This window comes from Phyllostomus hastatus, unplaced genomic scaffold (assembly GCF_019186645.2).
Source record: "Phyllostomus hastatus isolate PE091 unplaced genomic scaffold, TTU_PhHast_1.1 phas_contig_5, whole genome shotgun sequence".
Taxonomy (NCBI): domain Eukaryota; kingdom Metazoa; phylum Chordata; class Mammalia; order Chiroptera; family Phyllostomidae; genus Phyllostomus; species Phyllostomus hastatus.
This window is the reverse complement of record NW_025333897.1, coordinates 1-244,145: the sequence shown is the minus strand read 5'-3', so window position 1 is coordinate 244,145 and position 244,145 is coordinate 1. Positions and strand designations below refer to the sequence as shown.

The 244,145-nt window shown below is 48.1% G+C and overlaps 11 protein-coding genes, 2 non-coding genes and 1 pseudogene across 22 annotated transcripts; 7 read left to right on the top strand and 7 right to left on the bottom strand.

The window, feature by feature from the left end:
• The first annotated feature begins 1,686 nt into the window (after positions 1–1,686).
• On the top strand, positions 1,687–35,861 carry HNRNPUL1 (heterogeneous nuclear ribonucleoprotein U like 1). 3 transcript variants are annotated; one of them, XM_045846711.1, is made up of 15 exons: positions 1,687–2,206; positions 5,719–5,841; positions 7,972–8,128; positions 10,126–10,199; positions 11,451–11,590; positions 12,977–13,076; positions 14,810–14,922; positions 19,435–19,701; positions 21,535–21,657; positions 21,761–21,889; positions 30,351–30,519; positions 31,092–31,376; positions 32,467–32,756; positions 33,927–34,118; positions 34,666–35,861. In XM_045846711.1, the coding sequence occupies exons 1-15, from the start codon at positions 1,942–1,944 to the stop codon at positions 34,780–34,782; spliced, it is 2,544 nt and encodes an 847-aa protein (XP_045702667.1). In that variant the 5' UTR covers positions 1,687–1,941; the 3' UTR covers positions 34,783–35,861. The 3 variants fall into 3 exon arrangements, with proteins under 3 accessions (XP_045702667.1, XP_045702668.1, XP_045702669.1); XM_045846712.1 differs by having other exon boundaries at positions 1,962–2,100; XM_045846713.1 differs by lacking the exon at positions 1,687–2,206 and adding an exon at positions 2,419–2,550.
• A 2,585-nt stretch (positions 35,862–38,446) lies between these two features.
• On the top strand, positions 38,447–48,601 carry CCDC97 (coiled-coil domain containing 97). Its single transcript, XM_045846665.1, has 5 exons — positions 38,447–38,574; positions 41,807–42,262; positions 43,804–44,082; positions 44,572–44,701; positions 46,461–48,601. The coding sequence occupies exons 1-5, from the start codon at positions 38,529–38,531 to the stop codon at positions 46,579–46,581; spliced, it is 1,032 nt and encodes a 343-aa protein (XP_045702621.1). The 5' UTR covers positions 38,447–38,528; the 3' UTR covers positions 46,582–48,601.
• A 4,642-nt stretch (positions 48,602–53,243) lies between these two features.
• Positions 53,244–67,974, bottom strand: TGFB1 (transforming growth factor beta 1). The gene is made up of 7 exons (XM_045846664.1): positions 66,891–67,974; positions 63,717–63,877; positions 62,317–62,434; positions 60,701–60,778; positions 60,377–60,524; positions 54,212–54,365; positions 53,244–53,706 (listed from the first exon to the last, which is right to left on the bottom strand). Exons 1-7 carry the CDS (start codon positions 67,243–67,245, stop codon positions 53,548–53,550), a joined length of 1,173 nt encoding a protein of 390 aa, XP_045702620.1. The 5' UTR covers positions 67,246–67,974; the 3' UTR covers positions 53,244–53,547.
• A 742-nt stretch (positions 67,975–68,716) lies between these two features.
• On the bottom strand, positions 68,717–75,071 carry B9D2 (B9 domain containing 2). The gene is made up of 4 exons (XM_045846824.1): positions 74,844–75,071; positions 74,275–74,366; positions 71,244–71,369; positions 68,717–69,310 (listed from the first exon to the last, which is right to left on the bottom strand). Exons 2-4 carry the CDS (start codon positions 74,360–74,362, stop codon positions 68,997–68,999), a joined length of 528 nt encoding a protein of 175 aa, XP_045702780.1. The 5' UTR covers positions 74,363–74,366; positions 74,844–75,071; the 3' UTR covers positions 68,717–68,996.
• A 7,280-nt stretch (positions 75,072–82,351) lies between these two features.
• Positions 82,352–90,651, top strand: TMEM91 (transmembrane protein 91). 3 transcript variants are annotated; one of them, XR_006786603.1, is made up of 6 exons: positions 82,352–82,685; positions 83,687–83,925; positions 85,625–85,771; positions 88,119–88,180; positions 89,211–89,299; positions 90,194–90,651. XR_006786603.1 is itself a non-coding variant. In XM_045846875.1 (4 exons), exons 2-4 carry the CDS (start codon positions 83,716–83,718, stop codon positions 86,387–86,389), a joined length of 516 nt encoding a protein of 171 aa, XP_045702831.1. In that variant the 5' UTR covers positions 82,352–82,685; positions 83,687–83,715; the 3' UTR covers positions 86,390–86,560. The 3 variants fall into 3 exon arrangements, 1 of the variants encoding a protein (XP_045702831.1); XR_006786604.1 differs by lacking the exon at positions 88,119–88,180; XM_045846875.1 differs by lacking the exons at positions 88,119–88,180; positions 89,211–89,299; positions 90,194–90,651 and adding an exon at positions 86,231–86,560.
• EXOSC5 (exosome component 5) lies at positions 88,182–97,446 on the bottom strand. Of its 2 annotated transcripts, none has more exons than XM_045846873.1 (6): positions 97,213–97,443; positions 93,437–93,550; positions 92,238–92,359; positions 90,670–90,810; positions 89,553–89,642; positions 88,182–88,552 (listed from the first exon to the last, which is right to left on the bottom strand). In XM_045846873.1, the coding sequence occupies exons 1-6, from the start codon at positions 97,358–97,360 to the stop codon at positions 88,460–88,462; spliced, it is 708 nt and encodes a 235-aa protein (XP_045702829.1). In that variant the 5' UTR covers positions 97,361–97,443; the 3' UTR covers positions 88,182–88,459. The 2 variants fall into 2 exon arrangements, with proteins under 2 accessions (XP_045702829.1, XP_045702828.1); XM_045846872.1 differs by lacking the exon at positions 88,182–88,552 and adding an exon at positions 88,639–88,749 and having other exon boundaries at positions 97,213–97,446.
• A 350-nt stretch (positions 97,447–97,796) lies between these two features.
• BCKDHA (branched chain keto acid dehydrogenase E1 subunit alpha) lies at positions 97,797–117,536 on the top strand. 2 transcript variants are annotated; one of them, XM_045846743.1, is made up of 9 exons: positions 97,797–97,951; positions 106,390–106,572; positions 106,676–106,762; positions 111,464–111,572; positions 113,594–113,755; positions 115,469–115,675; positions 115,879–116,020; positions 116,175–116,346; positions 117,016–117,536. In XM_045846743.1, exons 1-9 carry the CDS (start codon positions 97,844–97,846, stop codon positions 117,184–117,186), a joined length of 1,341 nt encoding a protein of 446 aa, XP_045702699.1. In that variant the 5' UTR covers positions 97,797–97,843; the 3' UTR covers positions 117,187–117,536. The 2 variants fall into 2 exon arrangements, with proteins under 2 accessions (XP_045702699.1, XP_045702700.1); XM_045846744.1 differs by lacking the exon at positions 106,390–106,572 and having other exon boundaries at positions 97,828–97,951.
• Positions 109,669–109,859, top strand: LOC123823925. The gene has a single exon (XR_006786622.1). It is a non-coding gene; the product is annotated as a U2 spliceosomal RNA (small nuclear RNA).
• On the bottom strand, positions 110,761–110,864 carry LOC123823919. Its single transcript, XR_006786616.1, has one exon. It is a non-coding gene; the product is annotated as a U6 spliceosomal RNA (small nuclear RNA).
• Positions 117,537–117,717: 181 nt separating the features above from the next.
• B3GNT8 (UDP-GlcNAc:betaGal beta-1,3-N-acetylglucosaminyltransferase 8) lies at positions 117,718–119,779 on the bottom strand. Of its 2 annotated transcripts, none has more exons than XM_045846870.1 (2): positions 119,712–119,779; positions 117,718–119,354 (listed from the first exon to the last, which is right to left on the bottom strand). In XM_045846870.1, exon 2 carries the CDS (start codon positions 119,320–119,322, stop codon positions 118,129–118,131), a length of 1,194 nt encoding a protein of 397 aa, XP_045702826.1. In that variant the 5' UTR covers positions 119,323–119,354; positions 119,712–119,779; the 3' UTR covers positions 117,718–118,128. The 2 variants fall into 2 exon arrangements, with proteins under 2 accessions (XP_045702826.1, XP_045702825.1); XM_045846869.1 differs by having other exon boundaries at positions 119,596–119,773.
• Positions 119,780–122,168: 2,389 nt separating this feature from the next.
• DMAC2 (distal membrane arm assembly component 2) lies at positions 122,169–127,705 on the bottom strand. 3 transcript variants are annotated; one of them, XM_045846970.1, is made up of 5 exons: positions 127,666–127,705; positions 126,326–126,522; positions 124,606–124,686; positions 123,522–123,658; positions 122,169–123,419 (listed from the first exon to the last, which is right to left on the bottom strand). In XM_045846970.1, the coding sequence occupies exons 1-5, from the start codon at positions 127,681–127,683 to the stop codon at positions 123,079–123,081; spliced, it is 774 nt and encodes a 257-aa protein (XP_045702926.1). In that variant the 5' UTR covers positions 127,684–127,705; the 3' UTR covers positions 122,169–123,078. The 3 variants fall into 3 exon arrangements, with proteins under 3 accessions (XP_045702926.1, XP_045702927.1, XP_045702925.1); XM_045846971.1 differs by lacking the exon at positions 127,666–127,705 and adding an exon at positions 127,418–127,652; XM_045846969.1 differs by lacking the exon at positions 127,666–127,705 and adding an exon at positions 127,265–127,395.
• A 2,367-nt stretch (positions 127,706–130,072) lies between these two features.
• On the top strand, positions 130,073–132,963 carry ERICH4 (glutamate rich 4). Its single transcript, XM_045846871.1, has 2 exons — positions 130,073–130,246; positions 131,324–132,963. Exons 1-2 carry the CDS (start codon positions 130,073–130,075, stop codon positions 131,552–131,554), a joined length of 405 nt encoding a protein of 134 aa, XP_045702827.1. The 3' UTR covers positions 131,555–132,963.
• Positions 132,964–169,179: 36,216 nt separating this feature from the next.
• Positions 169,180–170,160, bottom strand: LOC123823840 (annotated as a pseudogene).
• Positions 170,161–182,271: 12,111 nt separating this feature from the next.
• On the top strand, positions 182,272–238,651 carry LOC123823668 (centromere protein F-like). Its single transcript, XM_045846629.1, is given in 28 exon segments — positions 182,272–182,433; positions 183,444–183,640; positions 186,901–187,022; positions 187,694–187,770; positions 189,927–190,236; positions 191,380–191,573; positions 199,752–199,877; positions 201,858–201,986; positions 205,205–205,327; positions 216,270–216,405; positions 218,479–218,706; positions 218,709–218,774; positions 218,777–219,147; positions 219,376–219,436; positions 219,439–219,518; positions 220,933–221,628; positions 221,630–222,043; positions 222,046–222,183; positions 222,185–222,799; positions 224,100–224,252; positions 227,000–227,176; positions 228,239–228,400; positions 230,761–230,926; positions 232,105–232,175; positions 232,177–232,582; positions 234,053–234,231; positions 237,812–237,838; positions 237,840–238,651. Coding segments are annotated over 28 exon segments (5,757 nt in total). The 3' UTR covers positions 238,011–238,651.
• Positions 238,652–244,145: the final 5,494 nt, after the last annotated feature.

Below are 244,145 nucleotides of genomic sequence, written 5' to 3'. Positions count from 1 at the left end.
ACAGTTACACGAATACTCAGAGACATATAGATTGCAACAGGTACTCACAAACCCAAACGTTCAGATTCACATAGAAACACAGGCACAGAACACCCCCGATAATCCCGGCCCGCAAAGTAACTGCCAAGACAAGCCCACACTGTGTTTGGCACTCCTGGGTGTGTCCCGCACCAGATGTGGCAGCGCCCGGGCGCCCCCCGGTGGCGGCTCCTGAGAACTGAGAACAGTTCAATCCGGGCCACAAACTTTTTTAGGATAAATCATTGTGGGAAGCTGGGAGGAGAGAGGAAGTCGGACGTGGGCGAGGGGCGGGGTGTCTGGACTGGAACCTCCGGGCCCACGTGAGTGTCTGTCCCGCTTCTGAGTGGGTGCTGTGTATCTAGGTTGCCGTAGTGTAAGCTTGTTGTGTAACTACCCTGTGTGTCTATCATTTGATGCCGCCTGCCCGTGCACACTTTAGTAGGCGCACCTACACTGCAGTTCGGTGTATTGTCCCCTGGATTAATGCATGTGATGATCTCACGGTCATTTATTTATCTGTGTTGTATGTGTCTTTGTCTTCATAGTGGTGTGTGTGTGTTTTTGTGAGTTTAAAGTAGGGCTCAGTGGGCAGCCGGCGTCTCCATGTGTATATTGTTTGTGTACCTTACGGGAAGTTTTGTGTCCTTTCAGTTAGAGGCGACAGGTGGTGCACGGTTAGACACTGTGAAAGGTTAGACACTGTGAAACTGGCGTTTATATTTAGTAGCGTGAGGCTTAGCTACCGACCTGTGTGTTTGAGCTTGTCAGTACAGACGTCAAACATCCAGATATACTGAATAGCAATTTAGAGGAATGGGGCTATAGAGTCGCGAATTTCGCCGAGGGGAAGGCTCTATAGTCGCATGCACAGCGCCTATTCTACGCAAGATTCCAACTATAGAGGAAGACGGGGGCAAGCTAGGATCGTGGAAAAAGGTGTCCTATGAGATGCACTATTAAGGGGAGAGGGTGCGTTTTCCTTTACAACTTTTCTCCCGTTAGTCTAGTCTCTTATCAAACCTTCAGGACTCTGAAGTCCAGGGGTTGCTTTTTGCATAAGGGCAACTGAGTATCTTCCAGATAAATAATTTGTCTACTTAATAACTATTTCATATACCTCCTTCCACAGTAAAATTTGTGAGGCCGTCCGCTGAAGAATGGCCAATCTGATTAGCTTTTCCTGAAGCGATCAAACTGTACGAGCTTTAGTGAGATAAGACAATAATAGCGATTGGTGGGTATTTTGTTTTTGAAACCGCCCTAACGGCAAGGGGACGGGCCCTTCGTGAATTCACCTCTTTCCAGTTTCCTAAAGGCAATAGTGAAAGGAGGGAGTGCCCACACTCCGTTTGATTGGTTCCAGTGGATTTACCCGCTTAGTCTCCTAGGGGCGGGAGATCTAGACCAACCAGGATATGTGTTACAGAAACACTAGTTTGGGGTAGAGGCTGCGCAGGAAAGGCAGTGGGGACGCGCTCATTCTGGATCTCATCGCTGGTTGGCCCGAGTCCTTACTCCCGTTCCCTCATTTGACCCTACGGCACGGCCGCTACCCAATCACCGCACTCTCCGCCTCCCGTCTTTTCCCGCCCTCTGCTGTGCCCGCTGTATCGACGTAGGCCAACGCTTCCTCCCCGGCAGCTCCCGAGCCCTTTCATTGACGGTCTTTTGAAAGCCACTCTCTGATTGACTGAGTCTCCAGCCCGCGCCCGTTGCCCCCATGCGGTGGCCAATTGGCACCCTTGTTGCATAGCATGGAACCACGGAGGAGGGGGAGGTGGCGGCGGCCATTTTGAGTTGCCGCCGCCATTGGAGTGGGGCCCCCCCCTCTTCCCCCTTTGCCTTCTGACAGTAAAGGTTTAAGGGGGACAGGGCCCTGGGAGGCCGGGCCGGGATCGGGGGCCCCCGGGGGCCCGGGCCATGGATGTGCGCCGTCTGAAGGTGAACGAACTTCGCGAAGAGCTGCAGCGCCGCGGCCTGGACACTCGCGGCCTTAAGGCCGAGCTTGCTGAGCGGCTGCAGGAGACGCTGGAGGCCGAAGAGCCCAAACAGGGGCGACCCGGGCACAACAACGAGGAGGTCGAGACCGAGGGGGGCTCCGACCTGGAGGGGACCTCGCAGCCGCCGCCGCCGGGGCTGCAGCCGCACTCGGAGCCTGGCGGCTACTCGGGGCCGGACGGACACTGTGAGAGTGCGCGGGGCGGGGGCCGGGAGCCCGGAGTCCGGGCGGAGGAAGGGCTGTGGGACGCGGGAGTCTGGCGCCTGGCAGATCCCGCTAACCGCCGCTGAAAAGGATCTGGGTACACGGGCCTCGGGACGACTGGAGGGTGGATCCTGGCATTTGGTGCAGGGGAGATACTGGAAGTGGGGGCTCTCGGTTTGGGAGATGAGGAAAGTCCAGGGGTGGGGGCGGGTGTAGAGGATTCTGGAGCCTAGGGCTCAGAGACCGGAAGCCGTGGTTTCTGGAGCCGAAGAGAGTCGGAAGAACAAGAGGTTTTCTCCGGGGGACCGAGGAGGGCCTTGGAAACGGTGATCCTAGGGTTTGAAGCTGGGTGGCCTTAGGGTTTGTGCTAGCCCAGTTTGCGGGTTGGGCGTTGGGAGCCGAGTTTTCACAGCTGGGGAAGGAATGACCAGGTGTCCAGGGATGGGAGTGTTTTGAGGATGGAGGATCCTGGAGTTTGCTGCCAGATGGGGCAACGGGAAGTCTTCTCGTATCTCTTACAGGGATGGGTTGGCGAGATGGAGGTGCTGCTGTCTGGCCGGCGAGGGTCTGATGTACTTAGTGCCGGGGTATTTAGCTGTTGAGCATTTAGGGGATGTGGGAGACCCCCATTTGTCTGAGGATGGCCTCGGGGACTCTGAGATCCAGGACTGAAGGCCAGCCTTGTGGCAGGGCCATTTGGTGCTGGGGAATCCGGGTACCTTCCGGTTGACTTACAGAGGAGGCATAGGGAGCCCTGGTGTCTGGAAGCTGGCAAGGGAGAAGACGCTTCATTGGACAAGGGACCCAGGGGTCTAGCGCTGGCAAGGCTCTGAAAACAAATAACTCAGTGGCTGCTGCTGAGTGATCTTGGATTATCAGTGTGGAAAACAGGTGGGTAGGGGAGGGCAGATAACAAGTTGGAGTTTGAAGTTGTTTGAGTTTCTGGGGGACAGTATCCTTGTGTCCCCCACAGGTGTGTGTAGCTGGTTTAGTATGTGGGGGAGGGGGTGTACAGTGTGGAAGCAGAAAGAAAACGGGGGGTGGGGTGCTGGGGGGGGAGTGTTTCTGTGGCTGAGCTTCTCCCTGAGAGGGCTCTTTTGTCCCCAAAGCCATTGTTTGTGTGCCTAGAAATGGGGGACAGGGATGCTGAAAGATACCAGGGAACTTCTGCATCACCCAGAAGGTGGGGCTGGGAGTGAGCAGTTAGGGTAGATCTGTGATTGTCTAAATAAAGAGAGAAGATCTTGGGATGGGAGGGAGTAAATCTGGAGTTAGAAAAAGGTGGCTTTCCAGCAGGACCTGGGAACAGACATCAGAGAGGTTAAGGAATAAGAAAGGACTCTGGCATCCAGGGTTTGTGGGGTTTCTCTGAAAAGAGGGCACCCTGGACCTTAGTACTAAGGGAGGAATGAGGAGAACAAGGGGGTCAGGGAAGAGGCAAGATTTGGGGTTAGTGTTAGGTACTTTCTTGTTCACAAGAGATGGGATCTCCTGAGGGGGGCAACTTGAGTGTAGATTTGGGGTGGAAGGTGGCCTGGGGATTGTCCAGGACCCAGGTGCTGGGAAGCATACTTCCCATTGCAGAAACCTGTGACGGAAGGAGGAGTGAGTGGCCCACTGTGCAGGTTTAGGGCAGGAGAGGCCCTGGCAGGAATGCCTAGGAAGAAGATCTAGTGGCCAGAGGTGTCTCAGGAAAGTGACTGAGATACTTCAGCACAGGCTCTAGACTCAGACAGACTTTGTTTTGAATATGGCTCCGTGACTTGGGCGAAAGTCACCTCTGTGAACCTTGGTCTCCTTGTTCATAAAATAGGGTTAATAACAGTGCCCACTGGATAGTTTTGAATGAGATCACATGTCTAAGGGGCCTAGCATTGGGTCTGCCTGTTATTAGGAGGTGGACGTTTTAGAGAGTGGAGAAGGACCCCAGAATCACAGCTCCTGTGGGTGAGGCTTCCTCTGTGGGCCCAGGAGAGATTCACAGGGAAGAACGATGTGAGGCTTTGTGGGAGAGTACTATGCTTGGAATCTGGGAGAAACAAAACGGTTTGAAAGAGCACCGTGTAGTACAATTGAGGAGCTATTTTATTTCCTGCTCTTTCCCCTACAACAGAATCCTTTGAGCCCCCTTCATGCCTCCGTCCAGCGCTTCCTTCAGCTCTGGTAAACAGACCTGTTGCAGATCATGTGCTCAGTAACTCTCCTCCCTTTGGGCTGCACCTAGTCTGTGCCCAGATGTATTTGTCCTCTGAGAAAAGATCCAGTCAGTTAGCAAATGGCAAAATAGTCTCTCCTTCCCTGTGGTTCTGCCTTACTGGTCCTGACACAGCCACTTAGGGCTCTAGAGGTTCCTAGCCTAGCTTGCCCCTGGGGTGGAGAGCCTGCTTGCTGCTCATCCTAGGTTTCCAAACTTCTTCCTGGGTTTGGCTGCAAGGTTCTTCTTAAGGGAATTTCAAGTTTGGTACTCTGGTTTTAGTCCCACCTCTGAGTTTCCACATGTGTTATCCCAACCCCAGGAATATTTACTCTGTCCTCAACACTTCTCTTTACTTATCTGGTCCCCCCGTCTTAGCTCCTGGTACTTCTCTGTGGCCCTTAACAAAATCATAATTAGTTGTGTGTGTGTAAATATTTGTTTAATGTGTGTCTGCCTCTAAATGAAAGGCTGCAGTGGAGCCAGTTTATTCTCAGCTGTATCACAGGGTCTGGTGTGTAGTACCCAGTCCATGAATAGTTAATATTGTTATTTTTACTACCCTTCAGCCAAGCTCCTCCTGCACCACAAGACACCTTCCTGGAACCCTTCCCACCTAGGTCCAAATATTTCAGGACTTATCTCTAATGAGTCTGAAGGCCACTGTTACATTGATTCCTGTTTTCTTAACAATTTATTTCCTTTCTCCCATTTCCCCTTGAGCTGAGATGGTTACCCCTTATCTTCAGCTGTTGTGTGGAAGACAATCTTTAAGAGGGTTGGCTGTGCAGGTGGGAATAATGAATTGGGCTGAACAGAGGACTGATTGGTGCTCTGGACAATCTTAAAGATTATGCCATGAAGGCAGCTTCGTAAGCAGTGTAGCTTGTCAGAATAGCTAGGCTGGTGTTTTTTAACTGCTCTGCAGAGTCCCGTGTATATGGAGAGTGGTAGCCTCCCACCCTGGAGTGGGGTCTTAGAGGGCGAGGTCAAGTTGGGCCCCTTCTCCGATCCTCCCATCTGCTCGCTTCTACCAGAGCAGTTCTGCTTCAGTTGGTTTTGCATATTGGGATTCTGTAGAACCCAGTCACAGGTGGATCTTCAACCTTTTGAGGGTCAAGAGGGCATGTCCTCAGGCAGCTAGGGCTACTGACTGCCCAGCGAGGTTTTCATCTGAAGGTGTTGTCCCTTGAGCCTCTGGCAGACCATCTGTCCCCAGGGTAGCGTTAAAAAGCCACCTCTAGTCCCAAGAAGGACCCTTCTAACTGGCTGGGGTTTTTTTGTTTTGTTTTGTTTTAAGATGTCATGGACAATATTACCAGGCAGAACCAATTCTATGAGACGCAGGTCATCAAACAAGAGAATGAGTCAGGCTATGAGAGGAGACCACTGGAAATGGAGCAGCAGCAGGCCTATCGCCCAGGTAGGAACGTACACATGGTACAGCTCTTTTGAGGGAAATGGGATCTACAGGGTGGGCAAAAGCAGGTTTACATTTGCCTTATGGAAAATAATAGAGTGATTAATAAAAGAATATACTCTATTTTGTGTTCACAACTGTAAACCCACTTTTGCCCCATCCTCTATGTGTGGCCTTTACCCTCTGCCTAGGTCCCGTCTTCCCAGAGAGACTTCTCATCCTTCATTTGGGCTCTGTCACTCTGGCAAGGTTCTTCTGAAAGAAAGAACTTAGTCCCTCTCCCAGGTGTTGGGAGAACGGAGTCTTCCCTGATTATGTTTTTAGATGTTAGTTTCAGCACCCTGGAGAGTTTAGACCAGAAGGTTCTTACTTAGAATCTTAGAATGTGGAAGCCAGAAGGGACCTTCTAAATCCAGTTGGGTCTTTCCCATACTCTGAAAAATATTGCTTAGGAGATGTTACTAGGGACTTCTCAGAAGAGAGTTCCTTGGCTAAACATACCTGTAAATTCCGCACATGCTTTGCCACCTCTTCAAGAGTTGCTGTGCCCATGAGAGCATTAAAAGCTCTGTGAAGTCCTGGATTGAGAACAAGCTCTGTCGTGTGGGTTAAACCCAGGATTTCCTAAACATGGGAATATGCCTTTGCACAACAAAGTTCTTCATTAATGCCAGTTTAGGGAACACAGATGTCATCTAGTTCTCTCCCTGTTGTGTCCACTGGAGAGGTGGCTTCTCTGATGGCAGAGCTGGGGTTGGAACCTGAGAAACTGGCTCCTAGGGTACTGCATTCCTCACCACTGTGTCCCACTGTTTGGGTCCCACTCTTGAGTGATGACAGAGCCTGGACTGACTCCTAGCCTTATGCTCCTTTCACTGCATTGTGGCCCTAGTGCCTTTTCTTAGTGAATCTAGTTGATTCTCTCTAGTTCCATTCTGGTTCATACACAAAGTGAAATCCCCAGATGTTTCTTATGGGTCGGTTAGGATTTTAATAAATGTAGGTTAAACTGCAGATTTATGTCAAGCTCTGTGAGACTTGTGGGATCATTTGGCCCAAGAAAAATGTTTCCTGTGCTATTATCAACGGACACTTATCAGGGCCTCCTATGAGCTCAGCGCTGTGCTGGGAGGCCCTCTTCAGGTGGGTGAGCACTGTCCCTATCTTGGAGAACTTCTCTGAGAAATATGGTCTGCATGCCAAAGTTGGCAGTGGCCAACTTTGGGTTGAGTACTTGGGTTGAGTACTGAGTGGTCTTGGGTTGAGTACTGAGATGAGCAGATCTAAGGGATCCATAGCATCGGGTGTAGGTACCGTGGGAGCAGTGAGGTTAGCCTGACCCCACAGTTTGCTCTCGGTTAGGCACTGATTCTTGGAGTCTGCCTGAGACCACATCCCTGTCGTCCGCAGTGTGTTTTCCCATCCTGACTTCCTATTCGTAGTGTGATTCACCGAGGCCATCGCACCTGTGTGCTGGCTTAAGTGAAGACCCTCCCTCCCGGAGTGATTCTGGGCTTTGTGGTAGAGTGATTAAAGCCAGTGGAGGTAGCTGCAGGATGAGAATATGCTGTTGATTTGACCTTTTCCCCTCCTTGTAAGACTGAAGAAGGTTTGTAAGAACTAAGGTGGAGAGATTCTTTGGGAGGAGAAATTGGAGAAGGTAGGCTTGTGGAATCTCAGTTTAAAGGGGTCTTAGAAGTCCTTCAGGGTTCCCTCCCAGTGGGTACAGACTAAAGTCATTGCCAACTTTCATGAGCTCTTTGGCAAAGTAGCCAAAGGCAGGCACGCCACTTTTAGGTTGGCCCTTAGAGCTAGTCCTTAATTTATTGCTGAAAACCCGTCTGCCTCCCCATGAAGCCCGAGAGTTATCTGACATCTGTCAGATAACCTCATCAACTGCCAGTACTGATGTGCCTGGCTGGCCATCCGCAGCCTCCCTTTGTCCTAACCCATTCTCCAGTACAGCTTTCGAGCTCCCTCAGCAGGCTTCCACTGAACCCAGCAAGCCTCCTGCATCCAGCCCTTCATCACTATAGTCAGGATCCTGGCAACATCTCCTCAGGTAAAGGGACCCAGAAAACTGATAACTGAGGAGTTTTCGAGTGTCTTGACCATCTGGAATTGTCCCGACAGTGGAAGTGAAGACAGAGATGAAGCAAGAACCACCCACCAGCTTCCTTCCCCCTGACGCATCTCAGCTCAAGGCAGACCGACAACAATTCCAGAGTCGCAAGAGGCCTTACGAAGAAAACCGGGGAAGGGGGTACTTCGAGCACCGAGAGGACAGGAGGTGGGTGTGGGGGGCCACAGTCACCCGTGTTCCAGTAGGTCTCTGCCTGTAGCCCCGTGCTTGCTGGGGCCTTTATTCTAACCAAGAGGGCAGCAGAGCAGGGTTCTCCCTGCCCTTGCCCTCTTCCTCCAGTTCTTCCTGCACTCACTTGTCAGATTCAGCTTTGCAAAACTTTTGATCCCCACCCTCCCCATTAGCTGCAGGTTCAAGTCCAAACACAGCCTTCACATGGAAGATGTTAGGCTACCTTTTCTGTCCTTTGCCCCACTGCCCTGCATTCCAGCATAGTGTCCTATTTAAGTCTGCTCAATAGCCCTCAATTGAAAAAAGACTTATTTCCTGACCCTTCTCTTAAACACACCCCTCCACCCATCTACTCATTCTTTCATTGTCGGTTCTCATAGTGCTTTCACCCTTGGGCTGCACACAGGACAGAGGAGTTGGGTGGTGGGTTTGTCTTTCTGTTGTTGACAATACAGGGACTCAGGCATAAACACAAGTAAGCCACACTAGTCAGGGTGTCTGTCGGGAGCTCACAGGATGGAGGGCTTCTCTGCCCTGGTTGTTTGCTTTTTCCCTTTTTTAACAAGCCCTCCCCTCCCTTCACCCCAGGTCTTATCCTACCCCTTCCTCCTTCCCTCCTTCAGCTCCTATGTGAAGCCTTCTGATCACAGAAAGTGGGAATGACCATTCCTCTACTAGTCATATGACACATTTTTTTCCAACCTGGGGGAGTTTATCCTCTAACTAGCTGTGACTCTTTACAGATAGGGCCTAGGTCTCATGGACTGACTGAAGTCGGGACATGGTACCTACCTTTTCTGAGTTTCTCCCACTGCCTGCCACAGAGTAGAGGCCTAGAGCTACTTGCTGATGGATAGAGGGCAGAGGAAGAATGCTTGCTCTGATCCAGGCTGGCAGGGAAAGCTTCATAGGGGGGACTCCCGGTATGATAAGCTCCATCCATCAGGCTCTGCACTAGCCCCGCACCGGCAGGGTTGGAGGGCACTGCACTGGAGAGAAACCTGCTGCCCACGGAGTGCCAATAGTGAGAGGGGCGTGGGGCACCTGATGTGGGCTCACAGTAGATTAGGGCAGTCTTGACAGTCCCAGGTGGGACCCTGGGCATTAGACCCCACCCTTCTACCACACCCCCTTCTTCCCATATGTTAGGAACCAGCAGTATTTAAATTAGTCCTCTTTCAATGTTTTGGTAGGAAGATGAATCTTGTTCATAATTCAGGACACTTTTGAAAGAGACTGAAAAAATGGGTCATTTCATATCCTTTCAGATGTGGAGTTTTAGGAAGCCTGTTATGTGGACAGATTATAATTAGTTTATTCTAAGCCTTTGTGCATTCCCCTTCCTGGCCTGGTACCCTTTGGGCTACCACAGCTTCCCATCAGTAACAAAGTTCAGTATGGAGGCAGCTCTCAGCATGCAGAGGATGTTGATCAGAATCTTGGGGTGAGAGAGAAAAGTCCTCTTTTAAAAAGTTCTCACCCTGGCTGGTGTGGCTTACTGGATTGAGTGCCAGCCTGCGCACCAGACGGGGTTCAATTCCCAGTCACGGCACATACCTGGGTGTGGGCCCAGTCCCCAGTAGGGGGCACACAAGAGGCAGTCATGTATTAATGTTTCTCTCCCTCTCTTTCCCTCTCTCTGAAAATAAATAAAATATTTTTTAAATAAATTAATAAAAAAATAAATAAAAAGTTCTCCAAATGATGCTAATGGCCATCTTTAGCAAAGCATGCCCTCTCTGGTCCCTGTCTCACCCCAGGAGTTAACAATCATTGCTGTTATCACAAGGATGTAGGGTTACAGAGGTGTTTGGGGTTTTGTTTTATTTTGTTTTTTGCCTAACCTCTGTGGGAACAAATTAAAATCCTGGAATCAGTCTTGAAGCCACTTGTAAAGTCCAGCAGAATCTTCGTTTCCCTTCTTCTGCGCGTTAAACCATTCTAGTGAGACTTAACTCCTGTTTCCTACACAGGGGTCGCTCTCCTCAGCCTCCCGCTGAAGAGGATGAAGATGATTTTGACGACACTCTTGTTGCCATCGACACGTGTGAGTCCTTGTGTGCCTATCTGATTCTGCCTTCTAGTTAGTGTTTGGAAACTGCCTTGACCTTCACAGAATCTCTGCCCGGCACCATCCAGAGCCAGTGTTAGTCCAGGTAGGGTACTGGTTTGGAGACAGAAGACCTGCTTCCAACTCAAACTGTGGGATCCTGGGCAAGTGATTCTACTTCTCAGAGGAGCAACCTTGTCCTAATACCTCAGAGGACTTTCGGTGACACTCAGTAGAGAGTGGATACAAGAGCAATTTGGAAACACATGAACACCCTGTACACACGGGGGGTTGTCATCTAATCAGGAAGGGAACCTGAGTGCCGCTGGGGAAGCTTAACTCTTTGATGACCAGGTCCCCAGTTTCCACTAGCTGCTCACGTTCCTGGTGAAACCAATGCCACTTTGTCCTTTGAAGCATTAACCTGGCCCCTCCTGCTCTCTGTCCTCAGTTCAGTTTTCTTTCCACTGGATGAGTGGCTTTCCCCTTAACTCTACACCTGAACACTTAGTGGGATGTTTGTAGAGGTTCTGGCCTTTAGACCTCCGAGACAGGAGCAGAAGGGTAGAGCCTGTGAATCTGAATTTTTAAATGCACCCAGAAGTCAAATCAGGTCTAAAAACACTGCATTTTTGACAGAGCAGAAAGTAAACAGCAGTTGCTTCATGTATTTTGTGGTGTAGCTCATGTTTATACAGCAGTGGCTACATGCAGGGTCTTAGGCTTACAGGAGGAGGTGGGGCCTAAGGGGCCCGGGTGGCAAGTGTGAATCTGGGTCAGGTATTTGTGCAGCTGTTGGTGGTAGGCGTCTCGTAGAGTTAGCTCAGGGAGATGGTTGAAGTGAATGGCGTTGGGCATTAGCTTTCTTAAAATTATGAAATCCTTTGAAACTGGTGAGAACATGGGCCCTAACCCTAGCAAGTAAGTGTATATCCCCATAAAAGGCATTTGTGTGTAATTTTCAACAGTGCCTCTCGATGGCCATCCTCAGACCCCATCCATGTGAGGAACATCGCTTTCTATGTGAAGTGGCTGCTGCGATCCTATGCAGGCCAGTTCACAGCAGTCCATGCCCTCTCTACGGGAAGGGGGTCGGCTAGGCAGTACAGCTGGCTTTTCATGAACCTGTCCCCACAGTGTGTTAGCTTGTGTCTGCTGGTCAACACTCTTGGGGATCTAATCTTTTCTTGTGCCTGTCTCTCTGGGACCTTTAAAACATTAGCCAACTCCCAGCTTTTTCCCCCACAGATAACTGTGACCTCCACTTTAAGGTGGCCCGAGACCGGAGTAGTGGCTACCCACTTACAATCGAGGGCTTTGCATACCTGTGGTCTGGAGCCCGTGCCAGCTACGGGGTCAGAAGGGGTCGTGTGTGCTTCGAGATGAAGGTGAGTGGGAACAACAGAGGGGGTAGGGACAGAAAGCAGGTCTGTCCTTTGGAAGAGCCTGTCATCAGCCACCATGGTCAGACCCAGAATTTTAAGAGATTTAATTGAGCGTAGACTTTATGTCCACTCGAAAAGTATAATGAACTTAAGCAGATCACTATATCAGAAGAGCAGGCCAACCATATGCTGCTTCGTCAAGCAGGTTTTCCCTTGGGATTTGACTCAGGTATTATACAGCCAACCACTCTAGGGGTGACATGTTTATAGAACTGAGAAATGCAGTCCTTTGGAAGAAAAGTGAGCTAGAAAGCATGGACTCGGGCATCACCAATTAGAGGGGCACTAGAGGGAGAGCAGGGCAAAGAAAGTCTCTGCCATCAGGCCACCCTCATCTCCCCAGTTCCACATCAAGTTATGTTTATGAAAATAACACGTTTGTGTTGAATAGAAGTTCAGATGACACAGAACAGCGTAGGGTAGAAAAGCAAAAGTTCTGCTCGGGTACTCCCAGCGCCCCTCCCCTGTGTGCCCTCCAGAGGTAACTTATAATAACAGTTTCTTGTGTACCCTCCTTTGCGTTTCAAAACGTTTGTTGTAGCTAGTATTTATAGAGCACTTTGCATGCATGAAATTGGGTGCCAAGCTCTTTACACAGCATCTCCACTAGTCCTCACAGAGTCGTCAGAAAGTAAGAACTGTTACCCCATTTCTTAAAGGTAGAGGCTGAGACCTGGGGGTATCGTTTTTCATGGACAGGAAGACATCATCGAGTTTAAGTTCTGTGTTTTGTGTGCTACTCACAGAGAAGCACTGCTGATGAAATTGACAGAGTGCTTTCTTATCACATCAGTTGTGATATATGTGCTGGTTTTGGAGATGTTGATGTGTGGGAAATGGGCATCTCAAAGTCAGTGACACAGGGTACCTTTTCAGAAGTCACAAATGACTTGAAATAGACACGATTATTAGGCAGTATAATTTCTAACCTAATTAGACATTAAGTCAAAGGTGCTCTTTTTTTTTAATCCTTTCTGCTTATTTTACTTTATTTTACTTAACAGACTGCCAAATTTCCCTCCGAAGGTACTGCACCCATTTACCCTTGTACACCAAATATTCTGAGTCCTTGTTTTCCTTGCAGCAAGTGTTATGACTAAAAATAACTGTATTTTGAAATACCTATCTCTGTGGCCCTGCACTCTCCTTAGCCCTTTGGAGGCCCTGGTTTCGGAGCAGCAGGCCATTCAGAGCAGCTTATATGTCTTTTCCCCGGCAATAACAGTCATTCCTGGTTTTAATGCATATGTGCTTCCCCCCTGTATTGCCTCATAACCCACCACCCCCAGAGGATGAATCAATTTGAACCCTCCTGTTCTCTGTCCCCAGATCAATGAGGAAATCTCCGTGAAACACCTTCCATCCACGGAGCCTGACCCACACGTCGTCCGCATCGGCTGGTCCCTTGATTCCTGCAGCACCCAGCTAGGTAAGGGGAGGGCAGCTGAGCAGCCCAGAGGAGAGCACTTGCCTATGTCCCTGTATTCTTGAGCTTCCTAAACTTCTCTTTCCAGTGTTGGACTCAAATAGGCTGGGGTGGAACAGGCAGAAGGATTACGTGTATGCCACCCCCAACTGGGCAAACGGTTCATCTGGACAGACCACAGTTTTATGACAGCTTCTCTATGGAAAATTCATCCTTCATCTTTTAGGAGGGGTTCCAAAGTTCTCTTTAGAAAACTTTTCCCTTTCTTTAAAAAAGATAGTTGTTTCCTGTCCTCGAACCATGCTGAAAATAAAAATACGTTTTTTAAGTCCCATTAGGTTCTGGCTAGGATTTTTTTGTCCACAGTCTAACCCAAAATAAAAGGAGAAGCAGAGAACAGAGGGGCTCTGCAGGGCCAGTTGGCTGAAGCAGGGGCTGTCTGGTGAGAGGTTTGGAATTCTCCCAGGACCCCAGGCCTCCATGACCTTCTGTCCCCAAGTGACTGATTTCAGCAACCAGTGCTGGTTCTTTCTGCCTCAGTCAAATGAATATTCTGAGTATGGAAGTAATACGTGCATGCTGCTTGTAAAAATTCAGTCCATACAGAGGGGGAAATTACAAAAATAGAAACCTCCTAAACCTGAGAGATAACCAGTGTTAGCACTTTCACCCACCGTCTTCTGGACGGTTCTTTCGTCCTTTGTGCATCTCACACTGGGTCTCACCACGGAGACTAGTTTGAAGCCTGATTTCTTTTCCTTACTTGATCTATAGTCAGTATGTTTTTGTAAGTAAGCTTTTGGCCACTTTATAATTTTCTACTTTGTAGTTGTAGCACTTGTAAATGTTTTGTAGATCATTTGAGTTGATTGAAGTTGTTTGCTGTTAAATAGTTAAGCTGTCCTCGTACGTAATTGTTCTGACTTCACTTAAGACTGATTCCTGAAAGGAAAAATGGCATCTCAAAAGGAATGTCAAGTTTTGATGCAGGTTAATGCTTTTCTTAAGACTTATATGCCATCTCAGTTTTGAGATGTAAATAGTGGGTAGTTGACACAGATGCAAAAAAAAAAAAGCTCAGAATGGTCAAGCAGATGTCCAGGGCCACACACACATTTCAGAGAAGAGCTGGGCCTGGAACTCAACACTTGCTGGGTCCTGCTTTTCTGGCAGGATGTTCTCGGGGTTCCTGGCCAAGGATCTCTGTATAATCCAGGTGTCAGCCGGGACTGTTGGGATCTCTAGTCCCCCAGTTCTGTAGACTGAAGAAATCCAGAGTCTATCTCGGGGTTAGACTTCATGGTCTCCAGAAAGAAACCTGGTCTCTCTGTTGATTGCTGCAAAAAAAAAAAAAACCTTGGCATCAAAAATTGGTGCCATTAGTAGATCTGACTGATTTTGAGTGTCACAGGGAAGGGTTGCATCTCAGTATACAGCCTTCCTCTGTCCCAGCTCCTCTCTTCCCCTCCCTTTCTTTCCAGATCCTCCCTTTCTGTGCAGAGCAGTTCAGCTCCTACTCCCAGACTTAACACCTAAGCCCATCAAGCCCTCAGGAGTTCTACATATGCAGTGAAGCGCTTCCTTTCAATGAAAACTTCCTTCTTTTGTCCCCAAAACACTTCTGATGAGTAAACTAGGAAAAAAACTTTTTTTTTTTCTTTAAAAGTATGTGACAACCATAAAGGCTGTTGTGACCCTCACAAGTTTAACCTACCTTTGCCTATTTCTTTCATCAGGTGAAGAGCCTTTCTCCTATGGCTATGGAGGCACTGGAAAGAAGTCCACCAATAGCCGTTTTGAAAACTACGGAGACAAGTTTGCAGAGAATGATGTGATTGGCTGCTTTGCGGTGAGTGCTGGCAGCCTGTGGGAGTTTGCAGAACAGAATGTTGGTCCTATCAGGTGGACCTGCAGATATTTCTTTCAGAATACCTCCGTTCACTGCACCATGCCCAGCCGCTGTCGCCATACCTCTTTGTCTCTTTGACAGACCGGAACATTTGCTGTCATTTTATGCAAAAACCTACCATTCTACATGCCTGGTCTTTTGTATAAATGTGTCAGATGGAGCCTTGAAGAGGTTTGGGGTTGTCAGGTGTGCACACCCTTCCTTCATTCCTAGATATCAGAATAACATTTTTAAGCAAACCCAGGAATTTGTGACATTTCTTTGTTACCGAATAGCTTGTCTGCTCTCAAAGGTAATGCTATCAGCTCCTGCCTCACTTTGGCTTTATCTCATCCCTGCACTTGTCTCTTCCTTCGCCTCCTGTTGGTGGAGCCAGGCTTCCTACAGTGTGCTGCCTTCTAGGGGTCCAGGGGTGGGTGTACACCCGAATAAGATAAACGGTGCCTGAGCTGCTGCCAGACTCCCTTGACCCAGTCCCTGCAATTCCACTTCCAGCCATGGGCAGCTCCTCCTCCCTGTATTTCTGTCTACTGTAAATGAGACTCTTTGCACCTACTTCAGAATTTTGTGTGGGATCATTAAGTCCATCTGTTAGAAGCACTTAGAATAATGCCTGGCACGTGATGTGTACTCAGTACATCCTACTTAGTAGTACTGTTATTGTTAGGAGTTACAGGTGTTCGTAAAACGTGCCATGAGACCCTGGCAGGGAGTGGCTATCAAGAGTAGGTTGCCTTTATTTCTTAAAACTTCAGCACACATTTCTTAATAACTTGTACCACAGTATAGTCATTAAATTTAACATGGGCGTAATGCTATTATCTACTCCTTAGTCCACATTTACTTTTTTTTTTATTGATTTTAGAGCAGGGGTGTCAAACTCACTCTCAAAGGGTTGCCTTCAAAGGGCCGATTGTAATTTCAGGACTGTATAAATGTATCTACTCCTTAACTAAGGACAAGGAGCTCGGTGCTGCCGCCGGATAGAAACAAGGCAGAGGCTCAGATTCAGCCCGCGGGCCTTGTGTTTGCCACCTGTGTTTTAGAGAGAGAGGAAGGGAAGGAGGGAAAAGAGAGGAGAGAGAAACATTGATTTGTTCTTCCACTTATTTATGCATTCGTTGGTTGATTCCAGTATGTGCCCTGACTAAGGATCTAACCCACAACCTTGTCATGTTGGGATGAGGCTCCAACCAACTGAACCACCCGACCAGGGCTTCACATTTAAATTTTGTCAATTGTCCTGGCAATATTATCTGGAGCAGTTTTTTTTTTCTGGTTCAGGATCCAGCCCAGGATCACTTACTGCATTTTCATGTCACGTTTTTTTAGTCTGAAACAGTTTCTCAGTCTTCCTTTGTCTTTCATGACTTCATTGTCTTTCTAATAAAAAATGTGTTTTCTTAAACAAAAATTAACCATGTTTATACTCTATTCTAAACCTTGAATTTTTTCATTTAACATTAAATCTTAGCTGTCTCTCCCTGTCTATGCAGATGATATGGATGTAATTGAGTTAAAAAACACTTTTGAATAGTTACTAAATTGACAGGGTTTACCAAAACACCAGGAAATAAAAAAGGTATGCAGCGTAGCTTTTTGCCTAAAGGACTTCTCTGTTCTTTTATATCATTTGTAGCTGTTGTGTGCATCAACTGTGTTTATGGAATCAGCCTTCTGTTAGTAGACATTTAGTTAGTTTCTTGCCTAGTGCCTGCCTGGAATTCTGATGCCCGCGTCCATCTCCCCTGGCTGAACCGAGCCAGGCTCGGTTCAGCCAGGCTTCTGTTGGTGGGCTTCAGAGTTATTTGCTCAAGTGGTTGATGCTGCAGTGATAGCTTATCTTTTTCCCACTAGCTGGAGTGTCTTCAAGATCTTTTTTTGTCCCCACACACAGTCTCCTGTGTGTCCCCTTCCCCGCTGGAACACATTCAGCAATGCTGGGGTGAGCGACTTGCACATCTGTACATTTTTGTATGAATATACTTTATTTATTTCCAAAAACATAACTTCTGGGTCAAAGGTATATCTTTGATAGCTAATACCAAGAGTGCACTGCCGAGAAGTTACAGCAATTTAACATGTCATTGGGGGTGACAGTGTTCCCCAAACTCTCCTGTCTTCACCTGAGGTGCTGTCAGTGTGTGGCAGTTTTGAACTTCAGGCCTTGACTCCTGCTTCAACCACATCATCCCTGCTTCTGTTAAGATGTGCAATTTCCACGTGCGATTTCCTCTGTTCGAAGAAGGCTACAAATTTTTAAAAGACTCAGGGTGTCGGGTTGTGGGAGGTATAAAAATCAGTGACCTGAGGGAACCTGAGGCGAAGACGCCCGTGTCAGATCTGGAGTTTCCAACATTCCCAAAACAAAAAGAACAAAATGGCCTTGCAGGTCGAGAGAACAAGATAATGCATTACAATTACAACACATGGAATGTCGGGGATGACACAGGGAGACAGGGCAGATGAGGAAACAAAAATGGCACACTCTGAACAATGCCAGGCCTAAGCACTTGGGGTTGTCAGGCAGAGTAACGGAACTGTGCCTGCCTCTTGGACAGATGGCCCTGTCATTACAGATTTGCCGGGTGGTTTATGTACAGTACGGTAAGTTCCTGTAGTAAAGCTGGTGGCCATAATGAAGGCTAATCCCCGTGATGTTCATTTCCATGTTGGAGCAAAGGTGACGTGGGCCACTTCTGCTCAGGTGAGAAGCCCCAGCAAGGGCCATGCTGCAGGAATAAGGGCAGGATTTAGTCTGGCAAACGTCTGTGTGTCTGCCCTGCTCAGTTTTGAGCCTTGTGAGCACTCAGAGACAAACAGATATAAATGACTGTACTGAGCTGCACCCCTGAGCACTGAGGAGGCTGCAAAGGAAGCTCCTTGGGAGAAGGGGCTCTCACTGTTTCTTGACAAGCAAGTCCCAAGGTGGTCTTCTCATTTGAGAGAGAAGGAATACCACATCTTCTACTTTTACATCAGGACTTTGCTTTGGTCTGCTATCTGATTGCAGGTTTTGAGCTCAATCGTAAATCTTTACCCTGCACCCAAAGTGATCTTTCTGAAGCATTTGACCAGGCACCTTCACTATTTGAAACAAGTCAGGGACTCTTCTTTGGCATCAGCACGAAGTGCTAACTCCTGAAGTGACAGAGAGACTTACATACTGAGGGCAGGGGCCGTGTCTCCTCCCCACACTTTAGCCTAGCACAGTGCCTGGCATCTTGGGGTGGGAGCCCCCATTCATTGTGTGATCACCGTAGGGTAAGTGCACTAATCCACTTACTCCTCAGAAGAACCCCGTGCAGTATAGAATCTTAATGGCCTCCCTTTTTTGATAGTAAATGGCAGAGCTAAAGCAGCTGGCCTTCTAAAATGGGATCTTTTTTTTTTTTTTTTAAGAATTTTTTTAAAAGATTTTGTTTATTTTTAAAGAGGGTAAAGGAGGGAGATAGAGAGGAAGAGAAACATCAATGTGTGAGAGATACGTTGATTGGTTACCTGTTGCACGCCACCAGCTGGGGACCCAGCCTGCAACCCAGGCATCTGTCCTGACTGGGAGTCGAACTGGTGACCTTTCAGTTTGCAGGCTGGCTTTCAATCCACTGAGCCACACCGGCCAGGGCCCAAAACAGGATCTTAACCACTAAACTTCAACTGCTCAGTAAGAACTCAAATGAATAGTTATTGAGTGAATGTATGTGGTCCCTGCCAGGCTCTGCAGCTGTACCTGAAATTCCCCCTCATCCTTTATGGTTCGGCCTGTCTAATCCTCTGTTATGTTGCCATAATTGTGCACAGATAATACTTTTCTCTAGGACTCTATCCTCCTGCCCCAAACTTGGCTCATTTTGTTGTTCAGAACTTGACTTACAGGTTCCCTCCGACCACCCCAGGGAATCTAGTTCCTGTGTAGGTACTGTTACTGAATTAGGTTGTGTCCTTATCTGGTTCCCCAGGAGGCCTTGACCTCTGTCAGGCCCAGATCACCATAGATAGGTGCACTAGGGAGAACAGGAGCTCGGCAACATGTGTCAAACAAATGAATGCGTTTGTGGAGTTGGACTTGACTTACAAGGCCCTGCTGTGGCATTCTTTCCATCTCTTACCTTCACAGATGGCCCTCACCGGGGTTGAGGCTGGACAAGATTACCTTTTCCTTTGTCTTCCTTTCAGGCTAGGCACAAGACTCAGATACTTAGACCTCCCTAAAATTACGTGATTCACATCTACCAGCCTTTGGATCTTGGGCAAGGGGGTCTGTGGTCTGCACTTCTCTGAATTGTTTGCTGGTGCAGCCCATTGTGTCTGTGTGCTGTGGGTAGGGTTACGGCTAAATCTGGAGGGCCAACTGTGTGTCTACTCTGCATCTGCTCTCTCCAACTTGGGTTTCCCAGTGCCTTCGGCTGAGTGTTGGCTTAAGGTTTTCTTCCTTTGGCTTTTTTCTCCTAGGACTTCGAATGTGGAAATGATGTGGAACTTTCCTTCACCAAGAACGGGAAGTGGATGGGCATTGCTTTCCGAATTCAGAAGGAAGCCTTGGGCGGTCAGGCCCTCTACCCTCATGTTCTGGTGAAGAATTGTGCAGTGGAGTTCAACTTTGGGCAGAGGGCAGAGCCCTACTGCTCTGTCCTTCCAGGCTTTACCTTCATCCAGCACCTTCCCCTGAATGAGCGGATCCGGGGCACTGTTGGACCAAAGACCAAGGCAGAGTGTGAGGTAAGTGAGCCCGGAGAATGGCATTGGTGGCTCTGTCTCCTGGGCCACCTAACTGCCAAGGCAAAGGGGAGACATTTGGCAGCTGGGTGTGGGGAAAGCAGCACTACTTCCCTGTGTGTGCAGCCTTCAAGAAGGGGCCCTCTTCTTCCTGGCTCCTCAGGGCTGGCCTGAGTTGAAAGCTGCTGTGTGTGAGAGTGAGATGAGAGCTGTGGGTATGGCTGAGGCCAGAGGGAGGGGATAAGGCAAGAGGCCTAAATCCTGGAAAGTTTCCAAAAGGAAGCTGCCACACTGCTTCTTGGGTGAGGTCAGCATCTTGGAACAAGAAGCTTTCCTCCCAGCAGAAAAGGATGTGAAGGTACTTCCTGGTGTTTGTGTTCTTCAAGTAGGTTGTACAGCTTCACACTCTCACACAAAAATGACTGCTGGCCTTAGGGATGATTTAACTGCAAAAGCTGTACTGGTGATCCTTGTTCTCATTTATTTTTTGAAATAGAAGTGATTTTATCATTTAAGAAATAAGAAATAGAAAGAAAATGAAAGTTTCCGCCCTGGCTGGTGTGGCTCAGTGGATTGAGAGCCAGCCTTTGAACCAAAGTGTCGCTGGTTCTATTCCCAGTCAGGGCACATGCCTGGGTTTCAGGCCAGGTCCCCAATGGGGGGTGCACAAGAGGTACCACACATTGATGTTTCTCTCCCTCCCTTCTCCTCTTTCTAAAAAATTAAATAAATACATACATACGTACATACATACATAAATTAATTCAGTTTCCCATTCCACCATTTGCAAAAAAGTTTACTTTTAAAGGTTTTATTTATTTATTTTTAGAGAGAGAGGAAGGGAGGGAGAGAAACATCAGTGTGTGCTTGCCTCGCTCATGCACCACACCAGGGACCTTGCCTGCAGTCCAGGCATGTGCCCTGGCTAGGAATCAATTTGGGGACCCTTTGGTTCGCAGGCTGGCACTCAATCCACTAAGCTACACCAGCCAGGGCTTAAAGTTTTAGATTTTATCCTGTAGCTGAATTAAGTGCTTGTTTCATGCACAGACTCATTATCATTGTGGTCTCATGGTTTAAGCATTTTGATACCTGACCCTTCTCACTTAATATTGTTTTGTGAATACCTATTTAAAAAAAATTTTTTTTAATCTTTACCCAAGGGTATGCTTATTGATTTTAGAGAGAGAGGAAGGGGAGAAGAGAGAGAGGAAGGGGAGAAGAGAGAGCGGGAAAGAAACATCAGTGTGAAAGAGAAACATTAGTTGCCTCTTGTAAATGCCCCAACCAGGGACCAAAACTGCAGTCCTTTCAGTTTACATGACAACACTCCAACCAAGTGAGCCATACTGCCCAGGGATAAATTCATTTTTAATAGCCCCACAAACCATTTCCCTCTTACTGGCATTGAGGTTGTGTCTGGTGTTCTACAAATTCTAAGTGTACTAACTGGATACGATGCTTGTCCTTGTACATGCAGCTTGTCTCCACCTCAGACTCGAGGAAAGTTGTGCCCACTCTGTGGGCTGCTCCCAGTGCCTGGCCCTCCTTGGGTATTCCCTGTCAGGGGCCATTGAATCATGCTAAACAAAAATGTAAAGACGCATGCATAACAGGCCCTGTCCCAGGCCAGGTCATCTAGTGACGGTTTGAGGGGCCTCATCTCTTTGAATTCCAGCAGCAACATTGTGAGGTAGAAGCTATTGTTTTTATTTCCCAGAGGTGGCCATGAAGTTTAGACTCACCCTCATGGTCACCAGCAAGTCAGGGAGGTGCCAGGCCGCCGGGCCATACCCTGCTGCTGCTTCAGTGCTCCTCCCTGTCCTGTTCTTCCAGATTCTGATGATGGTGGGCCTGCCTGCTGCCGGGAAGACCACGTGGGCCATCAAACATGCAGCCTCCAACCCCTCCAAGAAGTACAATATTCTGGGTACCAATGCCATCATGGACAAGATGCGGGTAAGGGCAGCCCCTGGTCTTTTCTTTGCCACCGCCCTCACCCCACCCCCCAGTGCCACCCTACAGCCAGGGCCACCTACCTCTCACCATCCCCTGCCCACAGGTGATGGGCCTACGCCGACAGCGGAATTACGCTGGCCGCTGGGACGTCCTGATCCAGCAGGCCACCCAGTGCCTCAACCGCCTCATCCAGATCGCTGCCCGCAAGAAACGCAACTATATCCTAGACCAGGTATTTACTCGTGACCGTCATGCTCCTGGAGAGGGAAGGGGTTTTTTGGGTGCCTGGATATTCCCCTCTTATCCTTCTATTTTTTCACCATAATGCTCTTGGACGGTAGTGCTGGTAAGGGGGTCAGCCACCCATGGTGGCTCTTAGCACAGCTCTCTGAGCCCTGTCAGCGAGTGGGATCTGGGGCTGTGGTCCAGCAGAGGCCCTCAGCAGCCCAACAGAATATCATCAGGTGAGAGCTATTGAGTGAAATGGAAAGGGCATGGATTTCTGAGGTGGGCAGACCTGGGCTCTCATCCTAGCTCTGCTACTTCCTAGCTGCATGCCTACAGACAGCCAACTCCATCCTTCAAATCCTAGCCTCCTGGTCTGTAAAATGGAGGTCATAATGGTACCCACATACCTAACACAGGCCTGGCACACAGTAACTGGAGATTGTTACTAATTATTCTATACAACAGGTATGTCCTAGGTTCTCTTAGTGACACAGATCCCAGCTCCTGGGGTCCTTGGTGTTATGGATGAGACGAGACAAATTCTCACGGACTACCAAGTCCTGTGGGACGGCGCGGCTTCTCTCTCAAGAGGAGAGCACCTCAACCCTTGCCTTGACAGGCTTTTATTGGGTTCAGTTCCCACAGGAATACAGGGTGCATACGTAAAGCTAATCAGTCATTGTCAGGCAGAAATGATGGAACAATAGATAACATTCAGAGAACTCTGAGGGCCTATTCTGAGTCAAGGTCAGATAGTTAATGGGTCATAAAACTATGGGGAACAAACTCTTCCTGCTTGGACCCTTATCATTTAAATTGAGAGTATTAGCAAAGTAGGTTTCATAGGATTTTATGCATTCTTTTTTAGGCCTGATCACCCTAGGGAACCCACCCTTTCCAGCACAGGGCCATTCTCACCTCCAGCATTGTTTCAGGCTTCAGTCAAGCAGGGGAAGTAGGCAGCCAAGAGGTTAGGAGACTTCTTACAAACAGAATGAGGACTCAGGCTATGTTAAAGCCAAGGGGTGAGGGTCCATTACCCCCTTTTTCTATGGCCCCCCAAGTTCTTCCCTGAGGACCCCTTTGAGGCCATGCCTGTCTTAGGTCGTCCCTCTTTTAAGGAATCTTACTCCTCATTGACTAACCAGTCACTGGCCGCAGGCCAAGCAAGCTGAAGAGAAAAGGAGCAGAGGTGGTGCCCCTACAAGGAAGATAAGCTTTGTCTCCTAAGTGGCTTATGGTCCCAAGATCTTTACTCAGCCTTACCATGGGGGATTACAGCTTCTGAAACTAGGCAGGGCAGTTCCCAACACTTAGCACATTTTTATAACTATCAGGTACATCCCTAAGTCACATGTTTGTACCCGTATTTAAATTAAGAGGAGGGTTGCTCACTTTGGGTGATCTGGGAACCTTTGAAATTAAACACAATTTTATATGCAGTTATGTCCTTTTTAAAAAAATTAGCTTTGAGTTAAGATAGGAAGACTACTTGTGGCTTTCAACATTTTCAAAAATATAAGTAACCCATAGTTAAGGATCCCTGTTTCAGGGTAATGAGTTCCCTCATGTGTACTCCCTATGAGACGTCATTCTTGCTGTGTATCCTGAAGGTCCAAGTAGCAGATTCTGTATTGGGGGGTCTGTGAACAAACTGCTTTTCCCCTATGCCTTGCATTCATGCTTTCTTAAAAACCTGTGAATGTGGCCCTGGCTGGTGTGGCTCAATGGTGGATTGAACACCAACCTGCAAACCAAAGGGTCACAGGTTCTATTCCCAGTCAGGGCACATGCCTGGGTTGCAGGCCAGGTCCCCAGTAGGGGGCGTGCAAGAGGCAACCACACATCACTGTTTCTCTTCCCCTCTTTCTCCCTCCCTTCCTTTCTCTCTAAACGTAAATAAATAAAATCTTTTTAAAAAATAAAATTAAAAATAAAAAACCTGTGAATGTGCAGGTACATAAAGTGAGTGCCTTCCATGTGTGTAGCCTCAGATGCTTGGTTACTAGGAGTTCAGAGGGCTCCTGATGAGAGTGGAGTTGGAGATCGTGGCTGGCAGCTCTAGAGGACCAAGTTGCCTGTGCATGGGAGTAAGCGTAACATCTTACACAAAACAACTGAGTGAGCGTGTCAGGTCATGAACACGTGGAGATGTGAGAGAGTGGTGCACTCAAAGAGCATGGAGGAAACTCTGCACCCCTTCCCACACAATCTTGCCCTATGGATCTGTTCCGTGTGCTTGATCCTGAGTTACATCCTTTCATATTAAACTGGTAATCTAGTGTTTACAGTTGAAATGATTCCTTACATCTAGCATTTGAAAGGAGCATGCAGTAAGAACTTAGTTCTTAAAGACAAAAAGGAAAAAGGCTATTGGCTGGTTCTAGTTCTTGACAGACAAATTAATTTAAATGATCTTGCCAGGAGGTTAGGTATTGGGAGTGGAAACCTGCTCTTTGCTGACAGAACAGCCATGCTGGGAAAACTGACCGTTGGTCGAGGCTGGGCCATACCCTGGCCCTCTTCTGTGATGGTGGGTGTGTGAGATAAGCAGTGGGTTCTGAAACCATGATTGAGCCCAAAGACTCTCACATTTATGCAGAAGACAGGATTCCGCACTACTAAATTTTGATGAAAACAGCTAATTAGGTTAATGTTCAGAATATTTATTTCTGGGGGCTAGAGGAACTGTTGAGCACAGGGTGCTCTAAGAAGCACCCAGGGTTGCTCCTGCAGCTCGGCCCCATCAGTAATGCATACAGCCAGCCTTATCGCCCTTCGAACACTTTGTTTCTTAACCCTGACCTTGCCTTGCCCATTCTTGTCAGGGAATTTGGGGCTGTCGTCTGACTTGGCATCAGTGGGATGCAGTGTCCTGCAGGGGCGTGCAGTGTTGTTTCAGCACCCTGAGGATTCCCAGCAAGTGTTCCCTGCCCGTCATTTTGTCAGTTTGCTGGTTAAATCAGCCGTGAAACCCATTTCAGATATGTGGCTCCGTGGAGAAGGATTGTAGTCCAGGGGGTAGATCATCTTAATATCTCTGTCCAACATTTCAGAGTGGGCCTTCCCTGGAGGTCAGGCCTCAGCTCCTTAGGTGGGCACGGTACAGCTGAGCTCTGTAAAGACACACTGCTGGTCTTTGGAGTCTGTGCTCGCTTGTTCAGGAATGGGGGTCCAGGGCTCAACCAGCCACACCTGTGGTCTTCGGGGCCGTGGGCCTCCTGATGGAGGAATATGCAGGTTGGGCCAAGTGATCCAGGCCAAAAGTGAGGCAAAAGGACCTAAACTCTGAAGGTAGGGGGAAGAGGGTTCTCTGTTAACCATAGATTGACATGGGGCCTCAAACTATAGGTTACTCAGGCCTGGGAAGAGATCTAAAGCCAGTAGTTCACCTTTTCAAAAGATTTTATTTATTTTTCAGAGAGAGAGGAAGGGAGGGAGAAAAAGAGGGTGAGAAACATCAATGTGCCAGAGATACACTGATCAGTTACCTCTTACAAGCCCCTAGCTGGGGACCGTGCCTGAGTGGGAATGGAGCTGGCAACCTGTCAGTCCACAGCCAGCACTCAACCCACTGAACCACAGCAGCCAGGGCAGAAATGCCCATTCTTGAGAGGGAAGGAAAATGTGCCTTCAGAAGGCAGGTGAGGCCTTGTGAGCCAGGACTTCCTCTGTGTCTGGTTAGAGCCCCAGCTCCTACCCCAGAATATGTCTCATTGGGTACAAGCTCTTGGGTTTGTCGGGGCTTTGACCTGCATTCCATGATGGTCTGAGTATCCTCTTCAGATCATGTGGGTATTATAGCTATGGGACATCGAGGAGAAAAAGAAGATAAACCACAAGTGAAACAGAGGCCTCAGAGGGAAGGAACCTGGTCAGAGTTGTGCCATGGGTTTACTAGTAGAACTTGCCTCTGACCACTTCTCAGGTGGCTACAACTCAGAAGGGTTGGAGCTGTGGTGGGAAATTGGGAGGTAGGATTCATGGGAAGAAGAGTTGAGGCTTTGTCCTGTGGGCAGTGGGGAGCCACAATCATGTTTTAATGAGGGAGGGACATGCTAAATTTGCCTGCCTACTAAAAGGCTAAAGAGAAAGGGGAAAGGGGAAGTAGGCTACATTGCTTGAAGTGGCTCTTGTGGTCTTCTTGCTGATAGAAAACCTCTCTAGAAGAAGATGCTGCCCAGCCTGCTCCTCCTACTGAGGAGCCTTCAGAGCCAGTACAGAGCAGGAGCTGGCCCTCTGAGGCAACAGAGTCATCCTCCAGGAGGCAGCTGAGAAGGCCTGTGCAAGGCCACATGTGAAGGCCCCAAACCACCGCAGTGTTGAGGGCTACAGACTAGGAGCTCCCTTAGGACTCTAGCAGCCTGCCAGAGGCAGGACTGGGTGTGAACATCACCAACCTAGGCTCCAAATGTGTGATTCTATTCCTGCTTTGCGTCCTTTTTGACAGGTGCCATGCCTTTGCCCAGAACAAACCCCAGGCTAGAGGGGAAGCCCTAACCACCTCTTACTAGCAGACGTTGAGAGAAAGGGGTGTTCGTCTCCTCTACCCTCTGTCTCCAGAGCCTCAGCCAGTTCCATTTTGACACTTCAGCTAGCTCCCTCCCTACACGTGGGTTCCTTCCACTGGGTTTACCTTACAGTGAGCCCAGAGTGCACTCTTATCACCAGCTTTAAGTTTGCTCCTCTGGGATCCATCCAGGTGTCTCCCACTGACCCTGTTGAGCTATAGATGGGGGGAGGCAGGGGACAAATGAGATGGAAGTGGAACAGTGGGACTCCTGCTGTGTTCCAGCTTTACCCCCCTCCCCACGCTGTCACACACCAAAACTACCCATACGGTTCCTCTGAGAAACCTGTCCTGTCCTTTGGCCCACATTCCTAAAGATTGGGGGATCCTGGGGGTCAGGGGCTACAGCCCCAGCAGACCTTTTTAGAGCCAGCATCTTCAAGCAGGGTGGGACTGGGGAAAGTACGAGCTAGGCAGAGGGAGCTCACACAGCTGGAAAAGCTGATCTAGCTGTTGTGCTGGTCTCTTAGCAACAGACACCAGCATCCCCCAGTGACCACAGCAGTCCCGGGCCAGCCCGGGGTCTCTGACCTCACTGTGTTTGCTGTGGCAACAGCCATGAGCAGCTAACTCCCTTTTCTCCAGGAAAGGCAAGTATTTGCATTTCTGCTGGTGTGGTTTAGACACTCTTCTTTCCTTCCCCAAGCCAAGGAGTATGGGGAGGGAGGTGCAGTCTTGGAAACTCTGGCCAATAGGGTTTTCCGCACCTCAGCTCCAGAGTGTCTGACGAGGCATCCTTCAGAGTCTAGCCACTTCCCAGGACAGAGGCCAGCTCTCCGCCCATTCCTCCCATCCCATGAATCTGCAGGGACTGGCTTCTGGGCAGTGTTCTCTTCTCTGCCCCTCATCAGGACATTGGTAGAGCAGGTCTGCCCCGTAGAAACCCTCCAGGAGGTGTTTATCTCTATCCTTGGGTTCAAAAGAATCAAAATAGGATCTCTTATGGGCACATAAACCATGGAATTGGTTCACAAAATGGTCTGGGGACACATTCTTTCAGGCACCCGCCCATTCAGGCTTTTGTGTCAGGAGAAAACCTTATTATTTAGCTTGGAGGAACCCAAATTCTATCTTCCTGTGACCACATGCCACCTTTGCTCTGCTTTTAGGAACAGAGTCCAGGAAGAGCAGTAGGGAGAGGGACTCGACTTCTGCCCTGTAACCTGACATGTGGGCTAGTGCCCAAAGCCCAGATCACACAGCATTTGTGTGCCCCCCGCACACCCTCTCACTCCCCTTCCTGAAGGTTGAGACACTTGCCCTGGGGATTAGGGAAGAACATGTTTGCCGTGTGTGTGTGTGTGTGTGTGTGTGTGTGTACCGTGGAGGTACTGGTTTACAGTACCTCCCCAACCGCTTTTAGCACCAGGGACTAGTTTTACGGAAGACAGGTTTTTTTTGTTTGTTTGTTTGTTTGTTTTGTTTTGTTTTTTTTTCCCACAGACCTGGGTGGAGGGGATGGTTTCGGAATGATTCAGGCACATTACATTGAAGCTCACCTCCTGCTGTACGGCCCAGTTCTGAACAGGCCTGGATCAGTACCAGTCCACGGCTCGGAGGTTGGAGACGTTTGGTTTAGAGGACTTCAGTACCCAGAGCCATGATCGCCCATCAGGCGTGCCCTGGGGCCCCTGGCCTCAGGCCGACCCACAACCCAGCCATGTTCTTTTTGTCTTAGAAGAGGAGCTCTTGTGCCGCATCTTTTCCTCAAACTTAACTTTGTTTGGTCTTCTAGGACAGTGTCAGTCCTGTGGGCCATTTTTCCAGATCCACCTTGTATGTGTTGACTTTTTTTCCCTGCCACACACCTGCAGATCCTCGCCAGAGCTAGGAGGGAAGTGATACAATCCCTGTCTTCCAGATGAAGAGATTTGAGACCCAGACTAATTAGGTGACTTGTCTGCAGTCTGACAAATTGTAAAGGACACAGCTGGGATTTTTGGGTGTGAGCTTCTTCGCCAAAACCTGTGTTCTTTGTACCTTGTCTCATTGTTCCTGCCTTTCTGATGAGAAGACACAGTAGCTTGACCTTCCCTCGGTCAGGTTGCCTCATCAACATTGCAATGAGAATATCAGCAGTACCCCACCCAGTGCCAACGGTGGTTTCTTTTTGTTGATTGTTGGCTGTGAGCCAGGCCCTGGGCTAACCAGGAGCTTTTACTCACATGAACTCCTTCAGTCTTAATAGCGACCATATGACATTCCTATTGTCCCTGTCTGGGGCTTGCAACTCAGTAAATACACAGTAGGTTGACTTCACAGACAAGGAGGCTAAGGCTTTGAGTGGAGGTCACTTGTCCCAGGCCACACAGGTATGACTGACCAAATCAGGTGTGCCAGGACAGAACCAGTGTGTGCCAGGACACCGCCTCCGGAAGGCCTGCCTTGGTCCTGATGGCTTCCACTCGAGGCCACCTCAGAGTCCTCACTCTGGGTCTATGCTGTGTGGCCTTCTTCCTGCTTAGTCTTCACCAGCCCAGGAGGGAGGCTTTTTCCCATTTTACAGGCGAAGCAACTGTAGGGACTGGCCAGAGTGAGTTTGTCTCACACCAAGACTTGATCCTGGGCTTCTTCCACTTTGCCAGGCTGCATCTTCAAAATACACCTTTTTTGTTCCTTTGTTTACTCCCCTTTACAAACTATCTGTCCCCTCTGTGGCTTTCCTCTTGAGTCCCTGTCAGGCCACTAAAAGTTGTTTAAATGCATGTATGTATTCCCAAGGAGCCTCGCATGTAGGAGGTATTCAATAAGTAGAAGTCATTCTTACTACTGCTCCTGATCAGATGTGTCTTAGGGCGTTGCTCTGTGCCAGCACCAGCCCAGTATACACCTGCCCATCACCTAGAGGAAGGGGGAGAATATTCAGGGCAAAACTGCATTTGTGCCCTGGCTGGTGTTGCCCAGTGGATAAAGTGCCAGCCTGTAACCTGAAAGGTCACTGGTTCGATTCCCAGTCAGGGCACACACCTGTGTTTTGGACCAGGTCCCTGGTTGGAGGCCTGCGAGAGGCAGCTAACTGACGTTTCTCTCTCACATCAGTGTTTCTCTCCCTCCTTTCTCCCTCCCTTCCCCTCTCTCTGAAAGTAAATGAATAAAAGTCTTTTTTAAAACTATACTTGTGAGAAGCAGGGGCTTTTGCCTTGTGAGTCCTCTTGGTTAGAAATTTGTGGGTGAGAGTGATATTTCAGAGAAGCACTGAGGGAATAAAAGAATCAATGTTGAGGAAAACAGTCTACACAACTGTTAGAGGGGGCTGCTTAATTATGATAGCCATTCTGTAAATATTATGCAGCCATTAAAAAGAGAATGCTGGCACAGAAAAATACTAGAGAACTATTAAGTGAAAAAAAGGCTTCAGAAGAGTATGATTAGTATGGTTCAGCTTGTGTTAATAACAGGTGTTTTTAGAAGGACATAAGTTTAATACAATTCCTCCCGGGCAAGTAAGACTGGAAGTAGGTGGATGAAGGTGTTCTCAAGTTTTGTACTCTGGATTTTTTTCAACGAGCATGTGCAGGCATTACTTGAAGATACCACGGGCTCAGTTCCAGACTGCTACAGTGAAGTGAGTTGTGATATTTTTGCTGGTGGAGGGTCTTGTCTTCAATCTGTAAAACACACACATCTGTAACGTTAATAAAACAAGGCCTGGATTCCTTTGGGGTGGGGGGCACTGTAAGGTGCAGCACCTGGAACAAGAGGATTAAAGCGCGAAGCCCAACCACTGAAATCCCTGTGACTGTCAGCAGTCACTCTCCCAAGTCAGGGCAGTTTCCTGGGTTTCTCTGCTCAAAAGAACTAGCGCCCTTTTCTTATCCTTGGCCTACATAACACCTCATAGATGAGAAAACCATCCTGTAATGTACCATCTCTTGCTTCTGTTACCTACCCCTAGACAAATGTTTATGGGTCAGCTCAGAGACGAAAAATGAGACCATTTGAAGGCTTCCAGCGCAAAGCTATTGTCATTTGTCCCACTGACGAGGACCTAAAAGACCGAACAATAAAGCGAACCGACGAGGAAGGGAAAGATGTCCCAGATCACGCGGTCTTGGAAATGAAAGGTAGGAGATGAGCGATTCCCAGAGGAACATCTCAGTGGGGTCCTTGGAAAACAGCTCCTTATGTAGTTTTTCCCTCTCCTGCCCCTCGATTTGTTTTTTTTTTAATCTCTACTTGCTTCTGCTTTGTCTTTCCCCTGTCTAGTACAGCTATGGATGGAAACGTTGCCCATATCTCTCTTGTGGCAAGGTTTTCAGACTAGATGGGACTGGAGCAGGGTGAGGAAGGGAATGTATGGGAGCAAATGCTAGAGGCCTGTACGGGCACCTGCTTCTGGCCCCCACTGGGTGGGCTGACTGAGGGAGCCTCAGTTCGCTTCCTAGATCCCACCTGCCCGGCCTGCTCCCTGGGGGAGGCCAGAGGGAGCATTTATCAGCACTGGTTTGGCGAGCTTGGCTACCCCTTCAGGAGAGGGAGAAGAGATCATTGTTAGCCACTGGCCATTGTCAGAGGCTAAGGTTGGGATCCTGTCTCACCCCTCTTGCTCACTACACTAGTGTGCTGGTTGTGGAGGGCACCACACCTCAAAAGGTACTTACAGACTTGTTCCTTTTGGGGCCCCCCCCCCTCCTAGCCAACTTCACGTTGCCGGACGTTGGCGACTTCCTGGATGAGGTGCTGTTCATTGAGCTGCAGCGGGACGAAGCAGACAAGCTGGTGAGGCAATACAATGAGGAGGGTCGCAAGGCCGGGCCACCCCCCGAGAAGCGCTTTGACAACCGAGGCGGCAGTGGCTTCCGGGGCCGTGGGGGTGGCGGCGGTTTCCAGCGCTACGACAACCGAGGTCCACCCGGGGGCAACCGAGGAGGCTTCCAGAACCGAGGGGGAGGCAGTGGTGGAGGAAACAACTACCGAGGAGGTGAGTTCTCCGCACTTCTGGTTCCTGGGTCAGAGCTGGGCTCGGTGACTGTGTAGGCAGCAGGTGAAGGTTCCCTAGCACCAGCCCTGGGCTGCACTCCAGGGGAGAGCCAGGATGAGGCAGACTCTGGGGCCTCAGAGAGACGTTCCCACTGTCCTGCTCCCCCGGACGTTTGCCCATCTGGGTATCTCATTGCTGCCATTTTTGCGAATCTTCCCATCTGACTTTGAGACAAGGGGCCAGACTGAGTTTACTGCCAGTCCTGGGTACCAGCTCAGGACTTGGTTTGAGACAAATGTTAGGCCTGCTTTTGGTTTTTGGTTTTTGGTTTTTGGTTTTAAAACATGTAGAAAGGTGCTGAGAGAGGTTAATTTGCCCAGCTAAATCTAGAATTGGGATCAGGTGACCCAAAGCCTAAGTTCTTTGTGACTAAGTTAGGCTGTCTCTGCAATAAAGTGTATAATCATAATTTAACAGGCATGCACAACCATGTTTCGGTCTTATAGTGGGCAGTTTTGGAACAGTCATGACCTAGGCACACACATCACCCTGTAGTGACACTCCAGAAGGTTTCTGGGCTTAATTGGAAAGCCCAGGGAGCCAGTCGGCAGGAGAGCAGGGCTCAAGAAAGGTCTCCTGAGATGCTGATGCCCACATTAAGGTCCAGAGGCCAGTAGGAGTTGGAAGAGGGAAGGGTCTCAGGCTCGAGACACAACTGCATGAGGGCTCAGGAGAGACTGGCCCATTGGGACAAGCCTTCCAAGGACTGTCTTCTGTGCTTAGCAGCCCCTCTTCCAGAACATCTCTTCCAACTCATTAAATAATTATCGAGATGCTGGGACACAGTAGAAACCAAGACAAACCTTCAGCCAACAGTGATGACTGAGTGTTAACCAAGGCAGAATGGGGGAGTGTGCCCAGGGGTCTGGGGGCTCCCAGAGGGGATGCTTTGTTTGCTTATTGGACAGAACTTCTGCTCTGTACCTGAGCACACTGGGACTGCAGCAGTCACCAGGTCAGCCCAGCCCATTCTTGAGTTGCAGGTCCAACTCAAGAATGACAGGCCTTTCATCTGGTTTCTCCAACACAGGTTTCAACCGGAGCGGAGGTGGTGGCTACAACCAGAACCGCTGGGGTAACAATAGCCGGGATAACAACAACTCCAACAACCGAGGCAGCTACAACCGAGCTCCCCAGCAGCAACCACCTCCTCAGCAGCCACCACCGCCACAGCCACCACCACAGCAGCCACCACCGCCACCCAGCTACAGCCCTGCCCGGAACCCACCAGGGGCTGTCAGCTATAGCAAGAACAGCAACATCCCTGGCTCGATTGCCAGTACCAGCACCCCCACTGTCAGCAGCTACAGCCCTCCACAGGTGAGATGAGGTGGGACCAGGGAATTCCCCAGCACCTGCTTCAGTCTGTGTCCTCTCCCACCTCCGGCTCTGCCCTTTCTCCCAGACAGAGTACTGTTAACCAGGATTCTCCCAGCCGCCTCTGGGTCCCTGCAGCAAGTGCATTTCTCTTGGCATTGTCATTGGTTCACTGAATCCCCAAGAGAGCACCTAGTTGGAGTTGCCCCTTGCCCAGACTGGAATGGTCTGATCCCCTTGTCTTCAGGATGTGGAGGCAGGCCCTAAGGTTAGAAAGGACTTGCCCTCTGCTTGAAGGCCTTCATGTGGAGCAGCTCCAGACAGGCCCCTGTCAATCAGAGCAATCCCCTTTCGTTGTGCAGCCATTTCCTGAATTACCTTCCACATGCCAGGCCTGGGAACAGTTGCCAGGATACAGATGAATGGTTCTCTATTCCTGACCTAACCAGAATATTTCCTAGAACAGGAGTTGAGCAGGCACACATTCAAACCCCAGACCTAAAACATTCTGATTTTGTGACCTTGGACAGACAGCTTCACCTCTCTGGACTTCATTTTTCTCATAAAGACTAGAGCTATAGTAGAACTCACATCCTAGATTTGTCGTGGAGGTGGGTGGTGCATTTACAGCTTCATGAGGCAGGCTGTGGAACTAGGCAAACCTGGGGTCAGATCCTGGTTCTGCCACTTTTTAGCTATGTGACTTGACCCAATCAGCGACCTCACTTCCCTGACTCTGAGCTTCCTCCCCAGTACTGAGGCTGGTGGGGGTGGGGTGGGGTGATGATCCAGCCTGCACACAGGACACCCTGAGGAAACAGCTACAACTACTTTTCTCAGCAGCTCTTCTCATAACGACTACCAGTTTACTGAGCACTCAGTGGTTTGTGCACACCAGCTTATTGGATATGCAAGGCAGTTGAAGGGTAGTTCTTTTGTAATTTCAAAATGTGCCTTGTTCCCTCAGGGCCTCAGATTAGAGTCTAGACCACAGCCCTGCATCCTGCCCTGCCTGTCCCACCATGTGGCTAACCCACCTCCCCCTCCGTCCTCTACCTCCACCAGGGAAGTCTCTTGTGGACCCATTGCTTACAAAGGCTCTTCCTTCATCTCAGCTGAGCTTGCCATTTCACAGCCCTGTTTTTTTCCCCTGTTTTTTCTCCTGCTTTCCAGCCAAGTTACAGCCAGCCACCCTACAACCAGGGAGGTTACAGCCAGGGCTATACAGCTCCACCACCTCCACCTCCACCACCACCTGCCTACAACTATGGGAGCTACGGTGCCTACACCCCAGCCCCATATACCCCGCCGCCGCCCCCAACTGCACAGACCTACCCTCAGCCCAGCTATAACCAGTATCAGCAGGTACGTGCCGGGCAGGGTAGGGGTGGGTGGAGGCTGCGGAATGGAGAGACTTGTAGATGTGTGTTCCCAGACTCAAGCCCCTGCTTATCCAAAGAAGATGGGCAGCCTGAAGGCATCCATCTGATGTAGTCGATTCATGTGGTGACCACTTCTGCTCTAGCTACTAAACAGCTGGTATCTGAGCCCCACCCCCCAGTGCAGCAAGGCCTCCTGGTCCTGTCTCAGCACCATCACCATGTCCATTCTGATGATTGGTGCTAGCCCACCATTCCTGTGGTTAAGTATTTTGAATGTGGAATTTACCTACACCTGTGAGGGCTTAGACTAGCAGGCCAGGAGGCGGGGCTTCGGTCCCTCAGTGCCCGCTGACCAGACCAATATTGGGCCAGTCCCTTGTTCTCCCTAGGTGCCTCGATTTCTATATCGGGGGACCCGTGCATCAGCTGTTGTCGCTGCACCCATCTCTGCCCTGGGTGAGAGGGGTGAGGGGAGGAGCCAAATACAGGTCTGGATGAGAGTCAACTTGGTACTTTTGGTTTCTCCTCAGTATGCCCAGCAGTGGAACCAGTACTATCAGAACCAGGGCCAGTGGCCACCCTACTACGGGAACTACGACTACGGGAGCTACACCGGGAACACACAGGGGGGCACGAGCACTCAGTAGCAGTGTGACCCGGAGGCCCCTGCCGGCTTCCTCCACCAGCGCCCACCTCAGTCCCTCATCTGCCCCACAGGGTCCTGTGGTGCTGGGGGACAGGCCAACCCAGGGCTGCCTCCCTTCTGAGGGGCTTCTTCCCCCACAGGGCTGGGCATTTTTCTCTGGATTCAAACAAACAACAGTGACCTTTTATTTTCTCTTTCTCTCCCTACCTCCTTCCTCCTCCCTTTTTCTCCCTCCTTTTTGACTAAAGGCGCCCCTCCCCTCCCCTCCCCTCCCCTCCCTTGGTCATACAGTGACTGGGGGGCCCTTCCTGTCCACTGTCCCAGCCCTGCTCCAGCCTCTCAGCTTCCCAGGCCCTCATGCAGTTGGTTGTAAATTCTTCCAGGAGCTGTTTTACTGTCTACTTTTCAGGATTAAAAAAAAAAATCAAAAATTTTAAAAAAAAATTTAAAAAGCAAAGTGTGGGGGAGGAAGCAGTGACATTTTTTTGGTAATTATGCTTTTTTTAATTTTTAGAATTTGTCTGTTTTTACTGTGGGTCGGCTGTTGATATTTCATCAGGATAACTGTTACTTTGCTGAGTTCAAGCAACCAACAAAGAGCCACACCCTCAAAACAAAACCACAAAATCATCTTTAACCTAACTTTTTATACGATGTCTCAGTTTCCCGTACGTAACTTTGCACACAAGCTTCTGTGTTGAGTTGAATTGTAACTGCTTTTTGTATTTGGAGAGAGTGTGACTATTGAACTTGAAACCTTTTATTCCAGGCGTCTTGGTAGTTTCTGGTGGGATGAATGGGGCAAGAGGGAAGAAGGGGAGGTGGGGGGAGGGGACTCCTTCCCTTCAGAGTATGAAATTTTTCCCACTGCCTCCTCTCCAGAGATCTCCCATGTGCCAGACCTAAACATTTTTCCTACAGTGATCCTCTGATTATTTTTACTTCCCCTTGACCCATTTGTTTTTAACAGGATTTTAACAAACTGCACTTATTAAGAAATGTGTTTGCCCTGTTTTGTTTTGTTTTGTTCTGTTTCAATAAAACATGGCACCTCCTAGCAGGAAGGAAGAAGGGTTGAAACCTGGAAGCATTACTGCAGTTGGCCTTTAATTGGGGTGGGGCCTTTTCAAGGGGACTTTATTTACTCATTCATTAAACTCTTATGGAGGGACTCATGTGCCTGGCCCTGTTTTTGGTGCTGGGGCTGCCCCCTTAAACTTGGGGCTCAGTTTAAAACCCACTAGTTTATTTTTGAAGTGGTTCTCTGATCCTGCCTTTTCTAGTCCACTCACAGCCCCAAATCTCCAAGAATCTGTATAGAAGGCACAGAACCAGGTCCCTAGGTGTGGAGGGTGAGGTAAGGCCAGTGGGGTGGGCACCAAGGCTGATCTCTTAGGGGTCATCACTGGGTGTGACTGCTTTTCCACTCCAAGCCTGGCCTGTGAGCTGCACGTAGGATAGTTCTGCCTTTGCACCTGGGTCCAGTTTAGTGGAGATTCCAGAAGCCTCTATCCAGCCAATAGGTTAGGCACTTGCTCAGTTCCTTACCTGGTCTGGATGGTGCTGGGGTACAGAGCATGGCCAAGGCAGTCCTGGACCCTGGGCTCCCAGCCCAGAAGTAACTGATGATAGCACCAAGCCTGGGGGCGGGCGGGGTGGGGGAGGGGATGGATGGATTGATTGATTGATTTTAGGGTAGAAAGATCAATGTGGGGTTGCCTCTCCCACTCCCCCTACTGGGGGGCTGGTAACAGCCCAGGCATGTGCCCTGACTGGGAATGGAACCAGCGACCCTTAGGTTTGCAGGCCAGCACTCAATCCACTGAGACACATCAGCCAGGGCAAAGGATATTTTTCTGAGTGGAAGAGAAACATCAATGTGAGAGGAAAACATTGTTTGCTTCCTGTATATACCCTAACTGGAAGCCAAACGTGCAACCCAGGCATGTGCCTTGGCCCAGAAGCAAACTGGCAGACTTGCCTGGTTGGATGACACCCACCACATCAATGGAGCAAGAAGTGAAAATATTTTTAAATAGGAGTGAGTAAGGGTAAAGGACATTCTGATGGCACTCCCACAGCCTATCATCCTTCCCCGGCAACATGGGTCATTTATTCATTCCCTCTGGACATGCTGTGTTCCTGGCCCCTTTTGAGGGGCCAGTGCTGGAGGCACAAGAGTGGCCAGTTAAGCCCCATCTCATCCTGCACAGGAAGTATCTCAACCTTGTAAAGGGGACACAGGTTACAAAAAAAAGGAGAAAGGCTGACTCATTTTGAGGTTAGGGTGGGATATCTGAAGTAAGAGTCAAGATGGGTGGCTAGCTGGACTAAAGGACTCCAGACTAAGTGCCCCCCTTTCCCTGCGTAGGGAGGGCCTCCAATCCGCTAGTTTTGGAATACCCTTAAGGACTTTAGTCCGTATGTTGGGCAACCGCTCCCTCTGCTGGCCGCCTGGTGGTATGGCTAAATGCAGTCTCCACCTATCCCATGTGGCAAATATCCTGGAGCTGCGGACTGCTCCTAGCATGTGTCTGCATTACTGTACCAGCCTCCTCACAGATCCTTGCCACGAGTCTCACCCTAATACCCCTGCCCCTTCCTCACAGGATACAGAGATGCTCAAGCCACTTTATATGGTGAATGAGGCCCCATGCGTGGCCTCTGATGACCTCACTGGCTTCGTCTTTTGCTGCTTCTCCTTTGAACTCCGGATCAGTGGTTTGCTCCCAGGAGTCGCAAATCCCTTGAAGAATGTATAAATGTCATGAGTCAAATCTACATGTTCGTGGAATTTTGCATAAAGATTTGTGAGGTTCTCAATTCAGTGCATCCCAGTCAAGGCCTTCAATTAGAACTCGTTACTGTCCCCGGCCATACGAAGTGCTTGCAGCAACCAGAACTATCAATACATGTCCTTCCTCCTGGGTCTTTGCCTGACCCATCCCCCTGCACGAGACTGTTTCCTACCTCCATATGTCTCGGCTTAATTCATGTTTCAGATCTCAGCTTGGGCGTCTTGTCCTCCCAAAAGACTTCCCTGCCCCCCCCCCCCCCCCAGAATGGCAGCGCTATTAGTCCCCTCGATCCATATGAGCCCTGACACTCAGGGCAGTCACTGGTGACGTGTCGGTCTACTGTGGTAACACTATGAATCCCAACCTAAGGCAAATCAGTTTTCTAAGGCCACGGTTTTGTCCCTCCACATCTGCAAATTGTCCCAGTCCTCACTACCTATCTCATGCTAGCCGGGGAGTGGGTGTGATGAAAGAGCAAAGACAAAGCTTGATAAATATTCTCTGAAATGGTAAAGAAAGAAGAGGATAGACTGAGACCTAAACTAGAGCACAAACCCTTTGAGGCCTTGAAGTGTTTCTCATTCGACTAACAAGTCATCCAACCTAAAATTAAGCGTGCCAAGCTCTGGAGTCCCAGCAGTGAACAGGTTGAACAATAGTTCATCTCCCTCCTGATACTCCAATTTTCCAGGAGCTCAGAGTGTGGGTGGGGTTGAGGGGTGCAGAACGAAAGGGCCCCTCTGACCCAAGCGCCCGTTTTCTTTCCGGCTGCGGAGCGAGTAACGCATGTGCATAGGAAGGTCCGTCTTTGGCCCGGAACTTTGGTTCCGGGAGCAGCGGAGCATCGGGACCCGGTAGTGTGCTCAGCCGGAAGTGGCCGCTGAAGGTATGGGGTTGACTCTTTTGTGCTGAGCCTACCGCGGCGGTTAAAGAAGCGTAAAAAAATAGGATGGAAGCTGTGGCGACTGCGGCGGCGACTAGAGAACCCGATGAAGGTGAGGTCCAGGCGACTCTGAGGCGCGGGGAGGATGGGGCTGCGATGCCTTTGGGAAATGATTCCCAGAGTGCGAAGGAGGACTCTTGATAGTGATACACCTGCCCAAGGCTCACCTGTCTCTTCACCACTTTGTCCAGATTCACCCCTCTTGTTGCGGGCTGACCTCCTTTACCCCATCCCCTCCCGCGATATTAACCTCTTTCGCGTTCCAGTCTGCCCTTTTCCATGTCCGACTCTAAGCCGATTCCTTGATAGGCTAATTCTCAGGTAACGTAAACCTCTGTCCTGCCTCGGGCTTACTCTACCATTGTCTCAGCCAGCCCTGCTTTCTCAAGTTGCCTCTTTCATTTTGTCAAACTGACCCGTCCCTTTCCCTGGACTAACCCTCCTCCTGACCCATGCAAACTCTATTTATCCCAGACTAGCGGCTTCCCCCATTTCATTCCACTTCCTCTTCCCGCAAAGGTCACAGTCCCATCTGCCACCTCGGGGTCCTTAATCTATTTCTGTGCTCCCCCATTCTGTCTCCTTTGCATTTTTAGTCTCTGCTTCTCCTGATGCCTTCCCATGTGTATCTAAACTGCTTTTGTTTCACTCATCTTAAAATTCCATCACACTGCTTCAAAATAATCCCATGTAAGGTGAGATGTGGTTGGCAGGCAGAAACCTCACTGGCCAAGAATTGGTCACTATTGAAGCTGAATGATGGAAGGGTGAAGGGTTGAACTCTCTACTTTTGTGCATGTCTGAAATTTTACATAATAAAATCGTTTAAACTGAAAAGAAAATCTGTCCCTTGATCCCATAGTCCCTTCCAGAAACCATCTCTCTCACCCAAAGAGTCACCCATACTTGCTTCCACCTGCTCACCTCCCACCCATTGCAATCTGGCTTTTGACCTTCTGAAACTGCTGTGGTTAGGGTGCCCCGTGACCTCCCTGTGTTACCCCATTCAGTTTTTTTCTCATTAGAACACATGGAGAATTCAATGCCATTGACCCTTCCATCCTTCTTTAACGTGTTTCGTTTTGTTTTTTTAAGATTTATTTTTAGAGAGAGGAGAAGGGAGGGGGAGAAGAGAAGAAAGAGGGAGAGAAACATCAGTGTGCCAGAGATACATTGATCAGTTGCTTCTCACAGGCCCCCAACCAGGACTTGGCCTTGCAACCCAGGCATGTGTCCTGACTGGGAATGGAATTGGCGACCTTTTGGTTCACAGGCCGGCACTCAGTTCTCTGGGCCACACCAGCCAGGGTCTTCTTTAATGTTTTCCCTTGGTTTCTCTGACACCCTTCTTTCCCATTTTTTTCTTGTCAGCCTCTATTAGTTTGCTATGGCTGCTGTAGTGAATTATCACATACTAGGTGATTAAACCAACAGAAATTTATTCTCTGACAGTTCTGGAGGCCAGAAGTCTGAAACTAGTATCACTGGACTAATACTTAGGTGTCAGCAAGACTGTAGAAGGCAACCTCAAAGGCTCTAGGGGAGAACCCATTCCTTGCCTCTTCCACTTTCTGGCAGCTCCTGGAATTCCTTGGATTGTGGCCACGTCACTCCAGTCTCCACTTCCATCTATCTTCACACTGCCATCTCCTCCATGTGTGTCAAATCTTGGGCTCTTTCTTATGGGACAGTTGGGATAGCACTTAGGACCCACCTGGATAATGCAAGATAATCTCCCTATCTTGGGATGCTTAACTTAGTCATATCTGCAAGACCTTTTTGTTGTTGTCATTGGCTATATAAGGTTACATTCGCAGGTTCCAGGAACTAAGACATGGCTGTCTTTTAGGGGACCATTTTTTAGCTTTTCACGGGCATATCTTCTGCACATCTGGTCGGTGCTCTTTCCTAGCCCCTTTTCCCATCCCTCACACGTATTCCCTGTCCTCCCCATGACCCCTTGTTTCCTTCAGCTTTAATTGTTGTATTGGGTCTGTAACTCACAACCCTGCCCCCAGCCCAGCACTTCTCTCCTGAGAAGTCTAGTCCCAGGTACCACCGGTCTCTTAGAGGTCTCCCCTGGGGTATCCCCCCAATGCATGTCCCAACTTGGCCTCAGCATCTTCCCTCCCCTGCTCCCCATCCACATCTCTGTCTGAGTCACAGCTTAACTAGTCCAGGAGCCAGAATCCCAATATTAATTGGATGCCTTTCTCACCTCCCAGCCCTTCAGCCCAGGGCTTGTCTACTTGGCCTCCCAGGCATCTGCCACCACCCCTCCTGTCCCCTCCTCCACAGGCCCTGTCCTGGTCCAGTGCACTCTCCTCTTGCCAGTGAGTAAAGCCCTCCCTGAAACCCGTGCACCCGCAACCCTCACCACCCCCTTGCTCCTCCCCATCCCAGCCAAGCTACCTAAAGGAGTTGTCTGTACTTTTTGTCTTCACTTGGCTCCTGCTTGCTGCAGCCCAGCTCCAGTTCCCACCGCTTTCGAGAAGCAGCTCTCACCCAGGTTTGCCTAGTGCTCAGCTTCCTTCTTTCCGGTTCCTGTATTGTCTTTGATCTTGCCTATTCCCCCCATTGACTGGAGGCTTCTTGAGGGCAGGAGCTGGATTGGATTCTCCCTGTGACTCCTCAGCATTACCCAGCTCAGGGCCTTGAGTAGATTTACAGTTCCTGAAGGGTGGTTGGATGAATTGTAAATGAATAGGAGAGGACGAATGAGTGAGTGAACAAGTCAGTGAAATGTATTAAATTTCCTGAACAAAGAAAAGGCAAAGAATTGAGTGAATCCATGAATGAGGTGGAAAGGACCAAGTAACCACACCAAATGCACTCCTGCCTCAGGACCTTCGCACTGAGGGAGGCTGTTCCCTCTGCCTGGACTCTTCTTCCCCAGAAATCTTACGGCTCAGTCCCTCACCACCTCACATCTCTACTAAAATGTCACTTTTTTGGCGAGCTTTCTCTCTTAAAATTGCAGCCTCTCTCCCCATCCCCTCTCCTTCCACCTGGATTTTTTTTTTTTTTTTTTTGCACAGCTCTTGGAAACACCAGACACACTGTATGTTTTCTAACACACAATATGTTTTTAGTAATTATGTTTTTAACTATGTGTCCCCCACTAAAATGTCAACTTCTTGTTTACTGTGGTGTCTCTAGGGCCTAACACAGTGCCCAGATTGGAGTAGGTGCTCAGTAAATGTGAAGTGAGTGAGGGACTGAGCACCCACTCTCCCTCCCCTACTCCTGTCCCTAGATTAAGAAATCTCCCTTTTCCCCCACAGGCTGCACGGGCCCCAGTCCTAGGCACTGGGGAGAGCTGAGCTGGATGCCGGTTCCATCCAGACCCCTGGACAAGGAAGAAGCAGCGGAAGGAGATCCAAGGGCCCTGGACGACAACTCCTCTGGGGCCGAGACCACGGAAGTGAGTGCTATGCTGCGTGCTGTGGCTGCCAGCCGCCTGCCCGTATGCAGCCAGCAGCAGGGAGAGCCTGACCTGACTGAGCAGGAGAAGGTGGCCATCCTGGGCCAACTCTACCACGAGAAGCCACTGGTGTTCCTGGAGCGTTTCCGCACAGGCCTCCGTGAAGAACACCTGACCTGCTTTGACCATCTACGTGGTGACCATCGTGCTGACTTCTACTGTGCTGAGGTGGCCCGGCAGGGCACTGCCCGACCCCGCACCCTGCGCACCCGCCTGCGTAACCGGCGCTACGCTGCCCTGCGTGAGCTCATCCAAGGTGTGGGGGCAGGTGGGCTGGAGGGGAAGGGAAACTGAGGCAAAGCAAATAAGAAGGATGCAAGAGCAGAAACACAGAGATCCTGGGAGAGAAGTGTGGCGACAAGGGACACAGGGGAAGACTGATACAAATGTGAAGTGATGGGGTGAGATGGGCAGATTAGACAGACAGGGATCTCGGGGAAGTGAGTGGGAATGACAGAAGTACCATTTCAGGTCTGTGGGCCAAGGGCACAGCAACTTGCACTGTGGTGACTGGTTATCTCTCAGGAAAATCAGATCCCTCCCTCCCACTGAATACAGAGGCATTGCTGGAGACCTAGGGGGCATATCTGTGACCCTGAGGACACATAGGCCCTCGAAAACAAGGCACACACGTGAAAAGCGTGAAGGCAAACATCAGCATGTTTGACCGCAGCCTAACAGGTGTCTCTGACCAAGGACAGCAGAACTAAAGGTGAAAGATGAGAGTGAATGAAGCAGAGAGTAAGAAAGTTTCTGGTTAGGGAGATGGCACAGGCTGAGGGAAATGGAAAGAGTGGGACACAGTGACAGATGAGCAAAATGACAACAGGAGAGATGATGAGTGAAGGGGGATGGGTGACAGAAACCAGGGTCAGAAAAGGAGGGGAAGAAACTGAGACCCAGAGACAGGGGGCAGCAGTCAGCCAGGGGAAAGGAGGGAGAGAAACAATCTGATGGGAAACACCAAAGCCAGGGGTAAGAGAGAAGGCAAGATGGAAGGCAGGATAGGGCGGTCACACCTGAAGCCAGGATTTTGGCAGATTCCTCCTCTGTGTTTTGAAGGTCGGGCTAGGGCCAGTAGGTGGGAGGGACCCAGCTCAGTTTAACTGTTACGTAAGGGACAGAGCTGCCCTGCAGAAATAGGCAGCCAGGGGTGACGCAGAGGAGCTGGGTTTGGGGTGGTGAGGGTGCCAGGCCTCCCTGGGGGGTAGCTGCAGAAAGGTAGCTACTAGGGAGAGGTGAGAGCCAGGCTCTAGAAGGCCAGCAGGCACATCACGCCTGAGCAGACGCCCTGCCCTACCTGATCCCGTGCACACACATGCCGGCTCCACACAGATGTACACTTAGGTGCCCAGCAGTGCAGCGGTCTCCAGATGTGTGCACCACAGCCAGATGGGGCTCAGTGAACAGGCACACAGCCTGTAGCCTGTGTGTATACCTGCCTGCACCATCCTGCACACCAGCTATAGGTGCCTGTGGCGGTGCCCTGACACGTGTGGGAGGGTGTGGGCAGGTGCTTGTCCGCAGGCCCCAGGCCACCGGTGCCATGAGCCAGGGTGTCTGTGGGTCTGACTGTGTTCAAACATGCTGGGACACACGAGCACAGGTCCTCATATGCGTGCATGAGTACTGGTGCCCACACGACCTCGGGCGTGTGCTTATCTTCCTACATATCTGAACTCATGCACACTCGCACACATGTGCTCATATCTTCCTACCAGTACGATCACTCACACACGGACACTGTCACCCTATACACAACCCCAATCCCATGCCCACCCTGCCTTCTCCGTGCAGGGGGCGAGTACTTCAGCGACGAGCAGATGCGGTTCCGGGCCCCGCTGCTGTACGAGCAGTACATCGGGCAGTACCTCACCCAGGAGGAGCTCAGCGCCCGCACCCCAGCCCACCAGCCACCCAAGCCCGGCTCCCATGGCACGCCCGCTTGCCCGCTCTCCGACCTGCTGCTCCAGTCCTACCAGGAGCGGGAGCTGCAGCAACGGCTGCTCCAGCAGCAAGAGGAGGAGGAGGCTTGCCAGGAGGAAGAGGAGGAGGTGGAGGATAGTGACAAGGAAGGTGAGGGCCAGTGGCAGGGAGGCTCTAGTACCTGAACTCCACAGTCCTGGGCCTGCACACCTCCCCATTCCATGGCCCAGGCTGGGCCCCACCTGCACGAGCAGACAGCGAGTCCCTCCCCCGCCTGACCCAGGTGCCCTCTGTGCCCTGGCCCTTCCCAGCCTCTCCAGCATCTATGTCCCCACTCCTCAAAAGCACCAGGCAATCCCTCGCTTCCAGGCCTTTGCACCTGCCTTTCCCTCTGCCAGGAATGCCTTCCCTCCACCACCTTTCAGGCGCCCCGTTCTGGCCCTACTCTGCAGCCCCCAGAGCACTGGCTTGTCATTGTGTGTTTGGTGTATGCTCTGGGACGGCAGGGGCTGGAAGCTTTTTGGTCACTGCTGTGTTCCTGGTGCTGCCCAGCACCAAGAAGCAGCTCTCTGGACTGTGTCCAGTGTCTGCCCGCATGAGTCCTTCATACACCCCCACCATGGATGTCACCCCCTGCAGACCAGAGCCCCGGCAAAGACTCAGAGGTCTGGGTCCCTGACTCAGAAGAGAGGCTGATATTGCGGGAGGAGTTCACCAGCCGGATGCACCAGCGCTTCCTGGACGGCAAGGACGGAGACTTTGACTACAGGTACTCCCGTGCCCCTACCTCCCTGTCCCCCAGCCCAGCACCTCACAGTCGTCGGCCACATGCTAAACCTGAGGCACCTCCGTGGAGCCTCAGAACAGTTCCAGGTCTGCCAGCCTCAGGGTTTCAGATCAACCACAGGTCAGAGGGTGACCCTGGACTAGTTTGTGCATCTGAGAGCCTCAGTCCTCTCCCCAAATGTAAGGAGGGAATGAGCAGGGCTGACATGCAGCTCAGTGTTGACATAGCGTTAAAACACTTCCGCTCTGGCAGGTGGGGTGGCCTGGCAAGATGCCGCTACCCCCAGGCCTCACAAGTGCCCCCAGGACCCCAGACCTTGTGCTGCCGGCGGTAACCCCTGGCAGAGTACTGCGTGGCAGGGAAGGGCCTGTGGTGGCTGCCCCTGCGGTGCCGGTGGGTAACTTCTCCAGTGTAACACCAGGGCAGGACACATGGGCCACCTGACTGGAGAAGGACTTTGTCATCAGGGAGGATACAGGAGGCTGAGACATCAGAATCAAAAGTAAGGGGTTTTGTTGGCAAGGCCGGTGGTGCTGAACACCAGCGTGGCCGCAGAGGCACTGGTTTCAAACCCAGCTCTGATGCCATGTGAACTAGCAGCCCTCTGGGCGCCCGGCGGCAGCGCAGACTCGCCCAGCTCCGGAGTCGGGCCTGGCGGGCCCACTTCCCCCTGGGGCCAGCCTTGCGACCCGAGTGCCCACAGAGCAGTGAGCAGAGAGCTGGGCTGTGGGAGCCCCCAGTGAGGACACTGCTGCCGCCATGAACCCCGAGAGAACCCGGGCCTGTCGTGAGGAATTGGGGAACAATGGGGACCAAAGCCTGCCCCCCCTAGAGGGCCCTGCTGGGCAGAGCACCAAGTGGTCCCCTCATTGTGCCTGCTGTGCCCAGGCTCTGGGGCTAGAGCAGGGGATAAAATTGATGAGGGGCTGCCTGCCCTGGAGGGGGTCGCACTGTAGTGAGGAAAATGAAGCATCAAGCATTTAGTGATGATGGGCCATGAAGAACAATGAAGGGGGCAGGTGACACGGTGGCGGGAAGGCCCTCTGAGCACAGAGAGCAGTGAGGCAGGCAGTGGGCGGGGGAGTGGCAGACACCTGGGGGAAGAGCGAACCTGGTTCCTGGCGAGGCTGCTGGGGGGCAGGAGGTCTCATCACAGGGGACAGGGCTTCCTGGACGGGAGTGAGCTTGACCGGGGGTGTTGGGTGCGGGATTCAGAGTGGAGCCAGGCTCCTCACAGGTTAGGGTCACTTGCCACCTTAGCGCAGTTTCTGGGCCTCAGCACTATTGATCTTGGGGCTGCATAATTCTTTGCGGGGAGCGGGGGAAGGTGCCATTCTGTGTGCAGCAGCATGCTGAATAGTACCCTTGGCCTCCACCCACTGACAGCCAGCAGCAGGCCCCAGTTGTGACAACCAGATGTCCTCTGGGGGGACAGTGCCTTCCTGGGTGAGAACCAGTGCCTTGACAATGTGGGCCCCAGCATTAGGACGTCACACCTGCCAGCTTTTCAAGAGAAACCAGAAGTTTTATGTAAAATCTCTGATTTGGAAAATGTTGCCTTTTGTTGGAAGCCCTGGGAGACCCAACGCCCCCTCCAAGGAAGGGTCAGCTGCGTCTCGGAGCTGTGGCCTGTGGCCTCCAACTGTGGGGCCTCGTTCCCTGCTTCTCTGGAGGGCGAGGAGCAGTGGTGGGGACTGGGGCCCAGGCAGAGCCAGCCCCTGACAGCGCCGTCCTTCCACAGTGCGGTGGACGATAACCCCGACTTCGACAATCTGGACATCGTGGCCCGGGATGAGGAGGAGAGATACTTCGATGAGGAGGAGCCTGAGGATGCGCCCAGCCCGGAGCCAGATGGGGACTGATGGCCCGGCCACCCGCCCTGCCCCAGCCCAAACGAGGCAGCTGGTGGGAGGCTGGCTCAGAGACTTGCTTCAGGGGCCCCGTGCAGGTGCCCACACCGCCGGCCTCCCTCTGGGTCTGGTCCCATCTGAGGCTGCCCCTCCGCCCGTGTCTGCAGCTCCCGGCCTGCCCCCGAATCCCACCCTGCCTCCCCGTTTTCACTGCCTTCTCTGGTCTCCTTCGGTTGTTCCGTCACTTTCTCCCTGCCTTTCTGTGTCCTGCTTTCCGAGTCTCCCTCTGATTCTGTTTCCTCTCGGCCTTTCTGTTTCTCCCCCTTTCTCTGTGCCTTGGCCTCCACCCCCACTGCAGGGCGAAGGTCCTTCCCTGACAAGGCAGCAGGACTCTGTGGCTAGAGCCAGCCAGGCTGACACCAGTACCCAACTTGGGGTGGGGCTGGCCCTTGGGCCCCAGAGCAGCTCACTGTCTGCCCTCCCGGTCCTGGCCTCAGTCCTTTACCTGTCCCGTTTGTGCTGAGTGCTCCTTGCTTCTAAGTTCCCTTCTGTCCTTTGGCCTCGTGGGCCTGTGGTTCTCCCGCCAGCCTGTTTCTATCTCCCAGCCCCTGTGGCGTCCCGGTCTCAGCCTTTATCGCTCTGGGTTTCAGTGTCAGCTCCAGTGTGCCCCCTGAGTGGGACCTCGCTGCAGGCGGGGGTAAGACCAGAGGTGGCCACAGGTGTCACCTCTCCATTGGGACCTTGGCCTGGGAGGAGTGGGCAGGGGCACACTGGGTATCGTGGGCCTGCCAGCTTGGGTGTGGGGGGAGGGGTGTAGGGAAGGGGAGCTCTCCCCTTACAGCCCATGGCCCCCCTCTGCCCAGCCACAGTTTTCCCTTCGTTCACTTCCTTCGCCTCCCTCTCCCTGTCCTGTTTACACTCCCCAAATACTCACAGGCTGTTATCATGGGTCCTGAGTCATCCCACACACACAGGCTGCCCCTCGTCTCTGCCCCAGCCAGCCACAGGGCCCACCCCACGGAGCCCCCTGCCTCCCCAGGCTAATGAGAGCCAGATGGCCGCCTGGTGACTCAGCCACTGGCCTGTGGGAACCCAGGCGTCCCGCCTTCCCATGCCCCCACACCCAGCTCATGCTCCCCTCGTAGACACACGAAAAAGGGCTGTCTGCGGGAGGGCACGGCCAGGGGTCGGGGAGGCGGGGTCTGGGGACTCGGTCCTGGGCACGTTGGCAGCAGCGTCCTTCCCCATCGGAGCCCGAGGGGCCTCCAGGCTGCCTCCCAGCATGAGGTCCAGAGTGAGCAGAGATCCCAAGGCCTCCTGGGGCCCATGACTCTTGACCCCTGGGTCTCAGCTCTGCCCTCTGGGTCAACCAGAATTAGAGCCAGACATAGAAAGTGAAAGCTACAAGGGGCCAAGGGACATTCAGGCTGTTCAGTGAGACTTCAGAAAAAGGAAAGTTGTGGTTTCTGAGCAGTTTTACTTTGTGCCAGGCTCCAGCAAGGTGCCTGCGGCTACGCCAAATCCCCCAGATGTCCCTTCAAACTGGGGACTCAGCTCGTAGAGGGGACTGGGAAGGAAGGTGGATGTGCAGGTCTAGAAGCACAAATCCGAGAGAGAGAGCTCTCCAGGGCCCGCCCCCCAGCTGCCAGGCCCCTCAGGGTGGGCAGGTGACACAGGCATCCTCAGATGGGGAGGTGGGGAAGAGTTAGCTGTTGGTAACAGCAGCTAATGGTCTGGGGGCCCTCCTCTGGCACCAGGCCATCCACGCAGATGTGACGGAGCCGTCCTGGTGGAGAAGGCAGCGCTTGAGTCAGACGTCACAGGGTCCTGGGGGCTGCGTGCTATCACCACTGATAACCCACCTCCTCAAGGAGGCCCAGTGTGAGAGCCAGGCAGGTCACAGGAGAGACTTCTGTCTCCTGGGACTTGTGTTCGGCACTCCAGCTGTGAGCACACCCATGGTACGGGCATCAGTGCACGTTTCTCGCCAGTCTGTCATTCAGTCATTAAATTTGTGATATAGTTTGCCATACATAGATTTGTTTGTTTACTTTAGGTGATGAGGGACCGCAGCTGAGTAAGAATTAGGGTGAGTCAGATGGTGAGGCGGGAGCGTCAGTAGCTGAGACGAAGGTGGAGCTGGTCAGGAGGGGCGAGGAGAGACCCATCCCCCAGGTCACAGCCTCAGCGCAGCCGAGACCTGGAGGTGCCTGAGTGGCCTGTCCCTCGCTCCCAGGTCGGGTTGGGGTGGGTGGAGAGGCTGAGTCAGGGAGGGAGGGCCCTGGCGGGGAGAGCCCCTCCTGGCACATCCGGCCCCCACCCCCGGTCTCCTGTCTGTCCTGCTAGCCGCCGCCCCCACTCCTTACCCCCCGCGTCTGACACCTCTGTAGGTCCTGCCAAAGCTGACACGGAGGGCTCCCCACCCCTGTCCTCCACTGCCCGCCGGCTCTGCCCTTTGTCCGCTTCTCCTTCCTCTGCCCCCCACGCTCCTCTCTGTCACCCGTTCAGTGTCTGCACCTCGGACGATGTCTCCCTGCAGTCCCGCTCTCCCTCCTCGTTCTTCCGGGGGCCCTGCCTCCTCTCTCCCTCGTAGGTCCCTGCATCTTGAGCCTGAGTTTCTGGCACTGTCTCGTGACCCCATTTCCCCTGCCTTTCTGTCAGGGCCTCCCCTCACTGTCACTCTGCTCCTCTTCACCCTCATTTTTTCCTGTTCCTCTCCCTGCCATCTCTGTTGGCCCGGCCCCCTCACCCCATCTAGTTCTCTGTCCCCTTTTCTTTGGCTCCCAAATCCTGGGAAGCCCAGAGGGGATGTCCAGGTTAGAGGTTCACTGGTGGCCCCTGGGAGCCCAGAAGCGGAGGTCGCCTTCCCCCGCAGAAGGGGGGTGGGAAGGGGCAGTGAAGCTGCGGCCTGTCTGGCCAGAAGGAAGTGTCTGTGCTGTGGCCTGGTCACCCCCCCCCAAACCGGCCCCAGGACCTGCCGGGCGGCTGCCACCCCCAGACCGGGACAGAGTAAACACCGCTGCCGGCAGCCCGGGATATTTATACCGAGGGCCGGGCGCGGGTCCAGTGCCCACCGCAGCCCCTGCCCTGCCCTGCCCTGCCCGCCACAGCCAGCCCCAAGCCAGCGTGGCACCAGTCGGCGAGGGGACACGCCGCAGATGCGGCCTCCACTCAGCATGGAGGCCACCAGGCGCACTGCCCAGGATGCCAGTGGCTTCACTGAGGACTCATGATGCCCCCTCGCCGGGAAACACCAGCACAAAATGCTCACAAATGTGTGCACACACCCCACTGACAGCTCAAAACGCCCCCGAGGGGATCGCAAAACAGAACCCCCAACTGCTCACACACTGAAGCCACCAGCCCGATGCAGACGCCACCTGCTTGCAGAGGCTACGCACACCAGTCCCCGAGATGGACACACACACACACACACACACACTGGGAGTGACAGCAAGCAGGCTAGACACACCTCGTGGACACATGTTCAGAACGCCAGACACACACGATGGTCACAGTGCAGCCCAGGAACAGCTCTCCCGCAGATGCTGGGACCTGTCACCCACACGGGAAACACAGCTCTTGTGAGAAAACACACACCCCCTCCTGGAAACACCTTTCTCACAGACGCACAAACATACACAGAGGACACCCCCGTTTCAAGTCAAACTTAAACTAGGGATGCACAACTCACACCCGTAGGAGAGCAGCAAAAATATTAAGAAAAAATTCAGGCATATCACATGCCCCAGCACACGACCCACTTTGCACACAGACCTCCCAAGTCACGTGTCAGGACCCAGAGCCCAGGGAGCACACCAACTTGTGCAGCAGGTACACACACCAGGAGCAGGGCAGTCACCTACACACACATTTGAACATGTGCTGGAAATTCGCAACAAAGCCTCCAGGTACCCAGCTGGTGTGTAAAGAGACCCCTGTGCTTGACACATACAACTCACACCACAGAGCTTGGGGACACACACACAAAGGTGTCTTAAACCGAGACCAACACTCAGGAGGTCTAGAGGACCGGGCTGTTGCCTGTGTGTGTGTGCCTCTCTCTCTGTCTCTCTCACCCACTGACCCTAGGCCCAGGACTGTCTGGGGGAGGGGCAGGAAGGCCTGAGCTGGCCTCCCCCAGCCCTGCTTCCTGCCCTGTGGGGGCTGGATAGGAAGCCGGGGCTCCAGCCGGAACCCAGGCTCCCCCCACAACTTCCCGGCCTGCCCAGAGGCAGGGGAGGGGAGCAGGGGCCCCCTGAACCCCCCAGTCTGGCCCATGCGGTTGGTTGGGAGCCTGAGCTGCCTTGTCCCTCTGGTTCCCGGCCACCCTGGGGAGCAGGGGGAGGGCAGGAGCAGTGCTCATGTGGTGCGAAGGTGCTGAGCCTGCAAGTTTCCTTCCAGGAGGCAGGCAGGTGGGCGGGTGTGTCACGGGGGCGTGGCCAGCGCTTGGGCACCAGGAGTGTGACTGAATCCTAGTACGCAGCCAGGACTTGTCCTGGGGCCCAGGCACGAGCTGGGCGTGTGAGGGCCGAGACCCTGGGGGTGTGTCCGGGTGTGTGGGACTGCTCCGTCTGGGACCCGGGGCGTGACCGTGTGTCTGGCTATGACGGGCTGGCTGCTGCCTGCCAGGTCGCATGGGACACCACGGGCCTGAGTGTGTGGGGCCGTGAAATGTCAGAGCGAGTGGGCACAACCGCCTGGCAGGCTGTGCAATCGAGATGTGTCAGGTCTCTGTGTGTGGTGTGTGTTCCCCCGGGGGGACGGACGGGTCAGGTCATGTGTGTGCATTTGTGTGTGCCTGTGACTGACCCCAGCCGCAGAGGATGTTTGTGTAACTGCTGATGGGTCCCTGCCAGAGGCTCTGTTTCATTTCCTCATGCTGGGGGGGGGGGGTGACACTGTCTCTTAATCTTTGGTGTGTGGTGGCTGTGAGCTTGACCCTACAGACTGTGTGTGAGTGTGTCTTGCCGTGTCCCTACTAAAGTCTCTGCTTATGTGGGGTCCCAGGGAAGCTCCAGGCCGGGCTGTGTGGGTGTAATGGGGTGGCACTCGGCGGCTGTGCCTGCTGCCAGGTGTCCTGCAGGAGTTTTGGTGTGCTCGCCGTGGCTCCGCGAGGTCAGTGTGTTTGTGTGGCTGTGGGACATTGTCCGTACTTCAACCCCTGTGTGTGAATATGTGCACGAGTGTGCCATGGGGCTGCGGTAGGTCACGGTGTCCTTTCAGATGTCTCCACACAGGAGGCCAGTGACAATGGCTCCCCGTCCTTGCATAATGAGCACCTCCTTCTCCCACCCCACCCCACCCTACCTTCTGTGGCTCCCAGACCTGTGGCAGGAGGAGTAACGACACTGACACCCTGAGCTGGATGGGAAGGACCCCAGGGCCCACTCACCCAGACCTAGTGCTGTGCATGGGCAAACGAGCCTCACCCCCATGCAGCCTTCCCCCAGGGCCCCTGTGGGCAAGGGAGCAGTTCAGGGCCCTGGACCTGGGAAGGGGAGGGAGAGATGGAGGAATTGAAACCCGGGAGGAAGAGGGGAAACCAAGAGCCTAGAGAAAGAGGAACCAGGGAGAAGGCACCAGCAAGACCATAGCAGATGGGAAGAAACGAGGCCCAGAGGGAAGCCCACCCTGGTGCAGGCACCAGCGCCTCTAGCCTGGACCATGTTCTCCCTATCGATCTACTGTCAGCCGTCAGCCAGAGGGATCCTCTGAGCACCTGAGTGAGATCGCACCCCTCCTCTACACGGGACCCTGCCATGGCTGCCATCTTCCCCCAAGTGCAGGTTCTCACAGGTTCCCACACCCTTCAGGGCCCATGTGGCCTGGGAAGGGGTCAGGTCAGCACCAGTGCAAAGCACCCTAACTCCCGCTGCCTGGTTGGAGTCCCCTCTCTGCTGCTTGTGTTGCTAGCTAACAAGTAACCTTTCTGTGCCTCGGTATTCCCACCTATAATGTGGTCTCTATAGCAGCAGTTGGCAGGGGTTTTCTATAAAGGGCCAGATAGCAAATATTTTTTATTTTGCATAGTTTCTACTCGACCTGGGCCTTGTAGCAGTAAAACAGCCCAAGATGATCCGATTCACGGCTGTGCTCCAATAAGTCTTTATTTACAGAAACAGGCATCGGGTCAGAATTTGCCTGCAGGCCACGGTTTGTCAGCCCCTGCCTCTGCTGTGCTGTGGGGGGAATACAGTGAGCTGGTAGATTCATACCTGGCATGGAGGATTGTTATTACTCTCTGGCCTGGGAGTGTAACCATCTGACTCAGCTCCCAACACCCTTCCCCTCGCCCCTCCCTTCCAACCACTCTGGCCTGTTCCTTCCTCCCTCACCCCAAGTTTCTCCTCACTTCCAGACCTTTTCTTCCTCCTACCAAGAACACTCTCCCCTGAGCTGTCTTCAAGTCCCAAATGCCACCTCCTCCAAGAAGCCCTCCCTCCTCCCTCTCTCACTCCATCCTGCTTTCCTGTCTTCATGCCACCCACTCACCATGTCAGTCTCTTCCCCAGAAAGCAGGTTCCTGGTGGGCAGGAACTATTCCCTTAACTCCTCTGGGCTTCAAGTTTCCTCGCCTTTAAAGTGGGTGTTATTAGAGTTCCCAGTGTCTCAGAGCTTTGTTATGGTGATTGAATGAGTTAATTAACAGGCACTTAGAACAAGACCCAAGATGCTCAATAAATAAATCTAATGTTTACCAGGAGTGCATGCAACATAAGAAGTGCTTGGTAAGTGTCTGAGGAGGGGCAGATGAATGGTGGAGAGAGACTGGAGGAGGCAGGTGGAGCGGGAGTCCCGAAACGGTAGTGAGAGACCTGGTCAGGCGCCCAATGACACAGAGACCCCTAGTCCTCTCTCCACCTTTAATGGGCCCCCTGATGTGCTTCGGGTGGACAATGTCCTTAAATACAGCCCGGCGTGGCGGGCAGGGGTCGGGGCCGGGCCTGCCGGTGGGCGGGGCCTGGGGGCGGAGCCTCAGCTGCACTTGCAGGAGCGCACGATCATGTTTGACAGTTGCTCCACCTTGGGCTTGCGGCCCACGTAGTACACGATGGGCAGCGGCTCCAGCGCCTGCGGCACACAGCAGGGCGCTGCCGACGCGCCCGGGTTGTGCTGGTTGTACAGGGCCAGGACCTGAGGGCGGGAGGGCGGGGTCAGGGCCGAGGTCCGGGCACAGTGCCCCCACCCTACCAGTCGCCCCCTATCTCCCTAGTCTCATCTCACCAGTTAGGTCTAAATCTCTGTCTCTCCCCATTTCACGCTCTTGGCTTGTACCTCAATCTTTCAGTCTAATTTCGTCTTCCTAACTCTATCTGTATCAACCGGTGCCCTCCTGCTTTTTTCTATCTCGTTCTGCCTCTGGGTTTCTCTTTGTCCCTCAAACTCCTCACTTGTCCCCTCACCCCCTACCGGTTACTCTGTCCCCACGGGTCTGGCCATATCTCGATCTCCCTCCGCGCCCTGTGTCTCTACCTGCGCAGACCCAGTCTGTAGCTCCTCTCCCATCTCTTTATCACCCCCTCCTCCAGTCTCCTGGTCTCTCCCTTTTTCTCTTTCTCTCCTCACTTTATCTCCAGTTGTATCTCTCTCCCTCCCCTCCCTCCGTCCCTGTTCCCTCCAGCCCGTTGGCCAGACGCACCTTGCTGTACTGTGTGTCCAGGCTCCAAATGTAGGGGCAGGGCCCCAGGCAGAAGTTGGCGTGGTAGCCCTTGGGCTCGTGGATCCATTTCCAGCCCAGATCCTTGCGGAAGTCAATGTAGAGCTGCCGCACGCAGCAGTTTTTCTCCGTGGAGCTGCGGGCATGGGTGAGGAACCAGGTCAGGAGGACAGAGGGGCCCAGGTGAGCTGGCCATGCCCCTTCTCCCCACAGGGGCGTGTATGCGTGTGAGAGAGAGAGAGTCCCTGCCCCAGCGCCATCCCCACCTTGGCCTCCTTTGTGCAACTGTGATAACAACAGCAACAGTACTGATAATCACCGTCGCTGATGAAGCACTTCCTCTGGTCAAGCACTGTGCTCAGAGCATCATAACAAACTATCTCATGTGGTGCTCAAAACAAGCCCAAAAGAAGCCCAGTGACCATCCAAGAGGAACATCTACACACTGGGACATAAAAAACACAGTGTAGCCCTGGCTGCTGTAGCTCAGTGGACTGAGCATGGGCTGCGAACCAAAGAATTGCTGGTTTGATTCCCAGTCAGGGCACATGCCTGGGTTGCAGGCCAGGTTCCCAGTAGAGGGTGCATGAAAGGCAACCACACATCAATGTTTCTCTTCCTCTCTTTCTCCCCCTCTTCCCCTCTCTCTAAAAATAAAATATATTTTTTCTTAAAGAAGCATAGTGCAGCTCCATATGTACTGATAATTCCATGTGTGCAAATGTTTACTGAACTATTGTGTGCTGGGCCGGGGTCTACAGGGGACTCAGCACACATAAAACAGACAGAAACCCTGCCCTTTGGGGCCACATTCGAGAGACTGTCATGTTGCTCCTCTGCTCCAAAGTGGCTCCACCTCACTAAGGACAAATACCAGAAGCCTTCGTCATGAACCACAAGCCACTACTGGATCAAACTAATCTCACTCCCTCTCCATTCTCACTCCAGCCACACTGGTGTCCTCACTGTTCCTCAAACAGTCCCATCCCAGGGGCTTTGCACTTGCTGTTCCCTCTGGCTTGCTATTCCCACAGATACCTGCCCTGGCTTGTTTCTTCACGTCCTCTAAATGTTTGCTCAAGTGTCCTCCACTCAGGGAGCCTCACTCCTAGAACACTGCCTGGCATGCAGCAGCTGCCCAACAAATAGTGAAACAAATGAATGTCATCTCTTTAGAGAGTCCTTCCTGGACCATCTGATCCAAAAAACCCATCTAAAAACAATTCCATTCGGTGTAACAAAAGCATTGCAGGTATGCAAGAAAACATGAAAATGTCTGGTCCTGACTGGTGTGGCCCACTGGGTTGGGCATCTTCCCACAAACTGACAGGTCCCTTGTTTGATCCCAGTCGGGGCACATGCCTGGGTTGCCGGCCAGGTCCCCAGATGGAAGTGTGCAAGAGGCAAGCAATGATGTGTCTCTCTCTCCCTTTCTTTCTCGCTCTCTTCCCCTCTCTCCAAAAATAAATAAAATCTTTTTAAAAATTACTGTATTTGAAGTGGGACAAAATCTTAAAACCTGTGGAAGCTGCATGAGAGTTCATTATGCTACGCTAGTTGCTTTTATATACATTTCAAATTTTTCATAATGAAAATTATGAAAATTAATGAAAATTAATCAGAATAGGAAAAATAGTCTCCAATACCTTTCTTTCTGTCTCTTTTTTCTGATTTAGTTTCCTTCTTAGAACTTATAGCCACCTGCTCTTTTATTTGTTAGAGACTGATTTGCTTATCTATTCATTATCTGCCTTCCTCTGAGGACAGGACATTTTTCTTTTCTTTTTTAAAGATTTTATTTATTCTTAGAGAGAAAAGAAGGGAGGGAGGGAGAGAAACATTGATTGGTTGCCTCTCACACACCCCAAACTGAGGACCTGGCCCACAACCCAGGCATGTGCCCTGACCGGGAATCAAACCTGCAACCATCCAGTTCGCAAGCCAGTGCTTAGTCCAGAACCACACCAGCCAGGGCAGGACAGGCCTTTTTTTCTCTTTTGTCCTCTAATGTATCCCTGGTGCCTACAGCAGTGCCTGGCACATCGTAGGCACCCTGCAAATATTGGATGTATAAATCCATTGCTCAATGTGTTAGATTTTTTTTAAGCACATTGGAGAATAGTGGTGTATAAGATGCTACCATTCTGGACTTGTAATCTCTGTCCCTTGTTCAGATCCAGAGACCAGTCCTCCAGAGCTGGGGCCCAGGCTTCTGCTTGTTTGAAAGGACCTGGGCATTAATGGCCCCTGGGGCCATGGCTGAGATGGGCAGGGAGTTGGCTAAATAGCTTCCTGCAGCCAAAAACACTATATATTCCATGGCTGTAACATGTGAAAGAAACACTGTGCAAAGCTGAAGGTACAGTATAATCCGAATTCTATTTTGCATAAAGCAAATGGAAGGAAATATATTAAAATGTTGATGGTGACTTTTTATATGTGGCATGATGGGTAATATTGTTTATATTTCTACTTCTATGACATTTGCATTTAGCATGATGGATGATGTCCTTCTGTCTTTTCCAAATTCTTAACAGTGAATATGTGTTACTTTTAGAATCAGAAAAGAAATTAAAAGAATGAAAATGCAGTCCTTCACCCCCACCTCTGCCCCACCAAACAAGACTACCATTTGGACTAAATAAATAAACACATAAAAGTGCCTCATGCAGATACTCTCTGGAAGGAGACATAAACATAATAAAAGTGGACACTTCTTCAGAGAGAGGTTGGGGGTCAGAGCTGGAGGTTCTCTGAGATCCTTTCTAGGCTGGGTCCATGTGCATGTATTTATCTATTCACACAGTAATCAACAGAGAATTCATCAAGTAATTTCAAAACCCTGCGAGGCGAGCCTTCTTATTATTCCCATTTTTAAGTTATTTGTTATTGATTGATTTGAGATAGAGAGAGGGAAAGGAGAGAGGGAGAGAAAGAGAAAGAAACATTGATTTCCTGTATGTGCCCTGACCAGGGATTGAACCCGCAACCCTGGTGTACTGGGATGATGTTCTAACCAGCTGAGCACCTGGCCAGGGCTATTATTCCCATCTGAAGGATGAAAAGCTGAGCCTCACATGAGAAGGATGTTGCCTGCTCACATACAGTGTGTAAGGGGTGGAGTCAGGTTCTCAGCCCAGTTCACAGCCAACTTTGTGCCGCCCCAGACCTTGTGGCCTCAGTGTCCCAGAACAATTGCGTCAATTCACAAGAGGAGAAAGACATGATAACACGGATCTCCTGGGGCAAGATCTTTCTAAGAGCCACAGAGACCTGAGAAGGGAATCAGGAAACTGAGCTCCTTCAGCTCTGCCAGTCCCTCAGTTTCCCCATCAAAGATGCAGAGGACATTGAATCAAATAAGGCGTCCATATCCTGTGGCCCAAGGAAGCCTGTGTACAGGCTTAGGGAGGGTCCTGAGGCCCCCAGACCATATGCACATATATGTGTACATATGCACATACTTCTAGGGGAAAAGGTTCCTGGCTTTTGGCTTCTCAAGGGGGTCCTGGACCCACAGAAGTGGAAGACCCACTGTCCAGAATAAGCTTTCATTTCTGGTCCAATTCTGGCTGAGGTTCTGAGGTTCTGAGATTTGAATAGTCTGTGATTCTATTATCCAACTCAGCTATTCTCCACGTGGGGTCCAGTAGCAGCATCACCTGGGAACTTAGGGGGAATGCAAATTCTCGGGCTCCGCCCCAGACTTCCTGAACCAGAAACTGGGGGCCGGGTGGGACAGTGCAGGCCAGATTTAACAGGCCTGCCAAGTGACCCCCAGGCACTTGCACTTCGGGGGCTTGTTGCATCCCAGGCTCTGCAGAGCTCTCCCCCATCCAGTCCGCCTATCAGGGCCCAACAGGACCTGAGGAGCACAAGAAGCCCACGTGGGGCCCCAGGGCAGGCTGAGGGGCGTCCCATTCACTGTGGATGCTGGTGAGGGGGTCAGGGAAGCTCCCCAGTGGAGATGGGGTTCAAGCTAAGAGCAACAAGACGGTGTGTGGACCTCAAGCATGCACAAGAGCAGAGAACATTCCACTGAGCCCTCACGTCTCTATCACCCAGCTTCAACACTCAGCAAAGCATGCCCAACCTCACTGTACGCCGGGGGCCCACAACACCCGGAACTGATTTATAAAAATTTGCTTAGTGCTTCTGCCATTTTTTTTGTTTCACCTCTTCCACTGTGGCAAACCATTTCACTCTGAGAACTTTTTTTCATCCAGGGGAACAAAAAAAGTCGCTTGGGGTAAGATCAGGTGAATAGGGAGGGTGGGGCACAGGGGTCCCGCTGTTTTGGTCAAAAACTGCTAAACACTCAGCACGGTGTGGGCAGGTGCGCTCATAAATTACACATTGTGAAATGGGTAAACGAGGTGAAAGAATCTTTAAGAAAATTCACTGAAGCCGAACGCAGCCTCTCACAACAACGCCAGCTGATGCACTGTCACAGATGGGTTCCTCGAACGCTCACCCAGTAGGGGAAGCCTGCACTACAAGGGGCCACCCTCCAGAAGATAATTCCGTTTGGGGGTTTTTTTTGGTCCTGCCTCGTATCACTACCCCTACCCTACTTCCTCTCTCCCATATCATTTCACCCATAAATATTTCCATGTGTATCTCCAAGAAATTTCAGGACTATTTTAAAACATAACCGCAATACCACATTACAAAAGTAACAGTAATCCTTTGATATCATCAAATATCTAGTTAGAGTTCACGTTTCCCCAACTGTCTCATAAACATCTTTTCTTTTTTGAGTCTGTACAAATAAAGATCCAAATAAGGTCCACACATCGCAGTCGGTCAATACACCCCTCAAGATCCCGTTTACAATCCACAGAACTGCCTTTCTGTTTCCTGCCTTTGCACTGTATTTGTTGAAGACAACGAGTCAGGCTTCCCGCAGTCCTGATGCCGCTAGCAGCGCGCCTGTGGCAGTGTTTAACATGGCCCACCATCCCTCTATTTCTGGAAAATTGTTAGTCAGATCTACCATCTTGATCAGCTCAGGATCAACTTTTTTTGCAAGATTTCCAAGGTGAGATTGTGTCCCTCTCAACAGAGACTCACATGGCTGGCTGGCTGCCTGTCTTTGCACAGTTACTAGCTGTTAGCACCCAGGACCTCAATCTGTTCCTCATTCATAGAGTGGCTGGGTGGAGGGTAGGGTCTGGAAGGAGCTTGGGAGAAAAGCTGACTTTCCACCTGGGGAGCAGCATGTGACAAAGCCCAGAAGCACCATCAAAATATTAAGCAAGGGAGGGACAGGGTCGGATTATCATTCTAAATTTGCAATATTCTAACTCTTAATTTTAACATTCCAGCAATCCAACTTTTCAACTTTCTTAGACTGCAAGACACCAGCATCTGAAGATTCTAACAGTCCAACAGCATTTTCAGCTTTCTAGGAGTCCCACATTCCAGCTCTCGAGGATCTTGGCATTCCTGAATTCCAATATTTCAACACGACATTCCAACATTCCACAGTTCTGAGCCTATCACTCAAGAGGTCCAAGCTTCCGCTTTCTAAGATCCCAGCCTTCCAAGAATGTAGCATTCTGACACTGAGCGCCAACTCTCTAGGACACCAACATTCTGCCTTCTTCCAACTCTACTTGTGAGTGCTAGTATTTTCACACGTGATTCTACCATTCTGAGCGGAAGACTCGAGGACTCCAATCTGCCAACACTGGAGACTCCAGCCTGTCAATGGTACAGGAACCCAGTAAGGGCAACCTTCCAATCCCGAATTCCCAAATGAGGATCCCGACACTCTTTGAGTCCAACACTGTCAGGTTTCAACAATTAACAGTGAATTCTAGCATCCTGGGATCCCACCATTCTAGGACTTCAACCTGTCAATAATACCGAAATTGAACACCATGGCCTCCCAACATTGAATTCCCATTCTCAGCGCTCAACATTCTAATAGTCTCTGACTCCCACACACCAGCAAGAGAACCACCTGATCTCAACCTCCTAGGACTCCCAGGTCACACATGCCTGCATTCTAGGACTCAAACCTCGTCCTCTGAGCTTTCCAGGCTGAAGGAGACGCCAGCCCAAGCAAGCACAGAACTGGCCAGTCGCCCACCCTGCAGTGCTGCCTCAGGCCCCCCCAGGCTGGAAGGCCTCGGTCTTCACCTGAAGCAGTAGTTGGTGTCCAGGGCTCGGCGATGCCGGGGGCTGTGCAGGTGCTGGGCTCTCTCCAGTGGGGTGGCCATGAGAAGCAGGAAGGGCCGGTTTATGCCATGAATGGTGGCCAGGTCACCCCGGCGGCCGTAACTGATTCCTGTTTGAGTTTGGGAGCCAGCAGGTGGGGGGTGGAGAGACATACACACTCTCAGATGGTGAATGGGCAATGGGCAGGGGGAGGAGGCTGGGGACACACACACACAGACACACACACACACACACACACACACACACACACTGCACATGGTGCCAGGACAGAGGGGTGGGCCTCACCATTGATTTCCACATGGAGTGTGTCATCTTTGCTGTCACAGGAGCAATGGGCACTGAGGCGAAAGCCCTCGATTTCGCCTATAGGAGTGAGGACAGGGGAGCCAGTGTGAGGCTGTGGCTCACCAAGCTCCTGGAGGAGAAGGAAGAAGCAAATCCCTGGGAACTCCTTCCTGACCCTCTTCCTGCACCTTCTTGTTCCAGTTCTTTGCCTTGCTGCCTCCTCCTCTACCTTCAGGTCTCAACGCAAATGTCACCTCCTCCAAGAAGCCCTCCAGGATGTAGGCCCCACTCCCACTGTGACATCACCTTATTTTCTCCATAACACTGACCCTCTGGTTCCTTTGTATTTGGCTATTTATTTCCTACATTGTTCTCAGGGGAGAGCAGGATGAACAGGGGCAGGGATCCTTGTTTTCTTGTTCCCTACAGGCCTGGCCCACCATCATAAAAACAAACCCCTACAAAGTGCAGGAGTGTACACGGGCTGCAGGTCTGTCCTTAACACTCTGTGGGCACTACCCCCTTTAATCCTCACCAAAGCCACCCATTTTCCAGGAGAGGGTGCCCAGGTGCACAGAGAGGGGGTGGCCTACCCAAAGTGGGAAAAGGCAGGGCTGGGATACACACACAGTCCAGCCTCTTAAATGAATGAGTAGATTTTCTAAGCTGCCTACCATGTGCTGGACCCTGTACTGAGTGCTCTGGACTCAGCAGTACCAAGACAGGCCTTTGTCCAGTGGCCCCAGCTACTCTCCCAGGGCCCTGCTCCCTAACCCCCATCTTTCCATCAGGCCAAACCAGCACTCATCCCGTGAGGCTCAACCCAGTCACCCTGACCCTTGGGAGCCCTCCCAGGCCACCTCCTCCAGATGGGTTTGGGCATCTGCTCTGGGCACCCGTCCTGGCCCTCATCACTCTGGTCATCACTGCCTGCTAGGACTTTGGCAGCACTATCTGCCCTGCAACACAGGCACAGAGCAGGGACCTTCTAGCATTTACTGAGCAGCTGCATAAACAAGGGGGAGATTGGGAAAGGACGTGTGGGCCTGTGGGCTCAGCCAGGACAGGACTGACACCGTCCTCTTCCACAAAGATAGATAGGCTGTGTTGGAGTATTCCCAGAATCAGGGCCAGTGCACATCCTGTCCCTCTGCCTCTAACAGTCTTGTTCCTCCTTCTTTTCTGGGCTGGTTCCACTCATCCCTCAGACATCAGCTCTGATATCCCCTCCTCCAGGAAGCTCTCCTTGATCACAGGTTATGCAGCCACCTCCTCTGGGCTCCCCATTCCAGGCCTGATCCCTCTGGATCATTACTGCTTGACTTACAGGTCTTTCACCCCCTTCCCCCACTCCAGCAATGGACCATGAGGGCTGTGAGGGCAAGGATTGGGCTGTTTTTGTCACTGCTGTGTCCCCAGGATCACCCAGCACAGGCCAGGTGCTCAGGAAATGGATCGATCCATTAATCACTCAGGTTTCAGTGTCTGGGAGGAGGGCCAGGTCTTGGTTCTTTGGCACCTCCATAGGGTAGGGGGTGCTAGGCAGAGTATCCCCAGGACAAACAATGGGGTTGACCCCATCGCAAAACAGGATGGGGCAGACAAGTGGTCCTCACCTCTGTGGCTCAGCCACTGCCGCACAACTCCAGTGACCTCAAAGGACAGCCACTCAGGCGTGTCGCTGGGGGCCAGCAGCTGGTTGCTGAGGTAGCGCCAGGAATTGTTGCTGTATTTCTGGGGGATGGTGAATGGAAGGAGAGAGATGGTGGGGGGATGCTGCCATGCGGCCCCATGTCCACAGCCTGTACCCCCACTCTATCTGTTCCCCTGAATAGACCTTCAGAGAGTCCCTCGGACAGTCCCCTCCCAGACATCCATGCTCTGGGACCCTGCAGGAACAGTGAGCCCCAGGCTGGGAGTCAAGCTACCTGAGCGGCTCAGCCTTGGTCCCTGACCCTTTGGGGCTGTGGAAATTCCTTTCTCTCTTCTCTCTAGGCCTCAGTTTCCTTGCTGGCAAAATGCCAGGTCCCTTTGAGCCTAGACAGCCCACAGTGCTCAGATTTTCTTGCAGACAGCCTGGGTTTCACTCAGCATACTGTTCTGCAAATTTAACACCCTGTATTCTGAGTCTATGATTTCCTAGGGACCTGTGTTAGAAGTCATTCTGTAACTCCAGGGTTTGGCAGCATCCCAAGAATGGCACAGTCCATGAGCCTAAGAAGTTCTAAGAGACTAATATTCTATAAGTCCAGGAATCCAGGAGTCCAGAAGCCCAGAAGCTACAGACACCTGACAGCTGTAGAATGACTGACCCCCAGGGGCCGGACGGAACACCCCAGGGGCTGGCAGCATGAAGCTGGGTTCTCTAGACACCAAGAAGCTAACCTCAGACAAAGTTCCCTGGTTGTAAGAGTCTGCCATCTACTGTTGAATCTAATGTTCCCTGTGACATGGATTCTAGGCCACTTGGCCTTCTAGAGACTCCAGCCCTTCCAGATGTCCCAGTCCTCCTGAAGACTATACATTTCCCACAACAGAGCTGTTCAAGGGACCTGTCTGTGATGATGGAAATGTTCTGGATCTGAGGCATCCAAGACAGCCGCTGACCACATGTGACTACAGCCATTGGAAATATGGCCAGTGAGACTGAGGAACTGAACTTTTGCTTTTATTTAATTGTAATCAATTTCAATATCCATATGTAACTATAGAAATGGTCCCTGAAAGTATAGTCTTTTAAATGGTCATATGGGACTAGTGGCTTCTGAATGGGACAGAGCAGGTTGAGAACCACCAACCTGTCCAGAGATTTCAACTTTCAAGAGTCCTGTGCTCTAGAATCCAATTGCTAAGATTCCAGCCTTTTAAGTGGTTAACATTCTAGGGTGCTAGGAGTCTGAAGGTTTCAAAGAGCCCTATGACTCCACAGTCTGCACTCCTCCATCCTTCAGGGTTCGTCTGTGTGGACCTTGCAGCCCCCCGTGGCCTAGTTGCCGCACCTGGCCCATTCCCCCACCTGGTATAGCTCCACGTGCTGCTCCACTTTCAACTTGTTCCTCAGCAGGCGCAGCTCTGCCCGGGAGAGCAACTGGGGTTCGGGGACTGCTTCCCGGAGCTCCGACGTGTTGAAGAACATATATATGCTGTGTGAGTTAGGCTTGAATGTCTCATAGATTTCTAGGCGGAAGGAGTGGAGAAGCAGAGTGTCAGAGGTGTAGTGGGGGCAGGGGAGCTGATGCACCCCAAATATAAGAGGGTGGGCTCCAGAGCTGACAGCCCTGGGTTGGAATCCGACCCTGACCTTGGGCAAGTGGCTTGCCCTCTATGGGTTTGTTTCTTCTCTATCAAACTCTTCTCTCCCATCACCTGTAAAGTGCCCACTTAGTACAGGCTGGCAACAAAGGTATCAGTCTGCTCGCCTGCTCAGACCTCTCCAGCACTTGGAGCCTCAAATGCAACTACATGGCAGTGTACGGTCAAGGGCATTTGAAGCAGACCATGCCTCTGCTGACTTCCAGCTCTGGGACCCTGGCAAGTCACATCCCCTCTCAGAGCCTCAGTTTCCTTCTATTCTTTGAAAAATAGCAACCACTTCAGGCCCCTTGTCTTCCAACTCAGGTTCTCCCAACAGAAGCACTGTGTAACTTTGGACAAGTGAATACCTCTGGGCCAGATTCTCACCCATAAAACCAGAACAGACTGCAGGGCGAGAGTGTGAAGTAAATGAGATGATGCAGATAAAGCACGTAGCACAGCCTGCCCACAGGAGACCCTCTACGGTGTGTGTTAAAGCACTTTGCATTTAAAATTCACAACAACTCTGTGAGGAAGATACTATTATACCTGTTTTATAGGTGGTGAAACTGAGGCAACAAAGAGATCAAGTAATTTGCCCCAAGGTCACATACCTAAGAAGCTGCAGAATGGGGATTCAAATTTAGGCAGTCTGGATCCAGAGACAAATCCTAGGCTATGCCACCTCCTAGCTAATGTGATGTCATTATTACTATTACTATCACTATTACTATTATTAATTGCTTCCTCCCTCAACCGGTTAGAAAAGGCAGAGTTCATTCCAGGTAGGAATGGACTCGGGGGGTGGGGGTGGCGAAATTAGGAAGTGTTTTCCAGTCTAGGGAAAGTTTAGGGTTGAGGTTGGGGTTGAGGGGACAGGCTATGAACTCCTGGATCAAGTGGGGGCATTGGCTTTAGGTCTCTGCAGTGGGGAGGGTGGGAAGTGAAAACAGAGGCAGGATCTGATGAGATCCCCTTCCCTGGACCCCCTTCCTCCACTCTTCCCCACTCTAGCCAGGCCAGTCCCTCCCCTGCAAATAAGCTCTATCTTGACCCAGGGGCTACTCAGCAAGGCTCAGGGATTCTCAGCCTTTAGCACCCCAGAGGAAGGGTAGAGCCTGGGGTGGGGAAACAGATAGGGGCACCCGTGGGGAAAGGAGGGGCAGGGACCCGTGGAGGGTGTCAGGGAGAGACTGCAGAGACAGGAGGAGGAAGTGTGGAAGAGAAAGAGCGAAAGGGAGGAAAGGGATGGAGACCACTGCGGATGCGGGAGAGATGCAAAGACAGAGGTGGGAGCCACACGGGGAGAGCCAGGTAGAGTTTGGGGGCCGAGTGGAGAGGATAGAAGGTGTAAGTGTTGAATCTCTACAACGAAGGTGAAGCCAGGACGAGAAAGGTGAGGTGAAATGTGGGTGGGGGTGGGCGTTCTTTGGCTGGACCCATCAACTGGGCAAAGGAATGGGCTGGGGACCCACAAGTCCACCGCCCAATAGGGAAAGTGAGACCAGGGGGAGGGGGACCGCCCCAAGCAAGCCACTGGGCTCCTTGGGACTCCCGGGTCCCCGCGTGGGCGCCAACGGGGCGGGCCCACAGTGGCTCCGCCCGGAACTGGGGTGAAGAGGACGGGAGGCGCAGCCGCCGCGAGGGCGGGGACCGGACCTGCCTCGTCTCGCCCCAGGCTCCCCGCGCGATCCCCGCCCCCGGGGGCACGGAAAGGAAAGGGAAGGGAGGAAGGGCGGGCGAGGCGGCCGGACGCTGGGGTTTCCCCAGCCTCCAGGAGAGGAACTGGCACTTTCGGGGTCCAGATTCTCAGCCTTTAGCTCAGCGGGGTCCTCCTCCTCCCTTCCGGGCGCGCAGCTCCTCCCCCCGCGCGTGGCACCCACGTGGGGCTTCCTCGCCGCGAGCTTGCAGAGTCGCACCCACCACCTCGCCCCCTGCGGCTCGAGGCCTCACTCAGCCCATTCCCTTCCAGCTTGCGGCGTGAGGGCTCGCTGCGCCCAGCAGAGCGCCGTTTCTCTCTCCTTCACCCCCTCCAGGTCCACCTTTCCCACGCTTGTCCCCCCCTCTCCGTAACACCCCTTCCCACGACCCCAGTGCTCTAGGTTTCTTGGGGGTTGGCTTCCTTCTCGCACGTCCATCTGTGAAAAACCCTGGGCGCCTCACCGAGCATCCCCGGCACCCTCTGCGGTCTCGGCTTATCTCCGGCTAGCTTCTCCCTCCCTACGAACTCGCGCCCCTTTCTTCCCAGCATTTCTCACCCCCTCGCAACCCCTCTCTCTGCATCCCACCCCCAAATCCTGCATGTTCCTCGCGTCCTCTGCAAGCCGGTCCTCTGTCCATTTTCCTGTCACCTCCAAAGGGCCTTGAATGTGGAGGCCGGACTTGATCCTGAGGGCACCCGGGAGCTTCTCCACCTAGCTTTTCCTTCCTTCTTGAATCTTCCCGCCTCAGGACCCCTGAGCTCCGGGTCAGCTTTTTCCATTGCCTCTCCTTGCCCAAAACTGGGGTCCTCGCTTCTCCCAAAGCGAGCTCCCTCTCTGCAGGCCCCACCCCACGACCCCTGCACTCGAATGCTCCCTGGAGCGGAAAGTCTTGTCCTCCCCCTCCCCCTAATTGCTTCGCTCCCTCTAGGGGACTTCCCCCTCGATCCCGCATGCTCCTGTTGGCCTCTAGAAGAGGTCCACTTTGCTCACTATCTCCTCCTGTTCAAGACCAGATACTTGGGGGAAAGGAAGCTCAGTTCTATTCTTTTGGGGACCCTTCCCACGTTCCCGACGCCCCCAGGGGTTCTCTTCCTTCAGCCAGTTTCCCCCTCTGGTAATTTCCTCCCCTGCCCCCAGCACGCCGGCGCCCCCTGGGGGCTCCCCTCCGGGGTCCCCTGCCCCTCGGAGCTCACCGTGGCTGTTTTCCACCATTAGCACACGGGTGACCTCCTTGGCGTAGTAGTCCGTCTCCGGCTCGGGCTCCGGTTCGGCGCTCTCCCCAGCCACCCGGTCGCGGGTACTGTTGTAAAGGGCCAGCACGGCCTCCGGCAGTGGGCCGGGCGGCACCTCCGCCTGGCTTGGGGGGCTGGCGAGCCGTAGCTTGGACAGGATCTGGCCGCGGATTGCCTCGATGCGCTTCCGCTTCACCAGCTCCATGTCGATGGTCTTGCAGGTGGACAGTCCGGCGGCTGGCCGGCCAGGTGTTAGCACTAGTAGCCACAGCAGAGGCAGCAGCAGCGGCAACAGCCGCAGCCCGGAGGGCGGCATGGGGGAGGCAGCGCTCCCGGCACCGCCGAGAGCGCGAGCCGGGTTAGGGTGGGAAAAGGGAGGCCCCACCCCTCCTGGGGCTGAGGGGGTCTTCGGAAGAAAGGTAGGAGGGTCCGGGGGCGGGAGGGAGAGTTGAGGTCTTCAGGGAGAATGCAGGGGAGGCTCTGGTGGGTGGCTTCTGGTTATCCCACGGAAAAACCCGAAATGGGAGCGATCTGGTACCGGAGGTGAGTGGTCCCGAACAGGGGAGCTGAGGCAGGTATGAGATTCAGTCAACCGGACCCCGAGGGAGAAGGATCCTTGGATGCGTAGGGGCTCAGAAGAGAGGCTGGGGGTGGGGAGCGTGCAGGGGGATGCGCCCGAAGTCTTCACTCAAGTCTCCGTGGGAATCGGGTTTGCGTTTCCCGAGGGCTGGTCCGGAATGGGGGCGCCTCCGGGACGCCGCGTAGGGGGTCAGGGAGAGAGGAAGCGTCGGAGGCAGTGAGGGGGTAGCGATCTGGGGCCCCCAAGTCCTGTCTCCTCGCCGGGCAGCACCGCGCCAAGCCGTCCCCGAGCCTCCGGCTCCCGGCAGCAGCGGAAAGTCTCAAAACTTTTTTCCTCTTCTCCCAACCAGATCGTCCCTCCTCCCCGCTCCTCCTCCCCCTCCTCCCCACAGTGGCGGCGGCGGCGGCGGCGGCGGCGGCGGGGGCGGTGGCGGCTAGTCGCAGACTCTGGGGCCTCGGGCTGCGCCTTCCTCCGCTCCTGGCCGAGGCCGGCCCCGCGGGTGGCTCCGAGCCGGGGGGGGGGTGCCCCAGAGGGGGCGTCCCCCCTGCCCGGGGCCGTAGGCCTCCCTGTCTAGTGGATCGCGTTGGGAGGAGGGGGTGGGACGACCCGGGGCGCGAAGGGCGGCGGCGCGAGGACCAGCCGCGGCGGCGAGGGGGTTTTGAAGCCGCCCGGCCCCACCCAGGAAGCGCGCGGGGCGGGGGCGGCCCCCAGAGGGAGGGCATGGGGGGGGGGCCGGGCCACCGTCCTCAGCTCGCGTGGGCGGGCTCTGAGGGGGGTCTTTTAAACCACTGGCACCTCGGCCCCGCCCCACGAACAGGGTGCTGCCTCCTGGCGGCTAAGAGCTACCAAAACGGACGACCCGGATGCATGTGGCTTTGATGGCTGTGCGGAGGTCACCGAGAGAATGCGGGGAGACCTGGCGGGGAGGGCTCCATGGGAGGATGGAAACAAAGAGTACATGGGATCAGGGGAGGGGACCCAGAACGGAGGGAGTGGGAGACAGGGGGAGAGGGGCACAGAATAAGGGAACGCCCCCAAGGAGAGGAGCTCATAAGAGGTCACCGAGTGGGAAGGGGGTCAGAGCTTGAGGCAAAGGATGGGGGAGGCAAAGGATGGGAGAGGCGAATCTGACAGAAGATGGGGATCAGGGAAAGGAGGATGTCAGTGGAAGGATGGTCAGGTCAGGAATCAGGAAGGCACCCACACCTTTTAGAACAGCTCTCTTTTATTTAGCGTTCGATATAGGAGGCAGGCTCCTTCCCAAATCCCTGGGACCCCCACACACTTGCTGCCCCCATTTCACAGATGGGGAAACCAGACTTCAGAGGGACAGCTGGGAGGTGAGGTGCTAGCCAGGACAGAAGCCGAGGCATGCCTGACTGGGGTCAGGTCTGGCAGTCTCCAGAGCCCAAGCTTCTGACCGCTGTATAAGTCTGCCCCTCATGGGTGTCCAGGGATGTGGATGGGAGCTGTGGAGGCAGAGTCCTTCAGCATTCCACACCATAGCGGTCAAAGTGTCGCAGCAGCAGGCCCAGGTCGAGGTGCACGGTGCCGCCAGCGGCTGTGTGCAGGCGATAGCGGTCAGCCCCACTGTAGATGGCGTCCCCATGCAGCAGCTGAGGCCCACCACCCACAAAGGCCCGTGCCAGCTGCTCCCGCCAGCTGCCCAGGGGCCGCCATGTGGGACAGTCCAGCTTGTGGGTGCCTGGACTGCTGGGTATGTGGCAAAAGCCGTAGCCAGCAAGCTGGCAGCGGCCGAAGCTATCCTGGGACCACACCTGGAGATGGAGCCGGGGCCAGCCTGCAAGACAGGAGGGAGAGAGGAATGCGTGCAGCTCCCCATCCTGGGCCCCCACCTCCTTGATCCCCACTAGAGACTCCAGGCTCAGTCCTTTCCCCCCTAGGTTTCTGCCCCAGCCTCCTCTCGGGACTTCCACTCCCACACAGAGGCCAAAGGGATATTTCTGAATCCATGTTCCTCCCCTGCTCAAAACCCTTCCATGGCTCCCTAGTGCCCTCAGGATAAAATCCAACTTTAGCATTCAAGGCTCTTTGAAACTAGCCTCTGCTGACTTCCCTCTCTGTGTCCTCCTCTGTGTCCCCATCTCAGGACAGCCTAGCCCAGAGGAGAGTAAGCTCCCTGGGCCTTATCCAGGACACCTCCCCCATTCCCTGGGCTCAGGGCCTTCCTTCTTGCCCCCTCCAATCCATCTTCCACCTGGCACCTGGAAGCATCTTTCTCCTCCCATAGGTTTCCTAGTGTCCTAAGAATACAGTTTAGCTCCTTAGCCTGGTAGGCAAAGCCCTTGGAGATCCAGCTCCATTTTGCCTTCCTTTCTGAGCCTCTCTGTGCTAGGCTCTGTCCTAGAAGCTGGGGACACAGAGGTGAACAGAGCAGACCAAAATTCCTGCCTTTGTGTAGCTGACATCCTAGACAACGAACATAGTAAATAAGCAAATTATAGGGTATGTCAGATGGTGATAACTGCTCTGGAGAAAAATAAAGCTAGGTAGGGTGGGGGTGGGATGTAGTTTTAGGGGCTGATCAAGAAAATCTTCACTAAGAAGAGAACATTTGAGTGAAGGAAGGAAGAGAGTGGGCCATGAGGACATCTAGGGAAGAGCATTCCCAGCAGAGAGAATAGCCTGTGCAAAGGCCCTCCAGTGGAAGCTGCCCAGTGGGGTCTGAAGAATGGAAGGACAATTGCCTGCCTCACCCTCCAATCCTCCACCCATGAGCAGCCAGAGGGAGTTTTAGAAGCAAAATCTGACTTGTCAGTCACCTGTGGTTCCCCCCACTTCAGGGGAGGGCCTCAGCTCTGCAGCCTGGCATTCAAGGCCCTGTATGGCCCATCCCCTGTCCTCTTACCCCCTGCAGTCCTCCTGCTTTCCCTCCATCTTCTAAATGCCCTGGCTCACTTTACCCTTTGAGCCTTCCATACAGACCTCTGCCTTGAACCCTCTTCCTTCCCTCTGCCCTATTAGCTCCCACTGGCCCCTCACAACAAAGCTCGAACATCCCCTCCTCCAGGAAGCCCTCCTTGAACTCCCCAGCAGAGTCAGGAGCCTCCCATCTCTGGCTCCCATTGCCCCCGAGAATTCCCTATCCCATCCCTGCCCACTCTGGGCTGCCACTGTGTGGGAACAGGTCTGTCTCCCCCATGGGATGGCGAACCCTGTGAGGACAGGGCTGGGGCAGTATCAATCACTGACATCTCCCAGGAATCACAGGCCAGGCTCAGGGCAGGACTCAGTAAATATTATTTATATTGTTGAAATACATGGCATATTTACCCAGGCTATTTCCTGGAATCCACTACGTTCCAATGACCTAAATTTTCCACCAGAAAAAGATTTGCTGATACCCTTCCTCCCCCAAATACTCATTTCTCCTCTGAACAGCTGAGGAGCCCTGCCTGAGAACAGCCAGCAGCCCTGCCTCTCTCTCTCACATAACTCCTCCAGCTTCCTCCTGATTGAGACTCTCTTGGTTTCTCTCTTTGAAAGCCACCTCCCCTCTTCCCCTGGTCCTCTCCTTCCCCTCTCCCCCTCCACCCCTGGCCTCTGGCACACTCTAAAGCCAGCCATGGGAGGCCTCGGCTCAGCCTCTCCAGGGCCAGGCCTGGCTGGGAAAGGGACTCAAAGGGCAGAGAAGCAGGGTCAGGACCAGCCCCACTGGGTGCTGCTAACCCCCATCCTGTTGGCCTGGCTCAGGGCCCAGACCAGGAACCCACCTTGGAGACCTTTGGTGGCGAAATGCAGATCAATGGGGTGAGACCAGTAGGCCATGTCCCCTATCTGGGGAGTGTCCACCTGTGTTTGGCCCTCCCGAACACCTGACAGGAGCTTCCACGCTGCCCCTGCAATGAAAACCAGGTCACTGATGGGCAGGGAAGGGTGGGAGGCAGCCATCAGGGAGGGGATGCCACTGTGGCTGTGAGACCCGTTCCTCCTAGGCACTGGGGAACAGGAGATACAAAGCATGGACTCTGGAGCCAGATGTCTGGGTTCAAATCCCTGGCATTACTTCTTCCTGCCTGTGCACACTTAGGCAAGTTACCTTTCCCTGCCTCGGTCTCCCCATCGATCAAGTGGGTGTAATAATGCATTCCTTGTCACTTTGTGAGCAGATTAAATGAGCTAATACAGACAAAGTACTTAGAAGAGAGCCTGGGGCACAGTGAGTGCCGGGTGAGTGTCGGGTGTCATAGTTACTATTCTCACCCTGCATTCACAAGCCTGGCCCAAGCACTAGGATGGTACCAAGGGCGTCCTTCGACAAACAGCATGAGCACACTGAGAAAGGCACACAGTAATACCAGTCCTACTGAGGGTGAAACTAAGAGCAAAAATGCACTGAATGCTTACCAAATGCCAGACGCTGTGCTAAGCACTTTAGTGATGAATTCATTTAATCCGCCCTCTAGGACTGTGAATCCCCACCCCACCCCCAGTCTACAAACTCTCCCCAAAGCCCACGAAGCTCTATACCTGGCCTGTGTTCCCCCCTCCCCGGACTCATATCCCATCACCCTCCCCTGATCCCTCACTATCTCTAGCCTCACTGGTCCTATTTTTGTTTCCCTCCTCAGGGCGTTTGCACTGGCTGTTCCTCTGCCTAGAAAGCCATGCTCCTGGATGTCCCCATGCCTGGCTTCTGTTCATCCTTCAGGGATCAGCTCAAGTGCCACTTTTAGAGAGAGGTCCTCCCTTATCCTCCAATCCAAAATTAGCCCCTATTACCCCTATTACTTTATCTCTACAACCATCTGTAATCATTACACTCATTTCTTTCTTTTTTGTAAAAAATATTTTATTTCTTTATTTTTAGAGAGATAGGAAGGGAGGAAGAAAGAGAGGGAGAGAAACACCAACGTGTGGTTGTCTCTCACACACCCCCAACTGGGGACCTGGCCCCCAACCCAGGCATGTGCCCTGACTGGGAATCAAACCAGTGACCTTTTGGTTCACAAGCCGGCACTCAATCCACTGAGCACACCAGCCAGAGCATTACACTCATTTCTTTACCTGCTTATTTATTTGTCTCTCCTCCTATGAGCCCCAGGAGATCAGGGATCTTGTACACTGCTGGATCCCCACATCAACCCCAGATTTTAGTATATAGAAGATGCTCAAAAAATGTTTTTTGGACAAATAAATGAGCCTGGGAGGTGGGCTAATATAACCCCCACTTCACATGTAAAGAAGCAGACTCTGGGAAAGAGAGTCACTTGTCCATTCATTCCACTAACATTTATTGAACACCTACTGTGTGCCAAGCACTGCTCTCCATGTGGGGTACAGCAGGACTGCAGCAGACCCAGGTGGGGTGCTGTGGTGGAGCTGGATTCAGACTGAGCTCTGTTGGATTGCAGGGCCCAAGCCCTTTGTCTACCTCTGAGCTCTCTGCAGGATTAACTGCTCCCACCTCAACAGTCCCCTTAAGTTGTAAAAACCATATGAGTTATTGTTGCCTCTGGTCCAGGCAAAGAAAGCACCAGGCCTTGAGTCCGGCTTTTCACATACAGTATTTTCCAACACCCCTATGGAGGACAAATATCCCACTTTACAGATGAGGAAACTGAGGCTCCAAAAGGAAACAGCACCTGCCCAGGGTCACAGAGCAGGTGGGGCCCAGACTAGAAACCAAGCCTGACTCCAGAGCCTGCCTCTTTATCTGCTCAACTACAGGGCCACAATTTCCCAGGGAATCTCAGCCACCCTACCACCAGTGAAATCGCCAAGGGCCTGGGGCCTGAAAATATTTCGATGGCAATTAGCCACACTCGTTACATGGGCATTTATGTGTGCTGGGCAGCATACCCCGGGCTTTACCAACAAGATCCCATCCAACTTTTACCTGAGCAGGGTGAACACTTACTAAACAATTACTAGGCCAGGTCCCCTCTTAAGTGCTTTTGTTACTCATTTAGCTCACACAACCAACCTCATGAGGTAGGTGCTGTTATTATCGCCATTGTACAGACAGGGAAATCGAGGCAAAGACAAGTGCCCAAGGCCACATAATAAATAAACAACTGGCTTCGAACCCAGGCAGTTTGTACTCTTAACCTCAATACTATGCTGCCTCTGTTACTAGCTTAATTTTAAAACAAGGAAACTGAGGCTCAGAGAGGTCCCCTAATTTATTAGGTGGGAGAGTTAGTATTTGAGCCCAGACCTGGCAGTCCTAACCCATTATGCCATACCACCACACTATTCAGCTTCACATGGGGCCTCTGAGGTCCCTCCTGGGCCATGCGGACAGACTGGGATGATTACCAGAACTTGGTTCCTACTTTCTCATACAGAATTATGAATACAGGAGGGGAGCCTTTCCTCTGTAAGTGTGGAATGGAAACTTCCATTTTACAATAAGAACTCAATAAATGGAGACTGTTAAGCAAAGAATTGAGAAGGGGGGAGACCCAGGACACCCCTAAGACAGTAAATGCAGTCCAAACAGCAGGGTTAAGGCTGTGCAGTGTTCTGAGGGCTGGGAGTGGGTGTGGGGTCTAGCCTAGAGCCCCAAATCCTTAGAGGCTGTGTGTTCAGAGAGTAGAAACCAGAGTCTCCAGAGAAGGGATGGGAAGTGATAAGAAGAGCACATGAGACACATGGACACAGTGTGGTTCGCAGCTAGGAGTCCTGAGAGCAGATGGTCCTGAGAGCGATGATCAGGGACTGGGCCACAGGGTCAAGGAAGGAGCGAGAAACCTGTAGCTTGGGAGTCTTGGTGGGGAAGTGAACCAGGTCTGGGAATACCTGTGTGGACGCCCCACTTGCAGAAGAGGCTACTTTCTGAGAAACCGGTAGCCCCTACGATCTGCCCAATCACGTGCACCTCAGCCATGGCCCTGAGAGAGTAAAAATAGAATCACAACCCTGTAAGTGTACTGTTATTTCCACCTGTGGGAGGAGGAAACTGAGACCCTCCAAACAAGGGACTGTACTAGGATTTCAAAGTAGTTTCGTCAAACCACTGAGGCTGCGGTCTTAACCATTATCCTAAATGCCTCTCCAGGGGAGTGCCAAAAAAATTAGGGGATTAGAGAGGACGGGGTTAAAGAGCTGACACCTGACTCAAAAACAACCTTCTCGCTCAGCGCACAGGAAAGCCCCGCCCAGAGGTCAATGGCTCCGCCCACAAGCACTAAGGCCCGCCTCCCTGCTTCAGCTCCTCCCTCCCCCTCAGTTCCGCGAGGAGCATGCGTTGTAAGAGCAGGGCGCCAAAGCCCCGCCTCTAATCGTACGCATGCGCTATTCACACTTTAGAACAGCTAACGGTTAGGAGAGGCGAAAGCGGCACCGGGATTGGAGTTCGTGGACCTGACCTGTCCCTCTCTCCGCGGGCGCCGACTTCCCAGGCCTAGCTCGCGCTTCTCCCCGGATCTTCCCGGCAGCGAGATATCCGAGGCACCACGATCCCTCCAAGGCCGCGCCCGCCTACGTTTTCTCTGGTTGTTGCTGGGGCAACAGCAGCCTCCTCCCCTGGCCTTGTACCCGCCCTGCGGGTTGCTAATTGGCCCTAGCTGCCTTCGGGGGCGGGGCCAAGCTCTGATGGACGTTCTCTCTCCTCTCCATTTTGGGTAAAGTCTGTCCAGCTCCCAGCCACGGTTGAGCGATTTGGGGCGTGGCCCAGCAGCCGCCATCTGCAGTGTGGCTGACGAAGTTTGAGTGCAGCTGTTTCTCCCAGATACCCTCTCCACAAATAAACCTGTAGCTACCCCATAACCCTCAAGTCTCTCCCCCAACGTGGGCCACAAACACTGTCCCTTAGGAGAGTGCATCCTCCTGCTTCATAACTAGAAAAAAAAGTCCTTCCTCATTCAGAGGTACTCAAGAAGTTGAGGAGGGGGTTTTCCTTCCCTTTTTAAAGAGTTCCTCCGGCTTGAAGGGACTGATCATCAAACTTCCTCCTCAGAAAAACTGCCCACTTCTTCACCGTGCAGATTCTGAGCAAGGGTGGGGGCGTGGGGAAGATGAGAAATGAGGAAGTGAGGCCTCTTTATCTGCAGAAAATCCGGTTCTTAAAAACTGGATTCTGCCAGTAACTTGTCTTGTGACCTTGCTCGGCTCTAGGTTTCAGTTTCCTCATCCATGTAATGGGCACAAGGAGAGTGACTGAGTCGGAGGCACGCACACATTCTGGTGAACTGAGCAGTCAGTGCCTTAGTCCCATATTCCTCCCGCCCAACACAGGAGACCGAAGGGAACGCATTCTCTTTCTTTTTAGCAAAATGGGACTGCGAAAGTTAGACTCAACAACTCAAAGTCATAGGGAGGGGACAATATTTCAACTGGATAATATTTATATAGATAAAATAATTCAATAGACTATTTTACTAATAGATATACTTGCACACTGCTGTTTATTGAGCTATTACTTTGTACTAGTCCCCCAGAAACTGGTCATTTTGCATGTACGATCTCCCTTAATCCTCACAGACATCCCACCAGGTAGGTAATATTACCAGCTTTATTTAAAATGAAGAAATTGGGACAAAAGTCATTTGCTTTGCCAAATTGACCATAGTTCTGTCTCACGCTGTCTGTAAACTTTATGTTATTAACCTCTCTGGTCTCCTGTTACTCCTGGATACAAGTCTCCCAGATTCCAGGAATATGGAAGTTGTGCTTGGGTGTCATCCTGGGTGCTGTCACTTCCCATATCCAACCTGTTACCACGCCTGTCAATTCTCTTTCTCAAATATTTTTTCTTCAATTGGTTCTTTCCTACTGGTTGGTATTAGTGATTAAGAAAATGCTCCCCTGTTTTACGGCCTGGATTTTAGTCTTGATTCTGCCGCTTCTTTGTGACCTTCAATGCCTCAGTTTCCTCATCTGTGATGTATGAATGATGGTCTCTACCTTGTTGGATGGTCTCCACCTTGTTGGATTTAAAGAATATATGAAGCTGTTTTAAACTATCAATATGTCTCCCTGGCTGGTGTGGCTCAGTGGACCAGTGCCACCCTGTGAACCAAAGGGTCGCCTATTCGATTCCCAGTCAGGGCACATGCCTGGGTTGCAGGCCAGGTCCCTAGTAGGGTGTGTACAAGAGGCAACCCACATTGATTTTTCCCTCTCTCCCTCCTTTCCCCTGTCTCTATACGTAAATAAATAAAATATATATTTTACATAAAATAAAGTATCAGTATGTCCACAGGTTCTTTGACACTCCTTTCACTAGGTAGAGCATAATTCTTCTCCCCTTGAGTATAGATTGCACTTGGTAACTACTAACTTCTAGCTAATAGAATGTGGTAGAAATGTTACTATATGACTTCCAAAACCAGGCCCTAAAAAGCATTTTTCTCCTCAATCTCTCTTGGTTGGTTTACTTTGAGAGAGGTCAGCCATCATGATGTAACAATAGTGAAGCTGTCAATGGAAGGACACAAATGGGGAAGAATGGAGGTGTCTTGCCAACAATCAGTCTTGGAAGCAGATCTCCCAGCCTCAGTCAGACCTTCAGAGAACCGTTGCGCCTGGCCAACACTCGGACTGTAACTTCGTTAGACATCCTGAACCTGAAGCACTGAGTTAACCCATCGCCAGGTTACTGACCTACAGAAACTGTGTCAGTGGTAAATATTTGTTGTTTTAACCACTAAGTTTGGGGGGATGATTTGTCACCCAGCAATAAATTACTTATACAAATACGTAATGAATTTAGGACAGTGCCTGGCAAAATGTTTGCTATTATTGATTGTGTTTATTATTGTTACTGAAATGGTATATTTTACATACTTTTTAAAGAAGCACACTGAATATATATGTATTTTTTATTTTTAACTTTTAAAAAATTGTGGTAAAGTACACATAACAAAATTTACCACATGAATCATTTTTAAGTGTACAGGTGAGTGGCATTAAGTGTATGCACATAATTATGCAACCAGTCTCTAGGGCTATTTTTTTTTTTTTTTTTGTAAAATTGAAACTCTGTACCCATGAAACAGCAACTGCCCCTCTCCCTTCCTCCAGCCCCTGGTAACCACCATTCTACCTTCTGTCTCTAGAAATTGGACTACTCCATGTACCTCATATACGTAGAATCATTTAGTGTTTGTCCTTTTATCCCTGGCTTATTTCATTTAGCATTATGTTTCAGGAATCATCCATGTGATTGTGAATATCAGATTTTCCTGCTTTTTCAAGGCTGAATACCACTCCATTGTATATGCCCCACTTTGTTTTTCCACTCATCGGTTGGTGGGCACTTGGGTTACTCTCACCCTTCAGCTGCTGTGAGTAGAGCTGCTGTGAACATGGATGTACAAGTCTCTCTTCAAGACCCTGCTTTCACTTCTTTGGGTCCATACCCAGAAGTGGAGTTGCTGGGTCATATGTTTAGTCCATTTTTAATGTTTTGAGGAACTGCTAGACTGTTTTCCATAGTGAGTGTATATATTGTTTTACAGTTTGCTTTTTTCACTCAGTGATACATCTGGGGAATTTATGTCTATGTATAAATATCTAATTCACTCTTTTAAAAAAACACTGTTTTTAAGTATATGTACAGAAAAGTGTACATATCATAAATGAAGAGCTGGATTAAATTTTATAAACTGAATTAAAGTGGTAACTAGAGCTTGGCTCAAGAACACCAGCAGCTTCCCAGGATGCCTCCTAATGGTAACCACTAAATGGATTTCTAATAATGCCGGTTCACTTTGCCTGTTTTTTAAAAAGATTTTATTTATTTATTTTTAGAGAGAGTGGAAGGGAAGGAGAAAGAGAGGGAGAGAAACATCAATGTGTGGTTGTCTCTCACATGCCCTCTACTGGGGACCTGGCCCACAACCCAGGCATGTGCCCTAGACCGGGATTTGAACTAGCAGCCCTTGGGTTCACAGGCTGGCACTCAACCAGTGAGCCACACCAGCCAGAGAAACATTATTTCCAGAAGTAAAATTCTCCTAAGAACAAGGTGGGGGTGGGGAATGCTCCTATATAATCATAATGCCAATTTAATATTTTCTGAACCAATTTAACATTGATATAAAATTATCTAATTCATAGTTTATGTTCAAAATTTCCCCATTGTTCCCAATAACATATTTTATCACTATCTGCCATCTATCCAGGATCATACTTTGTTCTTAGTTGTCACATTTCCTAAGTCACCTTGAATCTAGAACAGGCCTGCCAGGTTTTAAATTTTGTTATTGTTTTGTTTTTTTATTACATTGACATGTTTTTACAGGCTTAATCAAGCTCTTTATTTTACCTTTTTATTAAATGTATTGGAGTGGCATTGGTTAATAGACTTTTTAAAATTTGTGTATACAACCCAGGCTGGTGTAGCTCAATGCATTGAGTGTGGGCCTGAGAACCAAAGGGTCCCCGGTTTGATTCCCAGTCATGCCTGGGTTGCAGGCCAGGTCCCCAGTACAGGGTGTGTGATTGATGTTTCTCTCCCTCTCTTTCTCCCTCCCTTCCACTCTCTCTAAAAATAAATAAATAAAATAAATTTTAAAAATTTTGCATGTACGTATTACATCCCTAGGAAAAGAATCCCAGATTTTCCCTCCTATGTTTTTCCTCTTGCTTCATCACGGACCATAATACCTGCCAAGGTGCCCGGTACAATGAAATCAAACTGACAGGATGGGAGTATGTTGTTCTATTTTTCTAGATCTTCGAATGGCACATCAAATCCGCTCACTCTGCACTGTTTCACCTGCCCGTGTGTTTTACAATAATTTTTCTGGCTCTGTGATCAACAGTGATTTCAAATTTCACCAATGTGCTCATGCTTCATCATCAATTAGAAACTGGGCGATGACTCTGGAGTACTGCCTAATAAGAACCTGGTGTTTGCCCCTCGTTTTGGCACTGTGGATACTCTTGAGAGCATCAGCCAGGACATTCATGCCCACCGTTTTGGTGACACGGAAAGATGGAGGAGAATGATACTGACATTTTTGAAGAGCACAGCCAAGCTCCTCTCTCTCTCTCCCTCTCTCTCCTTCCCTGTCCCTTTCCCTCTTTTCTTTTCTTTTCTTTTCTTTTCTCTTTTCTTTCTTTCCTTTGTTCTTTCCCCTTCCTTCCTTCCTTCCTTCCCCCTCCCTCCCTCCCTTTCTTTCTCTTTCTTTCTTTCTTTCTTTCTTTCTTTCTTTCTTTCTTTCTTTCTTTCTTTCTTTCTTTCTTTCTTTCTTTCATTTTTAGAACGAGGGGAAGGGAGAGGGAAAAAAGATAAGGAGAGAAACATCAGTTGGTTGTTTCTTGTACCCAAACCTGCAACCCACACATGTGCCCAACTAGGAATTGAATCAGTGACCTTTTGCTTTGCAAGTCGATGATCAACCAAGTGAGCCACACCAGTCAGGGCCAGCCAGCTACTTAACAGACTGTCTCTTAATCTGGCTTTGTCTCATGTTCTCTCAAGTTTAGATTCAGATGATGGATTTTTTGGCAGGAAAACCACAGAGATTATGTTATGTCCTTCTCAGTGCACATCAGGAGGCACATGATGTCAGTTTGTTGCATTGCTGGTGATGTTAACTTCTATCACCTGGTTAAGGTGATGTCTGCCAATATTCTGCACTAACACTATATTTTCCTTTTGTAGTAAACAGGTCACCTGTGGGAAGAACTTTGAGACTAGATAAGTGTCCTGTTTCTCACTGAACTTTCATCAATGGTTTAAGCCTCCATTGATGATTCTGGGTGGAATCTCATGTCTAATATTCTAGGATCATTGCAAACTCTAAGAGGCCTGGGTCTCTTGTTATCTCGTGAAAGGGGTGGGGTTGGGGAGACGGTACAAGGCCAGTGGTGGCCAGAGACATCTAAATGGAAGAGAATAGATGGTTAGGGTGGCCCAAGGGGATGAGGGACCCACAGAGTGTAGGGAGTCAGTGAAAAACTGAGGCCAGTGGGCACTCATGCCCCAATCCCACAAATAAGTATGAAGGGCTACTTTGTGTCAGGCGCTGTTCCAGGCCCTGAGGCACAGCCACAAACAAAATCGAGCAAATCTCAGGCCTCCCGTAGCTAACAATGATGTGGGAAGACTCAAACTACAAACAACAGAAATACAGTAGCCCTCCACCTCCCATCCCTGGTTTTGCTTTCTGCTCTTTCATTTACTTGAGGCCAACCACTGTCTGAAAATATTAAGTGGAAAATTTCAGAAATAAACAATTGCTAAGTTTTAAATTGCGCGTCGTTTTGAATGGCATGGAATCTTACAACATCCGGCTCCCTGCCGCCCAGGATGTGAATCACCCCTTTGTCCAGCCTATCCACGCTGTCCACGCTGTCCTCCCATCGGTCACTTAGTAGCCCTCTCTGTTGTCAGATCGACTGTCACACATCGAAGTGCTTGTGTCCACGGCATCCTTCTCCTCAGAGGGTCAGTAGCAGCCTAACACTGAGTCACAATGCCTTCGCCATCCACCCCCCCTTCACCTCATCATGCAGGCATCGCACTGTCTCACGTCACCACAAGGACGAGTACCAGACAAGATGTTTTGAGAGGCTACACTCGTGTAACTTTAATGACAGCATATTGTTATGTGTTCTATTTTCTTATTAGTTGTTGTTGTTAGTCTCTTACTTTGCTTAATTTATAAATTAAACTTTATAATAGGTAGGTATGTCCATATCGAAAAAACACTGTATATGAAGGTTTTGGTACTACTCACAGTCTCAGGCACCCATCCTCGTCCCCCCAGGCCATCCTAGGTCTTGGAACATGTCTCCTGTGGATAAAGAGACTACTGTAATATGTTTCATAGTTATAAATGAGATGAAAAACCAGAGGGGATAAGGAGATAGAATAACAGGGTAGCTCTCCCAGATAAAATAATCCTGCTCCCTCTTCCCTCTCATCTACCCTCACGTGGATCTCCCTGCCTGCCTGTCATTTGCCAGAAACTCTGGTTTATTCAAGTGTTCCTCCTGGGAGTGGGGCCAGTGCCAGCTCCAGTGTTTGGACTCTTGGCAGCCAAAACAACCTCGGAGCCCTGGTGTGAGGGAACTCTGGCTAGCCCCACATCAGGCAGGGGAAGCCTCCAGTTTGACTGACTGGCACTGGTGAAATGGAGGGCTTCTGGGAAGGGGAAGCCAGTGCAAGCCTGGTGGACTCCCTGAAGACAGTGGAGGTGGGCAGGATAAGGCAAGTTCCCTAGTCAGACTGATGGAGGTGGACATAAATAATATTCATACAAACATGTTTCCAGTGCTTATTTTGCCAGGTTTTGGGTAAATATTGGACATTTTTATCTCACCTAATTTGTGGTTAGTGGTTTACATATATTGTCGCCTCTAACAGACAAGGAATCTTTACATCATTTTACAGATGAAGAAATTGGTGTTCAGAGAAGTGACTATTTTCCAGAGGTCACACAGCCAGTGTTTTGAAGAGCCTGGAAAGAAACTCAGGTCCCTGTGGGTCCAAACACTGACTCATCCACCACCTGTACTGTCTGATAAGCAGCACATCGCCTCATCGCCAGCTCACTCCCAGCTCAGCCCCCTTTCCTCAGAAGCCCCCGCCCCACCTTTTGTCTCTGCTTCCTCCCCTCACCTTGACCAGCAAGGAATACAGCTCTGGGTTACAAGCTGCTAGGCCAAGGGAGCACACATCTCTGAGTCTCAGTTTTTTGATCTGCAAAATGGGGATAGAAATAGAGCTACTGAGAGGAATCAGTGCGATGACGTCTGCACTCTGTGACCTGGAAGCTCTCTGTGCCGGTTTCCTCCTGTGTACAACAGAACAATAAATGAGAGTGTCTCGTAGGTCGTTCTGAGGCTACATGTGCATCTGTATTCCCTGCACACAGTTGGTGTGGATGGCTGTTATCATAGAGCAGGGGGTGGTGGAGGTGGGTAGAGGCAGGGCCAAGCCAGGAAAACCCTGGAAGATTCAGGCTCCCCTCCTCCGCCCCCTACTGCCGCGTCTCGCGCTGACGTCCACCTTCCAGGGCCCCTTCCCTCCGCGGAGGAGGGCGGAGCCCGGAGATTGCCGCCCCGCCCCCACCCAGCCCCCGGGCGCTGCGGACCCAGGCGATAGAAGGGAGCTGATTGGAACGTGCAGACCCTGCAACCCCAGGCTTGGGCCGGGCAGCGTGGGGCTAACTGAAGTCCGCATACCCGACCGGTAGAGTCGGAGCAGGTGTCGGTTCAGGGGCCCGGGAGGTCCTGGCATCGGGCCGTGAGCGGTGAGTGAGGAGCGCAGTTAGGGGACACCTCCCCTCCCCCGGTTCCTAGCATTGGGGTTGGGGAGACAAACCCTTGGCGAGGAAGTCGGCTTAAAACAGGTTTGGAGTGAGAGGAGGAGGCTTAGGAGGACCCCCCAGGGGGACCGTGGGGCGAGAATATTCTTTGCTGAGTATGTACAAGTTTATTTTGAGTATGTACAAGTGGTGGGTGGGGGGTGTTATGGGGTAGGTGAGCCAAGGTAGATTCTAGTAAAACAGGAGGTGCCTGGGGAGCTGGTCGGAGCGTGAGAGGTTGTGTGGGGTTACCGATGTGGATGGAGTAGGCAGGGGTGCTGGCAGGTGTGCAAGGGAAGTAATGGGAACAGGGGAGAGTGTTGGATACTTGTACGTATGTTTACATATGGGGGAATCTCTTCTGGAGAGATGGTAGTGTGCAAGGAGTCACTTAGAATGAGTGTGTAAGAAGGTTGGGGGCTCCAGAGGGTGTTTTCTGGAAGGTGTTGCCGGGGCTAAGTATGCAAGGAGTCCCTTGGGAGATGAATGCGTGTAGATGGAGGTAGGGGTTGGGCTTGCCTGGATGGGTATGTGAGGCCGGGGACTTGGGTATTTAGAGTGTGTAGGCTTGGGGGGCACAGGGAGTGTGAACCAGAGTAAAATGCAAAGTGTCACTGGGGAGGGGTGTGAGGGAGAGGGATGGTGTGTGAAACCAGGATGGGTGTGTAGTTCATTGGGTAAGTAAATGTGTAAAACATAGTTTGGAATAAGTGTGCCACAGTTATGTGGTTTTTGGCTGAGGATAGAGAGGCCCAGAGTTGAATGTCCAGTCCCCTGAATTCTCTTTACGACTTGGGCCAGCCTCTTTTACTCTCTGGGTCTCAGTGTTATTCTCTGTGAAGTGGGTCTGAGGGTTGTTGACCTGTCAAGTCTCTCTGGAGTCAGGAGTCAGGGGAAGGATGAAGGTGAGACTTTCACAACTTGTCCTTTTCTTTTCCCTACCCAAGGAAGCACCTCTGGGAACCCCTCCCCAGCCATGGACAGCCCCAGTCTTCCAGAACTGCAACAGCCTCTGCTGGCAGGTGTAGGCTCCACCTGCCCTGTCCAGAAGCCTGGAGAACCTGAGCCAGATCCCCTCTTTGGAGAGACAGCTTTTGCAGAGTCCCTAAGGGGTTGGCAGTTTCTGCCACCACCTCTTCCCTCTGTGAGCACTGGTCTGGGGCAGCCAGGGCACCCTGACCTTGAGGTAGGAGAAACGGGCCTTAGAGGGAGCAAGGGGAGGGGATGTGGGAGATCCCAGCTACAGTCAACATTTGATAGGCTGGCAGCTGAGGTACCTGCCTTTGGCCTGGAGTCTCACTTCTGAGTGGGTTTCCTAGATATCTGGCTGTTGTTTATGTTCTCCATCTCCCCTGCATTCTTTAGCTCTTTTTCTTCATATTTGCCTCTTATCTTTGTTCCCTAGCCTTTGGCTATGTCTTTCCTCTGCTGTCTGTCCATCTCTTTCCAGAGCCAGCTCACCTGTGGCCTCTGTCTGCCCTGGTCTCTTTTTAGAAAATTGTCACTTTTGTCATTTCTTATTCCTTGTCTTTTATTTTGTAAACATGGCTTCCCTGTTCCTATTGCTGTAGAAGAAATCACTACAAAACTTAGTAGTTTAAAACAACAGCAGCCATTGTTATCACTCATGGTTTCTTTGGGTCAGGAATTTGGGCAGCATTCGGTTGAGTGGTCCTGCCTCAGGGTCTTTCATGGGGTTGCAGTGGAGCCAGTGGCTGAGATCTGGAGCAGTCAGGGGGCTGAAGCAGCCGGGGGCTGGCTGGTATCTCTCTTCATGTAGTCTTGGGGTCTCCACATGTCTCCCCACGTGGGCTGGTTTGGGCTTCCCTCCAGCATGGCAGCTTGAGGGCAGTTGGACTCATGTGCCCCTGGTCTGCAGCATGAATGTCTCAGCAAAGCGGGAGCTGCCTCACCTTTTCTGATTAGGAAGTCATGTAACATTACTTCCACTACATTCCATCAATCATGAGTGAGTCACAGCCTCTCCAGATTCCAGTAACTGGGACCCAAACCTCACCTTTGATGGGAAAAGTATCAGTCACCGTCAGAAGAGCATATGGGATTCAAGAGATGGTCGCGGCCATTTTTGGAAAAATCTGCCACATTGTCACAATAGGCATCACGCTGACATTGTATGTGCTTAATAATTCCATTGTTTGAAGATTTTGGAGGTCTAATTATTTCTGCTCATTCTCATTCACAGTCCTTACGTTCCTGGTTATCTTTGACTGCATGCTGGTCATCATGTCTGAAAAATTATTCTGAGGTCTAGAATGAAGGTACCTTCCTCCAGAGAGGACTTGCTTTGCTTCTGTGAGCTGCCTGAGGGCATTAGCGTTAAAGATCATCTTTAATTTCTAGGCTTGATAGAAAGGTTAATTTTTCTGGGATTGGCATATACCTTCCCAGGAAGGGCAAAAGAGGCCTTTTGGTTCATTTGGCCTGTTTACCATTTTCATTTTAGTTTCAGCCTCACAATGACTCCTTACTCTTATGAGCTGTTTGATGCAAGATTAAAAAATTTTTTTTTAAATGTAGAATCAATAGTTTCAGGAGGCAGGTTTGTCTGAGTAACTTAGGCCACCAGAGTTGTTTCTTCATCTTTTGCAGACTCCTGCCCCTATTGGTGTCTGTCCCCACCTCAGCAGCATTAACTCAGAGCTTTGGGAGTGGGTGGGTGGGAGTGGCTCTTCTCTGGAGACAAGCTTCACAGCTTCCCTCAAAGGGCTTGAAGATACAGAAAAGTCAAGAGCCTGTGTCCTGAAACATTTTTTGTCTTGGTATTTCTGGGGAGGCCCTGGTGTTGGTCTTTGGGGGCTGTGCAGAGCAGAGCGTTGGGGCAGGGGAGGTGGGAGATGCCCACCCAGGCTCTCTCCTGCCTGTAGGATGCATCAAGTGACAGCGACTCGGACTGGGACAGGGACAGCCTTCTCTCCCCTCTCCTACCCCATGACCACCTGGGCTTGGCTGTTTTCTCCGTGCTGTGCTGCTTCTGGCCGGTGGGCATTGCTGCCTTTTGCTTGGCCCAAAAGGTCAGTCTGTGTGTGGGGCTGGGAGGGGACTGGATGTAAAAGAAAAATGCATTCAAGGAACAAGAAAACAAAACAGCACCTATGCCTGGGGCTAGGGGAAGACATGGAGAGGATTCACATGGAAACATTCAGGGGTAAAATGAGGCGTGTTACACAGAGGGCTGCGAAGTGGTGGTTAAAAACCTGAAGTTAAACCCTAGGCCTGCCACTCTCTGTGAGCAAGCCACAATTTCTCTGTGCCTCATGGTCACTGTGTGGATCAAATGAGTTAGAATAGGGCAGTGGCAGACACTAACACCTTATTAGTCACTCGGTACCCCCAGTGCCCAGGAGATGCTCCCTGTTTTGGGGATGTAGGAATGAATGCATGGGTGTGTCCTGTGGGGAAGGGGCTGGGGCTTCAGGAAGCAGGGTGGGCAGAAGGGCTGCCTGACTTACTAATGCCCAACACCTTCACAGACCAACAAGGCTTGGGCCAAGGGGGATGTCCAGGGGGCAGGGGCCGCCTCCCGCCGCGCCTTCCTGCTGGGGGTCCTGGCCATCGGGCTGGGTGTGTGCACGTACGCAGCAGCCCTGGTGACCCTCGCTGCCTACTTGGCCTCCCGAGACCCGCCCTAGCTCCCCTGTGGCCCTCACTGGGAACCAGAGGCTGGTGGTCCAGAGAGGACACAGGCAGAGTAGAGAATCCAGGTGGATGTGGCGGTGGCAGCGTCCAGCAATGGGACCAAACTGTACAACCCTCTACCCTTCCCGGCTGCTACAATGTGAGATTAAACATTGGACACTCTTGCAGTCAGACCTGTGTCAGTCTGTGGGGGGCAGGTGGGGCTGGGGGCACCTGACAGACCATCCCCAGGGTGCTCCTGAACACCTCAGAGCTGGAGAAGGGGAACCCGAGGGGTGGGGGTTTCCCAGTTACAGAATGGTCTCTTCACAACTTAGAGCAGTCAGCAGAGAATTACAGAGCTGGGTGCCAAGGACTTACTCCTCCATATGGCCGCTGTATGACCTTGGCCCAAGGTCACATTCTTTGAGCCTCATTTTTCCCCACCTGGGAAATGGTCCACAGATGTAAAAGGAAGTCTCCTTCTGAGTTCTTTGTACAGCAAGTGGCAGAAACTCAACTCCGATCACCTCACACACACACACAAAGGGGAGAAAGCTGAGGTAGAGCAGGATTCAGGGGCTCAAGTGAAATGGTCTGGTCTCATTCCTCGGACCTCTTTCCCTTTTGGCTTCATTCCATGCAGGCTCCCTCTTGTGGGGAGAAAAATGGCCCTAGCCAACTGGAAGCACCCCAGGAGCCCTCAAGAGCAGCCCCAAATGCATTATACAGCCTGCCAGTGGAGGGGGTGGGGAGCAGGCATGGATGGGGCCTTTAGGTAGCATCAAAGTGCTGGTCGAAAGGAGTGTCTGCTGAAAGCAGTGCTAGCAGAGGGGCAGATGTGTTCACTAAATGGGGTTCAGTATTACCCAGTAATGGAGTGACAGTTTGGTTCTAACTCCATTTAATACCATTCCAGTGGGTCTTCCTGAACTCTTCCCCATTTGGTATTCCATGGAGTATAATTGCAAGCTAAAGATATTCATGCATTTCCTTCCATTTCCTGGGATGAAAATGACACCGCCCAGAGGGGCAGCTGTGGGAACTTGGTGAGCTAGTTCAGGCACGTGAAGCACGCAGCACAGGGCCCATCACAACCCCCCAAACACCACTGGCTGCCGGGACCCAGCAACCATGTGGCTCACAAGTGGGTTAACCCTTGTTGATGCTCACACATTCTTGCCCACCAAATAAAGGTTGGGGAGCAGTCAAGTGGCAACTAAAAATGCCCCCTAGGGGGTGCTACCAGTCCTGAAAACCAACTTCTGTGTACGGATGGTAAACCCCAGTCTAGTGTGCTGGCCTCTCCCTGGTTTGCCTGAACAGCGAGGGCCTGGGGCTAGGCTAAGTGGGACCCACACTGCGTTGCTGACTAGCCGGGGACCTCTGGCAGCTGAGTGGCTTCTGACCTTGTTTTCTCATTCTAAAATGTGGGCTACAATAACAGCCCCACCTTACTGGGCTGTCAGGCTCAGAGGCCCCTCTGGGCCCCCATTCTTGGCTTGACCTTCTCTCTCCTGCCTTCACAGGCACAGCTCCAGCCACACTGGCTGCCTTGCTGGTCCTCAACAGGTCTCTTTCTGGGGCTTGTCCCCCATGTCAGTGAGCTCACTCCCTGGCTTCCTCCTGGCTTCCCTCAGGTGTCCCCCTCTCGGTGAAGGTGTCCCTGACTGATGTATTAAATTTGCCTTTCCCACCCAAAGGTGCTCAAACCCCTCTTCCCTGCTTTTTGTTTTGCCACAGCATTTACCATCATCTGACAAACACCAATTCTGGGCCCTCAGCACCTAGCAGGGACTGCACAAGTAGGTGCTCAACAGACATTTATTAGACAAAATGAATTCATTCACTAACTGTGCAATCCTAGTAATGTTTTCCTGTGGGTGTGGGGTGTCCATGTCCCCTCACCCCAAACCACAGGGGCTGCAGTCAGGAGCACTCCTCAGGTGGCCCTGCAGCTACAGGCCCACAAGCTCTCCTTGGATACACGAGGACAGAGAGACAAGGATGGGCTGCTGGTTTATTTTGCGCCAGAGGTAGTGGTGGGTGGTGGCAGTGGGAGGGGCGCCCTGCCCCAGCTTGCCTCAGCTCTTGGAGTACCGCCTCTGCAGCGATTCCCGGTAGAAGCGGAAGACGTGTTGCGAGGCAGCCTGGGCTGCAGCCAGGCACTGCTGGAGCTGCGTGGGAGAGACTGGTCAGCACAGGCCCGTCCCTGCACTGGTGCAGGGCCAGTGGGCTCACCTGGTTTCTAGGGCCCCCAAACCGACCACCTCCCTCTTCACCTGGACAGCCCCCCACCCCGCCATCCTCCAGGTGAGGCAGGTGGGGAGGGGAATATTCCAAATGCATCTCCTTCTTCCCCACTCCAGGGCCTCTTAGAGGGGACAAGAAGAAAAAAAGAAAAGGTGAGGGATGCAGGGGCCAGCTTCCATCAGCTCCAGGGCCTCAATCCAATGGGATCAGGCATCCTGACAGCTGGAATAGACCAGAGCTCTGGAAACTTAAGAGCTCATGAAATTGCAGAAAACCTGGAATTTTAGAGGCACAGGCCCTGTGACTCCGGATGACGTTAGGAGCCACAGAATCTGAGACCCCAAATCTTAACTGAGACCCCACATGTGGCTCGATTCTTGGGAGCTCCAGATTGGAAATGCTCCTGGAGACCATTTGCCCCAAGTTTCCAAACTCCTCAGGCCCGGAATGGGGATTCCCTCATTCTGGTACACCCCCCTCCCCTCCTGATTTCAGCCTGAACTCCTCTTTTCCTATCTCATAATTGGGCTCCCCCACCAATCTTTTATCCTCATCTGAGGACATTTTTTTCATTGCTTTTAGAGAAACATTGATGTGAAAGAGGAATACTGATTGGCTGGCTGTCTTCTCGCATGCGCCCCAACCGACCAGGAATCAAACCCGCAACCTGGGTATGTAACCCTAACCCAGAATCAAACCTGTGACCTTTTGGTCCACAGGACAACCTCCTAACTGAGCCACACTGGCCAGGACAGGCTTCCCTTTTAAAATTCCCACAAAGGTTTCTTGGCTACAAAGTTTGCAAACTCCTATTCACAGAGGGCTCATGGAGGGGCTCTCCTCGAACCTCTGAGGGCAGGGCAGAGTTGGGACATGTTGGGGGGAGGGAAGATCTGGGGTTCCCCTGCATCCACATGCTGGTACCTCAGCATCAGAGAAGAGTCCCTTGGTGGTGGACATGAGTAGCTTCTGCTCCACGCTGTCGAGTGCAAAGGTCAGGACTGCCCGGGCCTCCTAGGGATGAGGGATAGAAGGTGGGGGACCTGAGCTGTTCCTTCAGACACAATGTCGACTGACCCCGAAGAAAGGACTTGCCTTTCCCAAAGCCAGGTACCCCTGCATCCAGTGTGGTTGTCTACCTAGGGACCACCAGTCCCAGCTTTCCCCCTGGATTCTACAACCGATTCCAACCACAGGGTTCTGCTGGGCTTCCAGGCAGTACTCCTGCCCTGCAGGGGAAGCCAGAGTGCACCTCATTTACCTGGCGCCTCCTAACTTTTGTGCTCTGTACTGCTGAGGCATGAAGCTGGCAAAATAAAAAATCCGTTTTCCACCTGCCTCTAGAAGTTAGGTTCCACCTGTGCTCTGGTGGGATACTGGCAGGAGGGAAACCAGCGCCCAGGTCCTTACTCTGACAGTGGCAGTGGGGTGCAGTGGGCCCTGGACTTCTGCAGACAGGGCAAAGCCAGGTCTGCGTAGGCACAACTGACTGCAGCGATGCCTCCAATAGCACAGGCACGAGCTGGCTATAGGCTCCTGATGTCTTTTTCCTTTTGTTCCCTCAGCTCTTCCAACACTGACTGTTGTAACCAGTTCCCTGCATTAAACTCTCTGCTGGAAATCCCCCAGTGGTTTCTGCTTTCCTGACTGGATGTGAGTGGGCAAATAACTCAGAGTAACCACAGTCCCAGGATACTGTGAACTTGAGCTGATGAGGAATGCTCTCTCTTCCTGTGCTTCTGAGCCTCTTAAGATATAAGCACAGCTAAAGTGGCCAATCATAGCCTCAGGAGAGATACTGGACAGAAGTAATGGAGCCGGCTGCAGAAAAGAGCAGGCACTAACAAATGCAAAGGAAATCCTGATGGAGTCCAAGGCCCTGGCTCAATTTCTGTTCTTTCCAGCACCTGCCCTGAGGAACAGAGTGGAGTCTGTCAGCTGGGACTGGGGTGGTGTGAGCCGACTGTGGTGGGAAAGTGTGGCCTACAGGAGAGGGTCAGGGTCTGCCACGGCCCTTAGCCACCCTGGCCTTCACACTTACCTTTTCTTGCTTGGCTGTGGGGTCCAGCATGAGGGTCCCATCAGTATCCAGGGCACAGGTGACCCCACAGAAGAGGGCCTGCATGGGCACACCTGCATCGACTAATGCCATGCAGGCAGCATTGAGGCAACAGGCCAGGAGCTGAGCACCACAAGCAGCAGTTAAGAGTTCCCACTGCAGGGCTGGCCCTTGCCTCCAACCCCCCAGGCCGTGCGGTGGCAGCATCAGTGACTGACCACAGGAAGGCAGCATAGCAGTTTTCTAAGTGGTTCTGGGATCACATAGCCTTGGGTTCCAGAACTAACTTGTGACCTTGAGCAGGTGAGTTACTCTCTCTGAGCCTCAATCAGGGATCAGAATATTCAACAAATATACACTGGCAGATGCCAAGCACCTCTAGGGAAACCAAGGGCAGAGAGGGGAAGAAAACTTCCAGATCACATGGGAGGTACTGGCAGAGCCAGGCCTGGAGCCTGGGAATCTGGCAGCTGCCACCAGTGACAGACTGGCAGGGAGGTGGTGGGAAGGGTCATTACCGCTGCCTCAGGGGGCCGGCCATCCAGGGGAGAAGTGAGGCCATGGCACAGTGGAAGGTGAGCACAGGGCCTAGCCAGATACCTGGCCCTGCCTCAGCTGGCTGCCCAGGTCTAGCACAGAGGGTAAGGGCCCAGCTGTGGAATTCATCCCACCTCTGCCACTGACCCTCTGTGACCTCCTACCGAGCCTCACTTCCCCTGTGCAAGGGGGCTACAACAGCCCACCCCTCCTATCTGTGAAGTGCCTGCCCCAGTGAGGCCCTCAGCCTCAACGTGTCACCCAAGCCATGGGAGTCTTTCAAGGATGGGCTGTTGGCCCTACCCTGCTAGCTCAGGGCTCCCCCAGGTCAGCCCTGACTGTTGTGGCTCAGTTGGTCAGGCGTTGTCCTGCAAAGATCACTGGCGGGGTCTCGGTCAGCACACACGCCTGGGTTGCAGGTTTGGTCCCCAGCTGGGGCATGTACTAGAAGCAACAGATTGATGTTTCTCTCTCTCTCTTCCCCTTTCTCTAAAAATAAATAAAACCTTAAAAACACAAAACAAAAACACCTCAGGGTCAAAGTGGAGGTCAGTAGCACAGGCTTTGGAGTCAGACAGGCCTGAGCCACAGTTTTGTCTCTGCTGCCTTCAGCTGTGTGACCTTGGACAAGTGACTTCCCCCCTCTGGCCCTCAGCTTCCTCCCCTGAAACATGGGAACATAAGAACATCAGTCTGCTAGAGGCCTTGGGCTCTGGAACCAAACAGTGTGGGTTCAAGTCCTGGCTCTGCCAATTACTATTTATGTGAGTTGAATTTGCTGTGCAGATTAAATGAGTTGACATGTGTAAGGCACTTAGAATAGTGCTCCACACACAGTAAGCACTCAAGTTGTTTGCTGTTCTTTTTCAACAAGTTGGTTTGGTGCCTGTCAAGTGTTTGGAGGTCTGCTGGCTAGCAGAGGATATATATGGCCATCAGCAAGGGAGGAAATTAGGAAAATTAAGGAGATTCTGGAGGACTTCTTGGAGGAGGCAGCTTGGGGGAAAGGATACAGAGCCAGCATCACTGATGACCTGCAGCACGATGGTGATGGAGGTGCGGGGGTGCAGGGCCCCCAGCACCACCGCTTCACACGTGTTCCTGATCAGCCGCTCCCGGCTCTTCTCTGCTACACCTGGGGAAATAAGGGGTGGGAAGGGGTCAGGCTTTTCTCTTCCTTCACATGTGTCACCCAAGCCTCTGTAAGGGGCCTACAGTCTCAGCCTGGGTTGGTGCAGGACCCTGTGGGGATGGCACAGGATTCCCAATGGGCAGGAGGTAGGGTCTGGCTGCCACCCTGACATGGACACCGGCCAGCAGCGTCCGCGGCGTTATGGATGAGATAAATTCACACGGACTACCGAATCCTGTGGAGGAAAAGGGATAGTATAGCCACTCTCTCAAGGGGAGAGTGCCCCGACTCTTGCCTTGACAGGGCAAGGGTCGGCTTTCTAATAGCATACATCAAAGAAGGTTTTCATTTATTATACTTAGGTTTGCTTTAGGTAATTACTTTTTACAGATAGCAACGGAAGGGATGTTACTGATTATTTCTTACAGATTAACAAAGAAAAAATGTTGCAAATGCAAGGCAATGATAAGAGTAATTGGTCTGGTTACACTTCAATCCTTGGGAGAATTGGCACAGACTTCAGGATAAGATATGCTTTAAAGATATGCAGTAAGCATTTGCTGCTTCAACTCAGGGTGAGGGAGTTTTAGCAAGAGCAAGTCACAAAGCAGCCTAGGTAGAATGCAGGCCTGATTCCCCATGGGAGAACCAATCTGTGGGTTTGGCATCCTGTGCTGCCACACGCCTACGGGTTTTTCAATAGGGCTGAGCTATAATTGTCATTGCCAGGCAAACTGGTTCCCTATACTACCCACCCCACCCCTGCCACTGCCAGCATCTGGCAAGGGAGCCGCCTGGGGGAGGAAAATCCCAGAGTTCCCATGTTCTGTGCTGCTGCCCAAGCCCAACCCAGTGGGCCAGTCCCCAGGAGTGAGGGAGATGGGAGGGCATCAAAACATGTTAATGGAAAGGGGAGATGGAGCCAGGAAAGAGGGGGGGAAGGGAAGACTCAGAGAGACAGAGAGAGGAAGAGTTGGAGGAAGAAAGAGAAGTTGCTGAGGGGAAACACAGACAAGACAGCAGTGAGGGAGGAGCTGGGCAGGGGTTCTCCACAGCAGGGACAACTGCAGACCCAATTACCAGGCAGCCCGATCTTCGGCCTCAGGATCACTTCCAGTGTGGCCTTGTTGAAGATTTCTTTGCTGACCTTCACCTCAGCTGGCCCGTACACCCCCGCCAGGACAGAGGTATCCCCTGCAGAGAGAGCATGGAGGCCTCACCCACGTGTGCCTGCCTCTGGGGCCCACTGTGAGGCACTTAACAATGTGGGCATCACTCTGGCACACGAATTGTTGGCCGTGATTCTTGGAGTACTTGCTCCATTTCTCTCCCTTCACTTCATCTGTGAAACAGGGACAGTAACAGTCCTCATTTAATCCCTCACCGCACTGTGAGGAATAAACAAGATAAAGCACACCACTGCCTGGAACATGCTGAGTACACAAAAGACTTTAGCTAATGTTACCAACTTTAACAAGAAGCTAACCTTCCTCTCTCTCACTGCAGCAACTCTCAACCTGTCCCAAAGCTTCACCCAGCCCCACTCCCTTCCCTCACTCAGGCTCTTGATCCCAAACTTTGCAGCATTCAGGACACCTGAGACAGGGATGTATCTCTGGGTTTGGGTCCTGACTCCCAGTTATTTTCAGGAGTGTGTATGGACCAGAGAGGGGGAAGCAAGACCTAAGAAATAAGGAGCCTGGCTTTTAGTCCGGTCAGCCTCCTCCCGGCTATGCACCCTTGGTTGATTTTGCTCACCTCTCTGGTCCTCAGTTTTACCATGTGCAAAATGGAGACTGGACTCCAGCAGCGGCTTCCAAACTTTTCTGACCATAACTCCAAGAAATACATTTTGCAACAGGCCTCAAAACGCCTGCAGATCCGCGCGTGTATAAACGGAACAAAGGCTTGACAAAATACCTTACCATCAGTGCCTTGGCACGCACGAGTATTTTCTACTTGATTCCAGTGAAAAACAATGAATGCAGTGGTTCTCAACCCTGATTGCACACTAAAATCACCCCAAAGCTTTAAAAGACACTGAGGCTCAGACCCTCCTCCAGAGATTGTAATTCAGCTGCTGAGGGTGGGGTTCAGGCATCGGGAGTTGGAGCTCCACAGGCCACTCTGTATGTGGGGAGGGAAGGGGAGCCCGTGACCTACAGTGTGAGGAAATGAGCTCAAGCACAGCTTCCAAACACTGTTCTGACATCAGGACCACTGCAGTATGAAATGGAAAATGTAGAGGGCAATGGGGTGGGTTCTGGCGCTATGCATTTTTTTTTTTAAATTGTCATCTGAGGACATCTTTTCATTACTTTTTAGAGAAGAAAGGAGACAGAAACATCAATTAGCTACCTCTCATATGCACTTGGATGCAGGGAATCCTACATGTCCAGACATGGGATGGAACCTGTAACCTAGGTTATGTGCCCTGACCGCAAATCGAACCCACAACCTTTCAGTTACGGGACCACGCTCCAACCAACTGAACCACACTGGCCAGGGCCTCAGCCTCTGCATTTTATGCTTACCAGAGATTCTGAGGCCAGAAGCACCTGGAACATGCTTTTTAAAAGGGTCTTCAAAGACTCCTCATTCCAGAGGCCTGAGGCTTTGGGGTTTTAGAACATGGAAGAGGCCACCCTTTTCAGTACTGCTAAATTCTAAGAAACTTGAGGCACCTGAATTGAGCAAGAGAGCTAAGCCTGGGAGTAGGTCCAAGAAGGTCCCTAGTTGGGCTGTTGTTCCCGGGGTTGGAGGAGGGGCTGTCGCACAACTGAGGGTTTCTCTGTGTTCCAGGAGAATCTGCCCCACGGCACGGAGGTCACCCAGGAGAATTAGATCTGCACTGGGGTGGTCATTCTTGTTAGTCCAGATGAGCTGTCTGTGGTCCACCTGAATGCAGGAGTCACTCCCCCTCCTCTTCTCTAGGACAAGGCTCCAACAGTTCTGTGGAACAGCTCCCTCCTCTCTGGGCCCAACGCCTGCCCCACTGATCTGACCCTCTAACTGCCAAGGTCCTGAAGAGCTGTCTCCTTCTTCTCTCCTCCCTGACCCACCATTCCACTGGAGCAGCTCTTGGCAGCATTACCAATGACGTATGTCCAAACTCTCAACCCACAGGTCTGTTCCATCCTCACGTGACGTAACCTCACTAGGCCTGAGGTAGCTAGTCAGCTCTTACATCTCTGGGCTCCTCCAGGTCACCTCCTTCTCTCGGTTTTCCTCTTGCTTTGCTCCTTCTCAGTGTCTTTTTGCTAGCTCCTCATAAATCAGAAGACTCAAGCCTTAGTCCTAAGACCTGTTCTCTTTCCCACCTACACTCGTTTTCAAGAGCTTAAAATACCATCTATAGCCAGAGGATTTAACATGATATGTCCATTCTGGGTCTCACTTCTGAATTTCAGATTTTATGTTCAATTTGCCATTGTGATATCTACTGGGCATTGCAAACAGGCAAAGATCTTAGCTTTATCCCTCTCTTCTCATATCCCCAAACCAAACCACCTGCAAATTGTGTCAGTTTTACCTTCAAAATACATCCGGAATCTCGCCACCTCCATTGCTTTCACTCTAGTCTGAGCCACCCTCATCTTCCTGTTGCCCCCATAACCTACTAGAGGCAACACTGAAGCCAGAGAGATTCTATTAAAATATATTCAGATTACGTCCCTCCTCTGAGCAAAACTTCCAATGGCTCCCATCTCATTTACTACGACTTATGTGATGGGCCATCCTTAACTCTCTCCAAAACCTCCTCTCACTGCTTCAGCCATATTGGTCTCCTGACTTCCTCAAACATACCAGGTACCTTCTTGCTGCATGGTCTGGGCAACTGCTGTTCCCCATGCTTGATACTCTTCCTCTCCTGGTATTTTCAGGGTTTGCTCTCTTACCTTTAGGTCTTTATTCAAATATTACCATCTCACTGAGGTCCTTCCTAACCATCCTATTTAAGAGTGCAGCTTTCTCTGGCACAGCCCATTCCCCTTCCATACTATAGTTTGCTCTGTAGCACCTTACTTAGTTATTTTCTTTACTGTCTGTCTTCTTGGTTAGGTGAGGGATTAAAAAAATTCTTTATTGCTGTATTCTCAATGCCTAGAACAAATACATACCTGTTCAATGGGAAGGAATAATTGAAAACAGGTTTGTAACTGGGTAGACGGTAGTGCCCTAGAGAAGGGACTGAAGCATCCATGGGCACGGTCCTTAGACTTACCTCCAGAGGAATACTTACCTGGGTCAAGGAGTTTGAAAAGTATTTAACTACATCTTACAATAGTTAAGAACTACCCCAATCTCAGGGATATTTACCCAATTGGTGGGGATGGGGAAAATCTCAACCCAGGGTATGGACATCAACCTTAATCTGAAAAGTATGTGCTTGGATGAAAGGTCTTCCCTAGCAGGGAGTCATGAAACCGGTAATAGTGATCCTCCAGGCTTCGAGGTAGTTAGGCAAATAGGCAGGTTTGCCTCAGTCTGGGATGTATGGACCCAGGGTATGTCTGTGGGAGGCTAAGGAGGAACCTAATCAAGGAGGTTATTCACTGTGGTGAGATTTTCCCTATTGTAGCGTATTGATGCTTATGGGGAGGTCTGATCCTCTCTCCTGTGTTTACCAGGGTGGAGGTATCTCTCCCTTCCAGTTGGGAGATACATACTTACCCGACAGTATCCAGTAATGTCCACCTGGGCAAGAAGTTCTGTATGAGTCCAGGAGGGATATTTACCGGCTAGTATCAGCGAAGGTAGGTACACCTTTGCATAGTGCACCGTAGCCACTCCCTAAAATAAATACAACTTGGGTGAACGGGGCCGCGGCACTATCTACTTGGGTAATTTCCCACCTTGCAGGAACGAGGCAGAGCCATCCGGCCGGGACAGCAGGTTCTGTTCGCAAGCAAAGTGCCGGAGGCTGCAGCCGGGGCCCCGAGAGCTGGAATCTGTTCCATAGTCAGTGCGGATTTTGGCGTCAGTCTGCGTCGACCCCTCCATCCGCCAACTCCACGAGTTCAGTCGCTTCCGCACCGAAGAGCGCGCTGGCGCACAGGCTGCGTACCCAGCGCGCAACGCGCGGATCTAGGTTAGCGAGGGCCCGCACGTGGCTCCCCGTTTACTAACAATTTGACCCCGCCCGCTCCAGCCTCTAAATTCCAGAAAAGCCATTGGGCAGCAGCGAGTAGGGGGTGGTCCTTGGCAAGGGCTCGTCCTACCCGAGGTCCCGGGTCTTAAAATCCTGAGGCTCTGGTCAGGTTGCCCTCTTTTTTGCCTGTTACAAAAACAATGACAGTGAGGCTATCAGAGTAATTTTTTGGAAACCACGTTGTTTTATCCACACATATATGTGTTCTAGGGACCTCAGGACTATAGCAAACGCTTTCTTTGCAGAGTGGTGCTGGCACTTTAGTCAGGCTAGTGAAGGGGCAGCCCCAGTATCGACAGGGAGAGGGGCGGATCGCCAAGAAGTTATTAGTCAAGATGGCGTTAGCGTCTCGAGCAGCGCGGGTCTGGGGACCACGTCGAGGCTGGGGTCAGGCTGGCCTCCTGCTCCTGCAGCGGCTTGAGGTTCGGGGGCTGGCTATATCTGTGAGTACCTGGGGCACCGGGGAGTTATCCCTAGCAGGGAATAGGGATGTCAACGCCATTTTCAGAGTGTGGGGTTCCTGCAAGGGGTGAAGGAAGGGCTGTCACAGAAGGGACGAGGCTTAGGAGAACCACTTAAGAGAGGACACTTAGAGAAAGAACTTCCACTTTTTTATGAGATGAAAAGTGAGGCAGCTTCTTTTGGGGCATCTTGAGACGGAGACAACTTGGAGAGAGGGATGGGGTTCCTCATTAGTTGCCAGTGGGTGATGGCAGTTTGGAGGTACATGGGAAGAAGGCGAGACCTTTGCTTAAGGCTTGGGGGGTAAAACTGCTTTAGTAAGTTTGTTCTCGGTAAAGACCCCTCACCTTCGAAGAGGAGAAAAGAGAGATCAGGTCTTCCGTCACGGATTTTTTTTTTTTTTATAGTGCCCTATACTTCTTTGCTCTTTTGCTGCAATTCTGATTTTAAAGTGAATTGCAGGGCCTTGACTGGTGTGGCTCAGTGGATTGAGAGCCAGTCTGCAGACCGAAGGATTGCTGGTTCGATTCCCGGTCAGAGAACATGGCTGGGTTGTGGGTCAGGTTCCCAGCTGGGGGGGTGGGGGCCTGCGAGAGGCAACCGATCAGTCTTTCCTTCTCTTTCTCCCTCTCTCTAAAAATAAACAAACGAACTTTAAAATGAATTGCATAAAAAAGGCGTTTGAACCTGTGTCCCTTAATAAGATGACAGGACAGGGACCTTGTCTATTGTCACACTGCGGAAAAGATAACCAATAAATATTTGTTGAATTAATGAGAGGAGAAAAGGAGAGAGAGAGATCCACAGGGCACTCTGCCTACATTTCTTGCTGGAAGGCTCTGTGGGTTGCAGTAGAGCTATGAACTAAAATTTCACAATAAAAAAATAGTTGTTTAGAAGGATATGAAGGTAGATCACATTGGTTCATATCCCTAATCTGCTATTTTCCAGCTGTATAGCCTTGGGTAGGGGTCTGCTGTTCTCTGTACCTAATTTCCCCCTTTGTAAAATGCTACCAGTGGCACCTTATAGGATTGTTGTGAAAATTAAATATGTAGAATGCTAAGAACGGGACCTGGCATTATGCTAAGGGCAATAGGAGTGTTGGCCACTTTTGAAAGTGAGGGTGGAGGGAAGGAAGGAGGAGAAAGTGACTTTGGTAGTGCTTGAATTGATGAGGGCCCTGGAGACAGACTGTCAAGATCTTGTGTGGTTGGGCCTGACCCTCTGACCCTCCAATCCAGGAGGGGAAGCTGGAAGCTGTAGGTGGAAGTTCTGGATGGGAAGAGAAACAGGGGAGGAGGGTAAAGAGGATGAGGTTGGAATGAGGGGAGGGGTTGCAGGAAGGGAAGGGTTGCTGGAGCTGGATGGGGGTAGGGCAGTCTCCTATGTTTGGGCTGGTTTGTGTTGGCCGTTTTTGGGGGTGCAGCGGGGAAGAAGTCAGATCTTCCATAGCTGATCTCAGTCCCAGGAGCCCATTGGCTGGGCCAGTGGGGCGGGAGGTGGGCTGGACTCAGGCTGCAGTAGGGAAAGGTCATTTAGGACTGATTAAATCAGCTTTCTTCTGGCCCAGTCTCCCTGCTGCCCTTCCCTTCCCTCTTGACTTCATCCTTGCTTTTTTGGGGTGGATTGGAGGAGAGGAGGAGAAGGTCTCTGAGAGTCCTTACTTTTTATGTATGTATGGTATTTAAAGCTTTATATATTTTTGGAGTCCTCAGTTTTCTTTCCCACATTTATTTCTCCAACTTGTTCTTTTAAAATTAAAAATGATACTTTTGTATTTTTGAGTGGAGGGAAGGAATAGTAGCATTTAGTCAAAGAGTTTAGGCCAGGGCTGTCCTGTAGCACTTCTGGAGATGGTGGAGGTGTTCTTTATCTGGGCTCTCCAGTGTAGTCGCCACCAATCACACGTGGCTGCTGAGCACTCGGAATATGGCTAGTGCCACTGAGGAACTGAAATTTTTACTTTACAGACGGTTTCTAACTTAAGATGGTTTGGCTTAACTTTTAGCTTTAACCATGGTGCAAAAGTGATACACATTCATTAGAAACCTTACTTTGAATTTTGAACTTTTCCCAGACTAGTAATACGTGTTATGATACTCTAGTTGTGCTAGGCAGAGGCAGTGGGCTATAGCTCCTAGTCAGCCACACGACCCTGAGGGCGAACAACCACAGTTCATTGTGTGGCCAGCGTTTTTTTGGATATTGTGTTTTGTGTTTTCACATCTTATGTCTCCAAAAGGCCTGTCTGTGTCTTCTGCTTCTGGTGAGGGGAAAAAGAAGGCAATTACTTTGAGATGAAATTCAAGATAATCGCTCAGCTGTAGGCCAATGTAAGTGTTCTGAGCACATTTAAGTTAGGCTGTGATGTTCAGTAGGTTAGGGTATTTTTGTTTTGGTTTTTTTTGGTTTTGTTTTTGTTTCTTTTGAGAGAGGGGAAGGGAGGGAGAAAGAGGAGAGAAACATTTTGCAGTTGCCTTTTCCACACCCCGCCTGGGAACCGAACCAGATACCTAGGCCCCAATTCCTTATGTGCCTTGATCAGGAATTGAACCAGTGACCTTTTGCTTTACAGGAGGACGCCCAACTCACTGAACCATACTGGTGGGAGCAGGTTAGGTGTTTTAAATACATTTTTGATTTATGATATTTTCAACTTGTGGTGGGTTTATCAGTGCTTAACCCCACTGTAAGTCATGGAGCATCTGTACTTAATTTTTTTAACATTGTAATTGATTGATTTGAGAGAGGGAGAGAAGAACGATTTGTTGTTCTACCTATTTATGCATTCACTGGTAATTCTTACATGTGCCAAAACTGGGGATCAAACCTGCCACCTTGGCATATCCCAGTGACACTAACCAATTGAGCTTCCTGGCCAAAACTGTATTTAATGAATTTAAATTTAAATGGCCACTGGCTGCCATATTGGATAGTGCAGCTTCAGCTGTGCCAGGAGACAGAGAGTCAGTGCCTTGAGGGAAGGTTGGGAGGCTGTGTTGCAGTGGACAGGTTGGGTTGGTGGTGCAGGCTGGGTCGGGAGGACTGCGGGGCCGCCTGCCTTCTTTCTGTCTGCTTGCCCTTCTTTTCACCTCCGAGACGTTTGCCTGGTTCTGCCTCCCTTTCTTCCCCTCCACTTGCTGGAAGATGTAGTAGTGCTCAGGGTGAAGAGGAGGAAGGAAAACTGGTTTGTTGAGGTGTCCTGAGTCAGTTTCTCAGCCAGCACCCCAAGAGCAAATGGGACCTCGGCCAGGTCATTTCACTTCTCTCAGCGTAGCAAGCGGGCGACTAGAGTCCCTGCCCCGCTGGAAATCAGGGAGCACCTGCAGCTTGGTCTGTGCAAATTAGCAATAATGTTATTTCTCGGACCCAGCGGTTCGGCCAGCCTGTCCAAGGGCTCCAGCATCCTGTGCAATGTCTCTTGAGTGGCCGGTGCCCAGTGTGTACTCTGGGATGAATGGTGACGGTCATTATTGATTCATTTGTGTCCATCTCCCTTTTGCCTTGTGTCTTAAGGAACCTGGTCTCTTTTCTAAGGACCCCAGCTTCTTTTCACATCATGAAGCACTTTATAATTTACAGTACCCACTTGTTACATTTAACACAGCTATACTGCAAGGTACCTGCTGGTAGTTTTTTCTCATTACAGGTGAGGAAACTGAGGCCCAGAGAGGTGAGGTGTGAACTCGGAGCCCTGGAGCCCAAAGCCCAGTTTCTTTTCATAGCACCAGGCTGCCAGCAGGAGAGCATTAGGGCTTTGTTTAGGTCTTCCAGCTCAGTCCAGGCTTGGCTGGCGGCACCAGCCTCTGCCCCGGCCAGCTGGTGGGAAGCTGGGTGACAGAGCTGGCCTCAGCCCTTTCTCTCCCTGCTTCAGTGCCACTGGCCATTTTTCCCCCCCTTGGATGAGCCCCTGCTACCCAGAGGCCCCTGTGGGGATATGGTCCTTCAGATGACAGCGGGTGGGCTGCTTCCTCAGAGAAGCTTTCCTGATCTCAACACCAGCCCCCGTCTGTAAAATAGGGACTGTGGGAGTGCCCTTTCAGAGAGGTGTGAGGAAGAAAGGAAATGGTTCTTATGAAGCACTTACTACATATACCAAGTGCTCAGTAAGGGCTCAAGAAATGGCTAGTACTAGTATTTTCTCCGGGGACAGGGAGTCTGGGGTGGCCATGACTAATGCTGGGAAGGGACGGCCTCCCTCAGGGCTTCACACTCCAGTGCCTGGGAGAGCATAGTGCTGCTCACGCCCCCAGGTCCCAGGTCCCTGGGGCCAGAGAAAGGCTGATTAATCACACTTCCCTGGCGTCCCCGACCAGCTCTTCCACAAGGCAGGCCACTGATGAGGCCGCTGACATTTCTGACCTGGAAGCACTTTGGACAGTTTGAGGACAGAGTGCCTCAGACCCCAGGAGGGAGTGGGTTTGGGTGACCTTAGTGTCCTACATGCAGAGGGCTCGGTTAACTGGCTCATCTGTGGTGCCTTCCATGGGCCCCACCTTTCTCACCAGCCTCCCTAGGCAGTAGTGGTCCAGCTGCCTCGCTTTGTGTGCCGACACCACCACTCATGAGCCCTGTGACCTCGGTCCAGTCACTTAACCCCTCCGGGCTTCGGGGCACCTCTGTTTTACTGCCATGTGATAATAGGTCCTGCCTCCCCTGGCTGCTGTGCCGGCTCATTGAGCACATAGGCCAAAAGAAAGTGCAATGTGTCCAGCACGTTGTTAGCTATTGTTAACGTGCTGCAGCCGTACTGGTCTTCAGGGTACCAGTGTCCCAGGCTCTGTTCTCTTGGCTCAGAGCCTTTGTTGTTCCCAGAGACTGAAGTGTTCTTCCCCCAGCCTTTGCCTGGCTCTCCCCTGCTTGTCCAGCAGGGCTCAGCTTCACCCCCTTCTCTAGGAAGCTTTTCCTCCCACTCTACCTGATGCTGGTGGTAAAGGTTGCCCCAGAGCTATGGCGGGTTTTATACCTACCTCACCACCATTCCTGTGGAGTAGCAATTCTTATTTTATCCACAAGGGGACACTGGGTCAGGGCGATTGTGCTGCCCAGATGACATGGCTGGAAAGAGACAAAGTCAGGATTCAAATACAGGCAGTTTAGCTCTAGTGTCTTTTATTCTGCCCTGCCCTGCATTAACCACTAAACATCCTGCCTCCTCTGAGCTCAACCCCCTCTTGACTGCAACTCGTGTGTTGAGTGTTTGTCGAAGCCCTCGGTTCAGGTGTGACTTGGAGCCAGTATTCAGTACCTGTTTGACAACAGTTGTCAAATACACTAGTCAGCTACTTGTGTGCACTGAGTGTTCATTCTTACTCTGGGCTGAGCAATTACACCATCAAGTCATTAATCCTTGTGACCACCTATGAGATAGGTACTCCTACCGTCCTCTGTTCATGAATAAGGAAACCGAAGCTCAGGGAGGTTTAGTTGCACAGCCAGGGGCAGCAGTCTGCTCCAGTCCATGCCCTTAATCTTGGTGCCCTCAGGAGTGGCTCCACAAGAGACCACCTTGACATTGACCTGCTGGGCAGATCAGACCATCCAGGGCAGGCCTCCCTGTTTCCTGTGTGGTGGAAGAGGGTGTGGTTTCAGGGCTCTGTGTAAATCTATGTGGCCTCTGCCATTGTAAGTCACTGGCTACCAGGACAAACCCATGCCCTCACCAAAAACAAAAAGTGGGTGGAGTCGCATCCTTTCCCTGCAGGCATTTATCACCCACTCCCATAGTGGAGCATTTCCTTGGGACCAGGCACTGCTGAACCTTTCTCAGAGCACACTGACTCAGTACAGAGCCCTGGAGTGGCCCAGGAGAGAATGGCACTCCCAAAGCTCACCCCCAGTGTGTGGGGTGCACCACAGCGCCCTCTCAGTAGCTCTGTGGTCTTTGTAGGCAGACAGAGTCCTGACGTCCTGGCTTGTGCGGAGCCCTGAGATCCTATCCTCCCAACCCCCGCTGGCCTCTGGACTACCCCCTTAAAGGATCGTAGCCCTCGTTCCATTTGTGTCTCCCCAGGCTTCTGTCCTTGTCTGGAGTGTCTGCCGGGCCCTGCGTCCCACTTCAGTGTGAGGTGCAGCCAGTCCTTCTCCCCAGCTCCTCTGCCCTGTCTTCCTCTGGAGGTGTAGTCATTTCCCACTTCCCATCTCCTGATCTTCTAGATTTCGTTTTTTCCCTTCTACCAGTTTTCAGGCACACACCATGTCCTGTGCCTGTACCAAATTTTTTGGGTGCCTTATCTTAGGAACTTTTCGCGGCAGTGGTCTACAGCCATTTTACAGAGGGGAGATTCAAAGAGACGGTGTGTAGCAGAGGGCCACACAGTGAGCTAAGAAATTGGAGCTCAGGCCAGTGGGACTCCAAAGCCCTTGAATGTAACCACTCATTCATCCGTTTGTTCAGTAACCATCTGTTGAGTGCCTGCTCTGTAATCCACCTGGACATAATCCCTACTTTTGGGGAGCTTGTGATGTGTGTGGGAGACAGACACGACACAGAAGGACCCTTTAGGTGGACGGACAGGCCTGGCTGTGGGTGTGCTCAGAGGTGTGAGCCCTCCTGGTAAAGTGCAGTCTGCAGAGTTTAGCTGCTTCACATGCAGGCGGAGGGGGTCTGCTGTGATGTGAGGCCCGGACCTGCCTTGCTGCTGGGAGTGTAATTTCCTCACAGCTATAATTGCAGATAAACGCACATGTGTTCACGTGCCCCCAGAACCTTGGATGGCTTCTTCACTGTAATTAAAGGAGAGGAGGAGGGGAACACACTTGAGCACCCATGTGTGAGGTCCAGCTCATGGCACACTCAGTCATTCTTCAGCTCCTCTTGGGAGTGAAGCCACGATTATGAGCTAAGAGGAGCCTGGCAACCAGTGTAGAAACCAGGCCAGCAGTGGCAGTTGGGTTAGGAAGCATGGATTTTGGGATCTGAGTATCAGCCCTGCCCAGGTTTAAAGCTAGTCCTGACTTACTTATTTAGTTTCAGCTCTATGGCCCAGGGCAGGGCAGGTTATTTGACCTCCCTGAACCATAGGTTTCTCATTTACTCAAGGGCAATAGTAGGACTGTGCATGCAGAGCTCAGCTTGGCACTCAGCTAGTGCTTAATCAAGGGGCACTGTTGCAATACTGAGACCAGTTGAAGGTTATCTCAAGAGTTGAGAGACTGAATTGGTTCATACTCTGCCACACATGGAGGCTTCTCACGGGCGTTCCCTGCCAGGCCTCCTCTGATCTGAGCAGGTATGATGCTCCCCACAGATCTCCTCCAGCTGCTCTGAGCTCCTTCCATGTTCCACAGGGGGCACGCTGTTCTTCACATTGTGCCTTTTCATGTTCTGTTCCCCTGGCATCGAATGCTCTTTTCCTGACCCCTAGGTATCTTTCAAGGCTCACTCTCATGTCACTTCCTCAGAGAAGCCTGACCTCCTTTGCACTCCACTCCACGGAGCCCCATGGCTTCTCCTAGAACACGACTCACCCCCATCGGTACTTATTCAGCATCTGTCTTTCATTCTGGCAGCAGGGACAGAGTCTTATGTCTCTTAGGTCCCCAGAACCCAGCGCAGGGCTTATAACAAAGCAGGTGCCCAAATACTTATTGAGTGAGTCAGGCTGGGTTTGTGGAGGGCTCAGGCCTGGCACGGAGAGGGCATGATGCGTGTGGAGCAGTTCGCCAGGGCAAGGGGGAGGAGGTAGAAGAGAGATGACAGCAGTGATGTGGTGGTAGAAATCCTAGTATTTTTTTGAGCATTTACTGTATGGCTTACAAATGTTTTGCTAAAATTTATGCGCGTGATCTCATTTTAGCCTTGCAACATTTCTATGAGCTGTTCTCCATTTTATGGATGAGAAAGGGGTGGTGGCTTTTTCAAAAGGGGAAGTCACTTTCCCATAGTCGCCCAACAAGGGATTTGAACCCAGGCAGACTGACTCAAGAGCTCACAGACAGAGGTCTGTTCTGGGTGGCCTCCCTGCTGGGCACAGGGGTCAGTAAAGAGCCCTCCAGGTGACTCGAGGGCTCTGTGCAGAGGTGTCTGTGCCTGTTGTAGCCGTGTGAAATGGATAGATGTGGGTCTCCGTGGCCAGAATGGGGAGGCCTTGAATGCCGGGGCGAAGAATTTGGGCCTCTGATAATAATAACAGCTGCCAGTTCTTGAGCTGCCTGCCACTTTTTTGAGATATTTAATCTTTACAACAACCCTGTGGAATAGATGTTATTTTTACCCCAGTTGGATGAGGAACTGAGACACAAAGACATTCTAGTAACTTGCCTGAGGTTATGCAATGGGAAAGTGGTGGAGCTGGAATTCACACCCTGTGTGTCTGTGGCTGCTTAACCACCAGGCCACAGCCTGGCCCCGTGGGATTGAGCCAGGGCAAACCTGAGTGCTGCTCCTACTCAAGTGTCTGCCCTCCCCTCCCAGCACCCCCAGTGGCAGCAGCAGCAGTACTTCTCATCCCTGGACGACAAGCCTCAATTCCCAGGGGCCTCGGCGGAGTTCGTAGACAAGCTGGAATTCATCCAGCCCAATGTCATCTCTGGGATCCCCATCTACCGCGTCATGGATCGGCAGGGCCAGATCATCAATCCCAGCGAGGATCCCCACGTGAGAGGCCACCTCCTTCACCCCCTGCCTCCCATGCCCAGGTCCCTTGCCCATGTCCTCTCTGGTCCAATGGCTCTGTGTCTCTCTGTGCCTTTATCTGCAGCTGCCGCAGGAGAAGGTCCTCAAGTTCTACAAGAGCATGACACTGCTCAACACCATGGACCGCATCCTCTATGAGTCCCAGCGGCAGGTGCGTGGGGACAGGCCGGGGAGGGGAGTTTGGAATCACCTGACGTCCCTCTGCCTGTTTGTGGGCCAAAAGATAGCTCCCAAGGAGGAAAGAGTGGAATAGAGATCCACTGTCTTGGGGTCCTTAGAGTTCTTGGAGGTTTTCTTGGGCCACTATAGGGAGAATGTGGGAAGGTCCCTGGCCAGGGGCAGAAGATGGACCAGATCACTGAAAACACCTATTGTGTGCTGGGGTAGGGGCTTCGCTGTGCAGGGAGATGGCAGGTAGGAGTCATGAGGGCCCTTCTTCTTGGGAGCTCACAGTCCTGAGAAACAGGGAGACCCTCGGTGCTTCCTGGAGTGCCCATGGCAGACATGCTGGGACCTTCAGTAGACAGAGACCCACTCAAAGAAGGAAATTTGTTGACTCAAGTAACTTCAAGTTCAGACAGCCCTGTCTTCAGGCACAGCTGTGTCTGGGAATTGAAAGATGTCACCAGACCTCTTCCTCTCTCTTGAATGTCTTTTCTTCTCGTCTTTGCCTTGGCTTCCTTCATTCTCAAGCAGCTGAGGGTTCTGGAAGCTCCAGGCTCCTGGAGAGGTGGCACAGAAAGGGTTCAGGGTACGATTGAAGTTCTTATCTGCCACTTTCTGGCTTTGTGGGCCTGGGAAAGCCTCTCAGTGCTTCAGTTTTCTGGTCTGCATGGGGTTGTTGTGAGGATTGATGGTGACAAGTAAGGGCTTTAGAGACAGTGAACTTGGCATTTAGTTAGTCCGTGATAAATATTAGCTATTATTTGCCATGACCCTACCAGCCTTGCAATAATTAAACCTTCTCCTTAGTGGTGGAAAGAAATTGGTCTCTAATGTTCCAGCAGAAGGCCCAGGGCTGATATTTATTGGCCACACTTTGATCACAGACCCCTCCCTGAGCCATCCGGTGACAGGCCAGGCTGGGGCCATGTGCCCGTCTCCAGGAACCAAGGGAATAGAGTAGCAGACCCAGAGCAGTATTCTTCCCCCTTTCCTGTTAGAAAAGGGGGAAGCATATTGGCCAGGCAGGTCCTCACATGGGGATTGGCTAGGAAATTTGCATTTGCATGAAGCCCCCAGGTGACTGAGCAGATCAGGCAGGCAGCCTACCCCTGCACTCATGCTCACAGAAACACTCCATAGTGGCTCTCCAGGTGATGGTATGGTCTCCACCCTGCCTACCCACTTTCTTTGGCTCCCGTGTCCACAGGATCACACCTCGCCCTTCCTGTCCATCCTGTGTTCCTCTGTGGCCTTGCCAGTGCACTCCCCTCTCCACAGTCTCAGTGCCAGGCCAGGCCATCCGCCCACCCTCACACAAGCCTTCCTGCCTCTGCATTGGCTGTACAGACAGGGCTGTGGAATCCCCTGAATGTGGATCCAATCAGAGTTATGAGTTTGGGCAGGTGATTTTTCTTGTCTTTGCCTCAGTTTATTTAGTATATTAAAAAAAATGGGGATAACAAGAGAAGCTACCCTACAGGCTCAGGGTAGGAATTCTGTGTGAACCAGCATGTAAGATCCCTTGCCGCCCATCAGCTAATACAAGAAGACCTCAGTGAAAGCAACTCATCCATAGAGGTTGACCCTGTTAGCTAGGATTACTTTCACCTGCAGTAACAGACCTCCTTCCATCCTCCCCCCTCAAAAAAATCCTAACAAAACGAAAGCAGCAGCTTCAACAGGTTAATCATTTTTCCCCTTGCATAAAAGAAATCTGGAAACTGGTGGTCTGGGGAAGGTATAGTGGCATCACAGTGTCATTGGATACCCAGTTATGGCTTCTAGCCTTGAGGGTCCCTCATGAACCTAATGGCTGCTGGGGCTCCCTCCCTCCCATCTCATTCCAGCCAGGAAGTGGAAGGAAGGTGGAAGGTCAGACATGGCACATTCCAGGTATCTCCACAGCCATCTTTATAGAACTTTCCAGGTAGTCCCAATAATATCTCATATTTTATTGGTCACTCCTAGTATAAGGGAGAGTAAGAAACGTAGTGTTTTAGTCTAGGCAGTTGCTGCCTCTGGTGGAATGAGATCTCTGTTAGCAGAGGAAGAGGGACAGGATACTGGGTGGCAACCAGTGACCTCAGCTGGTAACCCAGGTGCTGTTTGCTCAGGGGCCCCCTAAGGCTGTCACCCTTGCCAGTCTCACAGCCCTGCCAGGCGCTCAGCACCCAGCTTCCACCCACTCACTCAGCTCTGGGAGGTCAATTAGCTTTTAATTGGCTCCCCACTTAGAAGAAAGCATTATCCATGTGGCTCCCCTGCCGTGACAGAGAGCTGGGCTCGTGGAACACGAGGGCTATGCAGCGAGCACCCGCAGGTGCCAGTTTGAGCTCTCTCTGTTTCACTTTACACGTAGTTCTGGGTAGCTCATTTCTGTTTCTGTGCCAGGGACTCCCCAAATCTCCAACCTGCCTTAACCTCTTAGCCCCGGATCTGCTTGGCCTCTCACCCTGATGTCCTCCCGGATTCAGCCTGTCCAAACTTGGTCTCTGCATCTTCCTCCCAGGCCCACTTCTCTTCCCCCGTTAGGCCAGTTCTCATCGAAGGGTTCCACCATCCACCCAGTTGCCCAAACTGGTGACCTGCATTTCATTTCTGTCTCCTTCTCCCTCACTGTCACTTTCTCATTCACTCTGTCCCTAGGTATTTATCTGTTTACGTTTTTTCCCCCACCAATCTCTGTCCCTATATATTTAGTTAGAGATCTGTTCTGCAGCTCAGCGGCACCAACGTGGTTGAGTTGGCTTTCATCATGTGCTCGTTGTGTTCCAAGACAGCTGCCACAGCTCCAGGCATCATGGCTGTGTGCTGGGCAGGAAGAAAGGAAGGGAAAGGTTGGCACCAGCTGCAGGGCTTTTTGTTTGTTTTTTTAATCAAGAAAGCAAAATCGTCACTTACCAGCCTTTTCGCTAAGATCAAGTGTAGTATCTGTTCTTACCAATTTAATATCTCATATATCCTTTATCTGAGGACATTATATTAAATGGATTTTTGGAGCTAGAGTATGGAATAGGAGCTTGCTCTGCCCACTCCATGCATCCATCCAGTATTGCAGTACTTCTGGGGACAGTGCATTTAAAAAAAAAACCCAACGCAAAATCAGACTTCCATTTAAATCTCTGGCTAGAGCTGTATCCTGCGAGGGTGGCTGGGAACCTAATGTTTGATTCCAGGCTTGTAGCCAGCCAGGAGGGTATGCCACTCCTTGGTACTGCTGCTACTGCTGCTTTTTTTTTTTTTTTAATTTAAAAAGTTTTTAGTTTTCATCCCTGGCTGGTGTAGCTCAGTGAGTGAACTGAGCGTGGGCCTCCGAACCAAAGGGTTGATTCCCAGTCAGAGCACATGTCTGGGTCGCCAGCCAGGTCCCCAGTAGGGGGCGTGCGAGAGGCAACCACACATTGATGTATCCTTCTCTTTCTTCCCTTTTCTTCTCTCTAAAAATAAAATGTTTTTAAAAATTTTAGTTTTCAATTATAGTTGACATTCCATGTTATTTTATTTATTTTTACAGAGGAGAAGGGAGGGAGAAAGAGAAACATCAATGTGTGATTGCTTCTCATGTGCCCTGTACTAGGGACCTGGCCCGCAACCCAGGCATGTGCCCTGAGTGGGAATTGCACCGGTATCTCTTTGGTTTGCAGGCCGGCACTTAATCCACTGAACCACATCAGCCAGGGCTTTTTTTTTTTTTTGGTTTGCAGGAAGGTGCTCGCTCAATCCACTGAGCCATACCAGTCAGGGCTATTTTTAAAAAACATTTATTGATATTTAGAGAGATTGATTTATTGTTCCACTTGCTGATGCATTCATTGGTTGCTTCTTCTATGTACTTGACCAGGGATTGAACCTGCAACCTTGACATAGCGGGATGACACTCTAACCAACTGAGCAACACCGGTCAGGGCTGTACCACATCTTCTTTATCCACTCATCTATTGATGTGTACTTGGGGTTGCTTTCATATCTTGGCTGTTGTAAATAAAAAATACGGAATGCTTCACAAATTTGCATGTCATCTTTGCGTAGGGGCTATGTTAATGTTTGCATCATTCCATTTTTAGTGCATGTGCTGCCAAAGTGAGCACGCTGACTGCTGCTTAATGCTGTCAACCATCCAGTCCTCCAGGCCAGGCCACCACCTTTCTCATGTGGCTTGCTGTCCTGTTTCAGTCCTGTTTCTTGTATCCATTTCCCACATAGCAGCCTGAGAGACATTTCTAAAACATCACTCCCCAAAGACAGCCATGTGCAGGTTACCACTGTTCTCCAGGTAAAGTTCAGATGTCTCATTCCCTGTGGTACCTGGGTTCTGCCTGTCACTCCTGCATTGTCCTTCCCCACCCACTTCCTGTCCCATCCCTTCCAGTCTTGTGGCCTTTATAGTTCTCTCTATCTGGAAACCTTCATCCACCCCTGCCTCCGCTTAGGCATTGCTCCCTGGTGCCCCTCCTTGGTGGGGCAGGTACGTCCTTACAGCTCCCTTGCACAGCCCCCCAGTCTGGCTCTAACCAGTCTGGCAGTTCCTTCACGAAGTCAGAAACTCCAGCATGGCCTGGCCCAGAGCAGCCTTCAGGAAGTATCTGCTGATCAGTGGAGTCATCAGAAGTTGGTCACTGTTTGTACAGTTCTTACTGGTTGCCCAGCATAACTAAGCCTGGGCTTCTGGACTCCCCTCTACCCACAGGGCCGGATCTCCTTCTACATGACTAACTATGGTGAGGAGGGGACGCATGTGGGGAGTGCGGCAGCTCTGGACAACACGGACCTGGTGTTTGGCCAGTACCGGGAGGCAGGTGCGTGTGCCCATGTCCTGGCCCCTGTGGAGCACATGCCAGAGGTCTGGGTTTGGGGGGTCCCCATTGAGGCGGGTCTAGCTCAGTCCCTCCTGGTGTGAAGGTGAGGCCCTCATTAGTTACCCTGTGTGCTCTTGGAGGAGTGGCACAATGCCAGGGAGGTCCAAGGAGCTGGGTGAAGAACTTTTCAAGTTAAAGAGCCAAACCAGGTCCAGAGTTTAGAGTGGGTGGGCTTCCCCTCTGTGGAGGGCAGGCACTGTTGTGCTTAAGAGCCTTTTCTCCTGACTGGTCCATGGCTACTGGCTGTCAGATTTGGGGCAAGTCACTTCCCTTCTCTGAACGTTAGTTTTCTCCAGAATCAAGATGATGATGATGGTATTATAATCTCTGCACTGTGGATGTAATCTCTGTTGCTGGGATTGTGCAGTGCGGGCAGGCCGAGCTGCAGGTGTGGCGTGTACTGTGGGCCCCCATCTGCCCAGTGTGAGCTCTGCTGCCCTCTCTCCAGGCACCGCAGCCTTCAGGGAGCAGAAGCAGATGGGAGGACCTGGGAGGTTCCAGCCAGGGAGCCGGCTCACATCTGAGTGCAAAGAAGGATCAAAGACTAGGACTGAAGAAAATCAGTGTGCATAAAAGAGTGACTGGGGTGAAGAAGCTAGCCTGGGAAGCTGCGGGGCTGGTTCCAGACTGGTGGTTGGCATGGGGGCCTTGCAAAGCAGCCTCCCTCTGGGGCTGCCGGGGAGGCAAATCTTGAGCCTTTCTCTTGGGTGCTTCATAACCGTGGGCAAGTTGCTGAATTGCTCCTCAATTGCTTAACATGGCTGTTGAGGGGTTTCATGGGGCAGATGATGCAAAACCATTAGTTAGTACAGGACCTGGCATGGGGTAAGCACTCAGTGTCAGAGGTGATACAGTGACTAGGGCCTCTCATCCTGGGACAGCTCTTTAGGAGGGAGGCAGGACCTAGCCAGGCTGGCTGTGCAGAGCCCTCCCTGGACTGGTATAGTGGTCCGGTCTACTCTTGGACTGTCTACTCCTCTCTGTGCTGCACCAGAAGTCCCCCCCCCCCCCCATGCAGTAGGAGGACAGGTGCCCACTGATGGTCTGTGGTTCAGCATCTTGAGCAAGGAAGATTTGCCCCAGACACTAGACTGCACACCAGGCCCTTGCCAGGTTTGCTGAGTGCTCTCTGCCTGTTTTGCTGAAGTGGTCCCTGGTGAGGGCTCTAGGCAGGGCCAAGTGAGGGCCCCGGAATCCTGGCGGCAGCTGGGCAGTCCACACAGGGCTGTTTGGGCCCTGGCTGCCCTACCAGAGGGGCCCTCTGGCACCACCAGTCAGCACACAACTCTGTGTCTGGGGAGCTGCTGAGGGCACTCGTGCTAGGTGAGGTGAGGCAGACCCTGTGCCCCGTTCTCAACTCTCTGTCTCCACACTGTGGAGTGGGGAGAACAAGAGTACCCAACAACCGGATTGTGCCATCTCCAGGACCGCCCACCAGCCAGGTGAGAGAACCTGGTGGTGAGCTTCTCTTTGATGGTGGCGGGTGGGCATCCACTAGAGATTTTGTTTAAAGAAGGGCTTTACTGCCATAAATAGGTTTGAATGTTTTTCTCGTTAGTCCAGAAGTTGTGAGCTAGTGGCTTGTATTTTTATTTGGTTCATATGATGATTTTTCAAAGTAATTAGTTGAGACACTTAAAATTTAGGTAGTTTCTCATTTAAAAAAAAAGGAAGCTAGGTTTCTTCTTTTGAAAACCTCAATGATTTAGCCTCCCTGGGTAGCAGTCAGTTGATCTGAACAATGGCCTCAGTGACCTGTGCTTGCTGGCCTGCCCACCTGGGTCCCGCACCGGCTGGTCCCCTCAGCCTCCCAGTGTGCTTTCCTTGGTCTCATCCAGCTCCCTTACTGCACAGGCGGGGAACTGAAAGCCCGGGCAGGAAGGGCCTTGCCCTGGGACCCCCACTGGGCTCTGCACCTCCAGACCCTCTCTCCCAACAACTGGTACCTCTGTCCCTCACAGGCGTGCTGATGTATCGGGACTACCCCCTGGAACAGTTCATGGCCCAGTGCTATGGCAATGTGAACGACCCGGGCAAGGGGCGCCAGATGCCTGTTCACTATGGCTGCAAGGAGCGTCACTTCGTCACCATCTCCTCTCCACTGGCCACACAGATTCCTCAGGGTGAGGATACACGTCTTGGGCTTGGACCACAAGGACCAATGCTCTACCCTTGAGCAGGCCCCAGTCCTTCTCCTTTGGCGAGGCGGGGCTTCCTGGTTGGTGACACAGTCAGAGCAAGACTCCTCTTGTCTGGGACCCGTCAGAGGAGGGCTGTGGTGCCATCCTCACCTGTTTGTCAGGCTTCAGCCAGCATGACCACATTGTTGGTTTCCGAAACTCGTGCCCACCTGGTCTGTCCACACACACACAACCCACTGCGTGTGGCGGAGCAAATGCCAGGTTCCTTGCTAAAGGCCACCCAGCAGGTGGCAGAAAAGCAGGACTTAAGTCAGGGACTGTGGCTACAGAGCCTGGTTTCCTGCTCCCAACCCCACTTTGCCTCAGTCCTCGGAGTCCAGCTGCCCTACAGCTTACTCTGGAAGCCCACAGTGCTTCAAGTGGTTGGTGTGGCTTCTGTTAAAGATGACTGCTTGGGAAGCAGAGCATGGGGGCCATGGAAGCGGGCTGCCCTCCCTGCCCTGTGGAGCCTGCCCTTGGTCAAGGCTCAGACTGGGCTTTGGCTTTCTGTGCTCAGGGCACCCCCAGATACGTGAGTTGCCGTGCCTGCTAGGTGAGCAGAGTGCCTAGCACATTGGAAGGTCCCATGTGTGTCCACACATGTCATTCTGTTTGGAAACAAGGAGTGAGCAGTTCATGTCTTGGAGGTGGGAGGTGGGTAGGGGAGCCTCTTAGGTGGAGGTAGCATTTTTGCTGAAGGAAGGTAGGATTTCCATAAGGTGGGGCCCTGGCCCTCACCTTCTTTTGGGGTGACTATTAATTCACTCAGTTCCAGCAGAGTCCCTGCTGTGTGGGCACACCCCTAGGTAGAGTGAAAAAGAGACAAAACTCTCCGCCCTCCTGGTGCTGACATGGGGGTAGGGGAGAGAGACAGTAAACAAGATGAAGATGTGATCCATGGAGCACGTCAGGGGTTGATAGGTCCTATAGGGAGAGATGAGTCTGGGAGGGAGTGCTGCGTGATGGGGAAGGTGGGGTGACATTTCAGTACAGACCAGGAGGTGGGGTGGGTGGGGGAGGGGAGCCAGCTGGGATCTTGAGGCAGGGCCTTCCTGCTGTGTTTGAGATGCTTGAGGGGCAGGGAAGAGCCCAGTGGGGCAGCTGTGCATGGGGGTGGAGGATATCAGAGAGGCACCAGAGGGTGCAGATCTGCAGGGCCTCAGGGCCTTTGACTTTAACACAGAGTGGAATGGGGGCCACAGGGGAGGGGAGTGGTCAGCTGTGCATTGAGTTGGCCTGGCTCACCATTAGACAGCCCTCTGGCTGCCCCAAGGCAACAGGAGGGGCCTAGCTCAGGCCAGTGAGGTGAAGGAGTTGGGGAGAAGAGTCGGGTTCTGGTCTGTGTTGAAGATGGAGGAGGTGTGGGGATGACAGAGTTAGGAGTCAAAGATGGTACTGATGTTTTGGGCCTGAGGAGTTGGAAGGATGGAGCTGCTATCAGCTGAGGGGAGAAGACAGGGTGGGGCAGGTTGTGGGGGGACTGTTGGGGTATCAGGTGTTTTCTTTCCCCTCAGCCTCGTGACAGCCAGCCTGAGTCCCGGAACCTGGGGCAGGGGTGATGTGTGTGCGTCTGTCTGCGTCTGTGTGTCTTGTGAGGGAGAGAGAAGAGAATGTGGGGGGCTCTGCTCCTGCTCACCATGCTCTCTTCCCCTGCAGCGGTGGGTGCAGCCTACGCGGCCAAGCGGGCCAATGCCAACAGGATCGTCATCTGCTACTTCGGGGAGGGGGCAGCCAGCGAGGGGGATGCCCACGCTGGCTTCAACTTCGCTGCTACCCTTGAGTGCCCCATCATCTTCTTCTGTCGGAACAATGGCTATGCCATCTCCACGCCCACCTCCGAGCAGTACCGCGGGGATGGCATCGGTATGGGCCTGTTCTGCCTCTTCTCCCTTCCTGCCACCCTGCCCTCCCGGTCTTCCTGCGGTGTCTGGCACGAGGGAGGTCGAGAGAGATGGTGGATGGAGCGCTGCTTTGTTTGCTCTCCTCTCTTCCCCTCCCATCTCCTGTTCCCGGCTCATTGTCCTCATCTGACCCATGGGGTCTGAGCTGCCTCTCTGTCCCCACAGCGGCTCGAGGCCCGGGGTATGGCATCCTGTCGATTCGTGTGGATGGCAATGACGTGTTTGCTGTGTACAACGCCACCAAGGAGGCCCGGCGACGGGCTGTGGCAGAGAACCAGCCCTTCCTCATTGAGGCCATGACCTATAGGTGCCTGCCTGCCCCGACCCCCCCACCAGCCTTGACAGCCATCTTTACCATCTTCCCTGCATCCATCGCTGGGATCCCTAAAGCCTGCCCTCATCATCCCGAGTTGTGTCCCTTTCCTTGCCTTTATTCCTTGCCCATGGCCCTCACCCGGCAGGATTGGGCACCACAGCACCAGTGACGACAGCTCAGCGTACCGCTCAGTGGATGAGGTCAATTACTGGGACAAGCAGGACCACCCAATCTCCCGGCTGAGGCACTATATGCAGAGCCGAGGCTGGTGGGATGACGAGCAGGAGAAGGCCTGGAGGAAGCAGTCACGCAAGAAGGTGAGGGCCACCTCATGTTGCAGAGCAACACCTCAGGGAACCCTGGAAGGACGGAGGCTGGGATTTGGGGGACAGTGAACTGGGAAACTCAGGAAACGTCCCGGTGATGTCTCTGACTGTGGCCTGTGGGGCCACGCTGCCTGGGCACGTGTACCTCAGCCGTGCCCTTGGCACGAGGGATCCTGGGGTACCCACTTCAGAAGGTTGAGGACGAGGTGACTTAATCCGCATGCACTTTGAGTGTCCTGACTAGAGCCAGCCTGTTGTCTCTCCTGTCCCTGGTCCTCAGTAGCCAGAGGCCACACAGGCCATTGGTGAGGGCAGACCCTGGCCTCAGGCAGCACTGCTGCCCCTAGCTACACAGTTATGGGCAGTCCCTTCACCATGGCTTGGTTTCCCTACCTCTGAGCTACTTGCTTCTTAGGGCTGCTGGATCTGAAAACACTCCATAGGCTTAGTCTTAGTGCCTTGTCCTGCGAAGGAGGGAGATGCTGGGATTGGGGGCCTTGATGGGGATGTTAGCTGTCCCCACTGTGATGGTGATCATTTCCATTGTCCAGATGGGAACACAGAGGCTCAAGCGGGTTAACGCCTCACGAGGTCCCACAGGTAGGAGGCAGGGTCCTGGGTGGGAGGCCGGCTACTTGCCTACTGTCCCATGTCTCCTAGGTGATGGAGGCCTTTGAGGAGGCTGAGCGGAAGCTGAAACCCAATCCCAGCCTGCTCTTCTCTGATGTGTATCAGGAGATGCCTGCCCAGCTCCGTAAGCAGCAAGAGTCCCTGACCCGTCACCTCCAGACCTATGGCGAGCACTACCCCCTGGACCACTTTGAGAAGTGAACCCTGCTCTCCCCACCCCACCCATCTTGAGAGGCAGCCCCAGACTGAGTGAGGGCTGGAGAGAGCTGGCAGCCAGCTCCCTCCAGGACACTCAGGGCAGAACTGAGATAAGGGGCAGGGCTTCCGCTCACCATCTCCACTCCTCTAGGCTGTTACATTGTGGGGGGCCCTACTGGCCCCCACTTTGACTGTGGTTACAGTGCCTTCTCCCAGGGGCTGGGCAAGGGTGCCTCCAGGACCGGAAGCCCCTCTGGGCTGAAGGCAGGAATGGCAGGTCAGCCTGTGGAACTTACTCAGTCAGAGGTGGGCAGCAGGCATTGAATAAACTGTCTGCATTTGGCGCTCTGCCATTTTTGGTCTGTTTCCTGGAGTTTTGGAGGTGGGAGGAGAGTCCTGCATGACTGGTTTGGGACCCCGCCCCTTCAGTTAGATGAGTAAGACCAAGGCCGTTGAGTTGCCTGCTTCCCTTGGAAACTTGTGCAAGCTGGAGGGCCAGCCTCAGCAGACAGGCTGGGGGTGGAGGTGTTGGACTCCGGCTCTCCCACGGGGTGAGGCAAACCTTGTGTCCAGCAAGTTGACCAGGAGGCTGTTGGAGCTGGCCTATCTAGTAAGGATGGGCAGGGGGTGTCTGGTATAAAGGGCAGGGTATGCAGCGTGTGGTTGGCTGAACTCTGCCCTCGTAACTTCTCAGGCCCCCCAGGCGCAAGGACAACTCCAGGCCTCAGAGTGGAGAGTGCATGTTTTTCAAAAACAAAAACAGTCTTCTGCCTTCTGCTGCCCAGTCCCATAGCCCGAGCTGGCCCAGGAGGAGCTCAAACATCTATGTTTCCAGGACCTTCTCCCTCACACTGAGGCCTCAGAGAGGCTGGGCAAGGGGCAGGCACCAAGGCCCTGCCCAGGGCCCAGGCCAGGTCTGCCCTCCCCTTCTGACCCCACTGAGGCTCAGCAGTGGAGCTGTGGGTCCTGCAGGTGTTTCCAGAGCCCGATGCTGTCCTGGGGTCTGAGGGGTCGCACCAGCAGCAGGTCCCGGAGAGTGCAGGGGTCAGCCATGCGGTCTGCTGGCCAGGCTGTGAGGAAGCCTTTGTGGGCCCTGGGCACCAGGCCTAGAGCACGGACACACAAGCCAATGTAGACGTCGTTGAAGGGAAACGGTGCCACACGGGCTGCCGCCTGCAGCAGCCAGGGTGCCAGGCGCCCAGCGATGATGTAGCCACCCCCGCTGGCGTAAGCTGGGTAGTCACCTTCAAAGAAGGATCCAGGCATGTAGAAGGGTCCTCCGGGCTTCCGGAGGGGCTTGGCCTGGGTAAAGACCTCACCCAGGTAGAGGCCTCGGGCCCAGCTGGGTGGCAGGGCCCGCAAGTAGTCAAGCAGGGCAGGAGTGTGCACAAAGGCATCATCCTGAGCTTGTAGGACAAAGCTCACGCTGGGGCAGTGGTGGACGAGCCAGGATAGCAGCAGCAGGTCCTTGAGTGTCTCGTTGAAGGGAACATCCAAGAAGTCCCAGAGCAGCAGGTCACTATAACGGTGGCTCTCCCAGGCCACCAGCGGGCCTAGGTCAGGGCCTCCCTCACCCACTGGAGACCCTAGAAGGAAGAGCAGCCGAATTCCAGGGGCGGGACCACCCCAGGTCTCCCTCACAGCCTGTCGTTCGGCAAAGTGCCCTGGTTCTGACTTGACAGCCAACAGCAGGTAGGGGGTGCCGGTTTCCTCACAGCTGGGCACTTGGCCACTGTCACCGTCAGGCAGCCACCGAGAGAAGCTCCGGCAAGCTGCTGACAGCAAGAAGCGGCGAAGGTCCATGGGGTAGGAGGTGAAATCAGGTATTTCAGAGGCAGCAGCAGCTCCCCAAGCCCTGCAGCCCCCTGCCTCAGTGCTGTCTCCACTGGGCAGAGCTCTCAACCGCCACTGTTGCTGGTTCCAGTAAGCCGAGGACAGTGGGCCAGTCTGGCCCAGACGGGCCGAGAGGTTAGCCGGCAGGGTGGGCTCAGGACTGGTGGGTGTGAGGACTGGCAGGGTGCCCTGGGGTCCCGGGTAGGCCTTGCTCAGCTGAGACTCTGATGTCCACTCGATGTACACTTTGAGGCCCAGGAGCGTGAGCAGTGCTGACAGGCAGAGAAGGCACTTGGGGCAGCGCATGACCCAGCCCAGGGGAGGGGTGGCTGCTGGAGCTGCATAGGAGTCACAGAGCGCTTTGGAGTTCAGGATGGGCCTTCACAGTCCCCACCAATCCCTGTGGTGGCCTCTTAGTCCCAGACCCTAAACTGGCCCCCAACCAAAGACCCAGCTCTTCCCTTTTCCTATTCCTGGACCTGGGATCACTGCTCTAATCCCATCCCAACACCTGCTTTTTTCACTCAGCACAACCCCTTCCACCTGCCTGTCCCCCTCTTCCCTCTTCATCCCCCTCACCTGAAGTCAGGATCACTGGGGTCAGCTCCTTTGTGTTGCAGAAATCCAATCTCCTTCGCCCTACTTGTCCCTACTTTGGGGACTGGGGAGCCAGGGATTTGCTCCCTGCTTTTTACCTCTGGGTCTGGCTCTGGCACCCCAGGCCTCTGGTCAGGCCCTCCCAGTTCCCTGCCTTGGGCTCTGGTCCGGCAGCTGTGGCTCTGTCGTTGTTCTCCAGCCCAGCCCAGCCCAGCCCGTCCGGAGGGGCGGGGCAGGGCGGGGAGGGGAGAAGGGAAGGCCCCAGGGGCCTGGGCGGTGCCTGAGGAGCTGGGAGGAGCGGGAGGGCAGAGGCTGACGAGAGATGGGGCTCTGGCTTGTTGGAGCTGGTTTTCTGGTGAGAGGGGGAAAGGTGCAGGGTTGGCCAGATACAAACTGTGCCCACCTCGTCCAGAGGGGCTCCGGATGAGGTCTGAGGAGGGGTGAGACCAAGAGCCAGGCCTGAGCTGAGTAGTGTTGGAATGGCCCAGGGACAGGCATAGTCCCCAAGGGGCAAAGCCCAAGGCACTGGGGCCTGATCACAGGAGACGTCAGAAAATGTGCTGAGGAATGGGTCAGCCTGCCAGAGATGGTACAGGTGGGGCGTGTTGCTGCCAAGTCAGGGTGGGTTAGGGAAGGGGGCTGGTGAGGAGGAGGAGACAGGGAGACCCTTAGGGGCAGGCAGAGAGAAGAGACTGGAGATGGAGACTCAGGGATGCAGAGGAGAGCACTGCAGGGAGAGGATGAGGAGAGAGAAAGGGAGAGAGAGAAAAGGTGGATAGGAAGCCGCCCCCTTGGGAGAGAATGGAGGGGAAGATTTAGAGAGGCAGGTGGAGGGGCTCAAATGGGGGCAGAGGAGGGAGTCTGCGAACAGAGCCAGACCCAGGGAGGGGAGGAGAAAGGAGCAGGAGGACCAGATGGAAGGAGAAGGAGCAGGCACAGAGGGAGCCTTGGAGCAGAGCCATCCTTGCACATCCATCCCCTTGGTAGCCTGGCTGCCTGCCAGCAGGGCCGGATCCCTTTCCTAACCTTCCCCACCGCGCCCCTGCCCACACTGCACAGGGATTTGGGGGCACGCATGTCCAGCCCCCACAGGACAGGAGAGGGACTGCCTGTCTTCACATTGATGCCCTCCCATGGCTTCTGCTGTCTGGGGAGGCAGACAGGTGGGGCCTCCTCATCCTAGACCTTCTGGAGCCTGGGGTAGCGCCAAGCCTGGCCTGACCCCCTTCACCTGACTCAAAGTTGGGGACGACTGTCTTAGAGACCTTGTCTGTTAGCAGCAGCAGTTGATTATCTATCTGTCCAGTGCTGATTGTCTCCTCCTAAATTTGAATAATGGAGCTCATGGAACAAGTTGGAAGACAATGTGGAGGAAGCAGGGAATAGTAATGAAATAAAAGCTGGAGTGGGAGATGACAATCAGGGGCTGGGGCCAAGGGCCTGGGCACCCATGGTGGGCGTCCAAGCCCACATCCTGCAGGGCTGGGGGAGAGGGCTTCAGGCCCCCTGAGCTCTCCTGGCTCAGCTAGCTACTCCCAGGATGTGCAGAGGTTCTCCACGGGGGGGGCGACACAGCCCCTCCTGCGGGTGTTTGGAAATCTCGGAGGATACAGTTTTGGTTGGTAAGTGCATTAGTCTGGGTCCAGTCAGGTGGAAAAGCACACAGCAGTGGGAATAGGGAAAGCTGAGTATCAATGACTCAAGAAGTGCCTTCTTTTGCAAGAGTTGGGGGTGGGGAAGATATGCAGACCATGATCAACCCAACCCAACATCCCTCCTAAGCCTTTGGACCCCTTCTGGCCTCTTGCCTCATTAACTGCAGGCCGTTGTTGAGTCCAAGTCACCCATCCACAACAGCTGTTAGAACCACCCCCAGCTGTACAAGCTCACTCATTAAATCCAGAACCTCTAGTAAGTACCGGGTACCAGTGAACTTGGCCCCAGTTTATGTCCACCCTCACTGGTCTCACACCCTTCAAATCCACTGTTTCCCCAGGTTTCTGGCTGTATGTGTATTTGAAAGTCTTGCAATTCTTTTAGTGTACAAGGTGTTGCCTCGCAGGTTGTAGTGAATACCTGTACCCTGGGGCATGCTGAGATCTGACCCCAGATATTTATGGGGTCACTCATACAGGGCACTAATATACTCTATTAGAAAGGAAATTGGGGATTCAACCATCATCAAACTGCAAACTTAAATGCTGTATTGTACTTTCAGTACTACCAGCCCTCTGGCTGGAACTTTTTGGGACTGTCACAGAAGTGCTCCAGTTCTCAGGCTGTGACTTGGGCCGAGGTGACAGACCTGAGCTTGTCCTTGTGTCTCTGCAAGCACTCCAGGGCACTGCAAGGAACCTGTCCAAAGCCTACCTTCAGATGGTCTTCACTGCCACCAGTCAAGTGCTTCAGCTGGCACCTCGCAGGAAACCTGTGATGGCCTGATGGGAGGCCACCTCCCCCCCAAATCCCTCTCTGTGAGCCTGTCTGCTGGAACACTGGATACCAATGCTGTATCAGTTTGGATCCAATCAGGGGAGGGGGAAAAACCACAGTAATTTGAACAGAGAAAGTTTAATATAAAGAATTATTCACTTCAACACAATAGCAAATTGCAGTGACAAGGGATTCAGTGGTAAGGTGCCTTGGAATTTACTGGAAATTCTGGGCTGTGGTAGAGTCATTCACAGGGAGGTGCCTCAGTGGAGACACTCCTCTAGGAAACTGCTGGGCTGGGGCAGGGTGCCAGGGCAGGCTGTGACCACCTGGCACTGGAGAAGTTACTTGCACTGCAGGAGGCGCGGAGTGACCTGCAACTCCTGGAACGTCTCTTGAGCGCCTCCTAACGACAAAACTTAGGCTGGTTAGTGAAGGAAAAACATCTCAAAGGCCCAAATCAGTTTTCACAGTGCAGACACAAAGTTGAATTTGACTTCAATAAGCTGGAACACAAGAGGACTTGGAGTGCTACTGACCAGTGAATGTAGGCCCGGGATGCTGGACCCTGCAGTGAGCTGACCAGCCCCACACAGAATAGCCATCCCTACAGAATGCCAGGAGCCCTCCCTGTATCAGTGTGTCCTGGCAGAAAACAGCAGCACACCTCAATGGGGATAATGTGAGAACGGTCTCAACACAGTAGTGGCCAATGCAGCTTCCTGGGGCTACTTGCAGCCGGGAGTCCTTACCTGCCCCAGGCCTGGAGAGGCAGGAGGTGGTTATACGGGAACTAGGAGAACCGTGTGGGAAGGGCTGCCTGACAGGAGGACAGGAGCTGTGACCTGCAGCTAGGCCCCCATCAGGTAGGGACCCCATGCTGTCCTTCCCCTGATCTGCCAGTGCCACGCCCCTCACTCCACCCCAGCCCCCAAGATGAGTGAGCCCAACTGGAAGCCAGAAGGAGAGAAAACCCTAAGACACTCAACACAGCCCCGCTGAGATCCAACTAGACGGGGTGGGGGCTGCAGCCTAGGCAGGGGTGGGGCTGGCTGTGTCCTGAGACTGCTTCTCCGGCCTTGACTTCAGGCCTTGGGCCCAATCAGCCCCCAGAACCTCACAGTTGGGCAGCATCTCCTCCACCAAGATCCGAGTGAGGCCCGGGTTGGACACAGCGGACAGGTCTGAGATGTCCAGCCTTCGGAGGTTCTGGAGGTGGTGGAGGCAGGCAAGGCCCCGTTCGGATACTCGGGGGCAACCTGCCAGCGAGAGCTCCTGCAATGAGTCAGCCAGCTGGTAGAGACGGCTGAGACACCAGTCATCCACGTGGGGACAGCGCTGCAGCGACAGGGACTGCAGCTCCTTCAGGGCCACTGTGAGGGGGACAGAGCAGATGGCACTGCAGTCTTTCTAGAGCCCACCATGAAAGGGAAAATGCAGAGCCTTGCCCACCTCTACCTCACCCACCAACTCACAGAGGTTGTCCAGGCCCTCATAGTTGATGGCACAGTCACTGGCATCCACGGACTCCACAGGTACAGCCTGGAAACTCAACAACTCAAGAGAAGAAGGGCGACGCCCACTGGACCGAATCCACTCCTGGCCCTGGAACCTGGGAAGCAGGGAGAAAAGGAGTGCCAGGGGATACCCTGCCTGTCCCCAAGCCTCCAGTCGCTTGAGACCACTCTGCAGCCCCATATTTTGTGTCTGCGCACTTGTTCCATGGCCCTGTTCTAAGGCACGTAGGTGTCTAGTCACATTAGATCCCCTGATAATCCCATCAAAGTTGGACTGTCTGGCCAGTTTCATGCACTTGGAAGCTGACAGCTAGAGACATTACTGATAATGTAAGAGAAAAGAGCTACAACCTATGAATCTTTGTAGATGCGCAAAAGTTGACACAGTTTCAGACATGCACACCGCTTCTAAGGAAAGGTACTGGAAGAGGTGCTCAAGCCAAGTAAAAATTTTAGAACAAAGATGAGAGGTAGATGAAGTCTATATAAATTGTGCTTTTCAAAAAAGAAGGAAAAGGGGGTGGGGAATCCCCAGAGGTTGGAGGAAGAAGTAAGGGGGCCCTGGCTGGTATGGCTGAGTGGAATGAACACTGGCCTGCAAACCAAAAGGTTGCCAGTTCAATTCCCAGTCAGGGCACATATCTGGGTTGCAGGCCAGGTCCTCAGTTGGGGACATGCGAGAGGCAACCAATAGATGTTTCTCTCCCTTTCCCCCGTGTCTTCCCCCCCTCCTTAAAAATAAATAAAATCTTGAAAAAAGAAAGGGGGGGGAGGACGAAAAAGAAACTAGTATTTATTGAGCACATGTGTAGCTCCAGATGGCTACAAGTGTTCACACTGCAAAATGTGTTTGTAGGTTAGATACAACTACTATTCCATTTTACAGATGACAAAACTGAAGCTTGGCACCAAGCCCCAAGCCACACAGCCAGTAGGGAGCACAGACTGGGGGACTCAGGGATGCCTGCCTGACTGAAGAGCCTGCGGCTGAGATGATCTGTGGCCTCCCCGGACCCCCATTTTGACACCTTTGCTGTCATACTTGACTGCGCCTCCCTGCTTCAGGACGAAATAGGCACCTGCGACGTATGGACCATATCGCTCCTTGATGTAGGTGAAGGATCTGCCAAGAGAACAGTAGCTGAGGGTGAGGCCTGAGGAGCACCACATCCCTTGCCATGCCCCAGTCTGCTGAGAGGGTCGGAGTCCAAAGTGTCAGGACTGACATACACAGACAGAGTCAGGCTGCAAATATTTACTGAGTGCCTATTAAGCTGGGCCCCTCTCCCAGGGCGGGGGCGCGACAGTAGTCACCAAGGCAGATAACTATCCCTGCCCTTCTGAAGTTATTTTTATGGGGAGAAACAAACTAGTAAATAAAAGCGTATTTCAGACAGTATCAATTTCAGCATGAAAATAAAACACGAACTGAGTGGGTCAGGTCAGGGGTGGGGATGGAGAAGGCGGATTTTGTTCAGCTGATAAGAAAAGCTTCTTGGAGGAGGTGACACTAGGGCAGAGAGCTGAGCGTTGGGAAGGAATGCAGAGGTCATGGCACGAGCCGGCCAGGCCAAAGGAACATCTAGTGCACGACTCAGAGGCGCAAGCCCTGGCTGGAGTGGCTCAGTGGAATGAGTGCTGGCCTACGAACTGAAAGGTTACCAGTTCTATTCCCAGTTAGGGCACACGCCTGGGTTGCGGGCCGGGTCCCCAGTGTGGGGTGTGTGAGAGGCTACCAATGGATGTTTCTCTTGCACTCTGATGTTCCTCTCCTTCTCTCTCTCCCTCTGTCCCCCTCTCTCTAAAAATAAATAAAAACTGCCCTGGCTGGTGTGGCTCAGAGGACTGAGCGCAGACCTGTAAACCAAAGGATCGTGGTTCGATTCCCAGTCAGGGCACATGCCTGCGTTGCAGGCCAGTTCCCAGCAAGGGACCCACGAGAGGCAACCACACATTGATGTTTCTCTCCCTCTCTCCTTCCCTTCTTCTCTAAAGATAAATAAATAAAATCTTTAAAATAAATTAAAAAAATAAAAATAAGTAAAAAAAGACTCAGAGGCTGGAATTAGGATGGTTGAACAAACAGTAGTAAAGATGCCATGTTGCAGGGATGAGGGGAATGCCTGGTAGGCCTCTCAAAGCTCAGCAAATAGCAGATTGTAGGCTTTGGAGTTTGGTTTTTATTCTAGTTGAAACTGGAAACCAAACATTTGAGGGTTTCAAACATGGTGGTAATGTTCTCTATTCTACTTTAAGAGTTCTTTGGCTATTTTGTAACCTATTTAATAGACTACAGGGGCAGAAAGTGACCAGTTAGATTACTGCAGCAATCCAACCATAAAACAGAGGGGCTCAGTCCTGGCTACAAACAGTGAAGGAGGTAAGAAGTCAAATATGGGATAGTCTAGTATTTCATGGGTGGACTAGATGTAGAAGTTACAGAAGCAAAGATAGGAATCAGGGATGACTTCTTGGAATTTGGCCTGAACAACTGGGTGGGGAATGGTGCTGTTTACTGTGATGGGAAAGGCTGGGGGGTAAGCAGACTCTTTAGGGGGAAATCAAGGGTTTGCTGTAAACCATGTTAGGTCTGAGGTGCCAGCTAGACCAAGAGGAGATGGTGGGCAGCAGGCTGCCTATATGAACTGGAGATGAAGATGTAAGTCAGCACGGCTAGGGCTACCTGGGAGTGGCAAGGGCAAGATCGGCATTCTGACCAGTGAGGCCAGAGCTGCAACGTCTTGCAGGCTAGGGGTTCTCACCTATTTTCCCGGTGCACCTTTGACACCTGCTTTTGGAGCAAGTACTCCCTGAGAGCCTCCACATCATAGAAGCGGTCAGCCAGGAACTGGAGCAGCCTTCTCCCCTTCCTCTGATTGCCCTCTGGGGCCACTGCACTGCTCAGGTCACGGATGCCCTTGGTAACCCCATTCCATACTGGGGCCACCAGTTTCAGGGACTGGGGATGAAAAGAGGAGAGACTGAGCCTGGAGAGCCTCCTGTGAGAGAGCTGCATCCCTCTGGTCTGTCCTTAGTCCATGAACTCGCCTCCCCCCACCCCAGTGCTTCCTGATTCACTAAATTCTCCTTTCAGAAGTTCCTGATTCTACATTTGGGATTCCCAACTTTCCCTCCATGTATCCCCCAGTTTTCCCCTTAATCAGCCGTAAATTCTCTTTGATTTAGCCAAACTTTCTTGGTTTTCCCAAATTCTCTTCCGCCACCCCCCACCCTTATTTTCTCTTAAAACCCCCATTATCTGACCTCTTAATTTCCCACAAATTCTCCCCTTAATTTTACCCAGTTCTCTCTGGAGTCTTCTTGAATAACCTATTTCCCCCAAATATAATCTCAATTTTTTTCCAAATCACCCTTAACTTACCTCATAAAATCCTCAAACTGTTCCTTCGACTTCCCCTCAAAGTGTTATGTTTGCCCCATTTTTTTCTTTTAATCAAAATTGTTTCCCCAAAATCCTACTTTCCCTCAAAATTCCTTGTAAGCTCCCAAACTCTTTAATTTTCTCTAAGTTCATTCCTGAGTTTACTCAATTTTCTAAATCTTCTCCATGATTGCCGCAAATTCTCCCCTTAATGCCCCCCACGTTCGTTCCTTGGAACTACCAAATTTACCTGTTGATGCCCTCGCCCCCCCCGTAATCCCTTTGGTTTTCCATCAAAATTCCCCTGAGTTTCCCTCACCTGCATCCTCTGGCATCCTCCACTTGGCCCCGGACAATGCCTTCCCAGCCCTGTTTCCATTGCAGGTCCCACTCCCGCCAGCCCATCCGCCCCCTTAGCAGGCAGTCCAATCTCTCCCTCTGATTGGGTGGGCTCGACAGCAACAGAACGCACCCCTTGCTCCCGCATTGGTTTCTCTCTGCCAAATCCCCGCCCCCACTTCCTCTTTAACTTCTCAGTAGCAGGCGACCGGCACACGTTCCCGACCCGAACAGCTACGTGTCTACGCTGTTAGCGCGAGGCCCGGGGGCAGAGGCCTCCAGCAGCCCCGCTACTAATCCCTGCGCGCCGACAAAGGCCCTGAAGGCAGGGGCAACAGGGCAGGCTTCAATTTGGGAGCTCTAGGAACTCCGGTCACCTACCGCCCTGGGCGCCGCCATCTTCTCGGGATTACATACCGGAAGGGGCCGGCCTTTTCTCGTACCACCCACCTGGGCCTGTCTTTGACGTCCTTTATGGTCACACCTTCGTCTTAAAGGCGCACGCACTTTAAGTGCACCTTTAAGTTCTCTTACCGTATTTAGGGATTTCTGTGAGTGCCCTTTCCGTAGGTGTTATAATGAGTCTCTAGCCTTTTCTAGGAGAGGGTGAGCAGTCCTTCCTGTTTGATTCCTTTCCTCTGACTGCAGTCACAGCTCCCCGGAGCTTCCCTGTTCTCCAGCTCTCACTAGCTACCTCCTTACAAAAGTGAATGATGTTCCTAAAAGCGGACTGGCATTCTTTTTCCCTGGAAAAGAAAAAGGTAGAGTGGGTGGCAAGGTAAGCCTTCAGGGTAAGAGATGGAGGTAAATTCTCAAGATTAGTATTGTGATGTGTTTATGATTTCAGTTTCGAGTTCAAGGCTAGATCTCAGAGTGAAGATTCAGTGTGAAATCGTGAGGATAGAATCATTCATTTCTTCATTCTACAGATATTTACTGAGCACGTACCACAGGGCAGGAGCTCCTCTGGATGCTGAGGTTACCATGATGAACAGGATAGATCCAGCCCTTCACTCAAGGAGTCAATATTCCAGGCAAGGAGAGGATAGATAAGAAAAAATGAATCAGCAAGATAATTTCAGATAACATTTGGTAAGAGACAAATAAAACCAACCAGGTAACACAACAGAGGGTGACTGCTGTATAGGGCCATTGGGAAAAGCCTCTGAGGAGATGACATTTAAGAAGAGGAAACTCCCAGATCTGGGAGTACAGTGTTCCAGGTAGAGGTACCAGTCAGTGCAAGGAGCAGAGGTGGGAGCCACCTTGCAGAGAGAGGTAGAAGCCTGGGTTAGAGAGGTGGGCAGGGGGCTGACTGTGCAGGCCTGGTAGGAGTTTATTGCATTCACAAGACAGTCATATGATTTAGATGTAAAGATCATTTCTGTCAGACTGAAAACAGATCTTAGAGGGCAAGGGTGGAAGCAGGGGGCAACAAAGAGGCTACAAGAATCATCCAGACCAGGGATGAATGGGGACAGGAGCGGGGATGGGGTAAAGGAAATGGTGAGAGGTGCTCAGATGATGAGTTTGTTTGAAGGCTGAGCCAACAGCTGGGGAAACTAAAAAGATGCTGATGCCACTGATAGAGATGGGAAAATGGGGGAGTGGCAGGTGTTTGCATGGATAGGTGTGGTAAGCTGAAAATGACCCCCCCTCCCCTGCCACAACCAATGTCCACATTCTGATCTCTGGAAACCGTGACTATGTTACTTTCTATAGTATACAGAAGGTGCGTTTAAGGTAATAATGTTAAAGTGGGGAGATTATCCTGGATAATTAAAGCAGGCCCAGTGGGTATTATAATACCCACTTCATATACCCACGAAGGTATTATAAAATGGAGGCAGGAGAGTTGTGAAGGTAGGAGTGATGTAAAGAAGGGGCTACGGGCCAAGGAATGTGGTGGCTTTTGTAACCTGGGCAAGGGTGGGAAATGCATTCTCCCCTAGGGCCCCCAGAAGGAACCCAGCCCTGTGAACCCATTTGAGGCTTCTGACCCCTAGAACTGTAGGAAAATAAGTTGGTGCTGTTTTAAGCCACTAAGTTTGTGTAATTTGTTACAGTAGCTCCATGAAACTAATAGTGTGGTGGGTCCCACTTGAGAATTGTGCTTTGACTGTATTCTCGCTGAGACATCCAGGTGGAAAAGGTCAGGAGGTCAGGACTGGAGTCAGGGGCTTCGGAGCCCTTGACAGGTTGATGGAATTTGCACCCCCTGTCCTAACAGAGGGGTTCTGCAGTGTGTTCCAACCTCCTCCGTGGCAGAGCCCGATGCTCATAGTGATAATGTCTCTTGGCAAACCTAGAGTCAGCAGTACTGGCTGCTCAGGGTAAGCCAGCAGCCTGGACAATCAGGCACCCCAGCTGAGGGATCGTTCTCTTGAAAGCTGCTCCTGACTCCTCAGGCACACTGGTTGGGAAGCCCTGAGAAGACCTGAGTGGAGAAAGGCACAACTAAGTTCAGGGTTGAGGGTGAGTGGTGGGTGGGACCTAGGAGAAGGCTAGACAGGAGGACGCCCGGCATCATGAGACACAAAGCACAGGGAGAGGTTAGGCCTGAGAAGGGGCAGGGATGGGTAGAGTCACACCCTGTGACCAGAGTTGAAGTTAGACTTCAGAAAGAAAAAATGCAGATTCACACTGGAGAATGGACTTTGGGATTCCATGTCAGACCTTCCCACCCCCCTTCCATTGCCCTTTAGTCCCCCCACCCCCAGATTCCCAGGAGGCTGGGTCATTCTGGACCTTGAAACTTCCTGCTCCTGGGAGCCACAGCTCAGAGACTATGGAGCTGTGGAGGCAGCTGAGGCAGGCTGGACTGCTGCCCCCAGGGCTGGGCTCACCCCCCAGGGCCTTGAGGGATGTCCCCCCATCAGGGAGAGCTGGCCAGACCCTCATGTTTCCAGAGGCACACACTGAAGGCACTAGGGAGAGTCTGCTGTGGATCTGGGAGGAGCTGGTAAGTAGGGGCTTTGAGGAGCAAGAGGTAGAGTATGGGGAGGGGACTGACTGAATGAATGGAATGCATGGAAATATAATGGGCCAGAGATTGAGGGACAAAAATTGAGAGACATGAATAGAGAAATAGAGGCAGAGACAGAGAATGAGAGAGCTAGAGAGAGAGGAGAGAGAGAGAGAGACATAGACCCAAAGAGTAGAGACGGGAATACAGACAGAAACAGAGACCTAGAAAGAGAGACAGAGATGGAAATAAGATATGAACAGCAACAAAGACAGAGAAACTGAGATTAAGTATGAGAGACAGAGATGGAGAGAAAAGCAGAAAAATAGAGGCAGAGAGAAAGAAAGGGATATGGAAAGACAGGCACAGGTGGAGACAGAGATAGATAACATAAGAGGGAAACAAGAGAAAGATAGTAAGAATCAAACACACACACACACACACACACACACAGGTAAACACCATGAGGGACAGTGAAATGGGGAGAGAGACAGACAGACAGACAGACAGACACTGTGAGAAGCAGAATGGCAGTGAGGGCCCAGGGACACATAAAGAACCTGCCCAGGAACACATGTTACAGGTAGTAAGGTGACTACTATAGGGACCACTGCAATGGGATTTTGCAGTAGAAGAGACAGATTGGGCTGACTCCAAGTAAAGCATGGGTGAGTGGAAATTTACAGCCTGGGAGGAGCTGAGGGTCAGTAGATGGAAAGTTACATCAGCTGGAAGGGGGGTTTGGGGGTAAACTGACTCAGCAGGATTCCTGTGGAAGGCAGGCCAGGATGATCAGTTGATCAGACATCTGCTGGTGGGTGTGGAGGCATGAAAAACCCGATTAGATAAGATATGGAGAGTATTCTGGTGTGGAGGATGGGGATTCTTGTTAAAACTGAGTTTTGCAAGGAGGTGCACAGATGGGCTTAGGAAAAGGTTCAGGAGCCTGACTAAAGTTCGGTCAAACTGAGGGTCTTTGTCAGGTTTTGAGATGAGACCTACTCCCACTCAGGTGGTGGTTGTGGGGCGTGCTCTCTGTTGGTGCCATGTCCATGTCCCACTTCCCTCCGGCAGGGGAACCTCCGCAGAGTGGATGTCCAGCTGCTGGGCCAGCTATGTAGCCTGGGACTGGAGATGGGGGTGCTTCAGGAGGAGCTGGCTGCCTTCCTGGAAGAGGAAGATGAGGAGACCCTCAAGGAAGAGGAGGAGGATGAAGAGCCTGAGGGGAAGCAAGAGGAAGGATGTCTGGGGGTCCCCTGTCCAGTCCCAGGCTACCGCCTTCCTGATTTTGAGATGACTATCTGAGGCCAGCGTGTTTCCCATCGGCATATGGAATTTTATGCAAATTTATGCAGAAGAGGGGTGATTCACTGGTCAGATCAACCTGCAAATGTTGATTTGGAGTCAACACATGCTCCTGAGCAAGTGCTTTCCCTGAAGATGTGCAGTGAGATTCAGGGATTGGGCTGTGAGCTGTGGGCATGTTGAGGATGAGGCGGGAAGCTTGCAGGGTGACTGTAGGTGTATTTGCAGGTGAGCTGCAGGAGTGTTGCAGGGGCGATGAGGGTCTTTGCAAGTTGAAAGGAAATGCTTGCAGGTGAGGTTTTAGATCAAGGCTGTCCACTGGCCTCACGAGGCTATTGAGCATTTAAAATCTGCTGGCCCTAACTGAGGGGCATGCCAAGTGGAACACATGCTAGATGATGACCTTTCAAAGACTTAATATAAGAATATGAAACATTTCAATGATCTTAAAAATTAATTACATATTGAAATAATATTTGGAGTATATTGTGATAAAATATTACTAAACTAATTTCACTTGTTTAAGATTTCTTAATGGTAAAATATACATTAAAATGAACCATTTTAACTATTTTCAAGTGTACAGATCAGTAGTGTTAAGTACATTCCCATTGCTGGGCAACCCTCACCACCATCCGTCGCTAGAGCTCTTTCACTCTTGCAGGACGGAAGCTGTACCCATCGAACAGCTCTCTACGCTCCTCTCCCACCAGCTCCAGGCAACCTCCATCCCACTTTGTGTCTCTGTGAATTTGACTACGGTAGGAGCCTCATGTAAGTGGGATTGTTGGTGTAAGTAGTTAGCTAGTTATTAATAAAGAGGAAGAACAAAGGGAATCGGACATTGAGCTTAATAAACTAGGGAGATGAATCAAAGCTTAATAACCTGGGGAGTTGAATCCAATATTTGCCCTGCTTCTACTAGGAAGCTATGGCTTCCACAGACCTGTTTACATACTTGGAGCGGTTGTTGCCCAGAGTGAAGCAGGCAGGAAAGCCTCCCAGGGGGTGCTGCCCCTAGTACCCTTATCAGAGGGAGGTGGAGGGCAAATTCCTCTGCTGGGCACGTGGGTAGTAAAAATGAGGTGACATAACAGAACTTTTAAGCATTTGCCATAGAAGCCAAAATGGCAACACGAAGGGGAGGAATCTAGCCTGGGAAAATCTGGGAAAAGAATTGGATTTGATAAGGGATGTAGAAGCTGGTTAAGGGGAGGGCCCAACTCAGGCTCGGGGAGAATTAGGAATTTGGTTGGTTGGTTTGAATTGCACCTTGCTTGTCACTGAAAGCCAGGAAAATGTATGCAGGATTATAAAATCCTGGGACAGCTGCTGCTTGAGCCTGTGCTCTGTCTACATTCCTGATGGCCTATCAGTTCCCTTACCACAATAAAATCATTCAGGTTAAACTTCTCCATGCCCGTGCCCTGTGAAGTTCCTTTGTTGCAATACTACAGAACAGCCCACTTTCACCAGCAACAAGATCTTATAGTGTTTGTACTTTTGTGTCCAGCTTACTTCACTCAGCATAATGTCTTTAAGATTTATCCATGTTGTAGCGTGTGTCAGAATTGTCTTCCTTTTTTATGCTGAGTAATACCCCAGAGTGTGTACATTCCACATTTTGTTTATCATTCATCTGTCCATGGACACTTGGGTGGTTTCTACATTTTGGCTAGTAGGAGCAATGCTGTTATGATAATGAGTGTACAAATATTCGTTTAAGTTCTTGCTTACCATTCTATTTAGTCTACCTAGAAGTGGATTTCTGGATCATATAGTAATTCTATGTTTAATTTTTTGAGGAACCAGCAGACTGTTCTCCATAGTGGCCATCCCATTTGGTATCCTCACCAACAGTGCATAAGAGTTTTAATTTCTCCACATGGATGCCAACGCTTGTTGTTTTGTTTTTTCTTTTTTTCATAAGACATTCCTAATGGGTGTGAGTTTGAATCTCGTGGTTTTGATTTGCATTTCCTTAATATTTAAAGATATGGAACATCATTTCAAGTGCTTTTCTGTTCTTACATTTTTATTTTTAAATATACAAAATTATTCATTTTTTTTAAAGAGAGAAAGAGAAGAGGAGAGAGAGAAATGTTGATTTGTTGTTTCACTTTGTTATGCATTCATTGGTTGGTTCTTGTATGTGCCCTGACCAGAGATTGAACCTGAAATCTTGGCATATTGGGATGATGCTCTAACCAACTAAATTACCCGGCCAGGGCCTCTTCTTACATTTTTAAATACGACTGCAAGAAACTGAACATCACATATGTAGCTCCCATTGTATGTCTACTGTGCAGCACTATTTCAGAGGTTTGACAGTGGAATGTGGGTGTGAGCAGATGAGCAGTGAGTGCTTCTAGATGTTCACAGAAGTGTTGCAATGAGTCACAGCTCCACCTGCAGGAGGCAGGCAGGTATGTGCACATGTGGCTGAGGAAAAGCAAACTGCAGATGTCACTATAGTCTTGTTGCAGAAAAAATGCCCAGGGCAGCAGGTGGAGCGCTCCAGCCTGAGGAGAGACATTTATTCAGGGGAGATATTTGGGCATTCACAAAACCATACACACTGACAGTTTTGCAATTCTGCAATTTCTATTAGGGAGTGAAGAGGTTCCTGGAGAAGAGAGGTGTTGGCAGAAGAGGTGCTGAGTCCCTGTCCATGGAGATCTCCTTAAAAACAAGGGGCTTCCTTTTGTTCTGTGGAGTCTCCTAAGACTGAGTGCTTTGGGTGGGCTTGGGGGTTCAGGCTCCATCTCCCACCCAGTCCTCCTTAGTCAACCATAGCCAGGTCTCCGACTTCTGGGAGCTCTGCTGTAGTAGGCAGGCTGGGAAGAAGGCTGAAAGTCAAATCCCAGTACCTAGTGAAGGGGTGAGACACCCCAAGAGCATGCAGCTAAACCGAAATTTCTCTCCTGACTTGGCACACTGGAAGAGGCTGGGCTCTTGGGTCTCTTGCAAGTTACGTCCAAATGTGCTTGGGTCATGCTTCACAGATACCAAGTCTCTTGGGGGAAGAGAGACTGGGGTGGGGGAAGGGGCACTGAGGGCAGACTTCAGTGAGTGACTCTGGAGGCAGTGCACACTGTGCAAGACCAGCATGGTGGGTGGTCTGAAATACCTGGGTGGCAGCTCTTCTCAGCCATGGTCTGGACCATGGAGGTGACATTTATGTGGGAGGCTCTCAGGGAACATGGGTGAGTGTAGCCTCTTCCATCTGTATAATCACCAGTGCTGGTGTTACTGAGCTACAGCCAGCAATGTCCAAGTCAGCCCCAGGACTGGTCTGCTGGACTCTCCATTCAGCAGAATGGGGAGAAACCACTCACCACACAGGGACAGTGGAAATGGTCAGGACTGGGATGGAAGAGGCCCAGTTGGCCGAGGGAACACAGATGAGGCAACAAGCCCAGCCTGAAACATTTGAAAAGTATCCTCAGAGGAGAGCAGAAAGATTAAGAAAAAATGAGCCAAGCAAAGAAAGGAAATAGGAAGAGTATAACAAGCAGAAAATGAGCATAAACAAAAGTCACAAGATGATCTTGTGATCTAACCTCTTGCTACTCCAAGTGTGGTCCACAGACTGGCAGTGTCAGCCGGGCTACAGCCATCTACTTATCCACAGCAAACAGCCCCAACTCAGTTGTTTTAAAGCAATGGCAGCCCTGGATGGTGTGGCTCAGTGGACTGAACGCCAGCCTGAGAACCAAAGAGTTGAGGGTGTGATTCCCAGTCAGGGCACATGCTTGGGTTGCAGGTTGGGTCCCCAGTAGGGGGCACATGAGAAGTAACCACACATTGATGTTTCTCTCTGTCTCTTTCTCTCTCCCTTCCCCTATAAAAATTAAATCTTTTTTAAAAAGACACATTTTCTATAAAAAATAAACAATGGCAGAATGTATTTTGCTCACAAATCTGCAGTTTGCAGAGATGGCTCATCTCAGGTTCAGCTAGAATCATCTGAAGGCACACCCAACTCCCAATCTGCAAGTTGGTGCTGGCTGTTGGCTGGGGCCTCTGTCCCTCTCCACATGGTCTCTCCTTGTGGGCCAGACTGGGCTTTCACACAGCATGGTCGTGGGTTCCAAAGGCCAGGGTCCTAAAGATGAGCCAGGAAGATGCCACATCACCTCGAATGGTCTCACCTCAAAAGTCACGCAATCACTCTTCCCACATTTTGTTTATTAAGGTAATCGCAACGTCCTGTGTGGTTTAAGTCAAAGAGAAAGGGACTTAAGGTTTTCACGAGAAGCGCATGTAAGACAGGAATTATGGCTGTGGTCCTTTTTGGAAACACACTGTCACAGCATCACCTGGGAGCTTGGTAGACATGCTGATTCCTAGGTCCCGCCCCAGAACTACTCAATCAGAATCTGCATTTTATAAGATTCTCAGGTGCTATTTTTGCATAATCAGTTTGAGAATCCCTGTTGTAAATCATAAGCGTGGCACTGTTTTGAGCAGGAGGGGCATGTATTAAGTTTCAAAAGTTTCCTTTGGCTGCTGTGTAGAGTCAGCCTGCCCCTGTGTTTGAAAATATTTTCAGATGGTAATGATGTGAAGCAAAGATAAGATTTATAAGACTTACTTCTTTCATCAGATCAATGCCAGAGAGAGCCCTGTGTTCCAGACGTGGTCAGTGGAACCAAAACCAGATTTCCAAAGTCAAATACTGAGTCCTTAGTTCCACACCCTCTCCTTGTTAAACACCTCCCCTTCTAAAAATTATTATTATTTTTATTTTTAGAGAGAAGGGAATAGAGGGAGAAAGAGAGAGAGAGAAACATCAATATGAAAGAAACATCGATCAGATGCCTCTCATATGTGCCCCAACCAGGGACCAAACCTGCAGCCCAGGCCTGTACTCTGACCTAGAATTGAACTTGCAACCTTTAGGTTTGCGGGGCGAACCCCAATCAACTGAGTCACACCAGTTAGGCCACCCCCCATTTTTAAATAAATGCATATGACAAAGTTCCTTAATCTGAATACTGCTCCAACATGCAATGGCCAAAACCACATTGCCATTACAACACCCGATTTTTGTTTATCTTCCATCTTGAATTTTTGTTCCTATGGATCCTCAGGCCACTTTTCACTGCCCTTGATTGTCACTGTTATGGTGATCCACGCCTTACACACCCAGTTTCTCCTTGATATGTCTATCAATCCAGCCCACATCCCTCTTCGTGGAGCAGCATTAACACCATCGATGTTCTATATGTGATCCCGGAGAGGAGAGCAAGGAGAGGGCTATGGGACAGTGTCTATAAAGTCCACAGCAGTGGACTGTATATTGCAGGCTTTTACATTCATTCACCACTCACTACTGACTCACCCAGAGCAACTTCCAGTCCTGCAAGCTTCATGTATGGTAAGTGCTCTTCATAGGTATACCATTTTTATTTATGTACCATATTTACTGCATCTTTTCTATGTTTAGATATACAAATACTTACCACTGCATCACAATTGCCTATGGCAGGGGTATCAAATTCATTTTCACCAGGGGCCACATCAGCCTCGCAGTTGCCTTCAAAGGGCAGAATGTAATTTCAACTCTTTAACAATTGAAGAGTAGTTACATTTACACAGCCCTAAAATTATTTTGGCCCTTTGAAGGCAACCTCGAGGCTGATGTGGCCCCCAGTGAAAATGAGTTTGACACCCCTGGCCTGCAGTATTCAGAACAGTAACATGCTGTGCAGGTTTGTAGCCTAGAAATGATAGGCAGTATCCTACAGCCCAGGTGTGGGTGAGTGCACTCTATGATGTTCACACAAGGACGGAATTGCCTAATGATGCCCATCTGAGAATATATCTCCATCGTTACATCATGCATCATTGTGGTGTTGTTGCCAAAGATGAAGTAGGGTTGTTAATGGACAGCAGAGTCAGAGCAGTAATTGTAACAGTCTGACTCAGAGGCCTCTGGCTTTTGCTGGTTGATCATGGTGTTCCTAGAAGTGAAATAGATGGAAAGTCTACTAAATTCTTACTTGCTCTGTATAAACAGATCAAACAAGTCAAATAAACAAAAGCCTAACCTGCCCTGGCTGGTGTGGCTCAGAGGATTGAGCAGTGGCCTGTGAATCAAAAGGTCACCAGTTCGATTCCCAGTCAGGACATGTGCCTAGATTACAGGACAGGGCCCCTATAGGGGGCATGGAGAGGCAACCACACAATGATGTTTCCCTCTTTTTCCCTCCCCTCCCCTCTGCCTAAAATAAATAAAATCTTAAAAAAAATAACAAAAGGCCTAACCCGACTCATAAAAAGAGAAACTAACAGCCCCTCAATCAATTTTTGGAACCCCTTGAATGAAAGGAAGGCTGTGTTCTCTTGGGGAAAGACCCCAGTACACGACCTGAAATTTACACTGTTATTCTTTTTCCCCACCTTTCCTAAAGAGACTTAAAGTCTTTTACCAGGGTGTCAGTGCACCAGGGAAAAAGAAATAGTTAGATATTTGAGGGACTACTGGACATTGGTTCTGAACAGACAGTAACTCTAAGAGACCCAAAGAGCACTGTTGCTCACCAGTTAGAGTAAGGGCATATAGAGGTCAGGTAAGCAATGGAATTGAGCTCAGGTCCATATCCCAGTGGGCCCAGTGGGTCCTGAAACCCATCCTGTGGTTATTTCCCCAGGTCTGGCGAGCACAGCTGGAGAAGATGTACTCCACAGCTGGCAGAATCCCCACATTGGTCCCTGACCTGTAGAGAGGGGGCTGTTGTGGTGGGAAAGGCCAGTGGAAGCCACTAGAAATGCCTCTGAGATGTCACCATTGAGGACTTGAGGGATGCAGGGGTGGAGATGGTCATCACCTTCCTATGCAACTCTCCTACTTTGTGCAGAGGACAGATGGATTTGGAGAATGACAGCATATTATCATAAGCTTAAGTAGGTGTTGATTCCAACTGTAGCTGCTGTACCAGATGCAGTTCATTGCTTGAGTCAATCAACACAACCCCTGGGGGTTGGCATGCAGCTATTGATCTGCAATGTCTTTTTCTCCATCCCTGTCAAAGGCCCATCAGAGCAGTGTGCTTCCAGCTGGCAAGGCTGGCAATGCCCCTTCGCTGTCTACACTCAAGGGTACATCCACTTTCCAGGCCTGCGTCATAATTTAGTTTGCAGGGATCTTGATCACCTTTCATTTCCACAGTACATCTTCCAGTTTATTACATTGATGATATTATGCTGAGTGGACCTAGTATGTGAGAAGTAGCCACTATTATAACAGACTTGTTGGTAAGTCATGTGTGTGTTAGAGAGTGGGAAATAAATCCTACAAGAATTCAGGGGCCTTCTACCTCAGTGAAATTTTCAGGGATCCAGTGGTGTGGTGCATGTTGAGACACCCCTTCTTAGGTGAAAGGTAGTTGTTGTATCTGGTCTCTTTTATCACTGAAGTAGAGATACAATACCCAGGGAACCTCTTTGGATTTTGGAGGTAACATACTCTTCATTTGGGGTGTTATTCCAGCCCACTCATGAAACGACCCAAAAGACTGCTAGTTTTGAGTGGCACCCAGAACAAGAGGAGGCTCTGCAACAGGACCAGGCTCCTGTGCAAGCTGTTCTGCTACATGGGCCATATGATCCAGCAGTTCCAACAGTGCTTGAGGTGTCAGTGGTGAGGGGATGCTAATTGAGCCTTTGGCAGGGCCTATATAAGTAAATAACCTACCCTTAGGATTTTGAAGAAAAGCACTGCCAACCTCTGCAGGTAAGTATTTTCTTTTTGAGAAAGAGCTCTAGAGCTGCTACTGGGCCTTGGTAGAGTCTGAAAGATTGACCATGAGCTACCCAGTTACCATGGAACCTGAGCTGCCCATCATGAACGGGATGCTATCTGATTAGAGGACTGAACCATAAAGTTGGGTGTGCACAGCAACACACTACCATCCAATGGAGGTGGTGTATGTGTGACTGGACCCAAGCAGGCCCTAAAGGCACAAGGAAGTTACACGAAGAAGTGGCCTTAGATGTCCATGATCCCCACTCCTGCCACACTGCCTTCTCTCTCCCAGCCACACCCATGGGGAGTTCCTATGATCAGCTGACACAGAAGAGAGACTCAGGTCAGTTGAGAGATAGTTCTGCATGATCTGCAGGCATCACCCTAACTGGGTGGCTAGAACACGACAGCCCCGCCCTGGGAAAACTTCTCAGTGGACAGGACTTCAGCAGTGCACCTGGGTGTTCATTTCACTTGGGAGAAGAAATGGCCAGACTTGTGGTTACATTGTGCATGCCCTCTGGCCAGTGGTTTTGCTGGCTTGTCAGGGACTTGGAAGAAACACGATCGAAAAATTGGTGACAAGGAAATCTGGGGAAAAAGCATATGGGTAGACCTGTCTGAATGGACAAAAAAGATGAAGATATTTATATTCCACATGAATGTTCACCAGATGGTACATCAGCAGAGGATTTTAATAATCAAGTGGAAAGGATGACTCATTCCGTGGGCCCCAGTCAGCCTCTTTCCCCAGCCAACGTTGCCCAATGGGCTTGTGAACAAAATGGCAGAACTCTGTCACTCTGCTGTAGTTAGGTGAGTACAGCAAGTCCATGTGTGTGCGGAGGGGTGCAGCCGTAGGTGTCAGAGTCTAAGCAGAAGGGGGCAGGTCCCCCACGCAGTTGTTGCTTGGTGCAGGGCACCAGAGTCTGAGCAGGACAATGAGACAACCCACACTCAGGGTGGTTCGGTGTCCATGCAGGGGGGTCTGGTTTCTCAGGTCCTGGAGGACTGACTTTCTGTGCTCACTTAACAATAACTGGGTGACGGACCACTAAGGGGTGCCTAATATGTCACATGTGTGCCAAAAATATTCTAACAGCTTTCATCATGTAAAAGCATCTTTACCTCCTGTGAGCAGGAGAAAATTATTCCTGCCAGGAGGGTAGTTGCCCTCTTGTTGCTTGGTGCAAAGAGCTCAAAAGGATGAAACAGCAGCCACAGCTCAAAGTTGCATGAAATTCTTAAAGGGACTCCTGGTGAAAGCTGTTCCTTTCTAGGACCCAGGCTCTCTAGGACTGAAGACCCATAAGTTATGGGGACGAGAAGCACAAATTTTCTGTCATTGCCCAGAGTAAAGGTGGATGAGAGGAGACACTCCCATATCCATCCCCTGGTTGCTAGGCACATGTGTTGTATTTTTTGTGGACATGGCACCACATAATGGCCATTGACCTAAAGTGAATTCCACATCCTGAGGGACAGTGTTCTGTCCTCATGGAGTATCATTGCTAAAGGGATGCTTCTCTAGGAGCAAAGAGCTCCAAGTTGCCCAATGGGCTCACATTGCCCAATAGGCTCGTGAACAAAATGGCAGAACTCTGTCACTCTGCTGTAGTTAGGTGAGCACAGCAAGTCCATGTGTGTGCGGAGGGGTGCAGCCGTGGGTGTCAGAGTCCAAGCAGAAGGGGGCAGGCTCCCTCTGCCCATTTTGGCTCAGAAGTACTCATGGAGCTTGTACCTGTGAACCAAAGCTCATCATTCCAAAGCTCTGTCAAACTCACACCTGCTGATGACCAATATAAGGTAGGTCCAGCAGGTTCTGCAATCGTGGGCTGTAAAACAAGTCTGGTGTAAGGTGATGAGGGTTAGGATCTCACTCTGGTGTTGGCACCAAGTAGCTAGTCAATCTGTGTGAAGTTTGGTGCCATGTTAGTGGCCCAGAGTTGGTGTGTTTCTGTAAAGTTGCGAGTTCAGGGTGGCAGTGACTGTACCAGCTTGGCCAGAGGGAGCTCCTGCTGGGGGACCATGCATCGCTTCCCTCTGTGCCGCATGCATGAGCCCATTGTTTCCTCTCACCATTGTCTCTCCATCTGGCTGCCTGTGGGTGGGAGGGTAGTGCTCCCTCTGCCCATTTTGGCTCAGAAGTACTCATGGAGCTTGTACCTGTGAACAAGTTCAGCCCTTTTTCCTTCTTTGTAGGCTGGTGTATTAGTTAGGGTTGTCCTGAGAAGCAGAACAAATTGGATATATATATATATATCAAAATAAATTTATTGTAAGAAATTAATTCTCTGGATCAAAGAGGCTGAAGAGTCCTAAGAGTTGCAGATTGAAAGCCTGAGGACCTGGAGAGCCAGTGATGTGAGTGCCAGTCTGAGTCCAGAGACAGAATCTGATGTCTCAGCTCAAAGACCATCAGGCAGAGAGAGCAAACTGTCTTGCTCAGTCTTTCTCTTCATGCCTCCAGTGACTGGATATGACCCACCCACATTGGGGAGAGCATTGTCTTCACTCAGTTCACCCATTCAAACTTTATCTCATCTAGACACACAGACCTTCACGGGCACACCAAGAATAACAATGAACTAAATATCTGGGTACCCAGTAGCCCAGTCAAGGTTAACACATGAAGTTAACCATCAGAGCCGGTCACAGGGAGCTCATAGGTATGAGTGAGAGGGTCTGAGCCAGCTGTCCATGCCTGATTCTGTATGTATCCCTCCTGTGTTATGACGGGTGTGCTGGGCCTGCCTGACCAGGTGACTTGGTGTATCTGATAGAACCTAGATCATGATGATAAATTCTGGCTACCAGCTCAAGTTCACACACATCATCACTTCCACAGCTTAGAAACATGTGAGGAGCTGTTTTTCTATTGTTGCAGAGGGAGGGCCTTGCTCCAGAACCCTAGGAGTTGGCCCTTCTACCAGCATGAGGTCCTGCTAGAGGATCTCCAAAGAGTTTCTCATCCAACATGAGTTAGAGGAGATACAAGGTGCAACATGTGTCCCTTTTTTGGAGGGTATGTCCAGCATGCCCCGACTATTGGAGCTTTAAAAACATAATAGATGGAGCAGATCCCTGAATGGTCACAGATGTGGAGATGCCAAAGGCTATCAAACTTATTGTATGTTCCAAACTGCTGATGACCAGAGGCATGCATCTCTAGAATTCAAGAATTCTCAAGCAACAGCCAGTCTTTTAAATCTATGTTTCCACTCACTGCCCAGGGAGTACTTTCTGGTGTGTCTTCTCCCAACACCCAGCAACTTGAAAACGGACAAAAGAACCCACAGGCAGGATCCAACCATAAGGGGCAAAGGCTCCCACAGGGCTGGTGGCCCCATCTGGGTGTGAGGCACAGGGAAACCTCCCAGATAAGGAGAGGCAGCAGTCAACATCCGGATTGTCTTGTGGGAAAGGAAGAGGAACAAGCCAAGTCAAAGGAAGACATCGAAGATGTCAGCAGACAGTGGAGGTCAAGAGAGGACAAGAGAGGGGGTGGTTGCCATGGGCTAGGGAAGGTGCAGAGCAAGGGGCAGGTAAACACTCTATCAGCTTACAGGACATGTGATCCTCTTGCAAGGATGGCCAGGTAAGAGAACATTTTTTTTTAAGATCAGAGAGGGGAAAAGAGGGAGAGAGAGAGGGAGAGGAACATTGATGTGAGACAGAAACAATTTCTTGCCTCTGGCACGCCGCCAACTGGGGACCTGGCTGGCAGCCCAGACATGTGCCCTGACTGGGAATCAAACAGGCAACATTTTGGTTCACAGGCCAGCACTCAATCCACCGAGTCACACCAGCCAGGGCGAGAACATTTTTAAAAAATCTTTGGCCAATGAGAAGTAGCCAGTGAGTGACCTGGTCCAGAGGCTGAGGGTCAGCTCGTCAGCAGGGGTGAAGTGGAGGAGTAGGAATCCTGCCCCGTATGGGTTCCTTCCTGCAGCTCCCCTCAGAGCATCCAATTTAAGAATCATCCTCATAGCCCCATGATGAAGGCAAAGGGCTGAGATCCCCATTTTTTCAGCCTGGTCAAAACCTCTTGGAGATTCACATTTGGACATTATTAAGCCAGCACTTTTGCTCCCTGATGTAAGAACTGGGAAGTAGATGGGCTTGTTCAGCAGTTAGTTGCTCTCTGATTTCTGGCATTTTGGAGGAAATATGTGAGGAGCATTCCTTGTAATGAACCATTTTCCCTTTTGTCATCAGAAGTCTGCTTGTCCATCTGATGTCTCAGCTTCTCTCCCTGCAGGAGCTCAGAGACCAAATGACCTATTCTGCTGGGGTGCTGGATTGCATTTGCCCCCTTGGAATTATTTTATTTCTCATGACTTTTCTCTTTTCCTCTTTGCTCCTCTTCCACTCTTTCCCTAGGGACACTGTTCCCTTTGTCCCTCCATCTGCCTACTGTCATAACTCTCATGTTCTCAAGACACCAGTTTAGACTTCTTTTCAAAGAAGAGTGCTGGGTGGTGACCTGCCAAGCAGCTGCCAGGAATGTCAAGTGTGGGGAATAGACACCTATCCAAACAGAAACTGGAGGCCATGCAGTTCAGCAGCCCAGCTCCCTGGCTGTTGTTCAGCTCCACCCCATGAGGGGACCTGCATGCCCCAGGCCAGGCTTCCTCATGGGGTGTGGGGACAGAGACTGCGGGGGAGGATAAAGAACTGGAGTGGAAGCAAGAGGAGGGACACCTGGGGCCTCCTGCCTTAGGATTTTTGATCCAAAACAAAAATACAGCGAGGTGAAAAATGGCAGAATATCCATAGGGTCTGTGAGAATCTCATTCCAACGCCACTGTCACTCTGTTTGTGAGCTGCGGAAACAGCCCTCGTCCCCACGTTCACGTGCCTTTCTTGGCCCATCTTTCTCATTCTCGGTTTCTCTGTCATTGTGTAATTTGCTTTCTCTTTGAATTATAACAAGTTCTCTGGTTTCCCTTCTTTTCTCTTAACACTCCCCGCCCAACACACAAGCTCCCTCTCCTCCGTTTGTCATTCTCTGTATGTTTGTCTTTCTCTCCCTGTACTAACATTGTACTCAGCACCTCATCACCCCTGGAAGCTCCCAGAACATAAAGAGAATGGGGGCTGCTGTGGCCACTCTTGCCTGTGATCATGACCTTCAGGGGGTCACTGGGGGCTGACCACTCATAGGGGAGTGACTGAGAAGGCCATAGCACCCATAGGTCCCTGTGCATACAGATGTCATAGGGCCCAGGGAGAAATGAGCTTGTGTGTCCCCATCACGAAGCTTCTCTACAAACTGCTAGGAATGCCGTGCGTCCCCCTCCTTGTGCACGATAAACTGGTCAAACACTAGTTCCGAGTGACAGTGCAGAGTCACAGCCTCTCCTGTGTGCCCAAGGGAGGCTAGCGGGGCTGAGATGGAGGGGTTTAGTGAACACACCTGGAAAGAAAGAAAATTTCCATGCATCTCCCTCCTCACCTCTTCTCCTGTTATTCCAGGAGTGGATTTCTTCCTCTCTCAGCCCAAAGGTGTCTTGTTTCCTTCCTAAGTCTTTGTATTGCATTTTCCCTGAACAGCCTTCTCCATCTTCTGGCTCATGACTTTCACACACTGGATCTCATGACTTCCCCTCGACCCGCTTTTCTGTTTCTCTTGACTAAAAGCCTCAACCTCCTCTGGGTTGGTTCTAAGCTGCGTGACTGTTGGATCCACTCTCACTCTACCCCTTCCCTGATTTGTAGGTGTGGGGTGGGGGTGACCCCTCAGGATGCATTTCCAGACTCCCTGCGCACACCTCCTAGAACAAAGGAGATGACAGGTAGGAGACTGGGGAAGAAAGTGGAGATGAAAGGGGTATTTCCTAATCTGTGCCCTAACCTGTGCCTCTGAAGACCACTCCTGAGGTGACAGTGGCTTCTCTGAGGCTCTGGCTCCTCCAAGACAGGGTTACAACTTTCCTGGAGGGTCTCCTGGAAGATCCTGGTGCTGGGATCAGGTGATATTGCTCCTCCTGGGTCCCCCCTGCTGGCAGGAGGTAGCAGCATCCTGTTCTTGCTGATAATCCCTGGATTGATACTCCTACTTATTGGCTCCTCCTCCTTCACCTGGGCATCCCATTCCCTATATTACACACCCTGCCTCTACATTCTCAAAGAGGTTTTTCTTCTAAGTTCCATGACTGGGAATCTGCGATAACTCTCGGCTCCACTGGCATCTGACTCTGTCTGCACATGAAGGTCATGGGCTGGAGCGGATGCATCCTTCCTGTGATCACTGTCTCTAGGGCATCACTGTGCACTGACCACACAGATTGTGGCTGTGATATTAGAATATCTGTAGGATCATGCATGTGCTGTGGTTACAGGGCTCATGGTGAAGATGTTGAAAATATTACTCTGGAGCTCAGGAATGGAGGTCCTGTTTCTTTTGATTAGTTTGAATCAAAATTAGTTTGAGGTAAACAGAGATCGGAAATGACACTGAGGAGTCACATGACTTCCTAGGGGAACCATAAGGCTGGGCCAAGCTGGCAGGGAGGGCTTGTTGTATCCATCTGGGAGAGAAAGAGTCACGGCCTTAGAGCTCAAAACGGGGAGCAGCCCCTGTTCTTACTCCCCTCGGGGGACTTTTCCTCCCTTTCATTCTCCCAAGATATCTCCTCAAACTGCAGTCTCCCCACAACAAGAATTATTCTTAGAGTGTTGATAAAATGTTTGTGCAAGGTTGACTTAAAGGACAATTTAAAAAATATATTTTATTGATTATGCTGTTACAGTTGTCCCATTTCCCCCCTTCAGTCCCCTCTACCCTGCACACCCTCTCCCACCCACATTCCCCCCCTTTAGTTCATGTCCATGTGTCATAAATTCTTTAGCTTCTACCTTTCCCATACTATTCTTGCCCTCCCCCTGTCTATTTTCTACCTACCATCTATGTTACTTATTCTCTGTACCTTTTCCCCCTCTCTCCTCCTCCCACTTCCCTGTTGCTAACCCTCCATGTGATCTCCATTTCTGTGGTTCTGTCCCTGTTCTAGTTGTTTGCTTAGTTTGCCTTTGTTTTTTGTTTTAGGTGTAGTTGTTAATAATTGTGAGTTTGCTGTCATTTTACTATACATGTTTTAAATTTTCTTTTTCTTAGATAAGTCCCTTTAACATTTCATATAACAAGGTAAAGGATGAACTCCTTTAACTTGACCTTATCTGAGAAGCACTTTATCTGCCCTTCCATTCTAAATGATAGCTTTGCTGGATAGAGTCATCTTGGATGTAGGTCTTTACCTTTCATGACGTTGAATATTTGTTTCCAGCCCCTTCTTGCCTGCAAGGTCTCTTTAGAGAAACCAGCTGTCAGTCTGATGGGAACTCCTTTGTAGGTAACTGTCTCCTTATCTCCTGCTGCTTCTAGGATTCTCTCCTTCATTTTAATCTTGGCTAATGTACTTATGATGTGCCTTGGTGTGTTCCTCCTTGGGTCCAACTTCTTTGGGACTCTCTGAGCTTCCTGGACTTCCTGGAAGTCTATTTCCTTTGCCAGATTAGAAAAGTTCTCCTTTATTATTTGTTCAAATAACTTTTCCACTTGTTGCTCTTCCTCTTCTCTTTCTGGTACCCCTATAAGTCTGATGTTGAAATGTTTAAAGATGCCCTGGAGGTTGCTAAGCCTCTCCTCATTCTTTTGAATTCTTATTTCTTCATTCTTTTCTGTTGGATGTTTCTTTCTTCCTTCTGGTCCACTCCATTGATGTGAGACTGAGCTTTCATTCCATCACTATTGGTTCCCTGTGTATTTTTCTTCATTTCACTTATTGTAGCCTTCATTTTTTCATCTAATTTGCCCAATTCAACCAATTGACCAAATTCAACCAATTCTGTGAGCATCCTGCTTACCGGTGTTTTGAACTGTTCATCTGATAGGTTGGCTATGTCTTTGTCGGTTAGTTGTATTTTTTCTGGATCTTTGATCTGTTCTTTCATTTGGGTCTTTTTCTTTTTGTCTTGATGCTCCTGTTACATAGTGAGGGGCAGGGCCTTAGGTGTTCACCCAGGCGGGGCAACCCAGTTGCTGGGTTGTGATGCTGTATGTGGGGAAGGGGTCCAAGAGGGAACGATGGCACTTGCTCTGCTCTCTGAAGATTTCAGTCACTTCCCCGGCTCCCACCAAGCAAATTGGGCCCTTTTAGTGCTGATTTCTGTGTGGGTGGGTTTGTGTACATTCTAGGACCCTGTGGATCTCTCCAACGAACTCTCCTGTGAGTCTGGAAGTTTCTCCCAGCACCTCAATCCCAACAGGTGTTTTCAATCAGTGTTTTGAGGCTTTATTTCCCCACACTGGGACCCTGGGTTGCGTGGTCTGACTTGCTCCCCAGTTTCATCTGGTTCATCTGCGGGTGAATGTGGGACTGTCCAGCCCGCAGCCGCCTTGTGTGCCACACCCCTCCACAATCCACTGCCTTGCTGCACCTGCCATTTGCCACTTTGGGTGCCTGGGGTCTGCCAGCCACCACTTTGCTGCGACCCCTCTCTCTGTCTGGCCGCCAGACTTGGCCCCTCCCACTGGTGTGGAAGAATATTTCTACTTTAACTCCTGGGTTGTTGGACTTCCATACAGTTCAATTTTCTGTTAGTACTGGTTGTTTTTTGTTTCTAAATTGTGGTTGTCCTTACTTTGGTTGTGTGAGGAGGCACAGTGTGTCTACCTGTGCCTCCATCTTGAAGACTCCAGCTTTCACCTGAAAATTCTATTTTCAATTTTTTGAGGAACCTTCATGCCAACTGCAGGGTCTGTAGGTGGCCTGGTTGTTGAGAGCCACACATCACTTACTGTGAACCTATCCCCGTTTCTGTGTTGTTAGCTGCACCCGAAAGATCCAGCCAGCTGACTTCCTCAGCAGGACAGAGGCTGGCCTCTTAGGCAGTGACTGGAAAGGCTGTGGGGTCAGAGACTCACATTCTCTTAGCACCCCTGCCCCCCACCAGGAGAAATCACAGGTGGAGGCTGTCTCCTCACTGAGCTGGGCCTGCTTATGGGAAGGCTGATGTGGGTAAGGTGAAGCTGTTCTTCTCATGCTTTTCAATGTGATTGTTCTTGGGCTTATGCTCCACCAGGGTGCTGGGACCTCACAACTTCACCCCAGAGTGTTTGTGAAGGTATTTTTGTCCGTGGATGGTGGATAGATCATGGCTTCTGTGGATGAGCAGAACTGGGACTCCTTATCTCACCACATTAGTCATTGTCATTGTCATTTGCATTTCTCTAATGACTAAGGATGGTGAGCATATTTTCCTGGGCTCATTTTCCATTTGTAGAAATATGTCTTCTTTGCATAATATCTTTTTCAATAGAAATGTCTACTCAATTCCTTGCACCATTTTTAAAATTTGGATTGTTAGTTTTTTGGTGGTTGAGTTATGTGTATGCTTTATATATTCTGAACCAGATCATCATCAGACATATTTTCTCCAGTATGTTGGTTTTTTCACTATCCTGATAGTGTTCTTTCATTCACATATATTATTATTTTGATAAAGTCTAACATACTTATTTTTTTGTTTATTGTGCTTTTGGTGTCATTTCTAAGAAAACAAATAAGCCCTGGCTTGTGAAGATTTTACCCATTTTCTCCTGAATTTTATAGTATTAGCTGTTATACTGATCCATTTTGAGGTTGTTTTGGTGTTTGGTGTGTGGTAAATATCAAACTTCATTTATTTTTTAAAAGATTTTATTTGTTTGTTTGTTTGTTTGTTTGTTTGTTTTTAAAGAGAGGATAAGGGAGTGAGAAAGAGAAGGAGAGAAACATTGTACACCTTCAACCAGAGACCTGGTCCACAACCCAGGAATGGGCCCTGACTGGGAATTGAACCAGCAACCTGTTGATTTGCAGGTTGATGCTCAACCCACTGACCACACCAGTCAGGGCTCTGACTTCATTCTTTTGCATTTTTTTTTTTTTTACATTCAGTTATCCAACACCCTTTGTCAAAAAGAACAAATCTTATCCATGCTGTTTCTCATTTTCAAGGTCAGGCATCAAGTGAATTTCCATCTGGAAATGATATCAAGACAAGCCTGGCCTCAACATCTGGCACCTCACACACACAGCTGTCTTTCTCTGTGTCCTCAGCGGGGTTCAAGAGGAGACCAGACATCCTGATTATTGTTAAGTCTGCAACAAAACCTGTGTGATACTAAAACCCACTGTCTAATGGAGTTTAACCCCATGCTGTGAAATAACCCTCAAGTCCATATTGGTGACCTCCACACCCATCTAGGCTGTTGGAACAACATGGGATCAGAAACCGCTGTGGACATTTAAAGTTTTCGGTTGTATGTCAGATGGTATTGCACAGGATGTCTTCTCTTCTGAGATCCAGCATCTCCCTCAGGCAGGGACTTAAGGAGGCTGGTGAGGCAGGTGGTGGTCGTGTTTTGAGGCAACCACATTGCCGATGTATGACACATTTGCTATAAAATGTCAGCAACCAATTTGTTAGAAGTTCACTGCTTAGTTTAGCCTCTGAATTTTATTACTCTACTTCATGACAGGTCACTAAATGTTATGAAAAATATAGATAAGTTACCAAATAGAAATACAGTGTTTTCCTATAACAACAACTGGACTTAGAAGTCACCAAATGAAAGTCACAAAGGACATCAATGTTCAAGCAGCCACTGTGATTAGCATCTTGAGCAAACCTTCCAACACTGCATTTTATTTAACCCTTAAATAAATTGCATGGGGCTCTGTTCTTACATCATTTATAGGGTTTCTCTTAGCTATGCCTACTTAAGTGATGAATGTCTCTTTTTGAGTGTTATGTAATAGAACAACCCTGCATACCTTCTTTCAGAATCTCTTGCGTTGATTTATGAAGCCAATGTATGAAGATTGACATGCATTGTTCTTGGTGATTGAGTTTGTGCATTTGCACTGCCATGTGGTAGTTCATGGTGAACAAATACCACCCACCTTTCTTTTTTTATCCATGGGGTTTTGTGATGTGTGTTTGTTTTGTAGTGTGTGAGCTACATTTGAGCTCATCATCATTGATGATCTACATCAATGTTCTTGTGAGTGTAACTCATGCTCTCATACACGTCTTCCTCCAGCACATCTACTTTATGGTCAAAGTTCTGTGTCTCTTCCTTTTAACTAGATAATTTCAATGCACTCCCCTAATTGGTTGAAGTAATTTTTACTTCCACCACAGGTATATTTAAATTCTAAGTTAGTCTTTTAGTTTCCAGATCTGAGACTTTTCCTTTTGCCTTGTGTGTGAATGTGCTAGGATTATGTTGTCTCAATTTCACTGACACTGTGCTATAGCACTGCCCTAGAAATGGTCATTAGCTCTACAAGATAATTAAATGCAGGTCAACATAGAGCTTGTAGGGAGGTGTGGGGCAGATGGCTCTTATTCAATGGTGATGACAATTCTGTAATCTCCCAACTCTGCATTCAGTGAAGTCACACTGGTATTTTGGGTTGGACTTGAAGGGAGAATTTACACCACAGAAACTGGCAAATGTCACAATTCAGAGCATTCTAAAACATGTTGTTTCTGAGGCAGCACACCACTGGGCTATCTCTTCAAACACCAATGTGTTGATGCCAAATGATGACATTACTGGGGACATTGCACAGGTGGCATCTAAGGAAGATGAGAAGGATTGTGGAGAACAGAGAAGGTAGTAGGCATCAGATTTTTTAAAAAATTGTTTTAGAGAGAGAGGAAGGAAGAGAGAAAAAGAGGGAAAGAAACACTGATATGAGAGAGAAGCAGTGATCAGTTGCCTCTTGTATGTGCCTGGACTGTGAACTGAACCTACAAGCTATGCATGTGCTCTGACTGGGAATTGAACCAGAGACCTTTTGGTTTGCAGGACAACCCCACCAACTGAGCCATGCCAACCAACATGGTAGGCATCTGTTTAGATATCTGTTTTCTAGGCCTGTATTTGACTTAGTTCATTTAAACATTTATTGAACCACGGTTAACATCTGTGAAGTAAACAGAGGAAGACTCAATAATGTTCATCTGATAATGTGGCGATTAAAAATGAAGAACATTGTCTTACATAACAGTGGAGGAGAACATGAGGTCTTAGATGTGTGGACACAAACAGCTATGTGGATGGGCCCTTGTGTCATAAGAGTGAGAAAAAGGGCAGTGACATTACAGAAAGTCAACCATGGTAGGGAGAGAAAATACACATTTAATCGGGGAAGAGTCCTGTACAGGGAACACACTGACACTTCCTGCACCCAAAACAGATTTATTTCACTGGGGAAGAGAGTTTCCCCAACTCATCCAGATTTTCTTTCAACGCCTCCTGGGATCATCAGATATGCTCCAAGTCTCCACCACTCTACACAGTGCATTGTCTCCTCTCGTGTTTACCTCCTTGCAGCATTATGGGTCCTTTTCTGGCTGTTTTGAGCCTGAAATAGCAGGGCATTGAACACCACAGGGATCAGTCCAGACATGCCATTCATATGAGATTGTTCACTGTGCAGTCTTTTTTTTTTAATATGCACTTTTAAAAAATTATATTTTATTGATTATGCTATTACAGTTGTCCCATTTCCCCCCCTTCACGCCCCTCCACCCTGCACACCCCCTCCCACCCATACTCCCCCCTTTAGTTCATGTCCATGTGTCATACTTATAAGTTCTTTAGCTTCTACATTTCCCATACTATTCTTACCCTCCCCCTATTTTCAACCTACAATCTATGCTACTTATTCTCTGTACCTTTTCCCCCTCTCTCCTCCTCCCACTCCCCTGTTGCTAACCTTCCATGTGATCTCCATTTCTGTGGTTTTGTTCCTGTTCTAGTTGTTTGCTTAGTTTCTTTTGGTTTTGCTTTAGGTGTGATTATTAATAATTGTGAGTTTGCTGTCCTTTTACTATACATGTTTTTTCTTTATCTTCTTTTCTTAGATAAGTCCCTTTAGCATTTCATAAAATAAGGGCTTGGTGATGATGAACTCCTTTAGCTTGACTTTATCTGAGAAGCACTTTATCTGCCCTTCCATTCTAAATGAAAGCTTTGCTGGATAGAGTCATCTGGGATATAGGTCCTTGTCTTTCATGACTTGGAATATTTCTTTCCAGCCCCTTCTTGCCTATAAGGTCTCTTTTGAGAAATCAGCTGACAATCTGATGGGAACTCCTTTGTAGGTTACTGTCCCCTTATCTCTTGCTGCTTCTAGGATTCTCTCCTTCATTTTTACCTTGGCTAATGTAATTATGATGTGCCTGGGTGTGTTTCTTCTTGGGTCCAACTTCTTTGGGCCTCTCTGAGCTTCCTGGATTTCCTGGAAGTCTATTTCCTTTGCCAGAATGGGGGAGTTCTCCTTTATTATTTGTTCAAATACGTGTTCAATCTGTTGCTTTTCCTCTTCTCTTTCTGGTACCCCTATAATTCGGATGTTGGAATGTTTAAAGATGTCCTGGAGGTTCCTAAGCTTCTCCTCGTTTTTTTTGAATTCTTATTTCTTCATTTTTTCCTGTTTTGTTTTTTTTTTCTTCCTTCTCGTCCACTCTATTGTTTTGAGTCCCAGTTTCCTTCCCATCACTGTTGGTTCTCCGTGCATCTTCCTTCATCTCTTTTATGGTAACCTGCATTTTTTTCATGTAATTTGCGCCCAAAATCAACCAATTCTGTGAGCTTCCTGATCACCAGTGCTTTGAACTGTGCATCTGATAGATTGGCTATCTCTTGGTCGCTCAAAAGGATGAGCCCTGGGGCAATGATCTGTTTTTCTGTTTGATACATGTCTCTCTCTCTCTCTCTCTTTGGTCTGGTCGCTCCTGTTACGGTGAGGGGTGGAGCCTTAGGTGTTCACCAGGGCTGGGCACCCCAGTCGCTAGATTGTGATGTTGTATGTGGGGGTGTGTGGGGGGGAAACAATGGCGGTACCTCCGTTCTCCTGGGATCTCAGTCCCTTCCCTGGGATCCTGGGTTGCGCGCTCTGCCCTGGTTCACAATCGCAGCCTCACTGGGTCTGCCAGTTGCTGCTTGCGTACTCAGGGTCCACCCGCTGCAATCTTGCGTGCCACCTGCTGTGATCTTGTGCACCCAGATGGCTTACGTGCTCCCGGTTGCCTTTGTGTCCACTTCTCCCTGTTCTCCACGCACCCAGTTGCTGCTCGTCTCCGCCCCTCCTACCAGTCTGGATGAACGGGTTCACTTCAACTTCTTGGCTGTCTGACTTCCATTCAGATAAATTCTCTATCAGTTCTAGGTGTTATCCTATCTCTAAATTATTGTTGTTCTAATCTTGGTTGTGCGTGGAGGTATGGTGTATCCACCTATGCCTCCATCTTGCCGGAAGTCCCGAGATTGTTCACTGTGCAGTCTTAGGTGTAGGAGGCTAGGAACTGTGAGCAAAGTGGTCACAGAGGTCAGGGCAGACAAAAGTCACCCCAGGATCCTGGATGTCCACCCAGGGCACCTGTCACCTGCCTCCCCCAGCAGGACATGCCCCTCTGCACCCAGCCCTAAGGCTGAGAATTTCTCCTACTCACTGCTTATGGGGTCTGTCTTGCCTTGTGATGGGCTGCTGGTGTCAGTGGCTCCTGAGAATCATGAAATGAGGGAGGCAGTGAAAACTTAGAAAGACACAAGCTTTCCTCCTGGGTTCTGTGCACCCAGATGCCCCACTTCTCAGACCATAACTCTCATATAGCCGTTTAACGAGCCCTGCCTCCTCTCTGCCAGGTTTCCTCCGTTTCCTCGTGAGTGACTGTTAGCCTGCCTGTGATCTCTGAATTCAGAATTTGTTCTGAGTCAGACCAATAAGAGCTATACCTGGGATTCCATTAGAGATGAAAGTGGTGTCAACAGAGAAATAATTAAGAGCTGTGTGTTCTGTGTTTCGTTGGAGGCATGGAGCTCATATGCTTATTTGGGCTCATATTTGGGCTTATTTGGGCTTATTTGGAGCTCATATGCTCATATGCTTATGTGGGCTTATTTGCCCACACCTGAGAGACCCCACTAACTCAACCACTAGGGACCCAGGGACCAAGGATGAGGGACTGTTGTCAGGGGCTCCTGAATGTCCTGCCAATGGAACCTCCCTGGACCCTAACACTTATTACTGTCTCAGGGACATGGTCCTGGGCTCAGGAGCCCCAGTACTAGCTGCTGGAGTGGGGTGCAACCACAGCCTGACTTTCTCTGTCTCCAGAGATTCCCATTAAAGATGCTGCACTGCTCTGCCAGGCTGTCTGTCATTTACCCCCTCAGACTCACAACAGTCATGCACTGGGGGCTCCTAACCCCACCCCATCCATTGCACTGAGAATCAGAGACGTTAACTACATGCCCCGGGTCACTCAGCGTGGGTGGGGCAAGGCTGTGACTGGAACGTGGGACTGCGGGTTCCCTGTGCTGTCCTCATGCTGCCCCCGAGGTGTACACCAGCCTCGTGCTCTGGGCTCCTCAATGCAGAGGGGCCTGCCTGTGTCTCCTCTGGAGCTGAGGGCTCCTTATTAACCTGCCACTCAACACAGCAGGAACACAGGAGGCATAGGTTTGTGTGGTGGACTCTGCGTCTTTCCTGGGATTGTCTCCACCCTGCAGAGCCCTGGCGCCTTTTTATGAAGGTCAGGCTGTGCTGCGGGCTTTGTCTCCCTGAGCCCTTATTTCACTTAACCTCACAAGAGGCCTGTGAGTGGGCTGAGACCAGGGAGCCTCTCAAACCTGGACCTGGCACTCAGAGAAGAGAAGGGTCTCTCCAGCCCCATATGAATGAAGTTGAGCAGAGCTGGGAACTGAACCAGGTCTGACTGCAGCCATTGTTCCTTCTTTTGGGCTGAGCACCAGAGCTGAGGCAAAGGGCCTGGAACCTGGCACCCTGTCCAGCCTGTCCCTCCCTGTATACTATCTCTGTCACTGCTATGGAGGAGACAGGCCCCATAGAAGCATGTCCTGTGGGGCTTTCCTGTGAAGCTCCTGTCCCAAGAGGCCAGAGCCAGTACTGGAATCTAAGCTGTGGGCCACGATTCACTCCTTGGACACTTGGAGACACTGAACCCAGACAGGGCAGGGGGTGTCCAAGTTGGTGTCTCCGAGGTGTCTGAATCTATCACAGACCTACCTCCCACCTCCCACAGAGACCCTCACTTACCGGTTTGCCAGTCTGACTCTGTGGGAGAGGGGGGCGACAGGCCAGCCCTCAGCGGGCCTGGAGCCCCCTGGTTTTCCTGAAATCTATTCTCCATGCTCAGCACTCTGGAACTTAGCCTGTCTGTTCTTAAGGTCTGAGGGGCATTAGATTCCCTGAGAGACTCAGAACTGTTCTTGGGTGGTTTGTGCTCCCTGTGAGCAAAGGGCCCCAGTAACTCAGCAGCTGTGGAGATGGGACCTGTGAGTGGGGAGCTGGAGACTGCAGAGGATCTGCCTGTGTCTCCTCTGGAGCTGAGGGCTCCTTATTAACCTGCCACTCAACAGAAAACAGAAAAGACAGAAAAAGGTGAGGATCTAGGGTTCACAATGGGGTCCCAGATAACTCAGACTTTTCTCCTACATCTGTCCTGTGGCCCACTCAAGGCCCTCCTGCTGACCACCCGGCACATTCTCTACCCAGGTGAGGGGGAATAGTCACAAGGGTAGGCAGGTCTCTGAGGGACAGGTATCTTTGTGGGGGTCCATCCCTAGAGCACTCTCACTCCCCTTTCAGCCCCTCACCTGAGACCATGAGCTCCAAGGGCCCACTGGGGTGTGACAGCAGGTAGGGGGTGCTATTGTTTGAGCTGTAGCACCTGTAGGCCCCCCCGTGGGCTGAGGTCACAGAACTCATGGGGAGTTCTGCCTGGTACCATTGAGCTCAGTACCATGATTGAAAAGCAGAGAGGGACCGCCTGCCCCATCCTTGGACAGAAGGAAAGGGTGTCTTGAGTTCTGTGACTGACACAGCAGGGCCGCCTTCTCTCCTGCAGCCACTGTGGGGCCTGAGAGCGACCTGTCAGGCAGCCATCTGAGAGAGAGGGAGGGGGACGAGGGTCTGCCACCCACCTTGCTCTGACCCGAGAGTGCCCAGGCCTCTCTGAGGACTCTCCTGCTTGTGTGTCTGTTTCCTCTGAGCCTCCCCCGATTCCCTCCCGTTTCCTATCTTTCTGTCTGTCTCTGTCCCTGGGGCCCTGTGCCTTCTCTCTGAACTTCACCCTCTGACATCCTCCACAGGCCCTGTGCAGACTCTGGGTCCCAGACTGAACCCACTGGCTCCTCACCTACCACCAGGATGTCCAGTGGTTCACTGGGGAATGACCACTCAGAGGAGAAGTTGTGTCCACTGTAGCATCTCTACTGGCCCCCATGGAAGCTGCTCACAGTGTCTAGGGGGAAGTCGGCCTGAGGGAGCCCAGCCTGGGGTTGCAAGACAGTGCTCTGAGGGAGGCCCTGTCCCCCCTCCTTGGACAAAGCAAATCTGTCATAGCCAACATCAGAGTGACACTGGAGTGTCAGATTCTTTCCAGAGGCCACAGTGGGGCCCTGCTGGGTCAGGAGGGAGGGCTTCCCAGACACACCTGGGGAAATCAGACATGAATGACAGAGGCTGCTCCTCCTACAAACCCCTTTCTGCAGTCTTGGTCCCCAGGTCTCACTGTCTCTCTCTCTGTGTCTCTGCTCAGGAGTGCCCCCCCTCCCTTCAGCCCACCCTCTCCTTTGGGGCTCCCCTCACAGCAAAGATGCCGACAATGTGTCTACTGTCTCAACCCATGAATGAGACAATAATGGGACTTACATGAGACCAGGAGCTCCAGGGTGTCACTCCGGTGTTACCACACCTGGGTTCTGTTTCTATAAGAGCCACAGCATCTGAATGTCCATGGGTGGCCAAGGATTACGGGGGCTAGTGGGAACAGGGCCTTGAACTGCCCACTGGGGTGTGGCTGTGAGTCCAGGGTCCAGGAAAGATTTGTTCTTCCTTTGTCAGAATGAACTTGTCAAATCTCTGCCCTGAGCCTCACTGGAGGGTCATGTTACCTCCTGAGGTCATGACAGGCCTCAGCAGGACTGAGAGGCCGGGTTTGATGTAGGATCCTAGGAGAAATGAAGGCGGAGTGTTAAATGAGGCTCACATTTCCTTCAGGTCCCCAGGGCGGGCTGTGAGAGGGAGGACAGCCCCAGGGAACATACCCTTTCTGAGGACAGAGCCTGAGGCTAAGGCCCCTGAGGGTCCCCTCACCAGTCACCACCAGCACTGTGCTCTCACTGGCCACTGTGGCTGAGAGAGTAACAGTGCTATCTCCCTGCATCAGTCTCCATCATGCGTGTGATGGAGGATTTGGCTTCTTTCTGGGATCCAGTGGGAACTCTCTACCCCAGAGCATTGGGCTTCCATCTCTCTCCAGACTGAACTCTTTGGCCCCCAGGGTCTCCTGACACTGGATGATCACAGAGTTCTTTCAGAGAATCACTGAGCTAGGCTCAGCCCATATGGTGGGTTCAGGGGGGTTTCCTGGAAAGAAATCAGAGGTTTGGTCATAAGACACTTCTAAACCTCAGTTCCAAGCACTCAGCTGTAGGACTTCATCATATGTCCCCATCTGCCAGGCCAGATCTGCTGCTTTCTATCCCAGCTGCCTGTCATGAGGTCCCTTGTCCCCTGTCAGGAATGACCCATGGGATACCTGGGGATTCACCTGCCAGCACTTGGGTTCTTGCACCCACACTCAGCCCTGGGAGAGAGTTCTTGTGGGAGATTTGGCCCTGAATCCTGAGCAGAACCCTCTTCCCTGTGAGCCTCCTAAGTCCTGGGGTCTCCTGACACACCAGGGCCTGGCCGTGGGGTGGGGTCCCTCTCAGACCAGGGCTTCCCCTGCCCCTCCTCACATCTCACAAAGACAAAGCAGGCCCTAAGTGTGGGGGTCATGGTGTCTCTTCTTCTTGACCCAGTGGTGCAGCAGGAGATCATGGTGTCCTCAGACACACAGGGTATGGATACTCAGAGGCTGGCCCTCCCTGTCATGGCGTTGTCGCATCAGCGGCTACTCACGAAGGGGAACAGCTCCTCTCCAGGAGCTTAGATCTCCTTTTCATGATGAGTAGTAAATAGACCCTCAGGCTTCCTGAAATGCTCATTGCAGATGGGGTGACCTGAGGCACGTCCCTGTAACAGCCTCCCGCACGGGGTCTCCTTTACCCTCAGCCTATCCATCAACACCTTGCTGTGGGGCTGTCACTATGGGCACTGGTCACCCAGGCCTTGGGGATGCTTCAGGAAGACGTGGACTCCTGTGTCCCGCACAACTCACATCAGCAGAGGCATGTTCACCATCTAACTGTGCAGTTCAGGTCGAGTGTCACTGTGACAATGAGCACGAAGGAAGGATACAGGGAAATGAGAGAAGGAAACATATCCTTTCTCCTGGACCCAGGATGTGGGTTTTTTTTTCTGTCACAACTGCCCTCCCGGACTTCCTTTTTTTCTTAGTTACAGCATCTACCCAGCCTTCCTGGGAACAAGCCTCTGAGTCATTGCTGCCTCCTCAATGACCCTTGTTTCTTGGGTTAAAGTCTCCTCCTCATCCTGTGGTCTTGCTTTCAAGCTTTAAGAAACATTGGTCTGAGGGAGAGTTCTGATTTTTACTTAAAATAGGTATTTATTTAAATACACATCATACAATGTCTCTGTAACTTTGAATTGTATTAGCTTATCTCTGAGCCTCAGGTTCCTCACTTTGAACCTCAGAGTTGTTGTGGGCCAGTGATTCTGGGCTCGTGGGAGGGAGACATCAACTTCCAGACCAGATGAAGACATGAGTGTGTTGGGACACGGGAAGATCAAGTTGTCCACAGTCAAGTGCAAGATTGTTGCACCCACTCAAAAACCTGTCTGCTCTGAATACTAAATAAAGCTGCTTATAATAGTTCTAAAATATGTAGGCACAGATAAGTGTAGAAAAGAGAAATGATTGTTCCCCGAATGGATAGAGAGCCACAGCAAAGAACAGAAACCAACCTGAGCGGTCACCAGTGGCAAGGACCATCAACAGGTCATAGAAAGGAAATTCCCAGCTTTGTGGATACCAGAAGGGACCCCAGGTCCTCAAGGAAGGCAGGAGTCAGGGTCCAGGTGAAGGCTGGGAACGATGGTCCCCTGCCTCGTGTTGCTCTACGGGCACTGGGATAACTCTGTCTACTGATCCGAACTCATGGTCAACACTGAGCAATCTCCTCTATGTGGCCTGAAGCAGTTTAAGTCCAGGTGTTCTCAGCCAGGAGTGCGTGTCCCGTGTGCACAGGTGAAGCTCCCATTAGACCAGCTCTGATGGACAGAACACTGAGATATGCTGAGTCTGAGCTAGTAGACGCCATGGGGAGGGGCAGCTGCCACAGGCCCACCTTGGCCTGACTCTCAGGACAGCTCCAGAGAAACCTGTGGGTGGCCCTGAAAAATAAAGGGAAAACTCAATTTTTTGAGCCTAGAATAGATATTATTTTTAGAAGAATATAATGAGTTAGAAATCTTAGAGATGCAACACCCAATAGAATGAACACATTAAAAGAATTCATCCTATCATGAATGAGACACAGCTGAAGGACCAATGATGAAAGTGGAGTACAATATTGAGGACATTTCCCGATGCAGTATAAGAAGAACAGAAATAGGGATTTAAGATACTTGGGGGCTAGAATGAGAAAGGACAGCTCACATTTATGGTGTCAGAAGGAAAGAAGTGAGAATGACGTTTAGGAACAGCTCAAGAGATAAATAATTGAACACTTCACAGAAGTGAGGAAGAACAACTAAGTGTTAGAGTGCATGTATTTAAAAATAAAATATGTATCTTGACCTTTTGTAGCAAATGAAGCAAATAAAGGGTAAATTAAAAAGAAAAAACTTCATTAAATTGTACACACTAAAAAGGTTAATTTTATTTTATGTGTATTTCAACTAAAAAAAAAAATCAAGGAGGACTGGCTTGGGGTCCTAAAAAGACCCAGAAGATAGTGGAGAAATACCATCCGGGACCAGACTGTTAGTGAGATTTTATACTGAGCCACATTATTTTTAAGGGATGAAGGTGAAAGTGTCAGCAGGGGCACAATCCCTAAGCAGGAACTTGTGTCTCTCTCATTAAGTGCACCACTTCAGGCTGTGTCTCCATGAGAGAGAACAGCTTTCGAGGGAGAGAACTTTGATCCACCAGATGTATTTTCCTGTCCAAGGAGTTGAACAATACACTTTATTTGAAATAATAAAATGTTTTCAAGAAACTTGATAAAGAAAATGAGAGTGAAAGAAGGCATTTTCAGAACTGCAAGGTTTTATATACTTCACTATTTTCACACTCACTGAAAAGAATAGAAAGTGATGTAATTCAGTTTGAGGAACGATGACCCCAAACAAGAGTAAGTGAGATGCAACAGTGAGGAAATATGGCAAAAAGGGGGGAAAATAAATGTCTAGTCACTGTTGTATACCAGAAACTAATATAATATTGAGTGTCAACTGCAAGTGAAAAATAAAAAAACATTATTTATAAAAAAGGAAACTTGTTATCAATACAACATAGGTGGATATTGAGAACAAGTAAAAGAAACCAGTGAAATAAAGAAAAAACCCAGCCAAACAAAATAAACCCACACACATTTGCACACACTCACACAGTAGCACACAGCCACACATGTGCATGCAGGCGGGTTCATTGACACAGATGGCTTCAAATTTCCATTCCTTGCCCTCTTCATCTCCTTGGCCAGGATTTTGCTGTTGAGTTTCCAAAATTGTCTGAATCCTCCACACCTGAAATTCCTGAGGATCATTGTTCTAAAGTTGTGTGGAGGGGGTTCTGTGTATTTTTGTTTGTTCTGAAGCTTCCTGCCTTGGAACCAACCCTTCAATCTCACATGTGGCCTGAAATAACAGACCTCCCTCAGAGCAACTGCACAGTAAGCCCAAGCCAGGGGCCATGGCGATTCCTGCCCACCCCTGCTGCCTGCAGCAGAGAGCCAGCACGCATAGCAGAGAACCCCCTCCGTGAGCCCGGTCCTGGTTGGTCCTGGGATGGCTTCCTGGTTCCTCCAACCCGAGGCTCACTCCCTCACCAGGGGCCCCAGGGCTCCCAGCCCAACCAACTCAGAAAATATTGCCAGTGAGAAGTGGGGGCCACCAAGGTCTTCCCTCAACCCTCAGTGCGGCACATTTATTATTTTGTGTGTTTCCAGGGAAGTTTTAGCCATTTAAGGACCCATACTTAGGGGATAGATATACATTGATGTTCCTTGCTCTTGGTGAGTTCTGGGAGATTCTGTCCTAGGAGTAACAAGTAGTTAGTAATAGTGATTATATTTGTTTGCTGTACCCATGTGTCACCTCATGTAAGCTTCATGACTACTCTATGGAATAATATTTACATTTTTAAAAACAGAGGCAGAAACTGTGCCTAAGAAAGGAAATGTGACTTGTCCATATTCAACAGCCAACATATAACTCTCTTAGCTGGAGCAGGATGATTTAAACCCCCATCCTCTGCTGTTCCCACCCACGTACATCACCTGAAGTCTCACACGTGATGAGATGACAGAGCTGTGGGAGCTATTGGTTTATGTGAAGGTGCATTTAACTAGTAAGTAGTCTCACGGAGGACAGGGTGTGAAGACTCCCCTACTGATGGGCCTTTAAGACCCTCTGCTGGGCCAGTGGGAAACATCTCTCCCGGACTCACCTGAAGGCAAGACACTCATTTGGGTGAACTATTGCCCCTGTTTAACAAGAAGATCTAGGATGTGTCTCATTCTGAGAATGACAGGATCTGTAGTGTCTCTTATGTGCCCTCTGATGGCCACGGGGAGGATGGCTTCAGGCTTGAAGGCAAGTGCCTTTCAAGACCTAGGGCCTTCTCCAGACAGGGCGCCTTTGTTGAGCTTCGGGTCCTTGTGTCCAGCCACCTCCTTTAGACTTTCCCCCTACATTCGGTTTTCCACCATTATATGTGACATTCAGTGTAGGTTTTTACTTGCCCCTTTATCAGATTGAGGAAGTTCTCTGCAATTTCTGGTGTGCTGAGAGTTTTGTTGGATTTTGCCAAATGCTTCTTCTTTGTCATGTATTAGTTAATTCTATATGCATGGGGTTATTTATGGGCTTTTGATTCCATTCCATTGGTCTGTATGTCTTGTTTTTTGCAACTATCATACTGTTTTAATTAATACAGCCCTGCATTATAATTGGATATCAGGCAGTGTTATGCCTCCAGAATTTTTTGTTGTTTTGTGTGAATTTTAGTATTGCCTTTTCCACTTTGGTGAAAAGTGCCATTGGAATCTTCATAAGGGTTGCACTGAACTTGTAGATCACATTGGGCATTATAGATGTTTTAACTGATTCTTTCAAACTGTGACAGAATAAAACATTTAGATGAACACCTGGCCAAAATACAGGTATGTGTTGATATGAGATGGGCTCTGCTAAGCTGACAAACATTCTGGGGAGGGAGGGAATGCTGACAAGAGTCCTTGTGGGAGGTGTTTTGGAGGATGACCCAATTCAGCTGACAACCTGGTGCTCGTGGAAACTAAGCATAAATCCTGCCTTTCTTTCCATGCCCACGTAATGACAGTGGTTCCTGGTGGAAATAGGACATGCTCAGAGTGGACTGATGTTCCTACTCGGAGTAACTCACGTTCTTTCTTCCACAAGGATCCATTGGCTCCAAAGTTTCAAACTGACTGAGTCTTTTGAAATCCATGGTAAGATTCTGCTCTGCTAGATGAGAGAACAAGTCCTAGATATGGATAGGATTCTGCCAGTGGGCTCCATCAAAAGGGGCGTGGGGAGTGTGACACAACTTACTTCAGCTCAGACTTCCCGTGGATCCCCAATCACCCTGACCCACAAATGAGAGGCCTCCTTTACTCTGTCTTCATATGTGGGCCTGATTCCATAGGTGCCCGATGACTCTCAGGGGCCCTAGAACCAGCATCAATGGACAGAGAGGCAGGTGTGGCATCTTTTTTTTCCTCTGCACCTGAGCTGGGCCTCTTCCCCTTCATGTACTTCCTCTCATACTGACCACACTGGGCACCAAGGACCTCAGTGGTACTTGGGACATGGGGCCCTTCCTTAAATCTCCACATTTGTCCCCAGGACTTTAGGAAGCAATTCTTTCTGTAAATATTTGATTAGTTGAAGTATAAACTGAGAACCTAGCAGAAGCCTGGTGGAGTCTGTGTCTCCTTTAGGCTAAGAGGATTCTGCTACCCAACAGACGTGAAATTGGTCGGTCCCTTGGGCGAGGGTCTGCAGACCCCAGGTGCTGCATGACGCAGGAACCAGAAGAGGAGGTGGGGCTGTGCCTGGCTTTTCATGTCTCCTACAGTCTCATTTCTTTTCCTCGAGGATTGGGTTTTCAGTCTTCAGTATCTTCTTTGCACACAGCCAGCACTGCCTGGACCCACATTGCCCACTGAGCTGCAGTGAGTGTTCTCACTGGTCCCTCCTGAAGCTCCCCACTTATGGTTCAGGTCCCAGGAGGCCAGTGTTCCTGAACGCCCAGGGCTCCACTGAGCACAGTCCTCGGTCAGTCATTTAGGGCCCAGGACAGAGCTGGGGCTGAGTGTAAGATGCGTCCCCTCACCTGAGACCCTGATTTGTAGGCTCCCGCCTGGGTGATGCTCACAGGGCCCACCGCCTCCTATCACAGGTCCTGGATCCATGTGTTGGGGTGCGTCAGCTCCGCCCTCCTTCAGCAGATGGGACAGTGCTGGTTGTGACCACTGGGCTACACGAGAAGGACATGTTCTCTCCTGAGGCCACCATAGGGCTTGGATGGGCTGAGAGGGAGGAGGCTCTGCACACTCCTGGGGAAGAAGGAGGATCTTTGTTAAAGGGGACAATCACCCCACAATCCCCAGGTGTGGACTGTGAGGGGCAAGGTCCCCCTCAAGTCACACCCTGTTCTTTCTGCTTGTAAGAAGAGGGCTCTGTTTCACACTCCTACCTGTCTCCACCAGCAGCAGGGCATCACTCTGCTCCGAGCTGCCACATGGACATCTCCCCTCAGTGTGGGAGCTGGTGGGTCAACATGAATGTGGTCTTGTTGCTGCAGTCCTGTGGGTCCCCGTAGCCCAGGGTTCTGGCCTGTCTCTTTACACGGCCTGCAGGCATCTGCCTGCAGAGACCCCTGACACCAGGCAGTCACAAGGCTGCCTGTCATGTTCAGCCAAGATGGAGGGTTTGGAGAGGACTCCTGGAAAGGAATCAGACCTAAAGTGTCAGAGGCATCTTTGTCCTCTCAGTTTCCCCAGCTGTCGTTCCAAGGCCCCTCCCAGGCTTGTCACCACCAGTCCAGACCCAGTGTGTGCCCACCTGCCCAGGGATGTCTTTTGGCTGAAGCAGAAGGTCTAGGGAAGGACTTACCTGCTTGTACTTGGTCCCATGGGCCCTGAGAAACTCTTGCTGAGAGTTCTCTGTAGGAGCTATGCACCCCCCCCCAACCAAATTCCAGGCCTAGTCTGGGCCCCTGAGTGCTGGGGTCAGGTCTGGGACTGAGCAAATATCTCCTCCCCCTAGAACTTCTGCCCCCACTGAGCTTCCTGAGTCCTGGACCTGGGAGGTGAGGGGATGCCACCCTTTTCTTTTCCCAAAACTCACAAAGGCAGAGAAGGCCAATGGGGGTCAGTGCTGTGCTGCTGCCCCCCAGGGTTCCCAGCAGTGCAGATGACGTATAAAGTCCACAGAACCCAGCAGGACAGACGGACACACAGGGTGTGACAAGGCCCTGGCTCCATGTGACAAACTGCAGTTTCCTCTTCAGCCACAATCTACCCTTCCAGAGAGGATAGCAGCTTCTGGGACCTTTCAGACCAGATCTGAGGGTCGGCAGGCCCCACACGCTCTGCCTCCACCTCACTTGAAACCCAAGTCCAGAGGCTGACGCCGGTCCCAGTATGTGAGGGTGCAGGACACTGGGCAGGACTCGGGAGCAGCCCAGTTTTGGTGCCAATTCTGACTCTGCCTGTTATGGAGCCTGTGTGACCTTGGGCAATTCACTCTCCTTTCCTGAGACTCCATGAATGCAAAATTTCTTCCACCCTCTCACCATCCTAGCAACCAACTGATGCTTATCGAGCAGTTACCCTGTCCAGGCAAGAGATTCACTGGGGAAGGTGACCGATTCCTTCCCTGGACACACGCAGTTCTGATTAGTGACATTAGACAGCACATTAGACATTAGACAGTGACATTAGGTAGTACAAGTATTTAGACAATGGGTAGTTTGGCTGCAGTCTTGTTGAGTTGTAGAGAAGGAGAAAAACAGAGGACAGAGGTGGACATCTAGCAACCTTAGTGATGGAGTGTGGAGACCTGCTGGGGACGGAGGGGCCAGGACACGATAAGGGTCAGCACAAGGGGGTGAGAAGATGGCACCCTTGACCAAGAAGAGGGCAACTATCCTAAGAACCGCCAGCCAGCAAGGCGTGCTGTGCCCTGGTCACACGGGGCCTTTGCTCCCTGAGAGTGATCGTGGGTTTCAGCTTTAAGGTAACGGGAAAGTCCCTGGGAAGGAAAGCATGAGCAGATTACTATTGGAGAAGACGCTGCTCTGTAGAAAATGAGCTGCAGAAGGACCATAGGGACAATAAGCAGTGATAAAACTCCTGCATCACGGACCACCAGGTGATGAGCTGAACAGTATTCTACATGGTTTGTGAGAGTTTTTTTTTATAAAATCTTACACAATCCCTGCAACAAAACTGCATGTGCAGCTGTGTGAGGAGCAGCGGGAAGGCTTTGTCATTACCATGGTCTGGGAGGTGTATAGAGGAGTCTACTCTCAGAAGATTGGCTCCAGGAGTGCCTGTGTGCAGGCACAGTGTGGCCGTAACCTAGGCTGTGTGAGTCTAGGAGGGGAGTGGGTCACTGGGATGCAACTGGTTTGTAGGCAGGAGGTGGCTCTGCCTGGGAGGGAGAGTTCAGCTCAGTATGATCTTCAACAACAGAAGATCAGGTGAAGATACTTGGATGTTGCTGGAGTGAGGCGGAGACCTGTAGGAAGGCTTTGTGCAGGGGATGGTCAGAGACAGGTAAGTTTAGGTCTATGAGAATAAAACACCTCAGCTGGGAGTGAGGGTCTGGAGGAGGCTTTTGGGGTCACACCAGCAAGTTGTCCTGAGTCTCCACCTGAGCTTGACTGTGGACGTGAACTGGGTCACAAGAAGAAGGGCTCAGGGTCAGAGCTGTGGGACTTGTTCATTGTGTGTGAGGGGGCAGAGAGCAAAGAACTGAGGGCTCTTCTGCCCTCTGCCTTCATTGATTGGGGAAGCCAATGGCACTGTCACAAGATTGACGACCCCATGAGGAACAGGAGGTTTGGGGAGATATTTCCATCAGTCAGCTGATGCCCAGAGGGAACCAGCAGACCTCCCCTGGCTGGGTATGTGGTTTTGTTTCTCCCCAACACTTCCTCTCTCTGACTTCCCAGTTTCTGCAAGCAGGAGCTCCTCCTCTCCATCACTCTCCATCAACACTTCCAAGTCACTTACAGCATCCCCCCCCACGCCCCACTGCCTCTCAGCCCCCAGACAGTAGCTCTGTGTCTAATGCTGTTTTTCCATCTTCTTGCTTTGGGCAAAAGAACTAGTTGGAGACAATTCATAGGTTTTAATTTAAGACATGAAGAAACATTTATTGACTGTCTATTTGAGACAGTAACTTCTCTCCCTTTTGTGTATTGCAGGGAAGTGTGACACCTCAGCTCTCAAGGTTGTCCTGAGGATCAGCAGTGCCTGAGACACAGAGCATCTGGATCTGGTGTCGTTCCTGCGACCCAGCTAAGACACGGGTCTGAGACACTCATGGCACAAAGGGCTATGGAACCCACATTCATATCCCCCAGCTTCCAAGGTTAATCAGAAACTGTAGTACATCCTCGGTTGAACAGCAGATGAGCAGAAACTTAAAGGATACAGGAGTGACAGTTCTCATCTGGATCTGGTACTCAGCCGAAGTCAAGGGGGAAGGTGAAAATTCCATCAGTGGGCCGACCCCTAAGCATTAAGGCACTGAGTGCATCGCTGACCTGGTGGGACCTCTGCCTCCTGCCAAACTGCACAGGGGTGTGGCACAACTTCTAAGGTATAAGGGATTTGTGGGGAGCCATGTCTGCTTTACTTGCACTTCTTCTTATTGAAGTAAAATTAACATAAAATTGAGATTTTAAGTATAAAATTCTCTTGAATATATTAAATATACAATGTCTGAACCACAACTTCTATCTAGTTTTAAGAAATTTTAATGCCCCCCAACACCCACAAAATCACAAAGCAGCCAGTCTCCAATGTCTCCTCTAACTTGACCCCTGGCAAGCCAATCTGACTCCTGTTTCCATGGGTTTCCTGCTCCTGGACACTTCATATAAATGGAATCACACAAAATGTGTTTTTTGTGTCTGGTTTCTGTCATTTAGCATAACGTTTCCAAGGTTCATCCATGTTGTAACACAGGAAGGTTTTCATTCCTTTTTAAAAATCTGCACCCAAAGATATATCCATTGATTTGAGAGAGAGAGAGAGAGAGAGAGAGGGCGGGAGCATCAATAAGAGAGAGAATCATCTGACAGTTGGCTCCTGTACTCACCTAGACGGGGTTTGAACCTGCAACCTAGGTACATGCCCTGATCAGAAATCAGGCCCAAACCTTTGATGTACAGGACGATGCTCCACCCAACTGAGCAGCCCCACCAGGGCAGTTTTCCATTCCTTTATGTGATCAAATAATATGCCACTATATGGACATGCCACCGTTTGGTTTTGTATTAGCTGATGGATATTTGGGGTGTCTTCGCTTTTTGGCTGTTATGAATAATGTGCTATGTACACATTTTGGTGGGAAAAAATTGTGTTTTCTTTTCTCTTGGGTGTATGCCAAAGTAGGGGGGAGTTGCTGGATCGCGTGGCAACTCTGCTGACCAGTCCGAGGAATGGCCAAAACACGACCGACACAAACCGCTCATACAAGAAGTGAGGACTTTCTTTATCTGTCTGTCATCCTGGCCACTTCAGAGGCTGTGCAGTGGCATCTCATTGTGGTTTGTACTTGCATTTCAGTTATGACTAGTGATCTAGAGCATTTTTCATGTGCTTATTGGTCATGGGCATGTCTTCTTTGGACACCTACCTATACATATTCTTTTCAGATATTTAAATGGAGATATTTTTTATTATTAGTTTTGCATGTTATTTACCATATATTCTAGATACAAGTCCTTTGTCACATATGTGGTTGGCAGATTTCTTACCCATTCTGTGTGTTGTTCTTTTACTTCCTTAATGAGTTTCTTTGAAGGACAAAATTTTGATGAGGTACAATTTATGTATTTTTACTTTTGTGCTTGTTCCCAAATATATTTTGTGACATTTTTGTAGCCATGATCTAAGCAAGGGTCCCACAGAGCATGTGATATCAATCTAGAAAGCCCTCCTTTTTCTACCAACTTGACTCTTTATAGGGCCTAGGCTGGTGGTCTTTGGGGGTCCATGTCTGGGTCTGCTGGGAGTTTCCTCCTGCTTGCCTTCTCTTTTTCCTCCATGTCCCCCACTCTGTAAACTGCAGACAAAGCCCAAATTAGTGGCTCATTGCAGATTCCAAGAGATCCTCCATAAGCAAAGTCCCAGGACCACCCAAATCCCACCACGGACTGGAGCACAGGATCAAGCTGACTGGAGAGGGCTAGGTGGGGTTTCCCCCCAAAAGTATGTTCACACCCGAACCCCTAGAACCTGTGAATTTGACCTAATTTTGGAGTAGGTTCTTCTTTAAAAACAACACTTTTATTAACATTTTCAACTTTATATCAAATTAGATAACAATTACATATAGATCACAACATTAATCCAACATATTTGATCAATTTGATTTGACATAATTCAGGTCAGATTTAATAGTCTCTTCACTGATTCTTTGTACTGAGAAAGGGTATCTTCATTGTCCCCCTCATTTTTAAGACTAATAACAGACTCTTTGCAATCTTCAGCTACTTTAGTACCAAGCAGCTCTTCTTTATTTACTTCCAGGTTTTTCTCTGAGGCTTTAGTTCGGAGAAGTGTTTCCAGGATATTTTTTTTCTGAGGAGCTGTTTGTCCATATATATGCTTCCATGTCTGCCTCAGTCCTATGTTTCTCCCTTTCCTCCATGTTCCAAGACTCATGGTATAAAACTGTTAGCAGATACACTGCATAATCAGAATCCTGTCTCCTTGAAGGGCACTTACCTGTTTTGATGGTAAGCACAGCTGTGGTCTTGCAGTATTGCTCTCCTACGAGTTTGATAAGTTTCTTCTTTGCATGATCATGTAAATTCAAACTGGAGAGTTTAACCGTTAAGGTTGCTACTTGTGTTTTGGGGTTTCGAACACATGGTCCTGAAGAAACATAATCAGCTGTATCAATTTCAGTTGGAAAATGCTTCTCACATTTTCCATCACTGTTGAGTGCAGCAGGCATTCAGTGCAGAAATCTTTAAAAGCCTCACAGTGATTTTAATTGTTACAAGAGTCAAATGCAGGGAACTGGGGATCTTTGGAAGTTCTAGATTTACCTCCTTTGCCATGGGCACACCCCCTTTCACTGTATAACCCGTTCGAACAGGAGGAAGCACTGCAGAGGGTTCAATTGGTACTGCAAAAGGGTAAACCCTGGGCCAGCTCTGGTCACCAGTCACATTCTCTATCCTAGGAGGTAGTACCTTTCTTCTCAATGGCCTTTCAGATTTGGATGTCCTTTCTGTCACATGTGGGTTTGGTTCCGGGTGAGAGTGGTTGGAGACACAGCGGTGGAGAAGGCACACAGGTTCCCTCCACCCCACCCAGCTGCAGGGACAGCCATGTGGGGAGTGAGGCAGCTGCCATAGCTGTGAAGACGGCGAGACAGAGAGCTGGAATAGGTTCTCTGACAATATAATTAAGTTAAAAATTTTGAGGTGAGATGACACTGGGTTATCTGTGTGAGTCTTAAATCCAATGATATGTTCCTTTTACAAAACCGAAGTCAAGATGCCATGCAGAGAAGGCCACGTGAAGATGGAGGCAGGGATGGGTGTGATGCAGCCGCGTGCCCAGCAGTGCCGGCAGCCACCCAGGAGGGACAGAATCTCTTCTAGAGCCTGGGGAGAAAAGCAGGTCTTGGCTATACTTTGGTTTGGATTTCTGACTTCTAGAATGCCAGAGAATGAATTTCTGTTATTTTAAGCTGTTCTGACTGTGGAAATTTATTATAGCAGCCACAAGAAACTGATGCACCGTCTACCTTAAGAAGAAGGAGACCATCTCCCAGTGCAGACAGTCAGTCTCCCAGCACTAACTTCATAGCTCCTCAGTGTTCCTGTGGGAACCTGACGGGAACACCTAAGCACCTGTGGGTGTCACATCCCCAGCACCACTGACCTTGTTCTTGGCCTGAGCTCATTGTGTCTTTCTGTGCGCAGGGACCATCCCCGACTCTCTCGTCCATCCTGCATTCACATGCAGGCACCTCCTGTGCAGAGGGGCTGCCCTCACCCCTGGGCTCTGGTCCCTTCTGGGGAAACAGGACCAGGCTGGACACTTTTCCTAAAAGCCATGACTTTTAGAGTAAGGAGTGGGTACCATCACCTCTGATGGTGAACCTGTAGGCTGTGGCTTCTGGTGTCTTTTTGTAAGATAAGTGTGTTTTAAAAAATATAATCAATGTGTTTAATTTATCCTTGTTGATGCTAAAATCATCTCAGATTTTGTCAGGGTTTTGATCAGAGCAAAATACCGAATGGCTGTTGGAGCCCAACATGTGAAATTTTTAAAGGAAGAGAGTCCTCCGACAGGGGAGTGAAGACGCTCAGGGACTGCCGTTTCCGGGGGCTTTCAAGGCTCGAGTCCACGTGGAACTCACGTGGAGGATTAATCATGCGTTTGTCCTGTGAGTCAGGGCTGACGTCTCAGGCTAGCAGCCTGTGCGGTTGCAGTCACTTAGAAGGGCCTGGGTTAGGTTCAGAACTCTGCAGAGGCCGTCTTTAAATTCTCAAATAGTTTTAAACGTGGAGTCCTCCATTTTCACTTTATATTTGGTCCTGCTTGAAATTTATGCAGCTGGTTCTGGTTTTAGGATTGACCTTGGGTAGCTGGGCTCCCTGGAAAAAGAAAGGAGTGACTCCATCAGAAACTGCAATATGTGCTGTAGCCACCAGAGGGCGGCACCACACAGGGTAACCAGGAGGGCCATGGCCTCAGTCAGGCAGCAGTTTGGCCTTTCCCACTCTGTGTGTCCTCATGGGACGATCACTTTCATCTCCAAAGCCCGGGCTCACAGAGGAAATGTTCTCTAGCTCTGACGTACTTCAGAGATGAAAATGTCTGACTCCACAGTTCAAGGGGGTTGGGAAAACCACAGCTAGTTGGATCAAATGCATAAAGGCAGACATAAAATCCGCGCTAAGTATCAGTCTTGGGAAAAGAATGCCGAGACAGGCTGGGAAGAGCGCGTGTGCTTGCTTTGGTGATGGCAAGAAGGCCGCCGAGTGATCCCGTTCTTAGCTACTACCTCCTGCGCAGCACCAGTAAGTAGCAGTGGGAGTGCATCTCCTCGGGATTGAAGGTGATCTGTCTGCAAACAGAAGTGCCCTTCCTGAGGGAGCCTTACACACCTCATCGGATTCACCCGAGAACCCCAGACTTCTTGGGTCTTTGTCAGTCTGACAGATGATGACTGACTGGTAGCTCTGTTTATTCGACATTGAAGTTGAGGAATTAAAAACATCATGGCCCTGTTTTGACAAGATACACGCACTTTTGTGTTTAGTGCAGCATCGTTCATGATAATTTCAGACAGGAAAGCAACTCAGACACCCATCTGGACGGAGGGGCAAAAAAGGTGTGGTGCATGTAGACAGTGGAAAGATATTTACCTTCAAGAAAGGAAAATGTCTCCTTATTTTCAGCCACATAGATGGACCCTGAGCAAATTATGTTAAATGAGCTAAGCCAGACAGAGAAAGACAAGTACTGTATGGTATCCCTTGTATGTGATACCACAGTCAAACCCGTAAAACACAGGGATACGTGGAGGCAGGGATAGGTGCAGTGTTGTCAAAACGTACAAACTTGAAGTGAGTAGCAAACAAACCACAGAGGTCTAATGTACATTATGATGAATAAGACATTAATGTTGCACTTTATATATGTAATATGTAAATATTGCTACACTGCCAGTCATGTGACAATATATAAATGTATCAAAGTAACATGTTTACCTCTTAAAATTACACAATGTTACACATCAAATTTATTCAGTTAAAATACTGAAATCCTCAGTTCATGACTTAGTATCATTAAAAGTTCATTAATGGCCCTCCTGTCTTTTTTAGAGAAGTATTACTTATTTAACTCAACTTTTATGTTTTACTTGTGTATTTGGAAAACAAACATGAGATATGCCTTCCAGATAGATCTCCAGAGGCACGACTAGATATCGCTCACGCAAAAAATGCTGTTGCTACTTCCTGGATAAAAAAACTAAGAAATGGGCAGGCTGCTCTGGTCTCGGGTCGCAGCCCCTCTGCAGCCTCTGCAGCAACATTCTTAGGACCCACCCGCTCCACTGCCCTGAGTGCTGGGAGAGGCACAACCAGCACCTCACAAAGTCATTTCCCTCTTCCAGACCTCATGCTCTCAGTTTGCTGGGAAATCCTGTCTTCAGCATTTTAGTTTTATTTGATTCCCAAAGGGTTTGGAAGAGAACTAGACATCTCTCATGTAACACGTGCACAACCAAAATCTTTATTCCCCCTACCTCCCAGCCTGATCCTCTCAGAGTCTTCCTCTTCTCAGTCAAGGTCAATTCCATCCTTACAGGTGCTCAGGTCAGACATCTTGCTGCTATCCTTGATGCCTGTCTTGCTCTCACACTAATCTCTAATCCATCAGCACACCTGCAGTCAGTGCAAAGTATAGAGAGAACCCTAACACTCAGGTCCAAGCCACCATCTCTCCTATGAGGGGTTACTTTAAGTCTCCTAATTGGTCTCCCTCCTGCCTCCTTGGCCCACCTTATATCAGTCTCCCTAGAAGAGGACCTGTGAACCCTTAGAGTTGAATTCTTTTTTAAAAGCATATTTTATTGATTATGATACATTAGAATTGTCCATTTTTTCTCCCCTTTATCCCCCTCTGCACTGCACTGCCCCCTCCAGCATTCCCCCCGACCTTAGTTCATGTCCATGGGTCACATATATAAGTTCTTTGGCCTCTCCATTTCCTATATCATTCTTAACCTCCCCCGTCTATTTTGCATCTACCATTTATGCTTCTTATTCCCTGTACCTTTTCCTGAATTCTCCTCACTCCTCCTCCCCACTGATAACCCTCCATGTGATGTCCATTCCCCCATGAATACACTGTTTATGTCTCCCCCATCCCTTAGTATATCCTGGGTATGGACATACTGCAGGGTCTGTGGCTACACACGACTGCAGGAGAGTTCTGCCTGCGGGTGTGAGTGGTAAAATCCATTCTGCTGAGACATGCTAATCATCCTCCTGTGCAATTGCCACCCCCACAACGGGTAATAGCAGTGAAACAATATCAGTTACCTGGAGGGCATGAGGAAATCACAGCAACTATAGGGGAGTTGGAGAAGGTGGGCACAATCAGGGCTGACCACAGTCCTTTTAACTCTCCTGTGTAGCCAGTGAAAAAGCCAGATGGCACGTGGAGAATGGCAGTTGATTACAGGGAGCTCAACAAAGTCATTCCTCTCTTATATGCAGCGGTCCCTTCTGTGATGGACCAGTTAACTAGTGATTGGTAACTTACCACTTTGTAGCTGACCTAGCAAATGCCTTCTTCTCCATTGACCTTGCTCTGGAGAGCCAGGGTCAGTTTGCCTTCAGGTGGGAAGGCCGACAGTGCACTTTTACAGTGCTCCTTCAAGGATATTTGCAAAGCCTGACTATTTGTAATGGGCTTGTGGCAGAGGACCTGGCTAAGTGGCCATGGCCTCCAGAGGTGTGCCTCTTTCATTACATTGATGACATCTTGCTAACCAGTGATTCTCGCAGAATTAGAGAAGCCTGTAACTCAAGTGCTGTCACACCTGAAGTCATGTGGCTGGGCAGTCAATGAGGCCAAGCTGCAAGGGCCTGGATGGTCTGTCAGATTCCTGGGGGTTGTCTGGTCGGGTAAGACAAAAGTCATCCCTGATGTGGTGATAGATAAAATTCAGGCATGCCCGACCCCTACCACTGTGAAACAGCCCCAGACACTTTTGGGCCTGTTGGGGTACTGGAGAGCATTTGTGCCCCATCTTGTCCAGGTTGTTTGTTCCTTATATTCCTTGGTGAAAGAGGGGGTGACCTGGGATTGGACCCTGATCTCAGAACAAGTGTTCCAAAGAGCAAAGCTCATCATTAAGCACACCCAGGCCTTGCATGCTGTGGATCCTGCTAGACCCTGTGGGCTACATGTGCATGTGGCATAGGAAGGCTTTGGATGGGGTCTGTGGCAGCGATGGGAACAGCTACGTCAACCCTTGGGTTTCTGGTCCCAACTCTGGAAGGGAGCAGAGATATGGTACTCTGTAATTAAAAAGCAGTTGGCTGCAGTGTATGCTGTCCTGTTGGCCACAGAGGCCATAACGAGAACTGTCCCCGTGACAGTTAGGACCAGGTATCCCATCTCAGGGTGGATCCGGGACTGGATGGCCAAGTCTCGTAGTGGGACTGCTCAGATGCCCACATTAGCTAAGTGGGGGGCTTACCTGCAACAAAGGAGTACTCTGTCCACTAGCCCTTTGCAAGCTGAGCTAAAGGAAATGTTAGGTCCAGTTATTTATGTAGATGAGAAATCTACTGTTCCTGTTCCTATAGATGAGATGGAACCTAGCCCCTTCCAGGAAGGGCAGGCACCTATTCCCTCAGATGCATGGTACATGGAAGGGTCCAGCAGGGGCCAGCCTGCTGTGTAGACTGCTGTAGCAGTTCAATCAGAGGTAGAGAAGACCTTGTTTGACACTGATGTGGGGAAGAGCAGCCGGTGGGCTGAACTCTGCGCTGTTTGGCTCGTGGTGGTCAGTGAAGCCCGTCCTGACTATTTGGTAGTGGGGTGGTGTACCGGGGGATGACATTATGGATCTCTTCCTGGTATACAAAGAAGTGGATGGTTATGCAAAGACCTTTGTGGAGACAGGCTTTGTGGTGAGACTTATGGGAGTTAGGCTACCAGAAACAAATCACCGTACATCATGTTACAGGACATGCACCTCTTGCTTCCCCTGGGAATGATGAAGCTGATACTCTAGCCAAGGTGCAGTGGCTAGAAATGGTACCTGCCAGTCCCGCAGGAAGGGAAGTAGCCCAGTGACTACACTGTCATCTCTTACATTCTGGGCAGAAGACCATGTGGTCCACCATCAAAACTTGGGGGTCACCTGTTGACACGGACCCCAGCTTGTGTGGTCCATCACATTGTGGATGAGTCATGAGACATTCACATGGACTACCAGTCCTGTGGAGGAAAAGGGATGACATGGCTTTTCTCTCAAGGGGAGCAAAAACCCGTGGCCTCCGCCATGACAGGCCTTTATTTCTATCTCTGGGCACATTACATGATGGTCCTCATTTACTATGCACAGATTGCTTTAGGTGGTTACCTTTTACAGAAAACAAAGGAGCCGATGCCGCTAATCACATCACAGAAGAGGCATATTTGCAAATGCAAAGGAAAAAGTAGTTGAACCAGTTACACTCTATATTTGGAAGGTTTAGCATAGATTTTAGGAAGGTGCAGTAAGCACTTGCTGTCTCAATTCAGGGTGAGGGAGTTTTAGCAAAACCAAGTTTCATAGCAGCCTAGGTACAATGCAGGCCTGATTCCTCATGGGAGAACCTATCTGTGGGCATGGGTTCTGTGCATCTCTGAGTGGGAGCTGGGCCCACACCACACAGAACACCCTCCTACAGCCTTTTACAATGGCAGAGGCACAAGAAGCTTGTGAGTCCTGTGTTGTCTGCTCAAGAGAGCATCCCTGAAGGCCTGGGGGAACTTCTGGACAGGTAGTGCAGGGACAGGTACTGCTGACCCAGTGGCAGGTGGATGTAATAGAACCTCCACCTAGTTCAGAGGGATATAAGTATGCTATTACAGGTGTGGACATGGCCACAGGACTTTTAGCTGCTTATCCTGCACAGCTCCCAGATCAGACAGCAATGATTGCCCTGCTGGAGTGGTTATGTGCTGCTTATGGGCAACCCCTAATCACTGAAAGTGACCAGGGGACACATTTTACTGGGGTCTTGGTACAACAATGGGCTCGGGACTTGCATATTGACTGGAATTTTCACGTGGCCTATCATCCCCAAGCTGCTGGAATGACTGAATGGTACAATGGACTCTTAAAGCAGGGCCTGCAAGTTGCAGCTGCCACCCAACGGCTGAGGGGTTGGACTAAACACTTATGGACTGTTCTCCAGACTCCAAATGAGAGGAGTCAGATCGGGGGGCCCAGCTCCGGTGGAGGCAGACTGCTCCACCAGACTGCAGCTCCAGTTCAGCTGCAGGTACAGATTGAGGATTGTCAGCTTTGCTGACACCAGGCATGGGAAAACGGGAATATTTTCTTGCCCACTCCAGAGTACCTGGAGCAAGGGCAAACAGCCACTTGACGTGGCCTTGGGAAATAAAAGCCGCTCATATGCGTTGGGTGGCTCTTGTGCCTCTTGGGGCCAAAGGGTGGAGAGAAACTTACAAATACTGCCCTGGATGATTGGGACACGGCCCCCAGTCTTACAGGTAACATACTCAGGGTCAGCAGACCACGAAATGCTGCTTCGTAGCACCTCTGTGATTTCCCTATGGTCCATTATGAGTTCTCCCCTGTTATTGCAAGTAGATGCTGAACCCCCTTTTGAGGCAGAAAGGTCTGGTATTCATGCCCAGGAAGACCTCCTCTGCTAGCCACTGATTTATCACCTGACCAGAAGCTGGCTTGTATATTGTCTGAGGGTTGTGACTTGCTTTTACTGGTGTCTATAACTGCTCTGTCTTTCCACCCTTAGGGTGCAAGGTAACACCTTCATGGACTGGGTTCATACCGATGCCTCAGTGGCTGACCAATCAGCATCCTGGGTCTGCACTGAACTCCCCCTGAGCAGGTTGGCTGGCCTCCCATGGCACATCTCTCCTGATTCTGTCTCCAGTTGGGCTTGGCTTCAGAACCAGTGGAACAGTGAACATCCCTTGTGGAATGTGACCTGGACTGATATCTATGCTGGTGTGAAGCAGCAGCATGACTGGCCCAGGTCATAAAGTGGCTACTCCATATGGGATGACTTGGGGTGGCTCACAGCTGAAGCCATGGAGCTGGCTGGACCAGCTCCCCTTTGCACTGAGAACCTCGAAGGACAAGCCCAGGTGGGCTGGACTCTGATTGGCCTGTGTCAGACTCAGACTTTAGTGCATTTCTGGAGACACAGGATGATGCATGGGTGGCAGTTCCTCCCAGAGCCCTCTGGATGTGTGGCTTGCATGGGTGGCCTTACCTGACTGGACATTGGACTGGCTGTTGTACTTGGGGATGGCCCTGTTTGCCTGCTCAAGTTTAGAAAACTTGTAAGCCCGCCAACAAATTGCGAAGAATTTATATCACAACACCAGGTAAAGTGCACCCCCTGGTGGTATTATCATTAGCTGTTTTTTTCTCCTCAAACTGCTTCTATAGTCACTGAGACTGAAATAACTGCTTTGGCTTTTCACAATGCTTGTGCATAGAATGCTACACATGATTCCTTAAGCCTTTTAAATGAGAATGTGTATCAATTAAGAAAAGTAGCCTTGCAGAATTGTCTGGCTTTAGATATGCTTAGTGCATCCAAGGTGGGGTATGTGCCCTAGTAGGTGCAGAATGCTGTGTATATGTCCCTGATGTCCACCACAATGTTAGTCAAGCCTTACGGGCATTAGCCTCTGAGACTCATGCCACTGAACACCTGACAGGTGATTCTTTGCAGGAATGGTGGACATCCCTAACCACTGAATGGCATAGATATCAAACTAACATACAAGCATTCTATTTTTTAGGACATAATAGTTTCTAACAGGTGGGTAAGATTAGGGAGGTTTTCTGAAGGAAGAGCATTTGAACTGGGCTCTGAAAGAGCAGATTTTCAGTGAGAGGCAAGAAGTAGTACGGGTTGTATAACGGTCTAAGGAGAGGTTTACATAAAGTTGGGAAACTATTGAACAACAACAGCATTAGAGATCTAATAATGTAGCAAGGCATTGTTTTGCTCCTGCCTTTAGAGGCTTCTTTCAAGTTGCATAAGGAAATAAAACAAGTAGACAGACACACACGAAACTGCACTCTTCCAAAAAGGAGAGATGACATGGTTTGGGGGATTCTTCTAGTTACAAAGTCCTCCTGTGGAATCCCAGCTAACAAGTGTCCCGAATCACTCATTAGAATTGGATCAGTAGGGGGCCTTCCCAACAGCAGAAGGGGCAGAGTTCACAAAAGGAAAGAAAAGAATATGGTCACTAAGAAGACAGTACCTAAGAGGTCCTGCATGATCTAGGTTCAGTGTCAAATACCATGGCTTGTGTGTGCTCCAGTTAACTTCTAAATAAAATGAGACCTAATGGTCAATGGTTAACCATTATAATAATGGTTAAGAATGACACTGGATGAACAATGCACTGCAAGTACAGCACCACGTATCTATGCTGTAAACTACATATTTAATAAGTAGGTGGAAATGTTTGCACAGTATTCAGTGTTCTCACCAGAGAGCGTTCTCCTGCTGGCTGCAATGGTAGACCACACCCTCCTATTTAGCCTCTTGCTCCCAAGATTTTTGCAGGAAAAGCGGCTCAAAACTTTCTCCTGCAAGAGCACACAGTCTCAGCCTGGCTAGTGTACCTGGGTGGATTGAGTGATGTCCTGGGAACCAAAGGGTCGCAGTTTCCATTCCCAGTCACAGCACCTGCCTGGCTTGCTGGCCAGGTCTCCAGTAGGGGGCATGCCAGACGATATCATACCTGGATGTTTTTCTCTCTTTCTCCTTTCCTTCCCCTCTCCCTAAAAATAAATAAATAAAATCTTTAAACCCCGACCCAGCCTCCAGATAAAACATCACTGATGTTGCACGTGGGCACCACACGTGGTGAGAGCTTGATGTTTTCATTCCATTTGAAATGACCAATCAAAGGCGGCAGCGCGAGTTCTGGGAATCCGTTTGGCCCATCGTTGCTCATAGCAACCACAACCGGTTTGGAAGCTACTTTGGTGGCGAGCAGAAACCAGAGAGTGGAAAACTGGTGGCGGTGACAGAGAGTTTGAGTCTGGAAAGGGACTCCAAGTCTCAGAGGCTGCACAGGAATCCGACCCTTTGAGGGGCGTGTTTCCTTTTGTGCTGCCAAGGTGAGCATGCTGGGTGGGTCCCGGCTACCGCTGCAGGCGTGGGAGCGAGGCTGGCTTTCTGCCCCAGGATACTGGCAGAGGGGTGCCTGTGGGATTGTGCTCCCTGGCCCTGAAGGTGCAGCGGACCACTTCCTCCTCCCTGACCCAACTGGAGAATCCAGACCAGGCCTTACACCGGACTAGTGCTCACACTAGTGTCCCTAGGCCCTGCTCAATCATAAACTTGCACTCTGGAGATCAGTTTCCAAGTTTGTAAGGTCAAAGAACTGGAGAGCAGCAGCTATTTCCCGTAACAGGAACCAGTGTCTCCTATTGGATAGGTGGACCTGGGTCCTTTGGTGTTTGGAGGAGCTGCCAGCTTGGGTTTTGGTCTGAGTGGCGGCCGTTGGTGTGCTTACTGTTAGTCGCGAGAGCATTTCTCTGTTGCCTTTCCCTTTATTTATTTGGATGCACCTGTGCGCCTGTCTCTGCTCTATTATGAGGACCAAGGAACAGAGAAGCCGAGTCCTATCCTTGAGCATGTTCTAGAGGAGCAGGCAGGTTTCATGCTCAGGCTCAGCCTTGGCGCTGTAGGCAGGAACTCTGGTTTCTTGGTAGAGATGGGAGATACTGACAAGGGGCAAGGGTATAAATGGGCCTGCAGTGCTGGGGCCAGACAAGTCCCACTTGACCCAAGAGCTTCCTCAGGCACTTTACCTGGTGGTGGGATTCGGGCATGAAGAGTGTTCTCCCTGTATCTGAGCTAGAAGGAGCATTTTTGCGGCAAGGACGATGTCCTGTAAATCCCTTTGGTGGAACCTTGACCTCCAGGGTGTCTCTTCAACATGCCTCCGTGCCCCCTCAATCCTTTACCCCTCACATCTTACTTTTGAGGTTGATGAATTCTTTGACTCATTTCCCCCAGTGGCTCCATGCAGATTCTTGATGCTTTAAGCAGTCAAAGTCTGCTCTAATCACAAACTACTTTGGGTCTACTAATTGCTTTAACCACTTCTTTATAGCTCTGTCCTTCATTTTGGAATAGAAAAGCATCCGACTTGCCAGAGCATCCTTGCCAATTCCCTAAGCTCATCTCTGTCAACTGTCAAAATTGCTCCTTTTAATATTTTCTTGCCCATAGCATCTTGATGTAATAATTTCAGTGACTGGCAGAATTCTTGAGGTCAGTTCCAGTGTGTGCCTCTGGGGTACATATGGTCATCCCTGAATGAGCAAGCTATGGGTAGATTGGAATGGACAGAGCAGTCTATTGGGACAGTGCAAATTGCCTCTTGTTGGCTGAGAGGCTTGAAGAGTCCTTCAGGAGATATGGGGGGAAATGGAAGTGGAGTGTAATATGCTCTGTTCAAAGAACTGTCATCTGGGAGAAAAAAAATACTGGCAGAGAAAACACAGCCTGCCAAAGCTTGATAAATAAATTGTTTTCCTAGATCTTTGCTTCTCCTAGTAATTTAAAATCCTTGTTATTGTTCTTAGTACCTTCATCTACTATTTAATAGTTGTTCTGATAACAAATTTCATTGAAGAGACAATTCAAACAAACTACTAAAGTGGCTTTGGAATTCATTTAGGGACTTCATTCTCATCCCCATTTCCAAAGGAACTGGAAAATGAGTGCTCTTTTCCCACGTAAATGCTAAAGGCTAATGAATGAAGAACCATTGCCTTGCTTTTTCTCCCAGCTGATTTAAATGTCCTAAGATGTGGCTGAGAAGGAGGTAGGTCACTTGCCTCTTAGTACCACAGGCTGAAAGAGAGAAATGGAAAAGTGTTCTGAGACTTCAGGTAGTTGCCACCATAATTACACCCCATTGTGAAAATGAGGAAACCAAGGCACAGAGCAGTTGAATAGCATGCCCAAAGTCATAGATCTTGTAGACAACTGAGGTGGGATTTGAATCACTGAGATTATATGCCTGTTTCCTGGTCAAGATCTGTGAGCAGCGAGACTTGACTGCATTTTGCAGTGACTTTAGTACTAATTGTAGTGATATAGCTCTGTTCATTCATGCATTAATTCAACAAATGAAAGCTACTGGGAAGTGAGTTGGTTCTTGTGTCACGAGAGACTGTGAGCAGGAGATGTGACCAGGTGGTGGACCTCCCAGAGGAAGAGCAACCAAAAGGCAGTGGACGTGAAGAGGGGAAAGAAGAGTATTTACAGAAAGCTTGCATATTTTATCTGTTTATAGGACCTATTTCACCCAACACCTCATGGCCAAATAGTCATATTTTGTATAATGGAAACAAACTGATCAGTAGAGAGCAGGTAGTCCTCTAAGAAGTCAAAAATGGGAACTAAGACAAAGAGAAAGCAAGGGTATGCCAAACTAGCATATGACATACTTCCCCATCAGTGTTATTGGTAGTCACCATTCAGAGGATGGGAAGGCAGATGTTCTGTATGCTTCATTATGTTGTGAAAAAAGTAATTTTCAATCTTGGTGATAGAAATGATTCTGTACACTCATTATTCTCTGAGACTTTTCAGTGTTCTTGCACTCTAGTTAAGCCTAACAGTCTGGTTATTCTTTTCAGTTTATTCACAACTGTGTTGAATGACAAATCAAAGAGAGCAAATGAGCTGGGCGTTAGGAGATTGGAAAGAAGGGCTGCCCACCAGAGCTCTTCAGAAAATCCATGAGCTTGAAGGACAGCTGGACAAGCTGAAGAAAGAAAGGCAGCAAAGGCAGTTTCAAGTGGAAACTCTGGAGGCCGTGCTGCAAAAGCAAACACAGAAGGTAGCCCTGAAAAGCTGGGGTTTACAACAGTCCACTCATTTTTTTGCATCAGTTATTTCCCCTTGGCCTGTTCAATTTAGGGAAAAATGGTTTTGCTCCCCTTAGGGGGTAACGATCTGTCTCCTTTCAGGATTCCTTTTTTAAAAAGATATCATTTCTTGAGTTTTACAGAGAGGGGAAGGGAGAAGGAAAGAGCAGGAGAGAAACATTGTTCTGAGAGAGAAACATAGATTGGTTGTTTCCTGTATGCACTCTGACCTGGGAATGAAGCCACAACCCGGGCATGTACCCTGACCAAGAACTGAACCCGGGGCAATTTTCTTTCATGGGATAATGCCCAACCCACTGTGTCACACCAGTCAGGGTCTTTTTTGAGATATTTTAACTACCTCGTATTCTTCATCCTCTATCCTCCTTTCTGCTTGCCTGCCAGCATTGTGGAGGGGACAGTAGAGAACACTTTGTGGTCTAAATGGCTGTCACTTTTTGAGAGCGGGCTTTTCACTTTGATATCCCCAGACCTCATCTCTTCAGGAATAGTAAAGGAAAACTTCAACAATGCTTCTTTCTTACCATGTCATGAACTACTGTACTAGAGATACAGTCACTGCTTCTAGGGACAGTCTTTGCTAGTGGGAGGATTTTCCAGTTCCTTACACTTACTGGCTTTAGCAGCCCAACTTGAAAATGAACTGCAAAGGGAGATTTACAGGGCTTATTTTCATTTGTATTTATTTCTTAATTCTTGAATGCATACTAAAACCTCTCTTTCTAGCATGGGTATGTGTAGCCTGAGCCAAGATAAACAATACATGACTTTGTTGAACTTTTCTCTCTGGAGACTTTAAAGTGCAGTCCTAGAAATATGTGCATTCAGCAGGTATTGATATCTGGGTGATTACAGCCCTCTCTCAGAAAATGGGCCATCCATGTTAGGCTCCATTTTTCAAAGAATACCTGGGAAATTCACACAGTAAGAGAACTCTTTCCTTTTGAACAACCCCCACAAGGTTGAGAATGAAGAAATGGAGGCCATAACCCTAAAGAAGGAGAATCAAAGCTTGATGGAAATATGTGAAAACCTGGAGAAGGCTAAGCAGAAGATCTCTCACCAACTTCAAGTCAAGGAGTCACAAGTGACTATCCAAGAAGGACAACTGAGTTCAACCAAAAAACAAATAGAGAAATTGGAGCAGGAACTGAACAGGTAATTGTTTGGATGGTGTTTAAATGGATATCTGTGTGTACATTCATGAGATGCATTTATCTTTTCCTTGAATGATATAATTATTACACAATGGAATGGTTTCTTTTTCCAAGTAGAAACAATAATGATCTAAGGAAACTTGATTCTGACATACTTGACTCCTATCAGTGCATAACTCAGTGCTATAGAAATTTCTTGAACAGTTGCTCCCTTCACTCATTCCTTCATTCCATGATCATTGAGTTTCACGATCCAGCACTGTGCTACCATGTGATACAGTAGTAAATAGTACCACAACCATCCTCCAACCAGTTGTGGTTGGAGATGAGAAAGGAATTTCTAGTGGGACCCATCTATAGAGATGTATGATTTATTTTTCTTTAGCATTTGGGATATAAGTGCTGAGAAGGTGGACAGGAGGGTTGATTTAGGATTGTTTTTGGCCAGGGCATTGGGACAGAAGACATGGAATGATTGAGGATATTGGGAAGAGAGTGATTAAAATCCTGGGTGGTGACATCTGAGCTGGAAAAGGAGGGAGGGAAGCAAAGTGAAGAAGAGGTTCCTCCTGAGATTTCCATCTGGGAGGGAGCTTAAGCATTCCTTAGTCAATTTGCCAGTTTCAGTGTCCTATTGAAGCAGTAAAAAAGTGCTTATTACTTATTTTTCCACTTATAAAACACTAGAGGCATTATCAAAATAAATTTAGTGGGGCCTAAACACTGCTAGTTCATGAATGGTATCTTCTTGTTCTAAGAGAGGAGTTTTGTCCAAATAATGGGAATGATGGAAGCTAAAAGCAAAAAGTACTTTAGGAAATGGTTCCATTGCAGAGACTGCAAATGCACATCCATAGATTTGAAAAAGGATATTGCAAATGACTGTAGACTTACAGAAACAACTGTTAACATTTATACAACCAAAGTCCAATGACCAAAGGAGAAATCAACATTGATTCAATGCTGATGACTAGAGAGTCAATGAGAATTTGAATAGTATTTCCAGTAATGTCTTTTTTCTGTTCCAGAATCTGACCTAGGATTCCACCTTGCATTTAGTTGATGTTTTCTTAGGCTCAGAGATCTATTTCTTATTTTATTTGCTATCCATGTAGGAAGGTGGCTATCTTTCAATTGCATATTAGGAATCAACTTGTATCTTGTGGAGTGTTTTGTTTGCTTGTTAATTGTCTGCCCTACCACATTCCATGAGAACAGGGACCTCGTCTATCTTGTTCGTCACTGTATCCTCAGCAGCTGGCAATTGTAGGTCCTCAAATATTTGTTGAATGAATGAGTGAATGATAGTCATTCATTTTGAAAAACAAGTACGAGGAAAGTGGGAAGCTCACTTCAGTATGCTGAAATATTCATTTCTTTGGAAAGCATATTTTAGCTTTGGTTTTAGAAATACTGCTTTTCATAACTTAGGAATGGTTTTAGAAATACTGGTTTTCATAACTTAGACAGAAACATTTGTATATTTAGCATTTTAGAACAGGACACTTTTGTATGCATCCCTATATTTCATTGCAAAGTGCCATTTGGTAGCAATATTTGTGAGATTTACACTGCACAGGGTTGTACGTGGCACAGAGCAACTGTTAAATGTCAGCATTACTATTATCATTGTTATCCATTGTCACTGTCCTCATGGGGTCAGAATACCCCTGTAGCACATTGAGTTTGAAATATTCTTATTTTGTAATGTGGATATAGATGTTCCTAAAAGTTTATAAGGTATATAAACTTCAGACTGTAACAACCATTAAAAGTATAGCTGTCTTTAGTGTAAGAACTTTTAAAGAGTGTAATAATGAGACCACACAAACTGTTGAGTATAGAGTTGAAGTTCTCACTGATGACCTTCCAGTGCAGGGCAGGAGCTTCTTTTCTCCATCAATAGCCACCGGCTATGTCTCAGGAAAGTCTCGAGCAAGTTCAGTTGGACCATTTGAAAGGCTGATCAAAAACATAAGGTTGGCAACCTCATGTTGTCAAACCTAGTCAAAAACAGTTTATTTTAGTGCTTTTATGGTAGTACTGGTGTGTGTTTTTGTCTCTAAGAGAAAGAAGAAACTATTGTTTTTAAAAAAAATGATAGTGGTGTATACTTTTTTTTACTATTTAAAATAAATGAACTTTTATTTTTTTAATGAAAGAATAGGAAAAGGGGGTGGGGTAGAAGTTGAATTTTGAGATGGAAATGAAACACCAATTTTTCAAGGCCCTTCAGAATTCACCTGCAAGACTTCCACCAAGATGGAGGCATAGGTAGATATACTTGGCCTCCTCACTCAGCCAAAAGAAGCACAACAGCAAATTTGAAAGGCAAAAGGACCCGAACTGCCAGAAAATCAAATTGTATGGAAGTTTGATGACCAAGGAGTTAAAGTAGACACATTCATCCAAATGGGTAGCTGGGGCACTCAGGCACTGTCTTCACTCTCTCCTTGGAGGACTGCCTGCATGCCCAAGAAAATGGTGCATGTTAGCCATTCTAATAGGGCATTCATTATATTAAGCTAAAGTCAGACTTTGGAGACTTGCAAGCATTGAATCTTCTTCTAGGTTGTTTGACTCTGAAAGGTCTTCAGAACTTAAACTGTAGGGATATTCTGCACATATACGTAATATATAGCTTACTTCCCCCATTTCTTTGTAACTGTTTTCACCATATTTTTATGCATTATGTTAACTTGATTATTATATGTGTTTTAAAACTGTTACCTGAACGCACACTAAATAAATAAATTAATTAATTAGTTAATAAAATGTCATAAAATACGTGGTACATAGATCACATCTGTGCTTTGTTATGACTTCATAACATAAGTAATGCCATCCAGTTCTGTGATTTTTTAACCCATGCTTCAGGGATTACAGATTTTTCCTATGTTTCTGAAGTTCTGGGTTCTTTTATATCCCTGTCTCTCTCTTTGGCTTAGAATATAAAATTGATTTGGAATATATCTCCAACCTCCCAACTCTTCCTTGCACTCTGTGGGGCTATTATAGGTGTTCATTATAACCTTCATGACATTGTAATTATTGGTTTATTTCTGTTTTCCTAATTAGTCTAAGTCCCTGTAAAGACAGGTGACTGAGCTTATGTCTGTCACACGTGTATTGGGTAAATGAAGTGGTAAGAGTTCTGACATGGTGAATTTTGTAAGCTGAGGCCTCTCTGGAAACAGTATGGTGTTGCTATTCTGTCACTTTTGCTTTGATTTGGCATCCTCCTGTGTCCTTTTCTAACAGCTGTAAATCTGAACTTGAAGGAAGCCAGAAAGCTGCATGGCCTGCAGATGTCTCTGGGAATGCATGTGACACACCACCAAAACTGTTTACCACTCCAATAACACCAAGTCAGTATCATAGCGGTAAGGAGTTTTCCCCTTCATATCCAAAGTTCTTCTAGTGAGATTTCAATTTCAATTGTGCCAAAGAAATAAATTAACTCGGCTCTGAATTCAATTTCTAATCTGGGCACTCAAAAACTGCAGCTACTTGCTGTAACCTGTATATTGGTACCTCTGTTGAACTCTGTTCAGCCATCAGGTTAGTAAGACTATGGTTTTCACTGAAAATTTTTTTTTTTACTTACATTTAGAAATTCCACCAAGTTGTTTGGACCAGTTCTAGGGAAGCTTCAAAAATTTAGTTCATGTCTTAGGAAAATGCATCCCACCATGAAACTTTCTTGTAGCCATTTTCAGGGACGTTAATGACTTCAGTGTCTTTCCTCTTGCCAGCCTTTTGCAGATTTTTGCAGAAACTCATTCAAAGAAGCAGACTTATTGGCCAGCCTACACTTTTTACTTTATCCTTCTGTGGTGTGTTTCAAAAAGAATTTCATTTCTGAACATTCAAAACACTCGTGTTTCCATGGATTTTGATCTTTGAAGAATTTGACCAATATCTGTTGCCCTAACTGAAGTGTTCTTTCTGCTGTACTAAAATACTCATTTCTGAATTACCTATTGTAATGATGATCTGTGAGTTGACAAAGTCAATGATCAAAGTAAATCTGTATCTCCTTGTCTGTGTTTAGGTTCCAAACATGAAGATCAAAAATAAAAATATGATGAAGAAGTTGAAGAATGGAAAAGAATAGAGGCAGAGGTGAAAGCCTTGTGGGCAAAGATAAATTAATTATATATAGGCCTTATAGCAGTGTGCAGTTGAGAAAGTGCTTTCATATAAGCCACAACAGTGATAGAGAAAAATCTGCTTGACAGAGAGCTGGTGCATTTTCCTTCCACTGAAAAAATAAAGTTCCTCATACATTGGTTATGATATTTCTTTCCTTCCTTCCTTCCTTCCTCCCTCCCTCCCTTCCTTCCTTCCTTCCTTCCTTCCTCTTTTCCTTCCTTCCTTCCATCTTCCTTCCTCTATCTGGTCCTCCCTCAGTCTCTCCATCTGTTGCTCTCCAATATACACCCTGACCAGGATAAAACCCGCAGCCCAGGTATGTGCCCTGACCAGGAATTGAACCTGCAACCTTTTGGTGAATGGGACAATGCTCCAATCAACTGAGCCACCTGGCCAGGGCTGGTTATGATATTTCTTTTTTTAAAAAAAATTTTACTTATTTATTTTTTTAGAGAGGGAAGGGAGAGAGAGAGAGAAACATCAATGTGTGGTTGCTGGGGGTCATGGCCTGCAACCCAGGCATGTACCCTGACTGGGAATCGAACCTGCGACACTTTGATTCACAGCCCACGCTCAATCCACTGAGCTATGCCAGCCAGGGCTGGTTATGATATTTCTTAATTGAAGAAAGAGGCAATGAGTGAATAAAATAGAGTGGGGAGATTCCTTTACCCCTAAATATTAAATGTTCCTCAAATTCCATAGAAACTGCAGCCATATATTTATTTCCCTATTAAGATCTAATGATAATTAGCATGTTTGGAGAGGGTTGGACCACACTCATTCCTGACACTGGCTTTGTCACCTGGAGGAAATGGCTCCGTATGCAGTTTTTCTGATGGATTGTGGTGCCTGCTGCCAGGGACATGGGTTGTGAGGATCCTTATTTATTAAACGCTTATTTCAGGGGACAATGTTTTCCATCATCTCCCCAGTTCCTTTAATGACATTGCTGACAAGGGTTTTAAACTCCATTTTGATGTGCATAAATGAGCAGAGAGAAGTGGATAAAGACATTTGCTTAATATCAACAAAATAAACAAAATGCATGTTTTAGAAACCCCTCCTTCTTGTTTAGGGACTGACTCTGAAAATACAAATATCTATAGAATTTTTCTTTACATGTTTACTCCCATGATATTATCTTTTTGAAAAAATTCATTTGGGCTTTAATGGTGTATTTCTGCTAAACAAGAACTTGATAAGATGGCACAATTTCACAAAGAGTGGAAGGCAGAGTTTCCAAGTAGATACATTAAATATTGGGGATCAAAAGCCCACATTAGAGATTGAACAATTTTAATTCTTTTTTTGCCATTAAACCTCTCCCTGTGGCAGGAAAAGCACTTAGGTAAAGAATGAAATGTAGCACCTCCAGCCATGTCTTGTCAGAATGCAGGTGGAAAGGAAAAGAGAAGAATTCAAGACATTAAACAAATCCACAAATGTCTATTATGTAACACAAGATACTTAATAGGACATTTGGTGGGGTGTGATATGGTATAAAGTGAGATTTTTTAAAGAGCTCTGTAGGTTAATATCAAAACAAATTTAAGATTTCATCAATTTACTTTTAGAGAGAGGATAAGGGATGGGGGAAGAAAGGGAGAGAAACCTGCATGTGTGAGACATAGAGTGATCGGTTGCCTCTCACATGCCTGCAACCAAGGCATGTGCCCTGACTGGCAATTGGACCAGTGACCTTTCGATTCCCAGGCCAGCACCCCAGCCACTGAGCCACACCAGCCAGGGCTGATATTGAATTTTGATTCTCTTTGCGCAAAGCTACAGAGGGTGGGGGTTTTGGTGGTGACAAAGGGCAGGTAGAGGAAAAGCAAATTTCATGATTCAAATTGGCACTTGTGTGTTTAATGGAGTACTTGAGGGATGTAGAATAGATACAAAAACTGAGCCCACATGGAACAGATTGGGCCTCAGCAGTGCTGGCTTAAGCGTTCAATGCTGAAGTCCGACTATAAGAATATCTCCCTGGGCCTTGGGTCTTATTGGTTCCCTTGACTTGATGAAAGTTCTTTCCTGGTACCCAGTGGGAATGCTAACCTGTTGACATGGCTTTATGTTCTGCTTGAAAAGAGTCTTGAATACTATGATTTCTCAAGGACACTAAAGAGTTTCTGTCTTTACAGAAAGCCAGCCAGGTTATTGCACAAAACATCATGAAACACCTGAACATTGGCCAACACCAGGCTTCCTGGTCTGTGTTCCCATGGCAACAAGAACAGACCCCAAGTCTTCTTTCTTCTGATGCTCTACAGACTCCCATCAGCAGAGGTTACTCTGCATCTCACTTCTCCCAGAAACTGGAAGTGACCCTGAGTAGTAGATCAACTTTGCAAGTAGGGCAAAGAGGTGCTGATAGCAGCTTCTGTGATAATGCTAGCAGTTCTCAACTTTGGGATCAACGAAATGCCCAGAGTCAAGGTAATGTTTTGAGCTCAATCAGGTTTCCATTTTCCTGAGATAATTTGAGAAGTCATTCCAGGCATTTGTAGTCCTAGAAAGTGCTTATGGGTTTTGTTAGCCACATCCATGGTCAGCATCCCAGGCTGGTGATGTGGAAATACTGTCTTTTTGAGAATGAGAAAAGATATCACAATTTTGGAGGGTACCTTTATTTGTCCTGATAAGCTGGGACCTTGAAGCTTTCAAAGGTAGGATGGATGCCTTTGACTTGTCCTGCAGAAGCAGGGTGAGTAGGTTGGTTACAGTTGACACTCCTCAGCCTTCTCCTCTGGCTCCTTTTGTGCCCCGTGAAACAAGCCTGCATCTGGCCACTTTTGGCCAGAGGTGTGGCATGTGTGTGCAGAACAGCTGTGCTCTGTGCAGGCAAGCTGCTTGCCCATATGGGAACAAACCTGTGACCTTGGCCACTGTCCCAGGCTGCAGCTGACAGCCAAGGGTACCAGGTGGTGGTTTGGACTCTACTCTGCAGACTAGGATCATAGCCAGTGCTATGATATATCCAAAATGATCATCGGTGTTCACTGGTGAGAACTCTCACACTGCCAGTACCATTGGGACCAATATTGTGTGTATGTGGGGGGGGACATCAAGAAAAATGTGTGGTGAACTTTGGCAGTAGAGGAGATTCACACTGCCTTGATCTTTACTGGAGATAAAGCTACTGGAAGATGTGGGAGGGTGAAGTTTTCAGGGATCATCACTTATTTCTTTGATGTCCTCAGAAAACAAGTATTAGTCTGCCAGTGTGAAACCAAGTGGTGACCGAAGGAAAGGTTTTATAGGTGATGCACTTTTTGCAGCCTCAGTCCAATAATATTCACCATTTTAGGAAAGCATTTTCTCCCTCAAGTTTTCTGTAATAACAAGAAAATTGGTTTCTCCTGCTTTCTACAGGACACTTGAGTATAAATAACAATGGAAACTACACATTGAAATTAAATCCAATAAGAGTAGCTTCTGTGTTTAATGTGCTTTGACTTCTATTTGTCTGATCAAAGATTTCAGAGCAGAGTAACCTAAATAATACATTCTGAATGTAGTTGTAAATTTGATGTGAAAAGCAGATGTTAATGGAAGTGCGGGTTTTGTTTGCTATTTAAGAGCTAAGGAGCCAGGCTGGTGAGTTGGAACTACAACTGCCAGGACACGAGAAAGAAATGAAAGTCCAAGTGAATCAGTGGCCAGAACTCCAGCTCCAACAGGACAAAACAAAAATGGAATTAAATGAAAAAGAGAAAGTTTTGAATAAAAGTAGGGCTGAACTGACAGCACAGTATGACCAGGCATCAACCAAGGTACTTGACTTTTCATGATTTTTTTCAAAATGTCCACTTTTGTCCATGCAGTTTCTGGGAAACCATACTTGATGCTTAAATTGATGAGGTAAATGGTGTAATGAACCTTCTTCATGTATTCTAGGCAGTATTGGTGCCATAGAACTAGTAAGTTCTTTTAGAGCTGGGGTATGAGGGGTCAGTCCTGGACTGCACATTTCCCAGCCAAGGGACTTCAGCAGATCCTTCACCTCTGACATCTCAGAGGGTGAAGATTAAAGGTCATGGATATGCAGCAGTGGGCACATTTTCTGGCCCATACAAGAGACTTAAAGTCATGGAGCTTTGAAAGATGTTTAGCAATTATGATAGAATGTAATTAATTGATTGACTATTGAGATCCAGTATCCATTTAACCTTAAAGCTCCAACAAAGGACTTTTACTGGAGGGTATTTTAGAGGGGTTAGGAGGAATGGTTGCTGCTTTGGCTCCAACTTATCTCTCTGCTTTTCTATTTCCCATAGTCATTTGCTCACAGACTCATTTGACAAAGACATGAAGACTGCTGAATGTGTCAGGCCCTCTTGTAGACCTGGGGATGGAGCAGTGAGGGATCAGACAAAAGTCAATGGCCTCATGGATCTTCACCCTAATGTGGGTGGGACACCGATATAGAGGTCACAGACAGCATGGTGTATTGAGAACAAGTGCAGGAAAAAAGGAATTATTTTCTGGGGCCACCCATACCTATTGGATGTGTCATGAACCTAATCTCTCTCTGAGCCCAGGCTCCTTCTGCTTGGCATGCTCTCCTTCTGCAATGCCCTTGCCATGCTTCTCTTCCTGTGAGCTCCTTCCCTCTGCTCTTGATGCAGTGAGATCTTTTCTCCAGGCATCCCCTTGTTTGTGGGGTTCCCACACTTGGCTCATTGTCAGAATCACAGAGAAACTTGCAAACATAGTCCTGTCAGACTTAAGGAATTGACTTCTAATAAACTCTAGAAATTTCTAAGGCAGAAGGTAAACACCAATGTAGTATCTACCCCTACCCCTATGTCCAACATATTTCTTGTAGGAAGAGTTTATCTTGTGAAAAACAATCTTTTACATTTTAAGATAATTGAAGATTCATACTGAGTTTTATGAAATAATGCCTTGTCACTATTGCTTTTTAAATATTTGCATGAGCTTTGCATCCTTGGAATAAGTACTGCTTGCCATGGTGTATAATTCTTTTGATATAGTTCTGAACTTTATTTGCTAATAGTTTGTTAAGGATTTTTGTGTCAATATTCATGAGGTATATTGCTCAGCGATTTTCTTTCTTCTTTTTGTCTTTGGTATTTGTATCAGAGATCATTACAGTAACATTAACTCCATAAAATGAACTGGGAAGCATTTCCTCCTCTTCTCTATTTTGAAGAGATTCTGTAGAATTTGTGTTATTTCTTTATACATTTTGTAGAATTCTCCATGAAACCATCTGGGCCTCGAGATCTCTGTTTTGAGAGTGTTAAAATTGCAAGTTCAACTTTAAAATATTGACATTGCTATTAAAATGACTTATTTCATATTGAATGAGTTGGGATAGTTTGTGTTTTGGAGGGAAATCATTAATTTCACTGAATTGTCAAATTCATGTATGTGGAGTTTTTTGCAGTATTTCCATACTTTTTGATGCCTGTGTGTCAGGTGGTATGCAGACATTTGTATCTCCTCCTTTTTCTCATTGTCAGTCTTCCTAAAGATTTGCCAGTTTCATTGTTCTTTTATTGATTTTTCTAACAAATCAGCTCTTTGGTTCATTGCTTCTCTTATTTTTCTGTTTTCAGTGTCATTGATTTTTGTTCGATTATTTTCATTTGCTTGCTTTGGGTTATTTTCTTCTTGTTTTTCTAGGTTGTTGAGGTTGGGTATTTAGATGGTTAATGTGAGACTTTTCTTCTTTTCTCATGGAAGCATTTAATGCTATAAATTTCCCTCTCAGTACTGCTTTAACTGTGTTCTACAATTTGGATATATTGTATTTTACTTTTTGTTCAGTTCAATGCATTTAATGTTTTTTCCTTGGACCCATGTATTCTTTAGAAATAATTTGTTTAGCTTCCAAGTGTTTGGAGATTTTCCTCTTTCCATTAGTGATTTTTCATTTGACTCCATTATGTCCAAAGAACATACTCTAGGATCTCCAATCTTTAAAATTTGTTAAGGTTTGTTTTATGGCCCAGGATATGGCCTATTTTGATATATGTTTTATGGGCACTTGGAAAAATGCATATTTTCATTGGGTCAAGGGTTCTAAAATGCAGTATCTCCTATTGGTTGATGGTATTGCTGAATTCTAAACCCTTGCTGATTTTCTGTCTAGGTCTATCAATTGTTGAGATGGGATGTTGAAAGCACCCCATAATTGTTCCTTTGTTTATTTCTCCTTTCAGTTTTATCAGCTTTTCCTTCCCATATTTTGTAGCTCCATTGTTAGATGCATACACATTTAGGATTGCTATGACCTCTGGGTGGATTGACCCTTATATAGTACCCTTGGTGTCTCTGGTAATTTCCTGTATTCTGAAGTCTACCTTATCTGATAGTAATATAGCCACTTTGGCTTTCCATTGATTAATGTTGCTGTGATATTTATTTCTGTCTTTTTACTATCAGTCTATTTATATTATTATACTTGAAGTGAGCTTGATGTAGACAGTATACATTAGGGTGTATTTTTTAAAATATATTTTATTGATTATGTTATTATATTTGTCCCATTTCCCCCCTTCATCCCCCTCCAACCTGCAACCCTCTCCCACCCACATTCCCCCCCTTTAGTTCATGTCCATGTGTCATAAATTCTTTAACTTCTAGATTTCCCATACTATTCTTGCCCTCCCCTTGTCTATTTTCTATCTGTCATCTATGCTACTTATTCTCTGTACCTTCCCCCCACTCCTCCCACTCCCCTGTTGCTAATCCTCCATGTGATCTCCATTTCTGTGGTTCTGTTCTTTTTCCAGTTGTTTGCTTAGTTTGTTTTTGTGTTGTTTTAGGTGTGGTTGTTAATAATTGTGAGTTTGCTGTCATTTTACTATACATGTTATTTTATCTTCTTTTTCTTAGATAAGTCCCTTTAACATTTCCTATAATAAGGGCTTGGTGATGAGGAACTCTTTGAACTTGACCTTATCTGAGAAGCACTTCATCTGCCCTTCCATTCTAAATGAAAGCTTTGCTGGATAGACTCATCTTGGATGTAGGTCCTTGCCTCTCATGACTTGGAATACTTGTTTCCAGCCCCTTCTTGACTGCAAGGTCTCTTTTGAGAAATCAGCTGACAGTCTGTTGGGAACTCCTTTGTAGGTAACTGTCTCCTTATCTCTTGCTGCTTCTAGGATTCTCTCCTTCATTTTAATCTTGGCTAATGTAATTATGATGTGCCTTGGTGTGTTCCTCCTTGGGTCCAACTTCTTTGGGACTCTCTGAGCTTCCTGGACTTCTTGTAAGTCTATTTCCTTTGCTAGAATGGGGAAGTTCTCCTTTATTATTTGTTCAAATAAGTTTTCCACTTGTTGCTCTTCCTCTTCTCCTTCTGGTACCCCTATAATTCAGATGTTGGATCATTTAAAGATGTCCTGGAGGTTCCTAATCCTCTCCTCGTTTTTTTGAATTCTTATTTCTTCATTCTTTTCTGGTTGTATGTTTTTTTCTTCCTTCTGGTCCACTCCATTGATGTGAGACCCAGCTTTCATTCCATCACTGTTTGGTTCCCTGTGCATTTACCTTCACTTCACTTAGTATAGCTTTCACTTTTTCTTCTAGTTGCAACCAAAATCAACCAGTTCTGTGAGCATCCTGATCACCAGTGCTTTTAACTGTGCATCTGATAGTTTGGCTATCTCTCGGTTGCTTAAAAGTACTGGTTGTGAGGCTTTCATTTGGTTTGAGTCATCTTTTTTTTTCTCTCCCCTTTGGTCTAGTCATACCTGTTATGTATGAGGGGCAGAGCCTTAGGTGTTCACCAGGGAGGGGTACCCCAGTCACTGGGTTGTGACATTGTATGTGGGGGTGGGGTTCAAGAGGGAGCAACGGCTCTTGCTCTGCTCTCTGTCAGACCTCAGTCCCTTTCGCTGCTTCCCCCGAGAAAACTGGTCCCCTCTGGTGCCAATTCCCGTGTGGATGGGACTTTCCAAGGACCTCTCCTGTGAGGCTGGGAATCTCTCCCTGCCACTCTACCCCCAACAGGTGTTTTCGATCAGTGCCCCAAGGCTCTATTTCCCAGCACTGGGATCCTGGGTTGTGCTCAGAGCCTTGCTTCGCAATCGCTGCCTCGCTGGGTCTGCCAGCTGCCCTTTTCTCGATCAGGGTCCACCCACTGTGGTCTTGAGTGCCCCAGATGCCTTATGTGCCCAGTCCCAATGCTCTCTGGCTCTCTGATCTTCACACCATGACCCGTGCCCGGCTTCCTGACTCTGCCCCTCCTACTGATCTGGATGAACATGTCTATTTTAACTTCTTGGTTGTTCGACTTCCATTCAGATCAATTTTCTGTCAGTTCTGGTTGTTATTCTGCTTCTAAATTGTTGTTGTCTCTATCTTGGCTGTGCGAGGAGGAACAGCATGTCTACCTATACCTCCATCTTGGCCGGAAGTCATTTGGGTGTATTTTTTAATCCACTCTTTGAATATCTTTCTTTTCATTAGTGAATTTAGACTATTTGCACTTAATGTAATCTGTGATAGTCCATGGTTAAGTCTGCCATCTGATTTTTTGTTTTCTTTTTCTTTCCATTTTCCATCTGTTTTCTTTCTTCCTGCTTTTCTGAGGGTTAGTTGTACATATTTTGAAATTCCATTATTGTTTAGCTATAGTGTTTTTGAATGTACTTTTTGTAGAGCCTTTACAGTGATTTTCTAGACATTCCATCATCAGTACACACAGCTTATCACTGTCTGTTGGTGTTGTCATTCTACCAGCCGTAATAAATTATAGAAAATTTACTTCTCTATTCATTTGTTATCTTACTCTATTTCTAATGGAATTTTAAGTATTTTTTCTACATCTATGTGGAATTGTTTCAGACAACATTTTCACTTTTGCTGCAACTGTCAAACACAGTTGAGAAAACTGAAGAAGGGAAGGAAAGCCTATTATATTGATATATGCTTCCTTCCTCTTTTTTTTCAGTTCCCTTCCAATTCCGTCCTTTCATCATTTCCTGTACAGAGAACTTTCTGTAACTCTTCTGCCGGCCACAGATTGTCTTAGTTTTCCTTTCCCTGAGAATGTCTTGCTTTCCTGGACATTCCTGGAAGGTACTGCCTCAGGGTATTATTTATATCCATGAAGTTTCCCCCCGGGCCCAAAGTCCGAAGTCAATCAATCTCCTCTCCTTTTAGAGCTTTCTTATGCTTGTTTTGATGTAATGGCCAGAATTGCTAGTTGTTCTTGATGGGAGGAATAGGGAAATGCACATCTAGCTTGTCTTTCTGGAAGTGGTAGTTTGGGTTCATTTTCAGACATTCTGCTAGTGCAGTGCTTTGCACAGAGCAATTCTTGAGAGGTACCGATCAGATGGACGAGGGTGCACTGGAGGGTCAAAGGGACTGTGGCCAGCCTTGAGCAATATATGCATTGTCTTGTGCAGTCTGAGTTGGTTTTCCAAGTTAAAAAGACTTGGATTTCAGTTCTGGCTCTCCGACCTCCCGCTTGCATTGCTTCTTAGAGCTACATCAAAGTTGTATGGTGTTCTGAGCCTCAGTTGCCTAATCATTAAAAACGATGTTAAGGTAGCCTGTGTCATAGGATTGTTGTAGAGATTGCAGTAATTTCCATGAAGGCTTTAGCATAGTGTTTGAACAGGTGAACTTATATTGATATTAGTAGTTATTGTAACACTGAGCTCTTTGTCCATGAAGCTCATTTTCAGTTGCATTCCTGCCAGCTCAGTTGTTACTCTGGATAAGAATCATACTTACCCTTTCACCTTTTGTGTTGTTGGTTTGATGTGACAAGAGCGCTGAATCTTTGTTCTAGCTTTCATACCTGCTGAAGTCTCTTCCAACTGCATGGTGAATCCTAATATTTGAGTAGGACAATGCTGAGTGCTAAGACCACAGCTCTGCTTTCTTTCTCTTAGTCATCCCTCCAGGTTCTTCCAACTTGTTCATTCAATGCTTTATGATTTCATTTGTCCCTGAACTACAATCCACCTAACTAAAAATTCAGTGTGCCTTTCCCTGTCTTGCCTATAAGGACAATATGACCTGGTCAAATCTGTTGCTGAAGTCAAGTTGTGCACTGTTTATGCTCTTCCCTGAACTACCATTACATTCACCTGTTAAGTGAAATGGAGCTCACTGAACCAAAGTCAATGCCATGTTCTTCAGTGAACACCTGCTGTGTCTGGAATGCTTCTTTATTAAGCATTTATGAGCCACATGGGACACAAAGCTGCTGAAGTTACATAGAAACAAAGTCTTGGGGCTTGCACCAAGCCTGGAGTTCACCACCCACAGTGTACAGGTGACAACCTCATGCCCAGAACATTCAGTGCCACGGTCCTGTGCTGCATACATTCAGGGACTTGAGCCCTGGACACTCTTTCAGAATGTTCTGGGACATCATGACACCCAGTGCTTAGCTACTCTGACGTGATTGTGCACCATCAATATCAGGATGTAATTTTTTAAATTTTAAATCAAGTATAAATAAAATGCCCTGAAAGCTCTTGTTTAACCCACTGTTTCTAGGAAGAAAAAATTGTTGATTCTGGGATCCTTTCATGGAGTGACTTGCAGTTTGAAGAGGGGCCAGCAGAGGGGGCCAAGTGCTCATTCATCTACCACACCCTGTGTGGGTTTTTCCCCCTGACATTGGCTGACATCCAAAATTCTGGTCTAAGTGGGCAGTGGTTTTCATCTGAATTGTTTACTGCTGTATCCCCAGTACCTAGTACATTGTTGGACATCTAGCAGGCATACAATCAATGTTTACTGAATTCACGCCTATTATAAATAATGTGTTATACTACTTTTCCTTGGTGATTTGAAATTCAAGAAAATGAAGGATAATGACAAAGGTGTCTTAATATCCAAGGCAGTGGACATTAATTTGAACCACTGGGTTAATATTTTATGTTTTGAAGTTGAGATTTTGACATTTCTGATACTTGTAAAACCTGGTGGTCATTTATGACCAGCTTTGCTCTTTCAATCTTTGCTTAGTTAATGATTGGTGTTTGACTGGTATTCTGGCAAGGTATTACATAGTGTTCTGTTTTTCTAATGAATTTTCTCTTACTTCCCTACTATTTGTAATAGTTCTAAATGGGACTATGATGTGTCTCAGGAGAATACATTAGTAGAGGGATTTGCCCCATTGGGCACATTTCATTCTGGACCAGGCAGTTCTCTCCCACCCACAAAACCCACTCTGACTCCTCCCTGGGCTCTCAGAGTTGTTTTGTGGGTGCAGTTTCAGGATGTGGGCACCACGGGGAAGAGAGAGGAATGGATTTCAGCACTTGAAGATTTCAGACCACTTGGTTCCATTTAGTTTGAGAGGAATATCCATAATTTTGATGTAGTTCATGTTTAAAGGATGATTTTAAGGAAGGAAGGCTCTGTGAAAAGACAAAAGAAGGTTCTTGGTGTTGCTCATGGCAGCTTGGTTAAAAACCAGGTGTGGTATTCACTGGAGCACTGTGAATCTCCAGAAATTTAAAATGGCAAAGCGAGAGCAGTGTGGAAAGAAGCCTTTTAATGTTTACAGTTTGTCACAGAATGTAATATGCTTGAAACAGACTACCCCTTGAGAGTAACGGGAACCATCTGATTATCTGACAGACTATAATTTCGACAACCATCACTTCATTTTAATCTGTCCAATGCAGCTAAACGTTCGATGAACCTTGCTTCTGACACACTGAGTTCCTTTTCACAGTGCACATGAGGAAGGATTTCAGTGGTCTAAGCCTTTACATTCTTGCTCCTATATCCCAAACATCAATGTTGTGTGTACTAAAATCACTAGTGTGGTTTCCCTGTATGTCTAATAGTTTAAACCCAATATTTTATGAAATGAGAATGTCAAAACACAATGATAAACTGAACCAGAACTTGGGACTCATTTTTGTAATGTTGGAAATATGACTTCTTTCCTTGAACACTTTGTTTTTCTACTGTACATTTTTATTTGTCGTTAGTATACTGCATTGGAACAAAAGCTGAAAAAATTGACTGAAGATTTGAGCCTTTATCGACAGAATGCAGAAAGTTCCAGATGTTCTCTGGAACAGAAACTCAAGTTAAAAGGAAAACAGTTTCAAGAGGTAAGGTGCACAGGTCCATGAGGCATTTGTCTGCGGTGTCTCAGTACCCTCAGTGAGAGGAGGAGCCGCCCTGTGTCATCACTTGGTAAGTTCTGCTAGGGAAATGCTGTGTGAGGAGAAAGTCCATGTGTTTCCCTTCATACTTTGAGTCTTTCAGGTTTTGATTGGAGAAGCAACTGGCAGTGAGAATGTTCCTTTTCATCCATGTTTTGTGATTTATTTGAGATTGTTGTTCACAGTAGGAAGAGGTCCCATTTCTTCCTTTGAACCCTTTCTGTTGTGATGGAAATTGTATGACATTCCCTGTCTGCTTTGAAAGCCTGTGGGCTGGCAAACACTTTAGAACAGTAGTCAATGAAATAAGTGGGGAAAGATGATGGGTGGCAGGTAAGGGCTGAGGATGCTCCTGAGGAGGGACAGCTGCCAGCAGGAGGTAAGTTGGTCTGACAGTGTGTCCCATGGTTGGAGGGTCTGCGGACTTCCAATGAGAGTGTCTGCAGATCGGAGCTCATCTGGGTGTGACACAGCCTCACATACACACTGACTGTCCACTAGCTCATGGAGTGTCTCACAGAACAACTTACACACACAAGGCAAGACACAGAGAATTACCCAGAAGGAAGGTATTCTGCATCCTGGAGTAATCATCACCAATTGTGCATTTCCATATTTTTAAATGTAATTAAATTTTGCTTTCATTCTGGTTGACATTTAGTTTTCCATTAGCTTCAGGTGTAGAGGCTAGCAATTAGACACTTATATCACTTACAGAGTGACCCCCTGGTGAACAAGTATTGAAAGATGGCAGCTATTATTTCTGAGGTAACTGAGATACCACACATTCTGCTAGTTCCTCGGTGAAAGGGGAGACTTAAGACCATGGGTTTTATAGTCTAGAATGGCAGTTTTCCATCAGGGCTGATTTTGTTTAAACTTCATGTGAGGACATGCCCATTGATGTATAGAGAGGGTGGGGGAGGGTAACAGGAAGAGAGAGGAGAGAAACATCCATGTGACAGAGAAGCACAGATTGGTTCCTTCTTGCCTTTGCCCTGATTGGACACCAAACCCATAACCAGGGCATGTGTCCCAACAGAAATTGAACCTGTAACTCTTTGGTTCATAGGATGATGTTGCAAACAACTGAGTCCATCTGGCCAGAAAAAAAAGGGGTGAAATCTTTCTTCCCAGAGAATGGTTAGCAACACCTGGGGACCTTTATTTATTGTACAACTGGGATGGGGAGTGGGGGGCTACCAGCACTTAGTGGCTAGGGGCCAGGAGGCTGGTAACCATCCTATAATACAGGACTGTCCCTTAAAGAAAGGCATTGTCCCCAGCCCAAAATATGAGTAGCCAAAGCTGCTAGCCAAAGCTGCTAGTACCTGGTGTAGCACTAAGATGATAGGAAAAAAAATCCCAAAACCCAATGGCAAAAAAAGAAAGAAAGAAAGAAAGAAAGAAAGAAAGAAAGAAAGAAAGAAAGAAAGAAAGAAAGAAAACAAGCACACTTACATGTCAAAGGGAAAGTGCCTGCAAATGTTACTCTGGTGTACTTTTGCACTGATCTAAGCTCACTGTTTTCATATGCTTTGCATCATTGTCAATCTGAAGTGGTGTAAGGTATTTATAGTTTTAAGCTCCATTCATGAGTGTGTTTGATTTCTAAGCTAAACTGTGATGGTTGCAGCTCAGCTTTACTCTCTTTTTCCCCTGGATGCTTCAAACAGAGGTGATTGATTTCATAGTGGTGGTGCAGTCAACAGGTGGGCTCCTGTCCTGGCCCTCGGAAACCAGGATTGGATGACTGGGACCTGTACATAAACATCAGGCTGCTGATGTTTATGACTGAGTGAATGGTCAGCTAGGCTTCCTGTTGTCTCTGGCTCTGCCATCACATATCCTATGGGATGACTGTGTCACCCTGGAACCTGCCTGTGCACCATCATCAGTGCTGAGAGTATGCATTTCTCTTTTCAGGAGCTCTCCAGTCAACAGCGTGCCTTCCAAATCTTGTACAGAGAGAGCTCACAGGTGAAAGGCAGACTCACACAGGAGCTGCAGCAGGCCAAGAACGCTCGCAACAGCCTGCAGGCAGAGCTGGATAAAGTAGGTGCTCCTCACTTCATTCCCTCTCCTTGTCCTTGGACATGTTAGCTCTGTCCCACAGCTGACCTGGGATGCTTTGGAGGGAAATATGCTCCAGCCTCACCCTCTGTACTTTCAAACAGGAGAACAGAGGAAATCTGTGTGGGTCTGGCTTCTCTCATTTTGACAAGAGGACAGTGAGTGAGTGAGAGCGTGAGGAGTGGGGTTCTCAGATGTCAGGGTCTATGGAGCTCTCTGACATTCTGGTTCTTGGTCAGATAACTGGGTGGGATATCTCCAGGTGGGAGATCTCCCAAGTCATTTTGCCCTGAAACACTCAAAGCACTGAAAATTACATCCCCTTGCTTGTTTAGCACTCATTTCAAAAATGATGTCATCCAGCTGTGTGGCTTTAGGTTTTCTCTCTGTGGTGATGGCTGCCATGCTCATATCTTGAGTTGGAGCATTGGTCCTGAACTTGAGACTCATGAGTGTATATCTGACATTTCTGCTCAGCATCTCTAAAAGGCATCTCACACTTCACATGTCAGTACTGGAACTGGAGCTGCTTGTTCAGTCTTGCTCCTCCCTTGGACTTTCTCATCTCAGGACATGTCAATTGTGGTCTTCACATTGCTCAGGCCAAGTGTTACCTGTCATCTTCACCTGTCTTTTTTCTCTCATACTTCCAAATGAGTCATTACCACTCAGCCGAGTCTACCTTTATTTATTTGTATACACACCCATGTGTATATGGGTATATGTGTGTACATTATATATAGCACATTCAAAGTCCTTTTTAAAATATTTTTATTGATTCTGCAATTACAACTGGCCCATTTTCTCTCCCCTTTTTTCACCTGCACCCGGCACCCCTATTCCCTCTAGCATTCCCTCTCCCCTTAGTTCATGTCCGTGGGTCATTTACATAACTTCTTTGGCTCCTCCATTTCCTGTACTATTCTTAACCTCCCCCTGTCTATTTTGTATCTACCATTTATGTTTCTTATTCCCTATACCTTTTCTCCCATTCTGCCTGACCCCTTCAAACTGGTAACCCTCTGTGTGATCTCCATTTCTGTGATTCTGTTCCTGTTCTAGTTGTTTGCTTAGTTTTTATTTTTAGGTTCAGCTGTTGATAGTTGTGACTTTATTGTTATTTTACTATTCATATTTTGATCATCTTCTTTTTCTTAGATAAGTCCTTTGAACATTTCATATAATAAGGGTTTGGTGGTGATGAACTCCTTTAACTGGACCTTATCTGGGAAAAACTTTATCTATGCTTGCTTTCTAAATCATAACTTTGCTGGAGAGAGTAATCTTGGATATAGGTCCTTGCCTTTCCTGACTTTGAATTCCTCTTTTCAGCCCCTTCTTGCCTGTAAGGTTTCTTTCCAGAAATCAGCTGATGGTCTTATGGGAGCTCCTTTGTAGGTTACTATGTCCTTTCAACTTGCTGCTTTGAAAATTCCCTGCTTTTCTTTTATCTTGGGTAATGTAATTATGATGTACCTTGTTGAGTACTTCCTTGGGTCCACTTTCTTTGGGACTCTTGGAGTTTCCTGAACTTCCTGGAAGTCTATTTCCTTTGTTACATTAGGGAAGTTCTCCTTCATTTTTTTTTCAAATAAGTTCTCAATTTCTTACTCTTCTTCTCCTTCTGGTACCTCTGTGATTTGAATGTTGGAATGTGTCAAGATGTCCCAGATGTTCCTAAGCCTCTCCTCATATTTTTTGAATTCCTGTTTCTTCGTTCTATTTTGGTTGAATGTTTACTTCTTCTGTTTGCTCTGAAACTTTGATTTGAGTACCAATGTCATTCCTGTCATGTTAGTCCTTTTATATCTCCTTTATTTCACTTTGCATAGCCTTCACTTCTTTCTCTTGTTGGCCTGCATGCTCAACCATTGGTGTGAGCATCCCAGTTACCAGTGTTTTCAGCTCTGGTTGGTTATCTCTTCATCCCTTCATTCTATTTTTGGACAACTGATGTGTTCTTTCCTCTTGGCCAAAGTTTTGTTTCAGAGTGCTTGTTTTGTTCTAATGGGCCCAACCTTCAGTATTGACCAGAATGGGACAACTCAGTCCTTCCACTGTGGCACTGTAAGTCAGAGTGGGGTTCAAAAAGGGAACAGTGCTGCCTGCTTGGCTCTTGGCTGGCTTCCAGTCACTTCCCCTGCTTTCCACAAGCCAACTTGGCCCTTTTGGTGCTGATTCCTGGTTGTATGGGCTTTTGTACATTCTGGTACCTTGTGGGTCTCTGCAATGACCTCTCCTGTGAGGCTGGGAGTGTCTCCTGTGCTAAAATCATTCCCAACGCTTTTAATGCCAGAGGTTTTGAGGGTTCATTTCCCTGCACTGGAACCCAGGGTTGCACAGTCTGTGTGGCTCCCCAGATGTTTCTTCCAATTTATCCACACACGAATATGGGAACACTAGGTCCCCCAGCCACCACCTTGCTGACCTGGTCCTCCAGCTACCACCTTACCATGTGTCTTCTCCACCTCAGGTGCCCATGTCTGCCCCTCCTAGCATTCTGAATGTATGTTTCCTCTTTAGCTCTTTGGGTGTCTGACTTCCATACAGTTTGATTTTCTGGCATTTTTGGTTGGTTTTTCTTGTAAATTTGTTGTTGTGTTCTTTTGGTTGTGACAGAAAGCAACGAGTACCTATGTACACCTCCATCTGGTCCTGAAATCTTGCACATTTAAACTCTTGTTTTAAAATGCCATGTATATAGAATATATAATTAATGATAAATGATTATTGGGCATGCTCTCTTATATCCGTTATCTGTTTGGGGTAGAGTGTCATCAGCTACCCCAGGAAACCTTCATGTGCTACATACCTCCCTGCTAAGAACACTCCTGGCTTTATCTCTGTCTGTATTTTACATGGAATGTGACTACTTCCACCACGTCTATGGCTGTGTAGGGCCCCAGACCATGTCATCTCCCACCTGGGTTACTGTTCTTGCCTCCTACTTGTCTCCCTGCTCTGCACTTCTTCCTCAGTCTCTTAACAACCATCGGCCAGATGGATCTTATCATGCCAGTCACATCACACCACTCTACTGTGAAGCTTGCAGTTGGACCCATGTCTTTCACATCAAGAGTCTCAACCTACTTCAAGGGCCTGTTCTTTTATTTAGTGACTCTTTTATTATACAAGATGACATTATGATTTACAAAGTAAACAGCAGAAAACTACATTTGGCCTTATTTTTCTCTCTGTAGGTCACATCAGGAAAGCACCAGCTACAAGGAGAATTGGAAGAGTTGAAGCAACATTTGAGCCAAACCCAACAGGCCTTACGGGCGAGTCAGACCACAGAAAATAAGCTGAGGAGGAGCAATGAGGTGAGTGAGGAGCAGAGATGAGCATTTATCAGCTTCTGTTCCAGACGCGGTGACACGGAATCTCTACTCTATTTTTCAGTAGCTTGTCAAGACCATATCATTTCTATTTCATTTGCCAGAATTTCTTAGGAAGTATTTGGTATATAACCTAATACATAAACCATGGTGCTTTTTCCCCCTTTCTATTTGGATAGAATTACTCTGTGTAGCAATTATAAGAGAATATGACTTGTATTTAAGAAGATCTACTACTCTTGTTATAAAGGATTGAGTTAGACCACCTAGGAGGGAGAAGAAACTAAGAAGGCAAGGAATTTTCTAAATGGAAAGAAACAAAATTGGTTTTGGGACAAGGATATAATATAAATCCCATCCCAATGATTGGCTTTAATGTCACAAAATATTAAAATTCTGGTAGAAAGTCAGTAATTTAAAGGAGCCAAAATAAATGTCAAATGAAGAGGATTTAGGTTATAAATTCTTATGAAAACATCAAGTAATTATAAGTTCGGTGACTCTGGCCTCACAAGTCAACATTAGCCTGTGTGTTGAGCATGTTTGCAGTGCATTTGTAGAGTTGCTGAGGGCTACCCTGACATTGCTCCTAGTGAGAGGATTTTGTTGGAAAGGTTAATTTGGCATTTCTCTGAGTCTATTTTGTGGTTTGAAGTTTATTAGAAAGGGCTTAATTAAGGGCCATTTAGGGACACTCAATAGAGTGAAATAATTTGGATGGACCCATGAATCAGTAGCACTGTACTATGAAGAAGCACAGCAGAAGAGCAGAAGTTTCCTGTCCTTCCTATGTCACAGGAAAGCCCTGGCCAGGTGGTTCAGTAGGTTGGAGCATCGTTGGTACACCAAAAGGTTGAGGGTTCCATCCCCAGTTGGGGCTTGTAGAGGAAGCAACAGATTGACATGTTTCTCTCACATCCATTTCTCTCTTTCTCTCTCCCTCTTTCTGTTTCTCTAAAATCAATAAACATATGTTCGGGTGAGGATTTACAAAAAAGTTACAGGAAAGAAAAATTTCAACATATTCTTGAAATATGTAGCAGTCACTTTTTAGAGTGTAATGATACTCTTTACAAACATGCTCTGCACAGAACAGTTATTTATGCAGTGGAGGAGAGTAGAAATGTACGCAACCCCCATTTTTGAGGAGCCTAACATTATTGTAAAGTGAGAGCATCTGACATAGTACCAGTGACAGCCAACAGGACAGCCTCAGAGGGGTCCTACAGCTAGAGAAAGGAGGCCACTGTTCCAGCCACCCAAGTGGAAGGAAGCTTCCTCTCAGGTGATGGTTCCCTCAGTGAGCATTTTAAAATGGAAGTCTTTCCTTCCAACAAAACAAACCTTTGCCTTTTGACCATTGGAGATCAAGCAACAGATGCTCTTGTTAACATATCCAGGAACAGACTGGCATGGAACTCTTCACTCTGCAAGCTTCCCTTTCATCCAAGAACTCTCCCACAACTCCACTGGCTGCCTGGTGAAAGCTATTGTAAAAGCAGTTGTCGCCTAAGAGGGTTCAAAGACTTTTCAAATGGTTTGCTTGGCCAAGGCACAACAATATCCCCACAGAGTGTGGTGGGTCAGTTGTGGAGCTGTCTGCCCTGACCTCGCCTCAACTGAGTTCAGTGCCCACCTTGTTGCACCTCCATGAGTATTTCCTTGACTTCTGTGACCAATGAGGGCAGTCCTGTGAAGGGCATACCCCAGGGCCAGGGAATTCACTTAGTATCTGTCTTCATTGTGTGTGTGTGTCTTCTTTTGAAGAGAATGGAAGAACTCAAAAGATTTAGCTGGCTCTTGCATTTTCAACTGGCACTGGGATTAGAAAAGTGATTTACCCAGTTTGAGTGGTAGCACAACTTCATGGGGAAATGTTGCTGGCTCTATGCTGAGTGACATCTGAAACTGCTTTGCTTTTCTACCATCTCCCTGTGGGGTGACCTTGGGACAATGCCTTTCCCTTGAGTCTGACTCTCCTCATCTGCATATGAGGATGAATAATACCTCTTCCTTTCCAAAGCTGGATTATGGTGAAGTTAAACACTGGCCAGCACACTAGTGCTCAGCAGATCATTGCAGTTCACCTGCTCATTGCTCTGCTCTTTACGACTGTTATGACCTGTTTGCTGTCACCCACAGCACAGCAGGGGGTGAGCCAGGGGACAGAGCATTTGACATTTGACACATTTAGAAGGTTGCCTGTTCTATCACTCTGGATCTCTTTCTGTTACTAATTATGAATAAATACAAACAAATTTAGCACTGATAGGTTTTGCATGCCAAAATAACATGACAGTTGTACTGAAATTCTTCTTGTTGGTGTTCACAAACAAATGCAGCGCTCTTGATGGGAAATAATCAGTAGTGGGAACGTGATTTAGAGGCCTGATCAAGGGTAAAGTTAACATTTCATATCAAAGTGAATGGAGGGTTCAGGTAAACTTCTCATCCTGCATTGACTGCCTGTCCCAGAACACTGGGGTTCAGCAATCATGCACTAGCATTGGACAGCCAAGACCAGGGCAGCATAGGCTGGGGACCTTCTGGGCACAGGGCTATGTATTACACCAGGTGATCTAAGGAGCTTTGTCTGGCAAGCAGGAAGGATGAGACAGAAGGGAAAAACACATCAGTTGCCTCCATCCCTTGTACACCAAACAGTTTTGGACCCAGCAGGGTCATATTAAGCTTCATTCATAGATGGGATCATGAAACAACACACAAGAGCTGAAATCTGTTTTGTCTGGCCCTAGGAAAGGATGCCTCCCTTGCTGCCCCTAAACAGAAGTTGATCTGGGTGGAATAGCTTGCTAAGCTCTAATGCTGGCTTGTGGTTTTAGGGACATCTGTTGTGTTTTCCCAGGCTTGTGCCCAATTTTGCAAATCATGTCAGGATGCAACAGTTGATAGGAGAACATATCCTTGTGTCCTTAACTTGTTGTTGATAGTGCACTACCCAATCAAGTCTTAAGTGGCCCTGGCCTTGCAGATAGAACTACCTGCTCATGGATGGCAGCCTACAGCTCCACTTTCAGATGTTCATTTTCCTAATTCTGGCCTTTTAAAGTTCTTGAGTTGGTCATAGCTGTAGCATTAGAGGTATGCTGGGTCCCAAAGTTGGCTGAACATTTCTTTCCTAGAAACACGTATTTGTGGAGCTAAGGTCAGAATAGAAAGAGACATGTCAACCTTTCCATTTAACGTCCCACTCATGTTTAGTGTCTCTGGGTATTGGCAGAGGCAGATGGAGACCAAGAGACACCTAATCAGGAGTTGTCCCCTCCCTTTCCGGGGCGCACACAGCTTTGCATATGATGCATTCTCTGCTTTCTTGCTACCTCCAGCTGTAGATGCCAACTGATCTGATTAATTTTGTAGAAAGAAAATATTTGGTAGGTTGCAAAGTAAGAATGCTAAGTCAGGCCAGGTGGTTAAATTCCAGTCACTCTCTCTCATGTTGAACTCATTCAGCTGGTCCTAGCACTGATCATGCAGATCTGACTGCTCTTAGGTTTGGGGAAGAAATGCTAATAAACTCCTTGTTGCCCTTATTGGAGTGCTTTCAGGTGCTTTTCCCCTCACATCTGCAATCTCTTCATGATGGTTATCCTGAGTTTGAAGAGTGACCTGGAGACTCTGGTGTGTATAGTTTAATGATACTGGTGTAAACCAATAACACCATTTTATCTTAATGATCCTTCTTTGCACACTTGAACACTGCCTTGTGTGAAGGTCAACCTCTCAGTCTTGGGGTTAGCTGGAGCAGACCTTCCTTTCTCATTGATGTCTTAATTAGCCAACATGGCAGGCAGGCAGGATTAGGACAAAGACAGGAGTTTAACTACAATGGGCTCCTGCTTTTCTTGAATATGAAATGGATGTGTATGCATGAACAGAGTTGCTGCCAGCAAGGTTTCAACTACTTTCCCCTAGCCACATTTCCCCCCTTTTTGAACTTGACTTTGCTACTTGGGTACCCATCTGCTGATGATAACCAGAATGATCATTGAAGGCATCTTTCCAACTCCACAGTGCCAGAGCCATCTCTTTTCTCATAGTGCACTAGGGTTTTGGAGGCTAGGTCTTCATTGTTTCCTTCTTTTACATTACATTATTGTTGTTCAATTACACTTGTCTCTATTTTCTCCGTCCCTTTATCCCAGCCAAACCCACCTCCATTCCCTGCTTTCACCCTCCCCCTTTGTTTGGTCTATGTGTCCTTTATAGTAGTTCCTGAAAACTCTTCTCCCCACTGTCCCATCTCCCCTGCCCTCTGGCTATTGTTAGATTGTTCTTAATTTTAATGTCTCTGGTTATATTTGTTTGCATTTTTCTTTTTTTGATTATGTTCCAGTTAAAGGTGAGATCATATGGTATTTGTCCCTCACAGCCTGGCTTATTTCACTTAGCACAGTACTCTCCAATTCCATCCATGCTACCACAAAGGGTAGGAGCTCCTTTCTCTCTGCTGTGTACAATTCCATTGTATAACAGCACCAGAGTTTTTTGATTCATGCATTTGCTGTTGGGCAATTTGGTTGCTTCCAGCACTTGGCTATTGTAAATTGTGTTGCTATGAACATTGGAGTCTTAGGTTCTTTTGGATTGGTGTTTCAGGGCTCTTAAGGTATGATCGCAGTAGTGGAATTGCTGGGTCAAAAGGCAGTTCATTTTTAGTCCTCTGAGGAAATTCCAGACTGTTTTCCACAGTGGCTGCACCAGTCTGCATTCCCACCTACAGTGTACTCGGGTTCCCTTTTTCCCACATCCTTTCCAACATTTGTTTTTTGATTTGTTTATGATGACCATTCTGTCCAGTGTGAGGTGGTATCTCATTGTGGTTTCAGTTTGCATCTCTCTGATGGCTAGTGATGCTCAGCATCCTTTCATGTGTCTCTGGGCCCTCTGTATGTCCTCCTTGGAGAAGTGTCTGTTACAGTCTTTTGCCCATTTTTTAATTGGGTTTTTTTTCCTGGAGCGGAGTCTTGTGAGTTCTTTATATATTTTGGAGATCAAACCCTTGTCTGAGGTGTCATTGGAAAATATGTTTTCCCATACAATTGGTTCTCTTTTCATTTTAATGTTGTTTTCTTTAGCCATGCAGAAGCTTTTTAATTTGATGAAGTCCCATTTGTTTATTCTTTCCTTTATGTCCCGTGCTTTAGAGTCCATATCCGTGAAGATGTTGCTGCGTCGAATGACTGGGATTTTCCTGCCAATGTTTTCTTCTAATACTTTTATGGTGCCCCAACTTATATTTAAGTCTTTTATCCACCTTGAATTTATTTTTGTGTATGGTGTAAGTTGGTGATCGAGTTTCATTTTTTTGCATGTAGTTGTCTAGATCTCCCAACACCATTTGTTGAAGAGGCTATTTTGACTCTGTTTTATGCTTCTGCCCCCTTTGTCAAATATTAATTGACCGTAGAGACTTGGGTTTATTTCTGAGCTCTGTGGTCTATTCCCATGCTCTCTGGCCTTGTAATACAATTTGATATCAGGTATTGTGATCCCTTCTGCTTTGTTCTTTTTCTCAAAATTGCTGTGGCTATTTGGGGCCATTTATGCTTCCATATGAATTTTTGAAATGTTTGTTCTATATCTGTGAAATATGTCACTGATACTTTAATAGGGATTGCATTCCATCTGTAAACTGCTCTCGATATTTTGGCCATTTTGATGATGTTAATTCCTCCAATCCATGAGTATGGTACATGCTTCCATCTGTTTGTGTCTTCCTTAATTTCTTTCTTCAGTGTTGTATAGTTTTCTGAGTGGGGGTCTTTTACCTCCTTGGTCAGGTTTATTCCTAGGTACTTTATTTTTCTTGTTGATATATCAAATGGGATTATTTTTCCTGGTGTCTGTTTCTGATATTTCACTGTTTGTGTACAAAAATGCCTTTGATTTCTGAGTATTGACTTTGTCTCCAGCTCTTTTGCCAAATTCATTTATTAGGTCAAGTACTCTTTTAGTGGAGTCTACAGGATTTTCTATGTACATTATCATGTCATCTGCAAACAGTGCCAGTTTTACTTCTTCCTTTCCAATCTGGATGCCTTTTATTTGTTTTTCTTCTCTGATTGCTGTGGCTAGGACTTCCAGTATATTTTGAATAGGAGTGGTGAAAGCAGGCATTCTTGTTTTATTCCTGATTTTAGTGGGAAAGATCTAAGTTTTTGTCCATTGAATAGGATGTTGGCTCTAGGTCTCTCATAGTTGGCCTTTATTATGTTGAGAAATGCTCCCTCTTTCCCACTTTGCTGAGTGTTTTTATCACAAATGCGTGCTGTGTCTTATCAAATGCTCTTTCCTCATCTACTGATATGATCATGTGATTTTTGTCTTTTGTTTGGTTTATGTGGTGTATAATGTTTATTGATTTGTGAATATGGTACCATCCTTGCATCCCTGGGATGAATCCCACTTGATCATACTGAATGACCTTTTTAATGTATTTCTGGATGTGGTTTGCCAATATTTTGTTGAGGATAGTAACATCTATATTCATGAGAGATATTGGTCTGAAGTTTGCTTTCTTTCTTATGTCTTTATCTGGTTTTGGGATTAGGATAATGCCAACTTCACAAAAAGACTTTGGGAGTCTTCCATGTTCTTGAATTTTGTGGAATAATCTGTGGAGGATGGGAGTTAGCTCTCCCATAAATGCTTTGTAAAAATCTCCTGTGAAACCATCTGGTTCAGGGCTTTTGAGTGTCAGAAGCTTTTTGATTACTGCTTCAATTTCATCTGCTGTTATTGGTCTGTTCAGGATTTCTTCTTCTTCTTCTTCATTGAGTTTTGGAAGATTACATTTTTTTCTAGAAATTTGTCCATTTCACCTACGTTTTCAAATTTCTTGGCATATAGTTCTTCATAATATTTTCTTACAATAATTTGTATTTCTGTGGTATCAGTTGTAATCTTTCCTCTCTCATTTCTGATTGTGTTTATTTTCCTGTCTTTTTTTCTTGACGAGTCTGCTTAAAGGCTTGTTGGTTTTGTTTATCTTTTCAAAGAACCAGCTTCTGGCTTCACTGATCCTTAGAATTGTGCTTTTAGTCTCTATGTCATTTAATTCTGCTCTGATCTTGGTTACTTCCTTCCTTCTGCTTGCTTTGGGCTGTCTGTTGTTGTTCCTCGAGCTCTCATATGCATAGGGATAGGTTGTTTATTTGAAGTGTTCCTATCTTGTTTAGGTAGGCCAGTATTGTTATGAACTTCCTTCTCAGGACTTGCCTTCACTGTGTCCCATAGGTTTCAGATTGTTGTGAGTTCATTTTCATTTATTTACAGAAACATTTTGATTTCTTCCCTAATCTCATTTTTTGACCCATTCAATGTTTAATAGCATGCTATTCAATCTCCTTGAGTCTGAGTGTTTGGGTTTTTTTTTCCTTGAGGTTGGTTTCTAGTTTCAGTCCCTTGTGGTCAGAGAAAAGGCTTGATATGATTTCAATTTTTTTGAATTTGTTGAGGCTTGTTTTGGGTCCCATTATGTGGCCTATGTTTGAACATTTCCATGTGCATTTGAAAAGAATCTGTATTTTGCTTCTTTGAGATGAAAGACTTTATATATATCAGTTAAGTCCATTTCATCTAGAGCATTTTTCAATACTACAATATCTTTGTTGATGTTTTGTTTGGAAGATCAGTCCATTTTTGACAGTGGGGTGTTAAATTCCCTTACTATAATTGTGTTGCTGACAATATCTTTCTTGAAGTCCTCCCAGATTTTCTTTATGTATTTGGGTTCTCCTATATTGGGTGCATATATATTTACAATGTTTATGTCTTATTGGGGGTTTCTTCCTTGAGCATTATGAAGTGAGCTTCTGAGTCTCTTTTCATGGCTCTTTTTATGAAGTCTATTTTGTCTGATATAGGTATTGCTACCCTGCCTTTTTGTTTCTGTCCATTTGCTTGGAATATTTGTTTCCAGCCCTTCACTTTCAGTCTGTGTAGGTCTTTTGTTCTGAATGGGTCCTTTGTGGGCAGCATATTTGTGGGACATGTTTTCTTATCCATTCCTCTATTCTGTGTCTTTTGATTGGGACATTTAATCCATTTGTGTTTAAGGTTATTATTGATAAGTACTTATTCATTGCCAGTTTTTTTGTACCTGTGTTCCTCCCTCTTTCACTGTTTTTCTTCCTGTTTTTAAAGCAAACCCTTTAGCATCTCTCACACAGCTTGTTTGGAGGAGCTATATTCTTTGAGGCTTCTTTTGTCCAGGAAGCTTCATATTTGGCCTTCCATTTTTAACTGAGAGCCTTGCTGGATAAAGTAGTCTTGGTTGCAGGCCTCTGGTTCTCATGACTTGGAGTATTTCTTATGCCAATCCCTTCTGGCTTCAAGAGTTTCCATTGAGAAGGCAGCTGCTATTCTTATTGGGGCTCCCTTGTATGTCACTTCCTGTCTTTCCCTCACTGCCTTTAAGATTCTCTCTTTATCTTGAATTTTACCATTTTAAATATGATCTGTCTTGAAGTGGGCCTCTTTGCGTTCCTCTTTATTGGAACTCTCTGTGTTTCCTTTATTCGAGTGACTTTTTCCCTCATCAAATTAGGGAAGTTTTCCATCATTCCTTTTTCAAACAATTTTTCTATCCCTCACCCTTCTTCTTCTTCTGGTATCCCTATTATACAGATATTATTATGTTTCATGTTGTCCTGCATTTCCCTGGACCTCTCTTCATTTTTTCTGGGCTTGTTTTCCCTTTCTTGCTCATTCTGGGTGTTTTCTTCTCCCTTGTCCTCCAGCTTCCTGATCCAATCCTGGGCTTCATCAAGCCTGCTTTTGTTTCCTTCTACTGTGTTCTTCCATTCAGAAATAGCATTGTTCATTTCCTCTTGGCTCTTATTGATAGTTTCTATTTATTTTTTTCATGTTGATGTAGTTTGCATTGAGTTCATTGTAGTTTCCCTGTAACTTTTGGTAATTCTCTGTGAGCTTCCTTATAACTATTGCTTTGAACTCAATATCTGATAGTTGACTTGCCTCTAATTCATTTAGAATGCTTTCTGAGATTTCCTCCCTTCCCTTCATTTGGGATTGTTTCTTCATCTTCCCATTGTTTGTGAGACTCTTCCTGTTAGCCTCTGCTTCTGAAATGCTCTGTTCTGACTCCCTGGGTTTATGGTGTGAACTTCTATGGTAGAACACCTGTGAGATTCCTTGATCTCCTGATCTTCTGAGCTCTCTGGTCTTGGGCATTTATTTATGTTGGCTCTCCAGATATCTTTGGATTTGATTATTGTTGGATGTTTCTTTGGTGGGTCCTTCCCTCTAGCTGGTTAAGTGAGTGTCACTCCTTAACTTTAATTGAGGGTCCACCACCTCTTGCATTCTTTGTGCAGGTATGGGCAAGTTGTGTTGAAGGTGTTTCTTCCATGTGTACAAGGTTTGGAGGATCCTTAGGTTGTTATCTATTTGTGGTTCCTTTGTTGGTGATTTTCCTCTTCCAGCAGGTATCCTGGTATTCACAGATTCCACCTACTCATCTGATTTTTCAATGTCCTCTACAATTTCTGGTCTCCAATCTTCATATATGCTGGAGTATTCTTGGCTGTTTGCTCTGTTTTTCTGAAGATTGGCTAGGTGTTTCACTTGTGTGCAGAGTGGAAGTGCACTCCTCTCCTACACATCTGGCCACTGTCTTCATACCACAAACACCAGTGTATTATAAAAGGATATAAATCAAGAACAGCCAGATGGAAGAGATGCATTGGGCATAGCATGAAAAGGGTTTAGAACTTCCATGTCATTCTTTCTTTAAGATTAAAAAAATGTTCCCTTACTTCTCACAGGGTTATGATTTAAACATGTGTGGTGTGTGTGTGTTTTAAAGTTAGCCTTATGAATGTTCCACATCAAGGATGTGAGATCATGAGTTCTTTCAGTATGTGCCAATTTTCTGTGTTCCAAATGGATGTATATCATATCACGTGAGATACTTCTCAGCTACAACATCACTGAAGGTTGAAAAACAGGTTGAAAAAATAGAGGATTTATCGTAGTTTGTGTCTTTCATGTCAATAAGCAATAGCACTTTTATGAGGCAAACAAATATTACTGCTTTTAAGGTTCAGAAAATTATTCATGTTACCCTAGATAATACAGTGCGGGTGCATCTATGTCTCTGATACTTTATTTGCACTTTGGTGCATGGACACTTCATTTGCTCAGGTGCCCAAAGACTCTGTGTTCCCTGTGAAAGCTTCAACTCTTTTATGTAGAATGAAATCTTGCTTCTGTGATCCAGCCTGGTTTCCCATAGCACACGGCCCCTCTTGAGTCATTAGTACTTGCCTGAGTTATGAAGTGTGTGTATCACTTCTTCCAGAGGGCAGAGACTCTGTCTTTCTTATATTACATCTTTTCTACTGCCCACTCCAAAAAGTCATTGCAGATTTTTTGATAAACACTTAGGCAAAGTAATTTACTCATAAAGACATCCCTGTAACAGTGAACCTTAAGATAATTTTCGAGTGTGAAGGAAACATTTTTCCTGTGAATGTATGTTGTTCCTTGGCACATCAGACTTTCCAAAGATATAGTTGATCATTCAGGTGTGATAAGAACTTGCAGCTTGTGTTCTTTGGGACCATTTTAATGGGATTTTCCATCTTAGTGAACCCTTTAACAAGCTTAGAGACAACCAGAAAGTTCAAATAGTTTTCTCAAAACAAGATGTTGCCATCATATTTTGGTTTTGTGCTTTTGTTTTAAATTCTATTCATAAAATCATTTGGTTTAAGTCAGAATGTCTTATTGTATAATGTGCTCAAAGGGAAGGTGTGAATCTTCTCCCCACCCCCATGAGATACACACCACCAGTTCCATTAGGGACTCTTCCTGATGCAGAAGTCATAGTTTGCTGGAACATTTGTTTGGAGTATAACCAAGTAAACTTGTGCTTTAGGAAATAAAGCAGGAAAACAGCTTCCTCAAGAGCCAGTCTGAACAAAGTGCCAGAGAAGTCTGCCACCTGCAGGAAGAACTGAAGAAGACCAGTCAATGTTTGAGTCAGAGCCAGGATTTTGCAGAGGAAATGAGGGGTAAGTAAAAGTTTGTGATATGGAGTGACTTCCTAAGCTGCTGTATGGAGGAGGGTGGATGGCTGTAGAAACTTTGAATTTTTCCATCTAGTCTCCTAGAAAGATGTCTGCAGAGGATGTGCAGAAAGTTTTCTCTCTTCCACTTTTTAGTTTCTAGAGTGATAGTCGGACACTTTTTTTTTTATTGGAACACATAGAGCCCACAAATGCCTGTTTTTCAGCATTTAGAAACTGGGGGGTACATATTTTCCATACCAAAGGAAATTGTCAGCACTGCCTGTCTCCCCAGAGTGCTGTTGTCTGTCCCCAGTGTGTTCATCAGTGACACTCAGACAGCTTGTCTCCTCACTCTTTGCCTTACATGGAAAGTCCCTACACGAAGTGTGTGTTGTCCCAGCCCTGAATGACCATTGGTTTTTGATGACTTACTTCACTGAATGATTTTGTCCTTACTGTAGAGCCGCAGAACCATGCTATACACACTAAATGAATACACCGTTCATTACCCATTTTTAGGTGTACTGTATATCTTCTTGTTCCATTTCTTTTTGTCAGCTTGGGTATTTGCACATCCAGGATTTCTCTGAACTGGACCCTGTGGATCATGGAACTATGGGTCACACTTCTCTGTGACTGTTTTCTTTTTGCAATTCCCAAGTCCCCCAAACAGCATTCAGTTTTTCAACAGTAGTGGGTAGAAATGTCAGCCTTTCATGAAAGAAAACCAATAGAAAAGTGAATGTTTGGGCAGTTTCCATTGTTGGCCACCAGGGTCATTTTCTCAGGTCCCCATAAGCAGAGGAGACTGATAGCCCTTGTGGCCTGTGGAGAGCCATTCCTCAGTAGGTAGACTGAGATTAGTGGGTCAGAATAGGAACTGGTTTCCACTTATTGTCACCCCTGCATTTAGAATACATTCTTCCTTCATCATCTATTATGGAGAATGTCTTTTCTCCTCAATTTATTTGGGGAGTTGAAAGGATGCCTATCACTGTTGAATGAAAACATTGAGGTTATTCTCAACTGGGTGGGGCCAGGAGGTACAGGTGTGTTGCTGGGCAGAAAACAAGGTGGTAACAAAGTTTGAAAAAGCTCCCAGATGATTCTTGGATTCATAGACACTAGTTTTCCTGTGAGGATGTGGGACATGAGTGATACCTTTATAGTGGTCCTAAAAGGTACCAATGTAAAGCATCTTTTCCTCTTTGGTACAGAACCCATGGATTGTGGAGAAAATGGTGGAGCAGTTCCAAGGTTATTCTGGGAAATCAGGATTTCTCCCCAGTGCAGGGAGTATTTCCACTTCAGGGCTGCTTTTGTCAGTTCTTTCTCTCTCAATAATTATTTCTTTTATTAAGATATTATTTATGTATTTTTAGTGAGACGGGAAGGCAGGGAGAAAGAGAGGGAGAGAAACATCAATGTGTGTGTGCCTCTCCAGTGGCCCCCACTGGGTACCTGGCCAACAATCCAGGCATGTGTTCTGAGTGGGCATCAAACTGGCGACCCTTTGGTTCACAGCCCACACTCAATCCTCTGAGCTATACCGGCCAGGACTGAGTAATTATTTCATGACAGGTGAAAACTACAGGCAAGTCTCAGAGATAGGGCAGGTGGGTTTCAATCACTGCAATAAAGTAATTATCACACACAATAAATTGAGCTTTGACCTTTTTGCTGGTGGAGGGTCTGGCCTTCCATTTGTAAAACTCACAACATCTGAAAAACACAATAAAACAGCTATTCCTGTCCACATATACACAAAGGAAGAAGAAAAAGTTGCAACTGCTTAGAAAAGTAATCTCTTGGTTTTTTATACATCACTTTCTTAAGCTCCCTACAAAGAAGATGAACAAATATATTAGCACATCTAAAATCACTATGTTTCTCATGGTATTTTGGGAAGCTTAAATGATTATCTGGTGATCTACTTTGCAGGAGGTGTCTGCACAATAATGCCAATTTTTACAAGGCTGAGGAGTTGTTAGTGTGTTTAGATTTTCTTTTTCCGTTTAGAATTCTTATGAAATGAATATTTGAAACCTTCACAATGCTTTTTTTTATTTTTCATAGCTAAGAATGCTTTTCAAGAAACCACATTAAGAGACCTCCAAGAAAAAATCAATCAACAAGAGAATTCCTTGACTTCAGAGAAACTGAAGCTTGCCTTGGCTGATCTGGAAAAGCAATGTGATGGTTCTCAAGCCCTTTTCAAGGAAAGGGAACATCATGTTGAACAAGTGAGTGAAAAGTTAACCAAAACACAGAGAGAGTCTGAAGCTTTATTGTGTGCATTGGAGATTTAAAAAAAAAGTTTGACAAAGGGAAAGAAGAGAAAACTCACTTTTGTCACTAGAAAAGTGAAAATGAAAACTCATAAAGGAAATGGAATTGGAGAATGAAATCTTCCTAAGTAAAACCAATCAAATGGAAATGTGTCTTAAGAAACAACAAATAAGAAGCAATGGATAAAATAAGAGAGTAAGCACACAGGAGATGGAAGGAGGAAGCCTAAGGGTGGAGGTGAAGAACCTTTGTAGTGTCCTCCATAGCAAGACAGTGGAGATGGAGACACAGAAAGAAGCTCAGGTATAATTCCAGCAGAAAGCTGAATTGTCAGATAGAAAACATAGGAGGGAAACAGAAAGCATGTGCTTGAAAGTTTCTGAGCTTACTGAGCAAGTTGAAGATATAAAGCACAAACTTCAATTAATGTCAAGTGAAATAAGAAAGACCAGCATTGTCCTGGCTGGCATAGCTCAGTGGATTGAGTGTGGGCTGTGAACCAGGCATTGCAGGTTTGATTCCCAGTCAGGGCACATGTCTAGGTTGCAAGCCATGGCCCCCAGCAACCGCACACTGATGTTTCTCTCCCTCCCTCTCTCTCTCTCTCTCTCTCTCTCTCTCTCCCCCTCCCTCCCTCCCTTCCCTCTCTAAAAATAAATAAATTAAAAAATCTTAAAAAAAGAGAAAGACCAGCGTTACCAAGAGTTGCACTCTGAATAGGAGAGGCTCAGGGAGCTGCTAACCCTTGTAATTCCTTGGTGACAAATGAAGCTCATCGCAGCAGTTTTCTTGCTTCTGAGCAGCAGTGTGAAGTGAATAATTTCTTGGTGAATAGAACAGGTTTTCAAGGGCATAAAGTATACTCTAAAGTATTTTTAAAAATATAATCCACCTGGCTGGTGTAGCTCAGTGGATTGAGCATGGGCTACGAACCAAAGTGTCACAGGTTTGATTCCCAGTCAGGGTACATGCCTGGGTTGTAGGCCATGACCCCCAGCAACTGCACATTGATGTTTTTCTCTCTCTCTCTTTTTCCCTCTCTAAAAATAAATAAATAAAATCTTTAAAAAATACAATCTAGAACTTTAGGTTTTCAAGGGTATAAAGTATACTCTAAAGTATTTTTAAATATACAATCCACAACTTTTTGGGGAGCTGAATTTCTACAGTGATTACATTTAAACACTCTAATATGGGACCTTTCTAAAGATCTTTTCTAAAGTCTCCTGGATAAAATTATATTATGGAGTCAGCAGATTTCTCTTTCACAATGTCTATGTTGTATGTTTTCATTCTTCATGAGTTAAGAAAGTGCTCTTACATATTCCATTAGAGCTTAGAAATGGGAATGTGATGTGAATGTTAACATCTCTATTTCCTTATGGCTTTTTATAGTTTAGGGTTATAGTCCTCAAACAAATATAAAAGCTTATTTCAGATTACCGAATCATTTTCTAACAATATACCCCTGATACAAATCTGTGATTTGATATCAGTTGTTGAAAAAGACATTTCTTTCTTTATAGAATGTGAACCTCCTTACTTACATATGACTTTGTCCCTGTAGTCCACCAGCTAAACTACTAATGCTATAGAGTTGAGGACTCTCACTTTATTCTTTTTATCTACTGTTGTATGATGCCAATGGCAAGTGGTGAGGAGGCAGCAGTGGTAGTCGCAGTAAGGGTAGTCACAGCAGCTGGCCCCTGTTTGACAGATGACAGGAAGGTGATGTTCAGACATATGGTCTCTCAGAATCCAGATAGTAAGTGCAGTCTTAAGTCCCTGGGCTGGTTATGACACCTCACCTCCTTCTCCTACTGAAGAGTATCAGAACTGCTAAAGATGGAAGCTGAGCAATCTATATGGAATTGGTTAGCCTCATGTCTGTTAATCACAAAGAAAAATTTGTATAATGGCTACCTGGACTATTCCTAGAGAGAAAAACCATTTGAAATTTAAGTGTGTGCCAGTGTGGACGATCATACAACTAGAGGGTGTGTCTTCCTGACAAATATCTCGTTAGTGCCTTGCCCAGACAGGATGCCTCCTGAATGTTTATTTAATTGCGTTGACATTGGGATGGAGAAGGGAGAATGTGGTCGGAAATATGTCATTTGAAAAAAGGTGTGTAGCAGAGGCATTTAGCCAGTGTCTAGAGAGCAATACTTAAGCCTATTGGATCTTTTCTGATTCTTCCTCAAAAATAAAATGCATTCTCATTATGTATTACAACCATAGGCTCTCCAGATCAAAAGCGACCACTGTGACACACACAGATCAGGTGAACGTGCTTGGGAAAGCAAAGATCTTCATCTGATGTGCGACAGAGATGTCCAGCAGGACCTAAGCCAAAAGACTGAGAGAGTCACCAAGACAGCGGCAGTCGATCTGGTGGGAGAAGGTCCTCAGGAGCAGTCTTTCAAAGAGAAAGCCCACCTCCAGGAGCACCTACAGAGCTTGATAAAGGATTTACAGGCCCTGTCTCTGGGAAGAAATCAGCAGGAAAACCAAAACGAACAGACGAATCACAAGAAAGTATCCCTTGTAAGGGAATCTGAAAGCCTGCAGAACAAGGGCTGTGAACTGCAACAAGAAGATCTGACTGTCACTAAAAGCTTGGAGGCTACAGGAATGCAGAAAGGTGAGGTGGCCATGAGGCTGAGCTCAACCCAGGACCAGGAGCATCTGAAGATAAATGACCTGAGGGTCAGCATAGAGGCTGACAAGAGCAAACACTTGGAGGAAATGAAAGCAACTGACAATAAGGAGGACAATCTTTCAAGCCAGGTGCAAATGGCTGGAAAAAGCCATGAGGCGACAATTCTTCATGCTGAGCATTCCAAAGCAGAGGTGGAGACCCTAAAAACTCAACTACAATCCATGAAAAAACACCTGACAGCTTCAGAATTGGACCTCATCAGAATCCGGTCCGAAAAAAGAAAATCTGACCCAGCAGCTGCGAGAAAAACAGGGTCAAGTGACAGAGTTGGACACATCGCGTTCTTCACTGCTACAGCTGTTAGAGGCAAAGGAGGAAGAAAATCGGCACAGGCAAGAAGAGTCCAAAGCTGAAGGGGAAATGCTGGAAAAAGAATTAAAAGAGCTGATGAAGGAGGTGGCAGCTCTGTGTGATGACTCACAAGCCAGGAAGTTCCCAGAAGAGAGCTCCCCTATGCAGAGAGTGCAACAGCTGCACAAGAGCATCAAAAAGCTGAAAGACCAACTAGAAGACGATGACAAGAAACAATTCTTCGTCTTAGCAAAACTGCAGGAAACTAAGCATCAAGCAGAGTCGTTTAAGGGGGAAGTCGATCAACTTGAAAAAGAACTGAAAAAGGCCAAAAAAACCCCCATGAGCGGGCGACTCGGGAGGCACAGGGCTCCAAAGCAGAGGTAGAGAAGTTGAAAGCCAAGTTAGAGGAGATGGCCCCAAGTCTGAAAGATCTCAGGTCAGAAAAAGAAAAACTGACCAAAGAATTACAAAAAAGCGCAAGGACGCGTATGTGAATTAGAGCAGTTAAAAGCTTCCTTTGACAATCGATCACGAGAAAAAGAGCAGGAAATCGTTCGTGTGAAACAAGAATGTAAAGCTGTCCAGGAGCGGCTTCAAGCGCAAATAAAAGACCTGAAGGACAAACGGCCCTCCCTGGGTGATGGCCATGGGACCTGCAAGGCCAGAGAACAAGGCCTGAGTGCTCAAGTAGCTTATCTGCAGCTTGAGAAATGTCAGCTGCTGCAAGGCCTTGACCAGGCCAGAGGTCATTCCAGTATGTTGCTATCTTCTGTGAATGGCCTGGTTCAAGAATTAGAAGACAGCAAAGACAAACTAAAGAGGAGGGAGCAAGAGATAAGCGTCTTAAAACATCAAATCCAGGACCCAGCACAGCAGGTCTCTAAGTTGTCCCAGCAAGGAGGAGAGCCCCAACTTCTAAAGAAGCAGAAAGAACTGGAGGGTCTGACTGTGCAATTGGAGCAGAAGATCCGAAGTCTGCAGTCCAAAAACCACACTTTGCAGGACACCTACAAAGTGCTGCAGAACTCCTCCAGGCACCTGCAGAAAGACCTGGAATCGATAAAAATGGAAAAGCAGTCCTATGTGGAAAGAGTAAGTGGCTTTTCCTACGTCTCTATATGTTGCCAGTAGTGAGGGAAACCACTGGTGAGTTGTATTTCCTTCACAAGTGAATTTGCAATGTTGGACCAAACTTTGTAAAGGCTTGATGAAGCATATGACCCCATCGTATGGGGTCTTGAACTTGGGGGACATTGACTTGCCTGCAGTAGTAGTGAGTCTTTCTTTGCTTTGGCACTCATTTGCATGGGACTCTTCTATGGACTGGACTTGCCCAGGTAGTCAGTGTGACACCTGGACATGGGAGAAGCTCTGGGTTATGTACAGTTCCTGGCTCCAATACACTTCCTTTTCACACAGTGCATCAGAATAGTAGCCTCCCCATGCCCAGGTGAGAACCACTGCTGCAGAGGGTGTACCAGGTACTAGTTAGGATCAGAAGGCATCCCCTTTTGTCCTTGTTGAGCCTTGATAGGCTTTAGGAGAAAGAAGTATTAAAAAGGGTGATCGAATTGTCACCAACAGAACCCTCATGGCTCCCAGTGTGTGTGTTGGGCATTCTGTGTTTTCAGCCCCTCTGTTGCACCTTTTCCCCCCTGCAGGCTCCTGTTTTGTTCGCTGATGATTAACGGGAAGGTCCACCATGAAGTGGTTCCCCTGTTATGGAAATAAGTACTTGCCCTCCATGCTTGCTTAATGATCAAAGAAACTGATTCCTTCCAAACTCTTTTTTACTGCACAAATGTTACAGGAAAAAACTTGTGCCCAGAAAAATGCAATCAGTCAGAACTCTATTTTCAAGTGTGTTGAGTTTTTGGATGGCTTGCAAGAGATGGCCGTTTGGGTGGAAATGATGAGAAAAACTACACCCCACTGTTTCAATGTGAAGGGACAAATGCAAGCAGTAGAGTCAGTTTGCTCTAACTCATCATAGCCATGTGTCTTGCCTCTGAGTATGGCATTGCAGGGTTAGTAGAGGTCCAAGAAATGATAAAAATCTAAGATGCTGCATCATACCATAGTCTCTGATGTTTGAGTTGAATTCAAATTCATGCCTATATGCAGGGTTTTGATCCTTAGTAATGTTATCTTTCCTTGTCATTCTTTCCCCTATTGCTGTCCTTTCTTGAATCATTGCTGCAAACAAAGGGAAGGTCACCAGTGAGACCTGAGCATGTTGGTTGAGTGATGAGTGAAGGGAGGGTTAGACATGGTGCATTTTCTCATGAGCCTGAAGTGAAGTGGTCACGACTGTTGTATCACAGGGATACAACATGCTCATTTGGTCAACATGCACAAGCAAAAGCAGCTCTAACGAATGATTCAATTTCAGGTAAACTCCTTGACTTTGAGGGAAACAGAGCTGAAGAGGAAAGTGCACGAGATAACCCAGAAAATGACAGACTTGAAAGAAGAATTCATTGGGGAGAAACATAGGCTAACTGAAGAATTAAATGTAATGTTGGAAGAAATGAAGCCCAAAGAAGTAAGTCCGTCTGTGACAGACAAGTAATTCAGTGTGCACACTCTCCTTGTGTGTTTCTGTAAGACCTTCTGTACTGTACCAAACGTTACTGAGCTTTTGAGAAAAATCACTGGAGCGCTCCTGTCAGGATCAGACAAGCAGCGATCTTCGTGAGCCAGCACTGTTGTGGCCACAGATGGAGCCTTAAGCAGCCTCAGAGCACAGGACCTTACCTGTCTTGGAGCCCAACCATTTTTCTGTAGATGAGGACCCTGTACTCTACAAAGTCACTTCAGAAGTAGATTTCATTCCGATTTCAATAGGCTGCTTTCCTAGCCTGCCAGAGACTGCCAGCCAGAACGGTGCTACAGGCAGATGCACTGATCTTGCTGGGAACAAACAAAGTATCAGAAAGAAAGCTCCACTAAAATGTAGAGTTTAGGGCAGTCCTGGGTGCTGTTTTAGAAGAGGTTCATGGGGAAGATGTGTAGCATCTGGGCTCCCTCTCCCCACTGCTGTTCCCATAGCAGATTTTGCTGATTTCTATTGCCTCCCATTCTCCTGAAACTCAACACTGAGTCCCAGGAGCTGCCACCTGAATGCAGTGTTGCTAGGGGCAGTGAAACCTGTTTGCCACACCCAGTTACATGGTAAACATTCCAATAACCATCCTATCCTCATGCAGCTTCCCTCCAACAGAATCCTTACCAAAGGGCGGCACATAGAGTTGTGACTCTGACCCTGGAATAAGGACAAAAAAGGTTGAAATGATATTTGTAGTGGCATGTAGAAGAAGCTGTGGAAATTTGTACTTTTCTTCAAATACATTATGGCATCTGAGGAAAATTTACAAATGCTGGCATTTGTCCTGGCCAGGTAGCTCAGCTAGTAAGAGAGTCATCCTGACAAGCCAAGGTCATGGATTCAATCCCTGGTCAGGGTACATACAAGAATCACCAAGGAATACATGGATGGGCAAACAGCAAATTGATATTTTTCTCTCTCTTTCTCAAATCAATATTTTAGAAAATGTGAAGTTGTGCATTTAATCTCAGAAATTGTCATGAGTAGTTTTTTGGCAATCCTGCGTGAAGGGAGTTGCTACCGATGATACATTGAATGTAGCATCTGCTGAAATCTCCTCTAGTACTCAGCCACTTGGGGCTGTCCCAAAGATGCTCTTGATTGTACTTCATTTGTAGGCCCTAGTAAAAAGAAAAGCTGAATGTCTAGCCTCAAGGTTATACATCGGAGCATGTGAGCTTCCAGTGACTTCATTCATTAATTTATTCATTCTGTAAACAATAAGCATTGCCAGGGTTAGGCTGTAGAAGGTTGAACCAAAGCTCTCCAGTGCTTCTTGTACTCAGAGAGCTTACAGTCTAAGCACACAATAGGAAGCACAAAACACTCATAAACTGCTAAGTGCTACAAAGGATACAAATGAGATTGCTTATTGCAGAATAATTGGGAATTGTTGAGCAGGGTATGCATTAACCCAGTGTAGATGGGGTAGTCAGAGAATGTTTCCTGTAGGAAGGGGTGTCAGCACCACAAAGAACTGGCTGGAGCTTGGAAGCTTCTGGGTGTAGAGAGAAATGTGGTAATGTCTTTGACATAAGAAAGATTTTTGTCCTTTTTTAGAAAATGAAAAGGAAGCCCTTGTGGCTGGAATGAAATGGAAAATGATATGAAAAAGAATGGGAGAAGAAGGAAGGCCATGGTAGAAGTGTTAGAATAAAATCTGAATTGATGCAAAATAAACAAGGCTGCAGTTTAAAGGAAAGGTTTGGAGTGGCTATATGCATTTGGCTAGTTTAGAAAACAGATCATAATTGAAGATGATGTGGGTGGTAGAAAATACAGACCAAGCCATTGGACCTCCAGCATGTAGGGGGAGAGGTGAGAGAAGAACAAGCAAAGACACTGAGAAGGTTGGATGTGGCCACACAGGGGAATGCCATGTCCTAGCAGCCAAGGAAGAGGTTCTCTCAAGATGAAGGAGTGATCAGCAGCCTGTGGACCTACTCAGAGGTCAAATGAGTGATCAAGGGCTGAATAGTGCTCCTGGGATCTACATCATAGAGGTATATGACAGCATGGAGCTGATTGAGGAGGAGTTGGTACAGGAGGAGCTGTGGTGAGGGCTAGTTGGAGTGGGTTGAGTGAATGGGAGATGAGGAGGGGGGCTTGGTCCGTGTGTATACATGCACGGGTAGAAGCAGCTGTGTGGGATCTGGCACAGGGAAGGCAGATGTCTCTAGGTGTGGGGTTTTGCATGTCCTGCAAAGACAAGGACGGTTGGGGGAGAATTGAGGGCACTTGGAAAGAAATTGTTACAGTGATAAAACTCGGCCTCTGAGCTGGTCAAGGAAGAAAGTGTCACTCTGGAGGGTTCGAGTGTGAAGGTTGTAATGGTGGTGCTGTTGATGAGGTCAAAGAAGTATTGCCATAGAAACACTCAAAGAAGCTAGCCCCATAGCCTAGGAGGGTAGAGTCCCAGAGTTGACCAACTAAAGTCAGGCTTCTGAGGTTTTGTGGTCCTGTGGATGTGACCTTGGGGGTGGCTGGGTAGAACTGAGGAAATTGTCAGAGGAGATGAGGTTGCAATTGGAAGTGAATGCATTGCTAAGGATCGTTCTACTATTCTGTATAGATTTTTGTTTTTCTCGTGAAGTAGTTTTTGCTCCTTAGTACTCAGTATTTCCTGAAGACATGTATCAAGGTTCTTAATTGTTTTCCCATGACTGTATTAATTTTCTCATTAGGCCCAACTGAAGGCATTGGTGCTAGAAAATGGTGACTTGAAGAGGAGCTTGGACCGCATACACAAACATCAGATGGAAAATCAGGAGAAAATGAGAGAAGAAATAGCTGAATATCAGAGACAGCTTGAGAAGGCTGAAAAGAGACACCAAACTTTGCTTCTGGATACAAACAAACAGGTGAAAAGTAGAGTTTGGTACCTTGGGGGAGCTGGAGACTGTGTGTAGACCATGCTAAGAACACACTTGTTTTTAACAACAAGTGTTGGAGAGGTTGTGGAGAAAAGGGATCCCTAGTGCACTTCTGGTGGGACTGCAGACTGGTACAACCACTATGGAAAGCAGTATGGAAGTTCCTCAGAAAACTAAAAAATGGATCTGCCTTTTGACCCTGCAATTCCACTGCTGGGACTTTATCCTAAGAATACTAAAACACCAATTCAAAAGAACCTATGCATCCCAATGTTCATAGCAGCCCAATTTACAATAGCTAGATGCTGGAAGCAACCAAGGATCCATTCAGTAAATGAATGGATCAAAAAACTGTGGTACATTTACACAATGGAATTCTATGCAGCAGAAAGAAAGAAGGAGCTCCTACCCTTTGCAACAGCATGGATGGAACTGGAAAGCATTATGCTAAGCGAAATAAGCCAGGCAGTGAAAGACAAATAACATATGATCTCACCTTTAACAGGAACCTAAACAACGAAACAAAGAAACAAACAAAATGTAACCAAAGACACTGAAATAGAGGACAGGCTGACAATGACCACAGGGGAGAGTAGAGGGAATTTAAGGGGGACAGTGGGAAGGGTTCACAGGAACAAACTTAAAGGACACACGGTCATAAACTAAGGGGAGGGTGGTAATGGGAGGGAAGTGGGGAGGGGTGGGAGGGGGGGAATGGATTGGGAGTAAAAAGGAGAAAACTGTATTTGAACAATGATTTAAAAAAGATTTTTAAAAAAATTAAAAAAAGAACACACTTGTTTTGCAAGAAGCTCAAACTTCTGCATTATTACTATGCTCTTAAGGTTTTAGGAAGGCTGCCCTCATATGAGCTGCATGATCTTTCTCCCAGTTCACCACACAAACCTCATTAGACAACTGCAGCTGTGAAACTACATTTGCATCTCAGAGTAGAGTAGTAGGAGAGTGGCAGAGTCCATTTGAAATGGTCCTTGGAACAGCAGTTTTCTTTGGGGTTTGTTTTGCTGAAATAGCATTTTTCTGCCCTAGCATGAAGCGGAAATCCAGACATATAGAGAGAAACTCACTTCTACAGAAGAATGTCTCAGCTCACAGAAGGTGGAGATAGACCTCTTGAAGTCCAGCAAAGAACAGCTCAGTAATTCTTTGAAAGAAAACACTGAGCTTTTAGGAGAATTGATAAAAACCAAGGTATGTTTCCTTCTCATTGTCTTGTGACTGACAAGAGTATATACAGAAGAACTGTGATTTTAATGGGATTGACATGAGAGATTTCATTTGAATTTTTCTGAAAAAGTGTTGTGCAGTTATGAATAATATCACTCAGGAATTCTTCTGAGCTCTTTTTAAAATCAGTGGATGGCCTATAGACTCATGGCTTGAATGAACTTCATTGCTCAGTGAATCCTCAAACTAGAGAATGTTAAAGACTTCTGGAGATGGACATGAAGATTAAAGCAATAACAAATTGGGGCAGGCCTCTCAGCTATAGGTAACACTTTGGTGGGTAATTGCAAACTCTTGCTTGATGGGTGTCCCAGTTCCCTGCTGTCACCAAACCCACTTACTTTCCTCTGGCTTCCAGGAAGGTCAAGGTGTGGCAAAACATTTGGTCAGGCACTTGGCACATGGATATGTCTATTCTCCTTTTCCTCTCTTTCTTGGCTAGAAACAAAAGGAGGTGGTCACTAGTCTCAGGAATCTGAGGCTGGAGATGGCACTTCTGTAATTCTCCTTGGAAAGGAGGCTCTTTGATTCCTACACAGATGTTTTTATAAAATGACTGCCATCTAGAAAGTACAATAATGAACCTGGAAAACAAATATCTTCCAGTAAAGGTCTTTAGTGAAAGAGGGTTTCATTTTTTTAAAAATTATAGTATTGTTTATTGAATATATTCAATCAGAAAATGAGGTATCAACTCCTGAGGTTTATTTCTCCTCTACAATAATCAAGAGAAAGGAAATATACCAATATAACAGACACTCATAAAATTCCTAATAACATGAATGATCAATGGTGTTGTGTTCCTTGAAAGATAATAGGTTTCATAACAGAAGGATGTAGCTTCGGGCCTATTTCTTACACACTTTGTGCCTTTGTACTCTTTGACAGTTTTACTGTGGGGAATGTCTATTGGTATTCACACCATGTACAGAATGGTCCATTGTTGAGTCTATTCAGACCACATGTGATTTTAATGAGGTATACTTGACAAGCATTCTTGCCATTGACTTAATCTATCAGTAATGCAATTATGGATGGAATCAGAAATAGAAAATTTCACAAGTGAAGACAATTTTGGAACATTGCTTATGATGTCAGGATGAAATTTACATAGGATGAAATCACTAATAACATGAATATGGAGCTGACGTTTTGTTTTGGTTTTCATAGTTTGGTGAGCTTTTATATATTCATGATCTTCTACTAGAATCCCTTAGAGCTAAGTGGTTTCAGAATTCTGCATCTTTAGATGCTACATCAAACAGTGCAAGTGCCACATATTATGGAATACTCTAGCAGGAGGTAGGGTAATACTTCCTACCAGTTCATATTTCTCTACCAAAATATGTGAATATTCTGACAAGGTAGCATAAATACACACTCTAAATACCATGATATCAGGTCCAATTTTGCCTCTCAAACATTTGCAGTGCTTTTCTTTTTGCTTAAGGAAACATGAATTCTCCCACCTTTCTACCCACTTTCTAGTTGAGCTACATACAGAATTTAAATTGGTATTGTGAGCCATAATAGTGTTTAGTCTTCACCTGGTGTGACTAGAACAGATGCTATCTTAGGGATTATGATTCCATATCAGCACAAGATTACAGATGAAAACATAATTCTCAGAAATTTTGACCCACAAAGAATAAGTCCACGGACTCCTATCCCCACCCTCCTAGTTATGATTGCCATTGGATAAACACAGGCAGAGAGAGCCACTTAAACAGCATACTCTTAGGAATGATGCTTTGTGTTTGTGGATGCCAAGAAGGGGAGTCAGAAAACCAGTGTCTACCAGGGAGACTTAGGAAACTGAATAGAAAAGGTGAATTGTTTTATTCTTAATTAGATGTTTTAGTGTGAACATAATGATTCTTATATTGACAATATATGATTCTTAACACATTGTTTGTAGGTAGTTTTTATCGCTCACTCTACAACCAGTCAACATAAAACGTATAAATATATTTCCCGCATACAGTGTGTTAAGTATATCTCAATGATGATTTGCTTTGTTTTACTTGACATTTCTTAATTTTTTCTTCTTTTTTTAGAGAGAAAGGAAGGGAGGGAGAAAGACAGGGAGAGAAACATTGACCTGCAGTGTCAGAGAAACATGGATTTGTTACCTCTTGGAGGCCCCCAACCAGGGACTTGGCCTGCAGTACAGGCATGAGGCCAACCAGAAGCCTAATTAGCAACCTTTTGGTTCACAGATCAGCGTTCAACACACTGAGCAACACCAGCCAGGGCTCATAATGATCTTTCTATGTGCTAATAAAAAAAATGGCAGGTTCCAAATACAACTTTCTGTTTTGCAGATAAACAATCAAACACACATAAAGCAGCTGAAGAAGGAAAAGGAAGGTGCCCAGAGAAAGATCGATTTTTGTCTCAGACACTATAAGCTGATGGAAGAGGAGATGGAAGAGTTGCAGAAAAAGCTGTGTGAGCGTGAAGAAGCTGCACCAGAGAAGCAGAAACCAGGTGGGGTGAACTAGGCAAGGCCCTGGGCAGGGCCCTGTATGAGGCTGGCAAGGGCTGGTGTGGACACAGGCAGTGTCTCTGTGTCCCACTGTCCTACTGAGTGCTGATTCTTGGCAGTTGTCTATTTTCCAATTTCCCATTTTTGTACTCAGTGTGGGATCATTCATAGGAATCTGAGGGAAGCCTGTATTTTGACATAGAATAATCACATGTTCTCTTCCATCAAACATACAAAAAAAACCTGGCAGTCCTTTTTGCTAATGGGAATTTCAGGAAGAGTTTTCCACATGATGTCCATTGACCTAGATCAGCATGACAGACAGAGTGCCATCTGAGCTGGCACTGTCAGGTTGCAGACACCGCTTTCTGGTTGTCCCTGGCCCATCCTCCTGGGTCAACTACATGGGAGGGTTGGGGGGCTCTATTTTGAGGTGTGGAGATAAAATAAAAGTGAAAAGACAACTTTTCTCCACTTATTCCCCAGTGGAATGCTTCTTACTATGTGGAGAGATGATGATAAGCATTGTAGCAGTGGCTCTTCTGGACCAAGGCTCATCAGGGTGGTCCAGTGGTCTTTCCTACCCAGAAGAGACCTTGGAGTATATGGGGCTCCAGGGAGTTTTTCTAATGCATTTCCTGCCAACCACAGCAGCTAAAAGTTGAACAAGACTCCCACCGTTAGTGTCCCTGAAACTTTTGTCCACCAGACCCTTCATTGCTTAGAAATGTTTTATCAGAGCTTTTGTGGACCTGCTAAGTCCCTGGCCCCTTTCTGCCTCCCAAAGCCATTACAAAGGAGCAGACTTCATATTCTGGAATGACTTATGTTGTTCATTCAAGTGAGTGGGAAGCATGGACAGAGAACCTAGAGACGTGCAAAATTAATCTATTTGATGTCATATGAACAACTATAAGAAAGTTTCATGGGTTAGGTGCAATACCAGCGTGAGATTTTGTGGGGTTTTATTTAAGCTCACCTAGTAAGACTTATATAATGTAGTAGAGTATTTACCCTGATATGATCCCTCCCAAATCAAAGGCTGTGAGAAATGTAAGAACATGCATAGACATACCTTCTCCACTTCTATAAACAAAAAGATATTAAAAACAAATTTCAGGTTTGCTGCTTTATGATTTCCAAAGGCAATTAAAGAGTGTCATGCTGTGATTTTTGACAGGTGCTCTTGTGGATGCTCACGCAGATGAACTGATGACCAAGGTGAAAGAATTGAAAGCCACCCTTGAAGAAAAAAAGCAAGGAGGCAGAAGAGTACTTGAATAAGTACTGTTCCCTGCTCACAAGCCACAAAAAGCTGGAGAGAGATAAAGAGATTTCAGAAGCCCAAGTGGCTCATCTGACTTCACAACAATCTCCACCCAATATCGAGATTTCCCCTTTGCTGAAGTCAGTTGATCCAGAGTCACTTCCAGTCCCTTGTGTTACTGAAACGAAGGGATCATCCAGCCAAACGAAAGCTTCAAGTAAGAGGCAAAGGTGCAGTGGGATTCGGGAGAACAAGGGAGGAACAGCACCTTCCACACCACACACGTTTCCTAAAAGAAGCCGGAAGGCAGCCAAAAGGGGCACACCCCCTGCAGAGGATGTGGAAGACACTGAGCTTGAGCCCCAGGGACTTGCAGAAGTTGGAAAGGAAGGTGAGGCATAATTTAAAACAAAGTGGCCTGTGTTGTTTTGAAAGTTTACATGGAATTTCACATGCAAAAAAAGATAGGAGCATGGGGTTTGTGTTGACAATGCCATTGTAGGAGTTATTGTAAGAATTACCTTTTAAGATGTATATTTTCCTTTCTGTCATGAGAGACAGAATAGGATCCAGTAACCCATGTCACACTACACAAGGTGCTGGTAGCTTTGCAAAATGAGTGTTAAAATGCTCTTTTGCATTTGATATTCCTGTGCTGAAAAATCCCCAAGTCTAGGACACCCTTTAAGCTTTCCTGTCTGTAGTCACATATGACTCAGGTAGTAGGTGAACTGGAGGAGGGGTCTGATGATATGGTCCCCTGGCTGAAGCCACACAGCACTTTTTCCAAGCCCCAGTGGTCCTTGAAGAGTGGCCCAAGGACAGGGAATGGTTTTTACTGGCTCATCACCTCCCACACCCCAAAAAATGTCCAGAAACCAACACTAAGACTTCAAAATATTCATAGCAATATGACATTATCTCAACATCCCAGCACGTGACCATTTTCCAATGGATTCATTCTTCCTGTGTTATACAAAACTACCCTTCCATAGCAGATGAGAAATTACCCCATTCCCTCCTCTCCAGAAAGTGATCAAAGCTGATCCTTTGCCATAGATGGTTTGATAACCACTGTTCTGAGTAACTCTATCCCTTAAGAAATCCAGCCCCCCATAAGGGAGCCATTTTTTTCTCATTGCTGTGTTTTCTTTGTAGTTCAAGGGTTAAAAACCAAAACAACCCAATGTTGCTTCAGTTAGCCATTAATGCAGCTCTGGGGTGTGTGTGATACCCTGTCTTTTTAAGGTGCATGGCATTGACATTCTCCTTTTGGTCACCACAAGTCAGGTCAGTTCTGTGGAAGGAGGGTGGTGTATGAAGAGAGTGAAACTGGCATTAGTCTTAGGGAGGTGAGATCTCTGCCCCTCCGAGTCTCTGCATGACAGTGGTCACCCAAAGGAGCTCTTGGCATTTTACATTTTCTCCTGTAAACAAGAACTAGCCTTTCTGTTCTTTTTTTCTTTTCTTTTTCTTTTTTTGGTGGTGGGGTGGTTGTTTTCTCTTCTCATTCTACTTCTCCCCATCTAAATTTTCAGGGCAGTTTGCTTGGTGTGTTCTTCAGATCTTAGTAAAACACAAGTTAACATGACCCCATAAGGAAGCAGGAACATTTTCCTGTTTGATATTATTTTTCCACTGTGACTTCTTTTATGTTTCTCATAAGGGAAAACATCTTAGTTATTTATTCTCTTTGACAACTCCCAGGGCGACTCTGAAGTTTATCCTTACCCTCTGTGGCTAACAGAAAGCATTTTTGGAATTCTACTTGTCTTTGTTAAAAATTGACCTCATGCATATCATGTTCATTGTAGATAGAACTGGACCTAGCAGTGCTGATAGGCAGCTTTTTTGTTTCTAGGGCCTGCTGCCATCCCAACAGGAAAGACAAGCCCCTACCTCCTGCGAAGTACAACCATGGCAAGCAGGAGCAGCCCACGCCTTGCCGCTCAGAAGTTAACACGCTCCCTCCTAAATATCTGCAAAGAGAGCCATGCTGGGACCTCCCAACCAACATCTGCTGGCAGCAGATCACAAAAGGTACCTCCTGTGAACAAGTCTCTACACTTGGAAATCCAGGAAATGACAGGGTTCTCTGGGCGAGTGTTTGACACTGCACCCTCTAACTTGGGAGCCCTTGAAAGACTGTGGTTCCTGTCCATGAAGTACAAAGGGTTGGTGGTGAGCAGCCATGAGGATACACATTAAGTGATCCAGCTGCAACCTGGCCCTTGACCCAGAAGGACACTTAGACAGTATGATGGGGAGTGGCCTTGTTCCACAGAATTCAAAGGGCTTGGAAGAAAGTTTCAGGCATTAGCACTGAAGGATTGGAAGAGGGACTTTTCATTTTGGCACAGGCCTTGGTCATGGTAATTTGGTACTTTCTCCTCTCCCCATACTGTCCATTCTTCAGGTTTTCTTCCTCCTTTACTTTCTGCCAAAAGAACACATTTCACTGGATGTCGAAAGTAAGGAGATGTTTATGCATTTCTCTGTTTTGCTTTTTTGAGGATTAGTATTTTCATGATCTCTGTTTCTTGCCAACAGCCTAGTAAACATTAGTTAACCATAGAGAATATTTACCCAATAAATCTGGTAGCATTTCAATAATCTACCACCTTCCACTGTCATTTATGTACACATAGTGTGTGCATTGTGTTGAACATTCACATTTTACTTTCTCACTTTATTGAACTCTGACTATAAGTACATTCATAACAGGATGAGGAAAGGAAGACTCAAATATTTAATGCCCAGAGTGAACACCTGCTCTCTCTTGGTGCCACAGTCTTGCTTTTCTCCCAGTTTTTGCAAACTAGGGATCCCAGAAATATAGTTGGATGCTGCTGGAATAGCATCAAGAATTTAAAGACTCTTGTGATTTTTTGGAAAGCAAACTACAGTGAGATTGGTGATTAGCTGAATCAAAGCAAGTGCATATTTGTGAACTAGTTTGTTGATGTATAAGACTTTTATGTATTATGGAATTTATATCTACTAATACGTTTCTCCATAACTTACACTACAAAACAATCTTTTTAATTCAAGAGTGAGGAGGAAAGGCCAACATTTTCTTTCACTCATTGTAGTCGATCGTCCATTACTTGTGTTAGAAATATACTACCATTTTGTGCAACATTTCTCCCTCTATTATCTATCCCCCCCATCCTTACCAGCCTCCCTACCTTCCTCCCATTTACATTTCACTTTTGGACTCTCGGAACAACAAAACACTGAAGAGAATATCCTGGGGTAGCTCCTTGCCAGTGTCCAGCTTCAGCAGGTCCAGGGATTCCCAATGGAGGGACGGCGTCGGCAGAGGAATGACACGAGAGGTGCTGTTCAAAGCTCAACAGCCAGGCATCTCTGCTGGCTCTTGAGTTCTTTATTTTTATACAGTTGGGTGTGTACATGTGGCATATGTGAAAGCAATCAAAATTCAGTTCTTAGGACATATTTGCTTTGTAATTGTTCTGCAGAAAATAAGACACAGACATAATAGGAAGTAGCTATCTATTGCATATTATTGTGCAAGCTTTTAGCTCCTAATCTTAGCAATTAATCAGTAACACATTTCACCACTTTATATAACACCTTAATTTCTTAAAGCTTAACTTATTTTAATATATATTCTAAAGCTGCAAGCTGGGCACATACATGAGCACAGGAATATTTTAGCTCATTGGCAAAGGCCATGCGGAAGGCTTTCGTGATCAATGCAGTTAGTACCTGTCTCTCGCTTCTCCCTTCAGTACCAGAACCCTGTCTTTCTATGCAAGGAATAATCTTTGTTTTGCTCAGTCCGTTTGGCTGCCTGCCATCCACCTTGGTATTGATGCATTTTCATTATTTGTTTCCATCTTTGATGTCTGACATTTTTTGGCCAGAAACACCATGGGGTCCCTGATCGACCAGAGCATCTGTCAGTCAGCAGTTCTGTGGGACTTTGTGCTTTTTCCCTACTAATAAGGTTCATTTTCACACAGCCATCCATATCCTTGCCCTCTCCCCACTGTGAACACTGACATATTTGTAAGACAGGGTTTGGGTGAACTTGAGAGTTTAAGGACCTGCTGAATTTGACCTCACCTTGTTATCAACAGGTCTGAGCATAAGCAACCAGCCTCAGAGTCACATCCATAGTTTAAACCCAGGTCACCAATGTAATTTCCTCAATTCATATAAGAGAAATTGAATCTAGAGGCAAGGGAAGTCCAGGGATATACTTTGACTATTGAATTAGGGTGAAGAAAGAGTTTTGCTAGCTCAAATTCTCTTTCTCAGTGTGATATCTCTCACTCTCTCTTTTTTTATGGTGAACCTAAAAATTTGAATCCCCAGACTCTGAGCGGTTCAAGGGAAATGCCTGTCCTTTATATCACTTTCCACTCTAAAACAAAAGAAAGAGTACTAGTAAATGTGTTTGTCTCATCAATGTTCCACATATGTTAATTTGCCATTCAGTCCTCATCCTGACCCTTCAGGGCTGCTGCCCCTTTTAAGTGTCCTGCAGGTGGTCTGAGGTACAGGCAGGCTTTCCAGGTGTATAATCTGTTGTCCAGATGTGCTGTGTTTTCTCTTATGAGAAGTATTGAGCTGCCTTTTAAAACTGCATACTTCCTATGGAAAGAATATAAATGGGGAAATAATTGCCATTCTTTCTTCTTGTAGCTTCACAAGGAGGTCATTGGCAGGCACTGGCTCAGGAAGTGACCTGTCACAGTGCTGCCTCTCAGGGCCAGGACTGAACATACATTGCCCTTGTGAGAGTCTGTCCTCTGTTTCTCTGTGTTCCATCTGGTTTGGTTTCAAAGATCTTCTTCCTGCAATCTCTGCAAAACTGTTACCTTTACCTTTGGCTAAGTGAAGCCTTTGCATACTTCATCTGTCTTGTTCCTCTTTCTCTTCTGACCGCTGTCTTCTTTCACTAATATGTAAACCTCCAAGAAAGTCTTGACTCACATCTGCTTCTTAAAACCTTACATTTCCTGAGTTCCTTTTTTCTCCTTAAAGGCAGGCCATCAGAAAGGGGATGTACTTCCCCTGACTTGTATTATATTGGTGCCCTCTGCTATCATGCAGATCTGAACTGGAAATCACATAAAGATGACCTGAGTATGATTAATATGTTACAGGAAGGCAGGTGTGAGGTCTTGTCAATATTGTAAAGAAGGCTTACATCCCATGAAGGTGGTGTCACTCATTTGGGTTACATTCATTTGAATGACAGTGGCAGCTCCAGTAAGATAAATGGAAGCTGGTTTGGGTTCTCTCTTAGGTGTATGTTGAAAGTTTGCTAGGTACTCAGGGGACACAAAGGTAACGAGGCCAAGTCCTTGCCCTGAAAGAGCTTCCGTCTGGTGTGACAGTGAAACACTGGCCTTGCGGGGAGGTCTCTGGCCATCAGAGGTGTCAAGGAAGGTTTGCAAGGTGCCTCGTCAGGGGTCGTGACAGGTGTCTTCCTAGCTCTTAGGTAGGACCTGTCCTTAGGTAAGAAGAAAGGGTAACACTGTGTACAAGACGTGGGGAAGAAGAATCTGACTTCAAGTTTGATTACAAATTCGCTGTAGGAATGTCAATGTGATTGAAGCCTCTGACAAAGATGCTTGTTTTGCAGGTGAAGGTGGCTCAGCAAAGCCCCCTCGGATTCAGGCACCATCCTCCAAGACCCTTCAGCCAGACCTCTCTTGGCCAGTAAGCTCCGTAAGAGACAGTGGGCCAGTGGCCCCAGCGAGGGCCTGAAGTCCAAGCGAGGCTGCCCCGCACCCAGCTCGGAAGCTGGCACCCAGTCCCGTGAGACCTGTAGCATCCAGTAGAAGAGACCTTGTGTGTTAGGGCCCCTGGCAGGTGGCCACAGTTGGGTGTTAAGCTAGGTACCCACAGGGGCTTTTATTTACTCAGGGACACATTATCAGTAGGAAGAAAGCAATTTCTCAGAAATCTAAATGTACTGTACTCTTTAGATATCCCATTGGGAGTATTAGAAAAGTTTGGAAGCCCTAATCACCTACCTATTTCTTACTGATGTGCCTCCTGCATTCTGTGCATAGTAGTGTAGAAAGACTTTTGGAAGTATTACACTTGAGAGTCAAGCATGGTCTCCCTTCTCTGTGTGTGTGTGTAGTTTGAAAATACAAAACAATTTATACTTCCAATTAACTGCTCCAGGAAAATGTAATCTTGCCTTGTGCTATTTCCTATGTACTATTCCTTGTACTAGACATGAAATACTTTCAGAGAACTTGTTAGAGCTGAGTCAAATGAAGGAAAGCCATGTTGTATGCTTTTAAGGAAAACGTGCTCAAATATTCACTATGGCAGCCTCGTTGCTGGCCCCTTAAGATGTAATGTATCAAATGTTCTTTTATGGTGATAAGTTCTTTGAAAAGGCCAATATGGTGTGCATTCCCCTAAATGGCGATGTTGTATTAAAACAAGGCATTTTGTTCTCGTAAAACTTACCTCTGTTTCTGTAAAAACGATTCCTAAACATAAATGCATTATGAACATTGGCACCACTTGTTGCCAATTGCAACAACCTCTTACCAAAGTAAAACTGTTCCAGCATTAATACCACTAGACCTGGGGAACATGCTCAGTTCCCGTAAAAGGCGGTTGGGAATGTGGGTCATGAAAATCATGTGGGGACAAGCCACATCCAGGCAGCGTCGTCCACACATTGTGGGTCCCCATTAACTCATACCAGCAAGGGTGCAGGTATGTGGTATTTTCCAGCTCACATTGATAACAGGGTTCTGAAGACATGCAGGCATTATGAGCCAAACCAAACCTAACAATTCTACAGCTAGTCTTCTTGTCCTTGAATCAGGGAATCAAATGTTTCCAGGACATGAGGTAGTAAAAGATGATTTACTCTTGGCTTTTGGTTCAGACTGGTGTAGACAACTTGACCAGTACTCTCACATATTGTTTAAAACTGTCCTTTATAAGGTGGACTCTATTGTTGTCTAATGCTTTGGTAATATGAAAGTACTTAGTATTCATCTACTAAAAGTCGACATCCTTGCTTTCTTCCTGCTTCTTCAGTCACTTGAGATTTGGGTGTGATGCAATGATATCCATGTCATCAATCCTCCCAAGGCTACCATGAGGTCAAGGGTGTAGCCCGAGCACACAGTGCTGGGACCAGGCCATCAGCTTTATTGGCTGTCCCCAGTTAGTGGAAGATTGCACTCACTAGGTCTGGCTGAGTAGTTCTGTGGGACCTGGAAAAACTCTTCCTCTTTGTTGGGGTGGACTGTAGCTACTACTCCTTCCTGGTTAGGGGGAATACTTGGCATGTCTTCCATTTTCAAGTTCACAACCTTATAAACAAACAGCCAGGACATTACTCCTTTCGTCGAGCTAACAACACTCATAGACTAGGAGCTGAGCTGCATGTACGATGAAAAGTAAACATGCTGCAGTCCAGGCTCTGATATAAGCAGTGGAGTCACAAATACCAGCACAGCTGACACATCGAGGGGGAACTAGCCCAAGTCCATACAGGTCTAGGAATCCAATTCTCCTCTGTACAATGTGGGGTTGGCTGAGACCATGTTTTTTCATCTTAAATATTCTGCAGGAACTGAGATGGTTCTCTGTTTTGGGGAATAATCAAGAGTCCAAAGGGGCTGCATCTTCCATGAGAAGGAAAGAAAAAACAACATTTCAATGTAGCCAGATTTCTTAAGAGTCACCTCTGCACACACTTACCTCTTTGAGATTTCATTGTGGTTTTTCTCAGTTGATGCCAACCCCTATTGTTGGAACTATCATTTGCACAGATATGTTTGGACCCGAGAGGAACTCAGGGTATATCTTTCCAGGGCTCCCTGGACACTAGGTGGGGAGACGTGTGCTACTTCCATTCTTCTGAGTCCAGCACATAGCAGGAAAGAACATCGATCCTACAATTTCCAAGTTCTTCCAAACTCATTCAGGTTGTGTCCATTTGTCTTGAAAATAATTTAAATGGAAAATAAACTACGATCAATTATTTTAAATCAGAAGTTGTACTAGTCATTGCCTTAGAGTTTATATTTCTGTCTTGTTGTTGAGAAACGGGATGCTAAGTACTGGATTTGGTTGTGGAGGATAGTTGAGCTCTGCTCTCCCTGCCACTTAGTTTCCTGTCATAGCATAGAGGAAGGGCTTTGTGCCAGCTTCCCTGACTAGAGAGAACAACTTGAAGTGCTTCAGGACAACCATCCGAATTAGAAAAGTCTGAGGACCTCGAGCTCGTATCCTGCCTCCTGGAACACTTAGGTATCTGATGCCACCACTCCCCTGAGCTAGGGTCATAGAGTTGAACTATTTCAACCTCAGCTTTGTGAATAAAGTGCCCCCCCCATCTTGTGCCTCTCCAGGTGCTGGCAGTCCAGAGGAGTCTTCATAGGACAGATATTCAGGTGATAGAAGCATTTCTATTTTTAGAAAACATTTCAAATGTTTCAAAACTCATTAATTCTAGAGAGAGTGAGAAACAGAGGGAGAATCACCATCAATTTTATTGTTCCACATTAACAAATGTATTATTTATCGTCCTTAATCCTCTCCCTGCTCTATGTGCATTGATTTTAGAGAGAGAGAGAAATGGGGAGAGAGAAAGAATGAAGTACTAATCAGTTATCTTCTGTATGCACCCCAACCAGGGATAGAAACAATAACCTAGGTATATGCCCTGATTGGGAACTGAAACCACAACCTTGGTGTATTAGGTCAACACCCTAATCAACTGAGCTACTTGGCCTGGGCTGCATTTCTACTCTCTATGTGCAATGCAGATGTCCTTAAGTGTGGGATGCTGCCATCTGACTTATGCTATTAAATTTTCAAAAAATATAAAATGAGATTAGAATCAATTTCAACTTCTAAATTTATTACTAAGTTAGAGCCTAAACAGGATTTACTCTAGTGAAATATTTTCAAAGAGTCTCTATTGGAAAACTTTTCAAAATCTACAGGATTTGTGAGGGTCTGAGTACAAAACTTTAGTATAAACTTAAATATTAAAAGTGAAAATCAGGTGTTAAAATCCTTGAACTCGCATGTGACCTTGGGCAATTTTAATTCACTGTGCCTCAGATTCCTCTGGTAATATTGGGAATACTGGTCAGAATCTCTTGAGGCTTTCACAGCAATTAAATTAGTTCATATTTAACTCGGTGTGTGATTTTGTACTCAGTAAGAGGTTGGTTAGTCTCTACAGATAATTGAACACAATTAGAAAGATTGCAGCTTAAAATTGTTAGATAAACCTCTTTGCCTAACAGAATGCATTTATTTCAAAGTAAGTTGTTCCTACAACATTCTCATCACCCTCAATAGTATTAATTCTTATTTTGTAAGTTTCATCATTATAGATTTGTACATATCATTCAATTGCTGATGTTACAAATGAATTTCCACAGATGCATGTGTGTATGTGTGTGTGTTGTCATTGTTGTTGTTGTTGTTTTGGGTTCTTCTTATTACCCAAAGAAAAACAATTATTGCAGCAATTACAAGTGAATAGTATTGCTGAAGTTTGTATAAAAATTGGTCAGTTGGAACCCAGAATACATTTCCTTATACAAACAGCATTGTAAATTATGCCTAAATTCAAGTCCACAAGAGTCAGTTTAACTTATAATATGTTCCAGTGACCGTGAAGTTTGGTTCCACTATACAGAACTTCCATCATAGCACTGTTTGTCTAACAAAAACATACCGCAAGCATTGGGCTATAAGAAACTCATTTGTCTTCCCAGCAACAATTTTCCAGTGTTGGGTCTTAAATGAGAACAGATCCTCTTAGTGTTGAAATCGTAGGTGTGTAACCCAAGAGAGCATTTCCTGGCTGGATGCTCACCCCCTTCCCACTAGACCTTGGGCAGTCCACATGAGGGTGTTGTATGTCCTAGACACCACCTGCTGCTGGTTGTATCACTCATCTTGGACTTGGGGCAGCAGAGGGTCATGAGGGTGCTCTGTGCTAACCCACAGCTCTTGTTCTCCTCTGTGCCATTTATGGGCACCTTGTATCCCATGCCTACCCAGGGGGGCTGAGGGCACTGTCCTTAGAATCACAAACATGTGGGGAGACTAAGAGGTGCCATTCTGTGATTTCTAAACAGGTTCAGGGAGTACAGAGACTGTTTCCCTCTGAAACAGCTATGATTGTAGCAGATGGGTGAACCACCTTACTGTTTTGAGAGGCTGAACATTCCTATGAGACCATTAGGGCCTCCCTCTATTTGGATCTACCAGATGAGTATAGATCTGCATTTAACATTTTTCTTTTTTAGGAAACTTTTCTTCTGGACCCAAGGATTATGTTGTTATTGAATTTAGAGAGAGAGAAAGGAGGTAAAGAGAGAGCGAGAGACGTTGATGTGAGAGACAAACCTCGATCAGTTGCCTCCCATAAGCACCCCTACAGGGGATCAAACCCTCAACCTAGGTATATGCTCTGACCAGGAATCAAACCTGCAACCTTGTAGTTGATGGGATCATGCTCCAACCAACTGAGCCACCTGGCCCTGGTGCATATAAGATATTGTAATGGAAGAGATCTGTCATTCATAGGATTTAAAACCAGTCCTTTCTGAGATTTACTTCACATTCCACTTACCAATCTGTTGTCATGAAAACCAGAAGCCCAAGTTAGTCTCCTAAATCTTGTCTAACATGAATAACCAAGTTGGATGTTTCCCTTCCTTGAGATGGTAAAAAGCCTTTGAAGGAGAGAATATGTTGCTTTTTAAGAATCACACTGATTTCCCAAATGTGACATAGATGAAAGGCAATGGATATTTATTTTTTTAAACAAATTCAGTCAAATGTTTTTATCATTATCCCCAGACAGAAAAGTTTGGTTTCTGTGGTAGAGATGACTGATCACCCACCCAACTGTCCCTTCTACTTTCTTGTCATTAGAAACCCCCTTTGTGCCCAGATGTTGGGCAGCATTTGCTTAAGAAACATGACCCTCTTACCAGGGAAGGAATATAGTTAGCATAAGCCATATGGTCACACCATTCTCTTTCTCCAGGACTGGTTATGATGACCACTTGCAGCAACTGATTCTGTGACCAAAACAGATAGAGCATTTCCAAAACATAGGATGCCCCGTCAGAAAGATGGGTCTTTCATACCTTTGTTAAACCTCAGAACCAATCTTGGACTTCTTCTCAAACCAGAAAATATATCATGATTTTCTAAAGCAACTTCCAGTTGGAAGTTCTGCGACTTCAGTCACAACCTTCTTGATGCAATTGCAAAGTCAGTTTTCTGCTATTTTTTTAAATTTTTTCTTACTCAGCAACTACACTCTCTACGCCTACAGTTTCTTTGAGTTTGGCCTGCTACCCGAGCAAGAGAGCCATCCAAATCCATTGGCTTAATGACCTTCCTTTCTCTGCAATGAAAAGCAGTTCTGCTTAAATTGGCAATGGGCACCTATCTGAAACCTAAGTTACACAGGAGGAAGGATGTAGAAATACAAACTTTCTAATGCCTCTTGATGATCACCTACAGTTAATCATTATTCTGCCTACTGTGATTTTCCTAAACATCAAGTACTTTCAATTTTAATAGGTACAATTCCAAAATCAAACATCTTTATTTTCTATTATAACAATATGATTTAATTCTCTAGTGTTCTTTATCACTTTAAAGATGAAAAATTAAGGTTCTGAACAGAAAACATTTTTTTCTGGATCTCACATGATATCCTAAAACCTAGATCCCACCTACCTAGATGATGCTTTTAAAAAATAAAGCATTGGTGCCAGGGTGAAATGGAGACAATTGTACTTGAACAATTTTAAAATAGTTAAAAAAATAAAAAATAGACTATGGGGACAGTCACTGTGAATAATTATTTGCACATTTTACATAGAAATGATCATTTATGGAAAAGAAATAAGGACCTTTTGGGGGTAATATTAGTAAACTCTCAGACTTTT

Coding starts and splice junctions, on each gene's coding strand:
- CCDC97 (XM_045846665.1), top strand. CDS start 38,529: ATGGAAGCTGTGGCGACTGCGGCGGCGACTAGAGAACCCGATGAAG. Junction 44,083..44,571: donor GGAGGATAGTGACAAGGAAG/GTGAGGGCCAGT, acceptor CACCCCCTGCAG/ACCAGAGCCCCGGCAAAGAC. Junction 44,702..46,460: donor GACGGAGACTTTGACTACAG/GTACTCCCGTGC, acceptor GTCCTTCCACAG/TGCGGTGGACGATAACCCCG.
- ERICH4 (XM_045846871.1), top strand. CDS start 130,073: ATGGAGCTGTGGAGGCAGCTGAGGCAGGCTGGACTGCTGCCCCCAGGG. Junction 130,247..131,323: donor TGTGGATCTGGGAGGAGCTG/GTAAGTAGGGGC, acceptor TCCCTCCGGCAG/GGGAACCTCCGCAGAGTGGA.
- DMAC2 (XM_045846969.1), bottom strand. CDS start 127,324: ATGGAAACAGGGCTGGGAAGGCATTGTCCGGGGCCAAGTGGAGGATGC. Junction 124,687..126,325: donor AAGGTGCACCGGGAAAATAG/GTGAGAACCCCT, acceptor TTCTCTTGGCAG/ATCCTTCACCTACATCAAGG. Junction 123,420..123,521: donor TGAGGGCCTGGACAACCTCT/GTGAGTTGGTGG, acceptor TCCCCCTCACAG/TGGCCCTGAAGGAGCTGCAG.
- HNRNPUL1 (XM_045846711.1), top strand. CDS start 1,942: ATGGATGTGCGCCGTCTGAAGGTGAACGAACTTCGCGAAGAGCTGCAG. Junction 19,702..21,534: donor AGACCAAGGCAGAGTGTGAG/GTAAGTGAGCCC, acceptor CTGTTCTTCCAG/ATTCTGATGATGGTGGGCCT. Junction 32,757..33,926: donor GCAGCTACAGCCCTCCACAG/GTGAGATGAGGT, acceptor CCTGCTTTCCAG/CCAAGTTACAGCCAGCCACC.
- EXOSC5 (XM_045846872.1), bottom strand. CDS start 97,360: ATGGAGGGGTCGACGCAGACTGACGCCAAAATCCGCACTGACTATGGA. Junction 90,811..92,237: donor TCATCAGTGATGCTGGCTCT/GTATCCTTTCCC, acceptor TGTGGTGCTCAG/CTCCTGGCCTGTTGCCTCAA. Junction 89,643..90,669: donor CCACAGCCAAGCAAGAAAAG/GTAAGTGTGAAG, acceptor CCTCATCCCTAG/GAGGCCCGGGCAGTCCTGAC.
- B3GNT8 (XM_045846870.1), bottom strand. CDS start 119,322: ATGCGCTGCCCCAAGTGCCTTCTCTGCCTGTCAGCACTGCTCACGCTC.
- BCKDHA (XM_045846743.1), top strand. CDS start 97,844: ATGGCGTTAGCGTCTCGAGCAGCGCGGGTCTGGGGACCACGTCGAGGC. Junction 111,573..113,593: donor TGGCCAGTACCGGGAGGCAG/GTGCGTGTGCCC, acceptor TGTCCCTCACAG/GCGTGCTGATGTATCGGGAC. Junction 113,756..115,468: donor GGCCACACAGATTCCTCAGG/GTGAGGATACAC, acceptor CTTCCCCTGCAG/CGGTGGGTGCAGCCTACGCG.
- TMEM91 (XM_045846875.1), top strand. CDS start 83,716: ATGGACAGCCCCAGTCTTCCAGAACTGCAACAGCCTCTGCTGGCAGGT. Junction 83,926..85,624: donor CAGGGCACCCTGACCTTGAG/GTAGGAGAAACG, acceptor TCCTGCCTGTAG/GATGCATCAAGTGACAGCGA. Junction 85,772..86,230: donor CCTTTTGCTTGGCCCAAAAG/GTCAGTCTGTGT, acceptor ACACCTTCACAG/ACCAACAAGGCTTGGGCCAA.
- B9D2 (XM_045846824.1), bottom strand. CDS start 74,362: ATGGCTGAGGTGCACGTGATTGGGCAGATCGTAGGGGCTACCGGTTTC. Junction 71,370..74,274: donor CAAGTGGGGCGTCCACACAG/GTATTCCCAGAC, acceptor TTTTCATTGCAG/GGGCAGCGTGGAAGCTCCTG. Junction 69,311..71,243: donor CGCCACCAAAGGTCTCCAAG/GTGGGTTCCTGG, acceptor CCTGTCTTGCAG/GCTGGCCCCGGCTCCATCTC.
- TGFB1 (XM_045846664.1), bottom strand. CDS start 67,245: ATGCCGCCCTCCGGGCTGCGGCTGTTGCCGCTGCTGCTGCCTCTGCTG. Junction 62,435..63,716: donor AGCACGTGGAGCTATACCAG/GTGGGGGAATGG, acceptor ACCATCCCCCAG/AAATACAGCAACAATTCCTG. Junction 54,366..60,376: donor GACACCAACTACTGCTTCAG/GTGAAGACCGAG, acceptor CCATGCCCGCAG/CTCCACGGAGAAAAACTGCT.